At 35.8% G+C, this 288,358-nt stretch overlaps 4 protein-coding genes across 5 annotated transcripts; 2 read left to right on the top strand and 2 right to left on the bottom strand.

Moving 5' to 3' along the window:
• Positions 1-66,615: 66,615 nt before the first annotated feature.
• On the bottom strand, positions 66,616-146,716 carry LOC149802008 (nucleolar protein 6-like). The gene is made up of 23 exons (XM_089956408.1): positions 146,571-146,716; positions 141,946-142,146; positions 140,927-141,043; positions 136,961-137,143; positions 134,364-134,532; positions 128,144-128,287; positions 122,962-123,122; positions 121,496-121,616; positions 119,468-119,631; positions 116,026-116,141; positions 112,544-112,721; positions 110,681-110,803; positions 108,041-108,192; positions 101,683-101,914; positions 97,428-97,539; positions 93,926-94,077; positions 88,774-88,937; positions 87,485-87,637; positions 82,749-82,846; positions 80,119-80,330; positions 70,839-71,030; positions 70,042-70,143; positions 66,616-68,079 (listed from the first exon to the last, which is right to left on the bottom strand). The coding sequence occupies exons 2-23, from the start codon at positions 142,114-142,116 to the stop codon at positions 67,942-67,944; spliced, it is 3,354 nt and encodes a 1,117-aa protein (XP_089812534.1). The 5' UTR covers positions 142,117-142,146; positions 146,571-146,716; the 3' UTR covers positions 66,616-67,941.
• A 111-nt stretch (positions 146,717-146,827) lies between these two features.
• LOC149802009 (U3 small nucleolar ribonucleoprotein MPP10-like) lies at positions 146,828-192,726 on the top strand. The gene is made up of 11 exons (XM_089956409.1): positions 146,828-146,961; positions 160,260-161,139; positions 165,440-165,561; positions 166,889-167,042; positions 170,326-170,467; positions 173,382-173,449; positions 182,305-182,442; positions 183,092-183,202; positions 189,358-189,465; positions 191,374-191,607; positions 192,539-192,726. The coding sequence occupies exons 1-11, from the start codon at positions 146,882-146,884 to the stop codon at positions 192,689-192,691; spliced, it is 2,190 nt and encodes a 729-aa protein (XP_089812535.1). The 5' UTR covers positions 146,828-146,881; the 3' UTR covers positions 192,692-192,726.
• A 10,658-nt stretch (positions 192,727-203,384) lies between these two features.
• Positions 203,385-230,944, bottom strand: LOC149802010 (uncharacterized). 2 transcript variants are annotated; one of them, XM_089956410.1, is made up of 3 exons: positions 230,080-230,944; positions 212,839-213,202; positions 203,385-204,281 (listed from the first exon to the last, which is right to left on the bottom strand). In XM_089956410.1, the coding sequence occupies exons 1-3, from the start codon at positions 230,461-230,463 to the stop codon at positions 203,902-203,904; spliced, it is 1,128 nt and encodes a 375-aa protein (XP_089812536.1). In that variant the 5' UTR covers positions 230,464-230,944; the 3' UTR covers positions 203,385-203,901. The 2 variants fall into 2 exon arrangements, with proteins under 2 accessions (XP_089812536.1, XP_089812537.1); XM_089956411.1 differs by lacking the exon at positions 203,385-204,281 and having other exon boundaries at positions 212,781-213,202.
• Positions 230,945-246,708: 15,764 nt separating this feature from the next.
• On the top strand, positions 246,709-270,013 carry LOC149802011 (uncharacterized). Its single transcript, XM_089954376.1, has 9 exons — positions 246,709-246,939; positions 252,325-252,407; positions 255,797-256,129; positions 260,180-260,254; positions 261,489-261,620; positions 264,530-264,647; positions 266,015-266,169; positions 268,677-268,934; positions 269,400-270,013. Exons 1-9 carry the CDS (start codon positions 246,756-246,758, stop codon positions 269,607-269,609), a joined length of 1,548 nt encoding a protein of 515 aa, XP_089810502.1. The 5' UTR covers positions 246,709-246,755; the 3' UTR covers positions 269,610-270,013.
• Positions 270,014-288,358: the final 18,345 nt, after the last annotated feature.

Below are 288,358 nucleotides of genomic sequence, written 5' to 3' on the forward strand. Positions count from 1 at the left end.
GGAAGAGCTCTAACGCCTCAGTAGTACAAGGGATCCCCAACATGCTGTTAGACAGATAGGAATAGCCCTAACGCCTCAGTACTACAAGGATTCACCAAAATGCTCTAAGACAGATAGGAAGAGCTCTAACGCCTCAGTACTACTAGGATTCACCAACATGCTATGAGAGGAGTAGCTCTAAAGCCTTGGCACTACAAGGGATGCCCGACATGCTATGAGATAGATAAGGATAGTTCTTTGAGCCCCGGTACAGTAAAATCATTACGTCAAGTACGAATGTATATTCTGTCTCCATAACGACATGCTATTTTTGTAGTTGTTACTGATTTCAGAATAAAATAAAATCGTTATGGGGACAGATTTATCGGTCTAGAACCCATAAATCTTCTAACAACATCGTTGGACTAATAATAACATCCTTTATGTTCCACGATGACATAATTCGTTAAACACTGTTTTACTTTGCTGTTTTTGTTGCTGTTGTTTTGTTTTATTTATTTTCGGCTTTGTATTCTTTTCCCTCAATGAAACTGTATTCATGCATATTTATAACCTTTAACATGGTATTAGCAAACTTATACAATATATTATTAAATAAATATAATAATAAATCATTATGTGTTAAAGGTGCTGGTGTATGTAACACATCCTAAGAACCATATAAGCCAGTGTGTCTACAGAAATGCCTAAAATTAAATACCCAAATCATTCGATTATCTTCAAAACGCTAGTTATCCTATAATTATTTTTTTTAAATAAAAATTACATGTCCCTATTTTCAAGCAACATTTCTTACAACGTAAAGTAGAAGTATCAGCTGGCCCTGATATTATTTAATTTCAAACTTAAAATGATAGTCAACACGAATAAAATGGAACTGTAAAATTTACACCCTAACAAGCATATGGAATGTACTATTGGTGTAAGAATTCTCCATTAAAGCTTTGTTAGATTTTTGTGAGTCTTTGTTGATTATGGGGAGTGGGTATTGCGAAGTTGTTTATTTGTTACCTCGAGCAAGGTTTATATCAATTATGAGTGGCTTGCGTGGTTTTAGAGAAGTCCTAAATAATGCCATGGTTTGTTTTAAAGAACCGATGAGTAGCAGTCGTATATTGTGCTTTAGTGTACGATTTTGCCGTTTGGAGTAAGTTGTAAGAGTGAGATGTAGTATTTTAAATTAAGATTGTTTAGATACTAGTGAACGGTTTTCTATCGCTATGGCAACCCTGTCTTAGTAATGACGTGAGGATGTCGTGTCATCTACAATGGTTTGATGACGATGTAATATTTGGCATTGTTTAGTATGCTGAGCTGAGGTCCAAGGTACTTGTGGTTTTTGTAGCAAGCGTGATCTTTGAACCTGATTTTTCGTAGTGGTTAAGCCAGCGTCTTTACCTGTTGGAGATCTGCTTGTTGTGAAATTTTATTTTATACAGTTAACATTGAAAACATTTGGATATAATCGGCTATTGTCTTTGGAGTCTACTATGTTCGTCATCGTGCGTAGATTAAACAAGCTTGTGAAAATTAATGTTCATGGTCGAATTGTTGAAAGATAGTATTCAATACACGAACATTATTTAGCCACATTGATAGATAAACCATCTCAATGTCATGTTTGAATTTGTTCTGTTTGTGGTTCTTCAAGAGATATTGATGCAACTCGTGTATTATTTTGCAGTCAAGTTAGTCTGAGTTCTACACAGTTTCCGGTCTTTTTATATCTATTTCTTTTGCAGACAATGTGAGAATGATATGGCTTACTTTCATGGAGATACACGGGCCCAAGGGATCAGATTCATTGACTCTGAATCAGATCTGTAATTACCTTTGGGAATCACGAATCTTTTTGGCGCTTGATTTTGATGGAATCTTCAATTGTGATTCACGACCACAAATATGACAAGTTTGTAATTACTCGTGGACAAGATATTTTTAGAGATGTGAATAATGCAGTAAACCAGTGGTATATCCCATTTTTATTATATCTACGTGTATAGATTTTAGTGATTATTTGCTTTTGGGGAGTCGGTGATGAGATGATACTTCTAAAACCGTGTAATTGGCCAATTACTATGATCAGACGTTATGATGTACAATATTTACTACACATTATGGTTGCGTAGATTAGACAAGTGGACCATCACTAATTCATAGTATAAATTATTCTAGAGATAGTATTATCTCATGCCAGTGTTTAGGGGTTTGAGATAGGAATAATTATGTGTGTCAGGTGTTTCGGTGATAGTGTGTTGTGTGTGTCATACAATACGGACCTTCTGCTTAGAAAAGCGTACTGATACGCTTCAAATTTAAACCAAGAATAAACATGCAAGTGTGAAATTAGAGTCTTCTGAAGGTGTGATCATTAATTAGACGAAATTATTTGTGATATTAACGCATTTAAGAACTCTTTAGTTGACAAGGTCCTTGGAATTATGGGAAATATCGACCTCCAGCCAGTCTCGCTCGGTTGTTGTTCAGTTCGCTCGGAATAGAGGTTTTGCAAGACTTATGGCATGTTACAATATCGTTAGACAAAATGTCAGCTGGGGTTTTTTTTATATTCATGATCTTGGTCACCTACCCTCTTTCCGGTGTAAATGTATTTTGATTTAATCTTTAATATGGATCATAGACGATTTGCTGTGTGGAAATATTTACTGGAGCAAGAGAGAATAGTTTGGTGATTCAGAGTATTTTCCCAGGGATATGGCAAACATTTGCTCACAGCAAACCATTTATGATCTTTAACCATATACACGAATTATACTGACATAACTTTTAAAAGGATTTTGGTTTTATAACAATAAAAGTACTGCTCAAATAGCACGCGCAATTCCGATATTTGATACTGCTGACATCATTCAATCGCGCGTATCAGCTAGCGAGATCAGGTCGTAACCTGTCAGAATATCTTTTGCATGTAATGTGAACACACACACACACACACACACACACATTTCCTCGCTTTGAAACTCCAGGTGTTCCTTCTCCCATTTCTATAGTGAAAGTAGTTCATGGGCTTGACAATACTCCACTTAACCTTGTTGGACAGACTGAGTGTTATACTACCGGCTTCAAAACAATAAACTATAATAATAAAAATGTAACGTGAACAGTGCCAATATACAATTACAGCTATATCCGCGATCGTTTAGGTGAGAATATAATTAAGTGCTGACCGTATTTTGATATCCGACGTTCGGAAAATTGTTGCACGCATTCAAAAAGGAGACTTGATTTGTATTATCACGTTAATTAACCGTTTTATCAAATCAAATAAAGGGAACGGAATTAACGAAATTTTTAATGAGATATGATCCAACGTCCTATGATTAACGGTCTGAATACTGAAAGGACTAAGTACCGAACACCAATATAATTCAGGGATAGGAAGATAAAAAAAGAAATGTATTAAAGAATAAATTGAGATTACGTTTTTGACCTTTTTATTGGCTTTATTTCCGTGAATATATGAGGTTGTTTTGTTGATTATAACACGCATGTACATACTAACATAAAGTTATAAGTATTATTCAAACAAAGTTCAAAAGATTTCACATATGCCATGTATTTTGTATTCCATGTCTTTTTGTAATATATAGACATAATTAAATTATATACAAATACAAGTGACCATAGATAATCTCATAATTATATTGAAATTTAAGTTCGAAAAAACAATAAATGTATTTTTCATCAATGAATAATAAGAATATTTGATACTAGTTCACAGAGAATATTAAAAAGTATAACAATAACTAGAAATTATACCAGAAGCTTTCATCTACATAATCATATATGTAGTATCACTAGTTACACTGTACATAATTGCAATCATGTGTCGTATGGATACCAGTCATAGGCTCCACATGGTTCGTAATGTAAATAATTAAACAGTTCTTTTCCATTTTTAGACCTGATCCAAATGTTACCAAATATTAACCAATGACTTTGCTTCAAAATCTAAGCTGTCAAAATAATATGAAAATCGTGTGTTTTTACGTGAAAACAACTTATGAAGTAAAATACGATAAAACCTAATTATATTTTTTTATCGATACTATACTGTTGCAACAAGAACACAATATCATTATGCCAGGGCGTAGTAAAGGCGAAAAAAGGGAAGCGTGATCCTGACCCAACTACCGCAGCAGACAGGATTAGACGCAAACTATCTGAAAACAGAAAGAATGAAATGGTTATGGAAGGAAATACCATTTATTTTGGAAAAACGGTAAGTATAAACCAGTTCTTCGCAGGACATACGAAACACGATACAGGCGCATGGTAGGCGTGGCAGTGAAGCATGTGATAGTGATTCATACATGAACAATATTACTATAGACTATACATAGTATATTTCTGTTTCAACACAAAACTATATAGGACTCTCATGGCATCCTAATTTGTATTAATGACAGATTTGCTGGAAAGTTCTAGTAGCATGACGCTCTTGTAGGGATCGACGATTCGGCAATCTACATAGAAAACAGACAGGGAGAGGAAGATATTAAAAAGGCATTATTTACAAACAAAATGTACCATTACATTGAAGTACTTACAAACATCTGAGGTGTGACATTTGTTTTATACCAACATAATCGAGTCCTATTTTAAAACCAGGACCAATAATGATATGCAACCAAAAGGTGTAAGTAGTAGAGTCGCCAGAAATAATACGGAAATATCATAGGGACAAAATAAGTAGATATTCATCTAACTGGCATACCCTCGAAATCCCAATAAAAATGAGAGAACGGAGTTTCCAAAGAAGATAAATATCAAAACCCAACGAACACATGATGGCAAACTACTTCGGGTATCCGGGAAAAATGTCAGGAGAAAGAATCGTAGAAACTGAAAAAGAACATTCACAAAAATTGCCAATTTTCTTCCACATGAATGATTCTAGGTGAGATCGTTTTAGTACAAATGGTGTGTGTTTCATAGAACATGCTTCAAATGTGGACTGAAAGGCACGATCATAGGAATGTAATTGAAAAGCAAGGAAGAGAACAGAGACAAGGGATCAAACACAGAAGAAAGCATGGATGAGCGTCCATACACATCTGGCCTCACCCCCAACACACGGAAAGAGAATGGAAAGGGAAACTCCCAAAACTCTTAAATAGGTAGAAATGACGCGAAAGGAAAGAAACAAGGAGAACATGAAAGTAATAAGAAAAAATCAAGGCAGGAAGAAAAAAATGAGAAAATGGAAGAAACACAAGAGAGAAAAAATAGGAAGAGGAAAAGATAGAGAGGGAAAAAGCGAAACAAGAAGAAGAAAAGAGAATGAAGAAATACAAGAAAAACGACAAGAGGAAGAGAGAAAGACACAAGAAACAGAGGAAACAGCAAAACAAGAAACGAAGAAAGAAACTAGAAAAGGAAGAAATAAGAAAACATGAACCAGAGAGAAAGAAAGAAGAAGATGAAAACGAAAAGCAAGAACTAGAGAAGAAAAGAATTAAAGCAAAAGCAGATAGAAAGACAAAAGAGGCGGAAGAAAAAATAAGAAGCAGAAATGAAGAAAAAGAAGTGGATGAAAAAGAAAAGAGAAAATCGGAGGGACTTATTCAACCTCCATCAACAAGCAAAAGGGCAATATGAACAGAGTCAATGGAACTGGACACATCGAATACAAAATACAACAAATACACAGAGGGAATATAATGCCTAGACCATTTGCAGTAAATTATGAAGAAAAAAAAATGAAAATCGAAATTCCAGAAACAGACTCGGATTCTAATATCACAGACTCGAGTTCACAAATAGATTCGGACTCGAAAACAGGATCGGAATCAGGCACATATGACAAAAGCCATGAAAGAAAATAATTAAACCGAAATAGGACATTTAAAACGCCGATAAAATAAAAATAAGGAACAGAAGATTTATTAGCAGTAAACATAGAATTTTGAAATATCACTAAAGTTTAAAACTCTTATATTTCAGAACAAATAACATAAATATCTGTTTTATTTGCAGAGACTTAATTACATCTATCACTATTCCGGTGATCAAAATAGTTTGACAGTGAAAGGGGTATTTTTCATAATGTCCTTGTGATAGATGATTTCAACCCTTTACTTGAATCAAGCTCGAGCATTTATTCATTATCAATACTAACCACTTTACGCTAAAATAAGACTTAGTAACAGCTTCCAGAAGGAGCAGTAGTGGAATATATTACAGAGGGGCTTGAGACCCTCACACAGATCAACACAGCAATGTCCAGGGATCGCTATCACAAGCCAGCCAGCCAGCCCGACAGTCAGCCAGCAGTCAGCCAATCCAGTCTTCCAGAACCATCCACCCAGAGGCATTAGGAACCAAACAAAAAGAGGCATGCTAAATAACATTGCCCTATCTTGCGTAAGATCAATAGGATTATGTATCAATGAAAGTGTCAGAAAAATAGGATGGACGACTCGGAAATAAACTTCGAAATGAAAGACTCTCAGGCCGACATAGATTGCACCCTTGATGACACTATCATTATGTCGTCCTCCCCCATAGTTAGAATTTGTGACAATCAAATATAATCAATTTCACAAAATGAGATAGCTCTACTTGAACAAGCAACCACACAAACGTAGCAAAAGCTTACCTATGTTATCCACATCTCCCGACCCACACCCCCATCACCAAAATCCCACAGAACCGATAACTATAGCCGTGACCCAACATCCCACAAACACTGAGAGAGACCTGAATGAAAAAACTATAATACAAGACTCGACTGTCTCTACCCAAGACAAAACCTAGGGAGTAGAAAGAGATAGAACTCCAACATATGTAGAGGTCCCAAAACAATTGGAGCTACTTCACCAAACATTACACCACCAGAAATTATATCACTAAAACAATCCTCCTCCAAAATTGTAAAACTCATACATTTCAGACACCCAAAATGCATAAAGTTACAATAGCCTAGGCCACCAACAAGCAAATAGCTGAGCAAGGAAACAAGCATCAGAAGGCAAAATACCCCTCCGACTGCAAATACCCAAAACAAACCCCACTACAACATCCATAATAGCCAAACACCAGGAGCACCCAATGAAAGTGAAACAATACAAAGTAAAACTTACCTCACTAGAAATAAAAGTAACTCCTCCCAAAAACGTTAGTAAGCCATTTGCAGGAAAGGGATAGCCACTCCTAAATGGTGATCCCAATAGTAAAATAAATCAGTAACTGGAGGTAAAAACACAAAACAAATCAAACTAAGGTAGAGCTCAAAGAACGACTGATTCGTAGGAAACACAACGATAGACCGCCCCAAAAATGGGACCCATCCAGGGACCAAAATTGCAATGTTAGCACCCCATTCTAAATGCAAACCATCATTTTCAAACATAAGTACCATCCCAAAGAGTTAACAATTTCCATCGCCAGCAAAGAAACACATATTAATCTAGTGATAGGAGCACCTCAAATGAACTCCTCGCAAAACAGGGAGGGTATTTTCAAATAGTTAATACTACGTAATACTATACAGTAATAAAGTGCTTCACCTCTACACAAGTAGCAAAATAGTCCGAAATCAGCTTTATCGGACCATAGAGAGTGACTGTCGCTCGACACACTTCTCTAATTACAGAGCCAAATAACGAACCACCAGGGAAACAACCTGTAGTGATAAAAAAAAAACTCATGAAAGTGAGAATTGAGAAAGATACTGAAGAAATAGTCCAAAAGCTGAAAAGTAAATGGCTAGAAATTGCTAAAGCACACAGTTCACAGACCAAACGAGGAGAAAAATCAAAAGCCGTACTATATTAGTTCCATAATCATCCCTTAGTAGTAGTACAACTCTCCAATAACTCAGATGCCAATTATCCGAATGAAAAACAAAATTAGATTCTGTCAGAGATGCAGAAGTTGGAGTCACTTTCCCAACCGATGCAAACACAAACCCAAATGTGCCTGATGTGAGATTTATCACTTAGATAAATAGAGGTTTGAGGACCAAAGATGTGCACATTGTAGAGGCCACCAAAAACTCTACTCAGATGGATGTCCATACAAAGACAGGGAAAAAAATTTATATCTAACATGGAACTGCACAATATTCCATATTATAAAGCCAGGGAAAAAGAAATTAGTTCAAAAGTTTTCCAAGCTAGGATCCCCACCGCCACGTCAGGTTATCAAGATCCCCATCCCCACATCAGGTTATCAGGATCCCCACCCCACATCAGGTTATCAAGATCCCCATCCCCAAATCAGGTTATCAAGATCCCCATCCCCACATCAGGTTATCAGGATCCCCACCTCTACATCAAGTTATCAGGATCCCCACCTCCACATCAGGTTATCAGGATCTCCATCCCCACATCAGGTTATCAAGATCCCCAACTCCACATCCTGTTATCAAGGTCCCCATCCCCATATCAAGTCAAATCAAAGACCAAATCCAGTAACAAAACCAAATGAAATGCAAACTTGAACAGTGATATAAACGATAGGAAGCCTAAAACCCCCACATTCTTAAGGGGGAAAAACGTCAGGAAGAAATAAAGACGAGGGTCACTTAAATCGATTGTCTAAAGAAATAAATAACACAACAACATAAAAAAACATAACCAGAGAACAGGAAGAAAAAACATAACCAGATACAAATTTAAATAAGGACTTAAAGGATAGAAAGTACAAGATTCATAAAGTGCCAAACACAGTAACCCCAGAAATAGAGAACAGGGACAAATAAAATAAAACTATAAAGAAAAAAAAAACACAACCAAAACAATTCGTCAGTAACTACACAAATTTCGACAATAATCAAACATAAAATAAATTCAAACAACAATATTAAAATAAACCAGCCGCTCGAATTTATCCAGGATGTAATCGACGTGGTTATTAACTTAAAGGTAGGCAATTAAATAGCCGTCAATATCGTACGGTCGCTAATAACATCACTACAGATGTTCGATTCATATCCAAGGATCATATATAACAAGGGAAGCTACAAACTAAAAGATATGATTAAACCTTAATACCTAACATGAAAAAACACGGTTCGAATCCTTCAGTGAAGCTGCCCGGAATGAAAAAAATAGCCCCGAATTAATTACCAGAATACAACAGGAACTGAATAAACCCGACATCATTTGCCTTCAGGAGACTCACTTGAATGAACAAACAAATCACATCAAAGAAAGCAAAGTAGTCAAACCTACAAATCCTAGTGGGGGCGGGGGACAAAATCACTCCAACCCAAAATTACATTGATATTGTGGATAAGCTGGGAGATAATATAATCATTTGTGGGATTTTAATGCCAATAATGAGCAGTGAGGGGGACATATTTAGATAGGAGAGTTAAAACTATCGAGAGGTTGGTCACTAAATCAAACCTATTCGTACTAAATAATGGATCCCGTACTTAAATTAACCCAGAGAACGGATCCTTAACTGCAAGAGATTTAACTGCTTGATCTCTCAGGATAGCTGCAACAGCCGAATGGAAGTAGATCATGAAGTACGCTAGGAAGTGACCACTTCCCGATGAAAGTCACTCTACAAACATCAATTGAAATAAAACAATTTACATAACTAGATGGAGATTTGACAAGGCAGACTTGGAGACTTTGTTCGCTTTCCCTGGAATCTAGTAGCTCGTCTTGCAGAGAACATTTGTTTTAAGAGGTTAACATGACACTCAAAACCCTGGAACAAAAAAACTGGACAGTAGAATTCATGTGGGGTCCATCTCACGTAGACATTCCTAAAAATGAAAGGACAGACAAAGCAGCAAAAATCATGATAACTGAACCTGAAATCTTCCCACACCAATACAGCAGCCAGGAAATCTACAGCATAATTGCACATAAAATAAACCACCAAAAAAGACAAACAAATTGGGACAACGGTAAAATGGGCCGTATAGTATACAAAAAGAAGTACACAGACACATAAAAGCTCAAACATTGGTTAACCAACAAGATACACGAGTAATAACAAGACTAAGAACTTGAAGAAACCCTTTTAGTCAGAAACTTTAACAGGTTCCTAAGAAGCACCAAGGCAGCTGGCACAACTGCCCACTTTGTCCGTCCTCAGAAACAATTAAACATGTTATAAATCAATGACTCAGATACATAATACAGAGAAACGTATTCCTAACAAAGCAGAAAGGACTCAAAGTCCAAATGACCTATCCTGAATTATTTAAACCAGGTACTAAAACTGATATATCAAAATGTCATTTGGATTATTTCAGAGATAGGGAAAAATGGAAAAATAGAATGTCCATCCATAAAACGACACCAGAACCGAACAAAAGCTACAAAATAAACCTTAAACAACAAACTATGAATAGAAAGAATTCCCTCCGGTCTAAGTTTACCTAAGAAAGCAAATCATCCAGGGAAGGGAATGAGAGCTAGCAATTAGGGAGCAGCAACGCAGGTGCGCAAGTTCCTACCTCTGGCGGAGAAGGATACCACCGGGTATGTCAAATAGGACTCAAGATACGTCTCTCAATACAGATGTTCAATAAAACGCTATACTGTAATACTAAAACAATATTAAGTAAAGTACTAAATGCATCTTAACAAATACAACAATTTAATATTAATAAATTAATACCCCCATCCACAATGAACAAATTAATCTGCGTCAAATTTTCTCTATGCTAACCCAAACTTTTCTGTAGTATTGGTAAAATGTCTGAATTAAAGTATCCATACGATCCAGAACCTGATTTTAATATCATAAGATTGTCATTAACCGGTGCCAACAGGCTCCGCTACACAATGTGGCAAACATTAGAGTAACATAACACCTAAAAACGACTAAATTAATCTGACCCCCTCAACAAATTATGTAAAAATATAAGTAGATCCTAAACCCAGACCATCAGGTGGCACATTAGAATAAATCTATAGGGAATTCACTATAGACTCCCATTAAACTGACCCCAAAATTCCTAGAAGTATATGATGATATAGACTCAGTAGCATATGGTTCCACAACACAAGGTGGTGCAAAACAAAAATGTGAAGACAATTAAGCATATGCACCAGTGTATGCTGATGATCACTGACTAAAAAAATTACAGTTTGTAAGGTAGCTAAAACACTTTCCATCAGGCCCAGCCACACAAGGTAGCCAAGATAGTACTAAAAAAAATATTAAATTAAACCTGGTGCACATGCAGGGAAAACATGGAGGCACCACCCGACACTAATTTAATCTCTACACTCGAACTCACAATTATTTTGCCGAAAGCACAGTCTACGTAGTTTTTCAAAAATTAAGTGAAAGGTGACACCACTATCCCTGGATAATAAGGAACTAACCTGCTGTGATGAGACGCAGCCCTTGACAATCCCTTTCCTCCCTCGCCACTTCCAGGCATTTAATTGAACAGTACACGTTCTATGCAGTAAAGTTCCTGTGGGGGCACAGTAAAGCTACCCACCAGCGAGAAATTTAGTAGTACGCCATGCGTACAGTAAATAGTCGCACATGGCCGAATGGTCGAACTCGACTGTTATGTAAGACAGAGAGACAGACAATCAAACTTGAGGAAAAACTATTTTAGTATGTTTTCTTTTACGCCCGTGCAGAAGAACATTTCAATCCTCTTTTAGACATCAATCTCACAGGGTAGATACTAAAACCAGTCAATCCCACTTCAAATAACCAAGACAGGCAAAATCGCATCGCACCACCTCCATTACAAAATCATAGTCTAAACCAACTTAAAAAAAGAAATAACATTTAAATTTAAAATTACATATATTATATGAATAGTAATTCTAAAACAAATAACTCTCTCTTTCTCACATCTTAACTAACTATTGTAGTTATTATTATCGCAGCACGCCTAAAACCGTCCAAATAAAATATATACCATATAAAAACTAGTGTTATGACAGGTTGGCCTGATGTCTATATAATGTGACTGGGTGGGATATGATGCTACATGTCTGCGGCATTATGCCCCAGTGCTAGACACCACCATAAACTGTCACACTGCTGGCATTGTAGCAATATGACTGAAATATTTTCAAAGCTACCTTAAACATACACACACACACACACACACACAGAGAGAGCTCTGTGTGTGTGTGTGTGTGTGTGTGTGTGTGTGTGTGTGTGTAGTATGTACGTTGTATCAATGATATGCCACGAGATGTATAAATGTTTCATTAAAAGGAAAAGAGGATATATTTTATTTATATCACATACAAATACATATATTTGCCCTTTGAACGGAGTTAAGATTTACTACAGGCAGCTGTGTATTGACAGGGTGAATGAACTCCTCACCTCCCCCAGTTGTCCGCAACAAAGTGTAGTTCTATGCCTTTTGTGGCTATTCACAATCATCTTTTGCATATTGATAAGTTGATTGGTTTCCTTTTTTAGTTTCCATTTTTCTTCACATTGATTAAATCAGTATAATACACACTTATGATTTAAACATGAAAGATGGTTTTAATGATAAATGTAGAGCACTACAAACACTTGGTTAGCTACGCCATTCACATGAACGCTTAGCCATTCACGTACAGGCGCATGAAAATTAATTTGGAATAAAAACTAAGACAAATGACGAACCAACAAGAGATAATTAAATTGTTTTAATATATTTACAGTTAATCTAAGTCATTACTCTGTTTTAGTAACAGTATCACCGACCAAAAACTCTCTCTCTCTCTCTCTCTCTCTCTCTCTCTCTCTCTCTCTCTCTCATCCATTGGTCGGTTTGACTTAACTTTTATCATCAATCATTAGTACAATGACATGGTGGGATGAAACAAACGAAATTGCTCTGCCTGTATCTTGCTTTGATGGTCCAGAGAGAGAGAGAGAGAGGCCTTTGGACAATTTAATAATTAATTAGTACTAATCGATTTTTAGAACATTATATTATGTTTAAGAAACAACAACAACAACCAAACATTAAATAATTTTATCTAACAATATCCTTTCTCTTTGTGTGTGTATATATATTTATTTATTGGGTGGGGGATATGTGCTTCTGATTGATGTTTCCATTATAAATAAATGGACGTAACCAATTACCGTAACGTTTAGTGAAAGTACAATTTGTTTAAATTATTTTGGATCCCAATAATATTTGTTTTTAATTACAGAGATAGGTATCATCATGGCTGAAAGTTCTGAAGTTCTTAAATCCAATAATGATTTTGTTTTTCTAGACATTTTATCCTATCATTTCAACACTCATCAGAACGTTTTTACCTTTTAAAACTAATCCAAGAGTCTCGAGGGAAGGCTTCCGACAATGTAGCTTGTAAGGAAAGCCGTATTATAATCATGACACTTATTATATCAGCAGACACTAATCAGGCTACATTATCGTCTTTGATTGATATCCGTCTACAAATTTGAAAACAAAATTTTCCAAATATATGGTTTCATTAAAAAATCAATCAATGTTTTCTTTTCTTGCAGATGTTTAAATTACTGTTAGAAACGTACGAATTCTACAGTTAACTTTTATTACAGACTTGTCTTCCCGTTCATAACAAAGTAATTTTCCTTAACGGAAAGGAAATTAATTCAAACACGGAATGCCAACACTAGCATTGAACACTTCCTCTGTGTGCAGCCGAATGGTTAAATCCGGTCCAATTACATACAACAACGACTTCGATCTACCGTCGCATAATCGGCCGGTAGATGTTGACAGGATTAATCGTGCTAAATCGCCTAGACTCAGATATGTCAGGCGCAGAAATGTGCTTTTGCCGCCCCTTTGCCCACTTAGAAGTGCCGCGCCCGCGCAATATCATAGAGGCGGGTGTGGGTATGGTAGGAAGAAAAGATCGTGAATCGCGAATGTTATTTTCGACAGCTGCTTATTAGTGTTGTTTTGGCTGCATATTTAATTCATTTCAGTGTTTTCTATGTAATAAAAATATAACCGCCGGAACTTTGCCGCCCCGTAAAATGTACACATTAAGAAAATATATCTACATATACGTTAAGTATGAGCAAGTGTGTATAACATGAACTGAAACAATTATGCTTGTGTTACAGCTATTAGGTATTGTTAGCCCTTTTTTAACCTGAAAGAATACGATACTTGCTTGACCAAAAGTAAAAATCTTTGCCTAGAACTTGGACGTCCCGCGCCCTATGTCAAATCATTTAAATTGTTCACATAAAGCCACACAGTCTTAATTAGCGTCCATTTCATCAATAGTTTACTGCCTTTAGACTAGCCTCACAAATGTCTTATCCACATGCATCCTGTAACTGAATTTCCTATTCTTATTGGAAATGAAACTTCAAAAATGGCATATTGATAATTCAAATAGTATCGACAACAACTTCACAAATTTAAGTACATAAAAGCCATTCTTACTGAATCTTAACTAGATACAAATTCTCTTGGGATATAAAGTAAGTTTCAATATTTAAAGTCGTTTCGGTTTAATTGTTCATATCACTGGTACAGGTAATACTGACCTTAATTACTCTTTTTTCGAAATCAATTAAACACTAGCATAATAGAATATACATGGCAGGTTCAGAACTGACAGCTTTAATGACCACAGACCAGAATAAAAGGGGGTACAAAACGAATGAGGTAATCTTTCTGTTTTCGTTTCTGTCATCCTATCATCAGCATAATGGTAGTCAAAGTTTAAATTTTGTCCCATAAAATCTCACAAAGAATTTACATGTAGAAATAATTATAATCTTAAATTTTCAATATTAATGAATTAGTTTTTTCAAACACTACTTGTAGTGACCCTACCTATCATTATGTTTAATTATTATACATGCATCCACCTTGGTTGGATTAGTTTCCGATAATGGATAAACGAAATATAATAAAACAGAAGGCTGGAAGCAACGACGAGAAAAGAATGGAAAGAACAATAATTTAATCGAATAGCCTCTTTAGAGAAATACACTTCTTGCAAGAAATGTAAAAAAAGCCACAAAACAAAAAATGACAATTTGAGGAGAACTCAGTTTGGCAAGTAAACCGTAAATATCGATCATCTCCTATGTAAAACTGTAAGAGTATTATCACTATATTCAGTTTGATTAACTTTAATGAAACCGTTTCTTCCTGATTTTTAAAATTGTATTGCAGAATCAAGCAAGAAACAAGTAATAGTGCAATAGCCGATAGATCAATCATAAGATATCTGTAAACCCCATAAGTTTATATTTCTCTGACATTAAATTGTGTTGATACCACCCCATAGCAATCCCAGATATGTGACTCAAGCAAGTGAAAATATGTTGTACGGAAGATTGTACGAGGTTTTGTTCCTGTAAATCGTGTTGCTAAGATTCTTGTACGAGCTTTCTGTTCCTGTAAATCGTGTTGTTAAGATTCTCGTACGAGCTTTTTGCTCCTGTAAATCGTGTCCTGAACCTTGTACGTCCTTTTGTGTTGTTTGGAAACTTGTCCGTCCGTTTGGTCCCGTAAATAGTGTTAATCAGAAGCTTGCACATCCTTTTGCTCCCGTAAATCGTATTGTTCGAAAGATTTTACAAGCTTTTTCTCTCGAAAATCGTGTTGTCCAGAAGCTTGGAAGAGCTTTTGCTTTCGTAAATCGTGTTGCTCGGAGACATGCACAAGCCTTTGACCCCGTAAATCGTGATGTCCAGAAGCTTGCATGAGCTTTTTCTCCAGTAAATTGTGTTGCTCGGAGGCTTGCACGAGCTTCTTTTTCCCCGTATATTGTTTTTGATACCCGTCATGTGATATCAAGGATTGATCTTAATTAAGATCGACAATTCGACCAAAGAAAAATAGATTCATCATAAACATTGATCAAAATAAGGATTTGTAAACACATAGGCAACGTAATGAAGAAAAAAATAATGTATACATCGTAAGAGAACCATCAATATATAATATCATAAGTCCAAATCTCAATATTTCTTCCAATGTTTATAGTTGTAATATATAAAGAATAACAATCCCCTAAAGTGCACTGGATCCAGTAAGGGATTACGTGTGTCAAGGATTGATTAGGATAAATGCAATAATCTGACAACGAACAGTGCGAAACTAGTGTTTAGCTAGCTTGAGCGCTTTCGACTCTTTAATGAATCTTTTTCAAAAACAAATACAAAACATAGACGAGGCAAACAAATAAAACAGACAAACGGTTATGTTTGCGAAACTTTACATGGCTGTTTCTATAGGAATTCAACCTTTGAACTCTAGTATGTGTCAGCTAGTTTATTTCAGCTTGTTGCTGATACTAGAAGATATTTGTATTGACCTAGAAATTGATGAACCATAACGACATGTTATTTTATGTAAATTTATGTAAGCGCAGATTATATCCCGGATATTTCATTAGTATGGTAGTCATAGGGTAAATTAACGTTTAAAAACCAGACAACGGGCCCGATCCTGTCCGCAGGCTGTATTTTTTGTTTGTTTGTTAAACCCTGATCTAAACGTTAGTAGATGCACAAAAGAAAAAGAAATCACTAGTCAGTGGTCACCATAGAAAGTTATGTTTCGGTTCGCCTTGTCTTGATGAAGGCACCATAATTAGAAATTAAGTATACACGTGATTGAATGCCCATGATGCAAAGCGAGAATTGCATCCGATCGAAAAAATTGACAACAAGATTAAAAAGAATAGTAGTAACATAATAATGAGGAGTTCTAATCCTCTATCTATTTTGATTTTAAATTTTGCAAATAATTTCTTTTCTCGATTTCAATTACATTGTAAAACCAACTATAGTATAAACTTTGAAAGATTTTAAAAGCAATAATCTACTAAATAAAACGAAATTGTCTATTTGTTGTGTTTGCATTGTTATTTTTGTTATTTCATTATATACTATTAATATTGTAACATTGTATTTTGGAAATGACCATGTTCAAAATCAGGTTAATTTTCTACCTGACCTAAATCATTGATTTTGGTTTCGTAAGCAACATGTTTATCACAATCTGAGTCTAGAACTTATGAAAGTCCCCATGAATTGCCTTGTCTGTCTGTATTTTACTACATTTTATATTATACTTCTAGAAGGTTATGTTCTATTAGGTAATAATGTACTTTAGAAAATGGTAATTGTGTCATCAGGTCAAGTAGAAGACTATATACATTTGTTTTTCTAGAAATTAATTTTTCTTGCTATAAGATCATGAGACAGAATCATTTGTATTATTGCTGTGATTAGTAGTTCATTTGGACTAGAATTTTATGTATTAAAATTATTTATTCACTGGAAATACAACGCGTTCTTAAAAAAAAAAAACATTCTTGGAAATAGAGACATGGATTTATTGTGCAATTTCAGATCAGTGTTTAATTCTTGGATTGTATTATTGTGATCCAACAAAAGACTGTTGGTACATCACCACGACACGGGCCACCACAGGCGCATCAACACTTTCAGCATTGGATTTAATTTTGGATTTTCACTAAATTTATTCAGCACTTTAATCGTTAGACTTGTGACTGTAATTCTATGATTATTTGGGATTTAATTCGAAATACCATAAGTTCCTTATTTTAAATTTTCAGTTTGTATTCTACGGAAGTAAATTATATGTTGAATTTTACAAAGCTTGTTCCTTCTCACCCTTTTCTATTCCTTATTTTAGACCATAGGGTCGCAATATTGTAAAGACTAATTTACTACTTACTTAAAGATAATGCCTTGAAAAAATACCTATTACCGAATAACTCCCCCGATACTAATATATTTACATGACAATATAACCACTGGGTATGCAAATGGCTGTGATAACGCAAAAAATAAAATCAACTGCGCAAGAAATTTGATTAAAGACTGCATAATTTAAAATACAGATTGCAAGACATTTGATGGTAGAGTGAGAAAAAAAATGTAAAAAGGTAATTTTTGGTTAAATCAGACAAATCTACTGGCACAATCCTCTTTAAGAATTCATCAAAAGTTAGTTTGTATAGCTGTCCTATCTTATAACTCAAATTTAGTCTTGGTCGAACAAAGCAAGAGGAATAATAGGGTTTTTGTATGATCTAAAGTATCCTTGAATGACAGTTTTAATGCATCTCCCTAGCATAATCACCGGTGTTTTCGCAGCAAGACCAAGTACACCACAAGAGGGTGCTTTTAGTTGTTTTCCAGGGTTGAGGGTAATGTATTATTATGCATATTTAATTCGTATTTATTTATTGGGTTTTTCCAATGATTATATATTGTGTATATCTGTATTTTATACTTGAACATTGTCCAAGGTCAAGTTAATGGTGTACCGAAAAAGTGACATTTATTCGGTAAACAACATAATACATATATAATATTTCTCTGTGATTGTAGATTAAGATTTTGGATTATTATTAGTAGTTTACTTCAATTTGAGTTAAATATATAGTCTTGATTCTGGCCTTATAATCTTCTGAAGGAAATTTCCCATTACGTTGACAGAGTATTTCCAGAACATGCTAATTGCGACATAGGTAAGTGGATGGGTATGTAATCTAGTCTACGTTAATTAGAAGTATTCATTCTTGCCTTAACATCGCAAACAGAATCAGTCTTATTGTTGTGTTCTTTTTTTTTTTGGGGGGGGGGGGTGAATTTATTTATTCAGATTACTATTCATTGGAATTACAAAGTGCTCAACACTATTCTTAGACTAGAGCAATAATTTGGAATTATAGTGAATCCAGACAAGGACATTTTTAGTATTATATTACTGTGATACATCAAAAGACTATAACACATCGTCATTTCCAGGCCATCGACACATGAGCACGTTTGAGACTAAAGGCATATCAACACATTCAATATTGGAGTTTATTTGAAATACGACTAAAACTCAGTGGGAACTCCGTACATTTGGACTAAAGATAGAACTTTTAGGACTATTTTAGTTCACAATAATGTACGTTTTTTTCATAGATTTTCGTTTTGTATTCTATACAAATACATTATTTGTTGAATTTTGCAAAACTTGTTGGCTTTGGCTCTTTTTTCTGTTACTGTCTGTAAGACTATAATCGTAACAAAAATTAAAGGACTAGTCCAAAGATACGAAATATTTCAGAAATCTCGAATTTGATTTTGAAATTGAAATGGACGTTGGTTCGGAATTGTCTAAGTAGCATGTATTATTTCACATATCGAGAAATGTATAATGAAGCCAAAAAGCTTTCATGGACTCATCTAAAGTGTAAACCTTTATTTTAAATCTCACCCAATAATTTGTATAGTCCTTGAAAAAGGACGAAGTGCTCCAGTTTACCAGATAATATGCTCTTTCTGAGGTGAAGCCTTCTTTAACGAAACAAGAAATAAAGATATAGTGTGGGCCAATATTTGGTGGATAATTATTTAGAATAAAAGTGCTTTGGGTCTGAGTATTATGTATCTATCTGGCTCTAAAATACAAGTAATAGAATGGAAATGGAATTTCCAGATGGAAATAAAATTAATGAAGCTTTAGCTTCACAATAAAAGTAAGAGAGACAAATGCAGTTGCAGAAAGAGGAAATGAAAGGACAAATATAAATTTTTAAAAAAATAGAAATGCAGAGAGAAAGAGAAAAAGAAGAAAAAGCAATGCAAGTTATACTAAACGAATTAGAACTGACAAGTTGAAAACACGTCCCACTTTACAAGCAAGTTCAGTTTTTAATGTTAAGAAGAAAAAGAAGTAAATATAATCTTTTCCTCATTTTGAAAACAACTGATGAAACTTTGAAATGGCCAAGAAAGCATTGATCTCTATTATTACAAAGTGTACTTATTGGCAAAACTGGTGAAGTCAATACTTCGCTGTAGTTCAACGAGCTACTGATTATGATGTGGTTAAGGAATATATCTTGAATGATTATTAGTTGGTACATGAGTCATATCGACAATGCTTTTGCAACGTTTAAAAAGAAAGCTTCACAGACTCGAAAAGAGAAAAGAATACCTGTTTGATCGGTGGGGCTCGGCCAAGAAGGTTCGTAATAGATGGTGGGGATCGGCCAAGAAGGTTCGTAATAGATGGTGGGGATCGGCCAAGAAGGTTCGTAATAGATGGTGGGGATCGGCCAAGAAGGTTCGTAATAGATGGTGGGGCTCGGCCAAGAAGGTTCGTAATAGATGGTGGGGATCGGCCAAGAAGGTTCGTAATAGATGGTGGGGATCGGCCAAGAAGGTTCGTAATAGATGGTGGGGATCGGCCAAGAAGGTTCGTAATAGATGGTGGGGATCGGCCAAGAAGGTTCGTAATAGATGGTGGGGATCGGCCAAGAAGGTTCGTAATAGATGGTGGGGCTCGGCCAAGAAGGTTCGTAATAGATGGTGCGCAACAATGACGATTGGTCAAGATTACAATAACCTCAGATATATTAGTTGAATAGTTAAAAAATTGTGTCCAAAGTGACATCAAGACCTACCTTGATGAGCAAGCGGTCGAAATCTTCGAAACTACTGCTCGTAAAGCTCATGATTATTTATAGACTTACAAAATTTCCCGTGTCAATAGGTCTTCTTCTCAACATTTTTGGGGTTTAAAAAGGCTATCTCTGTCTCATACGAGCACTTCCAAATCTCAATCTGGCACATTTTTTAGGGGTCACGTTTCTGATAAGACTGATTTGATATCCTTATATCTTCATACGTGCGCCTATTGCAAGAAGAAAGGGAACGTTATTTATGGTTACTTTGTAGTAAGCAAATAAGCAGCGGAATCGAGACAGACATATTCCAAACGCTCTTATTTCTACGATGTCAGGGTCAAGGTCATGTATTGAAAGCAATATATTTGTCGGATCAAACAAACGCTAGTCTTGGAGAATGATAACCCACTCGTGTCAAAAGGTTCTATATCATTCATAGGTAATACTGACAAAACTAACTGTCTTAAAATTGTAAGGGACACAGGAGCTTCTCAGAGTCTTTTATTATCATATACTTTGCCTTTTTCTAAGAAGACTTCTAATGAAAGTATTCCTATTCAGTGATGATAGTGCGGCTTTGTTAATGTTCCTCTCCAATGTATAACTTTGTCATCAAATTTGTCTCAGGACCCGTGACAGTCGGAATAGTGTTGTTTATACCCATCGAGGGTATTCATTTATTGCAAGACAATGACCTAGTTGGATATAAGGTTGTGGTTAATCCACTTGTAGCTGACAAGCCTTGTTTGGATCAGAAAGCAAATCCAATTGACAAAGAAATCCCCAATTTATACCCAGCTTGTGCAGTTTCGAGATTTATAGCAAATACAACTCAAGAGAATGAAGCTGATCGAAAAATTATTCATTTTTTGTGACTGACACATGTGTAATCCAAGATTTTGATGAGGGTCACGTATGCTCCTCGTGTTGATCAATCAAGAGGTATTGATAGTGATTCTCTTTTTACTACTCATTCTCCTTATTCTAATCATGGTAACAAACGACAATCACTAATTGTCGAACAAGAACACGATCCTGAGATCTCCTGTTTGTTTCAGAGGGCTATTAATAACAGTGAAGCCACACAAGTGCCTGTTTGTTTTCTTTTTTTTTTTTCTTTTTTTTTGTTTTTGTTTTTGTTTTTGTTTTGTTGTTGCTGTTGTTTAAAATGGGATCCTTATGAGGAAATGGAGACCACCTAAGGTATTGCTGAGTGAACAGTGACCTATCAAAGTGTTTATTCAAAAGTCGTATAGACAGGAAATTCTTAGACTAGACCAGGAAACTCCTTTGGCTTCTAACTTAAGGGTCAATAAGACTTATCACAAGATCGTAAGTTATTTTTATTAGCTGAAAATTAAAAATGATGTTTGTAAATACTCTAGATCTTATAACATTTGACAAATGGTAGGAAACCGCAATCAGAAGATACCTTACGGTAATCGCAATTTATCCTTGTATATTACGAACAATTTAGCAGAATAATGGTAGACCATGTCGGCCCCTTATTTAAGACCAAGTAAAAAAATGAAATAAAGTTATGACATAAATACATAGGAAAGGAGTTTTCAGCCTGAAGATATAGTTCTGTCTCTCTTGCCCATACCTCAAAACGCTCTTCAGGCTAGGTATTGTAGTCCTTCGACAGTTGAAAAGAAAGTAATTGACTTACATTATATCATTAACATTCCAAAAACAACTTTGCAAAATAAATATGTAAAAAGAGTATATTGATGGAAATAGCCCTGTTAATCATGTAATAAATTTAGTTGTATCTGTCCCGCACTGTGAGGAATGCAGTCGGACTAATGTGTCATTGCTGTAACCAATCTTCAGACTTCAGAAATATCGAAGAATCGGGACCAGAAACTTTCGCATCTGCAGCTAAAAGAAAAGAGTGAACTTAAACAGCTACTATTTGAATATTAGTATATGTTTCCAGATGTTCCAACACAAACAAATATAATCTACCATGACGCTGAAATTACATATTCTACACCTGTGCAACAGCATCCAACAAAAGATGAACCGTCTCAAACAATAATTTTCAAAAGAAAATTCAGTATTTGCTAGAATATGATTTCATAGAATCAAGTAATATTTACAACAGATCACCACGTATTATTGTGCCAAAACCAGATAATCCTTTCCGCATGTGCATCGACTATTAACATGTGAACAGTGTGACCAAAACGAATTAATTTTCATTGCCATGTATCGATGATAACATTGACGAAATTGGAAATGCAAAATGTCACAAACTTTGTCCTTTGTTATGGCAAACTTTGTTCTGGCAAATTCTAGTTAAGGAAAGGAGAAAGGAAATTTCGGCATCATTTACTCCAGATGGACAAACCGGGTCCACATATTGGCAGTAGCAACATATGGGTCGGAAACCAGGCTCAGGCTAGTAACTAGTATTATTATATGTTCGTTTGTTCTACTGCAACCTTGCATTATCAGAATCATGCAGTATTTTCAATATTTTGTCATACTGCATGAAACGTGTCTAAACGTAGTATAGTGTATTAGGAACTACTTTGTAAACATGCAATGTACGCTTACTTAGTACAGGCTTTAACGTTTGGGTTATTAGATTTGCTTGAGCAGCAGAGAGGGTGAACAGACCATAGAATTCCGACAAAACAAATAAAACAAACAAATAAATCATCTCGTAGAAAGGTCAAGATTTTACAAATGAACTTTTCCTTGAGATGTTTTATTTCTGCAATGACCGATTGTACTAATAAAACCTCAGTTCGAAATAGTATCTGAAAAAATAAAGTACTCTACGTGTTTATTTATTTCTTGTTTATTTTTTTGACGACCAACGTTGGTAGGTACCCTCTCTGCTGCTATTAATTTACCACCATACCAAGTTTGATGAATATTTTTCAATGCGTTCTCGCTGTCGTTTTTCCTCATCTGTTTCATCTTTATTTGTTCTATGTTTCAAGTAATATTCAAGTTCTGATGGTGGTTTTTCTATTTTTGGATTTATGTTCTTTCTTTTTCTGTAATAGTTCATCAAACTTCGATATCGATCTCCACCGCAATTTTTGCAAATCTGATATAATCCTCTAACGCCGTTGTTTTCAACACAACTTCGTGGACCAGCATGAAGGTTTTTCTTTATAAGATAATTATGTTTCTTGCAATATTCTCCACGGCACCTTTTGTTGCATTTATCTGTTGTTCCTTGACGTAGCCACGCACACTTGTTCATTATCTGTTTAATTAAATTTAATTTTATCATCACCCCTGTTACCCAAATATTTTATCAATACCCACACGATATCTTGTTCTTGGATCATGTAAATTTATTGTTATAAATCCATGCGGAGTAGCTTGTGCTCGTGAGAAGAAATTTTTGAATTTAATTATATCCATGTCACCACCACACCAAGTTTGATGAATATTTCGCAACGTGTGTGTGTCTACGCCATTAAACACAACTAAAATGTTGCAGTTGTCTCTGATCACCTTCGGAATTTGTGTGTATCGTTGAGTAACATAGATCACGTCTGTATTTTTATGTCTACCTCGGGAAAATATTCTGGCTGGATTTGATTGTTTATCTAGCATCACATCGTCGTATACAACTAAATTATTAATAAATCCGTCTATGGAATCTACGGATGGTGCTTCATCAATATCGGTTATAAACTCTATAACATCATTATCTTCATCCAGTAATCGCGCGTTTTCATTGAAATCTTTAAGTACATCATAACATCGCTGATCATCAACGGATGGTGCTACTAAATATAATTTATCCCATTTCAACCATCTCATTATCAGATTAAGTAATAATTGCGTCTTACCCGATCCAGATGGTCCTATGATAATCATTCTGATGGAGTTCGGTAGCGCAGGATGATGCTTAACTGGCTCTCGTTGCCGAGTTGCTGAGAAATCAATTATATCCATATATATTATAACATGAATTTATATTGTTTACGCTGTAGAGTTAAAACTCCAACTACTGATTTAGCTACAGTTATAACAAAAAATAAAAAAATAGCGTACGGTGGAAAATGTTCTATATGCGGTAGAAAGAAATTTTCGTTTTTACCTAATAAGCGCGGTGGTGATATTGCTAATTTGATGTCAAAGTTTCCAGGTGTTCCATGGGCTAAATACAGTGGAGAAAAACATCTACCAGGATATAATTATTGCGGTCCTGGTACTCGACTCGATATCAGGCTCGATGATCAAGATCAACCAAAACCAGGCGAGGAACCAATAAACGCTATTGATCGAGCTTGTCATGCTCATGATGTAGCTTATAAAAGTCAAAATCTACAACATAGGCATATTGCAGATGTGAAATTAATTCATTCATTAAATTCTATAAAAAATAAAAATATTAGAGAATCATTAGCTAATTGGTTAGTAAGATCCTCGATGAAAGGTAAATTAGCGATTGGGGCTGGTAATTAATAATGGAATCAATTTATTATTCACCGAGAGGATACTGGAGAGGCAAAGCAGCAATTGGTAAACTTGCTGATGCAGCGGCGGTTAAACATTCTACTGCTAAAACGTGGTTGTCCAGGCAGGCAATATGGCAAATTTATCTACCACGTCCTAAACAAATTCAGTACGCGTATTTCGATGTCAGTGTTCCTAATGAAGTTCATCAAGCTGATATTCTGTTTTTACCGCATGATACTGTGCGTGGAAAAACGTACAAGTACGCGTTAACCGTAGTTGATGTTGCAAGTAGATATAAAGAAGCAGAGCCGCTATCAGCGAAAACATCATCTGAAGTAGCCGATGCGTTTGAACGAATTTATCAACGAGGACTCGGACCACAAGGTGGTCTGCGATGGCCACAGCTACTACAGGTTGATCCTGGTAAGGAATTTCTTGGTCCAGTATCATCGTTGATGAAACAACATAATACCAAAATACGACGAGGTCATACTGCAATTCATCGTGATCAAGCAATTGTTGAGCGATTTAATCGAACACTTGCTGAGCGGTTATTTGGATATCAATACGCGAGGGAATTTATTCAGGATAAAAGATCTCGCGAATGGGTGGCAAGATTACCAGGCGTGATAGCTGCATTAAATAATGAGATCACACGAACAACCAACATGAAACCCATTAGCGCGGTCACAAAAATAAATATACCAACACAACGAAAAGATGCTGGAAAACAAAAAATATTAGGTGATGTTACAGTCAGATATTTATATGAGCCTGGTGAACTTGAAGGTGGTAAAGCGAGAGCGACCGATCCTATTTGGAGTGTTACCACACACAAAATATCTACCGTGACAAGATCCACTGGAAGAAATGTAGGCGTTTCCAGACCTGCAATCTACAGATTAGATTCGGCCGCTCCTCAACGTGGATTTACACGTGAACAACTACAAATAATTCCCGCGGATACACAACTACCACCGCGATCACTTCAGTGATTTCGATCACTTAACTAGCACTAGCGCCAAGGGCGCCAGCGCCAAGGGCGCCAGCGCTAAGGGTGCCTGCACCCCGACGTCGATTACACTCAAGACAGGTTAACATGGTATTTTCTCGTGTATGACCGCGACTATTATCTTTTCTATCTACGGTAAATTGTCTTGAATCATTACTCGAATATCGCCATAACATTATACAATTACAACTGGTGCAATGATTATTCTGCTGCTGTTTTAACTCAATAATAAATTCAACATCAAGATCAAAGTCACGTTTATTTTTTTTATCAGATTGTTTGTATCCGATTAATTTTTTTCTTATTATATCATCATCGATGATGTTAAATTTATCAACGATTTCAGGAATTATAATTTTACGTAATTGAGATATATTTCTGACCCTCGATACCGCCAAATAAACTAAATTTGACCACTCGATGCGATCGTCTACAATCCAGACTCGTGTATCAGAAATAGTTAATCCCTGTGACGAGTGGATTGTCATGGCGTATCCCAACACCCATGGAGATTTGTCAGCGTGTATTGCATCTTCGACCACACTGATATCAACGGCGACAATATCATTTAATACGAGATTCTGTTTCCTTGACTCTGTCAAGGGTCCTGGAATATCAACATTAATATTCTGTTTTCGTGTATCTGATGGTCTATAACACAACGGTACGGGTAGTTCTGAATATTTTTCTTTATGTAGTTGAAATAACTGCTGTTGTAAAGCGTCTCTGATTATTTTTCTACTTGCTACGATCAAATCGTTGGGTCTCCATGAGTTCAAAAAATCACTCATTGATGTCTCTGAGATCACTCCACGTATTATTTCACACTGAATTTTGTTTGATTGTAATCTGATTAATTTTTTAAACTCCCTCAAATTTGCATCAAGAGCTATATGATCATCATCTATTTCTTCGTAATAATCAACGAAATTTTTTAACCAATCATGTGGAGATGGTCCAACAAAGGGCGGCGGTTGACCATGATCGCCACACATTATTATGGCGGTATTTTTTGTCAACAACCAATCAAGAAACATTTTTAATGTATCCAATGAGACCGTGCATATCTCATCCCAAATAATTATTTTAGGTATATATTTTTCTCCCATCCGTTCAGGAGTCCATGTATCTCCGCGCCACCGAAAGAAACTATGATACGTACACGATTGTACTTGCCGCTGTTTCATCTCACGTGCAAGTCTATGTGTGGGTGTCAGCACGATTATATCTGAATTTCTAAAAACATTAATCGTTCGAGTTGTTTTGCCGCATCCACCAGGTCCATTGAGATATACTGTCTTATATCTAGTTATTGGATCACTCAACGATGGTGCCTTCGACATTTCTGATATTTTATTACCCCTACGATAAAAATCTCTCATTGGAACATCTGCTGATTCTACATAATTGTGTAATAGTTCCTTTTTTATTCTCCACGAACCCCATCGTTCATCATTACTTGTAAATTTCTTAACAGGTTCTAAATATTTACTTGAAATATAAAACGAGTCCGTTGCGACTCTGACTGCGGTCTCAGGAAATCTATTAATCATCGATAATAAATTTATAGAAACATAAGCCAACATGGAAGATCTTAGATGAGTATATTGCGGGGATACGTCATTTATGTAACTAACGATCGTACCTAATTTTGTTCCGTCGGATAAATAAACACTCTCTCGATTTACAAATATATTTCTCGCTGTTGTATCAGCGATTATAAAATCGTACTCGGCATCATCTAAAATTAATCGTGCGTGATGTCTTTTATAATCATATACACCACCTTGAGTAAATTTACCTATAATTTTTCTACCGAGATCTTTTGCGGTTTTGAGTTTATTAGGAATATCATCCTTAAACTCGCTAATAACTTCAGAATCTGACATGGGCAACCAAACTTTGGTCTGTGCATGATATGATATAATTGCCTCACTGACCACCAACGATGTCAGTATCATACAATCTAGCATATATCGCAACAAAACTATAGGTGCCCAACGTTTTTCACAAAAATGTCTACCAAACCAAACATAACAAATCTTGTGAAGATTTTCGTTAAACTCGAACGACTCAATACAGGCGAATCCAGTCAGATCAAAATCAGGTAATGGTCCATTAATTGCCACTCGCGTCATCTCGTTTGTAGGGTGACCAAATCTTTCAAAGTACGTAGAACAATCTCCGTATCCCAGAAAACTTCCTGGATAACATGCAACCATATCAACCGAAATAACATCATTGTAATTGTATTTGGTATTCCATAATCCGCCATGTCCATATTCGACGCAACTTGCGCGTACGTCCTCGAGTAAATCAAATCGTGTTGGTTTCCATGAATTTCGTTCTCTGGCGAAATGAGCCGCAACAGATGGAACGGTAAAACAATTAGTTAGTAATTTGTCAGTATTTTCCGCGTGCTTGCACTGTAAAAACGTCGCAAGATTTTTCATCTCGTCATGGAGGGATTCTGTGCGATATATTTCACCGTTCGGTTTGACAAACTGATCAAATTCACCCTCCTCATTACTTTTAAATTATCATACCGATACAGGATCGGTTTTACTTATTTCGTTGATAAAATCAAACATATCTGCCCCAGAATTATCTGGGGAGTAAAATCTAACAGTTCGATCACGTGGAAATATTGTTACTGCGTTAGTCCATGCGTGCGCGTTATGATCGATAATATTTATTGGAGCTCCTTTCGATTTATATTTAGATTCGTACAGAATTTCTCCCGTTATTGTCGCTACGGTTATTGGAAATTTTAATAGTTTTCCTAGTTCAGCAACATCTTTTATTGTAGCACCGGTATCCTTAACCGAATCAGCCCACGAGTTTATTTTTTCACGCCTTAAATCAGTTAATCCATTTCCACGCATCGCGTTTGTAAAGTGTTCTATTACTCGTTCAGCCACACAATTTAACCTTGAAAATTTCATCGGCGCTAGTTTATCAACGTTGGGTTTTTTATTTATCTCATAAATTCCATAAATAACCGCCGTTACAGGATACGCTCGTTCATAATACGGTCTGTCAATACCCGTCAGTAGACCCGGTCTGGAATTTTTACTTAATATGATAGTTTTATTATTGCCAAGGACAGGATCATATTTGTCACGGATAATCCAACTACCTGTTTCTGTTAATACAATAAATTTTACTCTGAAGAAATATTTTTGATTGCCCTCGTATTTAGCGATGTAGTTAATGATAGTTGCCGCTCGTTTGTCATTCATTGTAGCGTCCTTGACAGCTTCCTTGACTCCGTCAGTGCGTATGATCTTGAACGTTGACCATGTATGAGATGCACCATCCGTGTAAAATTCTTTCTTGGCGTCGTGAATTTTCGAGATCAAACTTTTATTTTTCGGATCAACCAGATCTCGTACTGGCAAGTCAGAAGATAATCTGTCAAGGTTGAATTTATATTTAACAGGCCTAGTTTGGGATAATCTCTCAAACTCGTTCATATAATTAAAACAGATATTTAAATAAAGAAAATTATATATATATATATATACAATGTCCCAATGCAGATGGTTGATGATCGGCTCAGTAAATCGATGCAACAAATCCTGTAGAAAGGAATTTTGTTGGATGCACTCACAAAACATACGACGAGGAAGTCTAGGACCAATACCATGTCTACGGTGTGGTATTGGAGTGCGAGGAAAAACAGAATTATGTGGAAAGTGCGGCGGGAAACGGTTCAGAGAACTTAAAAGATATTATGACAAAAAAAATAATAGCGGTGAAAACGCTATAAAATCCGTGAGGGATTATATATCAAGATTTCAGACAAACAATGATTTAAACGTATAATATTATTATAATGGAGCAAAATATATTTGTCCCACATCCTGTCATAACAAACTATGAATCAAATCGTAATGGTATCATCAGACACTGCAAGTTGAAGAGACCAGTTGGTTATATTACTAATGTTGGTTATCTAATGTTTACTGCTGGGAAGAGAAAACATTATCTATGTCATAGATTTACGTATGAATGTCATAATGGGATGATCAATGACGGTCTTGTTATTGATCATATTGACGGGGATACTCAAAATAACTCCCTACACAACCTTCGAGTTGTCACTCGAAGCGTGGACTCTGCACGTGGTAATACAGGAAGATGTAAGACAGTTTCTAGAAGGGCGGTAATTTCTACAAACATAGAAACCGGTAAAGAAATTATGTTTCAGTCTATGAACGCGGCTGCGACATATTTTGATATTAACTCGCGTTTGGTACAATTTATCGCAGAAAATATAATAAGATCTGCTTTCTCGAAAAAATATAAACAGAAAATTACATTTCAGTATCAATAACTGTCATCACCACATTATTAACTATCATCACCACATTGAATTAATTTTTTTAATTTATGTCACAGTAGGTCCTCCATACACTACTGAATTTTTGATTATATAAAAGGGAGATTACTTTGTAATATATAGTTTTCTTCGTAGATTTTTGGTTTTTTATGATCGTAATTAGTCAGTTTAACTAATTACTCGTAGAAGTATTATTTATGGTTTTTAAATATTTCCCCATCATACAACATTACGAGAGATCATGACAATGTTATTGATCCGTAGGAAGCTGTGTGTAGAACAGAAACCGTTGTCATGGTAATCGACCTGCGGGTGTGCTCATGCCACTGTTATTATTGATTCTCAGTCTGCTTAGGAAAACCGCTGTTATAAATACAGAAACTGTTGTTATTGATTCTCAGTCTGCTTAGGAAAAACGCTGTTATAAATACAGAAACTGTTATTATTCAGAAACTGTTATTATTCAGAAACTGTTATTATTCAGAAACCGCTGTTATAAATACAGAAACTGTTGTTATTCAGAAACTGTTGTTATTCAGAAACTGTTATTATTCAGAAACTGTTATTATTCAGAAACTGTTATAAATACAGAAACTGTTATTATTCAGAAACCGCTGTTTAGTGTAAATATTGGTTCCTTAGCTATATAGCTAACTATATATTAACTTCCAAAACATATGTTCGTAACAAGGTTTGATAGCTCAATCAGTATGGTATTGGACTGTGACGCTCGCGGTCCAGGATCAAACCCCCATGGCTGACAATTTGTCGGTGGTGTACGCATAATTGCGATTTTTATAATAGTGGGGGGAACCGCAAACCCCCCCCCCCCCCGCTCAGCAAAATTCACCCACAATATTGACTTGTGGTTGATACATATTTTTCGTATCACCCACTGGATTAATTATTATGGGTGGGTTTTTGCTGAGCGTACATATTTGTACTGTCCTTAGTTAAGTTATATGTTTGTGCTGTCCTTGAAACATCCCGACGAACTCGCTAAACACTCGATAGGTGTTCTAGGGATATTTTTTTTTTATTTTAAAGATTCATATATTATAAAATGAACCATGAAAATATCAATGATGTAATTGTTGCTATTAAAAAATTGAAAAAAGATGGAATTAATATATCTGATGAACTTAATCCTGAAAAAATAGTTTCTGATTTTGAGATTTTACAAGAACGTAAAACCCAGGGGACACACACATTATCATCTGAATACAGGCTCATGAAACGGATTCAGGCGGCAATGTTTCAGTCGCTAGCTACCGTAGAAGATGATCATGTGAAGGAGTTCGTTCCCCTCTCTGCCGCCGTAGAAAGAATTAAATCGTTATTATCCCACGAGTATGAGGCAAAGAAAACGATTAGTACCCGTATAAGACTATTAAGAAAAATTATGTTAGATCGTGAAACTATCCAAAGTAACTTCGTTACTGGTGAAACGATCCAAAGTAACTTCGTTACTGGTGAAACGGTCCAGAGTAACCTCGTTACTGGTGATAATGAAAATGAAAGTTTTGGTAACTGGGGTCCATGTCAACGCTGACCACGTGTATTGGTAGTCAAAATCAAGAAAGTTCTAACTTTGTCAAATTGTTCCTAATAAATTTTATTTATTATAAATTTTATTTATTATAAATTAATTTTATTTATTTACTGAATTAATTTGTTTTTTTTTACTGAAATTTAACAAAATTGTACAAATTTCTTAATTTTGACTACCATTTACCCCATCAAAAACATAAAATTGTACAAATTTCTTAATTTGACTACCATTTACCCCATCAAAAACATAAAATTGTACAAATTTCTTAATTTTGACTACCATTTACCCCATCAAAAACATAAAATTGTACAAATTTCTTAATTTTACAAATTATTTATTTCTGAATTATTATTTTATTTCTGAATTATTATTTATTTATTTACTGAATTAATTTGTTTTTTTTTTACTGAAATTTAACAAAATTGTACAAATTTCTTAATTTTGACTACCATTTACCCCATCAAAAACATAAAATTGTACAAATTTCTTAATTTGACTACCATTTACCCCATCAAATTTACAAAATTGTACAAATTTCTTAATTTGAGTACCATTTACCCCATCAAAAACATAAAATTGTACAAATTTCTTAATTTTACAAATTATTTATTTCTGAATTATTATTTATTTATAACTCTGATAGGTGAGTTGGTAACCCTCTATTACATAAAGATCTACGACAAAAGTCTTACGACAAAAGTCTTACGACAAAAGTCTTACGACTTTACATACAGATTTATTACAAGCTCTTCTTCACGTATGTCAATTAAGCGATTAAGGTGGTCTGTGAGTTTAAAATTGATTCGTGTTAACATATTATTGTGACACCGCAAATACACGGGATTAGTTGGTTCTTGCACGATTAAACTTCCAGGGGGAACTTGTGGTGTGAACGTGTACAGGATGTATCCTTGTTGAGCCTGATTTGATCTTCCGAGATCTATTTGATAGCTGCCATCGATTACGTCACAAACCAGATTGACCGCGACCGTCGGTGTTATATTAACGATCCCCGGACATACGTGTCTTCCACCGCCGTGTGGATCATTATCATGTCTAAGAACAGCTGCTGGTGGTGCTAGTTTTTTCCACGCATCGAGTATTTTAGGAAAAAACTCATCAATGACATCACTGACAGATTTTCTTAACTCGGTTACACTATACCCGGGAAATTTATAATTTGGTACATCGGGTTCTGTTAATTTATATTTTTCTAACCATCTTTTTGCATCATATCCTTCAAATGATTCTAAACTAACCATCGCTTGAACTATGCGGTTATTAAAATATTCCATATCTGATATAAGCTGATTTAATATTTCCACACGCGTGATGATTTTTTCACGCGATGACGCTGATATGTCAAAAATATGTTCGTTAAAATATTGATTTAGTTGATCTAGTTGTTTTTTACATTCTTGATTGATTTCCTGAAAATATTTAATAATATCACTCCGATGAAGACTAAAACTATTTGCTTTTTCCCCGGAATTGTTAAAAGCCCATAACTCATCATAACTGAAAACGAAAAACCTGCTGAGCATCGATTTACCTTTTAAAATACGTAGTTCTTCCCCGTATGATGGATTAATTTCATGATATGATTGTCTATCCGTGACATAATCAGACTTTTTCGGTTCTGGTGGTATCGGTGTTATCGGTGGTGATATTTCAGGCCATCCTAGCACGGATCTTATCGTGGATTGATAAATATCAACGGCATAATCAGGCGAGTTTATTTCAATCGTCGAGGACAGGGTGGGTTCATGAACATTAATTGATATTTTTGATTCTTTTCCCGTTATTGATTTTATTCTACGCGCAAATTCCTCACTGATCTCTTCAATCTCGTAACTGCCAGTTGGTATTCCAACAACAACCCAGTCAGGTGTTTCATCGGGTTTGTTGTTAGCAAATACGAGCGAATTATTTGCTGGTGTACCATTAAATGATTTTGATCTGATATTTTGCCAGCTGTAATATACTCGTAATTGTGCTAGTGCTATTTCTTTTACTGGAATTGCAGTAGGAAAATTAACACTAAATTCAGGATTAATTGAACTTACCGAGATCATCGTTATCTTTGGCGGAGTTGTGTTGGTCACGATCTGCTGGAGTAATTCTGTCATTATTGATACTTGTATCTTTAATACCTTCGTCGTATATTTTGGTTATCATTGAAAATTCGAAATCAGATATAATTCCATCACTGAGACTTGCTGATAACAACGAGGATAATTTCGAGTATGCTACCGTCGCTGTATGTAATTTTATTTTGTAATCGGATAACTTTTCGTTCGTACAAGTACATATTTTTTTTGTGATGATATTAAGCACACCTGCAATAGTTGTTGCTGCTGAAATACAAATAGTTACAGCTACTGGTGCCATCGTTGTCAACGCTGATAATATTACACCGGTTCCAGCAACAACAGCGGATACTGAATAAACAATCACATCAACGATAACCAATCGTCGTCGATATTTTTTTTACTTTTACTGTATATTGATCAACTTGATCTTTTAGCGCCGCCTGCCATTCACGTGCTTGATTGTATCTGTATTGTGCACCGTCCATATATATTTTTATGCAGTAACCAATTGAGGTGTTTCAGCTACAAATTCCAAACACCACCAGAAGGATGTTGCGGTTAATTTCTTATCATCTGCTTCCAGAATAAATATTTCTTCGGTTCCGCTATTTAATACAACAGATACAACCCCGGAAAACCTGTCGGTGGAATGACGCCATGGAAACGTTGTAAATATTTCAAATTTTGCAGCACTAAACACAGACAACCTGTACACGCCAGTGACTGTTGCGGTATATTTGATAGTATTATTTTGCTGCGACCATGTTGCAAATCCCGATGATACCGTGCATACGATGTTTGTAATATGCCCGGGAGTTATTCCAGCTGAAATTTTAATCAAATTGGTTTTGCTGACAATCTCAGGAATTCCCGCTACGATGTTTTGCTGTTTTTGTTTGATCGTGTCTAGGTCAGTTTTGATATCAACGAGTTTCATGTCAATGGCGCGTGGAGTACCGAAGAATTTATCTATGGCATCATCGATTTTTTGAAAATTTCTTCGAAATCTTCCAAAAGCTCCTGCGTGAACGTAATACTCGGCCCGTAACGTGGATAATTTACCGTCTACGGTGCCATAGTTGACATCGACGTATTTTTTTGTTGCTGCGTCTTCGTCAGATGTTGGATCTCTTAAAACTACTATTTTGTTCCCGTTCATGCTGAGTTCACCCATCATTGTGTCACCGGTGTTTCTCACGCGATTAGCAACACTTTTTGCAATTTCATCTCTGATGGTTTTAAGTGACATACTTGAATCTCTGATTCTACCACCGTCAGTAAACACGGGAATATTATCCGTAACTGCACCGAGTACTCGCCGGACTATATCATTCCATTTGATATTGCTGGTTTTTAGTTTACCATATCGATCCTGAAAAATAACAACTTCATCTGGGTCAACTCCAGCCAGGTTCATGATATCAGCGAGGTCATCCTTAGTCACATACTTCGACAGATCGACGTCGCCGAGCTTTTTCTTAACGCGTGAATAAGATCTTCCGTAAATATCAACCATTATAATAAGACCCGTTGTTTAAAACGCCTTACGCGCAACAAATCGGTTGCTTGTATAATCGTGCACGACTTTATGTGGCGGCCTGGATGATTTTGATATAGCGTCGAGTACATTAATTACTTCACGGCCGCATATTGGCGGATCTGTCATTGTTTGTGTGGGTAGCGTTGAATACCAAACTTTGGAACCTCTGGTTGTTGCGTGGAGTGGTGCGACATACTTGATAAATTCAACAGGTGGAGCTAACCCGTACGAATCAAAATAAACAATTCCACGTGGATCAACCGCGTATGATACCCAATGAGTACCGGGTCCGGAACGTTTGTCAAGATTAATAATACCTGTTTCTAGTTTGTTTGGTTGTTTCGGTAATTGATCTCGCATAAAAACACCTCTAAAGGCAGATATTTTTAATTTTTTAGCGGCATTAAGTAAATCAAAATTTGATGCTGGAACGTCTAACGAAATGACCCTGGAAGCCTTAGGCCTCTCCCCCAACGAGATCCTGGCAATCTTAAGCCGCGCCCCTTTTTTTTGTATCCTTGCCCTGTTGCTTTCTTTAGTGCCATTCCGGCGGCTGTTCCAACAGCGCCTAACGCGGCCGCTTTTGCTACGGCTGGAGCAGCCGCAGCTATTAATGCCGGAATGGCCGCAAGTAGTGGAAATATACCACCCGTTTTAACCATGTCTTTGATGGCGCTCGGGGAGAGATGGAATTGAACTCCAGTTTTTGATTCAAGGGCTTTATTGAAATGTTTAATCTGATTATTTGTCAACGATAATTTGTTTGGACCACCACTAATATGATCTCGTTTTAGTGATATTTTAGTTCCGCATTTGTTGGCGGTTTTTGATTGAAGCTTTCTTACCTGACCAGGAGTCAGAGTAACATTAACATGACTATACGACATTTTTATATAAATAATATTTTTCTAAATAACACGATTAAAGATTTTCCACCGGTGCATCAACGACCCTCATTCGACCACTACCACCTTCAAGTAACATGGCTTTGTCGCTAAGTATGACCGCGATCGCTCTGTAGAAGCCGAGAACAATTGGTGGACCGGGTATATCAGGAGGAGGGTTAGTAACATGAGCTCGAAAGTGTATATCAACAACAGATTGTTTGGATAAATCAAGATGTTCTAGTGAAAAATAATAAATCGGATATAGACCTGTAAAATCTAGTTGTGATATTTGCAAACCGGTATCTATATTTTGATCACGTCCCATGAATGACATTAAACGATGATATGCACGCGCTACATGATTTTGATCAAAATTTAGTTGTATATCCTCGGCTGGTTCTTGATGTCCATTTATCCGTAAGGAAACTTCATTAACTCCAAGGTTATCAAATATCATATGTGAACGTTCTTGATTATTTATCCGGTTAATATTTTGCAATGCAATAAAAATATGTCGTGGTGCAGAAACACCCTGTTGTGATGCTATATGCCACGTAAATAAACCATTAATATTGCTTTGAGCAGCATCTGTGGTTACTGTTAACCATGATAGCAATGATTTACCGCCTTGATCCATAAAAGATAGTAATTTTTGTTCCTCAGTAATAGATGGAGTCATTACTGGCATCCATAGTGAAAGTTTTGATATATTTACTTTACCATCAGCAACACCAGCACCTCGCCAGATTGCATCATTATCATCACCTTTTCTTACGAGCACAATTGTGTGTTTAGCTCCAAAGATGACTTTTCTAACATTTCTGCAGAATCCAAAGATGTGAGATAATGGAATTGCACACGAAAAATTTCTATTATCTCCCGACAGCGCCGCCCGGCGTGTTGCAAATCCCAGGTTGTAAGTCGCATTAACACTTTTTATAATATCAAAATCAGCACCTGGTCTGTCTGCGTGCTCAAAATCAGCTGGTTGTGGATTAACTGCAGTATTTTGTGGTGCTAGTACTTTGGTATACTGAACATGATCAGCGTTGTTGGTAATATCCTTAGCAAACATCATTGTTGGACCAGCTGATCTTGTAAAGTCGTCAGAATATCTCGCCAGACCAATTATTGTTGTAGCAACGTCGACATCATTCTGAACTGATTCAATATTTTTTCCATCAATCATATATGTGGCGCCACTAAATAATGCCATGATCCCGTTGTTGACAAAACCAACACGCAAATTAGCAGCATATGGCGTATTAGCTACAACATTCGTTACAAGTCTACCTTCTACTTCAATAAATGCCTCAGCGGGCAAGAAATATCTACTTGTATCATGAACCTGTAATTCGATTCTCCCCCGCTGATTTGGTAGTCTTGCGTCATAAGAAAAAAATTGATAATCACGTACCGACTCGTACTTAAGGACAGGTGCCTCCATATCAAATGCTGGGTCAGATTCGCGCCTGAACATTTTTATTATAGTTACCATTTTTCCAAATGATGATCATCGTCGACGAAGACCACTTCCTGCTATTAAATTTGCTGTTATATTTTTTTCTGCTTCTTCAGATATCGCCGCTAGTTTTTGATTTGCAGCCTGATTTATTATTTTACTTACGTCTGCGGGCATCACCTCAGTACTTGCCAGTTTCACCGGTGGTTGTTGTTTTCGTCGCAATAATCGTGCTAGTCTTTCTTTGATCGCCGAGAACGCCTTACCAGCAACATTGACAATTGCACCAGGAGCTTTATCACGAACAATATCAATAGCCTTCATCGATAATTGTTTTGCAACAGGTGCTACTTTTGGAGCTATCCTCGTGAATAATCCCCGAATGACATCACCAAGTCCATTTCCGTAAATAACACTATAGATTGGTAATCGTGAGTTTACCGCTCTAACCTGTGTGGGTTTACGATGATTATCATGCACAATCATCTTATTTTATTTACCATTTATCTAACAACTAGTCATCAACGAGCTCATCAATAAGTTCTCGGTAAACGCCAATATCCATGATACCACCTTGAAATAGTCGCCGACAAATATCAGCTGCTTCATTGGTTATTTCTGGTGAATTATTTCCGGCACGTTTTCCTCCTATGAGAACTTCTAACCGTGATACGTCATTGATGATATTATCAGGACATAAACCATGTCCTGTTTTAGGTTCATCTTGAGGTGTTTTAAATACTGGTGGTTGCATTACCGGAGTAAGTACTTCAGTGGTGGCCGGGGGTGAGTCACCTTCTCGAAATCCATGTGGTGAATCTGTCGGTGTAAATGTTACATCCGGTGCAGAAATTTTACGTAAAGGTGAAGAAATTTTCTTCGAGGGGGGTGATTTAAGTGACTCTTTAGCCTTTTTAATTTCCGACTTCAACCTTTGCTGCGGCGAAGAAGATTGCTGTTGTTCTATTTGTTGCAGAGGTGGAGGAAGCTGATACTGGGAGAACTCTCCTTGCCCTAGTTGTTCCCGTCTCCCTCTAAGTCTATTTACTTCTTCATTAAATCTTTTAAATTCTTGACCTCTAGCTTGTTTTTTATTGTAATATACGCGATATATCCATTTAATGAAATTATCATCACTTGTATTTTCATGAGAGGGTTTTAAAAAATTAGATTTATTAGATATATTTTTGATATCATCTCAGGTAATTTCTCTCTTTCAATATTTCTAATTTCCTCAACAACTCCTTCGTTAAATCTTGCAGTTAATTTTAAGCTCTCTCCTCCTGATTTGGATTTAGATGCAAGTTTTTTTCTCACATCGGCGACTTCAGTACGAAGTTCTCCAATACCTTCAAGTATTTCCTCACCAACAGGTGGAGGTTGAGCCGCAGCTATGTCAGTTGGAAGGTCTCGTAAAATCTTCTTTGCCTGTTTAGTTCTTCTTGCTATTTTTTCAGTCTGCGCCGCAGTTTGTTTTGATACCGGAAGAAGATCTTCTTTGATGACAGTTGTAACTTGTTCAGTAGCTGCAGTGACGGGTTTAAATAGTTTTTTAGTGTCTTCTTCAAACTCAACTTTTGCTTCTTGCTGCGCTTGCAGATTTTTTCTAAATGAGTCTTTGACAGGAAGAAATTTTTTAATTGCTTCTAATCGTTCTCGAGCTGTTCTTGCAGTATGAGATTCTGGATGTATCATTTTATTATAACATAATAATTTAATTAATATCAGCAGAGGAGGAGCAGCAGAGAGGGTACCTACCAACGTTGGTCGTCAAAAAAATAAACAAGAAATAAATAAACACGTAGAGTACTTTATTTTTTCAGATACTATTTCGAACTGAGGTTTTATTAGTACAATCGGTCATTGCAGAAATAAAACATCTCAAGGAAAAGTTCATTTGTAAAATCTTGACCTTTCTACGAGATGATTTATTTGTTTGTTTTATTTGTTTTGTCGGAATTCTATGGTCTGTTCACCCTCTCTGCTGCTGCTTGTGTAACTAAACAAGCTGTTCGTCCATTTGAAAGTAGAGATTATAATGTTAATGATGTGTACGAGTTTACTGGGACACAACCAAAACTTTCAAACAAGCAAACGAATGGACATGATATTCGCAATGTCAGCAACAAAAGTGAGAGAGGCAGTAATTGAAACTACTATTCTGATCATTTGAACAGTTATTTAGGATAAATATTCGTAACTATTTGCACATAGAATGGTTCAGATTATAAACAGTCCTCTCAAGGGTCTATAAACATAGCATAGAAAAGTACATTGAGGCCAAAAATATCTATCAGATTTGTACCATTTTCCTAGTCGGTCAAAACACTAAATTCGAGAAATAAATGCACCTGAAGGTTTCGGCAGGAAATTAAGAACCTCGGAGCCAATAAGCCAAGACGACGAAAAAGAATTATTTCCGCTGGCTAAATGGACTGCCACACAACAGCTGCTTTGCCACTTGCCGTGTTTAACTATTTTGATACAATGTTAGGCTAGCGATATAAGACATTCATTGTATGATACATGTCATAGCGAACATGCAGTTGTCAGAGCATAAAATTATGTCTCCTTTAGATGATATTAAGAAAAGTAATAAATATACTTTCAATTATGTATCATGAATTTCCTCAAAATATACTTTCTTAGTTAATTCTGTAATCTGAATGGTATAACCCATGTCATGGAAAATCTAATATACTGTAATTCCGACTACATTTCTAAATGAAGTCACGTTCTCCCTACCACACTGAACTGACCCAATAAATCCTCTCCATCATTAACAGAAACGCAGAATTTAGTTGGATCAACAGAAAATCAATCTCCATCCATCACATACCAACTGAAACAGTTTTTTTCAACGTGCATTCACTCTAAATATGAAATAAATTTCAATTTAAGCAGATCAAAACGAGAATTTGTTTTATATAACATAAATCGAGCGCGCGACGAAGTTCAAAGGTCGCTAGGCGGTGCTATTTGCGCATTAATATTGTTAATGTGTATTAATGAGTCTACGGTTGTGTATTTATTTGAAATACAGTATAAATTCGATTAGTTTGTTTCTTGCAGTGAAGTCCATTATTTTTAAGCCTTAGGTAGGAAAACAAAATGAATATATAATAAAAGGGTCGCTGCATTTGTATGGGAAAATATGAACTTGGTTATTTATTTTTGTGGGGATTACTGCACTCCCAAAGGTCGTGTAGTATTAATCAGAAGAAAAAAAAACTCGTAAGTATTTTCCATACAAATACAATAACTTATAAAAAAAAATCCGTCGTTTGAATAGTTATTCAGTGGCGTCATTCACATAACAGTGGTGTAGTTCTCATAACAGTTAGTTTGAAAACCACCTCTGGATTGTGGTATTTGGCTGGTAGCTTCACATCAGCGCCGTGCATCATGGTAAAAAGTGCAGACGTTTACTAAAATGGAGGACGATATTTATCTGCGATCTCAAGAGCACCTCAAATGTGACTCGGTTGTCAGCGAAAAGACTGTCAGAGACTGACGTAAAATGACGTGGTGTTTTATGAAAGAATCAAAAAAAAAAAAAAGTCGTATACAACTTGAATAATCGCAAAAGATTCATATGAAAGAAAATGACAAATCCAACGAAATGTATCCGAAGACTGTGGTACCCTTTAAAGATGTAAGACCTGTCGTAAACAGACTTTTTATATACACATTCTGACAAGGAAACCATTTAGCAGTACGAGATTCCACACTTGGCTTCCTCAATAACTGTAGAGGTTTGCTGGTCTTGTTCAATCAGTGTTAATAACTTTCTATTGAAAATCAATTTTTTTCTGCACTGGCACGTAATTAGTAAAACATGGAAAACGATGGTTGCTACGTTTATAAAAATAAAGAATATATAAATATTTAATTGATCAAAATCAAAGCATTAATATTGTCGTGTCAGTTTCCGTCTTAAATGGATGTCTTTATATGCTGCTTATAAGATTCAAGGAAACACATCCAAAAGGGACAAGATGAGATGATTTTACAGGGTCGTCATATAAATTCTCCAAGTTCCATTATTTCCAGTCATTATATGATAGGCCATATCTTCTAGAACAACAAGGCACTACTAAAGCCAAGGATGAGGCAGCATGTTATTTTTATGTGTACCTAAACCTTACGAGTCATGAAATCTATACACCAGGGCTCACTGACTCTTGGAAAGTGTCCGCTCTTGCATAATATTTCACTATTTCCGTTTAAATTGAATTTCGACTTCGAACTCGGACGGGGATGGTTGACGCTGTGAACATCTGGTTCGAAAAAACTAATTGCAATTTAACTAGACATTATTATCCTATTTACTCTCATATTATATCTACCACAATTTGATATCGATCTGCCAGTGTCTTGTACACAATTCACCCCAGCCTCGTCTTCCTGCTGCGGGGAAATCTTTGCGTGATTGTTTTTGTTGTATAACATTACAGCCAGTTGACTAGAGTAGTAAACCTTGAGCCTCAAAGCTAAATTCAATTCAAAGCTGCGGGAGACGGGAGACTGGCATAGATACAGGACCAAAAACGCAAGTAGAAATTAGAATTATCTACAACTCTGATAAACATATGGCTTCTTTTGTTAACACCGTATACTTGAGTTTTGACCCATCAGTTGACCAATGAATTTTCACAGAGTTGTATTTAATGGAAGCAAATGAGAGCGTCAATTTTGCACATTTGTGCTCCGTAAGCTGAAGCGCTGATTACAGTTAGTTATTGGGTCAGGCACTAACATTCTTTGTCATGTGACCAATGCCAAAGTTGCCAATGACATTTTCTTACTATTTCCTAAATGTAAAGATAGGTATTATTTGTGTTGACTTCAACGGAATTTTATCATATTATAGGACTTATCTTGCTGAGGAAATGGAAACTAAGTGCCTTTCTTTAGGAAACACCACTGCAGCTTAGCCCGGCTGGCATTGTTGGGTATCGAACCCGCAACCCTGTGTTACGAGTCTGACACTCAACTAACTGAGCTAAAGTACCTCCCTAACATGTTGGAATTAGGACTTTGCTTGAGTCAATGTCACAAACTTTGCTTTCGTTAACAAATCTGAAGCCGAGAACTTTGAATTATAGAAGTATGTCAACTATTTAAAATTATGCAAATATTTTAATTATATCACATTCAAATGCAGATAGCTACGTTCCAACAGAGTTTAAGATTTCTTGCAGAAAACTTTGCATTGAGCAAGAGAGTGAATTCTTCACATTCAGTCCCAGTGTGTCGATGATTGTCGCTGTTCACGATCCTTTGGGAAATTTGCGTCATTTTGAGTTTATATTTTCATTTATATTCATTAACAAACTTTATATTGATGAACTAAATGAATGAGACGGTTTTGATTTAAACATGAAAGATGGTTTAAATGAAGAACGTTGAGCACCACAAACATGGCACGGCTAGCGTAAGAACATTGAAAGCTCGGACATTCGATAGCTGGCGACTACATCGAAACGACTGATCGATTGATACTTACGATTGGTAAGGAACATAACATTGTTTTTATCCTCTCAGTTGGTCTGTTTGTTTGCAAGTTTTACCATCACATGGTACGACTGACGTGATGACCGATCAACCAACAGAAACAAGAATGCTTTCGCAGAGTTGGTCGATCACTCTGTCCATCTGTCCGTTTCTCATCAGAGAGAGAGAGAGAGAGAGAGAGAGAGAGATTCTAACAACTCGTACACTAGCCACCTAATCCCCACAAACGAGAACGGGGGGGGGGGGGAGTTAGATACGGGAAGGTGAATTGAGGTGAAAATGACTTTTATGTTACATGTTTAGGCTGTAAAAAACAGTAACAAAAGAAAGAGTGAAAACATCAAGCTTTGAAAAATGTAACAAATAATTTTTTTCGCTGGAAAACTCTGTAAAAATGAAAACATAAGAACTAACGGTTTTGAAAATCAAATCCAAAAATAATCCAGGAATAATCCACAAATTAAATTTTAGAAGTCCTATTAATGAAATCTTCTAATGAATTCAAGTTCGGGTCACGATGAAAAATCCAAGATGGAAGGCGATGACGTATAATGTAGCCTTTATTGTACATATGTGTCTACTTTTCTTTTTGGATCCACAAACAGTATTCAGGTGTTTGAATTTCTGAATAAAATTTAAACAATTGTCTTTGTCCCAGAATTCTGTATGAATGCTCAAATATTCCCAGGAAAAAGAATAAATCTTTTTAGAAATCCAAATAATTTGAATAAAAATTAAATTATAACTCAAAAACTGGTGACAAACACACACTTTCCAGTGTAAAAGCCAAACTGAGCAAAATCTGTCAACAAAGGTTATACAGTAACTTGAGACGCAAACTGATGAGGGTTACGTGACCATATTCTAGAATGATTTAGAAGGTATATACAGGTCCAATGGCAAGTAGCACAGTACAGCCTCGATTTCTCTATCACCATTCACACACCAAAACTAAATTTAAAAAGTTGTTTACCTGATTCTCAATCAAGGCCAGGAACTAGGTCAAAGATAGAAACAGCGTTTCTATTATTAGGCGTCCACAAAAAGAATCAGGTCAAATTAAATTTTCTGGAAAATATTAAATTCCTAGTAAACAAAATTACATTGCTTTGACATATAATTAAAATAATAATTTTTTTTAAAACTTACAAACAATTAAATTAAATTAAATATAAATAAAATCAAATATACATAACACTGACATACTGACTGAGCAACTAACTGAATGAGAGATAATCAATGGAACTTTCAGATATTTTAATATTTAAATATATGATCTGCTTTAAACATTATTAGTTAAAAAGGAAACAATTTATTACAGTACTTGAATGCCAAGGAATTTACCATCTGCCCCAAAAGTCTCCACTGACTATTGTAAAATTATATAATTCGTATCGTGTAACACTGTAGAAAAGTCCCATGGAAAGTTTACACATATCATTACTGGGACTCAGGATTCCGCTAGGATGCTTTGAACAAGTTTCAAGTTTAATGTATTCATCCAGCAAAAGTTCTTTTTCTGAGAGAAATGAGAGAGATAATAGAGAACGCAGAAGAAACTTTGATACAATTATTTTACGTGTTTAATTCATTACAAATCAGGGATAATTGTTCCTTTTTTGTCATTTGCTTATTTTATTATTGAAAATTTTTACGACTCTATGGTCACAAACTAAGTAACAGAAAAAAGCAAAATCATCAAGTTTTGTAAAACTTAACAAACAATTTATTTTTAAATGTTATAAATAAAACTTTGAGAGGAACGTACACTAATACTTTTCAAGGTTTATGAAAGTCCTACATAAATGAAAAGTTCCTTATAAATTTCAAAACTGGAAATGTACTTTTCCTCCAAGAACTGTAGCGTTATTAAAATGGCGTTGTCCAGATTTCCTTTGAATAATTCATAACAGTTCCAGAATAATATTATTGTCCAAATAATGAGCACTTTCTATTTCCACTGAACAGTCCAACCAAATGTTTTTCCTCTCGAATGATATCTAAGTACAACATAAAACATGTCTGCAGACTTACAACAGGAACACAAGAAATGCGAATGAATCCAAAACCGGAATTAAACTAATTGCTCAGTTCTCTCTTTACATACACTGTATATTGCGAGTGATTTTCGCAACAGAATGTGCTACTCATTTAAAGCCTGTTCATGTGACCTATCACAACCGATGGGAAGTTACAAAATTATTCTAGAAACGTCGAAACCTCATCAGACACTGAGAATTTAAGCGAAAAGCGCCATCTAAGTCGTATCATTAAGATTATTGTTAATAATTGGCAACACATACGCAAACATCTATTTATAGATCTTATGTAAGACTAAAACTTCAGATACGCAGGTCACGTATGCAAAATTTAACTAAAGATTTTCTGAAGAATTTACAGCCATGAATAAAAATCATACAAGTTAGATAAGATCATGTACCGTGAGGTAAAAAAAAGATAGATATACATAACAGTATAAATTATTCACTGATCTAATGAATACAAAAATAATAGTCTAATGTTGACACCATAATTATATGTGTTTATATGCAATGAGCGGAATCATAATTTGATATATCTACAGTACTATTATATCAGATTGTTTTATACGAACACTTTAATAGTCATAAAATAGCATGTTTTTCAAAAGTGTTTGGTATAAAGAAATGTGATATATTAATATCAAGGAATATAATAAATAATAATAATAATAATAATAATAATAATAATAATAATAATGAGGACTTTGTATAGCGCATAATCGTTAGAAGCTCTAAGCGCTTTACAACATTGGACAATACATAAGGACATGATTACAATAAACAAACACCATGAAATTAAAAAAGAGAAAATATTCTAAAAGTGTTTAAGGTAAGAACTCATTATTAGGTCTATACGGTTGCTCTTGCAATCGAAGTAGGTGAGTTTTAAGAGTGCTCTTGAATGAGATCACTGTGTTTTTGTATCTAAGTTCAGTTGGTAACTTGTTCCACGTTGCTAACCCCTGGTATGCAAAAGAATGTCCATATGAGTTAATTTTTATAGTGGGAATAATGGGAATACGAGTGTGAGATGAGGAACGTGAGTATCTCGCTGGTGTGTACACATGGGTGAGGTCAGATAGGTATGTTTGACTGGAGCCCGTCAGTGAAACGTAGCACAGAGAACAAATTTTGTGTTTGATTCTGGATCGAATTGATAACCATTGCAGGGTACAGAGCAGGGGGAGGTAAGTTCTGATCGTGGTTCTCAAAGGATGATCCGAGCATTTGTATTTTGAACTTTTTGAAATTTCTGGAGTAGATATTGAGACAAACCAGACAGAATTGAGTTATAATAGTCCAGTCTTAAAAGTACTAAGGAACACAAAAGTATTTTAGTGGCATCAACTGAAAGATATTTGCGAATGGAGCTGATGCGTATCAGCTCAAGATATGCAGCCTTGCATATGTTAATGACATGTTGGTGCAGTGAGAGAGTACTGTCCAGAGTAACACCTAGGTTTCATACTGACTGTGTGATTTTAATGTTGGTGTTGCTGATATTTATTGTTTGAGGTAAAGGATATGAATGAGAAAGACTTTGTGTTGTGATCAGAATGGCCTCAGTTTTATCATCATTCATCTTCAGCTTGTTACATGTAATCCATGATTTCACATCGGAAATGCACCTCTCTACACCTTGGATGATAGCATCAACTTCAGTTGGGTGGATAGATTTGCATATTTGGGTGTCATCAGCGTACAATTGGTGAGACATTGATGATGATCGATGACACTTGAGAACGGCTGAGTGTATGGAATGAAGAGAACGGGTCCAAGAACAGACCCCTGTGGAACACTGCAACATAGATCAACTGGGCTGGAGTGTATTCCATTTACGGACACAATTGACCAAGTAGGACTTGAACCACAGTGCGGCTGTATCATGCATGTCAAATAATGCTGAAGACGGTGAAGTAATATATTATGGTCTATTGTGTCAAATGCTGCAGACAAGTCAAGGTGGGTGAGGACTGTAATCTTTCCGCTATCCAAAGCAGAGAGAAGGTCATTAACCACTTTCAGAAGAGTAGTTTTAGTACTGTGTCAAGGACAATATGCAGAATGTACATTACTAAAAAGACTGTTTGAATTCAGATGAAATACAAGTTGGGATAGAACAATTTTGTCTAAGATTGTTTACATGAATGGGATATTAGAAACTGGGCGGTAGTTCTTTAAATCGCTATGATCGAGTGTTGGTTTCTTTAGCAGAGGCTTTACAATAGCAGTTTTTAAAAATAATGAGAATTCCCCAAAATGAGAGAGAGTTGTTAATAACATCAGTTAGTGAAGGCAATATTGGATCTAAGCACTCAAGCAGCAGTGATGTTGGAATTGGATCACCTTCATGTGACTTTGGTGCACTCTTCATCACCTTTGTACCTAGTAAATCCATAGAGACAGGTTAAAATGCTGCTAACGGTTGCCGCTTAAATTCGGTATCGCAACTGTATGGTGACGACGAGTCAATTGAAATTGTGTTGTCAAGCTTATCCCTAATGATTTGTACTTTGTCACGGAAGAAATTTGCAAACTGGTCCGGAATGTCGACTGGAGAGAAAGTAGTTGGAAGTGGCGTACTTTCCTTGACATTAGCTTGTTAGTAATCTCGAAGAGCTCTTTGCAGCCGGAATTTTCCGTGATCTTAGTACTGTAGTGGGCTGATTACGCTGTATGGACTATATTTGTGAAATCTTTCATAGCAGCTTCATAGATTTGCTTATGAATGTGAGTCAGGTGGAAAGCCAAAGCCTTTCAGCTTTACGGCGGTCTCTTTCAGGAGTGCGAAGCTGGTCCCTAACACTGCTATGCCACGGAGAACACGTTTTAAGTGATGCTCTGCACTTGGTTACTGGGGCATGTTTGTCAAGCAATAAACGCAGGCAGTTATTAAGTTGATCTGCTGTAGGAGGTAGCCCAGTTGTTAGGTTTGCCTGGATGTCATGCATTAGTTAGGTTCTATTTATCATTCGGAGGTTTCTCCGAGCAGCAAATACATGTTGTGGGTTAGGGACTGAGACGTCAAGATGGCATATAATACAGATGTGATCTGACGCAAGTTCATGGGACACCAGGGAAGACTGTAGAATATTTTCATCAGGTCTATGAAGAACCCAGTCTAAAACGTGACCATGTTTATCGGTGGGTTGGCTAACAGACTGTTTGAGGTTCAAAACGTGGTAGGAATGTAGAACTTTTGATGTGCATGGGTTTCCAGGACAGACCAAGTGAAAGTTGAAATCTCCAGAAAAATTCAGGTTACCACCTATCGAATTGCCATACTCCAGGAGATTCGGAAACTGCTTCAAAAATAGACATTCAGTTAACTTTTTTTCTACTAGGAGGAAGGCGGTAGAGGCCGAAAAAATGGACTGACCTTTGCTCCAGTGTGAGTGTGGTTTGGACTAGTTCAAACGATGTGTGGTGGAAATCAAAGGTTGTATAGTGGCTAAGACGATTGATGATGGAGTCCTTTGTGATGACAGCAATTCCACCATTGCGAAATTATGAATGCGCCCGTGGCGCATAAAAACACGTATAATAATGATTTCAACAGTTATTTCTTCTTAAAGAGCCAGTGAAAATGGTTTGGTATAGTCACAACATATACAACAAATTGTAATCTGATCTATCTCTGACTTCATTGATTTGGGCCTGAGCTACCAAATGCTGCACGAGAAGTCGTGAAACTTACCGTATCTTACATACTTAATTATGATATATATTTCGACTTTATGTCTTCAACTATGTAACAACAAAAGTGAAATCAACACTTTAAGTAAAATAAACAAACATTTTATTTCTTATAATACGAAATGCAAATACAGTATTAAAGTATCAAAGTATTGTGATTAAAGTATTGTGATTTAAGTCCCAAATAATCATAATTGTCCTATCACAAGTCCAAACTTATAGAATATTCCAACTGAGCACTTTAGTAATTCCAATGAGTATTTTAAATATTTGAATTATATTTGACAGACCGATTTAAAACAGAATCGGACCAAAGCTTGATTAGATGTCCTTGTAAAGTATAGCAGAAAATGTTTCAATGTTATGCTTTAGTGAAAGATTTAAATTCAAGCATCCATACGGATAGTTTAAAACGCGATGGTTTCAAAGAACACTTTAGAAAAGACAAAAACTGTCACGGAGGCTGAATCATGATATACGTCTCTGATAGTCTGTTTTGTAAACGTTTGAACGATTCGAACTTTGGCTGTCATGACACTGAACTAATAAGGATTGATATTACGTTACCTCGTGCAAAGTAACATATGGGGTAACGTATAAATGAAACTACTCTACTACCAATTTCTGGTAAAATTTTGAACTTCAATTCACATCGTTAGTGACACGTATATGCATATCATTAGTATGGGGAAGTATAGCACTTATTTACTTATTTCTGCAATTTAATGTCAAAATACAGTCTACGAAATGTGACAACAAACCCTGCACGAATTACTTCTACTACCAAATTCTTGCTTGATCCAATCTGTGTAGGTAGCGGTACGAAACTTCGCATTGACATTTTAAAATTTGATAAAATTTAGTGACCATGATGCTCCTAATATTGAAATAATGTTAACGTTTTCCTCCAGGAGGCCATAATGTCAACGTGTTAATCCAAGAGGCCATAATGTTAAACGTGTTCCTCCAAGAGGCCATAATGTTAACGTGTTCCTCCAGGAGGCCATGATGTCAACGTGTTAATACAAGAGGCCATAATGTTAACGTGTTCCTCCAAGAGACCATAATGTTAATGTGTTCCTCCAAGAGGCCATAATGTTAACGTGTTCCTCCAAGAGGCCATAATGTTAACGTGTTCCTCCAAGAGGCCATAATGTTAACGTGTTCCTTCAAGAGGCCATAATGTTAACGTGTTCCTCCAGGAGGCCATGATGTCAACGTGTTAATACAAGAGGCTATAATGTTAACGTGTTCCTTCAAGAGGCCATAATGTTAACGTGTTCCTCCAGGAGGCCATGATGTCAACGTGTTCCTCCAAGAGACCATAATGTTAACGTGTTCCTTCAAGAGGCCATAATGTTAACGTGTTCCTTCAAGAGGCCATAATGTTAACGTGTTCCTCCAAGAGGCCATAATGTTAACGTGTTCCTTCAAGAGGCCATAATTTTAACGTATTCCTCCAAGAGGCCTAGAATCTTCGATATAGAGCAAAACTGCTTTTAACAAATGCAACGCCCTGATAACTCGAACACAAACGAACAGATCTCGTGCTAACACCATGCATTGCTGATGTTGAAACTGTAATGTTCACAATCAATTTATTAGAATTCTCAACTTTGTATAATCCTTGTACAAGTTTTAACATTACGCCAAAACGAGAAACCGTGGTTTGATTCCCAGTTCAAAAGAATGTGAAGAAAAAGTGACAGCAAGAAATTTGCCCTCAATCTTAGCAGGCCGGTCGACTGGAATATATGCAAACAAAACACGAATAAAGTATAAAAAAGACATGATACGTATGCTACAGAGCAACATGTGGATAATACCGGTGAACATCCTTCACATTCTGAACAATAAAATGCTCCTAAAACATTTTGGAAAATTATTAATTCAATTTTGTCATAGATAAATCCTTCGAATTCTATTCCAGCGCCTAAAGTTACAAGAAATCATGCTTCATGCTGAATTTATAATGAAAAAGAAAAGTAAATAATGGTTCTTTTCGGCAAAAGAACACAAAATGAACTCCATTCAGTTTTACTTGGTTCCGTGAAATCATTCTCCAGCAAATACTATATTTCTTTCTTCGAACATTTCTGTTTGAGAGGATTCATCGTATAAGGATGCTGTTTCACAGGTGTGGAATCTACAATTTCAACGTCATGGTGGATTGTATTTGTTCCTGTTGGAACATCTGGAAACAAGTGCTCATATTCAAATAATAGCTGTTTAAGTTTACTCTTTCTTTGTAGCTGCAGATGTGACAGCTTCTGATTCAGATTTTCTGAATTCCGAAGATTAGTTACACCAACGTCACTACAATTCGATTGCATTTCATCGCTTATATCCTCACACTGTTGGACAGGTACAACTACAGTGAATGAGCGATTGACGGGACTATCGTTATCAACATACTCCTTTAACATTTGTAACGTCCCATGAGTATTAATTCAAGCCACTTACTTTCTTTATATTTTTATAAGGGCCATAATACATAGCCTCAAGAAGACTTTGTGGTCTGGGAAAGATAGCCAGAGCTTTATCACCAGGTTGAAAACTCATTTCCCTTGTATTTCAGTCACTCTTAACTTCATTTTTTATTTGATCTTAGGTAAAGAACCGACATAGTCTACCACTATTCTGCCAAATGGTTCGTCAAATGCAGGAATAGGGTGCAGAAGAGCCCCGGGTATCTTGTGATTGTATTTGCTTACCATTTGACAAGCCATACAAGATCTACAGTATTTACAAACATCACTTCTGAATTTCAGCCAATAAAATGACACAAGATCTTTGGATAAGTCTTCTCCACGTCTAAATGACCAGCCAATAGAGTTTCATGGGATAGACTAAGAATTGCCTGTCTATACGACTTAAAAACGAAAATTTGGTACCTCACTGACCAGTTGTCACCAGCGGGTACTTCATGTGGTCTCCATTTGATCATAATGAGCTCGTTTTTAACAATATATCAAATAGGTACTTCTGTGGCTTAATTTTCGCTTATAGCACTCTGAAACAAACAGGAGATCTCAGGATCTTGTTCCTGTTCGACAACTAATGATTGACGTTTTCCACCCTGAATAGAACACAGAACGAGTAGTAAAAAATATACTTGTAAACGATTTGGTTTGTTTGAGTATTTGGATCGTACACTGCTTATACACTCACGTCACCACTTAAGGCAGGGTAAAACCAATGGCCGCAGAATGCAGGTTCCCGCTCAACACGGAGCTTTTATATAGGAAATTTGAGAATGATCGCTGTGATATATATATAATGGTACAGATTAATCAAATTACAAATATTCATGTACAGAATTTATTTCTTCGTAATGAACTAATTTATGTTAAAAGACAATGATATCCCAAAGCATATGGAAGAAAAATGAATCATCTCATTTTGTAAAATTAACAGCATGCTCTGTCTAAAACTTGAAACACGTTAAATGACGCACATAATAACAGAGTTGGTTTTTGACTGAGGAGTATTACAGATTTATAACCTATCATTGTTATCAATACTTTTACATTACAATGGACAAAGATAACAACAGTCGGTATCTAATAACTTGGACATACTGTCCATGTTTGGTAAACAGTGAGGTTAAATTTTTGAAAACAATAGTGCACATTTATAAACTACCATATACCATAAATCAATACAAACAGTATAGTAGTGTAAAACTGTTGTAGTTCCTTTCAGCATGATATAAATTTAAAAGGAGTGGCATTCTGATTATAGTTTGAAAAGCTTGTGAGCAGCTATGTTGAGGTGTAATGAAAGACAACATATAGCGAGGCTTTTAATTGGACAGGCATACGGAAAAACAGAAGCGAAATCAATATTCCCATCCTATTTATAATGTGCGTGGATAAAGAAAAAAATCACAGTGGTACTCAAAATAACTGGCTTAATGTGAATAAATAAAACATTGTTTGGAAATATGCAAATATTAAAAAAGTGATTTATTTGGCATTTTTTAATATGTATTTTATGCTTTCGCCAGAAGAGTAGGCCCACAGTATATATATACACGTATGTATGTATGTATGTATGCATGTATGTATGTATGTGTATATATATATATATATATATATATATATATATATATATATATATATATATATATATATATATATATATATATATATATATATATATATATATATATATATATATATATATATATATATATATATATATATGTGTGTGTGTGTGTGTGTGTGTGTGTGTGTGTGTGTGTGTGTGTGTGTGATCCACCTAGTACATGGTGGATTATATTGATATAGATTGATCTTTTCTCCGCATGTATCGGATGAATGGTGTTGTGGTGTATGTCCATACAAATTATGTTTAAATCGTTCATGCACGAAACGATTTCGGTAATCTTAGCTACATTTTCAGAAAATGACGTGAAAATGCGACGAGAAACAGTCATGAATATCATGATGTGAGGATCGAACTTTAGCAGAGGTACGGTGCGAATATCATGATTTGCGGATCGAACTTTAGCAGAGGTACGGTGCGAATTACCATGATGTGAGGATCAAATTTTAGCAGAGGTACAATGCGAATATCATGATGTGCGGATCGAACTTTTGCAGAGATATGGTGCGAATACAACAAACTAGAACATAAGATGTCAATTATTACAAGTTCATAACCATCTACATAAATGTTCATGAAAATAATTAAAAGTCATCCCCTTATAAAAATGATTCACTAATAGTGAATATTAAAAAGTTGAAAATTAGTTTTCTTTCACACATGAAAAGAAAATTGTGACAAAGATGGAATCCACAAACGGCACTATCTGTACTGTTTTGATTGTTGACTTTGACGGATATTCAGAGTTATCGTCTGTTCGTCTAAGATGGAGTTATGAATGAAGAGAGGACGGCTGCGTCCGAGTCCAAGGATGAAGAAAACATGCGCACGCGGTTTGTGCTCATAACTGAACACGCGATTCACACTTTTTAAAAAAAAAATCAAACTGAAATACTCTATCTAGGACACTTCGACTTCATATTGGACTATTCGCTGAATGTTTTCGAATATGATTCGAAACATTTTCGATATTAATAAAGGTACCAAATCCGTTAACTCTTCTTAGTTTACCTTGGTATTTATTGACACTCCCACTCCCAGACAAGCAACATTTTAAACAAATTAAATGAGTTATCTAAATCTAATTAAATAACAATGTATGGGTCTTGAGTTCATTTTTTTCAAAATAAACTTCAAATTAATGCAGATGTTATTGTCTTTGATTCTCTTTAAAATCAGTACAAACACAAACGTTCATTTACTGCTCAAAACGATAAAGGGCAGAGACTCGATTACCAATTAAAGTAAATGCGGAGGTGATCTCAAACAATTTTTCAGTAAGTAATTTACTAGCAATCAGAATCAAACGAACATGTGGCCAATTTAGTTTATTAGAATTTAGATACATTGTTGCAGGTCTCTGGAAAGTTATACTAGTAAACGCCCGACATGACAGATGAGTCTGGTCTTTAGATAGACAATAAAATACTAAAGTCATTCATTGGATTTTTCTGCTAAGCCAAAAGAAAATCATGCTCCGACTCGATAAATAATTGTCTTAAAAGAAACCGAACACTGACGTTGACATCCTCTTATACGGAAGATACACGTTGTGAAAGGTGTTAAAAGGCCTTGTGCCTTTTGTAAACAATACAATGCAACTTTTACCATTGGTCAGGTACCTGGGATTCCACCATCAACCAAGCTTGGGAGTAAACCATCATTCGGATTCATTGGTAAAGAGAGATCACAATAAAATAAACCGCTGAAAGTAGCATTTAACTATTATTGTAAAATTTCTAATTCTTCATAAAATTCCAATTTCTGTTACATTCTCCGTTGTTTAGGAACTGGATTGTGTACATTTCTAGTCTCGGCCACTAGTTTTATTTCATTGGAATGTTCGTAATCTAGGGCCATGCTGGAGCGAAACATTGGTTAGAACAAACAAGTATTTTCATCCAGAGCAAGGTCACCCAACGCACTTGTGTTTAATCAAGCGCATAAAAAATCACCAAACTTGACAACTATGTCGCAAAGAAGCACATTCAAGGTTTGGTTCAATTCAGTAATTAAAAATTCCAGACAGAAGGTATATGTGGCAAAGTACAGACATAAGGTACTGTTCAAGTACCAGTTATATTTGAAGTCGTGACGACCATCTTAAACTTCAACATAATACATTGTTAAAATATGCTTCATTAGGTATTATCTATAGCAGTCACTACAATTGCCCAACAATCTGAACGAAACTAATCTTCAGACTCCAACTTCGTGAGTGCTTACAGTGAAGCTGGAAATGGCATCACTTACATTATGACGTTATCCAGATGACGTCGCTTTTGCCTAGGTGTATCATAGGGTTACGTTTCGCTGGTAGCTGGTCTAAATTGGTAAGTCACTATCACAGGCCAGTAGCTAGTAAAACAGAGTCATGAGTGACGTCATTCACACAACAGTGACTTCATTTTCATAAGTTTCGAAACCACCTCTGGATTATAGTGTCTGTTTGGAAACTTCATATCGGCACTGTGCATCATGGGAAAAGTGCCGAGATTCCGTATTTTTACTAAAATGAAGGATGATTGTTATTGTTGTTGTTATAGGGTTTAACGCCATTTTTCAGCACAAGATAGGCTATACATGGCGGCAGTATTAATGGTGGAGGAAGAACCCGGGAAAACCCCGGAAAGAACCACCGACCCACGAGAAGCTACCGGCAAGCTTTCTCACATATCCACATTGGCCGAGCCCGAGACTCGAACCCACGCAGATAGAGGTGAGATGGCAGTGATCCGTGACGGAGAGCGCTTTAGACCACTCCTGGATCCCCAGCTGTGAAATAATGAAATTTTTAGAAAGCTGCTTAATGGTAAGTGTTGATTTCATTTAGTCAAGGATTGCTGAGAGAACCACATACTCATGTAACTAAAGATATCCAGGTGGGTACATTTTTACATAGATGTATGTAGAAAAAGTCTTGTTTTTGTCATAGAGACCATTAAGCAGTACGTGGCTTTCTCAATAACTGTATACGTCTGCTGGTCTTGTTCAATCAGTGTCAAAAACATTTTATTGGAAATCAATTTTTGTCTGCACTGGCACGTAATTGGTACAACACATACAATGATGGTTGCTACTTTTATAAGAATAAAAAATATCTAAATATCTAATTGATCGAGGCTTTGCATCGATCGAATCAACCATTAATATTGTTGTGGCAGTTTCTGTCTGAAATGGACGTATTGATATGCTGTTTAAAAGATTAAAGGACAAACAACGAAAAGTAATAAGATCGGATGATTTTAGATGGTCATTATATAAAATTCCCAAGTTCCATTTTTGCCCACAAACACAAGACAATACTCTAAAGCAAAGGAAGGACAGCGTGTAAATTTTGTGCGAGTACTTAAACCGTACGAGTCGTCATATCCATATACCTCCGTTCACCGATTTAAGTAATGTGTGATCTTGCAAAAACTTTATTACATAATTCACTTGTTAAATTTAAAGTTTTCATTTTCCAGTGGATTTTCCCTCATATTTGAAACTGGAGTTGTTGTTGTTATTGTTGTTGGTTGTTGTTGTTCTAGGGTTTAACGCCATATTTCAGCACAAGATAGGCTAGACATGGCGGCCAGTATAACTGGTGGAGGAAGAACCCTGGAAAACCCACGGAAGAACCACCGACCCACGAGAAGCTACTGGCAGGCTTTCCCACGAACCCACGCTAGCCGAGCCTTGGACTCAAACCCATGCAGACAGAGGTGAGATGGCAGTGATCCGGAACGGTGAGCGCTTTAGACCACTCGGCCACTCGGGGCCCCGAAACTGGAGTATTTTGAAAGGTATACTTTACAACACAATACAGATATGAATGCGCTTTCGGTATAGTTCTTTACCAATTTTTTCTTTATGTGCCAGTGTCTCGAGATTTCTTTTTTCTTGGATCAATTTTTTTACAGTGTGAAAAATAAATCTCTAATTGTTGACAAACGTACTGAATCCATCATTACTTTCCCCATAATATTAGATAAAGATGAGAAGATAGCTGATCCTACATCTTAGCCTGTACGAATTCATCAAATACTGACGGGAATGGGATGAGTGGTGGATAACGCTGGGAACATCTGGTACTAAAAGACTGACTACAATATGTCGAGACTTTCTTATCGTGTTCACTCTTGCATTCGAGTGGCCGAGTGGTCTAAAGCGCTCACCGCTGCCATCTCACTTCTGTCTGCGTGGGTTCGAGTCTCGGATTCAGCCAATGTGGGTATGCGAGACAGCTTGCCAGCAGCTTCTCGTGGGTCGGTGGTTCATCCCGAATTTTTACCGGGTTCTTCCTCCACCATTAATACTGGCCGCCATGTATAGCCTATCGTGTGCTGAAAATGGCGTTAAACCCTACAACAACAACAGCAGTACTCTTGCATTACTTCTACCCGAAATCGATATCGATCTGACGGTGCCTTGTACACAATTCCCCTGCGCCTCATCTTTGTGCAGGGGTGGAAAAGTCTTTGTGTGATCTTTTCGGCTGAATAACGTTGCAGCCAGTTGACTAGAACAGTAAATCGAGAGCCTCTGCTGAACATTGCAACCAGTTTAGAACAGTAAACCATGAGTGTCTGTTGAATAACTGCAGACGGCTGAAAGGAATAGTAAACCCAGAGCTTCTGTTGAATAACAATGCAACCAGTAGACTATTGTAAACCAAGAGCCTCTGCTGAACAATATTGCAATCAGTCGACTAGAATAGTAAACCATGAGCGTCTGTTGAATAACTGCATCCGGTTGAAAGGAGTAATAAACAGAGAGCTTCTGTTGAATAACAATGCAACCGGTAGACTATAGTAAACCAAGAGTCTCTGTTGTATAACATTGCAACCAGTTGACTAGAATAGTAAACCGAGAGCATCTGCTGAATAACATTGCAACCAGTTTATTTTTAAATTCTGAGGCTAGAGCAAACGATTTAAACCTCCACGATTCTTCTTGTGTGGATCTTATAATTAAATATAAAGGGAACGGCCTTTTTAAACAGAACTGACAACATTATAGTTTGTGCAGTTTACATGACAGCTAAGTTAACATAATAAAGATATGAAGAGCGATCAATGAAATAATGATAACCTTAGTTTTGTAAACCATATAACATTTCCTTCTTTATGAAATTAGACATTTTCGTAAATTATTCGCCGATGTCAGACACCAAACACACGATCCCTCAATACCAAAGTGACACCGATTGCTGCCCAGTAAAAAATAAATTGCGTATGATAAGTGTTTTCGTTGTTTGTATGTTCTAATCAAGTCATGATTGATCATCGATTTGTTTGTATGTTCTAGTCAAGTCGTGATTGATAATCGATTTTGATCCTAGTATTGTGTTTTTTAAATATTTTTATCTTGTATGTCTTCCGCCAATTTCGAAGTGCACACCAGCGTTTGTGACAGGTGGGATGGGAACTTGTACTTCTCATAATTTTACTAGGTAATATAATCTTACTGCATTTCAAAGTTTTATGTTACCGCCATCCCAATTTATTCTTCACCTCCCCCCCCCCCCCCATCCGTGTAAGCAAATTTCTGTACGTTCCTTGTAAGAATCACGCAATTCAATGAAGTCAGAGGGTGGCTGGAAATAGCATAACTTCTATACCCATTCAAATCAGGGCTAAAACGTGTAACACAAATAGAAAGCATAATTACCTACAACTATGATAAATTCGGTCTCAGTCTGGTTACTCCGTATTCTTGTCTTTCGATAACCGGCAACTACATCGAAATGAGTGGTGGAATAGTCTAAGCGAAATGAAAAACCAGCAAGAGGTAACTCAAGCATATGACGTTACTTACAACTGATCTAAGGAATTTCTATGCTTTACTTAATATTGCTACTTTTTGCTGATCAGTTTGTCTGCAAGCTATACCATCAGAGTAAAACCAGCATGCTGGCTGATCAACCAATCGAAATAAGATTGTTTTGTCGTCTATCAACAGAGAGTTGGTCGATTAGTCTGTTGTTGTTGTTGTTGTTGTTGTAGGGTTTAACGCCATTTTTCAGCACACGATAGGCTATACATGGCGGCCAGTATTAATGGTGGAGGACGAACCCTAAAAAATACCGGTAAAAACCACCGACCCACGAGAAGCTACTGGCAAGCTTTCTCACATACCCACATTGGCCGAATCCGAGACTCGAACCCACGCAGACAGAGGTGAGATGGCAGTGATCCGTAACGGACCCTCGATTAGTCTGTCCGTTTTACCATCGATCGATCGCTTGAGAGAGTGTTTTGGTTTAGTTTTGTTGGGTGTAACACCATTTTTTGCACTATAAATGGTAGCCATTATTTCTGGTGGAGGAAGGACCAGGGTGTTACAACGCTATGGTCCGAAACTAAGCAGAAAAAAGCAAAAACCATAAAGTTTAGTAAAATTCAACAAATAATTTATTTCCCATGAATACAAACTGAAAATATAAAATGAACTACTGTACTGTGAATTAAATCCCAAACAATCTTACAAGTTCTATCACTAATCCAAAAGTACTTAGCATTCCAAACGAATTCCAGTGATGTTTTGAATTACAATCTTGAAAGTGATGATGTACCAACAGCTTGAAATAGTATTGATGTGCTAACAGTCTTGATGTATCACAATGACATAATCCAAAATATCTCTAAATGAATTCACAAAAATCTTAAAATAGTGAATTAATTCAAAAGTATTATTGAGCACTTTGTAATTCCAGTTAATAATTTAATAAATAAATATTCCCAAATTAAAAATCTAAAAGATTGATTACACTTTGGAAGTTAGGAATGAGTAATTGTAATATGAACAAAACCTAAGACTTGATCAGAGGACCAGGATAAGCGTCAAAAATTCATTTCTAGAACACACGCTTTCAACAAGATCAGGTATATTACTAAACTTTTAGCTAAGAATATAGCAAGAATCAAGTACACTAGGAATTCCCAATGGGTAAACCAATGTCCTGAACTCAAATCCATGTAAACCTGTTTACCCACAAATAATAAAAATCCTAATAAATAATCTACAGTCATTTACAAAACTTAGCTATGCATTAACTTGTTTATATAAAAAAAGTACATGAGTTATGTAGGCCCAAACTATTACCCTCAATTATGGACAAACATCACACAGTATGTAATCATGGACAAAAGTCAATGCACAACACAAATTAAATATACATAATGCAGGAAAGAACTGCCGACAGATGCGAAGCTTCTGGTAAGCTTTTTCACATATTCATGCTGATCGAGCCAAGATTTGAACTCATGCGAATAATGATGCGTGAGTGATCTGCAAAGGCTAGTGCTTTAGAACCCACTCACAGAGAGAGAGAGAGAGAGAGAGAGAGAGAGAGAGCTCTGGGCCAAACGACGTAAACTTGACATACTGAGCAACCAACACTGACTGAGGAAGAAAGGGGGAGGGAACCTTCAGGCATTTTACTATTTAAAAAGGATCTGTATTATAACTTGGGGGTGTGGGTGGGTAATTATATACCATGTACATTAAAAATAACATTGTTTTTAAAGTGTTAGTATAAACCAATTTAATATACTAATACTGTTGGTATATCAAATGTGATTTGCCCATATTTCAATAACATCGGTGGCCTAAGTGGTTAGATGGTCTGCCTCTGATGCAGGAAGTCACAGGTTTGAACCCAGACTGAGTCATAAAAATGATACTAGCAGCTGCCTCGCTTGGCGCTCAGAATGAAGAGGTTAGTGTTAGGACTGGTCGGTCTGGTGTCAGGTTAATGTGATTGGGTGGGACATGATGATACATTTCTGCAGCACGAGGCCCCTGTGCTAGACATATCACTATCAACTGCCACAATGCAGACGTTGTAGTTATAAGACTCATATTGTTATAGCTACATTAAAAATCCAAATCACACACACATTCTAGATCAGTGATAAATTTACAATGATTAAGTACTAATAAAATAAACAAAATCATGTGATATTAATCTACTGAAGAGAACGAAGAATTCACTGTGATGAAGCCGCTGTTTACATGTCCATTCCCGCTTCAAAATATTAATTAACTTTCCAAATAGTATGACATTTAAAGTTAAAAAGGACATGTATTGCAATTCAAGCAATGTGATTTATACATTGATATGTGTGAAGTGTGTATCTATTTTTCTTTCAAACACTCTCTACAACCAGACCTTATAATACAAATTGATTATTCCAGATTCATGGGATACTTTATGGATCTTATTACATTAATATGCCAGTATCTAAATAAGTATATAATGCATACATATAACACCTGGAATGCTTGTTATTATGTTAACTTATATTAATGTGATTGGCTGGATGTTAACTTGCAATAATGTGATTGGCTGGATGTTAACTTATATTAATTTGATTGGCTGGATGTTAACTTATATTAATGTGATTGTCTGGATGTTAACTTATATTAATGTGATTGTCTGGATGTTAACTTATATTAATGTGATTGGCTGGATGTTAACTTATATTAATGTGATTGGCTGGATGTTAACTTGCAATAATGTGATTGTCTGGATGTTGACTTACATTAATGTGATTGTCTGGATGTTGACTTCTATTAATTTGATTGGCTGGATGTTAACTTATATTAATGTGATTGTCTGGATGTTGATTGATATTAATGTGATTGGCTGGATGTTAACTTATGTTAATGTGATTGGCTGGATGTTGACTTCTATTAATGTGATTGGCTGGATGTTAACTTATATTAATGTGATTGGCTGGATGTTAACTTGCAATAATGTGGATGGTTACAGAACTACTTTAATTCAAATTTAAAATGGTTGAAACTTTCTAGTTAGGTTCATGTGTTACAAGTGACTCAGAATTTAAAGCATGAATAGTGAAAATGAAGGAATACTCAAATGGTAATATCTATACTGTTTATATTGATGGCTTTGACTGATATTCCATTTATTGTCTTTTCTTCTATGAGGAAATCATGCATGACAAGAAGATGGCAGCATCAGAGTCCTCAGATAAATAAAACCTTAGCTCATAAATGAACATTTGATTAAATTTTTTCCTGGAAAATCACTTGAATAAAATTACTCCTTACAAACACACTATGACTTGAAACTATTGCATAAGTTGATGAGAAACGAGATTGAATCAAGGCAAATACATTATATCACCCTGACCAATTGTGCCCTCTACTATCCAATTTTCTGTGCAGTGAGAAAATATGTTGGATCAAATGGTGATCATTGCTTACTTATAAGAATTATCAGTTTTAAGTTATGCAAGTTCAGCCACTAATTTGCAGTGTTAATTTCACCAAACTGAGGGATGTTCTCAAGACCGAACAAAAGGAAACTAAAGGGATGGGAACAGCAATCAATTCAATAAATCTCAACCAGTCACTGCACCTAACCCAAGAAAAATATGATAGAATATATTGTCATAAATTAACTTTCAAATGAAATTTATTAATACCTTTAAATTGTATAATTTATCTTTTCTATTTGAAGGTGAATCAAAATTTGAAATACTGCATTTTTCTGCCCATTGCATCAGCAACTACGGCACTTCAGCTTGTAAAAAAATCCAGTTAAATTGCATAAAATGAATGTCTATGTAATGTTTCTGCATAGTAATACCATCTTGGAATCTCATAATGCAATATACATTCCCTAATGTTTGTTCATTTCTTTGTTTCGCTTCTATTTTTGTTGCTGAATATAACATCCATTACATTTTTATGTTTGTATCTTAACAATTTCATCGTAACTAATAAGGAACACTGAAAATGTTTATGAAATATATATTAATCCTTACAAAGTAAAATCATCCATTCTATAAAATTTGATTAGATTTCACTCAAATCATATTCAATTAATTGGCATTATGTTGTGACATTTAAGAATATAACTTACATAACACAATTTTCAAATTCGTTCCTATCAGAAAGCTAAAATCGTTAATATATTCGGAATTTTCTTTGAATCATTTGAAGAGAAATAAAATTTATTGCTGATATTATCTTCTGTAATCTATAACATCCATAATCAGACATTGAGCAATATGTACCATGTTCCATAAAAAATTATTTTTTACATTTGTGTCATTTTTCATATTTAACAGTGGAATATGTCTATTTTAATATCAGAAAACTTCATAACCTTAAAATTGAAAAATATGTTTGTGAACTTGGATCATTTCTTGTTAATGATGAGATTAATTTGTGGAACAACAATCAACATGGCTAGCATCATTATTAACACCACTGTGTTCATAACACTTCATTTTGAGCTTTGTGGATCTGCAAGGCATAGGGATATATGTGTGTGTGGGGGGGATGTAAGACTGTATTCATTTCATATGTAATAAATCTAAAGTTCCAAGAGAGACAAACCAAAACTGGTTGGAGAAGGGCACTCGTGATGTAAGAGTAGTTGAACTTAAAATGAGGTAAAAAATGGAAATGCCACGAATATTGCCCAGTCAATATATGTAAACATGGTACTAATTACACCCCACATATTACAGCAAACAACAAATCTCCTTCATATTGCATGAAATCAAATGATCGATGGCTCAAACATCATCCAATAGGTGTAAACAAACTTTTTCACAAGAATGGCCAGAACTGCAGGACTCCAAGAAGACAAGCTTTCCAATGACAGTGCACTTAAATACTATATGTAAAAACTCAGTGATCAAACTATTTGTAGAAATCAGATAGTGTAGATAATAGGTCATTGAAACATCCAATCTGCAAACAATAAAGCCACATCATGAACATGTCAACTTTTGTCAATCTTTACCTTCTTCTCCAAAATCCGTACAGAATCACTTCACAAACATATATGAACATGTGCTCCAGCACAGCTGTGCAAAATACATCGAAGCTATGAAGTTTCATGAAACCTTGCTTATAATATTTGGTCACAACTTATATGGTGACAATATCTAAAATCCATGTTCATAGTTTCACATCAGATGATTAAATTGCTGATGAAATACTATTAGAACGTTATAAAAACAGTTATGTTCACCAATATTGCTTCACTATAGTTGTTGTTTAACAAAATGGCAAACTTGAAAATAGGTTACGGTTGAAAATGTCAACTTCTCCATTCTGGAAGCCCTCTTTCATCTGTCATTATGATGATATGATGGAAGCAACGTTTTCATTTGTAATAGAACTGGATCCATCCACTGAGTCATATTTTTCTACAGACTGGACTACACAAATTCATTATTTCTCACTTGTTTTTCATGGATCTAGAAAAGCAATGTCATTTCTGGTCTCATCTAGTCATCAAATTTGCAATAAAACTTATAAGTCTATACCATATGGTCACTTGGACTTTTTGGCCAGGTGAGTCAAAAGCTTTAATCTACACATAAAAGTAGGAATGCTTCGAATTTTGATCAAACAATTTATTTTCAGCATTAAACTTAACTAGTTCAAAGTGATCTTCAGTTGAAACATGCTTCCACCATCCTTTTCCCTACCATGTGCCATGCAGAAGTCCATAAAAATGAGACTATAAGGTAATGTATTCCATCAGTGCTGAATTTCTACGGCCCATGGTTTGTTCCCGAGATATAATCAGTCATCTTTTATTTCATGATCACTGTCAAACTTTTTCAAGCAAATCAGAGCACTAAGCTGACATGATTTTTGATTGGTCAATATTCAACTGCTTTTCTGATGCAAGCACTTAGGCAAGCCTTCATAAATGCATTAAATCAGATATTACAAGCATTTCAGTTATCTAGATAAAAAGGTCTTTAAGAAGCACATTAGTGATCTAGATAAACAGGTCTTTAAGAAGCAGTTCAGTGATCTAGATAAATAGGTCTTTAAGAAGCAGTTCAGTGATCTAGATAAAAAAGTCTTTATGAAGCAGTTCAGTTATCTAGATAAACAGGTCTTTAAGAAGCAGTTCAGTGATCTAGATAAACATGTCTTTAAGAAACAGTTCAGTGATCTAGACAAACAGGTCTTTAACCCTTTACCTCATGCAAGCGCCTTTGGATGCCTCTAAACCATTCGCATGGAAGTGCCTTTTGACGCCTCTACTCCATTCGCATGGAGGCGCCTTTTGATGCCTGCTGTAAACATCCGCCATTTTAAGTGGGTTTTTGTAGTGCCACTTTCGGGGGAAAACCCCTCTTATATACTACATTCATTTCTGCGAATGAAAATTACGTCAGATCACGTGGTCACTGTTTATGCTCTGGTTGAAATCTATAATCTCCACTCTCCAAAATGGAGGTCGCAGATTTTATTCAGTACTTACAAAGTTTTCACGATTAGAATCACAACTATATGAAAGCTTCAAAACCTTAGATAAAGGCTCTGATATTGATGTTGGCAGCAATTAGTTTTTATAAATTATCAAATTCAGATGACTTAGTGATGTAGGCACGGACAAAAAACTTGTAAATTTTGAGTATGAGAAATGGCAGCTACGGCTGGTCACGTGGCTTCACTACTTGACGTTGAATGAGTTCTCTCAAGATTTTAAAGCACATACAAAATTTTGTAAAGCACATACAAAATTCTTCCATGAAAAATAATTACACAGCTATAACAATCGGACTTTACTCTTAAATTTTTCCACACATAACATATGTGTATCAACATTGTACAGTGGCTAAATTGCTGTTAAACATAACATACACTACACTGCTTAACAGTTGACAGGCAGGCTTATGTGTACGGAGTCAAATAGGTAACAGGTGTTCTATTTATAGCACACTGCACTGGGTAACTTTGCTCTACGAGGTAAAGGGTTAAGAAGCAGTTCAGTGATCTAGACAAACAGGTCTTTAAGAAGCAGTTCAGTGTTCTAGATAAAAAGGTCTTTAAGAAGCAGTTCAGTTATCTAGACAGACAGGTCTTTAAGAAGAAGTTCAGTGTTCTAGATAAAAAGGTCTTTAAGAAGCAGTTCAGTGTTCTAGATAAAAAGGTCTTTAAGAAGCAGTTTAGTGTTCTAGATAAAAAGGTCTTTAAGAAGCAGTCCAGTGTTCTAGATAAAAAGGTCTTTAAGAAGCACTTCAGTGATCTAGATAAACAGGTCTTTAAGAAGCACTTCAGTGTTCTAGATAAAAAGGTATTTAAAAAGCAGTTCAGTGTTCTAGATAAAAAGGTCTTTAAGAAGCACTTCAGTGATCTACATAAACAGGTCTTTAAGAAGTAGTTCAGTGTTCTAGATAAACAGGTCTTTAAGAAGCAGTTCAGTGTTCTAGATAAAAAGGTCTTTAAGAAGCAGTTCAGTGATATAAATAAGATCTGATTGCAATAATGAAATATGACAGTCATGATCATAATGGTACAAAACCCTCTCACACCCAGGTGAAGGAAGTATTTATTTTGGTTTTGGTTTTAATGGTGCTTTTAACACATTACTGGCAATATCATGCAAAAGATATGTGAGCTAAATGCCCTTCCCAAAGACACATTGAGGCAGGTGACACATGCTGGCCTGGACAGGTATTGACCCCAGAGACCCATGGACTGCAAGTCAAAGACTCTTATCATCTGAGCAACATGAGGTAATGATTGCAAAACAGAAAGAAATGTAGTTTTGATCAAGATTTATTTCTTATTCTTTGAGTTGCAGTTGATATAATTGCTTCTAAGATGACATCACGGCCAATGAACACATTGACAATTTATTTCTTCATTATTTCATGAAAACAGAACAAAATCACAAACTGCAAAATGCATTGACCCAGATATACTGTATCATAATGCCAGACCTGCCAACCCTGATGTCCATCTCAGCAAGGCAGTTGATTTTCTTCTGTAAGATTGACCAGTTTTCAGTAAGGTGTAACAAAATGTCATGTCTTGCTATTGTAAAGCTGGAAAAGGTAATTAAAAGTTTTGACGCAGCAACGATAAACATTATGTTCAACTGAAAAGGTTGTAAAGTATGTGTAGACTTTATTTACCAGTAGTACAGTTGCACAAACTTAAGATTCAAACCCTATGCAGCTCAGTGGCTTGTTATTATCTCTCAACTTGAAGTAAATCTTGGAAATTCTTTTTCCTTTTCACATGACGATGGCAGTCAGACCTCCCACCACAAGGCATACTTAAAATGGCATGTGATGTCCAATAAACGTAATTGTGTACTTTACACCTTTTACTCACAAGAATCTGAATACTCCTTTATATTCTTCTGTGTTGATTATTAACACTTTTCTAGAAGCTTATTTTCTCTTTTGTCTTTAACATGCATCACTTTCTGGACGCTATTTTAAAAAACATTATATAATCAATAGTTTGATCATGTAGACACTTCGCATGAACAAATCGGTGCAGTCTAAAGCATCTGGGGTGCTACTGTAAAGTTAGTCTGCATCCCTGCCTAATTTCACTACTTCCAATATAAAACCTGGATCCAAATCATACAAGTACAAACCAATTATCCTGATTTTTCAGCAATGATCATTATTCTGTAGTTTTTGCTAGTATGCTGCAAGTCCATATTTTAAGGGTAATTTTCATAAGACTTAGGGCTAAATCGTAAGGGTTGGCAGGTCTGTACTGCAGCTGCAGATCTGGGTCTATGCAGTTTATTTTAAGTAATAATTATAACAATCATCATAGACCAAGATCTGCCAGTGCTCATGCAAGTGCACATCAAGGTCTCTTGTTTGCAGCTAGACCAGACTTGTATAGACAGTACAATGATGACTGTACATTTTCACTTTTTTAAGACAGTTCCTTTGTTTGCAGTTGGACAATTATTATATGCAAGTACAGACAGTGCACTGAAGATTGTACATTCTCATTTTTAATGGCTATTTTACTCAAGATAACATTGTTTTCTGCACTAACTTCATATCAGATTGGTGGTCTCTTCTTATACATAGCATAATATCTTCATATCTTCAGGTTCATGATTTTACTTCAATGCTGGCAACAAGACCACCCCCCAGAATACGGAAGTCCTCCACAAGGGCTTCCACATTGGACACCAGCTCCATCTCTTGACAACTTGAGGCTTGTGGTTTGTGACCATTCACATGGGACACCTGCAAAATGAAAAGACACAGCCAATTTTATGGAAAAAGAAAATTTATAAAAAAAAACAGAAATTAGTCACAGAAATTTTGACATATAAAAAGTATATTATAGTGCTCCAATTTATAATCTGTCACAATTCAAGCAGATACCCATCACTTCATTTTAAAACATTACTATGCTCAAATATTAAATAGGATATCAATTTCTGTTACATAATTTTACATTGCACTTTATATTTCATTTTTATACCTTTAATTAGATTGGGTACGTTATAAGTTAGATTGGGTACATTACAAGTTAGATTTGGTACTTTATCAATTAGATTTGGTACTTTATAAGTTAGATTGGGTATATTACAAGTTAGATTGGGTACACTGCAAGTCAGATTTGGTACTTTATAAGTTAGAATGGGTACAGTACAAGTTAGATTTGGTACATTATAAGTTAGATTGGGTACATTGCAAGTTAGATTTGGTACTTTATAAGTTAGAATGGGTATATTACAAGTTAGATTGGGTGCATTATAAGTTAGAATGGGTATATTACAAGTTAGATTTGGTACATTATAAGTTAGATTGGGTACATTATAAGTTAGATTTGGTACATTATAAGTTAGATTTGGTATTTATAAGTTTGGTACTTTATAAGTTAGATTGGGTACTTTATAAGTTAGACTGGGTACATTACAAGTTAGACTGGGTACATTATAAGATAGATTGGGTATTTATAAGTTAGATTGGGTACATTACAAGTTAGATTGGGTACATTATAAGTTAGAGTGGGTATTTATAAGTTCTTTATAAGTTAGATTTGGTACTCCAAGTACATGGATAGCAGGGAAGTAATAACATATATGCCCACACAAATATACTCTCCTTATTGCCATTAAAATGGTTTGGATGCAATTTTTTGGTTTCAAATTAAAGTTCGATTTGTAAACCAAATTAACCATCTGATTATAACGTCCATGTGATAAGTCTGAAAGCATTATTGCTAACAAATGTATCTCACTGACAGAATCAAATTTCCATGTATATATTTTGTGGTTTTCAAACACTGTGATTTTGAAGCTCTGTTCCATTTGAAAATTCTTAGCAATTATTCCTGGATTGTTTGTGACCTGTTAACACTTGCTATGCTATCAAATTTCTATATATTATCTCTTATCTCAAAAGTGTAAAATTTACAAAGCAAATCAACCTATGATTTTGTATGTGCGGTTATGAAGTTTTACTCTTGAGAATATAAAATAACCATATCTTAATATAACAAAATATTTCAGCACCAGTCACCCTGTTAGAATAATTGAGTGAAAGTAAAAAGAAATAATATGGATGCATCTTTTGATGACAACTCTATTGATTTAAAGTTTATAAGCTCAATTAATTTCATCCTATCTTACTGACACATTCAACAGTTCACAGATAAACTGGATTAAAATCTTCAAGGGTAAATCAGAACCAAACCAGAATCTGACAACATGGACCCCAGAAAGTCACATGATCAAGAAATCATTAGAACAGTTTATTCTACATATTTATAGTCAAGGTTTGAAAAATAGTCTAAATTTTAATTTTTTACAAGACCTGAAAAGGGTTCAATCAAAATACTATTAAGGTTAGAAATGTTATCAAAAAGTTCAAGGTCAGTCACACAAAATTATGGACATAGAAATTGAGAAGTCAAGGACAGTGATTTACATGGCAATTAGGTATTCTAAAGATTGTCGTATACCATCATTTAAAACAAGCAGAAATAGACCTTGATCACATCTGAGACTGCAGTAAACAATGGAATTGTTCATAGTTTATCATGTATAATTAAAAGTCATGTCATGCCTTGTAAGTTTGAAACAGTTTATTGTCTTGTTGTAAGAGGTTTGTCAATATTGCAGGATTACATTTTATACTCAAAATACGAATTTTTAAGATGGCCATGAATGTTGAAACATATAGAACACAATAACATACCTTAAACGGTTGAGGAACAAAAACATTAGGTTTCCAGATGACTCCTATGACATTTCCACCAAATGTGTCATGGAAAAACAATGCAAACTCATCATAGGCCGCCTGGAGAAAAAAAATTAGGCAAATGATATTTACCAGTCCCTGCTAATTTTCTAAGCAATGGGTTTAGCAAGCTAACTGTTTTACTAGATCTTTTTTTAAAATTCAAACTGATAACTTCTGTTGTCTGTCTTAAAAAATATCTCTTATCCACAAATTTCATTTTCTGATGAGGCACAGTGACTAAATAGAATTTTTTTCCACATATAATGCAAATATTTATACAAGCTCACGGACCATTCTTTTAGTATATATGTTACATTTCTTTACTAAAACTTATTTAGTTCTTAATATTTTCTAGTTAACAACCAATTATGTTAGAGGATAATTTTCTGAAGTACTAGAAGAAGAAGATGAAGAAGAAACTCATTTAACTTTGATTTTAATCACATTTCTGGTGCCAAACAATATAAATCTAAGATGGTAATTTCTGCTTTTGCAGGCTGCAAGACACGTACACAGTTCTTTAGTAATGACAGGAAAAGAAGATACAGTTTTGATGCGTTTGTTTTCAAATTGTTTTGTCTTCCTGTAAAATGTATACAAGATACCAGTGTGCTCTATATTTCAGTGTTACACACTGTACATGCAGCACTTTCTTTTCCTTCAACTTAATCATGTTTAAAAGCCGCAGAGGAAAATACCTCAGCCGGTGGCATCTTTATCAGTTAAATACCTCAGCCGGTTAAAAGTCTTACCCTCAATTCCTTGAGGTAGAGCTGAACAGGGTCAAACTGAGCGATCGGAAACTTGTTGGATTCCACATCATCCTGATAGGTTGGTATGTAAGCGTCTTTCCTAAGGTCAACAGCCAGATGTTGACGTGGCAACTGCTTTGGACACAGGTGAATCAGAACATTATACACATCCAATGGAGGACGGAAAATTTGCTGAAAGCCAAAATAAATACATGAATACACAAAATTAATCTTTATTTAAAGCAAAACATACCATATATTCTTGCTTACAAGTTGGATCCTGGCAAAGATCCGGAGCTGCAATCCCATAATGCATTGGCAGACCAGGGTCTTGGTCATTTGTTCTATTATTTACTCCTAACAAAAGTAAACAGATCCAGATCTTCCAGCACATGATAGCATATCTGGGTCTATGCAGTTTTGTAGTTGGAACTGTGTTATTAGTGACTAGACAAGTTTTATACATGTTTATAACAATGTCTTTGACAGGCCAACCCACCAAATACTCTTTTCCAATACATAACACCAAGGACTTTTCTCATGTGAACTGCACATTGGCTCATCATTTTGGAAAAATGTTGATCTCATGGGGGATATTTTTGTTTGTTTGTCTTTGTTTGTGTTGCTAGTAACAGCACTTTTAATATATTATTGGCTATATCATGCACAGGAAATGGAAGTGAGCTAATGGCCTTTCTCAAGAACTTAGGCAGTGGATCCTGACTGACCTGGGGTAGTATCGAACCCACTACCATGGATTATGAGTCTAACACTATACCAACTGAGCAAATCTTGGGGATAGTGACCAGTAATAAAGATACAATACAAACTAAACATACACATGACAACCATCATGGTGAATACAATGATGAGGTGGAGAATGTGGCTGATGATGCAGATGAAGACAATGATGGGGTGGATAATGATGCAAATAAAGACTGATGAGTCTAGTATCTCGATGATGATGATGATTAAGAAATCACTGAGGTGGATCATGTGGATGACGATGAAAACTGCTGAGTTAGAGCATGTATATGATAATGATAAAGACAATTACAAGGTGGAAAATTTGTATGCTCCTGTCTGTACTTCAAGTTTAGAGACAACCATGACATTACTAACTGGTCTGGTTTCTGTGAGCAAACAAGTGGAAAAACAGGCAAATTTTAGTTCTGAACTGTCTATGGCAAACTGGAAATGGATATGTCATCTGGGGATGCTTGATTAAAAGAGAATGTGCTGCAGTTCCAAGTTTTATGCTGCTCATGCTTTTGCACCACTCTGCAATTCTCCTCAGCTCATAGTCTCTAACTCCAGTACCTGATGGAGAGAGACTGCAATTCTCCTCAGCTCATAGACTGCAGCTCCAGTACCTTGTGGAGAGATCCTGTGCAATTCTCCTCAGCTCATAGTCTGTAACTCCAGTACCTTTTTAGAGAGATCCTGTGCAATTCTCCTCATATATAGCATTCTATAATTACAGGAAACTATGAAAAATGTCCATTTTTATTTCCTACTAACCCGGATCTGCAGCAGGTTAAATTTTTTGTCACAAATGGGTGAACTCTGTGTGGATTAGTACAAGCATACAAAGACAAAAACACAGACAAATTATTTATATACAACACTCACTTTAATTATTCTATGTGTCTAACTTGTGCTGCTGTATCGTAAAGTCAAGTCCACAAATTCTGAAATGAGCATGATAATTTGCTCAGTCTGAGTTCTGTATTACATCACTCTTATAGTCTTCTTTTGAAGTTTATAAAGTGCTATTGATTTTCCCTTTTTCCTGATCCTACAGGTTTTGAAGTTTAAAAAGCTCCCTCTCCTCTAAATTATTTTGGTCATATAAAATCCATGAATCACATCAATAAAGCCTGTTTCACTTGACATCTGTCACCACAGATTCATCCACTACTTAAATGCCTCTGTCACCACAGACTCTTCCACTACTTAAATGCATCTGTCACCACAGACTCTTCCACTACTTAAATGCATCTGTCACCACAGACTCTTCCACTACTTAAATGCATGTCACCACAGACTCTTCCACTACTTAAATGCATGTCACCAGACTCACCACAGACTCTTCAACTACTTAAATGCATCTGTCACCACAGACTCTTCCACTACTTAAATGCATCTGTCACCACAGACTCATCCACTACTTAAATGCCTGTCACCACAGATTCATCCACTACTTAAATGCCTCTGTCACCACAGACTCATCCAGACTCTTCCACTACTTAAATGCATCTGTCACCACAGACTCTTCCACTACTTAAATGCATCTGTCACCACAGACTCATCCACTACTTAAATGCCTCTGTCACCAGACTCTTCCACTACTTAAATGCACCTGTCACCACAGACTCTTCCACTACTTAAATGCATCTGTCACCACAGACTCTTCCACTACTTAAATGCATTTGTCACCACAGACTCACCACAGACTCTTCCACTACTTAAATGCCTGTCACCACAGACTCTTCCACTACTTAAATGCCTGTCACCACAGACTCACCACAGACTCTTCCACTATTTAAATGCCTCTGTCACCACAGACTCATCCACTACTTAAATGCCTGTCACCACAGACCAATCCACTACTTAAATGCCTCTGTCACCACAGACTCTTCAACTACTTAAATGCCTCTGTCACCACAGACTCTTCCACTACTTAAATGCCTCTGTCATCACAGACTCTTCCACTACTTAAATGCATGTCACCACAGACTCTTCCACTACTTAAATGCATGTCACCAGACTCTTCCACTACTTAAATGCATCCGTCACCACAGACTCTTCCACTACTTAAATGCATGTCACCACAGACTCTTCCACTACTTAAATGCCTCTGTCACCACAGACTCTTCCACTACTTAAATGCATGTCACCAGACTCTTCCACTACTTAAATGCATCTGTCACCACAGACTCTTCCACTACTTAAATGCCTCTGTCACCACAGACTCTTCCACTACTTAAATGCATGTCACCAGACTCTTCCACTACTTAAATGCATCTGTCACCACAGACTCTTCCACTACTTAAATGCATGTCACCACAGACTCTTCCACTACTTAAATGCCTCTGTCACCACAGACTCTTCCACTACTTAAATGCCTCTGTCACCACAGACTCTTCCACTACTTAAATGCCTGTCACCACAGACTCTTCCACTACTTAAATGCATCTGTCACCACAGACTCTTCCACTACTTAAATGCATGTCACCAGACTCTTCCACTACTTAAATGCATCGTCACCACAGACTCTTCCACTACTTAAATGCCTCTGTCACCACAGACTCTTCCACTACTTAAATGCATCTGTCACCACAGACTCATCCACTACTTAAATGCATCTGTCACCACAGACTCACCAAAGACTCTTCCACTACTTAAATGCATCTGTCACCACAGACTCATCCACTACTTAAATGCGTTATCAAAATGAATGAATATGTGATACAAATTTTGAGACCCATCTGTTTTTGTTTTAAATGTTTCATAAACAGCTGTGCTGAATAGAAAATAAGGAAATTACATGTATGTCTATAATGGGCCAATGAACTCTTAAGCTATTCTTTTGCAGCATTCTCAAATTTACATGATGGGTGAAATTATAGAGACGACCCCAAAAATGACAAACACAACTTGTTATTGCTTTAATTTTATCCTTTTAAGTACCAAAAAAGCATAATCCACATACAGGCAAAAGTAATGAGGTGAAAAAGGGTAATGATTATGCCAAAACTGTAATTGTCCTCTTAAAGCTTTTCTGGTTGAGTTGGTGCATCACCTCTATCATCTTTATTCTAAATGAAAGAAGGAAACTGTCACAAGAGAAATAGATCCCAATGTACTAGTCATGGAAGGTTTTTGCAAACACTGCAGATAACATCATACTAAAGTGGACAGGGATTGGGAATGGTTCAGACATTATCCATGATAAACATGCCATCAATGAATTAGCAAACCATTAGGATGGGCAGTGCATTTCTCTGGGCAACCAAATTTTGCCATGATATTCCAAACTTTTGCCAGGTCAACAAATGTCATGCCAAAATAGAGTTCTGTTTCTGGTATCCCTCCTGGAGTTGATGAGCTTAGAATTCTCTTTCTCCTGGACATGTCCTCCTTTTTTGGTCATTAAATCTGTCCAGCTTGGTTTCTTTAAAATATCTAAAAATGACGGGGAATTTGCCCTGCTCATTCTTTATCTAACTTCGGATATGTTTATAAAGAACCTGTAGTAGTGACATATTTTGTTTTGCTTTTACAAAGGTTTTCAATTCGAATATGGAAACATAAACTCACTGATACTTGTTGCAGCAAGATGGTTTAATGTGATATGTATACAATTGTGGTCACTAGAGAATTTTATTTATTATTTCATTGCATGCAAATATAGACTTACTCATAAAAGCGCTGGTGATGATGTCATCACGTTTGTGGCAGTTGTTTTCTATGTCTGCTTAGATATGAAGAAAACAGTCAGCATATTATTCAGTGTTTGGTTTGCATATGCACTCTCCATTCTCTTCAATATGCACCAACCATTTTTTTACATTCATTTTGTTGCATTCATTCTGCATTTCATTTGCCACATTCTCCATGTGCATTGTTTCTGTATGTCTTTTGCATTTTGGTTTTTCTTCTCTGGTAAAATTCCTCATCATGATATAACCACTGTTAAATGTCCCATTAAAACCAACAAAAAACAAAACTGTACTTAGCCAACACCGTTTTCGGATCATACCTCACTTGAAGTAAGATATCACATAATACCTAAAATGAAATAATGTATTATATAACACCTAAACTAGAAACATTTATCACAACACCTAAATTAGAATAATTTATAATATGACACATAAATTGAAATAATGTATCAAATAACATCTAGACTGAAACAATGTATCATATGACTTCAAAAACAAAAACATACATATGCAGCCAACTACAACAATGTACCAGTAGATCTGGGTCACAGACCTGGATGTTCTGATACATTATGTGATGGCAAATATAGGTTTATGCTGTCTGCATAATGTACACATGTATATTGACTGAACGTGTATATTCAGTAAACAAGTTTATTCAGTACACACGTGTATTCAGTAAACAAGTACATTCAGTACACAAGTACATTCTGTACACAAGTATTTTCAGTACACAAGCATATCCAAACAAAAGTATATTCAGTACATAAGTACATTTAGTACACAAGTATATTCAATACACAAGTACATTCAGTACACAAGTATATTCAGTACATAAGTATATCCAAACAAAGTATATTCAGTACACAAGTATATTCAATACACAAGTATATTCAGTATACAAACATATTCAGTACACATGTATATTCAGTATACAAGTTTATTCAGTACACAAGTACATTCAGTACACAAGTGTATTAAGTACACAGTTAAAAGACTATGCTCTTAAAATAAGTAACAGAAAAGAGTGAAGACAACAAGCTTTGTAAAATTTAACAAATAATTTATTTCCCTAGAATACAAAGTGAAAAATGAAGAAAGAAAAAAGAACTTACGTTATTGAGAATTAAATCCAAAAATAATACAAGAATTAAAGACACAAGTCCTAGTAATAAAAAGTCCTGAATAAAATTCAGCAAAAGTCCCAAAGAGATCCAAAATTGAAGGTGATGACGTGTCTATTATGGCCTGCAAAGTATTATGTGTCAACAGTCTCTTGTTGAATCATAGAAATATTATTCCAGGTTTGAATTCAGTATAAATTCTAATGAATGTCTTTATCCCAGAATTTTATCAGAACACTTTTGTATTTCCAGAGAAAATAATGACTTGAAATCAATAATTTTAAGAAAATAACATTCAGCCCAAACTGGTCACAACATAATACAACTTAAAGTGCTAGATGTTAAAGTACGACTGGTAAAATCCTCACAGTCACAAGATAATTTTGTTCTTTCTTTGACCTCATGTCACAATTAGCATTTTCTAAAAACAAACATTACCTAATGGAAAATAACCTTCTAGAATGATCTAATGAGACTTGTTTATTTACAACACAATAGCACATAATTCACTTAAGAATCTCCAAAACCCTGACCCTGATCAACATATTTACTACTTCTTGTTTACCTGAATAATAATCCTGATAATAAGCTCATACACATTGAGAATAATGGAGCTATTATTAATTGTTTACATAAACAAAATAATTTTTTTTTAAAAAGTCAATCAGATCAAGCAGAAATGAACTCATTTTCGGACAAGGTCAAGTCCAGCATACAATGTTACATTACAATAACATGTAATGAAATAACAAACATTTAAAACTAACAGACAAACAATTAAATTAAATATGCATAACAATACATGTATATTCAGTACACATAAATATTCAGTATGCATGTACACAAGTTTATTCTGTACGCAATTACATTCAGTACATATGTATATCCCATACACTAGTATATTCAGTACAAAGTGCACAATTCAATAAAATTTTCAAATCATGTGATCATGCCTTTTACTGGTGGATCTTCTTTCAGTGCTGTATTTAGCTAAAGCATCAAAATGTAAAAGTTTTCAACATTAGATAAAACATCCAAACACTAAAATAAAATAGATCACAATTGCCATTCAAAACTCATTCTCTGAAACAGAAGGGAAAACAACCCATAAAGTCATTTTATATACAGTCAGTTGCCCCAAATGAGCAATTCACTTGCCAGATGGTCAAGTTTCCTTTCAAACCCCATTTTATACATTTTTACATTTTTGTTGCTGAATAACTGGTTGTGCACTCAGCTTTGTAAATGTGCAGGCAGTCTTAATGACTGAGAGGTTCATGTTTTTATTTACTATCGATAAGCTGTCTGGTGCAAGTACTATGCTCTTTGCTTTCTTCATGTGCTATCAATGGGTCGGTTAAAAAATTTGACATGCTTTTGAAAAAGGCAGATGAATGATTAATTGACTCTGGGTATTCTGAACAAACCATAAATGATGCATTTTCATAATAATTAATCCATGGCCCAAGTCTTGTTTCACTGATCCTGGAAAGTCTAAATACTTTTTTTTGCATCATAATTTCTGTCCTATTCAGACCTGGGGTGTTTGAAGCCATTTAGTGTAACATGCCTTATAGTAAACAAATTCCCTATGGTTGATTCTTGCCTTCCACCAGTAAATCAATACTTAAACAAAACTGTAACATCTAGAACTTACAGTAACCAATACTACCAATGCTTAATTTTAGCAATGGTTGAACATTTGATTGACGGAGCTGAAGCATAGACTGGTGATCACTATATTGTATTCTGAATGCAAAATTGTAAAACAGTCTCCCACTATCAACTGGCTTCCTTTTGCATCGGTGCACTTTTATGACTCTATTCAGATGTTTAACTCATTTGGCCCCAATCCCGCCTGTAGACATGATGAGGCAGTACCCTACTTTTGAGCTCTGTAATGTCAAGGTCATTTAAGATGGGTCTTATCACAATAAAGCAGACAGATATAGCTCTACAATGATACCAAATAATCTGGACTTTCTACTTGCATTACAAAAATGCAGATGCAAAAACAAATCTTTTCAGATATGATATTTTACACAAAAGTATTGTCCATTGTCACAATCAGATTTTGTATCTGGATTTTAGACTTCGTTGCCTGTGATCTAAGGCAGACCGGTTTGGACTGCACAGACAGGTGAACCTTTGTAAAATGTAGGATAAGTTTGGGACTTGGAGTAAAAAGTGGCCAGTAGTAAAAAATGATGGGTCCATTAAGCAAAACACAAGAAAAAAAAGAAGAAAAAAAGAACTCCAACTTCTACCCTTCTGCACATGTGTGCACCAGACAGCCAATGAAAAACATTTCTAGTACAACTTGGCATCAGTCTTAGCGAAAAACTCAGAAGCAGATGTATTCAGAAGTAACCGCCAAAATGAGTTTCCTACCCCCATTTCAGGCAAAAATGACAAAAGTCTCCAGGGCCAAATGAGTTAAAGGATTAAAAATCACATTTTGTTCAATTTATAACAAGTAAGAAATATTAAAGGTCTAACGATCTAGTGCTCCTTACATAAAACAGGTCCATGGCTAAAAATAATTGGTCCCAGACTTAAATAATTTTCAGGTCCTGATATCCCAAGCCAACTGTATCTGAAAACCTTTATATCATGCTCTTTCCTATTTTATTATATCCTGATAAAAATTCTGAAAATAAAGACAGAGTTAATATGCTCTATCTCATGCTCTTAATTGAAGTCATCCACGATGTTGATGATAATAAATCCAATAGGTCCTAAATACGGCTTTAAGAGTGGTAACAAGGTCAGCTAATCAGACATAAGATCGCCTCATTAATGAGTTCATCCTGCCAAGATTTTTATGATATTCCAATTCTGGTCAAAACTGGATCAGAATTACAGCTTTGAGAGTGATAAATGACCCAGCCAACCATGTGCAAGATCACCTCATAAATAATCATGGACACTGCTCACGAGTTAAAAAGTGCAAGATCCTGATGTCCATATTTCAAGTTTGATCAAATTCAGATAAAAAGTATGGCTTCCAGAATGGTAACATTCTCAGTCATTCAAATGCAGGATGACCTCATTGGCATGTGTGTAGGTTGCTCATTTTCCAACTCAACACAGATTGTAATCATATAATTATGCATATGTTCCAAGTTTGATAAAAAACAGATGAGAAAAATGGCCTCTGTTGTCATAAGAAACCAAAGTTGCTCAAAATATTCTCACAAGATAAGTGGTCTGTCAAGACAGCTGGTCCTCCATAGCAGAGGTCCCTCAAGAAAGCTGGTCTTCCATAGCAGAGGTCCCTCAAGACATTTGATCTTCCATAGCAGAGGTCCCTCAAGACAGCTGGTCTTCCATAGCAGAGGTCCCTCAAGACAGCTGGTCTTCCATAGCAGAGGTCCCTCAAGACAGATGGTCTTCCATAGCAGAGGTCCCTCAAGACAGATGGTCTCCCATAGCAGTGGCCTCTAATAATAGGTCTCTCAATACAAGTGTCTCCCATAGCAACAATTTCCCAGAACAGGTGTTCTCCAACTGCACTGGTCTCTCAAGTGATCTTCCATAGCAGTGGTCTTTCACGATATATGGTCTCCTAATGCGGTAGTTTCTCAAGTCAAGTGGTCTTCCACAGCAGCCATCTCTCAAGACAAGCGATTGTCCATAACAGTAGTCTCTTAAGGAAAGTGTTCCATTTTTGTGTTCTCTAAAGACATATTTAACTGTATTACTTACCCTAAAATCCTGGCCATCTGAGTTTTCCAACTGTTTGTTTAAGACTTTGAGTGACTCTGAGGCAAGGAGAATGAGACGCTGTAAAATGGGTGCTGTTGGTGCTCTCTTGGTCCAGTGGGAACTGAATTTGTCCTCTGGGGTGGACAGGAACATTAGGGGTAGGGTAGAGCGTTCTTTTGTGAAACGACTGCGTATCTCTGTTAGGTCTTCCTCTGAAATGTCATATCAGTGGATGAGATTTATTAAGGGGTAAGTAAGAAAGGTATTTACTGTTATTGCTGAAAGCAAATTATCATGACTACACATACTGTTATCATGACTACACATACTGTTATCATGACTAAACATACTGTTATCATGACTAAACATACTGTTATCATGACTAAACATACTGTTATCATGACTAAACACAGTTATCATGACTAAACACAGTTATCATGACTAAACATACTGTTATCATGACTACACATACTGTTATCATGACTAAACACAGTTATCATGACTAAACATACTGTTGTCATGACTAAACATACTGTTGTCATGACTATACATACTGTTATCATGAATATACATACTCTTATCATGGCCACCTCTATTAATTGTCAGTTTTTGCCAACTACTGCCATTCATGGGCAGTCATTACTGTATAAATGCCAGCTTAATACCATGTTAAAATTAGCGTGATAACAAGTGAACACGCCAAATTATATAACACAAATGTTCAATGAAACTGAAAGCATAAATTAAATATACTGGTTTGCAATACTGGATTAAGTGTGTTCAATTATTTATTTCTTACTTAAAATGAAAGACAGAACAGTTGCTGGGGAAGGCCACATTTTGTAAACCTCCTTTTCTTTTAGCCTAATACAGCATTAGGCCTGCTAATGTCTTGCACATTTCCAAATTTAATTCCTGTATCACAGATGGCCAATGATTCAGGTACAAAATATATTGCTAATATCTTATACATTTCAAAATTTTATTCCTGTATCACAGATGACCAATGAGTCTGGAAAAGAATATATTGCTAATGTCTTGTACATTTCCAAATTTAATTCCTGCATCACAGATGGCCAATGAGTCAGGTACAGAATATATTGCTAATATCTTGTACATTTCAAAATTTAATTCCTGTATCACAGATGGCCAATAAGTCAGGTACAGAAAATATTGCTAATATCTTGTACATTTCAAAATTTAATTACTGTATCACAGATGGCCAATGTGCAAGGTACAGAATATATTGTTAATGTCTTGTACTTTTCGAAACAAGCCACATTGGATAGACAGATATGACAAATAAACACAAAACCAGAGTAAAATTCAATTATTTTGATTGGAATATGTCACAAATAAACTGACAACTTACAATTTGTCCTAATTAAATCTATAATACTTGATATTTTAAACCCATTATTATATATATATATATATATATATATATATATATATATATATATATATATATATATATATATATATATATATATATAATTAATCCATGAATTCAATTATAGGTTACATACTGATATAAAAATAGTAGTCAGAATGATCCAATTCACAAAATCCCATAATATGTTAATTCCACACCTCTTAAAAACTAACAATTAAAGTTAAATCATTAAATCACATTTTTTAATTCATAATAACTTATAAATGTCACTATCTAATGTATTCTGGTACAAAGTCCAAGAAATCTACTTCTTTGCCAGACAAAATTCTGATAAAATTCTGATATCATTAACTGTTATCTAGTTCTTGTAATTCGTCTAGCCATCGTAAATACTGTCTGACTCCATTTCCTCAGCTTCACTGTCATATGCAGGTCCTTATTCAGAAACCGAGTTTGAGTTCTGTAAGTAACACTTTAATCAAACAGAGAAATCTATTAAAGGCTGCATCAAGATCACAGGGAGTTCAGAAAACCACTCTGTTACTTTGCAATAAATAAGACGAAGGCCTTGTGATAAGGTAAGGAGTCATAACCTATTATGCTAGAAAGGTACCATCTCTTCATTTCATTGACTGCTAATGGCTCTAGCAGGTAAAAATATTCATTCTAAAACAAATACAGGTTGTTCGGAGATTGCAGGAAAATTAAAGAAATATACTTGCTAGTAATCATTCATAGTAAATAACACTGATGGACACTTCATTTTAAAATAGTGGGGTGTATTTAATTTACTTGTCATATTTTCTAATTATTACAATCTGAGTAACTGTAGATACAAGTATTGTGTCATGAATATTGTCATGAAATCAATAAACACATTGCATACCATGTGTATTTCTGAATGGGAATAGTGGCATGAAAATGAAAAATATTTGAATTGAGAGTATTTGTGTGTAGTACAAACATCTAGATTTTCCAACATTACCTCTAGATTTACAAAAAAAATGTATGCCATGTTTACATGATGATCCTATCTGCATTAACTAAATTTTCAGTCAAAATGTCAACTTGTGAGTATATACAGGTAATTCTGTGTACAGACAACAACTGCTTGTCTGCAGATTCTGCAAGCAGCTGCTGTCCATGCAAAAATGTTTTACTGTAAAAGTGAGATGGATAAAACATGGACTAAAATGGCAAGCAACACTCAATCATTGAAACTCTATGGACTTACTGTTGAACTTGTAATTAAGGTTAATAATAAGCGGTGAGGTACTCCAGTCGAATGTTGAGAGAAGTGTCAGGAAACGCTGGAATCCTACCAAGGGTGACCTACAATTAAAGAAGAAATACCATATAGACTCATTTAGAAGATCAGTCCAACTGCAATCTGTACAGAACCAGATCTGCCATCGCATAATGTGCCCCCAGATCTGGGTCTGTGCAGCTTGTTAGCAGTATTCAGTAAAACAAACAAGATAGTGTGTTTGTGTTTTTTTATATTTTTAACATAGCTTTCACAATTGTAGTCATATTGCTATGATGTCTGCACTGTGGCAGATTATAGTGATGTCTAGTACTGGGGCAGCAAGTCCCACTCATTCATATTATCCTGACATCAGGCTGACCAGTCCTAACATAGACCTCTTTATGTTGAGTGCCAAGTGAGGCAGCTGCAGGTACCATTTTTATAGGCCTTTGCTGTGAGTTAGCCAGGATTTGAACCCGCAACAACCTGCATCAGAACCACTTAGGATACCTGAGTGATAAAAACAAGATAGACCCCGAGCTGCAGGTGCATCACCTTACTAAATGGTTTACTGATCCTGGCAAAATTTTCATTTGTCTTGCTAAAATCAAACAGAATCCAGTTCAGATTCTAATTCAGCATTCATTATTTATTAGCATTCAACTCAACACAAAAAAAACAATTATATTTCACCAACACAAGGAAGATACAAGTCAGCTTAGGATAAATCAAGAGATTTGCAAAATCTGGTCAGGAGTTTTGACTTAAAGTGTGGGAATTTTCAATAAGAACAGTGTGGCTGAAGAGCATCAATGTGTGCCAAACAATATGATTCACTTTCAGATTTCTGAAAGCTCCATCTCCATTGGCTAGTTCAAAGGTCACCTGAACATGACACCTAAGTAAGACTGTGGAGATCTGATTTTAATAAGATTGGCAAAGTTTTCTACCTGAGTAGCTTTCATTTGTTTTCATCTGTTTGTATGATAATTGTTGTAGGATTTTTTTGGCAAAGATCGGAAAAACCATTTGCTACTGTAAATGGGAAATTATATTCAGCTAAAAAGTTGGGAAAATATTGTCTTGCCAAATTTATCTTTATCTATATTTCACACATATACTGCAAACATGGATTTCAGTGATGATGTACTTGTAGTCACATTTAAAATGGTTTAATATGCTGCATGATAAATAATGTCTTTCTTTATACTATCACAGATTTTAAAATCAGCTTTCTGGGAAAAGCAGAGTGAATATTCATGTCCTTCTGAATTTGGTCTAACTGAAGATATTTTGGTTGTTTAAATGTTGTCATTTTAGTAACTGCTTAAACATATCCATAAACTCTGAACACAATAACCAATCCATTTTTTATGCTGACTGAGCTCTTCAGTAATCCAATCATAATCAACTGATCTCTTTAAACATTTCAAAATTATTTCTGATCATACACAGTATAATCCATGTTGACAAAATACAAGCACTGTAGCCAAATGACATAATCAAGTTTAATTGTTTATGCTGCTTGAAATTAGCAGCTAAATCACCTTGCCCTGCTCAAATCACATTGCTCTGCTCAAATCACCTTGCCCTGCTCAAATCATCATGCCCTGTTCAAATCACCTTGCCCTGCTCAAATCACCTTGCCCTGCTCAAATCACCTTGTCCTGCTCAAGCCAGTTCAGTCACTACATCACAGGCAGTATTACCGTAAATAGAACATACTTGAAGCAAAATGTGAGAAAAAACAACTGCCAAAAATTTACATTTTTTAAAAATAATTTTGGACACACGAAATTTCAGTCAGTGACAGGAGATACGCGAGGTTCATATGTATGCCAAAAAGGCTCACAAAAGTTGAAATTCAAGTTCAAGATTCTTCAAGAAACTCTTGTACATGAGGCCACAAGTTACTCTGATGCTTATGAACCAAATTTCTGTTTTGATTTCATATATCCCTCTCCAATCATGTGAATAGAGCTTGCATTGTGTGATTCCCCCCATAATTTATGAAATCTTTTACAGCCATCAATGAATGAAGTACCAATCACACTTTTGTATTTCTCCAATTACTCATTGCAAAAAATGTGCAACATCACAGCCTTTCATGTGTTGTACTTAAGCCAATTGCATTAATGTGCTCAGCATTGCTCGGTCCTATTTGTGATCATGCTCTCTCTCATCATAATCTAATTTTGCCAATTTGGTGGTAGCTGTGCACCTTGCAAATACTTCCAGACGTTGACAACTGTCACTGCAAAATGACAGTTTATTAAAACACATTATTCAGTACAATTCTGACTATTTGTTGAGATGGCAGTTGTTGTTGTTGTTGTTGTTGTGGGGTTTAATGCCATTTTTCAGCACGATAGGGCTATACATGGTGGCCAGTATTAATGGTGGAGGAAGAACCCGGAAAACCCCGGAAAGAACCACCGACCCACGAGAAGCTACTGGCAAGCTTTCTCACATGCCCACATTGAGATGGCAGTATGCAAGGGGACGCTTTGAGTTTAGGTTATCTCTTATTCTTTTCAGCTGAGACTCGCAGCAGGTGATGACTTTGTTTCCTTCTGCCTAAACCAGCTGTCAACAATTGTCAGCACCAGCATCTGACCCTGCCTTCTTACAACCAGCTGCTGAAGCCTTCTGTGATTTTGCCTTTTCTTCTAAATACATTTTTTCTATAAACACACTAAGTGGCACCCACAGCTCTAGAAGACGATTAATGCACTTTCCAAGAGAAAGCCATCTAGTTGTGCAAAACTTCAGGATTTTCCTGATTTCATCATTATGCAGAAGTTGATAATTCTTGAAATCCCGCACTCTTTTATCACTCGGCTCCAGGTCATAATAAACATCCAGGAGAAGCTCATCAATCCACACAGGAAGCTGCCGGAAGGACTTTTTAGCTGCAATATTGATGAGGTGGCAGGCACAACTCACTGTAATTAAATGAGGATGTGCTTCCCTAACCTTGGAAGTGACAACCTTGTTACAGCCAACCATCAATGCTGTGTTATCAGAGACAAAGGAAAGCATATTGTCAACTTGAATACTGTATTTCTTCAACTGTTCCATTATCAGCCCAGCAACATTGCTCCCAGTGGATGCCTCAGTCGGCTCAGGTACTGAAAGGATACTTGTTCTCACTTCTTCTGCACTTTCATCAAAATGCGTAATGACCTTTGAGAACAACTTCTCTGTGTTGTCATTGCTTCCATCAGTTGCCAGATGAAAACTGGAAATCAAGCTGGATATGGTAAAGTACTAAGAAACATACCAGACACAGAAAAACCTGATACAGAAACTGGGAAGTGGAAAATGACGTTTTTGAAATAAAAAAATAGATTTTTTTTCTTCTTGGGGAGTTGAAAAATTGGGATTTTTTTCTTAAAAATCAAGGAATTGGGAGATAGGTAAAAAAAAATCAGGATTTTCTCGATCTTTTCAGTAGGGTTGGCAGGTCTGTATATGTGACCTGTGGTAATTTTCACAGATTAGCGGTTTTACTTATTTGCTGGAATTTTCACACACAACCACTGTTACAAAAATATTGGTATCCACCCAGTATAATGTACTATATACATGTCATTCTCACTTCCAACCCTGCAACTGTCACAAAGTTAATGATATTACCCAAATTCCTAAACCTGATCTGTCAGCGAGTGTTTATGGAAAAGCATCCACAAGAGATGGAGTATAAATATAGTTTTCAAACAATGCGGAAATAACTCTAAATGTAGAGTAATTTGCGTCTGTGTGTGTATGTGTGTGATATGGATCTTTAATGTAGCTGTAAAAAAAAATTCAACCTACTAATTTGACAAAAGTATAACATTAAATGGGACAGAAATTCTTTTCACAATAAAAATGCACACATAGTTTCATGAACGTAACTGATATGGTTCTAAAGACATTAACCAAACAAAAGTGTCAAGGACAAAAGGAAAAAATTTATAACAAAATTGGAGCCAATTTTTACAATGCTGATCCAGGCGATGATATCAGGTCATGATAAAAAAGCAAAATCATTGAGTTTCATGAAGATATCTCAAAAGGTTTAGGAGATATCATGTAAACAAAAATTTGATGGGCAGACACACACACCAACCCCTCTCCCCCAAAACTTTGTGGGTGTGTGTGCTAATTGTCTGAGTAGACTCACATGGTCTAACGGCTCATTAGTAACATGCTAATTTAACATCACTGGAATCCAGAATTCAATCAATGGTTCTGCCATATGCGAGCGCATATGACTCATTCATTGTTCTATTTGTCTCTTCAAAGCTTTCACCTAACTGCTATAAAGTGGGTCACATTCCCATTTGCTATTGTACATACAGCTCATGGTAGATCAAGTGTGAGCTGGGTCAGCCATATGAACTGTTAGTCTGACTACAGTGTCACCTGTAAAAAGGGGACACAACTCATTCCAACATTTGCCAGTATCAAGTACTACACCAACTCAATTTTTTACATGATGCTCTTTAAGAAAAGAAGTTGTTATACTATTGTTTTTATTTATAAACTACATTTTAGCAAATATTGTTGTGACAAAACTGATAACATTCAAGGAAGCTCTGAAAACATGCAAATAGACTTTTTTCCACCTCAGCTCCATCTTCACAAATGCAACCTCTTTTCAAGGCAACCTTCTCTATTCAAGATATATTCAATACTGTGCAAACCCTGTGGAACTTGATACTGTATCAGCTTACCCTGGGACTTTGAAGGGCATCGGGGCAATGTAGATGTGGGCCACCATCAAATCAACAGCAATATCAGGGACGAAATCGGACAGCATCTGGGCAGTAACCCACCTATTAGCAAGCCTGACAGTACCGCTAAATGAGCTGCACTGCTGTTGTAACCTGCAACAGATGTGTACATTTATAAACATCCACAGTGAATTAAATTTGCAAAGTGATTAACTAAATATTATTGTAAACTGTTAAACTTTAGGGTCAGCAGTCTGTTTTTAATTTCTTCAGAATCATATATAATCAAATGTATTCAAAAGATAGCCTGTTAACTCTGTAGGCAGATCATCTTTTTTCTACATTAGAGATAAAATTCTCAATAATTACAGGAAAGTCATGCTACAAGTTTATGTGCTCTATGTTCCCTGTTTACAATTCCAATGGACTCAACTGATTGTTATGCCAGACTTATTTATCGGGACCTACAGTAATGATCTGTTACTTCTAAGCATTTAAATTTCATTGCCTTGCAAAACTGACATCACAATAAAGGTAACTCTTAAATGTGTATTTCTTACTTACACAGTAAGTTGTCATTATTAAATGATTTTAACCTATAATTACATCTGATGGAGCCCCCGGAAGCCCGAGTGGTATAAGCTGCTCACCATTACATATCACTCACAACTCACCATTGTCTGCATGGGTTCAAGTCTCAGCTTGAACATCATGGATATGTGAGAAAGTTTGCTAGTAGCTTCCTGCAGGTCACTGGTTCTTCCTATGCTCTTACTCCACAATGACCGTTATGTATGGCTGGTTTATCATGTGATAGAAATAGCATTAAACCCACAAAACCAAATAAAATAAATTATATATAAGAACAAACCTACTGCAAAAACTGAAATATTTCCTTTCAAAACTTGAATGATTCACATGAGTAACGAATATTTAGAATTCAGTAAGTAATGGTAACATTTTCTACAGAGATTTAGAGACAAATCTGTTTAAAGGCTATTTCTAATTTCAATCACAATGACCATATTTGACAATGGATCAGAATCAAATGAATAAATGTGAAAGGCTTTGATGTCAGAGTGCTCTGTATAAAATCATATGCAAATTGGTCCAACAGTTTGTGAGAAGAAATTGTACATAACAAATGTGAACAGATTATGCATGAACAATAAATGAATACATCATTAGCTCACTTGGCCTTATGGGAAGCTAAGATAAAAGTGCAAGATTGGGAAAGGTTGTATAGAAACAGCTGCATGACATTAAATTGAACCAAAAAAATGTTGTACCCATGTAAAGTACTGGTCAGTTTGGGAAGAGCAATGATATCTTTCTCCAGGGCCAAGGACTGGTCAGTATCTCTCATCTTTACCATTCCATCCTGGGTTTTGGTCATTTTTAGCAATCCTATCTCCCGGGTATGTGCCAATTCCACTTGAAACACATAGCCATCCTGTACAATGGTAAATAATTAACAATAATCTTGTTATCCAAATAGGACTCTATGATAACAATAAACTTGTTATCTGAATAAGATTCTACGATAACAATAACCCTGTTATCCGAATAAGACTCTATGATAACAATAATCTTGTTATCCGAATAACGCTCTACGATAACAATAATCATGTTATCCAAATAACACTCCATGATAACAATATTCTTGTTATCCGAATAATGCTCTACAATAACAATCATATACTATACATACACACTTATAGGTCAAGTCCAACTGCAAACTGTGCAGATCCAGATTCGCTATCTCAAAATAAGCCTGCAGATCTAGGACAATGCAGTGTGTTTGCAGTGACAAGTAGAACAAGCAACAGAGACCCTAATCTGCTTGCACGTTATACAATGGCAGACCAGGGTTTGTTTATTTGCAGTTGGACTCAACTTACAAGCAAGTAACAGGGTATGTACTGGCAACAACCCTTTTAGGCAGAACAGATAAATCTTCGTTTAAGAATATTATCAACGAAAGGTTTAATACATAATCATTAAATATGTACTTGAATTTTACTTGGCCTGTCCTGAGAAAACAATAGGTAAAATTAATGTACCTGATACCATACAGCGATAAAATTCAACAAGACAGAGTTCTTCCCTATAAAGGCATATTGGAAGTAAATACATTTTTAAAGTAAAATCTATATCTTCAATAATACCTAACTGATCATAATATTTTATGAGCACAAACACATCTTTGCCAATCCAGCCCTACCAAACTTGTATTCAGCAAGAAAAGTAATAAGACATCTGTCAATTAAGACTGAAGTCAGGCAAGAATGATATACCCCGGTGTTGATCATATGGTGCGAAGAATGATAAACCCCTGTGTTGATCATTTGGTGCCAAGAATGACATACCTGTGTTGATCATTTGGTGCCAAGAATGATATACCTGTGTTGATCATTTGGTGCCAAGAATGATATACCTGTGTTGATCATTTGGTGCCAAGAATGATATACCTGTGTTGATCATTTGGTGCCAGTCCTGGTCCATTTATCAGTTACTACTTAAGCACAGTCTTGGAAATTTTGTTCTAGAAACCGCACAAACTGAATTTATTTATGTCTTTGCATCATTCGAGTGAACCTCTTGAGTTTTCCTACAAAAGGGAAGTTACTTGTGACTTTGCATCATAAGAGTGAATCTCTTGAGTTTTCCTATAAAAGGGAAGTTACCTGTGCCTTTGCATCATTCAAGTGAATCTGTGCAGTTTTCCTACAATTGGGAGGTAAACTCCAGCTATATTTCTTTTTCTTGTTAGAATGCTGTCTCTGATGAGGAATTTACAATTTATTTATCAAAATTCATCTTATGATATTCATCTCATACCATTATAATTACCTGTCCTACGGTCTATAGCACTTTATCTCAATACCATTTTAATTACCTGTCCTACGGTCTATAGCACTTTATCTCAATAATCAGCCTAGTACAGTCACCATCTTATTACATACTGTAAGAATGTTTACGTAATTATTCGAGGAAGTTGCAATTAACATTAGCTTCCTCTTCACAGGAACTTTATCCAAAGGTTGACAGATCTTGTCTTGATCTCTATAATTATATTTATCAACACAATATGCATGACTAGGTGTCAACAATTTCCAAGTTTAAGATATCTTCAGAAAACAGATTTGTCAGAGAAGGAAAGTTTTAGACAATCTTTGATTGTTATAACATGACTATCCAATATCGACGAATGGAGGTAAGCATAACCTCATCAACATACACCTTAAGAACTAAAATGGAGGTAGGCATAACCTAATCAACATACACCTTAAGAACTAAAATGGAGGTAGGAATAACCTCATCAACATACACCTTAAGAACTAAAATGGAGGTGAGCATAATCTGATCAACATACACCACAAGAACTAGAATGGAGGTAAGCATAACCTCATCAACATACACTGTAAGAACTAGATTGGAGGTAGGCATAACCTCATCAACATACACTGTAAGAACTAGAATGGAGGTAGGCATAATATCATCAACATACACCTTAAGAACTAGAATGGAGGTAGGCATAACCTGATCAACATACACCTTAAGAACTAGAATGGAGGTAGGCATAACCTGATCAACATACACCATAAGAACTAGAATGGAGGTAACCATAACCTGATCAACATACACCTTAAGAACTAGAATGGAGGTAGGCATAACCTCATCAACATACACCGTAAGAACTAGAGTGGAGGTAGGCATAACCTCATCAACATACACCTTAACTGGAATGGAGGTAAGCATAACCTCATCAACATACACCTCAAGAACTATAATGGAGGTAGGCATAACCTCATCAACATACACCTTAACTCATTCGGCCCCAGAGGTTTTTGTCGTTTTTGCCTGAAATGTGCGTATGAACGAGATTTGGGGTGCTATTTCTGAATACATCGTAATACAGCAGTTTTCAACAGATTATCCATGAGAATAATGCCTAGTTGTATTAGAAACATCAATTTCCATTGGTTATTTTGCTTGCGCATGAGCAGAAGGGTAAAAGTTGGAGTTTTTTTTTTGTTGCTTAATAGACCTATCATTTTCGTATGGAGACCGCAATTTATTCCAAATGCCCACCTTATCCTAGTTTTTGCAAAGGTTCACCTGTCTGTGTGCAGTTAAGACCGGTATGCCTTAGATCTGAGGCCAAAAGGTCTAAAATCCGGACACAAAATCGCATTCCGATCTCGAGCGAATTTTGGGTGGAAAAAAAAAACGGGTCCAAAAAATGAGCTTTTTCTAACTGTATTTTGTAGTGCAACTAGAACTTCCAGATTATTTGATATCATTTTAGAGCTATATCTGTCTGCTTTTTTTTAATACCACCCACGTTGGTCTATCTTAAATGGCCTTGATGCTGCAGGGCTTTGAAGTAGGGTACAGCCTCATCACGCCTACAGACCGGATAGGGGCCGAATCGGTTAAGAACTAGAATGGAGGTAGGCATAACCTCATCAACATACACCTTAAGAACTAGAATGGAGGTAGGCATAACCTCATCAACATACACCTTAAGAACTAGAATGAAGGTAGGCATAACCTCATCAACATACACCTTAAGAACTAGAATGGAGGTAGGCATAACCTCATCAACATACACCGTAAGAACTAGAGTGGAGGTAGGCATAACCTCATCAACATACACCTTAACTAGAATGGAGGTAAGCATAACCTCATCAACATACACCTCAAGAACTATAATGGAGGTAGGCATAACCTCATCAACATACACCTTAACTCATTCGGCCCCAGAGGTTTTTGTCGTTTTTGCCCGAAATGTGCGTATGAACGAGATTTGGGGTGCTATTTCTGAATACATCGTAATACAGCAGTTTTCAACAGATTATCCATGAGAATAATGCCTAGTTGTATTAGAAACATCAATTTCCATTGGTTATTTTGCTTGCGCATGAGCAGAAGGGTAAAAGTTGGAGTTTTTTTTTTGTTGCTTAATAGACCTATCATTTTCGTATGGAGACCGCAATTTATTCCAAATGCCCACCTTATCCTAGTTTTTGCAAAGGTTCACCTGTCTGTGTGCAGTTAAGACCGGTATGCCTTAGATCTGAGGCCAAAAGGTCTAAAATCCAGACACAAAATCGCATTCCGATCTCGAGCGAATTTTGGGTGGAAAAAAAAAACGGGTCCAAAAAATGAGCTTTTTCTAACTGTATTTTGTAGTGCAACTAGAACTTCCAGATTATTTGATATCATTTTAGAGCTATATCTGTCTGCTTTTTTTTAATACCACCCACGTTGGTCTATCTTAAATGGCCTTGATACTGCAGGGCTTTGAAGTAGGGTACAGCCTCATCACGCCTACAGACGGGATAGGGGCCGAATCGGTTAAGAACTAGAATGGAGGTAGGCATAACCTCATCAACATACACCAAAAGAACTAGAATGGAGGTAGGCATAACCTCATCAACATACACCTTAAGAACTAGAATGAAGGTAGGCATAACCTCATCAACATACACCTTAAGAACTAGAATGGAGGTAGGCATAACCTCATCAACATACACCTTAAGAACTAGAATGGAGGCAGGCATAACCTCATCAACATACACCAAAAGAACTAGAATGGAGGTAAGCATAACCTCATCAACATACACCATAAGAACTAGAATGGAGGCAGGCATAACCTCATCAACATACACCAAAAGAACTAGAATGGAGGCAGGCATAACCTCATCAACATACACCATAAGAACTAGAATGGAGGTAGGCATAACCTCATCAACATACACCTTAAGAACTAGAATGGAGGTAGGCATAACCTCATCAACATACACCAAAAGAACTAGAATGGAGGCAGGCATAACCTCATCAACATACACCAAAAGAACTAGAATGGAGGCAGGCATAACCTCATCAACATACACCAAAAGAACTAGAATGGAGGCAGGCATAACCTCATCAACATACACCATAAGAACTAGAATGGAGGCAGGCATAACCTCATCAACATACACCTTAAGAAATAGAATGGAGGTAGGCATAACCTCATCAACATACACCTTAAGAAATAGAATGGAGGTAGGCATAACCTCATCAACATACACCTTAAGAACTAGAATGAAGGTAGGCATAACCTCATCAACATACACCATAAGAACTAGAATGGAGGTAGGCATAACCTCATCAACAAACACCTTAAGAACTAGAATGGAGGCAGGCATAACCTCATCAACATACACCATAAGAACTAGAACGGAAGCAGGCATAACCTTATCAACATACACCTTAAGAAATAGAATGGAGGTAGGCATAACCTCATCAACATACACCTTAAGAAATAGAATGGAGGTAGGCATAACCTCATCAACATACACCATAAGAACTAGAATGGAGGCAGGCATAACCTCATCAACATAAACCGTAAGAACTAGAATGGAGGTAGGCATAACTTCATCAACATACCTTCAGAACTAGAACGGAAGTAGGTTGAACCTGCACTGGAAGCTTGTTCTGATTAAGCAGCTCAGCTACCTTGATGTTCAATGCTGCCTTTAGCCGCCGTAATGCTTCCAGATCATCTGGCCAGTGACCACTCCCCTCCAACAAGCACACCACTATGGGACATACAAATCTAAAGATTAGTACATTGCCATGGTCTATAGATAATCTAAGGATTAGTACAACACTTTGGTTTAAAAATAATCTACGGATTAGTAGATAATCTAAGAACTAGAATTTATTCAGAAACTAAATTATGTTGTTCAATGTTTCTCTTTATTTTACTAAAGTTATTTAAGTGGCACTGTAGACAACAGATATATCTCAAGTAAGGAGGTAGAAACATATTTTTTGTCCCTTGGGAATTTTCTGGTGTGTTTTCTGCATGACTCTGAAATATTCTAATTTGGAATTCAGACTCATTAATATAAGGAATATACAACACGATCCCTACAAGAATAATGACCATTGACATTGTGCTGAATACAATCCTAGCAATCTCTAAAGAGTAATGATGGGCACTGACATCCTGCTGAATACAATCCTAGCAATCTTTAAAAGAGTAATGACAGGCCACTGACATCATGCTGAACACAATCCTAGCGATCTCTAAACAAGTAATGATAGGCCACTGACATTGTTCTGCATGCAAACCTAGCGATCTCTAAATGAGTAACGATAGGCCACTGACATCGTGCTGAATGCAATCCTAGCGATCTCTAAATGAGTAACGATAGAACACTGACATTGTGCTGAATGCAATCATAGATATCTCTAAATGAGTAATGACAGGCCACTGACATCATGCTGAATGCAAACTTAGCAATCTCTAAATGAGTAAAGATAGGCCACTGACATCATGCTAAATACAATCCTAGCGATCTCTAAATGAGTAATGACAGGCCACTGACATCCTGCTGAATACAATCCTAGCGATCTCTAAATGACTAATGACAGGCTACTGACATCCTGCTGAATACAATCCTAGTGATCTCTAAATGACTAATGACAGGCCACTGACATTGTGCTGAATACAATCCTAGTGATCTGTAAACGAGTAATGACAGGCCACTGACATTGTGCTGAATACAATCCTAGTGATCTCTAAATGAGTAATGACAGGCCATTGACATCATGCTGAATGCAATCATAGCGATCTCTAAATGACTAATGACAGGCCACTGACATTGTGCTGAATACAATCCAAGCGATCTCTAAATGAGTAACAACAGGCCACTGACATCCTGCTGAATACAATCCAAGTGATCTCTACAACGGTAATGATGGGCCACTGACATCGTGCTGAATACAATCCTAGAGATCTCTAAATGAGTAATGACAGGTCATTGACATCATGCTGAATGCAATCATAGCGATCTCTAAATGACTAATGACAGGCCACTGACAATGTGCTGAATACAATCTAAGCGATCTCTAAATGAGTAACAACAGGCCACTGACATCCTGCTGAATAAAATCCTAGTGATCTCTACAACGGTAATGATGGGCCACTGACATCGTGCTGAATACAATCCTAGTGATCTAAAAGGGTAACGATAGGCCACTGTGCTGAATACAATCCTAGTGATCTCTAAATGAGTAATGACAGGCCACTGACATCGTACTGAATACAATCCTAGCAATCTCTAAATGATTAATGATAGGCCACTGACATTGTGCTGAATACAATCCTAGTGATCTCTATGTGACTAATGACAGGCCACTGACATTGTGCTCCATGCAATCCTAGCGATCTCTAAATGAGTAATGACAGGCCACTGACATCCTGCTGAATACAATCCTAGTGATCTCTAAATGAGTAATGACAGGCCACTGACATTGTGCTCCATGCAATCCTAGTGATCTCTAAATAAGTAATAACAGGCCACTGACATCCTGCTGAATACAATCCTAGTGATCTCTAAATGACTAATGACAGGCCACTGACATTGTGCTCCATGCAATCCTAGTGATCTCTAAATAAGTAATAACAGGCCACTGACATCCTGCTGAATACAATCCTAGTGATCTCTAAATGACTAATGACAGGCCACTGACATTGTGCTGCATGCAATCCTAGTGATCTCTAAATGAGTAATAAGAGGCCACCGACATCCTGCTGAATACAATCCTAGTGATCTCTATATGACTAATGACAGGCCACTGACATTGTGCTCCATGCAATCCTAGTGATCTCTAAATAAGTAATAACAGGCCACTGACATCCTGCTGAATACAATCCTAGTGATCTCTATATGACTAATGACAGGCCACTGACATTGTGCTGCATGCAATCCTAGCAATCTCTAAATGACTAATGACAGGCCACTGACATTGTGCTGCTTGCAATCCTAGCAATCTCTAAATGAGTAATGACAGGCCATTGACATCCTGCTGAATGCAATCCTAGCAATCTCTAAATGAGTAACAACAGGCCACTGACATCATGCTGAATACAATCCTAGTGATCTAAAAGGGTAATGATAGGCCACTGTGCTGAATACAATCCTAGTGATCTCTAAATGAGTAATGATGGGTCACTGACAAAATGTTGAATGTTGTGACAATTATCTATAGTATTAAGCAGCAACATGAAATGATGCAGGTGAATACGGAGAAACTAAAATGTAACCATATCAATAATTTCATTCTGCTTTTGCACCGTCTTACAAGTTGAGTCCAACTGCAAAATGCATAGGCCTCATTAATAATGCTGTCCTGATAGTACTTAAATATACACCAATTACATTTTTATTGCTTATAATTCTTTGTTTTATATGGTACGTATATGAGTGTCCATATTTCATGCTCAAATACATCAATGATCTATAGTTTTTGGACATATCATGACAATGATGAATTGAACAATGATACATCAACATAAAACAATCTAGTTTTCTTAATGATTCTTCATTCTGCTTACTAACTTTGAATAAAATTCCTATATTAAAAATATTCTTTATGATTTGGTGACTTCAAACTTCAATTTATTCCTGTCACAGATTTGTTTTCAAGAATGGTTACAAAGTGCCACTCCAATGAAATGGAGAGAACTGGATCAAGGGAGATAATCAACCCAACACAGACTATAAGCTGGCACGAGTGTCCTTTTAGGGGTCCTAGACTGGGAACTAAAGAAATTATTCAGGAGGGACATGCACACATTCCCAAACGCATACATGCACACACACACACACACACACACACACACACTCACTATGATCCAAAGTCACATCACTAGTTCTGGTGCCTGCAAGTGGCTGCTGATCCTAAAATGTCAGTTTTACTAAGGATTTTGGTGTTCTTCAATTTCAAAAACAAAGCAATATACCAGGATCTAAGCCTTCAAAAGCACAATATACAAATGGAAAGAACCTGTTCTAAAATTGTTGCATATACTAAATGAAAATTAAATTTCAGAATCTGAAATCTATATAAAATTGGCATGTGTTGGGAGCTGATTTACCTTTCTGTATTGGGCACCAGACTGGACAAGGCTTATCTGCCCTTGGAAGAAGTCGGATATCATCCGATGCATACTCTACGTGCTTGAACTTTGCTGGCAATGGAGTGAACACCTGAATGAATGAATGTTAAAAAATTAGAACAATGTTCACTCAATCATAAATCCCCTCACCATCAAAAGGACATTAGAGTAGTTGACATTATACAGACTGGCAAGGAGGGAAAAGTCTGACATAAAATTTAGGTCACAGTTACCTATGATGGAATTAACTTTCTTGATACACAACCACATATTATTTTGGTAAGTGTATGCAAAATAAGGTTAAAGATTTTTTAGCATATTACAAATAAAAACTTAATATAGATGAATATAGGAGAAGAATATACTGTGGGTATAACGAAAGAAAAAAAAACAACAACAAAGAAAACAAGGTACATAAATGTGAAAATTAGATCATAGGAGCCCATTTTTTTATGGTTAAGCAATCCTTCTTGAAATGCATTAACATCAAGTTGTAAATTAGATCAAAATGACAGTTTTAATATGGTAGGGTTACTCAACCTGATATGCATCCATGACTTTCACTTAAGAAAACAGAGCCATTAAGTGTGAAGATTTATTCAATTAAGCAAATACCATTTTTTATGATGTCTTATATTTCTGATTTTCTCTTCTATTTCTCATTATACGATCCCTGACAATGGTATCAAGAACATTAACTATGGGTGACTAGGAACTAAATAAACATCTTAATCATGAATGACTAGGAATTACAGAAACATCTTAATCGTGAGTGACTAGGAATTATGGAAACATCTTAATGAGTGACTAGGAATTATGGAAACATCTTAATCATGAGTGACTAGGAATTATGGAAACATCTTAATGAGTGACTAGGAATTATGGAAACATCTTAATCATGAGTGACTAGGAATTATGGAAACATCTTAATCATGAGTGACTAGGAATTATGAAAACATCTTAATCATGAGTGACCAGGAATTATGGAAACATCTTAATCATGAGTGACTAGGAATTATGGAAACATCTTAATCATGAGTGACCAGGAATTATGGAAACATCTTAATCATGAGTGACTAGAAATTATGGAAACATCTTAATCATGAGTGACCAGGAATTATGGAAACATCTTAATCATGAGTGACAACAAACTATCTCGCTTGTGGACATTTATACAAATCCATACCATTACATGTCATTTTATGTTCATGAATGCCAGTTATAAGTTATGTTGTATCTGAAGCCAAGCAGAGGCACCTCAGTTTATAATTTCACTGGTCTGGTTGGCTGGCAATTTTTAACACATTGGCTACATTATTCCAAGGACATCGGTGCCAAGTGCCTTTCTCACAGATTCAGAGAGGCATACAAAGGGGACTTGCCTTCGGTGCCAGAACCCTTAGCTTATGAGTCAGACACTCTGCCAACTGAGCTACTGGGGTTGCCTTATGCATTTTTAATTAATAATAATCATTTTTTCCACTTATGCCATCAAACAGACACTTATCAGAGAGAATGAAGGAAATGCATCTGTACCCATCCGTGATGGGGAGAGTACCGCTGAGATTGTTGATGAGAATGGACCACCAACATGAGCATGAAAATACATGTCAAACTCCTTGGCCATTATCAGATGACAAACTGGTAAACCAATTTGTTACTGTGATAGTCATATTAAGAAGATATAGATTGTATTGGAGAAGATCTGGTAGGGCCATTATTTGGAAACTGTGATATTCATGGGTGTATTTTTCAAATAGCTTACTTGTCAGCAAATCCCAAAATCAACTAGTGATGCAGAAGTAGCAACTTATGGTCATGTAGTGTATATAAGATAAGTACATGATGGGTGGCAATATGGAGAAGAAAAAAAAGCCAAAAAATCTAAATACACAACGACAAAGAACCCATGATATATGAACCTACCATAATAAACAGGACTGAAAATACTAAGAATCTGTTTCTTACTGTGTCTTACTGTGACTTATTGTGTCAATGTGTCTCAATGTGTCTGTGTCTAACTGTATCATGTCTTGTTGTGTCTTGTGTCATACTGATTCCCATGTCTTGTCACACTGTCTTGTGTCTTACTGTGTCCTGTGTCTTATTGTCTTAGTGTATGAGTTGTGTCTTACTGTCTTGTGTTTTACTGTGTCTTATTGTGATGATGTGTCTGTCTTACTGTGTCTTGTTGTGTCTGTCTTATGTCTTACTGCATCTGTGTCTTGCTGTGTCTGTGTCATGTTGTCTTACAGTGTCTTATCTTGATGGGTCTTACTGCATATCTTGTAGTATATTAACTCTGTCTTGTTGTATCTGTGTTTCTTGTTGGGTTTTACTGTCTGCATTTTACTATCTTATTATCTTATTGCATTTTGCTGTGTCTGATTGTACTTTACTGTCTCTTGTGACCTACTGTGTCTTACTGTGTCTGTGTCTTATTTCATATTTCTATCTTATTGTGACATACTGTCTTAATGTGTCTTATTGTCTTTCTGTGTCTCACTGCATCTTCCTGTTTCATAATGTGTCTTCCTGTCTTATTGCATCTTACTGCCTCATATTGTCTAACTGAATGTTGTCTTACTCTTATTTCATCTAACTGTACTATATTACTATGTGACTTGTTGTGTCTTACTGTCTGTTTTGTTGTGTCTTAGTGCATCTTCCTGTGTCTTATTGCAGCTTACTGTGTCTTATGACTAATTGTCTTACTGTGTGTTGTATTGTGTCTTACTGTGGGTTGTATTGCATGCTACTGTGTTTTTTATTGTCTTGTGCCTCACTGTGTCTTAAGGCACTGAACTGTTTTGTCTTGTTTTTTTTGTTGTCTTACTGTATCTCATTGTCTTACAGTATGTTATTGTGTCTCACTGTGTGTCTTATTGTGTGTTGTGTGTGACTTACTGTGTCTTGTGTGACTTATTGTCTTACTTTGTCTTGTGTGACTTATTGCATCTTACTGTGTCTTGTGTGACTTACTGTGTCTTATTGTGTCTTGTGTGACTTACTGCAGGTCTTATTGTGACTTGTAGTCTTACTGTGCATCTCAATGTGTCTTGTGTCTGTGTCTTACTGCATTTTACTGTGTGAATTATTGTGTCTGTGTCTTGTTGTCTTACATATTCTTGTTGCATCTTAGTGTCTTACTGTGTCTTCATGTGTCTTATTGCATTTTACTGTGTTATTGTGTCTGTCTTACTGTTTGTCTTATGTCTTACTGTCTTACAGTGACTTATTGTGTCTTGTCTTCATGTGTGTCTTGTCGCATTTTACTATTTCTTATTGTGTCTTAATGTTCATCTTGTTGCATTGTACTATTTATCATATCTTGATGTTTTGTTGCATCATACTCTTTCTTATTGTGCATTTTGTTGCATTTTACTGCCTTATTGTTCAATTTGCTGCATGTTTTGTTACATCTTACTGTGTCTTATTGTTCAATTTGTTGCATGTCTTGTTACTTCTTACTGTGTCTTATTGTTCAATTTGTTGCATGTCTTGTTACAAATTACTGTGTCTTATTGTTCAATGTGTTGCATGTCTTGTTACATCATACTGTGTCTTATTGTTCAATTTGTTGCATGTCTTGTTAATTTTAATGTGTCTTATTGTTCAATTTGTTGCATGTCTTGTTACATCTTACTATGTCTTTTTGTTCAATTTTGTTGCATGTCTTGTTACATCTTACTGTGCCTTATTGTGCATCTTGTTGTGTCTTGCAGAATGCCTTGAAATGTTTCAAAAAATTTTAATTTTCTTAGCACAGATCATCCACATCAAAAGACTAAGGCATTTTCTTGTTTCCTAGTGAACTGATTCAAATTCTTGGAATGGTAAAGTGTAGTACATAAGAATAAAAGTGAAAATACATAAAGAAAAGAAATGTTTTCAGTGGACAAGAATGTCCCTGAATATTAAACATATTTAAAAAATCGTTTTCTTAAAATTTATTGGCAAACATTTAGGTTAAATAAGGGACATAACTCAAACTGATGAAGACAAGGGAAGACGATAAAACTTATTTAACTATAACACTCTACACTGGATTTCAAACACTACCAAAATGCAAAGTGAACATAATTCCATTTAATGCATACAAGCATGGTTGGACTAAGTAACACTCTAAATAACTCTCCTCACAATAAACAGAGCAGGGATACGGGTAGGGGTAGGGGTGGGTGGGGCATACAATCTATCAAAAGTCCTTGCCTTCATTTCTTAAAGAACTTACCTCAGTGTGTCTAAACACAGGACTAGTTCCCTGAATGGAGTTAATGGTCAAAGGCAATTCAAGTTTGCGCAAAATCTTGCACAGGTCATCATACACATTCATTATGGCCAGAGTGTGCTCCTCCCCTGTACCATAAGGTGGAAGATTGCCCTTGATATGTATAGGCACATGCAGCAAATCATCCAACTGGCCTCCAATATAATCCAGATTCTTCTTGCTCAATCCAAGGCATCTAAAAATATCAGAAATTAACTTTGATTATAGAAGTGACAGAGAATAATTTCAATGTGTAATTGTAAAATACATGTAATTTACCTTTGCATTATCTGGGCAGATCAATATTCCTTTGATACTAAATATGATGCAATGTAACATCCCATCTAAGCAAAGGGGAACTCATTTTTTTATAGTAAAATATGTTTCTTTGTAAATACTTACCCAATCAAAATACCTTAGGAGAACTACTACCTCACAAATCCAGCCCTTTCAGATAACACTTTTAGCTGAAATGATCTCCCACCTACATTACGGTCAGGCAGAGTGATCTCCCCCTGACATAGGGACTGGTGGCTAAATCCAAGATTGTCTCAGTTACTACCATAGCATAAGTCATGGAAGGCTGGTAGGGTTTATGTGTATTATAACTGGGTACGTATTTGCGAAGAAACATATGCTAGAACAAAAAGTTTATTCTTTAAATACATTACCCAATCATAATACCTTAGGAGAATAGATAAGAGGTGGTGGGAAGTATGTCTTGTTACCCCAGAGATCCTGTCCCCTAAGGTGTGCGAAACAGCTTCTAAGTAACCCTACTGGAGAAGACTCCAACTGAATGCGTACAGTTTCCCTACACCATAACCAATGGAAGTCGTGAAGCTGTCAAATGACCTGGAGAGGCAACCCGTTGATATAGATCCTGCCAAATCAACTTAATCCCTTTGGGATGAAAGATATATGAGGTAAAAACTGAGAATGTTGACTTATCTCCATCCCATGACTCAGATAACATCAGCTAGAGTACAGTTCTGGTCAAGGTGATTTTTGTGGCAACAGCTCTAACCTCATGAGCCAAAATGCACCACAAAAACATCTGAGTTGGAATTATTTCTCAATATGCATAGCGAATAACCCACTTAATCCAGGATGAAAGGGTGTGAGAGGCATAAATAAGCATGATTTCCCTTGATGCCACAGCTAGGTCTTTTAAGATGCCACTTCAAGGCTTGTACTGGATCCTGTAGGTGGCCTTCAGTGGAAGTATCCAGACTAAACAGTGATTTCAGTACAAAGGTCTGTTTACCCATGAACGGAAGCATGGCTACTGGGGACGAAAGCGGTAATTGTCATAAATGAAACTGACCCATCTTGTCAGAACTGCATGTAATTTAGGTCCCCCAGTAGGGAATGTATTTTGCTGATTCTGCCTGCCATCGATAATGTGATAAGGAAGCAGGTTTTTTATTAAAAGTGAGCCAAAGATGCCCCTGAAATAGGCTTGAATGTTGTTAATAAGGAAAGGTACTAACTTATACAGTATACGTTATTGTTTCTACTGTGTACATCAGTTTTAAATCTAGGGTCCAATAAGGCATGGTACTAATTAGTAAGGGGTAAATTAATAGCTTTTGCATTAATATGCCAGTCGCTGGATGTGTTGGAAGACTACTTTTGAACACAAACTCATCCCTGACCAGGGGTGGGGGAGATAATTTAAGGGGCCTACTACTAAACAATCACACTATATTGTCCATTCATATAAAAGAAAAACTTTTGTTCTAACTTTTATATATTCTCTGTAATGCACCAAAAGTGTTGAGCCACATGCTATTGGTGTGTGTGTGTGATTAGGATTTTTAACGTAGCTTTTACAATTTTTCAGTCATATCGCTACGATATCTGCGGTGTGGCAGTTTATAGTGATGTCTAGCACTGGGGCATCATGTTGCAGACACGTAGCATGATGTCCCACCCAGTCACATTACCGTGACATCAGACTGACTAGTCCTAACACTAACCTCTTAATGCTGAGCGCCAAGCAAGGCAGCTGTTAGAACCATTTTTGTAAGTCTTTGGTATGACTCGGCCGGGTTCGAACCAACAACCTCCTGCTTCCAAGGCGGACACTCTAACCACTAGGCCACTGGAGTGGTCACTTTTGTAAAAGCATATTAATATATGTAACGGAAGACAGTGGATTGACTGGTTGTAGTATAGTACAAGTGTTTTAAGTGTTATAAAGAAGTAATAAAAAACGTTTAATAGTATTGTGATATTGCATAATTATCATCGTAAGAAAAAAAGAAAAAAATTAAGTTTGTTTATCAGGATAGCTTTTACCTTTTGAAAAAAGTAGTTCATACAAGTGTGATTCTACAAGTAATTTATCAATAATTCATACACTTTTCACAAAACTCAAGCCATCTCTAAAAGATAATTCTAGTAAACTCCTTCAATGGTGTCAAATGGTGACTGATTGAATGTGGAGGCAATCTGCTGGGGTGTCATAGTCGTACCCTGACCGGTTCTGTTACTATTGTAACTCATCAGAGGGTAAAATTCTGGTTGATTCATATGTTCAACTAATCACTTTCTCATGTCAGTGAGAGGTTTATATACCCCTTTGTCACCAGGGTCATCAATGACGCTGGTGGAGCCAGTATTGCTACTAGTAAGGTCAAGTGACCATTGTTGCATCCGGGTTCCGAAATAAACCATTGTATCATAGTTGGGTTTGGGATACGTGGAGAAATATGATTTTTAAATGAGGGGTATGAATAAAGAAATGACTAGAATTTTTTTTAAAAGTTATTTACAGATACTATGTTCTCCATATTGCAGAGCCACAAAGTTAATTTCTGTAATGTAATACATAATACTACCATGATGTTGTCTAGATTATCAGTTGTGGTAAAGTCCACAGGCGTATCAAACTGATCATTGATTTTAAGTAAATGCGGAATTATCAGATTGTCAATAGGGTTGACATATCCTTAGTCTGTAATCCAATTGTAACATAATTCCATCGGGCTTGCTGTCATGTTCTATGTTAATCAAAAAAAATTGCCTTTATTTGTGATATGTTGGAGAGGACTCCAAACAATTGTTGGGGTCAGGAGGTCCTCATTTTGAAGGATTGTGTTCTATATTAATTTGGCTCACTAATCCCACATGAGCTAATTGGGCATGTTCATCTGATGGTACCATCCAATTCATTGTTTGGCTCCATACATTCTCACTCCTTTTGCAAAATATCTTTAAAAAGTCTTGGGTGTAAATTCCAGCTGGTACCAGTGAGCAATATTCATTAGTTATCCCATTTCTTCCCGATGTTTCCTTTTTTATTTTGTTAGAGTTCATAGACATAAAACACTTCAGTTTTCTCGTGGTGGAACCAATGTTCTTTTCTTTTGAAGATTTTTCTGCAAACACTGCACAATACTCTCGATCCCAATATATGTAATCTTGACATGTCATGCTTTGCTTCACAGTTAACACATTTGTAATACATTTTGCTATGTAGCAGTTGTGTAGCAGTTGCACGTTTGCTCAGCCCCAGTTAGTAAGTCGTGTATAAACTAAGGTATTATTACAAGCCATGTTTTGATGTCTAAATATTGCCGCAGGCTATAGTTAATCTCTTATGCAAGGTTACCGTGACGAGAGAGAAGACCCGGAATCTTGGATCTGCACAGGCGCTAGATTGAGTGACTTCCCACCTATGTGTTACAACTTAGTCCTAAGATCAAAGGAACCTGCATGGAAACAGGGCATGTTTTAAATCTATTCCCACATGGACAGACAGTGAGAAGGACATTGTCCGCTAAGTTTGATTGGATTGGGTCAAGTGACACCCAATCAAAATTGTTATAACAATTTTCGTCCAAATTATAACTTCTAACAAGTGAAAATTTTATGTTACTCAGAGGAAGCCACTCATAATTTGGCAGTAAAACTTTGAGAGATTCTAAGGAAAGACAAAGCTTCATAAAGGTCAGTAAGTTATTTGCTCGATTTTTGCAGAATATTACGGAATTGCAATTGTAATTATGTGTAGTATGGTATACTTAACTACTAGGATCATTTAGCATGTAGAATTACCTTTGTAGTGTTTAATTTACATGCATATTTGAGAAATGAGCTTAACCATTATGTAGAGAATTATGTAGATTGTTAGCTTGTGGTCAGAATTAATTCTTTCATTCGCTAACAGGTTACATCATAGTAAACTAGTGCATTTATTCATGTGATATGTTAGATTTTACACATGCTTGAATTGTGGATTTGGTAAAATGGTTTAAGTGTGAAAGATTAGTTAATATGGACGTATGCATATATCAGAGCATGGATATTTGAATATTTGGGTAGTTTGTATGAGTTGTAATGTAAAGAAATGGGTCTGATTATTGTGATATTGTTTAGCATAACGGGATTAGGAATATGCACTGTTGTGATGCAATTTATTGATGTTTCTATGAGAAGTAATTGATACCATGCTTCTATTACAACGTTCTTTTACCATACAAGAACGTATGAGTATTTCGATGTGAATGAATGCATGACCAAAAGAATTTAATAGCCGTTATCTGATGATTGGGTGTAGTGTGAGATGAGGGGGCAAAGGAAAATATTGTACCGTCCTTGTGTTTTCACAGGAAGCTTTTTGGGGGACAGAACTTCCGGTTCAGTTGAAACCCAAGTCTCTAAGAGGGAGATGGAAGTGAGACTAGCAGAGCAGTCAGAGTTGACAAGTCCAGTTGGTATAGAGTCAAGGAGGAGGAAAGGAGTTGAGGAGGAGAAAGTAGAAAAGGAAGAGGTGTATAGAGAAGTTGAGGAGGACAAGGAATTTGGAGAAGCCAGAAGGAAGTGGAGAAGGAATTGGAAAGAAGAATACACAGATGAGTAGAATACAAGGACAGGTGGAAAGCTATCTCACATTACTAACCAAATGATGGAATAGGCTATAACAGGGTCGAGCGGAAGGGGAGTACTTGGTAACTTGGTAAATTTTAATCATTTGATTATTGAACTGTCATTATATTGTTATTCATTGAATTTCATTTTATTCTGTATATTCAATCATTTAACCATTGGCACTGCTGAAAGGGGGCTCAGAGCTTTACATCTTTCACTAATTTAACCTCCTACCAAAATCAAGCCAGGGTGGGACTTCTGTAATAATTTAAATAGAACATTGGGAGCACCCCACCCCAACCATAACGCACCTACCACAGTGGTGGCATAATAACCCGTCACACCACAAGCAGTGATTGCATCATAATTTTTTATGCATACTAAAGTTTGGGCAGCGTTATCTCAGTATACTGCAGTGCAATATCAACTATCTTCTCATATGATAAGGGTAATTATTTCATCAAACATGCAATTAACAATCTCCGGCCAATTGTCAAATTGAGTCTACCAGAGATTTTTCAACATCAACTGATATTTGCACATAGGACTGGTCATAAAGTTAGTAACCATTTAATAAGAGCTAATTTTTCTAGCAAACACCCAGACCTATCAGGAAAAACATTCACAAAGTATTAGATTGAGAGACCATTAAATGCAGTTTCTCCAGGAAAATGGATAAATCGAAAATCTTTAGAAGCAGATTTACAAACCTCCAATATAAATCAAAGCTAAGAGGACAATGTATTACAAGTAATGTCATCTACTTACTCACCTGCACTAAATGTCGCAAACAATAACTAGTTGAGACCAAAAAGAACCAAGTGAGAATAAAAGAACACCTGAGGGATATCCATAATCATAAATATTCCCCATTGTCTAAGCATTCTAATTCACCTGACCACAACAAAGACGGTATTAAACAACAGACAGCTCTGGTGGCCTAGTGGTTAGAGTGCCTGCCTCGGATGCGGGAGGTCGTGGATTTCATCCTGACTAAGTCATATCAAAGACTTACAAAAATGGTACTAACAGCTGCCTCACTTGGTGCTCAGCATTAAGAGGTTAGCTATGGTAAAAATCCAAATCACACACACACACAATAAACATCAAGTAATAGAAATTATTAAATCTGATCCAGAGCTCTCCATATCCCTGCTGGTAGGGATTAACATCCTGTTTAAATGGGTGTGCAGGCATTTTTAACTTTCCTTTACTGATGTCAGACCATAAAGTATCAACTTTCTTCAAAATGTCATTTCTTAGGTATGTATTATTCTGCCATCAGAAATCTGAATATATACAGAAACATTGTGAGATTGCCTAAATAAATTTTTATCAAATGATTCTGTTTGAAATGAAAGGTAAAACAACTCACTGATTATGTAACAAACATTACACATTACTATCATGAACAATGTAATCAATAACATGCAAGTTAACTTACTTCTTTAGGACATATGCAACTATTTTGGAGCAGATGAGTCTTCTTGTGCTCATAGTTCCTCCAGTGGCCCAAAGCACCGCCTCACAGATGCTGCCATCTTGGAATCTGCGCAATTCACATTTTTCTCCCCAAAACTCTCTGAATTCAGCTGCCTGTAAAAAAGATTTTTATTTCATTTTCTTCCTGCAACAAACTTAGTGATGAATGATTGACAGATAAATCAGGCTGAGATGACTTCCTATATACACAAACTTTTATTATCAAAATCTATCTTCAAATTTTAAACAACATTGCAGCCGCATGTACTAACCTCACATGAAGAATACCTCCATCAGGCCTGGTGAGCTAAAACTGACTCAACATGTCAAGGGCTAAGATGTCTGCATGAAATAATTTGCTATGATTGCATTCTGCACTTTAAAAATTTCTCAGGAAGAAAATACCCATTTGTTTTATTCACAAACAACATCAAGTGTAGTTGCACCTTCTTTATCTGAATAGATTTGAATCTCAGTGATATTAGAAATGTGTCTTGTATATAATTATATGTATTTATAGATATCTCATTTTTATTAGAAATTTATCTTGCATACAGTTACGTATATCTGTAGATATTTGATAACCTAGATTAAACATTTAGAATGGGGCCCCGAGTGGCCGAGTGCTCTCCGTTATGGATCACTGCCATCTCACCTCTGTCTGCGTAGATTCAAGTCTCGGATTCAGCCAATGTGGGTATGTGAGAAAGACTGCCAATAGCTTCTCGAGGGTCGGTGGTTCTTTCCGGGGTTTTCCCGGGTTCTTCCTCCACCATTAATACTGGCCGCCATGTATAGCCTATCGTGTGCTGAAAAATGGCGTCAAACACTACAACAACAACAACACCACATTTAGAATCTGAATTAAAGAAAAGAATCCACAATACTGGATTTCACACAGTATGGATAAATGTAGAATTAATACTATTTCAACACCAAATTTTGTTGACATTGACTGAAGATCATGCCCACATTCAGTTACATGGTGCATCTAGATCCCACCCACATTCGGCTACATAGTGCATCTAGATCATGCCCACATTCAGTTACATGGTGCATCTAGATCCCGCCCACATTCAGTTACATGGTGCATCTAGATCGTGCCCACGTTCAGTTACATGGTGCATCTAGATCATGCCCACATTCAGTTACATGGTGCATCTAGATCACACCCACATTCAGTTACATGGTGCATCTAGATCACGCCCACATTCAGTTACATGGTGTATCTAGATCACGCCCACATTCAGTTACATGGTGCATCTAGATCACACCCACATTCAGTTACATGGTACATCTAAATCATGAAAAATCAGCGGTCTAGGAGAAGGATCCAAGTAAAGAAACTTTTGAGAGTTTTAGCGTTCTAGACTTTTATTAAAGCTAAAGATCCAAAGTTTTGAGACTTTAAGCATGAGCTTGGGCTACCTGGTCGAAACACTTCAAGAATATGAAGTCAGAATTGGGCTACCTGGTCAAACACTTCAAGAATATGAAATCAGAATTGGGCTACCTGGTCAAAACACTTCAAGAATATGAAGTCAGAATTGGGCTACCTGGTCGAAACACTTCAAGAATATGAAGTCAGAATTGGGCTACCTGGTCGAAACACTTCAAGAATATGAAGTCAGAATTGGGCTACCTGGTCAAAACACTTCAAGAAAATGAAGTCAGAATTGGGCTACCTGGTTGAAACACTTCAAGAATATGAAGTCAGAAATCAGACTGAAAGGAAAACATCACAATATGCATGTAAATTATATATGCAAAATCACTAAAAGTTGAATGATTGGATTAAAAAAAATAATAAGACTGACAAAAAGTTTACAGTCAATAGAAGAAAAAAACACAGACCAAGTTTTTCTACCCCACCTTTTAATGGGTGGAAGGTTTTTAATGCCTGTCTTTGATTCATGGATAGGAATACACGATCTTTATCACTATGATTCCTCCTACCAATAATTTAGTAACTAGTAAATTGTATGTACTTCAACTGACATGTATCTCAATCGAGTGGACTTGTGAGTGGAAGTACATCTTGATGGTTCAGAATTTGGATGTCTCCACAAAAATGTATGGGCACACAAAGCTTATGTACCTTTTTCTGCTGGATGTTTCCACAAAAGCTTAAGGCACACGGTGATTATGTCCCTTTTTCTATTGGATGTCTTCATGAAAGTATATGGCACACAGTGATTATGCCCCTTTTTCTATAGGACATCACCACAAAAGTGTATGGCCACCCAGTTATTATGTCCCTTTTTATATCGGATGTCTCCATGAAAGTGTATGGACACACAGTGATTATGCCCCTTTTTCTATAGGACATCTCCACAAAAGTCTATGGGTACTCAGTGATTATGCCCCTTTTTCTATAAGACATCTCCACAAAAGTGTATGGGCACCCAGTGATTATGCCTCTTTCTCTAACATAGTACCTAAAAGAGGTTTAGAGTCACCAACTATTGTTTATCTGTATCATGGTGAACATGATTCTGAAGCTGGGTTACACTACTACAGCTTGGTAATCATATCTAAGTTATTAACACCTGATGTTCTTCACCAACACCTGTAATTGGCAATGTTATATTTGCAAACTTACTTCTGCCAAGTCTGCTGAGGGTCCCTTGTCCAAGATGTTACTGGAATACTCAGGGTCCAACAACAGGCCGAAAGTAAGTCTGTCAGTGTTTGGTACCTTTGGGGGACTGGAAGTAACATACCACTACAACAGAACCACAAAATAATAATGCTTCAATTGGAAGAATATGTGACAAATCATTTCTACGAGTGGTATATTATCAAAAATTGATTATTAACACAAATTTTCACAAACATGATATCTATAATGAGAGGATACAATATGGTTCATAAAATGTACCTGGTGACTGAGACCCCACCCCCACTCCCCGGTCATGCATATATTACATTTCAAAATTTAACCAAAAACATGGATACTGTGGAATACTGTACAAAAGTAAATGCCTAAAACCTGAGGTAGCCAACTGGTGTAAACTGTAGGAATTTGAACTGCGATGCATTTTCTAATTTCTAAATTTCACATTACATTTGAACGCAGATGGTGTTCTGTAGATGAATGTTTAAAGTCAGCTCAAGGATTTATGTGAGATAGGTTCTAGTTGATATTATTATGCTTACCCTCAAACAAACCTCTTTCATTTTACGGCTTCACCATTGAAAAATAATATTGGAGCCTTTAAAATTCATGGATAATAGATAACTGATAACAATATTGCAGTTGTAGTTGTAGTAGTTGTTGTAGTAGGGCTTAACGCCATTTTTCAGCACGCGATTGGCTATACATGGTGGCCAGTATTAATGGTGGAGGAAGAACCTGGGAAAACCCCAGAAAGAACCACCGACCCACGAGAAGCTACTGGCAAGCTTTCTCACATACCCACATTAGCTGAATCTGAGACTTGAACCCACGTAGACAGAGGTGAGATGGCAGTGATCCGTAACGGTAAGCGCTTTAGACCACTCGGCCACTCGGGGCCCCTATATAATACAATATTGCAGTCACAAAGATTCTGCAATGTTAAAACATTTCTGGAACTCAAGGAATGAGATTTTAACTAAACAGCAAAATCAAAGTTTTTTTTTGTGTTTTGGCAAAAATATGATTTTGCAAATCTGTCATATTCTTCATTTTATCTGACAGTATCAGTGACATCACCGACTCATTTTAGTTTATACGCTAATGAAAAACCAACTACAGTACAACTTAACTGAAAAACCAGTGTCTTGATACACCAGCTTCTTATGCACTGATCAATATTTTGCCTATTTACTATTTCATTGCCTATTTACTATTTCATTTCCAGCAGTGTATCCCCTAGGGGTGCAAGACTGAGAGTAAAAAATCTCCTTGGTGTCAAAACTGGGGGTCAGACTGTGTTAAAAACAAACTTTGGTATCAAAACTGGGGGTCAAATAAAAAAATTGGGGGGCTCTGAAGCGCAAATGAGTGTAAAGGGAAACACTGTTTCTAGTGAACCATTTATTTCTTATCTACAAATTTTTCAATCTATTTCCATTTAAACATAACTAAGAACAATAGTAATAAATGAGGAAATATTTTTCTATGATCTATTTCCCTGTGTGGTTTAGCAAGGGTGACTTGTATCATAACTATGCTCAAAATGAATGAGTCTGAATTCAAGTACTCAAGTGAAACCAATGCTGTTTACAAAGAGGACAGTTCTTTTTGTCTGTAAGCTTTAGCTGATGGGTTAATAAGAACATTAATTTCATGTCGTTTTGGACAACAGGCCATACTATTTGCTGCTCATTGCTGTGGACAACTTGTTGTTCTACTGCCCATGACTTAAGGCCATATGCAACAAAATACCTGCCTGTCGACAGTACATCATGTGCTTTTACAATCCTATAAACCAAACAATCAACTGTTCCCTGCATAGATAAAAACTGTATATTGTCATACCTTGGGTGGTGGTATTAGCTTGTTCTGAAGAAGCTTGACCCGTTTTCCAAGGGCCTTTTGTAGGATTTTAAGGGTTGTGGGAAGGCAGGTTTGCACATAATCACCACAACTGTCTATCAGTTTCTCTGACAAGCCAAGTTGATCAAATGAGGAAATCAAGTCATCTGTACAATTCATGCTGCAACAAGAAATGATTAATAAGCGATGGCAAATAACTATTGATTTTCGATCATGTTTTTTCTAAATACAAAATATAATGGAAGACATTCATAATTAATGCAGATGCAAACTTTCATCTGTGCAAGCTTGTTGTTGTTGTTGTTGTTGGGTTTAACACCATTTCTCAGCCCACGATAGGTTAGACATGGATGCCAGTATTAATGGTGGAGGAAGAACATGAGAAAACCAAAAACAAACCCACAGACCAATGAGATGCTACTGGCAAACTTTCACACACACCAACATTGGCTGAATGCAAGACTCGGACCCACAAAGACAGAGATGAGAAGGCAGTGATCCGTAACAGAGAGTGCTTTACACCATTCGGACACTCAGGGCCCCTGTGCAAGCTTGTAAAGTTGAGTCCAGCAGAAAACAAGAAAGACACTGGTATGCCATGTCATAATGCACCAACTGGTCTGGGTCTATGTTGTTTGACCTACAGATTACTCCTAACAAACTATACAAACCCAGATCTGCCAGTACATTATGCAATGACAGATCCAGGTCTGTGCAGTTTGCATTTGGAATCAATGCATAAGCAAGCATACTAGGTGCTAGTACAATTTTAAAGAATTATGTAACCTCAGTATTTCTTCTTTATGAACAAAAGTATGTTTAAAATATCTGAATTATTTCAATTAAATCAGACAAAAATACCCTGAAGAAAGTATTTGTAGTATAATATGTTTCTTTGACAATACTTACCTGATCATAATACATAATGAGTCCTTCCACTACCTCAGAAGCCTATCCCTCCCAACTGAATAAGGATGTTAATATCTTTTGGCATGTAATAATAGTAAAAGTGTTCAGTGGCAGCTGTTTTACTGACATGGAAGTCAGATAAGAGTGGTCTCCACTTGATTTAGGGGATTGGCACCAAATCCCATTATTTGTCAGTTACAATAGGAGCAGAAATACATGCTCAAATACATTACCAGATCATAAAATGTTATATGAATAGGCACAAGGTGGAGGGAGTTACATCCCCTTACCTTGAGTTGACTGGCGTTGGTTTATTCTAACTTATGGAAGAAGACTATGACAAGATAACATCTGGTAACAATTTTATTTTTAGTCACAAACATGAAAAAAAGAGAAAATTTTCTCAATCTTATTTAATAAGTAAACACAGAAATCATGTTACACTATAGTAGTGGAATACACTGCTTTGGCATCAAAATCAAAATTCATTTAGACACTATTCTATATCTGAAATAACAATGAAAATGGCAAAATAACAGGAAATAGCTTGAAAGCGTCAGCTATATCAACAACCCTATTTGTTAATAACACTCAGGATTAATGTTCAAAGATCAGAAAACAAGTCCACAAACTGCTAAAAAAATATACACAATTATCAACGTAACAAACTGCCAATATCTTGCAGTAACTTTAAATAACAGTAGTGTATACAAATTTATATTTGCATGGGTCAGATTGATTTTAATAAATGCTGAGAGGTCATGCAGTGCAACAGCTTAAACTGGATATCATCTAGATTTTGAGTAACAACCTAGTAAAGGAGAGGGGAAACTAATCTGATTGGTTGGTTGATTGTGGATTTTACGGTATAACAGCACTTTACGGCTACTGTCCTCCAAAAATATAAAATATGTCATGTTTATATAAAACAGTTATTACCACCGATTGATAAAAGTACAAAAGACAACAAAATTTCTTCCCTATATCTACAAATATAAACATTTTTCTGGGAGAACTGGATTTGAAATGTTGTATTGTTCATTTGCTACTGTTAACATAATCAGTGAACATATCTGAAAGAGAAGTGTGATGGACAGAAACATGTGCCCACTACTGTCCCACCAAAACATATTCAGCAGAAAATAAGATTTTGCAAGTTAGTTTTTTTTCCGTTCGCAAAGAAATGAATGTAGCAAACAGTCTGAGATGGTACGGTGTAGCTGGGATAGAGAAACTGCCACAACTGGTAGTGTGTGTGAGCCATGATGTAGCTGGGCATGTGATGGGAAGGGTGGCCAAGTGCCAGTCTATGTCAAGTGCTATGTATTATGGAAAGGATGATCATCAAATCCAGTACCAGTTATCCAAGGTCAGTTCTCCTTAAGAACAACCAGTACTGGCGTGTATATGCAGTAAGGGGTACATCAGAGCTGGTCAACACATGCTGGTACTGAACCTGGAGCCTGTCCATTGTTGGTGTGATTGGAAGCGAGCCATTTGAGATATTTACCATCCAGGCAGTCATTGTTGGATCATCATTTTCAAACTCTTGTTGTTGTTGGGTTTAACGCCATTTTTTAGCACATGCTAGGCTATACATGGTGGACAATATTAATGGTGGAGAAAGAATCTGGGAAAAACCCAGAAAGAACCACTGACCCACTCGGGTCCCTTCAAACTCTTGTACTGGCTTGGGAAATTTTTTTCATTAAAATCATCACCATACTATCCTCCAACCAGAGCATAAAAAATTCACAAATGTGGCCTGATAGGTCATGCACGCGGGCTTATTTGTCTTTGACGGCTTAACATTTTTGCAACCTGTGAACCCGATTGTCTATTGTTACTTGTAATTAAAACAATATAATGACTTATATAGGAAAGGTCAGTCAAGCATTGTACCAGGATTAAAGTTATGTGAAGACTAAGAAATAAAATAAATGCTAGAGAGGTTCACAAGTATGATCTTAAATTTGAGACTAAATGACCATTTATTTGAAACAAGCTGCAATAAGGTCAAGTGTCAAATACAATGTACTAAAAATTTGTTGAAATCTGTGAGGCCTCCAAATGAGTGTGCTGACAAGACCGGAGTGGATGCAGTAACTGCAAATGACAGGATCTAGCACCAATCCTTCTGTTCAGGAGGAGACCACTCTTGTCTGATGACATTTTAGCACTTCAGTATTAAACAAAGCAAAATGATGCTTTTAACGTCTTTGTTCACTTAGAAAAGCTTGATTCACAAGGTAGTTCATCATCATCAGATAATGTACTTAAGAACCTGGTTCATAAATACTGAAAGATTTCATTTTCATGCAGGACTCCATGCTTTAAGGCATCAACATAAAATGAAATAAAATTGATATATTTAACACAGTAAATAAAAACCACAAGCATTGTACACATTGGAGTTTGAATGACACATTAATGAAATTGACATTAAAATGCTACATTATTATCTGATATTCAATAATTACACTTAAAACAGATCGGACTTTCATTAGGCATATAAACGATGTCACCAAAAATGAAGAGAAATGAAATGAACTTACTGAAACATATGGTCAAACTTCAAATGAAATGGAACAGGTTTCATGAAGAGCGATTCAAAACTATCCAAATCTATTCTCTCAAGCATCTCTATGGCTAGCTCTGCCTCATGTCTCACCTGAAAATTAAGTGTTTGTCTTAATTTTGTATGAAACATAGCAAAACAATCGATTAGAATAATTCCACAAGGTCCATTATTTTCAAGACAAACTGATCATTTAATCATCATACCCATAATTAGCAATGATTTATTTCTGCAAATCGCTGACAAAATTTATTACGTATACCTCCAAACAATCAATTTATCTACACTTAGCAACAACAACAAAAACAGTTAAAGTTTGTTACAAATGAAACTACATTGCAAGTCAAGTGCTGCCAAAAATATGTCTCCAGTATGTAATAAAGTTTAAATATAATACAAATGTGAGCAAAGAATATAAAAAAAACTCTAAAAAGATACTGTTTCATATTTACTGGTTGCAAAACAATATTCTAACAAAGAAAGATATTACATTATTCACCATGATTAATATTATCCAGCCTTTATATTATTCCTAGATAAACTTTTCAGAAGTAATGAAAAGAGCCAGTAAAAAAGCCAGTTTGTTATGCAATCAGTAAAGTGATTTCAAGACCCCCACCCCAATGTGCATAGCATTATAAAAGTGAGTTTTCTATTGGTAAATTGTGGTCATGTGTGTACGGTGTAAATTGTATTCAACCTTTTCTGACAGCAAGCATAAAAGACTAGTTGATTCAACTGCATAGACACAGATCTACCTTCACATAATGCACAGGCAGATCTGGGTCTGTACAGTTTGTTAGAAGTAATCAGCAGAACAAACAACAGAGACTCCGATCTGCAAGCACATTGGACTACAGCAGATCAGGATCTTTGTTGTTTGCCGTTTGACTCTAGTTTTAAGTGAGTACATAAATTATATATATATATATATATATATACTGTCGGACTAGTAACTTTCATAATGTTAATAGACCGATAGGCTAGTAAGTTTCGGTTGTCAACAGTCAGCGTTTGTTTATGCCATTCCCTAATAAAGATTTGACTTCAGCAGATGTTCTGTAGAATCAAAGCAGTGACCACTGTAAACACAGTCGTAAAATATTAGCAAGAGAAGATGAAGTCAATTTCTGCCTCGGAAAGGTGAGTTTCTATAAGAAGAAACCATCCGATTTTGTGCATTTCGCTTAACAGCGCCAATTATGGTCCCGTCATTAACAATGGAAATTTGGTAATTGATCCTAATTAATTTTATAACGAATTAAATGAAAAATGACGTGGTATCACACTTTATTCACTCGACAACAGTAACAAACTACAAAGCGGTATACCACACAAAAGAACATGGCAAAAACTATTCAAAGAAATTAGTTCTCATGTTAGTTTAAGGTTGTTTTTTTTGGTTTTTTTTGGGCTCGGTAGCCAAATGCTCCAAAAGTCACAAACGAGAAACTGCATACTGACACATCCGTTCCATACAACTACTTTTTCTATAATGATAAGAATAGTTTTTGTATTTTGTCCCTTACAAAAATGAAAAAACAACTGAATACACGTGGAGATATCCAAGCAGAATGCCGCACATTTGTTGCGAATTAAAATCTCTGAGCATTGGCATCTATGATTTGAAAATTTTCCGCCTTATTATTAATTTGAACAATACATTGAGGTCCAATTAATTAGGAACAATTACCAAACTTACGCTATTAAAGATGAGACCGTAATTGGAGCGTTGAAATACGAGCTGAGTAAGATAATTCTTTTGATGGGACCACACCTTTTCCAAGTGAAACTAACATTATCTCCTCATGCTAATATTTTATAACAGTGTTTACAATAGCCACTGTTTTGATCCTGCAGAACATTTCACTGCAATAAAGTCTTTATTAAAGAGAGGCCATTTAATTGTAGGAGAGGGGGGGCAAAGGCATGTATTTTGAAACGTGTTTCTTGCTCTGACTTTCTGATATAAAGGACAATGTGCCACTCCGTTTCTTACTTTAAATAATTTGTATCAGCTATACTGTAACATCTCATATTTTAACACAAGGCACAATTCCCTCCTAATACAGACAAAATGTGGCATTTAATAGATGGTGTTCAGCCACCGGAAAAATGCAAAAGTTGAATGAAAATGACATAAAAGACAGGAATAGTTCTTATGATAGTTGAAGTCATAATCGAACATTTCAGAAGACATGGACAAAAGACAAGGAATGGCTGAATTATGATGAGGAAAAGAACGTTATGCGGTGTAAATGGTGTACGGAAATCTCAAAAACAAACACAGAGAAAACATCCAGTTTTGTTAGAGGTTGTTCGAAATTTAAAACTGAATCGGTAAACATACATGAAAGCTGTGGGCAACACAAAAAGCGTTCAGAAAGAAAAGCAGCCATGCAGATACAACCAGAAGAATCGACCGCTGGTAAGATCTTGGAAAGTTTAAATCGGAATGTGTTTGACCGGCGCGTTAATTTGTTTAGAAATGCACATGCTATCATAAAGAACATAAGACCCTTCACTGATTTTGTATGGATGTGTCAGCTGGATGAGATGAAAGTAGTTGATGTTGGAGAGACTTACAGGAATGATAAACAGGTTGTTACATTTACTCACTACATGGCTGAAAGTGAAAGGCAGAAATTTTTCAAAGGTGTGAAAAAAGCAAGGTTTCTTTCAGTAGTGTGTGACAGTTGTACTGACAGTTCAATTCAGAAGGAGGAAATTGTATATTTAAGAATTTGCAAAGGAGGAAAGATTAAACCATTGTTCTTAGCAATTGATAATGTAGCAACGCCAGAAGTGATCCTGAAGGTGATCACCGCTGCACTGCAATGTTTTAGGAAGATGGGTAAGGAGACCTGAAAAAGCCCAATATGGACCCCGAGTGCAGGTGGAGGACGAGAAAGGACACCTGGATCCCTTTCTGGAATTAGATCTAGATTATCTTGAGAAACAAAAAATGTGAATTGACTGATTGATGATTTGAAGCAGGATTTATACTTCTGTACTTCTTCATTTCATATGATAATGCTATTTATGAAATAAAATTGTTGTTAATCTCAATACAAGTGTGTGACATTGTTTTGTGGCCAGGACTAGTAAAGATTTGGCAGGACTAGTAAATTTCTCAGTATCCTAGTCCTTCTGGCTACAAAGAAATTTGTGTTAAATTCGAGCCCTGTGTACACTCTAGGTCTATTGTCAGATTTTGGTGTGTGACCACATGTTCCCCAAAACTAAGAGTCCTCTATATAGAAGACTGTAGACAAATTTAAAAACTTCAGATTCCAGTACAAGAACATGGAGGTTCTGGAAAAAGGTGGTCTTGCTGCTGAGAGGTATATATTGGGACAATTCCTTAGACATATGCTTCTTGGATGATAAAACCTGCAAATGTTGCTCAGAATACTTACTCTTTGAAAGGTACTGCTGTTTACTGAATAGCAGATATTTAAGAATCCAGATCTGTCCACAAACACGACATCAAAGTTGTCATGGAAATCAGACATCGTAGGAGTATGGGGATGGCTTTCAGGTGCTTGTAATGAAATTCCTTCAGTGGTCCAGTCTGATTTGGCTGGAAAATGTAAAAGTATTAGTAAGTTTAGTTTCTTTGTCAATACTTACCTGATAACAATAATGTTAGTAAAAAAGTTCTGTTACCAATCCAGTCCAGCAGGAATGATGAAAAGTGTCTTTTACACCTATATACCACAAATAAAAAGATAAAAAAAATTGAATCCATTACCTCTTATCACTGCTAGATGGCCACCTAACAACCAGATGTTTACAAGTTTAAGCTGAGTGATACATTAACAAAAGTGCTCATATTTACAGAATATTCTCAGAGAAACATAATTTACTACAAAAATTTACTTTCTCCACTGAATGTCCCCCGATCACATTAACATTTGGATAATAGGCACCCAAGCTCTACCAGTGGCATTGCTCATGTGAAGAATGTCTGGATTTTCTAAACTGCTTCCCTAGCATAAGAACACTGATGAGAAGAAAAGAATATTTTCCTCTTGCAAAAAAAAATAATTTTAAAAAACAGGCAAAGCCCATAAAAGTGCTTCACCCATGCCCATGAGGAGGTTGTGCTGACATCAACTGGGTCTGGAGGTCATCTCTCCTTAAAATTTCCTGGGTCATTGATCTTGTCAATCAGATGACTGGAGATCTCTTTGATCTTCACCGACTGCAGCAGTAAATATAAGGTGGCTGCTCATCCTCATCTTCCACATCTACCAAAAACCATATACATACTGCTCACAGTGGCGTACACTGAGCCAAAACCTTTATCTTATAGGCATGGCTCAGAGCAGTAGACACACAGGGTGGTAAAATCATCTAAATGATTTCAATGGCTGCTTACAACCTGAATTGTGTATGCTCTATGGTGGGGTTGGAGTAATCTAACTGATCAAGGTTATCCTCACACTCAGTGTGTGGGGTTGTCCTGTCAGGAATTGCTTCACTGTCCATAGAAATCATACCTAGCAGCATGGATAAAGCAATGGCATCATACCTGTGTGCAACAATGTATTTACTTATAGATTTAATATTGTCATAAATTTACCTGAGGAAACAAAATCATTAAGACTTATAGAGTTAAATGTATATCATAAATTGATCAGTGGAAACAAGATCATCAAGACTTACATAACAAAATGTTATCTGAAAATTTATCAATGGAAACAAGATCATTAAAACTCTGAGTTAAATGTATCTAAATTTACAAGTGGAAATGAGATCATTAAGGCTTACAGAGTTAAATGTATTTAAATTTACCAACAAAAGTAGATTTGGATTATAGAGTCAAATGTATCTAAATTTACCAGTGGAAACAAGATCATTAAGACTTACAGGATTAAAAGTATTTCAATTTACCAATCGAAACAAGATCATTAAGGCCTACAGGGTTAAATGTATCTAAATTTACCAATCGAAACAAGATCATTAAGGCCTACAGGGTTAAATGTATCTAAATTTACCAATCGAAACAAGATCATTAAGGCCTACAGGGTTAAATGTATCTAAATTTACCAATGGAAACATTATCATTAAGGCTTACAGAGTTAAATGTATCTAAATTTACAAGCAGAAACATTATCATTAAGGCCTACAGGGTTAAATGTATCTAAATTTACCAATGGAAACAAGATCATTAAGGCCTGCAGGGTTAAATGTATCTAAATTTACCAGTGGAAACAAGATCATTTTGACTTACAGGGTTAAATGTATCTAAATTTACCAGTGGAAACAAGATCATTTTGACTTACAGGGTTAAATGTATCTAAATTTACCAGTGGAAACAAGATCATTTTGACTTACAGGGTTAAATGTATCTAAATTTACCAATGGAAACAAGATCATTAAGGCCTACAGGGTTAAATGTATCTAAATTTACCAATGGAAACAATATCATTAAGACTTACAGAGATTTATAAGAGTATTCCTCACGACCTGGTAGCTGCTCATCAGAATATTCAATTTTCTCTGGGACAGCAGGTATGTCACATACATACTCATAATAAAGCCACTGAATCCACCATAACCCTATGGATGAAAGACATGTCTTAATTGCACATAAATCATATGTTTCATACTGTAAAACCAAATATATTCTTAAACATTCTACCCATGGCAATTTAGTTACTAATGCTGCATTCTGTTTATCAGTGGAAGCAATTTAAAATCTAAAATCTTTAAATATGCAATCAAAATAACAATCTGAGGAATACCCACAATGATTTGAAGGCCAGATCCAACTGCAAACAACAGATATCCCAATTTTATTTTACATAGTCAGGGTCTATGTTGTTTGTTCTACTGACTGCTAATAAAAACTGCAAAGACAATGATCTGCAGATACATTTTGCAATAGCTGTTCTTGGTCTATGTGTTTTGCAGTTGGACTCATCTTAAAAGTGAGAACATATGGTTAATGTTTATCATGTTAAATTTGGTACTTAAAGTTAACTTTAAAGATTTCATTGGATCAATGTGAGTGTTTGAATACATGTCTAGCGATTTCATTGGATCCATCTGATTTCTGAATACTGTGATTTCACTGGATCAATATGAATGTTTGAATACATGTCTAGTGATCTCATTGGATCAGTCTGTATTGGTGTCACTCGACCGAAAAATGCTTACAGCTTCAAAATAAACCAAAGCATAAGTTTTCTGTATATAAGCCAAAGACGCTTAAAAAGTTCACTAGTCTTAGGGAAACTTAAAGGCCATGCACTGCACACACACACACACCCTCTCCACCTGCCCTCACCATGCCAGAGAGTTGAAATGCACACGATGCCTACCAATGAATAAAAGAAGTTTGTTAAAAAATATTTGAAAATTTAATGTCATTGTATTTTCAATTTCTGGATGTTTGACCTCCGACACTTTAAGAAACACAGGCCCAAAAAAAACATAACCCTCTCACAGATGAGTACAATGCATGGGTTATGTAGCAAATTTGGCTACACCCAACAATACTGGGGGAAACAAGAATTAGAAACATACTGACATAAACACAGGCAGATGGTATCACAACATTCCCGCTAAAGCAAGGTAAAACAAATGTCACCAATTTCAGCACAATACAAATGCAGATATGACTTTTTCTCAAAATTAAAATTACAAGGTCAAGTCAGTGCAACAATATAACAAACATTGCTAGTATTTTACAAGTACATGCCTCAGCTACAAAAAATGTCCCCAATTTAGCCCGCAACTAATGGGAAGGCTGTTTGATATACACTTTATTCACTGACAGATCAATATGAAAATTTATATGTACTAATTCATGAAATGTTTAAAATTAATGTTATTAGTCAATGAAATTATGATAATTTTCATTTAAGGAAAAATAAAGTTGCATAGGTATATAGATCCATACATAATCTAACTCCCTCTGTCGAAGCCAGACTTTCAACAATGTTTTTCCTTCTTTCACTCCTGAAGAGCCTTCCTGTTGCTGCAGCAGAAATTCCTGATTGATTCTCATGGTAAGGTCTTCAAGAACAGTACTGTTGTAAAATGGAGTTGACGGCTGATTTTCTACAAGAAAATAATTGCAAACTTGATGTCTGTTGATTTGTCAACTATAACTGATACTTAAGATTAATAAATATGAACTGAAAAGTTTCAGCTTTGCTACAAGAAAAGGCTATTTCGCGACAAAAATGGAGGAAGGATGATGCAGGCAATAAAGAGTTGATGAAATCATAACAAATTAAACTTTCACAAAAAGAGATCTCTTTTCTGTTCAGCCTACTTTTCAATTACCTAGAAAATACATAATAAAGTAAAAAGTGTTAATACTCAGCATAATCTAAAACCTTTACATGGAGCATAATCTTGTAATGATACACACAGACAAATATAAAAGTAATGCCTGACTTAGTCTAGGATGAAGGTGGGCATACAGACAGACAAATATACACATATACAATAAAATGATTGCTAAGTCAAGCTTCTGCCAAGGCAGGCACAGTAAAAATGACCCATATCTTTCTTCATGTCTTCAAGATAGACATCACCTGCAATGGTATACAAATTCATCACCCATAATGGCACACGAAGTGACTGACATAACCTGTAACAGTATTATGGCACACAAAGTGTCTGACATAACCTGTAACAGTATTATGGCATACAAAGTGTCTGACACATCTGGTAGTGGCCTACAAAGAAAATGACATCACCTGTAAATGCACACAATGTGACCCTGATCACCTGTAATGACAAAGTGACTTACATGTAATGGCATAGAGCGACAAACATGTAAAATAACAGTGTGTACATCATGATCACTATGAAACCATAAAATCAGACCATGATTAGTACCAAAGTGTATGACCAGACAGTGTATATCACAATTACAATCATAAGAATCAATAGTATAATCAATATAAATTCAGCAACAATTTCAAATATCAAATAAACTTCCTTCCTACTGAGCATTATAAATACCGGATATTAAAGAAACCTGATTAATGATAAGGGAAGGCTGTTGCATTACATTCTCCCCACAATTCAGTATTGGAATCAAAACAGAAAAAAGACTGTTTCACAAAGTTACACTTGTATAACATTCTTCTCAATGTACACAGTAATCCACACAAGATATTAAAATCCAGCCACAAAATAAATGCATTCAGATTTTTTTTGTCTTCTTAGTCTAAAAAATTTGTCGAATCAGGTGGTTAGTTAGCTGTCTATTGACTATATAGTTCACTTTTATGCTTTTTGCTGTGTATAACACATACCTTTTTATTTTCTTATTTTGCGTAAGGGCTGCACGTTTTAAAGATGAAAGGATAAAGGCATTATAGCCACCTAATTGTCACATTCACTCCATGTCAATTATTTGAACTAAATTGTTAATCAGAACTGACATTATTAAAGAAATAAAGAATGCATAGAAATTCCGACAGTTTTGTTCTTTGACTGCTTATGCTAATAAACCTGTTTCATTTCACATGTGTAGCATTTGGTTCTGTCTATAATGGAAACACATGCATAACAAATGGCAAGTTATTATTGTAAAGCTTGCAAAGTACAACTTTGCAGTGGAAAAAATCTGATTACTGTACTGTAAATTTCAGTATTCAATAAATTTTTCTGTAATGCATTTATTCTTAAACTATTTTTAGAAGAACTGAGATATATAGTATCTAGAACTCAAGCAGTCTTAATGATCCCATCTGAGATATAATTTTTAGAACTCAAGCAGTCTTAATGTTCCCATTTGAGATATAATATTTAGAACTCAAGCAGTCTTAATGTTCCCATTTTGAGATATAATATTTAGAACTCAAGCAGTCTTAATGTTCCCATCTGAGATATAATATATTGAACTCAAGCAGTCTTAATGTTCCCATTTGAGATATAATATTTAGAATGCAAGCAGTCTTAATGTTCTCATTTGAGATATAATAACATAATATTTAGAACTCAAGTAGTCTTAATGTTCTCATCTGAGATATAATATTTAGAACTCAAGCAGTCTTAATGTTCCCATTTGAGATATAATATTTAGAACTCAAGCAGTCTTAATGTTCCCATTTTGAGATATAATATTTAGAACTCAAGCAGTCTTAATGTTCCCATCTGAGATATAATATATTGAATTCAAGCAGTCTTAATGTTCCCATTTGAGATATAATATTTAGAACTCAAGCAGTCTTAATGTTCCCATTTGAGACACATTTAGGAGATATTTTTTATAACTGTGGTTTGTTTGTTGCAGTAACAATGACACATATTGTGAACAAAAATAATAAATGAATGTATGAAATTGGCTAAATTAGTTTTTTGTTCTTTGGAAAATAAATCTGGTTCTTAGTTTTATATCTCATCTTACATCATAGTACTATATATGTTATTTCTTTAAGATTATATAGTGATCAATGCCTTATTTATTCTGTGTGGTCTTTTCACAATAATCAACAGCAAGTAATGCTTTTGATGTGCTATGCATAGCTACATAGCTTTGTCAAGTAAATCTGCTATTCATTTAATTTTCTATGGAAAATAACATTTGGTTCTTTGTTTTATTTTTACCTTAAAGCACAGTATCTGATACATCATTACAATGAGCAATTTTTACCTCATTCAGCGAGGTGTTTTTAAATGTAACCTTTGATGCACCCAACATAATTACAATGCATTATCTTAGGGGTTTATTGATTTTTTCAGAGTATATTGTGGTATGAACTGGCAGTTGCCAACTAACACATCTTACATAATACTCAAGTTTATACCACAATAAACTCAGAAAAAAATAACGTTAAATTCTTATAATTGCAATTATTTATAATTTTATTTAATTTTTGCTATTTTGTATTTTTTTAAAGATATTTACTATCAGTTTTAGAGCCTGTTTAAGTGTATGAATTCTTGCTGAGGCATCTGCTACGTAGCTATTTAAATCAATTGATTCAGTTTTTTAAATAAAATATAAACCCACCATTTTTATATCATTGAAAGGCATGCAGAGTGTATGCCTTCCAGTTCAGTGTTTACGTTAGTTACTTTGCATCTGACTCTATTTATAGCAGTTAGTATAATGTATTTCTCCATAGTTTATACAGAAATAAACCCAGTTGGGTCTGATCACATGACTGTTCTTACCAATGGAAATCTTCATTTTTTTATCAACTGATGCAACCGCAATTAATTGGTAAATATATCCTGGATACAGAAATATATTTTAGATGTGTCGTGATAGTCTAGATAAATATAAACACTGAATCTGAACTATCATGTAGCATATCGTGTTCAATCCTGAATCAGAGCAAATATAACCAATGGATCACACGGGTCATGTAAAAACCTGTGCACTGCAGAAGACAAGCTAACTATCACTGCCTATGAACAAGACAAGCTAACCATCACTGTCTATGAACAAGACAAGCTAACCAACACTGCCTATGAACAAGACAAGCTAACCATCACTGCCTATGAACAAGACAAGCTAACCATCACTGCCTATGAACAAGACAAGCTAACCATCACTGCCTATGAACAAGACAAGCTAACCATCACTGCCTATGAACAAGACAAGCTAACCATTGCTGCCTATGAACAAGACAAGCTAACCATCACTGCCTATGAACAAGGCAAGCTAACCATTGCTGCCTATGAACAAGACAAGCTAACCATTGCTGCCTATGAACAAGACAAGCTAACCATCACTGCCTATGAACAAGACAAGCCAACCATCACTGCCTATGAACAAGACAAGCTAACCATCACTGCCTAAGAACAAGACAAGCTAACCATCACTGCCTATGAACAAGACAAGCTAACCATCACTGCCTATGAACAAGACAAGCTAACCATCACTGCCTATGAACTGCCTATGAACAAGACAAGCTAACCATCACTGCCTATGAACAAGACAAGCTAACCATCACTGCCTATGAACAAGACAAGCTAACCATTGCTGCCTATGAACAAGACAAGCTAACCATCACTGCCTATGAACAAGACAAGCTAACTATCACTGCCTATGAACAAGACAAGCTAATCATCACTGCCTATGAACAAGACAAGCTAACCATTGCTGCCTATGAACAAGACAAGCTAACCATCACTGCCTATGAACAAGACAAGCTAACCATCACTGCCTATGCATAAGACAAACTAACCATCACTGCCTATAAACAAGACAAGCTAACCATCACTGCCTATGAACAAGACAAGCTAACCATCACTGCCTATGAACAAGACAAGCTAACCATCATTACCTATGCACAGGACATGCTAACCATCACTGCCTATGCAGAAGCACATGTCAACAGAGATGCTTGAAAGGATTTTAATGAGGAAGGGTCTTCTCTTTGGGAGTGGAGAAGAATTTAAAAAAAGACAGACTATAATGGGAAAGATGCTAAGCATGGGCACCCCCCCCCCCCCGAGAGGAAGAAGACAAAGATGAGCTATTACATAGAAGTACAAGGACATACGTCTCCTTTTTGAAAATGACAAAGACAAAGAAGAATTTGAGGGATCTAATGCAACAGACTCAACTCCATCAACAAGGTTAACTTTAAAACAGCTCTTTTATATGCCAATGTAAAATCAAAAAGAAATACTTTCAAAATTGTGCCACTTTTTTGTTATTTCTTTCAGGACATGTTTAAGAAAATGCTGATTGTTATGAGGTGCCATGTACTTAAAGAAAAAGAAATGAGAAACCAGCAAGAACTGAATATTTGTAAACAATTCAAAAGTCATGCTGATAGATAAGGACCTGTACACTATAAGGAATGGCTGGCTTTATTGCACTATGAAATGGAGTGAAATTATCAAATGCACTTTGTATGGTTGAACCAAGTGTTTTCCACTCATACTTGGTCAAGAATTAGAGTATGCATTATATATCAGTACAGTACACAAATTAGCATTAAAGTAATATTTACGTGGGCAAAGTAAATAAATAAAATTTATTTTAGAATCTGAAACCAGCTCAAAACTCCACACATAACTGAGCTTATAACAATTTATAAATATATTCTTAAATATCGGCTATATCATCATTTTGTAGTTCCATAGTACATCAGAATTATTACCTTCAACCTGATCCTCTGTTGTGGCTTGACCTCTGTACCAGTGTGGGCGGATATTGTTTTTACAAACGTGAAAGCGGTTCAGCTTAAAGCTGCCCTCCTCAGGGAATGGGTGTAAATGGATAGTCACTGGCTTACCGTCTTCAACTTACAAAGAAAGAGATCAGAGTATGTCAAGAAATGTTGTATGCATATTATTCGGTTGTTTTACAAAATATTTCATAAGCATGTAGCAAGTGGAGTCCCTTGAACGGACTGAAAGTCGAATAGTCAATAAGACCTGAGAGAAGAACCATGGCTTCTTTTTAAAAGCTGAATATTGAACCCATCTCTGATGCTCTTGGAAACTCCAACATACCATATGTCTGAGTTAACATGTTCACAAGATACCTGTAGGTGCAGTTCACAATGTTTGTACCATTACCTTTAATTTGAACCCGACATCACTGAAAAAGGATCAATGAACTTGTATCAGATAATGACAAGACATAACACAAAGCTAATGATAATACAGGTAATATATTTTGGAAACAAACAAATAAGTATTCAAGTGGTATCATACAAGGTATTTGTCAGAAATTTCCACAAATGGAGATTAATGATGAAAACCTATTCATACTTGTTTGCTCCTTTATGTTAACAAGTCAGTATGGTTAAAAATCTATATAAAAAAAAAATGACTTTAAAATCAATGTCCGAGTGCTCACTATCAAAACATAGGCGATATTGAATGTCTGATAGGCCCCATTTTCATTCATGACCACAAACACATCATTAAAAGTTTTAAATGAAAAGGAAATTTGTCAGTACTTATGCTTATCCAAAAATAAATTATGCTTATCAAAAAATACTTACCTAATCACATTAACATTTCAAAAATTACTATCTGACACCTACAAATCCAGCCCTCCAAGAAAAATGAAAATGCACCTTCCTGTCTATCAAGTAGACAAAGGGAAGTAACTCCCAAAGATTAACTACCCTTGCTTACAAGTATGTGACCACCAATATCACAGATGTTACCAAGTTAAGCTTGTGCCAAACCGGTAAATGGGATGTTCTCATTTGCAGTGGGAGGGACTGCTAGCAATATGATCTGGTAAGCAGTTTAAGAGAACCATGATTTACAAATAAATTTTCTTTCTCCGTCAAATTACCCACTCACATTAATATGAACAGAATAGACAAGAGAAGTAAAAGCTTGTACACCGAAAACCTCTTTTTTCGTGAGCTGAAATCTTCATGGGTCACACCTGATCCTTGAGAGTTCAGTGTTATGTTCATGCAGTAACAGCCTTTAGCACAGTGGCCAGTTCTTGTGTGGTTGTCTTGTCAATAGCTTCCCATGATTTATCCAGGTTCTTCCTTCACCAAAGTAAGCTGGCCCCCATGTATAGCCTATCATGTGCTGAAAAATGGCACAAAACCCACAAAACCAAAACCAAGCAATCTGACTATAACCATTAGGAGTAGACTTTGAAGGTCAGTGGAAATTCTCCATGACCCTCAAATATAACCTGTCAGTGCATAACTTGGTCATGCAACTACTTCATTCTAGGTGGGTCAATTGCGGGAGTGGATAGTTATCTGTTGGTTCCCTCTTGCTGGTGACTTGTTTTTTTAAATAGCAGGCTGCATTAAGACTGAACCATTGTTCAATGGAAAGGCATGAATTTTCTATCCACTGAAAGCACATGAAGCTCACTCACCCTGCAAGCCGAAGGAAGCAAGTCTTGTATAATAGCTACTTCAGCAAGGTGGACGACTTAGGCTTGAATTTTGACAAGTTGAGCCACATCAAGACCTTGAGACTTTTGGGAACAAAGTGAGCAAGTGTAGTCTGTACATGTCAAAAGTGGACAAGATGGGATGATTCTTGTTCTGAACAGTCTTCAGTGAGGTTTGAATATGTGTGAGATCATGAAACAGCATCCCTTGACTGTGATAGGGGCTAACACTTGTCTTCAAATAGTGAAAGATACAAGTTTTCCAGTTGAGAATCAAGGCTGAGAGTGGCCTGACTTTGTTAATGTGATACCAGTCACTGAAAACATGCCATTTCCACAATGTCTTAAAAATGCTAGAATGTACAGCTATCAAAATCCTATCACAGCATGATTAATAGCTACTTCAGCAGCTTGAGCAACATGGCGGACACTAAAAAGTTCCTGTATGTGTCTGTTGCCATATAAAGCAGTTCAGACAGCCAGAATATCTCATCAGAAAGAACAATCAGACCTATTTTGCATGCTCTGCCCCATGTATTCTGGATTATAACTGCTGGAAGAAAGGCATATATCCAGTACACTAATTGTTTGGATGCTGAACAGGCCGGTCAACAGCAGGAATGGTTTATGGCCAATGATACATAGCTCGTGGTCCAGTCCATTCCAGCAGGTGGTGTCAGAAGGTAATTCTGTACACCCAGCTTCAATGTTCCCAAGTCCATGCATGGGTGGTGATTGGAACTAGTGCCCCGTGGGCTGCCAAATTTGGTAAAATATGGTCCTAGGTTCAGCCAACATGCTCATCAACTTTCCAGATGACTCAGTTATCTTTAGTATGCATATATGTGATTCTGATATTGCTAAAGTGAAACTGCTTGGCATTGCTTGAACTGGATCTTAAATGACAGTCACTCTAGGCATAGTTTTCATTAGGGATTGGAGGCAACATCTTGACACACATCATAAAACTGATGAAGGATTTTGGAGTCGGACGAATGCTAAATACTTTGTATTCAGCAGATTTAGAATGTGTCCTTTCTACACATCCTTCCATTGCCTTTTCAAGACATTAGACCAAACATTACCACAATACACACATGCTACATAGGTATTTGGGACAACATTTTGTGGCACATTTCATGCTACTTCATGCTCTTGCTTAACATCTATGTAATGAATGAGTGAAGAAAAAACAAACAAGTACATACAAAAGATATACAAATTGTTCAAATAGGTGAGCTTGCATTACCCAAGACAAAGTGTGCATTAAACCAAAATTTAACAGTGTAATACAATTACAAAGGTCAAAACTCAAGCGTTACTGATTGTTGGTATCACCTGACCAATAACCAGAGCTTGTGTTTTGTAAAATGAAGGAGAGCTGTGAACAACTCCAATGATAATGATGAGGAGTGTTATTCAATGAAGTACTTGATGGAAAAACGCATACTGATATGACCATCCATTCTAGAGTAGTAGCGGAAAGATTTTCAAGACAGCTGCCTCGGCACCATTTTCAAACAAGACCAACCAGACCATGTGATAAATGTGTTTATACATTTTTGTGGCAATTCTGCAAGTAGTCTAGCAGTAGGAGAAATAATGTTAACAAGCCTGTGCCATTGCATGGGAAATAATGAATTCTTCATTTATATTGACAACTAGTACATCAACTACACTGGTACCATTTTTTTCTCCAACTTATTGTCTATTTATTCGTAAGATTATTTTCAAACTTACATCAGTGTTCCACTGGGCAATAATGACTATATAGTGACAATTAAAAGCATAGCTGTAAAAGTGTAAATATGACTAATTGCACAAAACCATAAAAGAAAAACATTTCCCAAAAAATAAAAACAAGATCTACTGCAAGGTAAAATGAAATGGTAACAATGTAAAAATGCAGTACAATATATGTGAAATAAAGTTTAAATGTAAAAGATATAAAAAAAACCATTAAATACGGTACAATTTTTTTATTTAAATTGAATTTTCTTATCAGCTGATCAATTATTATGAAGTTACTTAATGGAATTCATATAAAATGTCTTCTTGCTCAGATGATTTTTATAATGTGTTAGTTCAGCAAATAAAATCTTCCATTTGGAAATGGTTGAATACAGGTCAGCTTTGGCTGCTGCATCTGCCCTTTTATCACTTTTTATAGCAATTGGAAAAGGCAACCAATAGTACAGAATACTATTTCCCACTAAGTAAGCAAGTCATGTTTTTGTATGATCTGGGAAGAGCTGCTAACCCTCAAGACTTGCAATTAGTGAAAAGAGGGATACAAATTAGTGAATGTTGCAAATAAGTAGTGAAAATTTATGCCATGATACTAGCTCCATCCACTTTGAAAGTCAGTACCACATTATATAAAAATCCCATAATAAAACTAAAACACATTAATTAACACTGATTACATGTACTACTTAATTTGCAGCCGAATTTACCTGATATACACAAACTTCACACTATTTGTTATGATATGATGCTGTGGCAGTCTTTGACTTCCTCAATCAGGCCATGGTAAATCTGTTTTCAAAACAGTTCAGGCTTCTTGCCCGCTGGTTAATCTTGGTGACTAAAATTGTTGCAAATATTCAGCACCTAAGAAGGCAATAAAGTCTGTCTTATTTTTCCTCACAATAGGAAATAATCTTTCACTGTCACTGTTGCTGATCTCCAACTGAGAAAGACAGGTTATGTTCAACAAGAAAGCTCCCAAACAATGCTTCAGCACTGGCAGCATGCAGGACTTGAGTAGGTGGCTTAAAGTACTCCAAAACTGAAATCTGCTGGTTGTGCTATAGCTGAGTGCTTTTGCACATCATTCTGCCACATGCCCACAGGGGTTCATATTGTTGCTTATAATTTATCTGTCATGTAAATTGTAAACAGCAATACCAGTCCTTGTGCACATTCGCAGCATATTACTGTACAATCCAGGTTTAATGTTGCACACTCTGATGTCACAATGAAACTTAACGCATATTAACAAACAAATTCGTCCTACCCTCAATTGTGATGATTCCACTTTACACGCACTTATTTTGACCCAAGTTTTGTACATGGCCACCACTGTAAACGTCCATAGCAATAATTTTTGTCTGGAAGTTTCTTGTTAAGAGTTGAGGTGCAGAGCATTCAATAGTCAGGATTGAATAGATTTTGGTAAACGACAATTAGTGTTAAATTTTAAAAGAACAATTTATATCAAATTTAAAATGAGTAAATGCACATACATGACCCATGTGACTTGTACTACAGTGGTGTCAGTGCACGTGCAGAAGACTGTAAACTCAAGCAAATTACGATACATGCTAATCTTTCAATAGCTAAAAAATTCCAACACTCGAAATAGCTGTCTTCATGTAGTGTTTGTTTAAAAAAAGAGTTACCATTGCTGCAAGTATGTACATGTGCCATTTTTTGAAAAATCAATTGGGCCCAGTTTTCTTCAAGAGTATTTGTAAAACTTATGTTCTAAATATATATTATATACGTTACAATGCTTGCCACAGGGCATACTGTAACAACTAGATAAAGTTCTACTGACTAGCAATATAGGACCATTATGGTATCACTGCTGCTATTTTGACTAGCACTTAAATGGAATAAACTTTATTTTATTCCTGATTTAAGTCAATTGAGAATTAGGGAATTTGTGATCTTCCTCCATGAATCACTATCGAGAGTCGTGAAATTCTCGCCAAAATCATGAGGGTTGGCAGGTCTGTCTGGGATATTACTCCAGGGTTCATACAGAATTCTGAATGATAAATTCAAAGACTTTTCTCAAACTTTCAACCACAAACATAGATTTCCAAGACCTATTTTCATGAAAATTTTGCATACAAGTTAAGTTATATGAAAAAACAATGAATGCAAAATACTACAATATTGTTTAATGACGAAATTCAAACTATAATTAATCAAAGAAAGAAACAGGGAAAACGTGACTAAAATCCAAATCTAACAACCTATGACAATTATATTTGTGATAATGGAAAGAAATTAAAATGTTTGGGTTTATTTAAATTTTCAAAGAGTTTTAAAGGCCTCAGGGTAATCTGCTCGATTTTCCCAAACTTTCAAGGCAATGAAATAGCTACCTCATTTTTCCCAAACTGTTAACAACCTTCAAAGACCATCAGAAACCTGTAATCATCAGCGTGGAAAGAGAATCCAAAAAGATGACAAAACATGTTTTTTTTTGAAAGATTTCAATGTTGTTCAAAGATCTGAGTAGTGCTGTAATGTCTTTATCCAGCAACCTGTTCAACTCATCAACTAATCAGAAAACTGCAAAACTCAAAATCCTGAATGCTGCATTGGCTAGCGACAACTCAATGACCAACCAGAAAAAAAAGCTTGCATCATGATTGGATAATGTCAACTCATCAACCTATTAAAATTTTTTTACTTCGATCTTAGTTTGAATAGAACAATGTTTTCATAACCTTAGGGGTTGGGTACATGCAGGTACCTACCTTTCAAGGTGACCACCAGCACTGGCTTCAAGTGGTTACCATGATGATATGTAAACATCAGATCTTCCACCTTGGGTTGATTGTCCAGGTGTTTCGCTAAAACTGTGAGGTACAACGCCCTCTTCCTGACATACCTGTGATTCAGGTAGTCCTTAGCCTGGACACACTCCTGTAAAGCATGATAAATGTTTCCATATTTAGACCACATGTTATACAGTTTGGGACATTCCAAAAGTTTGCAAGTCCAAGACAAAAGATCATGAAATATCAAGAGATAAAGCCTGCAGGTAAAACACTGAGAGGGTATGGTCTTTCCAGAAATTATTTGAGCACAGCAAAATTTGAAACTGATTCATATTCTAAAAATTACACAAGATCCTTAACACCAGACTGAACCCATATATGCAAGAGAAATAATCATTATTCAGGCTTGTGTTTTGAATCGTGAATCATTCTCTCACACCGTCTACTCCAATAATAAAACAGGTTATCTTGACCTAAACATGCAAGACTCTAATGTGAACATAAATTCTTGGTGGATTAAATGAATCTGTATTTACTATGTCTATAGCACACAAAAATTTACACAGCAGCTGCTGATGTGTGCCAAAACAGTATATTAGTGACAATACTAAAAAAGGAAAAGGAAAATAGAAGCCGTGGTAGTTCAGTTGATAGAGTGCATTCATAATCCAAGGGTAGCAGATTCAATAAATGGCCAGGTCAGCCTGGGATGGCTGAATCAGAGCATCCTTGGGAAAGGGACTTAGATTCCATTTCCTCTCCTTGATATAGCAAATGTGCTAGAAGCGCTGTTGAAACAAACAGAACAAAATCAAAAAGAAAAATACACACAATCAGAACAACAGGCCAAATACAGCAACAATTCAACTGACTAATATCTGGCAATGAAACACTCTTTGCATTGAGTTCTATACTATAAATAATTATAAAGCCATACGAGAAAAACCTGTCTCCAACCACCGACAAAAGACCATAAAAAAATACACATGATAAAGGTCATCTCTAATGAGACATCATTAAAATATGGTGCAATTCATATGAACAATCAAACCTGTCCTAGCAGTCACTTTTATATAGTAGTCACCTGGTTTCTACATGCATTATCATCCCTTCCCCCAATAACATTTCCTACATGAAAGTTAACATATTAAATGTTCATCTGCTTTCCATGATCAACAGACCCTTTCCTAACCTAACAGTTTTTTTTCTTACTCCTTAAAGTGGTCATTCAAGCATATCAATTGCTCATATCAAGTATTCATTTTCTCTAGAAAGGCATTGTTTAGGTAAAGATACATGTGAAAGTGCCTTCATTTGCCTATTTCACTGTACCCAAGTCACTGTATCAGTGATGTAGATGTAGATGATTTGAGTGGGGTGGTGGTAAGGAATCGATCTACGTGCATGTGCACAAATCAAATCTGAACAGGACAGGAGCAGTTACAACCTGTTGCATATCTGGGACAATCTGTTAACATCTCTCACCATTCCATCAAGTGATGTTAACAGTCAGTAGAGATTAAATCAGTCAGCTGATGAAGTTCTTAGCATGAGGACAAAAGCTTCAGGTTAGCTTGTTTGTGTATTGGATTGAAAAGATAAAAACATTGTCAAATATGAATCGTTGCACTTATTTTTTTTTAATGTTGTTGTTGTTGTAGGGTTTAACGCCATTTTTCAGCAAATAGGCTATACATGGCGGCCAGTATTAATGGTGGAGGAAGAACCCGAGAAATCCCCAGAAAGAACCACCGACCCTCGAGAAGCTACTGGCAAGCTTTCTCACATACCCACATTAGCCGAATCCGAGACTCGAACCCACGCAGACAGAGGTGAGATGGCAGTGGTCTGTAACGGAGAGCGCTTTAGACCACTCGGCCACTTTTTTTAAAGAGTCTGAATGGGTGATTTTAAGTGGGGGAAAAAGAATATACATTACACAATTACACACAATAATCTAACTTTACCTTAAACTGAATAATTATGTTTGAAGATTTTCATAAAATAAGCAATCATTAAAAGATGTAACTTAGGCATAACATTTCCATAACTTGTAGAGTGCCTGAGATTGAAGAAGCATTTTTATCCTTATGAAAGTTAAACCTTCTCCTCAATTTATTTTTGTTTACCACAGTATAAAAAGGTAAAAATTTAAAGTAGAATTTAAAAAACACAGAACTAGTTATTGCATTTTTCAAAATTCAGTAAGTTTTCAAATTAACCCTCAATTTTTCAAGGTTATACAAACCATGAATTCTCTGTTCATATTCATATATAGCTGCCTAACCTAGTTACCACTGTAAATTTAACTAGGGAACAATCATTCTAAGTATAATTAGGGAATAGTGGTCTTGTGTAGGATTTGAGGATCCATATTTTAACAAACATTTGAAATGTTTGTCAAAAAATGTTGCAAAAGTAGTCTGTAGCATTGTCATAGATTTTGTCATGACACCATGGAGTAAATGTTTTGAACATTACATCTGATTTTAATACAAATGTACATTTTTATGTTCAACCAATGAGAAAGCTCATCATATTGACACGTTTATTACAATCATGTGACTACTAACCTTTGGTATCACTACCATCATGTCCAGGTGTACATCTGGCTTGACACAAGTGTCACTGGTAAAACTGCCAATGAGGGTGGCATCCTTTGGTGGAAGGAAGTGAAATTTACCCTTCACATCCCAGGGATTCTGATTCAAAGGGACTTGGAAGCCACTTTTAATAAGCCACTTCTGATGCATTAACTAAACACAATAATAATAATAAATATATTAATAATAATAATAATAATAACAACAACAATAATCATTACACAATTATTACTTGTTCCAGTGCTTCAAAGGATTTATTGCTGCGATCTTAAACTGCCGACCTTTCGTACAATGTTTCAATTCAGATTTATACATCACATGGTGAGCTCAAGTGCCGTGCCGAGTATAAAAGATTTAACTACTTCAAGCAGCAAGAAAATAAGGCTGTCAGAACGGTCATCTGTACGTCATGCCAACCAGTAACATTTAATGAAGATGAAATTGTTCTGATTTCAGGGGAAATCCTAGGTGCTAGGCAATTACTTTTTAGCTTTCTTTCATAATCACTAGCCAGTATCATCAAGCCATGCCAATGGCAAAGCTTGCCTCTTGGGGCACAATTAACAACGCATTTGGTTTTGTAACTTCAGCAAATAGCAGAAGCAGGTAAATGGCATAAATTTACAATGCACAGTTGAGGACTTATATAATTAATACTCATCATGAATAATAATCATTCATTTACATGCACCTGTTTAATCAGCTGTGCACAACACATTTATTCCAAAGAAGTGTTTGTCATAAAAGTCAATAAAGCATAAATATAGGAGCTGTGACCTACACTGGAATGTTGTCAAACATCACAAAAGTGCATAACCCGATCAGTAAGATTGCTTGAAAAGCTTACCTAAATGTTTAACTCAACCAACATATTGGATGCATGAAATGCATATCACACTGACCTACTTCTGTTGTAGTGATTAAGTACTCAGTAGAATGATTGTTATGTATATTTAATTTGTATTTGTTATTTTTTTCTCTATGATTATGAATGATAGTATTTTGGACTTGACCTTGTCCAAAATTAAGTCCATGTTGTTCCTGACTAGAGGCACTAATGTATTTTGTTTTAGCAAACAATTAATACATAGTTAATATTTTCCAAGGATTGTGGGTTAAATATTCAAATCATTATCAACAGTGGCAAACATACTTATTTGGGTCTGGGTCCAGGATATTGGAATTCCCCCATAAAAATACATTGCCTACCCAATCAATACCACTTTGCCTTTTATAAATTTAGTAACATATTGTTCTAGAAATAAAGTTTTGTCTCTTCTTTCATAATTTAAAAAATAAATTTTGCTTTTTTTGAGAAATTACTCATTCCTGTGATGACATCTGAAGCAGAACTCAATCCTTTTTGTTATGTCCAGTATTTCTTTTGGGAGGAATTTATTTATTCATATTATTTATTTATTTACTGAAAATACAAAGTGCTCTTAAACAATATTCTTCAACAGAAATATTAAATTTGGAATTGGAGTGATTTCAGACAAGGACATTTTGGATCATTGTATTAGTCTGATTAATCAGAAGACTGTTAGCACTAGATGTTATTTTGAACACCACAAGAACTTAATTTGAACTTTATTCATTAGGACTGGTGATGGAAATTTACTGACTATTTGGGATTTAATTCTTAATTCGTTAAGTTCTTTTTAAATTTTCACTTAGTATGATTGGGAAACAAAGAATTGATTTAATTTTACAAACCTTGTAGGTATGTGCTGTTCTTTATTACTTATTTTAAGATGTTAAAGTCATAATATGATCCATAACAGAGCCATGTGGCAATACATTCAAAGTTTATATGCCTAAAGTAAATTAAGTGCTGAAACATGAAATGTAGGCCAAGGTGGCCTGCTTATGCATGACAGTTTAGTTCTTTCCAGGCTGGATCCACAAACTACATAACCTTTATGAGGGTTCCTGGTAAATTCCCCTAAAATGATACAAAACTATATCAAGTTATAATGGGTATGAGCACAGTGCTGAAACTGAATCCCCATAGAATAATTCTTTATGTGTAGGGCAATGAAATGCAGAACATGACCATCACCTTTTACTGCTTTCCCCTGCTATCTGAATGTTCTGAATGGGGAAAACCTGATTCCTCATACTGGCCAGCAAATCAGTTCATATTAGCAGCAATGATCACCATGCTGTAGATATCCACATGTTCTGATGAGGTATCAGTACAAGTCAGCTGAGCCAGACATCATGAGAAGTATTGTCTAGCACATCTAAATCCTCTATGGCAAAGGTTCTCTTGTATGTTGTACTAGTAAGCTAAAACACGATTTCAAAGCAGGTGACAAACAGTGGATTTTGAAATAAAATTAACTTAAATTTAATTGGTTTGGTTTTATATTAGTGTTTTACAGCAATGCAACAAGTACATTAAGTAGTGTTCTGGAGTAAAGTGCATTGCAAAGAAACATACTTTGTTAGCTGACCTGGGCTTATAAGTAGTAAGACTTGAACCCAGACTCTTTGAGTCACAAGCCAAGCTTGCAAACTCTTGAGCCATGCACAGTAGCTCCAGAAAGACTGAAAATAGTTTTTCAATCTCTTCTTTTTTAAATAATTAAAATGTTCTACCATATACACCCGCCTACACATTCAGTCCAGCTGCAAAAATAGACCCTGACCTGCCACTGCATAATGTACCAGCAGATAGGTGCATTACCATGTTTTCTCCATCGATCACCAAAATGTACCAAAGTCTGCAGGTGCATGATGCAATGGCAGATCTAGGTACGTGCAGTTTGCAGTTGGATTCAACTTATAAGCAAGTATACCTGGTACATACAACTGTTTCCAGATATCAACAAAATGAGCAAAATCATAGACAATTTATATGGAGCTGGTAAAATCAGACTTAACATTAAATTAACCCTGCATGAAAGTTATGCATGTCAATTACACATCAAACATTACACATTAAATTAACCCTGCTTGAAAATGCTGCATGTCAATTACACATTAAATTAGTCCTGCTTAAAAATGCTGCATGTCAATTAAACATTAAAATAATACTCCTTGAAAATGCTGCTTGTCAATTGCACATTAAATTAATGCTGCATGTCAATTACACATTAAAATAACACTGCTTGAAAATGATGCATGTCAATTACACATTAAATTAGCCATGCTGTGTATCAATTATCACTGTAAGTTGAGGAAAATGCTTTCCTCTTAACACTAAAAGAGCAGTCTGAATGCAATCTTACAAACCAAAAGTGCTACAAAATTAAAATGGTGAAAAGCTCAGTGGGAAGAGCAATAAAATTGATTATATGTAAGTTCTATGTGCTAGGTGCTACATGCAGCAGAGGTATTTTTCTCAAACTTGAAACAAGAAAATCTAACATTTTTTATGTATTTGCTAAACAGTGAATGCTTTTTGACTGATGAAGTGTTTAAGTGGGTTCTGTATGGTCTTGCCACTCATGTGCCAAGTCCTGAACACCTGTAGTGATATAAGTGTAAAAGACCTCATCCAAAACCAAAAGAGACCAAGTCCAACTACAATCTGCATACACAAATAATGTGCTGACAGATCTGGATTTATGCTGTTTGTTAGGAGTATCCAGTAAAGCAAACAGTATGAATTCTGATGTGCAGACACATCATTCAGCAACAGATCAGATACTGTGTTTTTTTGCAGTTTGGACTTCACTTATAATTGAGTTCAAACAATATGCATGTCATCAACATGTTATTATACATCATAAACAGCTTTGCTTTTAAAAGGTCCCTTGAAGCAACAAACATCTCAATTAGAACTCAAACCAAACACACAAAATTTCGTTGCAATGAAAATCTTTTTCATTTGCTTGGAATCACACCCTACTAAAAGGAATGTTGATCACTTCGTGGTACCTTTTGTTCTCGTTTGCTCTCAACTGCTTCAAATATAGAAGTACTTACATCATGTTCCTTCCCTTCTGGTAGTTTTATCAGAATCTGTCTTAGTTCCTTTGCAGCTATGTTCATGATCCTCTTCCTTTTCTCCTTCAATCGTACTTCATTTAGCAGTTCTGATATCTGACAAGATAAAAGTGGCCTTGATACATTCCTTATTTAATACAGATTAGGGTTATCCTCCTCAAAAAGAATTAAACAAAATAAGTATTTGAAACATTGTTGGCAACTATGATGTCTGAGATCAAGAGTGTTACACTGTATATCATAAAAGTACTGCTTTGTGACAACCTTTGTTAAATAAAAATACAAATGAACTGATCAGTTCAGTAAAACTGTTAAATCCAATGTCTTAATTATTGCCTGCAAAACTGAGTATCATTATAGTAGTAGCAATAGTGTGTATGTGTGTGTGTCTGTGTGTGGTTTGGATTTTTAATGAAGCTTTAACAATTTTTCTGTCATATCACTATGATGTCTGCAGTTTGACAGTTTATAGTGATGTCTAGCAATGAGACATCATGGCACAGACATGTGTCATCAGGTCCCACCCAGTCACATTATCCTGACACCAGGCTGACCAGTCCTAACACTTACCTCTTATTGCTGAGCGCCTAGAAAGGCAGCTGTTAGAACCATTTTAGTAAGTCTTTGGTATGACTCAGCTGGGGAGTAGTAGTAGTAGTAGTAGTATCATCATCATTGTTAAACTGGAATCTCTTTTAACAATTTCTACACACCTGTACCACCACTTAAAATACAAATACCCAAGATGTCACATAAGCCAATCACTAAGCAATATTAAGATATCAGCATGTCAGTAAAACCAAAACTGCACAATCATGGGCCATTAACATGAGATTTCCACAATCATGGGCCAGTAACATATTTCCACAATCATAAGCCATTAACATGAGATTTCCACAGTCAATGAGATGACTATTCTACTTCTATGAAATTATAATGATTTCCTACAAATGCACCCATTGATGTCATAATGTATGCTGAATGTAAGTTAACCATACCTGCATTCTAAACAGAGAGGAATGGAAGAGATTCTCTGTTTCTCGCAGTTGGTTGAGTTCTTCATTGGTTGGTGGCATGTACAACTTTCCTTTAGACAGCCTGGCCTGTTTCAGTGGTGGTTCATCACTGCCAATAGGGGACCTTTTATCATCTTCCATGTCTGTACCCATTACTGATTTTCAACTGCTTTACTCAATTTTCTGATATGAATTGAAACAAACAATCTATACAAACAACTAAGTAAATTTTACCACAACATATTTTTAAAAAATATCACAATTGTAGCCAGGTGTGAAATATTGTTGCTGCTATTAGAAAAGTACATTGTCATGACGTGGTCACAACTCATAACTGCCCATTAGTGTCCACTTTTAGGTTATTAATAAAACAATAACCTCTCAGTATAATTCAATGAAGGACCTAATGAAGACTTGAAAGCCTATAGGTAATGTATATAAATTTTTTTAATCACCCAAAAACCAATTAAATGTGTGAAAATCACACTTCAAGTCCTAACTTTATTTGTACATTTCAGGGGTCAAGCTAGACTTGAATTTTATGGAAAATTTTGCACAGAACAGGGAGTAGTAAGAGCTCAACAGGGAGAAGTGGATGCAAAGCAAGAAACACAACACACACACACACACACACATATATATATATATATATATATATATATATGTGTGTGTGTGTGTGTGTGTGTGTAATGTGCATTTTCTTATTTGAATGAATGCCCCCTATTTCATAATATTCATATTTGCATTTAACATCGATTTTAAGCAATACTTTATTTTCAAATAGAAAATTTTCTGACTTATTTTTGCCATATGACTCTAAAAGAGAATAACAGAAACTACATTGTAACAAATTTTAACTGAGTAACCAGATTACATTACTGTAATTGCATGTTAGCAAAAAAGCTTAATCAACTACCCTTAATCAATTTTTTAAACATTTTATATATATATATACTTTCTAAAAGTTCACAATAATGGCATTTTCAAAGATTTCTAAACATGTCTGAAACAACCCCTGTACCATGTACATGAGAGCAAATGCACACGTGTCTTTAGATCACACCATTCATACTCATTTCTTTGTTGTGGAAAAAACATTACCATGACTATTCATATATAACAGACTAAAATGCATACAGTTACAGACATGGCTCCTTTATAGTCAGTATATGAACTAAACCCTTCTTCCAACCAAATCAACACAGACATGAGTGCATCTATTTTTAGAAAAGGGGTTTTCATAATGTAATCACTCACTTTATATAGCTTCATTACAACAGTCCATGATAGGATTGCAAATTTATGGTTTATTTATTTGTCTCCATACTTGTATTAATTTTAAGCATTGATTAAATATTATCTGCTTTGCAGTTTTTTTCCCATATTTTCACAAATACAAGTCAGAAAACAACCTTGACCTTACAATGCTTCTCGCGAATTCCACAACATAGCCTTGTTCCATACATTTCTGACCTATATAACTGCACTTTAAAGTTAAATCTTAAATAACATAATATCTGGCTTTGCTTTCTATGAATTTTATGTTTTTCTGAATATATTTGCCCAATGATTTATGAAAACAGACGATCTAATAAACTGGTACTTCCCAGACATAACAATGTTCGCCATTATTTCCCCGTTACTGGTACAATTACAGTTTCAATCTAATTTTATGACGAAATAGCGCACAAGAGGAAGTAAAAATATCCAGATCACCGCTTCTATTCTTAAAACACAAATTGCTATTTACATACTATTGTTAAAATTTTGAAACACAAATTTTTATGTTTTTATCATCAAGGGATAACGTGTAAATCGGGTAGTGATAGGGGCCTAGTTCTGAACTTACACGGGAAGTGGTTAATGGGCAATCAGCTAACAAAACACATACCTATGAATGTGCAAGAGTTTGTCAGCATAACTGATATAAAAACTAGGCCTAGCTACTGAAGGCTTTATGAATACCTTTTGCTACAAGTTCAACACCAGAAGTAACCTGACTAAGGCGGGGGGCATCTCAAAAAGTATGGTTAGTCAATGTACCTGTAAAAAAAATCATAGGGTGAAGTTGTTTTCGCTTTCTAACAGAAGAAGGTGAAGTTTACAATCTTTTAGGCGAATTAGTTGCCTACTTCACCTGGTAGTGTGACCCCTGCATTTGATTCCTCCTATATTCAGAAAATTCCCTTTTCTACAAATAGAGGGTATACAAGTTTTGTTTGCTATCTAACAAAGTGAACATGTTACAATGTCGCAAAAATTCAACTTTAAACCTTTAATTAGGCAAACCTGATTATTAAAAGCACAATCAGTAACTTTTCGATGTTTAGTGACTAGAAATGAAAGAACATTTTGTTGGGTACAAAACCTGCATAGAACAAACAATAACAGTCGTCCTCGATGGGATTAATTTTCTACTGACTGAAAACAATATGACCTACCCTAATCCTGTACATGACAAAGTACAATAAATGCTTGTGGCACAAATGGCTAGGTACTAAACTCAAGTAAATTAGTATTGTTATTGTCCAAAGAGTCTTTATGCACATGGAACTAGTTTGATGCATAACTGATGACAACAAAAACAGTATAAGGCCATTACTGACCAATCAGAAAAGGTCACAGTTACCAACTAAATGAATAATCCCAAACTATACTGAACAATATGTTTTAATTTTCATACTGTTGTTGATATACATTCAATGCCTTATGTGGTGAGAATTGTCTGGAACTATCTGCTAGGTGCACAGCTGCCACTGAACCACAGAAATGAGATGACAATGAGCACAAGCAATCACCCACTCCTTACGGCCAGAATCCATTGGCACAGACGGGTTTGTGTTCAAAAGTGCCTCTCACGAAAGGCCACCCAGCTAACGCAACCAGCATATTAGTGCAATAATATAAAATTTACCCCTCACAAGCGGACGCATTTTATTTTAATATGTATCCAGAACCATTATTTTATTCATAGCATGTGTTAAGTATTCCGATTTCTGTTTCCTGATGTCAGGTTTTTGTTACTGAAAGAAGTGTTGACTAAAGTACATGTACCACTAAGGTTAATATTATATCATTTATGCCTCACAAGAAGTCACATTTATTCCATAAAGCCAAGAAAGACTCAAATTTTAATCCATACAAAAGGGTAAGTACATGTAATCCAATTAGGCTTACTGCTGTGTTATCATGAGATGTCTGGTTTAGTCACTTTGATAACTGTTATGATTACAGTTATTGAACAGTAGTAACAGATGAGAAGTGGCAGTATCGATGTACAATACCCAAGTCAGCAGGAAAATGGTTTCATAGCCTTTATGGCTTCCCTTAGTAAGATGATGAGCTTGTTCACTTTGAAAATTAATGGCTATTACTACTGACAATAATTGTCAAGATTACAAGTCCTAATGGCCGCAAGGTCAACTTTTTGTGATGTTAAATGGTACATAATGAAGCTGTTTTGACTTGTCTCACTTAGTGTAAAGAAATGTATAAAAACAATAGGGTACCAGACTACAACTAATGAATCATGTGACAAGATCGCTTCCTTTAAAAACAAGTCAATTTGATTAAATACATAAAAAATTGTTTTATCAGTCTTGTAGTTGGCACTACACGACCAATGAACCGCGATGACAATAACAGCAAGTGATCACAATTATGATCTCAACAAGACCAGGAAAGAAATAGAAATGTTCAGGAAACGGCTGAATTATGATCCCAGAGACACTGTGATGTTGCATACTTTCTGCGTGAATCCTTGGATGAAATATGACATTCATGAAATTTTGTTAGTGAAATAAAGCTATTGTTTTGAGTTGATGCAAACATTCTATTCAAAAGTGGCCACTATGAGAAGACTCTGCCTTTTATAAATGTATTAACTGATAATCATTCTGGGGCCAAATAAACATGCCATCTTGTGGTCCTACAATGTAAGATGAACCCAAATCAAATAACAGGGTCAATGTCGTACACTGTAGGACTAGCCATCTTGATATATATTTACAAATAGTTTCCACATCATCAAAAATCAACACTTTTTCTAATAGATATTACATATTATTCAGGGGCCCTGAGTGACAGAGTGGTCTAAATCGCTCACCATTCAGGATCACTGCCATCTCACCTGTCTGCATGGGTTAGCATCTCAGGATCGGCTGATCTGGGTGTGTGAGAAAGCCTGCCAGTTGCTTCTCGTGGGTCAGTGGTTCTTCCCAGAGTTTTCCTGGGTTCTTCCTCCACCATTTATACTGGCCGCCATGTATAGCCTATCTTGTGCTAAAAAATGGCATTAAACCTTACAGCATTACAAAATATTGAAGCTGACCCTGAACTATATTCAAATGCATGCCGATTATATGGTACATGTCCTTGCACCAATCTGCGCAATGTCCAAATTATACCTGATATCTCCTGATCCCTAAATATACATATCCACATCATGGGGGGGGGGGGGCAGAAGAAATGCATTTTATATTACGTGCTGCTTCTATCAATACAAAAAACATTAGGGAACCCTGAAGTTACCGACTATATTAGACATTGAAAAGCTCTTTGAACTAGCATTTTAATGCAATCATGGGAAAGAAAGTGGGCAGATTTACATAATATGACGGTATATATCCTTGATTTGTGTAACTTTCTCCTTCTGACGTTAAATGAAGTCGATGTATTTTCAATCACTTTTGAACAGCACCACGTGTGAATAGGGTAGAAAAAGGTTATAAAATATACTAATTTTGGATACTTATGGAACTGTAATGTTATAAAAACCAGTCAAAAAATGCGCCTGGTTCTCTAATCGTCGATCGATGAAACTGTTGTGTACCAGGCTGATATATTTGTTTCAGACTGGTGTTTCGTTTAATTAAAGATTTCCAGATATATTTAGGCTGTTAAGCAAACTAGTCTGAAAATGGCTGCGCCCTGGCAGGTGCTCGACAACACGTTGGGAGAAGCTAAAGTTTGGAGTCAAAACTTCGATGCTTTTCTGAGGTTAGGATTTTTTCCCCATTCAGAACAATCAGTTCACCTGTCTATTGCTAGACATTTCTTATCCAAATTATTACGTAGTCAAAAAATATCTGAGAAGGAATTTGAGTGTTACTATTCTGGTATATAGTCTAACTTTACATCCCCGTTTGTTTGTACCCCCCTACCGATCTCAATAACGAAAACGTTTATTGTGATAAAAAGTGCACATAACTAAGTCAACTGAATCATTGATTTATAATTTCTAACCTGATTGTGACCAGAAAGGCACTAATACTGGCATCCCCTGCACCTTTCATAATTAACGGACTTTCCATACTAACACGGCGCCATACTGCGTACCCTATGGGTTAGTTTATTTCCAACATAATGACGTAGTTCATCCTATTCGGTAACTGCCGGATAATTCCGTAAATTACCATTACGTTGAGAGTTTGGAGTTATATCCCTTTGCACACATGAACATAGAAATTAAACCGCTTGTTAAATCCACGTGAAAAGCATATTTGTTGTTGTCATTATTTTCATTAGCTTGATTAGACACTGTCCTTATCGGAAGCAGACGACATATGAATGTACATCTGTAATCGCGCACATACCCCTTTGCTGGAAATGGACTTGTCCAGGAACTGGAAATGGATCTCGGGCATGTCCGTCTATTATATTGAAAACTTCCGTTAAGCGTGAAACATGCAGACAATCATGGTGTTAGGGACACTCTACTCACAGTCAGGTTAGAAATTGTAAATCAGTCAATGAATTGACCAAGTTCCTTGCACTTTTTATGACATTAAATGTTTCCATTTATGAAATTGGTAGGGGGGTACAAACAAACAGGGATGTATAGTCAGACTATACCCAGCTTCATCCACAGGGGCTCGTATCGTTGCATACAGTTGACCTGTCATGCATATACTATATAATAACTACAATGAATGACTCTTGTCTTCTTGCTCACTCTACCTATTTGAGAATAAACATTGATATTTCAAGCTACTCTTTGCGTAGCTTCATAAATTTGGTACCGATATTTAGCTCAGGCATTCGACTGTGTATTCCTTTCAAAAGTTTGACTTAATATCATACCTTTCAGGAATGCCAGATCATTTTCCCATGCTTACCGCTCGACATGGCCATGATCGCGCTTGCTCAGTATGCAAGAACAAAGCGCTGAATGTAATACTACCTTTCATTGGCCAATTGAAAATAAGTTATAAATAAGTACAGGACGTCATTTTCTTTTAAACATTGAGAGGACAGTATTCTATTCAGCGGGATCTCACTTGCATGTTAAGCAGGCGCGATCAAGGCCATGTCGAGCGATAGCATGGGAGTATGATTTGGCGGTCCTTAACTCTTTACCTTCTGCAAGTACTTGCTGTCCTGCCTACTAAGCCTGATAAGCAGCCTGCCTTCTAGCAGCTGTTTGTAGGCTGAACCCCAGAGCATCATAATGGCTGCCTGAGTGAAAGCTTCTTGAGTTATTCACATGCTGTCTATATTTTCTGTATCAATTTTGTCCCATGCAGACTATGTGATTTAATGAAAAATAAAATTATAAACACTTACCAATGTTTTGTGCCACTCTTGCCCACCAAAAAGTACATATAATCCACAGGAATCAATGTTTATATACACATATTTATAATAAAAAAATATACCTCATGATATCTGTTTGTGTAATATAATATATATTATGTTTCTCACCACTGTTTTGCACAACAATGTGCCCACTATTTTATTGCAGATATGGTAATTTTTTATGATACTGCTTGAAGCACGTAAAAAGAAATCTATCTCCCTTGCATTTTCTTGTAAAATGAATGTTGGCCCTGAAACTGCTGTAAAGTCGTCCATGTTTACCGGTCTCACGTGTTCCAACCAGATTTGATCGTCATGTGTTTCATCCTTGGATTCAGATAAATCTGAAATGTCAGGTGTCGAAACAGGACTTATACTAATGTCCAATCCTTCGTCTTGAATCTGATTAAAATCAATATCATGTGCAATGTCATCACTTTCAAATCCATCAAAACTTTCAACAGAATCATTGTTGGAATACATGAATGGTGACATTTTGTTTTACTGTCACAATTGACCTAGTTTTCAATAGAATTTCCCACTTATATGCTGTAAAACTACTAATAGAATATGTTCATCATTTTTATGTAAGGACTATTTTCATTAGCTAAATATTTTAAAAAAGAACGTATGTTTGTAATTTCATCCAATACAAAGCTTTAATATGAAACGTGTATATGCGTATCTGGGGTTTCCCAACCCTTGGCCAGAAACACATGTATGAGCTAGCCAGGACAGAGAGAGTATTATTAGCAGCTTATATATGCGTCTTTGGGGCTACAAGGCTATTTTTATGGTCGCATATATGCGTCAGCAGAAGGTAAAGAGTTAAAGGTATGATATTAAGTCTAACTTTTGATAGGGATACACAGTCAAATGCCTGAACTAAATATCAGTACCAAATTTATTAAGCTACACAGTGTAGCTTGAAATATCAGTGTTTATTCATAAATAGGTCACGCGAGCAAGAAGACAAGTGTCCTCCCTTGTAGTTGTTACATAGTACATGTATGACAGGTCAGTTGTAAGCATCGATGCGAGACCCTTTGGTTTGATCTCATTTAAAGCATTTACTATCATCTTCTTTCATAGTCATATATCTCATTACTTTGGAAACATTAGTTATTTTAGTACGGATAAGAAATGACAAAGATATATTCCTTTATACTCTTTTTAATGAGCTTTAATCCAGAAACCCCTTGTCTTAAAGATTGTATAGTATGTTACCCATATAAATCAATTTTTTTCATGTGATACTATTGTACATATGATCTGGAGAAAATAATATCAACAGATCAACTTCATAAAAAAATCCAGTTCATAGGTAAATAGTTTAATTAAGCAATCCTATAGTTTTTCTTATATTTTTCTTAATCTTCATTTTGGAACATATTCTTACCAATAACAAACCAATTTATTAATAATAGATTGTTTGAAATTTGTTACATATGAAGATTTTCTCTAAAAAATTGCTATTAAAGATAGAAAATAGTACAATATTTATATAAAAAAATGATGTACAGAATGATGATTTAGTTATGAAATATATCATGAAATTATGTTTCATGTAAATTTCCACGAACTGTAATAACAAATGAAGCACCTAAGAATATGACTAATGACAGATCCATTGTGACAGTTTTACTGATGCAGTTATCAACTGTGAAAAACATGACTAACACATGTTTAGTAGCAGACTGGGTGCTTATTATGGCAGGAAGGTGATCTGCCCCATCAGAGTAGCAGATAAAGATTTTTATGTGGACTTAGTGACTGGAAAAAAGAGAGTTAGGTTTTTTAACGGTATATATCTTTATTTAATTTCACAGATGAGAAGAATATGATTTTTGACAAATGTTTCTGTCTGCCTGACTCGATAATGACCAGTTTAAACTGATGTGTTTGTGACATCAGTGACCTATGCATTCTCATGAAAGCACTGTGTGTTTATAATACTACATCAGTATAGGAGAGTGTCAAATTAGGGTATAATACAATTATGTATTCCTGGAGTCCTTGGTATTGATGTACTTAACCATTTGCTTTCACCTTTTAAGAAGTATACTCGATTCATAGTAATAACTCTCATTTAAATTGAAACAGTCTTCATGTTAGAAAAGCATGCTTATATTCCTCTTGGTGTGCTTTCAACTGAACTCTTTACTTTACTTATTTTGACACACTTCACATGAGTCTACTTCTGCCCATGACACCATTGTGCTTCAGTGAAAATGTGATATTATTGAGTAACACCAGTAGCTCATAAAAAATATCAAGTTTATAGGAAAAAGTACATAAAGAAATTTAAAATAGTATTGCAAAAGCTTTTCCACAGGCACTTGATTCTGGGAGAAACTAGTTTGTACACTAACCAATTTACACAAGGTAACTGACTCTTGCAGGTCACTATCTGACTCCTCAATGACTCCTTTCTGATCTTTCGATACTGTCTCTGCATTTAGTCATAACTTGCAACACAATAAAGTCAACTTTCCACACCCTTCATCCATTACCTTTTGAAGGGCCATTTTTACCCCCAAGTTTATCCATTGCTTCATGTCTTGTATACTTTGTTTACACAAGTCCACCAGTAATCTACCAGTCTACTTTGGTGTGACTGATTAGATTGTGGTTGTTTCAGTGATTGGTTGTATCACAGATCGAGTCTTTTCAAACAATCAGTATTAGTCTCAACATCTTTGCCTAATCTGAACATCCTGTCTTTTCCATTAAATTTCTTTTAAGAGGTGTGTGTGATTAGGATTTTTAACATAGCTTTAAAACAAATTCAGTCATATCACTACAGTGTCTGCAGTGTGACAGTTTATAGTGGTGTCTAGCACTGGGGCATCATGCCACAGACATGTAACATGATGTCCCACCCAGTCACATTATCCTGACACCAGGCTGACCAGTCCTAACAGTAACCTCTTAATGCTGAGCACCTAGCACTGCAGATCTTAGTACCATTTTGGTAAGTCTTTGGTACGACTCAGCCGTGGTTCCAACCCACAACCTCCCGCTTTTGAGGCGGATGCTCTAACCACTAGGCCACCAGAGCAGTCATTTCTTTTAAGGGACACAGCTGCTATGATACATGTACAATAGTAAATGTACAGATTAGAAAAATTGTGCAAAAATTTATTTTCAAAATGATCTTGAAAGAAAATAAGCTTAATATGAATTTTAATTCCGATTGTTTTTATCTTTGGTTATTCATTGTTTATATACATGATGCTCAATAGTTGCATTCACTCTGAAGTAGACCAGAAGTTCAAAATTATTGTTACAAATGTGTAAACTCCATGTTGATTAATACCAGAACACAGATACAAAACATACTGACAAATGTTTCATATACAGCACTTACGTTAACGTCTAAATGTCTAATTTTTGCTGAATGATCATTAAGTCCACAATGAGTGTGACAGTTTGCTGCATGCTGTATTGCATAAATATCATATTCATCTTTTTCTTAAACACCAATGGTATGTCCTTTTTCTGTGCCGACATATTTTGAAGATCAAACAAATCTATAATATCCTTTATCATTTTTCATTCATTTAACATCCATGAGTTACATTCATAAAGCCTGTTTCATTTAGCATTTGGGAACCATTTTTTTCTTCTAATTATAGACTGGTCTGCTATCTACATAAATTATCAGTATATAATGAATATCAGAGGCAAGTTTTCAGATTGACGAAAGCTGTCAATTTTATTGGAGATGTGTCATATACAGCTGCTGTAAATGGAAAATATTGAAAACACATGTAGATCTGACAGACACATGTACTCTTTCATTATTATGCAACAATTATATTTTTTAGAATATTCTTAAATTTATATGATGTGTGGGATTAAAGATACAGAGGATATTTTCTTTTAATACTTTAATATGTGATATATTTCATTATGTTGTACCAAAACCAAGATATTTTAATGAGTGGTGAAGAAACAAGTTAAGATATATCATGAAATATATCCAGTATTAACATAGGAAAAGAAAATTGTCTTTTTACTATATACCAAACTTGCTCCAGAATCATAGTTTAGAGGATAAAACTTCCTGAATCTGACACAACGCATTCACCCCAATGGCTTTTTGTAAGTTCACCTCATTTTCAAAAACTGATCATATAAATATATGTAATCTAAGAAAGTGATACGGTTTTGTTGCCCTAATCTGTCACACCACATTCATTTCTGTTATTTTGTTTACTATATGACACTGACTGAAAACAATGAATCCATTTTAGCAATGCAAACAGTGGGTTTTCGTTGTTGTCAAGGAAATAAGGGGAAATAACTCAAGAGATATACAACTGGCATCTGGGCAGATTTCTTTGTCAGCGATTAATTTTCTTGTCTATATGTGAGGCAGGTTCTTTTTAATTGTTCTAGCTCACAAAGTACATGTTTCAGTTTCTGCATGTTCAATTTTTTTTTGGGCACACGATCAAGCGTCACATGGCAAGATGCAGGGATATTGTGAAGTTCTAAGTGGCTCACTGTTATGCGTTGGGGTGGGGTGCTCGCAATAGTTATTTGAATTACTGTGGAATTCCCACCCTGGCTTGTTTTTGTAGGAAGTGAAATTAGTGGTAGGGAGAGGTAAAGCTCCGAGCCCCCAGTCAGCAACACCGACAATTAAATTATTAGGAACACAAAGGTGAAATCCGAAAGAATAACAATTTAATACAAATTAAATGATATTAATTTCTCAACCAATCTACTCCCTCTCGACCATGTGACAACCTATTTCGTCACGTGATTTTAGTGTGAGATGGCTTTCCCCTGTACTTGGTTTCTACTCATCTGTGTTTACTATGCCAATTGCTTTCCTCCTTCCGGCATTCTCTGATTCTTCCTGTCCTCTTCCCCTTTTGTCTTCTTTTCTCCTCCTCCTTTTCTTTCTCTCTTTCTCCTTCAACAAGGCTTGTTCTCCGCCTACTTCTATCCTGTCTCTCTGAGACTCAGGACTTGACTACTCTGTCCCCAAAAGCTTCCTACGAAAAACACAAGGACGTTAGCATTTGTGTTAGCCATCTCGCTCACACTAAATCCACAATCAATCATCAGATCAAGGTTATCTACATCTTTGGTCACGCATTCGTGCACATCGAAAAACACACACGTTCTTATAGAAACAACGTTGCAATAAGAGCGGTATCCTACTTATCATACAGAAATCACTAAATTGCATCACATCTATATATATATATATTTCCTTAATCTCATTATTCTCAAAAATATCACAATAATCCGACGCATTTCTGTACTTTATTCTCCCACAAGTGTACACAAATATTGAAATATTCATATTATTTAAATTTACACACTCCAGGCATTTTACAAGCTACCATTTAATTCACAATGGCAAAGTCTAGAATATCACATGAACAAATACACTAGTTTACTACGAAGTAACTAAATAGCGAAATACAGTATTAATTCTGACGAGCGAGCAATCTACATAATCATAGCTCATTTCTCAAGTACGCATGTAAATTAAACAATACAAGGATAATTCTATGTGCTAACGATTCTAGTAAGTAAATATACATACTGCGCTTAATTACAATTACAATGCCTTAACATTCTGCAACAATCGAGCAAATAACTCACGAACCTTTACGAAGCTTTCTGTCCTTAGAATGTACTAAGAGTTTTCCTGCCAAATCACGAGTGGCTCCCTCGGAGTGAGTATATTCTGCTTTACCAGTACGACGGCTTACAAATCACTAATTCGTTATCAGTCTGACTGACTGTTAAGTTCTGGCTAGAATTGATGGCCCCACCCTTCCTCAGTTCTGATTGGATATCAATTCTACCCCCAGTTGGTCCAGCTTAACAGATGAGCCTCGTGCCATCTGTCAAAGCGGAGAGATTTACAATAGCGTTGAGGGTCCTTTGTTCTTAGAACAAAGCTTCTAACATCTGTATGCTAGTGTTAACACCTAACGGGGGGGGCGGGGTCTTGTACAAACAAAATCGCCACAACAGTGCAGGGTCGACATACTCATTGCGCTAATCCATTCCTTTGTTCCTAACGTAATCACGGGCAGGCAAACATGACAGATATAAAGATATATTTTTCACATCTAAAAATATAGGAATGAAATTTTTTGGACAATAAGTCTCTATATTTCACACTTAAGTATATAATTAATGATACATTTAATAAAAATGAGAACACAACTTTATATTGCTTTATTTTGTTGTATAATGTATCAAAAACGTGTAATGCATATACAGGTAAGCGTAAGAAATAATTAGGTGGTCAAAATTGTAATGATGATGCCAAAAGCACAATGGTGGCATGTATGACTATGACAGAAAGTTGATTTGCCCAATCACAATAGTTAGTAGGTATCTTTATGAGGACTTACTGATTGGATAAAAGAGAATTAGTGAAATGAAATTTTTTCCTGGTATGTATCTTTGTTTCCTTTCACATATGATAAGATTTTCTACCAGCATTTCTGTCTGTGACAGTATTCATAATTGTAAATTGTGGTCTTGACATAATTCAGAGATGTGTTCTCTTGAGTTTATGATAGGGCATAACCGACTTTTGATCCGGAAATCGGATTCCACCGGATAGTATGAACTTCCGATTAATCGGAGTCTGACAAGGCAGGAACGACCAATTCGGATAATAAAAATAATAAGGTTGAATTTCTATAGCACCGTGTCTAACACTGCGTGTCATTCGATAGTGCGTTAATAAAGTTAAATAAGAAGTCAAAAAGTCCAATATGGTCAACACAACGGGGTGAAACGATAATACTTGAGTTAGACCGAAAGATTTAAATTTATTAAAATATATAATACAGTCCTACCCGTTTATGTCAACATCCTCAATAATGAAGGCATAATATTGAATACATTGACACATGCTAATGAGATATTAAAAGAAAATGATTCTTACAATCGTAAATATAAATAAAGTTAATAAGGAAACTTTCACAGCAAAATAAACTTGTTTCAATCACCGATCACTTTGGAAAATGCAAGAATCGATCAGATTTCATTGCTTTTATTTAAGTCGCCGCAAGAGGCCAACTTTATAGGACCAAACAAAAGCCTGTTTTATTTTTATTTGACCGCGACATTAAAGCATGGCGGCAAGATCAACTAATCGTTGAATAAAGTACAGGATGGAACTGGCCGCTTGCCGACATAAATGATTAAGGCGGGAAAATTAAAGCCTGGCGGCAAGATCAACTAATTGTTGAACAAAGAATGGGTCGGAACTGGCAGCTGGTCGACATAAATGATTAGGCGGGACCCTTGTGACATCGGTGTGATATGCAAAACGTGTGTAACACGGTTTAAAAAGTTAATTTGAAAAACCTTTTAATTTAGCATTTCCGATTAATTGAATCGTATCCGGAATTGGAAAAATTTCATGCCCAAAATCCGGAATCGGAAATCAGTAGAAAAATGCTAATCGGTTATGCCCTAGTTTATGACATCGTCAAAATAGTGTGGGATGATGCAGTATTCTTCACCATCCTTCCTGGTAGTTTGTACCCTCTTTAATTTTAAAAATAAAAAACTTTAGGAAATAAAAATGCACATAACTTAATAATTTTACTCATTAATTTATCATTTAAAACCCTATTGTTGATAGGGAGATTCTTATCACTGGCAGCTACATATCTCAAACCAAATGGTATTTTTTATGCTAAGGACCAATACTAGCACCCCTGCCATCTTAATTGACAGGGTACTAAATTGATTGTGTATCCATCAATGGTGCAGAATTTACTCATGATCATAACAATGCATACTTACAATTACAGACCATGGTACAATTCATGCATACAATTACAGACCATGGTACAGTGCATGCATACAATTATAGACCATGGTACAGTGCATGCATACAATTACAGACCATGGTACAGTGCATGCATACAATTACAGACTATGATACAATGCATGCATACAATTACAGACCATGGAACAATGCATACATGCAATTACAGACCATGGTTAGGACCCCAGGTGGCTAAGTGGTATAAGATGCTTGTCTCTACTCGCACATCTCACCTGCACATGTGAATTTGATTCATGGCTCTGCCAAAGTGGGTATGTAAGAAAGCTCACAAGTAGTTCCATTCATCAGTAGTTCTTCCTGGGTTCTTCCTCCACCAAAATATGTAGGGCACCTCAAAACAAATGCAAGGTATTACCAAAACAGGATTTGAAGTGTCCTCTAAAAATTGTCAAGCAAACAGAACTATATGTCAGATAGATGCTCATGTTTTATAAGAAGAGACATTAATTGGATGGTGATTTTGTTGCTCCATTACCAACTATAGGAGACCGCTCCATTGGTCTAATGGTTAGAGCGTCCGCCTTGGAAGCAGGAGGTTGTGCGTTCGAACCCCAGCCAAGTCATACCAAAGACTTACAAAAATGGTACTAACAGCTGCCTCGCTAGACGCTCAGCATAAAGAGGTTAGTGTTAGGACTGGTCGGCCTGGTGTCAGGATAATGTGACTGGGTGGGACGTCATGCTACATGTCTGCGGCATGATGCCCCAGTGCTAGACATCACTATAAACTGCCACACTGTGGACATCGTAACGATATGACTGAAAAATTGTTAATGCTATGTTGACAGTCCCGATCACACACACCCAACTATAGGATTATTTCATAGCCTCAGATGGTTTACGCTGTGACATTGTAGCTATACATAACCAACCATTTAATTTTCTTGCCGACTATTTAATTTTGTTGGTGAGGGGCTGGATTTTTTAAAAAAATCAAATTACTTTTGTTTCTTTTACCACAAGCTAATATTTTTCAACTGATATAATGGATATAATACATTTAATTTTTGACTATAAGTCAGGGCAAGAAGTAAGAAGTTAGAATATTTTTCAGAAGCAGTTTGACAGCCAGGATTTTTAAAAACCAAAATATATCCATGCCCTGTCCTACAACATTAAGAATATGAAGTGGTTGGTCCTACCACTACATCAGTATTTCTATGGACAAGTCTGTTTTGATGTTTTTTTCAATGAAGTTCATTACATCCAACTACATTTTTTGCATGTTTCCAAGAATAAGAGAATTTTTTTATAACACAAGTTGTACATTTGTCCATATTAATATAAGGTGGATCAAAGTGAAATAGATCAGATTTTACATAGAAATGAATGAAATTTTGGTCTGAATGAGACATTTTGGACTTGGGTCTAAATCAGACATTTAGGCACTCTATAATTGATTTAACAATGTTCCTTGTAATTGGGTCTGAAAGAAACATTGTACACTCAGGATTGGATTTTTACATAAGATTTAATGGGATTTAAGACTAACCAAGATACATCTTGTATTGGAATTTACATGGTATTGCATAGAATTTAAGTCTAACTGAGATACATCTTGTATTGTATTTTGCATGGTATTGCATAGAATTTAGGTCTAACTGAGATACATCTTGTATTGGATTTTACATGGTATTGTATAGAATTTAGGTCTAACTGAGATACATTTTGTATTGCATTTTACATGGTATTGTATAGAATTTAGGTCTAATCAAGATACCTCTTGTATTGGATTTTACATGGTATTGCATAGAATTTAGGTCTAAACAAGATCCATCTTGAATTGGATTTTACATGGTATTGCATAGAATTTAGGTCTAAACAAGATCCATCTTGTATTGGATTTTACATGGTATTGCATAGAATTTAGGTCTAAACAAGATCCATCTTGTATTGGATTTTACATGGTATTGTATAGAATATAGGTCTAACTGAGATACATCTTGTATTGGATTTTACATGGTATTGACAGGTCTAACTGAGATACATCTTGTATTGTATTTTGCATGGTATTGCATAGAATTTAGGTCTAACTGAGATACATCTTGTATTGGATTTTACATGCTATTGTATAGAATTTAGGTCTAACTGAGATACATCTTGTATTGGATTTCACGTGGTATTACATAGAATTTAGGTCTAACCAAGATACATCTTGTATTGGATTTTACTTGGTATTACATAGAATTTAGGTCTAACCAAGATACATCTTGTATTGGATTTTACATGGTATTGCATATAATTTAGGTCTGAGATACACCTTGTATTGGATTTTACATGGTATTGCATAGAATTTAGGTCTAACTGAGATACATCTTGTATTGGATTTTACATGGTATTGCATAGAATTTAGGTCTGAGATACATCTTGTATTGGACTTTACATGGTATTGCATATAATTTAGGTCTAACTGAGATACATCTTGTATTTTACTTGGTTTTGCATAGAATTTAGGTCTAACTGAGATACATCTTGTATTGGATTTCACGTGGTATTGACAGGTCTGAGATACATCTTGTATTGGATTTTACATGGTATTGCATGGAATTAAAGTCTAAATTTGTAAAATAGTTTATTCTTTTTTTTAAAATCCAAATAATAAAATACATTGTAGAGATATTCTAAAACATATAAACATTTGAAAATTGAAAAAAGTTCATGGATAAGCTTACTTTAAATAAATCTACAGCAGTTTCTTGTATGAAAATCAGGAATAAAAAGTACATGTATACTGAATGTAATGGTGGTAGTGAAACACAGGTTGGAATATTTTCTCCATTTGACAAGTGCTTAGTGTACCGACTGATGTATTGTCCTTGCTGATAATATTTAGGGAGAGAGATCGAGATACATATACAATTACAAGGTTTGAGAATTATCCCTTATCTGTTGCTTTTGATAAATTTCAGTAAATTCCTTTTTATTCCAAATGATTCTTTTTATCTGGATAATTATTTTCAAGCTCCTTGCTGAGTCGTCTCCTGTTTATGATATGGATTAGTGCCAGAATTTTTAAATACTTTCCACTTGTTTTAGTTTGGTTTTGTTTGGTGGGTTTAACACCATTTTTAGCACATGGCAGCCATTATATCTGGTGAAGGAAGAGAGTAGGAAAATCCTGGGAAGAATACTGACCTACAGAAAGCAGCTGGTGAGCTGTCTCATATTACCATTTTGGCCAAGCCTGACACTTGAACCAAGAGTGAGATGTCAATGGTCAGTAAGGGCAAGTGCCATAGACCACTCAGCCACTAGGAGATCCCATTCAGCTTGGGATTCAGACAGTTCAAAATAGTACATGTATAACAAGGTTGAAGGTTAAGATTAATTTTGGCATTCTCGCAAGTTTTCAGATCACTTTACGTTTCTAGTTAGCATCAATTACTTTTCAGAGAGTGTGATGTTAAATCAAGATTATGTGGTCCCGCAGGTAGAAACTATTCTGGGGCTTGCAGTGGTCAAGCGGTCTAAAGTGCTTGCCTTTACCGGTCACTTGTATCTCACCTCTGTCTGCTTGGGTTCAAGTCTCAGGTTTGACCAGAGTGGGTATGTGAGAAAGCTGCCAGAAGTTCATGTGGTTCTTACTGGGGTTTTTCCTCCACTGGTCTTACTGGCCACCATGTATAGCATATCTTGCGCTGAGAAGTGGCATTAGACCAAAAACAACAATAACAACAGAGAACCATTCTTTTTCTGTATTTACTATAAATCATGTGCGAGTGCCCCCCCCCCCCTTATTATTTTAAATATAGTAGTAGAAAAATAAGATTTATTAGTTTTCATAACCAGGAAACATATACAAGAATTAAAATCAAGATGTGTAATACTGTCTGAAATTATTTTGAAATTTCATTATTTTGTTTTTCTTCAGAGTTCAGGATGAGCTTCCATCGCAGATTACAAAGAGATTAAAGAGCATTTATGACCTAACAAAATCAATAGAGAAAACCTCATCAGGTTCCAGTACATTACCAGAACTATTTGTGGACAATTTTGATGATGAACAGGTTTGGCAGCAGCTAGAACTTCAGAATTCATCTTCATTTAGAGATCTTCTTTCTCAAGTGGCCAAAATTCTTGCTGGACAAACGTCATTGACTTTCAGTTTGGAAACATTGGCAAAAAAATCATGCAAAGAAAGTAATAAATCAAGAGAAAAGGAAAAGAAAGGTAAGACAAGTGTTGGTGATGATTCAGACAGTGATATTGACTATGATGAGGCTAATGATGACCTTGGTGGGAATGATGAAGAAGAAGAGGAGGGAGATGTTGATGAGGAGAAGACTTCAGATAGTGAAGGAGATCTGTCAGATGAATCAGATGAAAATCTATTGAAAATCAAGTCCACATTAAATGACACAGATGACAAATTTGACAAATTTGGAAGTGACTCAGATGAAGATCTTAATTTTGATTTTGCTGCTGTTGGGGAGGGCAGTGAAGATGATTCTAGAAGTGAAGATGAATTAGAAGCAAGTGACAATGATGAAAATAGACAGAATGATGAGAATGACAATTTATCAGAAAAAGGAAAACTACAAACGACTTCAAAATCTGCTGATAAATCAAAGAAGCGTATTGTGGATGATCAGTTTTTTAAGTTAGCAGATTTGGAGAACTTTCTGGACAAGGAAGATGCAAAGTGGGATAAGAAGCAGAGAAGAGAAAAGATGGGGTTGGACCAAGAGGAGTCGGAGAGTGACAGTGAAGACATTGATATGTTTCAGGATATACCCTCTGATGACGAAGAGGTATTTTGTGTTTAATTAACATATATTGATTTGACTGATTGTCAAGAAAAACTGTATGAATGTGTTAACAGTGTTAACAAAAAGCCTTGAGGAAAGTTATTTAGTGTGTTTGATGAATTAATTTACGCAAAGTTTTTTTGCATGTTGTTACCTGTGGCCACAAAGGTCCTGGAGTTGTTACTGTATTGTTGTCATTGTTGTTGATCTTGAACTCGGTTTTTAAGTAAGGCAGGATACAAATGTGATTGTGTGGACACAGACCCCAGACTGCTGTTATTTGGGGGCTGATCATATGTTTCATACAACCTTGAAAAATCCTTGAATTGGAAAGTTTGCCTTGAAAAATTCAAAAGTATTGAAATAAAAATGGTTTTATCCTTGAAGAATACTTGAATTTTTTAAAACATTTTCCAGAACTCTTTGATTTTATCTTGGGAAATACAAAATATTAAAACTGATTGTTTTCATTTCAGATGTTTTTATTTAAAATATTTTACAAACTTAATAAATAGATAAATATATAAAACTGATTAAAATGGGGGGAATAAAATAACATGTATCATGGGTAGTTTAATATATGCCATAATGGGATTTAGCCATTTACTTGTGTAGCACACTAATTAGTTGATGGGTTTCTTTAATCTACTTTTATACCTATTTATGCAGGGATAAATAAACTACATATAACATATGAAGAAACAAAGTTCATTTTCTGTAGGCTCCTTAAAAAAGTTCATGAGAAACAACTCTGTGGGCTGAACAAACCATGAACCTCCTTAAGCCTAAGCTTGAGATGTCTAACAAACCATGAACCTCCTTAAACCTAAGCTTGAGACGTCTAACAAACCATGAACCTCCTTAAACCTTAGCTTGAGACATTTAAGGCATGGACTCTGTCAGCAGATCAGATTTGTACATTAATTTTATCCACAGATACTGCACACTAGGTTTATAACTTGTGCTCATTAGAAATAGCATTAATTTTCTAATCTGCTGTACATCTGATAATGAGAAATAGTATGGTAAAGCAGTTTTCCAGATTCCCATCCTTGAAAAGACTCAGAGATCAAACATGAAACCAAGAATATAAATTTCGTATTGCATGCTTTTTTAATGTTAAAACTATTTTGAATATATGGCTATATAATGATGAGGTACGTGACAGGAATTTATCTCTAATCCAACCTCAGAGGGAGGTCCAAGGTAAACGTAATAAAACTGATTGATTAGGACACTTTTAAACAAGGTTCTCTTACCTGCAAAGCATGATCATTGCATAGGAATGGTTTTTCCAATGGCATTACTTTTGTTGTTGGGGTCATTCAGATTACATTTTTGCATTTAGCTTAGTTTCTCTGATACTGTTGAATGCAGAAATGATTGAGATATGTTTGGTCAATGCTAGATACCTAACATCCAAGTTCAGTCTCAAAATATGCAGCGATAAAAGGGGCAGAAATAGGTACATAAGTAGTACCATCATAAATGGGCCGGAAGTAGATACATGAGGAGTACCGTCATAAATTGGGGGAAATAGGTACATAAAGAGTACCATTATAAATTGGGGGAAATAGGTACAAAAGGAGTACCATCATGAATTGAAGGAAATAGGTACAAAAGGAGTACCATCATGAATTGAAGTGAATATGTTCATAAGGAGTACTGTCATAAATGGACAGAAGTAGGCACATAAGGAGTACTGTCCTAAATGGGACAGGAGTAAGTATATAAGGAGTACCATCATGAATGGGGCAGAAATTGGTACAGAGGGAGTACTGTCATGCATTTGGAAGCAGTAGGTACATAAGGAGTATTGTCATGAATGGGGCATGAGAAAATACATAAGGAGTACCATCATGAATGGAGAAGCAGTATGTACATAAGGAGTATTGTTATGAATGGGATAGGAGTATGTACATGAGTACTTTCATGGATGGGGCATTATGGGTGTATTAATGATTAAATATACTACTGATCATGTCAAATATTAGTCAATTTTGAACTCCTTTTTGTGCTTCATTCATGTTTTTGTATTACATTCAGTTTGTCTGACATTGCATTTTGTACAGTCATAGAACTTGGTATGAGTTGAGTTTATTTGTACGGTGTTACAGCAAGCAGTAGCATGCCTACATCTATGGGTACAGTGATTACATTATGTTTTTGCATTGACCTCTGACAATGCTTATAAGTACAGTCACGAAAGTTGATGGATGTATCCATTTTGCAGGATAGTACTCACCACATGCAGAACTGAGTCACATTGATCCACTTGTCATGCTCTTTTGCTTTTCAAGGTCTTTTGGATTATGACACAATAGGGAGGCAAAGCACAGCATTCTCTCAAATTCATGTGTTATTTAGTTATTACTTTTTGTAAATGAACATTTATTGAAATTCCATGTTGTTGAAGAACATGATTTATAATACTAAAAAGACTACCAAAATGATTTATAATACTAACAGGGCTACCAAATGATTTATAATACTAACAGGGCAACCAAAATGATTCTTAATATACATAGCTGTTCATGAAACTACTACCATCTCATAGGTCAGTGACATCAAGGGAAAGTACTCTGCTTGGACCATTGTCTTGCTTATTTCAGAAGAAAGTCTTATGTTGGAAAGATGTTAATTCAGATCTTTGTAAATGGTTTAAAATAGCTTATGGAGTTTTGTTTTTCTGCCCCAATACATGTACCAGCATGTACACATTTGCTAAATATGATTTCTGGTAAAAGGTAATTAGAAGTTTTCAATAGTTTGCTAGCCTTACAGGGAATTAAAAGACAATGTCAGTGGGAAAGGGATAAAAATGAAGCCATTAAAAATAGACCAAGGACCTCTAGATGACTTTTTAAAAAAATTAGTAGCAATCCAACTGGCTTAAAATGGAGATAAAAAAAAACTAATTAAAAGCAACTTTCAAGAAGATTCTGTCTGCCTTGCACAGGGCCCTGGGTGGCCAAGTGGTCTAAGGCACATGCTTTAACCGATCACTGCCCTCTCACGTATGTCTGCATGGTTTTGAGAATCAAGCTTGGCGATTGTGTGAGAAAGGTTGCCATGAGCTTCCTGTGGATTGGTTGTTCTTCCTGTGCTTTTCCTGGATTGTGGTCCACCAGCTGTACTGGCCACCATGCATAGCCTATCTTGTGCTGAAAATTTGTGTTAAACCAACAAAACCAAAAGCCAAAATATGCCTGGCACATAATCCTGTATATTATAAGTTACTTAATAGAACTCGCATGGGAATTAATTATTGAGACTGTGTTGATGGCTCCTCTATCAAAACTTGACTCAAATCTTACTAAAAAATATTCATACCAATCCAAAGGCCGCATTTGGCTATTTGAAGTAATATATTTCCAAGTCTGGAGTAACATTTTTTGTATGGCAAAAGAACATTTTTTTAATTATTATATACTCAGATTTTGTCTCATGAACTAAACAGGGTTGGTCAGGTCATCTTTCCTTACTGATATCTCACCGTTGTCAATGTGGGTTTGATTTATGGCTCACCAGTGTGGGTGTGTGAGAAAGATTGTCAGTAGTTTATTGTGGTTCAGTGGTTCTTCACAGGGCTTTGCCAGTAGCTTCATGCAACAAATGTACTGAATTCCATGAAAAAATGGTAATTAAACTCATGAAACAAATGAAATCAGACACCAAGCATAGGTGTCTACTGAACAGTACTTTCCAGTATTAAAATTATATGATAAGGTTACATTTTATGTAATAATACATGTGATGTCAACCAACTCTACCAAATGTACATATTAGTTATTATGCATACGATGTTAAGTATGGAAAAAAACTACATTCATAATTGTTTTCTTTATATATTACAACCAATAATTATTATACAATAATCATTAATTATATATCATAAGAAATAATTTCAACAATAACCAGTAATTATGCAATAACCTATCATCATCATGCAATAGCTGATAATTAATATACAAAAACCAATAAATTTTATTAACTGTAAAACTTTGCAATCATGACTTGACATAAATCTTTGTTAATTGGTTTGGCAAGAGCAGGTTAATGTGCAAGACAATTAGACTTGTTTTATCATTTCCAGTAAGATATAGGGTTCATGAAAGGCTATTTTCATTGTTATTTTTACATTTTGATGACCAAACAAATGTGGCATTATGCCACCATGACATTCATTAAGTTGACCAAAGGTAGACAATGCAGTTATGTGAAATCTCAGATTATGTTTTCTTTCTACAGTCATGTCAGTGGAATAAAATTGTAATCTGTCGCCATTCTTGTTCTTTTGAAGGATGGGAGGAAACTAAGATATGAAGATTTCTTTGACCCACCAGACACTGAGACCCCAGTGGAAAAAAGTAGGAAGAAAGTCAGATTTAATGACAGGCCTGCAAAATCTGGAGATGAAGAAGGGTAAAGTGTGGCCGTAATGTCTTTTTTATCTTATATTGTTCCATATCTTATGTGTTATATGGACATTTATATTACACAACATGTATTGACCATTTTCCACTCATTTCATTGTAGTAACCACAAAAGTACACCCTGAGCTGCAATATTTTGTTGGGTAATAGACTTAATTGATTTAAGACCATGATGTTAACATCTATAATGAATCCTTTAGAAATATAGTGGTAATCCAAAAACTGGCATGGTAGAATCCACTTTTGAAATAAAGTTGAGCACAAATTATACATGATGGAAGATGTACAGCCAGAGATAGGCGATTGCAAAGGTGTAGTTCACTGAACTACACACACCAGAACAAGAGAAATACAGTAGTGTATATACTTTATGTAGCTGTAGCTGCAAAAGGTCAGCAGCGGCTTTTAACCAACAGTGAAGAACACCATTTCATAATTGTGTTACGGAAGTGCAGATCAAGGCAATCACATTTGTATTTCATCTATCATCATCATGTTTTATTTATGGTTTCAGAAATACATTAAGATTTTGCATTTATTGCTTTTAAAATTTGTTGCAGATTCAAAACGAAATCAAAATGTATTATCAAAGTCATGGTTTTCATTTCAATTCTTAATGGGAGATAACTATAGCTTATATATCCTGTCTTAATCAAAGCATGCTTTAAAGAAATAGAAAATTCACAAAATGAAAATAACCTCAATGAATTTATGATTAATTAAAATGTAACTGCAGTAAGTGTAACAACATTATTGCAGAGTATTTGTCATAGTTTCTGTCAGTGTATTTGCCAGAGTATCTTCAGTATCTGTCAGTGTGTTCATCAGAGTATTTGTGTATTTGAGTATCTTTCAGTCTGTTTCTCAGAACATCTGTCAGTGTATTTGTTAGAGTATTTGTCAATGTATTTGTTAGAGTATCTGTCAGTGTGTTTGCTAGAGTATCTGTCAGTTAATTTGTCAGAGTATCAGTCACTATATTTGTTACTATTTGTCCGAATAACTGTCCGTATATTTCTCAGAGCATCTGTCGGTGTATTTGTTGAATTATGATATCAGTCCCACATGGGCTTCTTGATTACTGGATGTAGCAGAAATGACTCTCAATCCAGGATTCCAGTTCTCTATATACCTGATAGTTAAGTTGACCAAAAGTAATTGAAGTTTAAACAGAAACAATGTGGTACATTGATTACAGTGGACCCATCTTAAGATAAAACTCTCAGATTGTCATTCTAATATATTTTGCAAGGACTCGTTGTCAAACTTTTCCTTGGGTTTTGTAAAAGACTTAATTTTGTCAATATATTTCATAGTGGTGAACCTTCAGAAGATGTGACATCTAATCTGAAGAAGGGGCAAAGAGACCTTTTAGGAGACAGTGAGAGTGAGGGAGAAGATGTAGATGACGTACTTGGTGGAGGCAAGAAGAGAGAAACTAAGTCATCCTTTGAAAAGAGGCAAGAAAAGGTATATTGTTTAATCGTAAAACAAAATCCCTGAATGTTTGTATCATCATGATCATCACCACCCAGGGATCATCCTGGGCTTCACCAGTGTCAGAAATTGTGATTATTTTTGCCCTTATTGGTGACAAAATATACCATATCAGAATTATATAATATCAACAGTGCAACATTATTATGGGTAAATGTAAGTTAGATGTTGCAAGTTCATCAACTCATCCTAAGTTAATAAAATTAACAGCATTTGGATCAAGTGCAGATTCATCCGACAACGCAGTCACTGAACCTGATGTTATACCTGGCAGTCCAACATCATCTACATATAGTGGTGGTAGTAATGCTTCAAGTTCAACACATCATGATGAACTGGTCAAATGTTCCCAAAAATTTCTCGACAGCTGGAAAAATGGGCATCCGTGGCTGAGATATGATACACAGTTAAAGCAGATGTTCTGTGATATATGTATCAAGGCACAAATGGTCAATTCAACAACTTTTTAAAAGCCATTGCATTGTTTGCAGGCTGGATTTGACATCAGAAACATTGCTAAAAACCTGGTGTTCTTTTACACTTGATTTGCATATAAAATAGCAGATGAATGCATGCACTTACTTAAATAATTCGAATTAGCATATATGCCAACCATTATGCTTTTGACATAATCATTAGTTTTTTTTACTAAGTTATGCCTTACACAGGCCCATATATTGATTACACTTTTTCGGTATTTCCCCCTCCAAAAAAATCAATAAGTTGTTTTCTCATTTTTATTAGCATCCCATTAATCCCAGCTTCTATGTTACTAGGACATAAGAGTGTGCTTGTCTGTAGACTTACCTGCACTTTCCTAACAGTATTAATATGTTTTATTTATAGCAGCTGTCCTGTTTTCAAGAAACATGCTGGTTTCTTCTTTCAAACCTTTGACCTTGGATTAATTGTGATTCATGTTAGTTAGAGAGCCAATCTATAGTGCGCTATAGGTCATGTCTAATGGTATTTGTACAAGAGTACACACCTTTAATAATTGCAATGACAGTCCAATGAAAGAAAATCATAAAGTCATCAAGCAATATAGGAGATCTTTGGAAAGATCTAGCAATTTATGACCTACCTTATACAGGCTATCAGAAAACTGATGTCCTCTAAATAATTGTATCATAAAAAAAAATATATTTCTTCAGCATACCCTTTTCTTTGTCCATTCCATACATTTTTAAGTGAGTTTGGATTACTCTGACCCATAGCTATGAACACCATTCCATACATTTTTAAGTGAGATTGGATCACTCTGACCCATAGCCATGAACACCATTCCATACATTTTTAAGTGAGATTGAATCACTCTGACCCATAGCCATGAACACCATTCCATACATTTTTAAGTGAGTTTGGATCACTCTGACCCATAGCTATGGACACCATTCCATATATTTTTAAGTGAGATTGGATCACTCTGACCCATAGCTATGAACACCATTCCATATAATTTTAAGTAAGTTGGATCACTCTGACCTATAGCCATGAACACCATTCCATACATTTTTAAGTGACTTTGAATCACTCTGACCCATAGCTATGAACACCATTACATACATTTTTAAGTGAATTCAGATTACTCGGACCCATAGCTATGAACAAGATTCTCAACATTTTTAGGTGAGTTTGGATCACTTCGACCCATAGCTATGAACACCATTCCATACATTTTTAAGTGAATTCAGATTACTCGGACCCATAGCCATGAACACCATTCCATACATTTTTAAGTGAGATTGGATCACTCGGACCCATAGCCATGAACACCATTCCATACATTTTTAAGTGAGTTTGGATCACTCTGACCCATAGCTATGAACACCATTCCATACATTTTTAAGTGAATTCAGATTACTCGGACCCATAGCTATGAACAACATTCTCTACATTTTTAGGTGAGTTTGGATCACTTCGACCCATAGCTATGAACACCATTCCATATATTTTTAAGTGAGTTTGGATCACTTTGACTTCCATACATTTTTAAGTGAGTTTGGATCACTCTGACCCATAGCTATGAACACCATTCCATATATGTTTAAGTGGGTTTGGATCACTCTGACCTATAGCCATGAACACCATTCCATACATTTTTAAGTGAGTTTGGATCACTTTGACCCATAGCTATGAACACCATTCCATACATTTTTAAGTGAGTTTGGATCACATTAACCCATAGCTAAGAACATCATTCCATATATTTTTAAGTGAGTTTGGATAACTCTGACCCATAGCTATGAACACCATTCCATACCTTTTTAAGTGAGTTTGGATCACTCTGACCCATAGCTATGAACACCATTCCATATATGTTTAAGTGAGTTTGGATCACTCTGACCTATAGCTATGAACACCATTCCATACATTTTTAAGTGAGTTTGGATTACTCGGACCTATAGCTATGAACACCATTCTCTACATTTTTAAGTGAGTTCAGATCACTCGGACCCATAGCCATGAACACCATTCCATACATTTTTAAGTGAGTTTGGATCACTTTGACCCATAGCTATGAACACCATTCCATACATTTTTAAAGGAGATTGGATCACTCTGACCCATAGCTATGAACACCATTCTCTACATTTTTAAGTGAATTCAGATTACTCATACCCATAGCTATGAACAACATCCTCTACATTTTTAGGTGAGTTTGGATCACTTCGACCCATAGCTATGAACACCATTCTATATATTTTTAAGTGAGTTTGGATCACTTTGACCCGTAGCTATGAACACCATTCCATATATTTTTAAGTGAGTTTGAATCACATTGACCCATAGGTAAGTAAAGAAATAAATATTTTACAAAAGTTAAATACTCCATAAAATTTCAAGAAAAAATTGTTTATGAAAGTCAGATAACATTCATCATAGAGGGAATCACAGGACAACAGGGATAATACGTGTTAGCATGGTGATTATGTTGAATAATTAATAGTGTAAGTCACAGGACACAATGATAATACATGTTAGTATTGCAATTATGTTGAATAATTCATAGAGTGAATCACAGGACAACCGGGATAATACATGTTAGCATTGTAATTATGTTGAATAATTCATAGAGTGAATCACAGGACAACCGGGATAATACATGTTAGCATTGCAATTATGTTGAATATTTCTTAGTGTGAATCACGGGCAGGACAAAAATGGTATGTGTAGGTAAGTTTACCTCATGTTTATAATGTTATGTGGAAAACATGTCTTAGTTAATTTAGCAGTAAATTCCTTCTCTTGACAGTTGACAAATAGAATCAGCAAGATGGAGGAAGAGTTGTTGTCAGAAAAGCCCTGGCAGATGGCAGGAGAAGTTGGTGCCACACACCGTCCTGAAAATAGCTTGTTGGAGGAGAACTTACAGTTTGAACACAACACAAGACTGCGTAAGTTAATACTGACACAGTAGGAATACATTGTTAGACTGATTACACTGCTGTAGTTTGAACACACCACAAGGCTGTAAGTTAATACTGACACAGTAGGAATACATTGTTAGACTGATTACACTGCTGTAGTTTGAACACACCACAAGACTGTAAGTTAATACTGACACAGTAGGAATACATTGTTAGACTGATTACACTGCTGTAGTTTGAACGCACCACAAGGCTGTAAGTTAATACTGACACAGTAGGAATACATTGCTAGACTGTTTGCAATGCTATGGTATGAACACACCACAAGTCTATTAGTTAATACTGACACAGTAGGAATACATTGTTAGACTGATTACACTGCTGTAGTTTGAACACACCACAAGGCTGTAAGTTAATACTGACACAGTAGGAATACATTGCTAGACTGTTTGCAATGCTATGGTATGAACACACCACAAGTCTATTAGTTAATACTGACACAGTAGGAATACATTGTTAGACTGATTACACTGCTGTAGTTTGAACACACCACAAGGCTGTAAGTTAATACTGACACAGTAGGAATACATTGTTAGACTGATTACACTGCTGTAGTTTGAACACACCACAAGGCTGTAAGTTAATACTGACACAGTAGGAATACATTGTTAGACTGATTACACTGCTGTAGTTTGAACACACCACAAGGCTGTAAGTTAATACTGACACAGTAGGAATACATTGTTAGACTGATTACACTGCTGTAGTTTGAACACACCACAAGGCTGTAAGTTAATACTGACACAGTAGGAATACATTGTTAGACTGATTACACTGCTGTAGTTTGAACACACCACAAGACTGTAAGTTAATACTGACACAGTAGGAATACATTGTTAGACTGATTACACTGATGTAGTTTGAACACACCACAAGGCTGTAAGTTAATACTGACACAGTAGGAATACATTGTTAGACTGATTACACTGCTGTAGTTTGAACACACCACAAGGCTGTAAGTTAATACTGACACAGTAGGAATACATTGCTAGACTGTTTACAATGCTGTAGTTTGAACACACCACAAGTCTGTAAGTTAATACTGACACAGTAGGAATACATTGCTAGACTGTTTGCAATGCTATGGTATGAACACACCACAAGTCTATTAGTTAATACTGACACAGTAGGAATGCATTGCTAGACTGTTTACAATGCTATGGTATGAACACACCACAAGTCTATTAGTTAATACTGACACAGTAGGAATACATTGCTAGACTGTTTATAATGCTATGGTATGAACACCACAAGTTTTAGTTAATACTGACACAGTAGGAATGCATTGCTAGACTGTTTATAATGCTATGGTATGAACACACCACAAGTCTATTAGTTAATACTGACACAGTAGGAATACATTGCTAGACTGATTAAACTGCTGTAGTTTGAACACAACAAAAGACTGCATAAGTTAACACTTCCTCACTAAGAACACATTGCTAGAATGTGTAATTTACAATGCAGTGGTATGAACATGTCTCAAGATTGTTAAGTTACACTGCAACTTTGTGAGCACACCATCCAGCATTACGGCTAGAATTGAAAATTAGCAGCGCTTCAAGCAGGGAAAGTGGTATGGTTAAGCAATACATTCGAGCACATTGCACATTCAGTAAATATATTTCTAAAAATAATACAAAAATAAAAAAATTTAAACCATTTTTTGAATATTGAAAACAAGATTTTTGAATATTTATAAATAATTGTGTTTCTATATCTAAATATAACTTGTACAAATTTTTTAAATGCACTGTGTTGCTTCATGGGTCATTTTGGCCATTGACCCATTTGTAACTTTACTGAATGTGTAACATTAGTAAATATGATGTTCTTAAGTGTCGTGTTCAGGGCCAGAAAAGGTGTTCAGAATATAGATTTTATTCAAATAACTTGGGGTTTTGCCTTTTGTGAACAATTTACAAATCTTGAGATAATCTGTAATTGCAAATTCAGTTTTCAAATTGAGCAAATATCAGAGTAAAATAATGGATTGTTGTTTGCTAGAGTATCATACATACGTTTAACAAAAAGATTTTGTTGATTTCACTAACCTTCAATTTCCTAAATCTTTTGTCTGCAAGCATTTTGCTCATGAATGCATTTGACAACCATCATACATGCACCCACCAATATAAATGAATGGTAAGAAGAGAAGATATCCAAGTGAATGTGCTGGTTGAGTGCATTTTACAAATTCTGAAAGAGTCTGGTAGAAATTAACTTTGAATTTGTAAGATGGAAAGGAGAAAATTAAAGGGGCATCATAAAATGAGGCACAGTGCAAAAGTAGAGGTGTGCTTTGGAAAATGAATAGTACTGCATCGGTCCAAATATAACTAGCTGGGACACTGGCACTTGTAGGCATGTTATGAAATGTATTGTGTTTAATATCTTTTCATTGCTTATGATGTGTACTACTGTGAGTTTATTATTTTTGTCAGAACCAAATGTAATAGATTTGAAGAAAGTAACATTTTTGTTAGTACTTAGAATAGTGGACATTATTCTAATGATAAAAAGTGGTTCCCTGTTGTCTTCACAAATATTCATGCTTCTAATGGTAAAGAATGGTTCCCTGTTGTCATTCCCTATTGTCTTCACAAAAAGTCATGCTTCTGATGGTAAAGAATGGTTCCCTGTTGTCCTCACAAATAGTCATGCTTCTGATGGTAAAGAATGATTTATTGTTTGTTTTTTTTCAAGTTAGACCATTCTTATTCAGTCTTTATATGGGTGGTAATTTGTGTTGCCAAATTGCATTGTGAGTCCTTAAATATTCCAATCTTTTTCATAATCTGTATATTGTCATTGTGCTTGCTGAGATATATCACTGATATTCAGAAACTGATTTCAAAAGAACTTTTTTTCTCTGTTTCAGCACCAGAAATTACAGAAGAGACAACCATGAAGCTAGAAGACATAATCAAACAAAGGATAAAAGACAAGGTATCAAAACAGATTTACATCTCAATAAGTTGACCGTAGGCTGTTGTATCTGATAAAGTAGGCAATTTTCTTACTCTGTGTACAGTTTGCAGAATGTACCATGGATTTCTTGTTGGTTATTGTATCTGATAAATTAGGCAATTTTCTTACTCTGTGTACAGTTTGCAGAATGTCCTGTGGATTTCTTGTTGGCTGTTGCATCTGATAAATTAGGCAATTTTTTACTCGGAGTGCAGTTTGCAGAATGTACCATGGATTTCTTGTTGGCTGTTGCATCTGACAAATTAGGCAATTTTCTTACTCAGTGTACAGTTTGCAGAATGTACCATGGATTTCTTGTTGGCTGTTGCATCTGATAAATTAGGCAATTTTCTTACTCTGTGTACAGTTTGCAGAATGTACCATGGATTTCTTGCTGGTTGTTGCATCTGATAAATTAGGCAATTTTCTTACTCTTAAGGAAATTTAAGGATAGATAAAGATAATAATGATTGAGAATGCAATAACGTGGGAAGTGCATGGACAAGGTTTGAAAGACATGATAATCCTGATGTGCCTAAAGGTATCACTATTAGATAACCAGTTAGGAATTCACTTGTCCGCTAATAGATGATACAGATGAAATGACAGTGTAGCATAGGATGTGAAAAGGAATGACTGGCATCTCTGAAGTGTTCCAAAGTTGTAATATGGTGACACTAAGTAAAGCAGCGGAATAGTGCATTGATCGACACGTGTGAACTGACAAGTGAGGCACACGCTTTGACATCTGCCTCTACACAAAACTAACTCTATCAGAGTACACCGGAATATATCTACAATATACATTAGAGAACCGTTGACCCAAGGTTGGATCGTATGGCCTGGAATTCCAGCCTTAGCAGCACTGGTAGCTGCCCCCATGTGAAAGGTGTGTCCATTATAGCATTGTGAATCATAATCTGAACAGCCTTAATGGTAGCAACCATTAACCTATTCAAACAGTGGATCACAAAGGCAAGCTCTAGTTAATATCCGAATACAATGGAAGTTCCTCATCACCTGGAAGGGACATACAAGAACATCATAGCTCATATCAATAATATGATATCCACACCTTGATAGAAAATGTCATTCTTAAATGCTGTACGACACAGAATGAATAGGCTTTTATCCATATGAAATATTATTTCCAACATACACAGATTGGCTGTTGCAGAAAAAATGGGCTCCATGAATAGGAAATTATCCACACCATAACCACAAGTTCTGAAGGATTAAAATGTTGACAACAGCATGAAATGTATCCTTTTTTTTTCTTCATTAAAGATGGCAAGGTGAGTAAAACATAAAGTTGTCCGTTGAAAATGTCACATCTTGCATACTCAGGCAGTTGCATGAGGAATTCCTCAGCAATGATCGTACCATAAATTTACCACATTGCAGGAACCTAAGAAATACCACCAGACACATGCACTGCAGCAACAAGTTCACAGCTGGTGAACTCCCTCTTGCCACATAGGTGACAACTACACCACTATCCTGTATGTAATAGGAAATCTGGGCTTACTACAAAATGTTTATCCTTTTTATCTTGGGAAGTATAGTATGTTACCTGTCAGTCTCCTGAAAAGGGATACTAAGACCAGTCTGTAGGTAATAGAATCTAATTCCTGCAAGGTACAGCTTAATTGTGGAGTACTGCAGCAAGGTGTGACAGCATGTGAGGAAATAAATTAAAACATCTGAGAGTTCGTATAAAGAGTAAAAGAAGTAACAATGCCTGACATTGCCAAAAAATTCAACAAACATTTGAAGCCAGTTTTGTACACTGACCTAGTATTATCGGACACAGAAAACACAAACTCCTGCAAATATTGTGTCAAAATAGCATGAATGCTGAAGTCAGGGGCACACAATATCCAGAAACATTTGTATTCTATGTCACAGAATGTCAGTGGGAGACTGAAGTTTTGTAAGACAGTCACGTCTTCAGTAAACCCATATGACGTGCTCTTCAGTGAACCCATATAAAGTGCAGTGCCATATGATATGGATGGCTCTAGTGGTCTTTGCAGCCATGAGACTGCCAAATTGTGCACACAATATCCAGAAATGCTGGTTGGATCAGGGATATTGTTCATTTTGTCAACAGAGACGATAGCCAAGACATAGGTAGATATGGTTGACAGTGCATAGTGTTTAGCAAACGATGCAAAATGAAAAGTGCAAAATTGGTACTTGAAATGGGGAAAGTCCTGTGGAATTTTAACGTGGTTATATCCATGTAGTGATCCAAGTTCACCTGTAAGGTTCCATCAAACACGGAAAGAGCACATTATAGTAAAATGAAACAATATTACTCCATCTGTTAATGTCGGTAGTTTCTGGACCTGTTCAGGGATTTCCTCCACATAGGCTGGGTCAGAAATCCTGGTACTTATTTACATCGGGGCATTTTCAATGCATAGTTGCAACCACTGCGGTGAAAACAGTCGTTATTCTAGGTGACCTCGCAATACAGTGGAAAGTAGGCCGCTAAGCCAGTGACGTCATCCCAACCAAGCCTATAATAAGAGACCTGGCAGAATCTGTGAACCTTCTTGAATTTATTGGCTAAGATTCAGATGCACTATCTCCATGAATGTCAATGACTTCATCGCATATCCATTGATTGTTTTAACGAAATGGGCTGAAGTTAGCTCAAATGGGTATGAGATTATGTTGCAACCATTACAGAAGGGATGGAAGTTGTCTTTCCCTAGTGTTGCATTGTTATCCAAAGACAGGGACATCCGGCAGCAGTGATTCTGCATGCCTAAAGAATAGCGTGTCTGATGGATCCATGATTCCCTCACGCCAATATTCCTAGAGTCAATCAAGGAGTGAATACTTTCGGCTAACGTAGCCACTATATTTTGCAACTCCACCACTGCGTAACTGTCAAACCATTAGGTTCTGTTGAATGTACTTCAAGTTGCACATGGATGAATTTGTATGTTCTGAGAATTAGCCAACTATCCATATACATGTTGCTGCTACATCCCCCGAAAAACAAATTATACATTTCCTTTGTCCCTGGCTGAATTGAATGCTTCATCTAGAAAGTTTTTGTGTAAGCTTAGGCGGAGACTAATTCTCTGGTAGTGTCTAGTTATAGTTGGCCATTGATGGCAAGCCTGGGAAAGCAAAAGGGTAGACTCTACTGTAACGGCCTCCTCACCAATTGCTGTCAGCCATGTTGTAAATGTCCCATTGTAGACACATTCAAATCCAGCACAAATCTATAAGAATAGTTTGATGCCGAGAATCTAAATCCATTTTCTTTCCACAAATAATGTTAGAAATTAAATGCATAATCTACACTGAAAGGAACGCATCTCTCCAGGTGTCCCAGTTGCCATATGATCGATACCCTAACACAGTGTTTGATCACATGCTCCAACTCGGTCATCTGATGAGTTCAAGATGACAGTGTATCTAAATATAGTTACTAGCTTATTAATATATATTGGCCGCAATGACATGATGTCTGGGCAGAGAAACCATAGTAGAATAGACAAAACGGGGCCCAGCAAGGGGCCAGTATTCACTCCTTGATTGATTCTAGGAATGCTTTGTATGTAGTACTGATCCTAAATGGTACATGTATACATGGAATGTGTTCTATATGGTACTGACCCTAAATGGTACATGTATACATGGAATGTTTTCCATATGGTACTGACCCTAAATGGTACATGTATACATGGAATGTTTTCCATATGGTACTGACCCTAAATGGTACATGTATACATGGAATGTGTTCTGTATGGTACTGACCCTAAATGGTACATAAAAACATGGAATGTGTTCCATATGGTACATGTATACATGGAATATGTTGTATAAGGTACTAACCCTTAATGGTACATGTATACATGGAATGTGTTCTATATAGTACTGACCCTAAATGGTACATGCATACATGGAATGCTTTGTATACGGTACTGACCCTATACATGGAATGCTTTGTGTATGGTATTGATCCTAAATAGTACATGTATACATGGAATGCTTTGTATATGGTACTCTCCCTAAATAGTAAATTTATACATGGAATGCTTTGTGTACAGTACTGGCCCTAAATGATACATGTATACATGGAATGCTTTGCATATGGTACTGATAACTTCTTTAAGTGATCAATTCCAATAGACCAACTGAACTCAAGCAAGTTTTTTTTTATATATAATTTCTAATAAGGTGAATGTAATGGGAAGTTTACTTTTATTTTAAAATGTGAAATGCAGTCTGCCATCTTATTTTCTTCGAATAAATGTGAAAGTAGGGTACATTCTTGTTGATGGGATTCAGTGCTGTTGGGTACAGTCATGTTGATGGGATTCTATTCTGTAGGGTCCATTCTTGCTGATGAGATTCATTATTATAGTACAGATTTGCAGTTGGGTACAGTCTTGTTGATAGGATTCAATGTTATAGTACAGAAAACACATTTATAATGAACATAGCTGTTGTTGTGTTTTTGCTTGGACATTTCACAACTTAGTAGCATTTGTTATAAGTCAAAATAATATAAACAAATGAAATTCTGATAGTACAGGATGAGTCACTATCTTAAGTCACAAATGAGCAGTTTTACTGAATACAGGTAGAGTCACTTTCTCAAATCATAAAAGAGTAGTTATCTATTATGTAGTCATTATGTCTTCAGTCACAAATGAACATTTAAAGTTTAATATTAAAAATAATTATAAATTAAATACTTATAAAATTTAACAGTGCCTTAGGAACAAGGTATTGGATATAATGTGTGTGTGTGTGATTTGAATTTTCAATGTAGCTTTAACAATTTTTCAGTCATATCACTACGATGTCTGTAGTGTGGCAGTTTCTAGCACTGGGACATCATGCTGCAGACATATAGCATGATGTCACACACAGTCACATTATCCTGATATCAGACCGACCAGTCCAAACACTAACCTCTTAATGCTGCGTGCCTAGTGAGGCAGCTGTTAGTAACATTTTTATGTCTTTAGTATGACTCAGCCAGGGTTCAAACCTGTGCCCTCCCGCATCCATGGTAGACGCTCTAACCCTAGGCTACTGGAGCAGTGGTATTGGATATAAAAGAAGAATAAATGCCACTTTGCCATCGTCTATGATATATGGAGTGACAGTGAGCAGACATCAGAATTACACCTGTAGCACTTGATTGGTCTTATTGCATGCTTGATTGAGTTGATTGACAAGTCTGAGTTCCATATGTATCCATCTTCCATTTCACCCACTGCAGCTGAGATTAAAAAACAATGCTGTTCTCATAGAAACTGAGGGAATAGGTACATGCCTAGATTGTGTTTTTATCATGGAAATGATGTTCAGGCCTAGATGATGTTTTTACCATGCAGATTTTGTACAGGCCTAGAATGTGTTTTTACCATGGAGATTTTGTACAGGCCTAGATTGTGTTTTTACCATGCAGATTTTGTACAGGCCTAGATTGTGTCTTTATCATGGAGATTTTGTACAGGCCTAGATTGTGTCTTTATCATGGAGATTTTGTACAGGCCTAGATTGTGTTTTTAGCATGGCGATTTTGTACAGACCTAGATTGTGTTTTTAGCATGGTGATTTTGTACAGACCTATATGATGTTTTTACCATGTAGATTGAGGGAAAGGTTTGGACGTCTACAAGATGTTTTTACCATGTAGGTTAAGAGAATATGTACAGGTCAGCATTATGTTTTTACTATGGAGATTGAGATAATTTGTACTAGTCTGTATAATGTTTCTACTATGGAGATTGAGATAATTTGTACCAGTCTGTATGATGTTTCTACCATGGAGATTGAGAGAATGAGGGACATCGGCCAGTTGTTTTCTCAGTTGATATTTTCAGATGGCACTGCAGGCAAGTAGGTACCTCATTTTGGAACATTTGTGATTTTATCTCACATCACAGGTTTATGCATTTTGAAGTAAGGGTTTGACATTTTAAAAACAAAACGTATTAATTCATGCCTAAAATGACGTGTCATGCCAAACTGTTCGCAGAAGGGTGGGCACATCTTTCTTAAATATAAAGAAAGTTGGAATGCATGGATACATGCCACAAGGCATGGCAGAGCAGAATTTAAAACTGGTCACCACCAAGCAAATTTAGCTACAATTTACAGAAAATGACTACAAAACTGTAACATATCATGGTAGATTTATTTATTTCTGTTTTAGTGATATTTTTGTTTATTATGGTATTTGCATTCTGACAACAGTTTTCATGATGAAGATAATGCAGTGACCATAAATAATAATAAGGAGAATTAGAAGAAGCAGAATGGTATTAGCAGAAAGAAATTATGACAAAAAAGACGGGATCATTTGCAATAATGATAATAATTATAACTATAATGACAATAATATTACCACCAGTAGTAGTAGTAGTATCACCAATGAAAGTATAATAGAAGCACTGCAACAGCAACAACAATATTATTATTATTAGTGAAAGGATAATAGAAGCACTGGAACAGCAACAACAATAATTATAAATTGTACTTTGTGTAAACTGCAGTATCATCATGATAATGTTCTGGAACAAATATTATAAAACAATACAAGAATGCAATTATTTATTATCTATGTCAGTATCTTTAATTTAAAGTGATTTCTGGTTTGTAATGATGCATATATATATATATATATATATATATATATATATATATATATATATATATATATATATATATATATATATGAAACATATTGCAGATGGGAAGATAAATCGACCGTTCTGTTATTTACAGCACTTTGCAAACAAAAGAGCAATGAAATTCAGTATATAAGAAATTTATATTTAATGATCAAGAAAGAATGAAAATACTAACTCTTTGGCAACCTATATGTCGACATATATAATCATTTGAACAAATTTAAACACTACATTCACACTGGGACTGGTCAGTTTGACCATCCTTTTTAATGACTATATTGGTAACTCACTTTCTCAATGAGGCACTTTCAGAAAGTATTATCAGTTGAACATAGATGAAGTAAACCAGAATGCCAGGGACCTACTAAAGTGCCGCCATCAGTAACGGGGTGAAGTAACTGACCGATGAACCTGTTTGTACAGGTCTATATGATGTTTTTACCATGGAGGTTGAGAGAATTTGTACAGGTCTACATCATGCTTTTACCTTGCAAGTTGAGTGAATTTGTACAGGTCTACATTATGTTTTTTCCTTGGAGGTTGAGTGAATTTGTACAGGTCTACATCATGTTTTTACCTTGGAGGTTGGGTGAATTTGTACAGGTCTACATCATGTTATTACCTTGGAGGTTGAGTGAATTTGTACAGGTCTGCATCGTTTTTACCTTGGAGGTTGAGTGAATTTGTACAGGTCTACATCATGTTTTTTCCTTGGAGGTTGAGTGAATTTGTACAGGTCTACATCATGTTTTTACCTTGGAGGTTCAGTAAATCTGTACAGGTCTACATCATGTTTTTCTCTTGGATCTTGAGTGAATTTGTACAAATATACATCATGTTTTTACCTTGGAGGTTGAGAGAATGTGTACAGGTCTACATCATGTTTTTACCTTTAAGGTTGAGTGAATTTGAACAGGTCTGCCTCATGTTTTTTACCTTTGAGGTTGAGTGAATTTGTACAGCTCTACATCATGTTTTTACCTCAGAGGTTGAGAGAATTTGTACAAGTCTACATCATGCTTTTACCTTGGAGGTTGAGAGAATTTGTACAGGTCTACATCATGTTTTTTCCATGGAGGTTGAGTGAATTTGTACAAATCTACATCATGTTTTTACCTTGGAGGTTGAGTGAATTTGTACAGGTCTACATCGTTTTTACCTTGGAGGTTGAGTGAATTTGTACAGGTCTACATCATGTTTTTTCCTTGGAGGTTGAGTGAATTTGTACAGGTCTACATCATGTTTTTTACCTTGGAGGTTCAGTAAATCTGTACAGGTCTACATCATGTTTTTTTCTTGGATGTTGAGTGAATTTGTACAAATCTACATCATGTTTTTACCTTTAAGGTTGAGTAAATTTGAACAGGTCTACCTCATGTTTTTTACCTTTGAGGTTGAGTGAATTTGTACAGGTCTGCATCATGTTTTTACCTCAGAGGTTGAGAGAATTTGTACAGGTCTACATCATGCTTTTACCTTAGAGGTTGAGAGAATTTGTACAGGTCTACATCATGTTTTTACCTTGGAGGTTGAGTGAATTTGTACAGGTCTACATCATGTTTTTTCCATGGAGGTTGAGTGAATTTGCACAAATCTACATCATGTTTTTACCTTGGAGGTTGAGTGAATTTGTACAGGTCTACATCATGTTTTTACCTTTAAGGTTGAGTGAATTTGTACAGGTCTACATCATGTTTTTTACCTTTGAGGTTGAGTGAATTTGTACAGGTCTACATCATGTTTTTCCCATGAAGGTTGAGCGAATTTGTACAAATCTACATCATGTTTTTACCTTGGAGGTTGAGTAAATTTGTACAGTTCTACATCATGTTTTTACCATGGAGGTTGAGAGAATTTGTACAAGTCTACATCATGGTTTTACCTTGGAGGTTGAGATAATTTGTCAGGTCTATATGTTTTTACCTTGGAGATTGATAGAATTTATACAGGTTTATATATTTTAGCGATGTATAGATTGAGTGAATTTGTACAGGTCTGCATGATGTTTACCTTAGAAGTCGAGAAAACTTGTACAGGTCTGTGAGGCTTTTATCTGGAGCTTCAGATAATTTGTTCAATTCTACATATTTTTGTCAATGCAGACTGAAGAATTTGTAGAGGTCTTTGATATTTTTATGCTTTTGTTTTGTCTGGTTTCAGGTGTGGGATGATGTAGAGAGGAAGGTGAAGCCTAAGGAGGATGTGTTTGAATACAAAAAGCGTCTAACTCTTGATCAGGAGAAGAGCAAGCTCAGTCTTGGAGAGATCTATGAGCAGGAATACCTCAAACAACAACAGGTAACTAAATAACAAACTCAGTCTCAGAGAGATCTATGAGCAGGAATACCTCCAACAACAAAAATAACTAAATAACAAGCTCAGTCTCAGCGAGATCTATGAGCAGGAATACCTCCAACAACAACAGGTAACTAAATAACAAACTCAATCACGGAGAGATCTATGAGCAGGAATAGCTCAAACAACAACAGGTAACTAAATAACAAGCTCATTCTCTGAGAGATCTATGAGCAGGAATACCTCAAACAACAACAGGTAACTAAATAACAAGCTCAGTCTCAGATCTATGAGCAGGAATACCTTAAACAACAACAGGTAACTAAATAACAAGGTCAGTCTCGGAGAGATCTATGAGCAGGAATACCTCAAGCAACAACAGGTAACTAAATAACAAGCTCAGTCTGCAGGAGATCTATAAGCAGGAATTCCTCTAACAATGACAGGTAAGCAAATAGCAAGCTCAGTCTAGTGTAGATCTGTGAGCAGGAATACCTCAAACAGCAAAAGGTAAACAAATAGCAAGTTCTTTCAACAACAGGTGAGTAAATACTAATTATAATTTAAACAATTCAGCATTTTTCTTTGCTCTGAAGTGTTGTGATTATTATATGATTATCTCCAACATACATTTTGTATTGCCGGTTACCAGAAAGAGGTAGAAGATAAGGAAGACCCAGATCATGAGGAGATCAAGAAGATGATGCAGTCTCTCTTCATCAAGCTGGATTCTCTCTCAAACTTCCACTACACACCCAAGATGGTTAGTCTTATCTTTATTTTTGGATAGAAATAGTATCATAATTGTACATGCAGAAATAGGTTGAATTTTAATTGAGTGTACTGAAATAGTATCATAATTGTATGTACTTAAAATAACCTCAGGATTGTATGTGCTGAAATAGTATCAAAATTGTGTGTACTGAAATAGTATCATAATTGTATGTACTGAAATAGTATAATGATTGTGTGTACTGAAATAGTATAATGATTGTGTGTACTGAAATAGTATCATGATTGTATGTACTTAAATAGTATCAGGATTGTATGTACTAAAATAGTATCATAATTGTATGTACTGAAATAGTATCATAATTGTATGTACTGAAATAGTATAATGATTGTATGTACTTAAATAGTATCAGGATTGTATGTGCTGAAATAGTATCAAAATTGTATGTACTGAAATAGTATCATAATTGTATGTACTGAAATAGTATAATGATTGTATGTACTTAAATAGTATCAGGATTGTATGTGCTGAAATAGTATCAAAATTGTGTGTACTGAAATAGTATCATGATTGTATGTACTTAAATAGTATCAGGATTGTATGTGCTGAAATAGTATCAAAATTGTGTGTACTGAAATAGTATCATGATTGTATGTACTTAAATAGTATCAGGATTGTATGTGCTGAAATAGTATCAAAATTGTATGTACTGAAATAGTATAATGATTATGTGTACTGAAATAGTATCATGATTGTGTTATCTGAAATAGTATCATAATTGTATTGTAACATCACCCTCTTAGTAAGAGGGGTGGTTAATTGGATTTGGCTGGCATTATCTAGAGGATGACCTCCCTCGATATTATAGCCCAGTGGGAGTGAAAGAAGAATAGAATTTCAAAAGAAAACTGAGCGAGAATACTGGGAAGAAATAAAGCAATATGAGCCCTCTTTGACAAGAAAATAACAAATTTAATCAGAACAAATTAAAAATGGCAATTCCAATTCAAGTTAGATTATGTTGATAGAATTTAATAGGAGTGTCCAATTTGGATTTATTATATCATCATAACAAGAGGAAAAGGGCGCAATGTTCACGATTGATTTGGATCACCTTCCTTTCCTTGACCATATATCAACGTCCTCCTAATGCTTCAACTTCCTAAGCTCTATGCTTTGCCCCTTCATGGACTTCCTGGTCCTTTTATTCTGACCTCATCCTTCTTTTTCCTTGGACTTCTGTCTTCAGACTGTCCCATCTCTCTCCCAAAAAGCTGTTCCATAAAGGACAAAAATACCCCTAAATTTCTGTATACCCCACTCTCCTGACATACATAAAATTCCCTCACATTATTCGGAGCATGTTGGCTATCCACACACTGCATACATTCTGACTTAGTACTGTAGGACATTGACCTCGCTTCCAGCAGCAGGTCTTAAATTACCACGTGAAATTCTATCGAATATTACCATATTCTTTTACATATGCTACTACATGTTCAATTACTATTGCATGAAATTCACAAATTGTAACTCACAGCAATCCTTAACCTACAAGATTATTTAAACATTACAAAGTCAGATATAATTAGGTAAGTATCATTAACTCACGCTAATCTGTATTGTCCTAACAAACAAAGGAAGTAATTTCATATAACCCTATGAAATCCTACACATATGAACATTTGGATCGAATGCAGTCAATTCTACCAATGAACTAATAACTGTAAAATTAAAAGGTAAATTGCATAACAATTCTAGCATCAACAGTTTCCATGGAATTGAATAAAAAGTAAATTGCATAATAACTCTCGCATCAACACATTTCCATGAAATTTAATAAATGATACAAAATATGGAACCTAGTCGTAGCAAAGACATTTGCATAAAACAAACAATCAAATAATAGAAATTTTACGTGAAACTAAAATTGCATACCTTACTGTTGTTCTCTTTCAGAACTTGTGCATCCTAGCACTAAAACCTGTCTTTCTTTTTACAAGACAGCCGCCTGGTCCCTTTCTGGTTTAACGAGGAAAGCACTATTCTTTTTAGGCATCCCTGAGTCAAGACTAGATTCCTCTTTCAGGAAATTTCAGGCTAAAGAATTTCGACCAAGGTCATCACTTTAAATTCTGATGGCTTCTGTAGTGTATGCCTTAATTTATTCTGCCCATTCGTAGGCAGGGTCCCTAATTTTTCCCAAGAAATTATTCCTTTCATCAGATTTAGACAGCTCAGAATCTGTGAACAATGGTGCATAACAATTTCCCATTGAAAAAATGATAAACTTGACATAGGTTCCTACCAAGCAGTTAGGGTTGGTAGCTCAAATGTTTACTTTCTAAGGACCATGTTAAGATACCCAAGGTCAATTCAATGAGTTGGAATGCTGCCCCTTTGAAGTTTACACTGACATGTAGGGTGGGGATGAACGAAGAAATGTCAAAGTGACCCTTCACAAAGACTTTTCTGGCTTAAATGTGATAAAATTTTGATGCTCAATGCATTCAGCTTTAACGTTCACTGCAATTCAAAATTCAACACTTCACATGTAGGTACTGAAATAGTTTCATAAATGTGTGTACTGAAATAATATCGTGATTGTGTGTACTTAAATAGTATCATAATTGTACATACCAAAATAGTATCATAATTGTATGTACACCAAGCTTTATTAAAGTAGAAAGCCATTTTAGCAAAGCACTAAGGATGACTGGCATTTGTTGATTTTTATGTAAGTTCATTAAAATTTGGAATAAGTGCTTGGATGATATTTGAATATGAACACAGATTAGAACTTCACTATATGTTAGAAATCATAAATCACCTTTATTTGCCGGACCTGTCCAGTAGATCAATAGTTTTTGACCATCACATACTCAGAGCAACCAAACATTAGTCATCGGAGTTCTCAGATATCATTATATCAGCTTGTGTTTGATATGTTTATCTATTTAATTTGTGTTCTTTTTAAACCAACATTATGGAATAAATTAAAAAAGTTCACTTGGTCTGGTTCCCAGATAGTTTCTTTGTTAGACAGTAAAGAAAAGTGATGCCAACCAAGGTTAATTTGAAAAGGTCTAATTTGCAATTATTTTGTTGAACAATCAATAGAATTGTCATCGATAAAACTAATTTTTGAATTGTTTAGACATGTTATACTCACACAAAAAAAGACAAAAATGGTGTCAAAGCTTATCTCGATTTAAAAAAATATTTTTAACTGAACAATTGCACCAGGGTCAGTGGTAATAGTAGATCAGATTCTCATGTTATGTCATTTGTGTTGAGGGGAGTGTCCACACGTGACGTATTTTGAGCAGAATGTGTGAGGCCTTGCCCAAAGCAGAACAAAGGTATTAGCTACAGTTGTTGTTGTTGTTATTATTATTATTATTGTTATTATTATTACCATCCTCCAGGACTTAATTGGGGACCTGATCAAATAAAACTTCACAATCCAACTTTATGGGAATGTCTGTCAGTTAGGTGATATGCATTTTCGAGGTATTAAGTTAGCTTATCATCAGCTAATTTTGGAAAACAAGTAGAATGAAGTAAAATGTTCCTGCTGTGTGAAATTCTATCCCAGTACAGTTTTATCAAAGCAAAACTGAGATTCATAAATAATTAGTTTTTTAGAGGAGAAGCGTAATACTAACATTTGTGATTTTCTAAAGCAAAAATTACACTTTTTCTGGTACATTTAATAAGGTACATCAATGTTTTCTCATTTCGCACAACTTTTGATATCTCCTTAGAATGCTTTTATATTAAATTTTGTAGATATATTCCTGTCCAGGAAGACCGCACACACATACATTCATACACACACACATACATACACTATGTTGATACAGGTTAGTGAACTTTTTATTCATAGCCTGCTGTGATCAAACCCTGGTCCACAGGTAAACGACACCCATCACCTTGCCTATAAGCACCAATGCATATACTATCTCAGCTGTGAATATTTGTGATTCTCTATACCTTGATTTCTGTCTTAGGAATCCAGAATGGCTGTGTAGTTTGATACAGGGTTCCCATGCTACAGGGAAATCGGGAAAAATTATAATTTTTTTCCCAACCGTGAAAAGTCCTTCATTTTTGCAGAAATTTTCATCCACATTGTGACGCCCGAAACAATTATGTAATTGAGTCATAACTGAACTGATCATGAGTTAAATTTATTGAGTTCTAACCAGAATATTAAGAAGTTGCAGTATGGATCATTTGGGTGCTTGCCATAAATATATTTGTTGAGGCAATCCAAATGCTCAGTGGATTAGATTCGTCTAGTAGACTTTTTGTTTCACAGACAGCTCAATATCCGTATCTTTTTTGATGAAATTTGATCTGGTTCAAGCAATTTCAGTTGCCAGTCACATGAGCACACACAATCTCACAACCGTCAATTTTAAATTATGTAGAAGAAATTTTTTAAAAATGAAAGTCGTATACTGGTTGTAATAAAAATACAAAAATGAAAGAGCACAAAATCCTCTATATTTATTCCATGACCAACTTCTGGAGTTTTGTTGTATTATGTGACTGTCATGTCAACATGTGCTCTGTCACGCAGGGAACATGAAGCAGGGGACCAGACTACTCAGCTTGATGAATCAGACTGGCCAAGTTTCTTGTAGTTGTTCTCAAAATAAATATGTTGAGAATTATGTTCTTTCTGGTGTTTTCAAAAGATGTCAGACTTTCATTTAATGTGATTTAAATTTTGTAGAACAACATTAAAAAGGAGTTTGTTGTTGATATCACATGGCTATTGGGCTTCCGATGTCCTTGTTTGAGATTTGTAAAGTCACATGACTGTTAACACAAATGGCAAGTACCGGGTCAGGTGTCATCTGTGCTGAGTTTTGTCTAGTCTGTCAGTGGATCAAAGACATAATGATTATAATACTTGCCATTTTTGAGAAAATAAAAAAAATCCTATCGATTTCATGCAGGTACAAGTAAATATAACATAGTTTAAATTTGCTAGGCCCACTGTTAAGTTATCTTATGGTGGCAGCAGATTCCAGACTTTTTATATAATATCAAAAATCTGGAATCTGCCGCCACTATATTATGTAATTGCTCTGAACCCACACTCCATCCTAAATGTCTAAATGTGAAAAATGGGGTTGGAATATTCGGAGGAAACCCAGGTTAGAAAAAAAATTGAATCTCTGAGCTGAACTTTGGTGTGAAAGTATTACACAGTGACATGTAGCTTGAAGCATTTGTTTCAGATCTTAAATGGAACACAGGAAAAATGGAAAATTGCCATCCCTTTTATTATATATTAAGAAACAATAAGAGCCCATGTATCAATACAGATGGGACTGGTTTATTGAACTACAAGAAGACAAGTTGATTTTACAGAAAATTCAGTCCTTGTTATACAACAATGTATAATTTTGAAGGTCTTTTGTCAAAATTTAAATCAACCCTTTTGTAAATGTCTTTAAATGATGGAATTTTTAATCAAATCATCTTAAGGAGTTTAGGTTGGTTGAAAAATCTAGTTTGAGATTTTATTGGCACACATAAATTCAGGGTTAAACTTTTTTCGTTACAAGATAAGATCCTAAAACTTTTCATTTATTGAGGGTTTTTTCATACTGTGATAGGAAATGTTTACTTTGTATAACATGCACCTATATTGCTCTAGAATTCATTAGAATTAAAGTTTTGAAAGGAAACAAAATAATGTATCTTGTTTCCACATAGCAACATAATGCAGGTCAGCAAAGTAAAGTTAGAATTTGTATTCTGTACATTGAAATGGCTTTAAATGCCATTTTATAGGAATATAGTCAGATTTGTTTTGTGTGACTCATTTTGTGGTTTTGCACATGATCATTTTTTCTGACATATGTTTTGGAGAGTCTTGAAGGAGAAACATCTTCAGATTTGGAAAATGCATGGTTTATAATCCGAAATGTTCTTTAATTTCATTCAGTAATGGTCATATATGAACCTTGAAAAAATTAATTCTATCCTGGAAATCTGACCTGATATATTTGATTTGGGTTCTGATCCCCTGGGTCATGTTTGGTGTGAAAGGAATAAATATTTTTTTTAATGTGGGTGTGTGTGTGCTAAGGCATTCAAATTTTGTAGCTCTAGTGACAGTTCCTATTTTGTTTCATTGCTGATTTTAACACTTTTTACAACAGCCTGCTCCTGAGGTGAAGATTATTTCCAATTTGCCATCAATAACTATGGAGGAAGTGGCACCTATCAGTGTCAGTGAAGCCAAGATTTTAGCTCCAGAGGAAGTGCAGGTGAGAATAAAAGTTGGCTTCACGTGAATTTAAAAGATTCACTTAAGTCTCCTGCATCAGTACGCTTTTACAGTTTATCCCATTGAAATACACAAGAAATCATAAGATGAATGCACATGTACAGTTTATCCCATTGAAATACACAAGAAATCATAAGATGAATGCTCATTGAATCTGAGTTGAGGTGTCATACCTTTTCATCACTTGCATGTTCATTCCAATTGCCAACACAAAGAATAGTAGCATTGTGGTTGGCTGTCTTACAAATTCTGAATGAAATTGATGCTACAGATGTTACTTTTGAACATCCTTACTTCCAGCAACAACGCCATGTTGTTTATTTTTATCTAGTGCTTAAGGTTCCTTTTTCTAAAGTCAAAGAAATAACTTAGTTTTGGAAAACCACTTATATGTGACGACCAATAAGTGCCATGAAAATAATAAGTAGTGAACGGTCATTACATGATGGCATTAATTACTTTTCAGTTATAAGAAATGAACTCTTGTGTTTACTTGTCATGTCAGTACCCTGTTTTTAATCTAATTAACTTTCATTATTGTCCTATTCATCCAATTATTGTGACAATGTCAATTATTGTGACAATGTGTACTTCTGTCCATCTGTGTGACAATGTGTTCTTCAGTCCATCTATGTGACAATGTGTCATTCCATCCATCTATATAACAGTGTCCTTCTGTCCATCCATGTGACAATATCCTTCTGTCCATCCATATGACAGTGTCCTTCTGTCAGTACATTCACATGACAATGTATCTTTCTGTCTATCCATGTGAGTGTCCTTCTGTCCATCCATATGACAATATCCTTCTGTCCATCCATATGACAGTGTCCTTCTGTCCATCCATATAAGTGTCCTTCTGTCCATCCATATAAGTGTCCTTCTGTCCATCCATGTGACAGTGTCCTTCTGTCCATCCATATGACAGTGTCCTTCTGTCAGTACATTCACATGTCAATGTATCTTTCTGTCTATCCATGTGATAGTATGTCCTTAAGTCTATCCATGTGACAATGTATCCTTCTGTCCATCAATGTGACAGTGTGTCTTTTTTCTATCCATGTGCCAGTGTGTCCTTCTGTCCATCAATGTGACAGTGTGTCTTTCTTCTATCCATGTGACAGTGTGTCCTTCTATCCATGTGACAGTGTCTCCATCTGTCCATCAGTGTGACAGTGTATCCTTCTATCCATGAGTGTGTCCTTCTGTCCATTATTGTGATAGCATATCCTTTTATCCATGTGACAGCATCTCCGTCTGTCCATCAGTGTGACAGTGTATCCTTCTATCCATGCGAGTGTGTCCTTCTGTCCATCATTGTGATAGAATATCCTTCTATCCATGTGACAGCGTCTCCGTCTGTCCATCATTGTGATAGCATATCCTTCTATCCATGTGACAGTGTATCCTTTTATCCATCAGTGTGATAGTGTGTCCTTCTGTCCTTCATTGCGTTCTTATAACCTGAACTCCACCTACACTGATTGAGGGAGAGTTATCAAACTTGGTACATTGTTTTATAGGAAGAGTGTATGACAACAAAGGTTTCAGATCTTATATGCAGCCCCTGAGGGAGGAGGGGAAGAGAGATGAGAGTCAAAGGTTACATTGTGTCAGGTAACACAGACTCTTGTAACCTGTTCTCCATATACACTAATCGAAGGGATATGATTGTATTTACTATTAGATTTTACTTGGGTGAGTAGCTGATAAGAGATGTATAGGACTGAAAGCAGCCCTTGGGATGGGTTATGGGTAAATGGTAGCTGTGGAATAAAATAAGAAAAGTAAGTATATCTGTGATGGCTTCCATCTCTTGTTTATATTTGAAAAACATTTAAAATCTCAGATATCTATGAATATTTCTCATGTTATTATTATTACCTAGGAAAAACCAAAAGGCGAGCTGAAAGGTGCAACAGAAAAGACAGTTACAGACAAGAGGAGAGAGAGGAAAAAGAAGAAAACTGAAAAAAGAATCAAGAATAAAGAAAAAGAAAAGCGACAGAAGCTTGTAGAAAAACTTAACCCAGGTCTGGGCAATAAATACAGCAAGGAAAAGGCTCTTAAGAAACTGGACAAAGAGAGTAAAAGCAAGGATGGAAATGTGACATTGATCAAGGTAGGACTTATTTTCACTCTTCTTTTATGGAGTTGCCAATGTTTTGGATAATTTATTGTTTCCTTGGAGATCATTTTTGTTAATTTTATACCCTGTCATGCTATCTCATTAAAACTAAAAGTGAATGCACGTGATTTGAATTGTTAAGCCAAAATTAAAATTTCAAACATAAGTCAGAGGGATCAGAAAGTGAATGCATGTGATTTGAATTAATACAAAATGAATGCATTTCAGACTACTTCTACAGCCATGACAGAAGTTGGTAATGAGAGATTTAATTTTGAATTTAAGAGTTATAATCCAGTACCTTACTTGTTGCTTTGAGGTCAGTTAATCTTGGATTTACAATGAACAAAGTCAGTTGATAGTTTTGAGGAATTCATATTTGTTTTGCATATCTTTATACAAAAAATTAGACAAGAAAGGACAATGTGCATACCAAAAATTATTATGTTTTTAATTTATGCATGTTTATTGTATGACAATAAATATTTGGTCCTTTTGACTTCAGTCCTAATTGCAAGCTTTTTATGGCGATCAGGATTTCCAGATTCACTGTATTTGTTGTCATCATATAATGCTATTTATTGCATGACAACTGTTTTTACATTTAAAAAAAACTTGTTAAATATTTATCAAATTAAACACATAACATCTCCTGACAAAATGAATGAAATTGTTACTTATTGAAAGGTAAAGGGTAATTTTCTTGAAGTCCTAATGTCCATCAGAGGCGGTTCACTCCACTTTGATGTGTTTTTTTTTAAAAATAAAATCATTTCATCTGATTAATGGAATCTTACAATTGTGCTCATTTTAAATTAAATTTATAAAAGTCACTGCACAAAATGTCAGTCTTATGTTCGACTAATTATGTAAATTTCATTTGAAAGGAGAACTGAGGATTGATCCTTGATGTACATATTTTCAGAGTGACAAGAAGGAGAAGACTGGGCTGACTTCTTCCACATCCTTTTTCTCCCAGCTCCAGGAACAGGTAACCAGTCAGATACAGAGCCAAAAGGTGGACAAGAGGAAAAAGGATCTGAAAAGGCAGAAATCATCCAAGAAATTAAAACTGTAGGAGCGACTAAATATGAATAAAGAAGTCAAATATTATTTACTGTTCTCAAATTTATTTACATCAAAATGTCTGCATTTCAGCATGTTTTAAAGTATGCAACTTCTTAAACGGATGCCTCTTTCTACAAAGCTGCATCACTAAGTGGCCAAGTGGTCTAAAGTGCTCTCCATTACGGATCACTGCCATCTCACCTCTGTCTGTGTGGGTTCGAGTCCAAGGCTCGACTAACGTTGGTATGTGGGAAAACCTGCCAGTAGTTTCTCGTGGGTCGGTGGTTCTTCCCTGGGTTTTCCAGGATTCTTCCTCCACCAGTTATACTGGCCGCCATGTATAGCCTATCTTGTGCTGAAAAATGGCTTTAAACCCTAGAACAACAACAACAACAACAGCATCACTAATTGGCATAAGAATTCCTTGTCTTTTCATTACAGCTTATTCAAATTACATAATTATATAATCAGATCTTACTTACATTCTCAATAATCATTAAATACAAATAATGAAATATCTACAATAGATAATGGGCTTCAGGCACATCAGATTCTCACTTCAACTCTCCCGACATAAGAAGGGATGCTTCTGATGTCATAGGCAAATGCTATGATCGAAGGGGCATGTCCATTTGTTTGTCTGTCCTCAGTGTTTGCTTTACTTGTCCATCTATTTGTTTTTCATACTTCTTGTACTTTGTTTTCATACACCAGCCATATTTTGTGGATTGGATCTCTTGCCCATTTAAGTCAGTTTGTCTGAAACAAACTTACAACACACAGTGCAAAAACTAGTGTAAATTAACCTTAGTGTTTCAAGACCCATAGGTCATTTGTCAAACACAAAGAGATATTCACAAAATTCAACAATTAATGCAGAATAAAATATTGAAACAAAACATTCTACACAACTGTACTTGCATCTTTAAATATGTATAAAATAAATTTGTTATTTGTGTATGGACTAAATTCATTATGTACTGATGATCACTGGATTGAACCATGGGCACCCACACATAGGGGAGGGGGGGAGCGGGGGCACGTGCCCCACCCCCACTCCCAGATGTAACTGCTAAACATGTTTTGGCCTACATCTGTAAAATATAATAGCTGACCGCTGCATGTTTTGGCCCCCCTCCAATAATTGTGTGGGCACCCCTTGATTGAACTGAGTGCCTGTTACACAAAAAGTCTATACATCTTGTGTATTGCAATTGATAGTGTCACATGGACTTAATTGACTTTTTTTTAACAAAATTTATACAGGACTTATGGATGATCACTTGTGAAATGTTGGAATATTTAACTTCAAAAATAGATATTTTTGGGACTTTCAGTGCAGCGATATACAGTGGCTGTCATATTTTACAGTTTCTTGTTTTTATCACAAAATTAAACTAAGATAAACTAAGATAATACCCTTTTAGGTTTGTTGATAAGAACATTTATGTGGCATAATTGTAGGAATTGGACTTTATTTTGCAAATTTCAACATGCTTGATAAAATATCAAACCAGCAAGGCCATGGACATTAGCACAGGGCATAGTGGAAATATGCAAGTAGGCCATGGACATTAGCACAAGGCATAGTAGAAATATGCAATTAGGCCATGGACAGGAGTAGCACAAGACATAGTGGAAATATGCATGTAGGCCATGGACAGGAGTAGCACAAGACATAGTGGAAATATGCATGTAGGCCTTGGACAGGCGTAGCACAGGACATAGTGAAAATATGCATGTAGGCCATGGACAGGAGTAGCACAGGACATAGTGGAAATATGCAAGTAGGCAATGGGCAGGAGTACCACAGGTCATAGTGGAAATATGCATGTAGGCCATGGACAGGAGTAGCACAGGTCATAGTGGAAATATTCAAATAGGCCATGGACAGGAGTAGCATGAGAGATAATGGAAATATGCATGTAGGTCATGGACTGGAGTAGCACAGAACATAGTGGAAATATTCAAGTAGGCCATGGACAGGAGTAGCACAAGACAGTGGAAATATGTAAGTAGGCCATGGACAGGAGTAGCACAAAAAGACATAGTGGAAATATGCATGTAGGCCATGGACAGGAGTAGCACAGTACATAGTGGAAATATGCATGTAGGCCATGGACTGGAGTAGCACAGATCATAGTGGAAACATGCATGTAGGCCCTGGACATGAGTAGCACAAGACATAGTGGAAATATGCATGTATGCCATGGACAGGAGTAGCACAAGACATAGTGGAAATATGCAACTAGGCTATGGACAGGAGTAGCACAGTACATAGTAGAAATATGCAAGTAGGCAATGGGCAGGAGTACCACAGGTCATAGTGGAAATATGCATGTAGGCCATGGACAGGAGTAGCACAGGTCATAGTGGAAATATTCAAGTAGGCCATGGACAGGAGTAGCATGAGAGATAATGGAAATATGCATGTAGATCATGGACTGGAGTAGCACAGAACATAGTGGAAATATTCAAGTAGGCCATGGACAGGAGTAGCACAAGACAGTGGAAATATGTAAGTAGGCCATGGACAGGAGTATCACAAGACATAGTGGAAATATGCATGTAGGCCATGGACAGGAGTAGCACAGTACATAGTGGAAATATGCATGTAGGCCATGGACAGAAGTAGCACAGTACATAGTGGAAATATGCATGTAGGCCATGGACTGGAGTAGCACAGATCATAGTGGAAACATGCATGTAGGCCCTGGACATGAGTAGCACAAGACATAGTGGAAATATGCATGTATGCCATGGACAGGAGTAGCACAAAACATAGTGGAAATATGCAACTAGGCCATGGACAGGAGTAGCACAGTACATAGTAGAAATATGCTTGTAGGCCATGGACTGGAGTAGCAAAGGACATAGTGGAAATATGCAAGTAGCTATATACAAATGCAAAACTATTGACAGTATTGATGATTGTTTTGAAGAAAAAATTCTTGCTTATTTGCTGAAATTCCCAGTGTGAAGAAACATGGAGTATATTATGAATAGAGTGGATGATTTAGGAAATGGAGTCAGTACATGAATGGATGTTTGGGGAAAATTAAGGACATATATGAGGACCAAATTACTGACCTTGAAACTAAGGTTGATAAAAATGAAAAGAAAAGTCTCCATCGCAATTATCAAGGGAGGAAATGGAACCTTGAATCTAGAGATATGAAAGCTCCATGCAGGTAAATTTCCAAATCACTAGTTAGTTTATATGCATGTTTATAAAATAGGATCTGAAAATCATCAATGCATCAATTTCCTATTACAGGTAGCCCATTGCCTTGGTGGGTGTAGATAAGCATGGCTTCAGTGTCTTATTTTGCAGCCAATGGACATAGACTGGGTCTGTGCTGTTGCCCTCCAAATACTACAGAAAGGATTTGGATATGGTTTCACACCTGAACAACCCACTGTATAATTGGGAAGTGGTGAGAACTTTATATCCATGCCTGTTGAAAAGAAGAAATCCTTCATCCTGGTGTTGTTTAAAGATCATGTTTGGTGCAGTAAAGTACAAAGTCTTACTTTTTTTAGCATTTTTTTGTCTGTTTAATGCAATTTTTCAGTATATGTTAGACTATGCATGGCAGCCAGTATAACTGGTGCAAAAAGAACCTGGGAGAACACCAGAAAGAACCACTGATCCACAGGAAGTTTCTGTCAAGCTGTCTTACATACCTACATTGGCAGAGCCTGAGACTCAAGCCCATGTGGACAGAGATGAGATGGCAGTGAACGGTAAAAGGCAAGCACCTTCAACCACTCTGCCAACTGGGATCCTTACAAAGACTAAACCTTATAGCTAATTTGTAAGAAAATGATTGGACTTTGTTATATATTTTTGTCAGATACATTGCCCAATTGCATTAACATTAGGATTTTTCTCTGCTACTTCAGAATCCTGCCCTCTCTGAAAGGGAGAAACTCTTACAGATTAAACCACTTCCCGGCTTGTTCCTGTTAGGTGGCCTTGGATATCCTTAATGTAATCAGTTTAAACTTTCACTTGCAATCGTGAACAGTGTCTCCAAGTATCCATAACCTGGACAGGCCTGCAAGCCATATAAATTTTGGACTTAGGTTTAAGGCAGCATTTGAAGAGATTACAGAATTTTGCCTCCATCAGAATACCCTCCTTAACCGGCAGTCAAGTGTACATGCAGAGTTAAGGTCACAGTTCATGTGGACAGTGATGATGACGAACATCCATCCTTCAGAATCTGATCACAGTCTCCAAAGATTACAGAAATTATCGGTCATCTTGTAGACAGAGTTTCGTGACCCTGCTAACACAATGTCCCTCTTTTCAGTGAGTCAATTGCCTTCAGCTTTTTTACCACACAGGTACAAATAAAATGCTGATATTTGTTTTTCGGGCATACCTAGCCGAGACATGCCTTCAACATGTCTGCTTTGTTATGTTTTAAAGCGGACAGAAAAGTGATTAATGCCGAATTTTAAATTGGAAATGTGTCGACTTCGTCCCCTCTTGGCTTGGCGATCTTTCACCTAGCTGCGAAAGCTGGAAGTGACCAATGCTTGTTATTCGTTGGCCAAGGTAATCAATAGAGCTGCTCACTACAATATGCCGAATGCCATAACGGCCTCAGTGCTAAGAAGATATGTACTAATGCGATCTCGGGGAGACGATTTAAGAAGGTGTTAATGTAGGTGGCCAAGTCGCTATCTCCGCACGACCCTATCACGGAGTGTGCCAGAGAAGGGACGATCGGCAACAGAAAGATCACAGTGATTTGCAACTGAGACCTTTTCGTGGCCAAGCGACCTATTGACTGCCACTCCCATATGCTCCTGACTAATGCTCACAGGGCTGTGGAGTGGGGGAGGTTTCTTTTCACTCAAACCTCCTGCCAACCTTCAGTGACTTGCCGTCCCTCTCGTCCGCTGACAATCCTCCTGCGAGCGTCAGACAACCTCTGAAGGCAGATGTTTTACAAAAAATGATAGAGCTTTTGCTCTTGAAACAGCAGTATGGGTAGTCTGAAAATATGACTCCCCGAGTTTCGTTTCTAGACTCTTTCTAGCTACAAAACCGAATAGGTAATTGAGATCTGACATAGGCCTGAGCACACACAATTTATTACTATCCCAAAATTCAAGGTGGAGACTGCAAGATCCGTCCATGTCTCGGTGCAAAGCGACGAATGCGCAATCAGTCTAGACGTGACACGTATTTCCATATATCAATTCACAGAGTAGCACGAAAATACCTTGGAGCTCAATGCGCTTGTCTTTACATCTCATCATCTGTCCGCGTGGGTTCGAATCTTGGATTCCGCAGACGTGGGTATGTGAGAAAGCTTGCCAGTATCTTCTCGTGAGTTGGTGCTTCTCGGGGTTTTCTGAGATCTTTCTTCACCATTTATAGCCTATCTTGTGTTGAAAAATGGCGTTAAAACCACAACAGTAATTGCAACAGCAACGAAAATACATTCGCTTCGCCTACCACAGAGTGGTGTGCTAGTTCTGAGCCCTTTGATTCAATCTCAACATCAGCCCTTGGACTTTCACCAAGACTTTGGACTGCGTCATATTCCAATTCAGGACGTCCTCGTCCGTAGCAACAGTGGCGTACCTGGACGATACACTGCAAAAACATTTGGGTTTACGATATGAACAACTTTCTCAACTTCATTCACAGTACGGATAGTCATTGTGGAGAAGTCGAATATCGTCCCTTATCAGCATTTTGTTCTCTCTCTCTCGTAGTTCAGGGTGGATAGTCAGTGTGGAGAAGTCAGATCTCATTCCTTATCAACATTTTGTTCATGTGTGTATAGTGATCCTGGTTTATTTTCCTCCAAAACGAACACCAGGACTTTTATTACGGTGAAGAATTTTCTTGAACTCCATGGCAGGCTCAGTGCCTCGCCTGTTATACCTCAGTGACATTTACATGCGTCATTTGCAGTTGACCCTTCTGGCACAATAGCGCCCAGTCTGGTGTAACTTTGATCACCAGATTACGATCTCAGCCAAAATCACACATTTGTTGTTCCATTGGCAAGACAGAGTACTAGAGGCGGGAATACCTTTAGAAACCCCACAACCGGAATTCACAACTTGTTCAGATACCATGGGGGGGGGGGGGCACACTTGCTACTGGACTTTGTTAACGGAATTTTTCGTGGGTCTTGACGTGGCTTATCTTGCCAAAGTTCGATCCACTGTCTACCAGAAGCAGTTATCATACAATACTTGTTCCTGATAGTAATATCTTCAGCTTGCAGGGTGAGTGAGCAGCAAGTGCTTTAGGTGGTTCGAACTATATGCAGTTCCGTTCGACGGCTCAATCGTACTAATGACGCAACCTGGTTTCTATTCTAGGAAATGGTTACCGATGCTAAGCAACCAGCAAATTACTATCCGTTTTCTCGATCGATTGATTTGTCGAGAGAGACGAAGCTGTATGACTTGGTATACGCTTTTAGATAATATATGTGCACAATACAACGCCGGCGGACATCAAAGGCAGGCAAGGAATAGGAATAACCAACAAGCGCTTGTTGCTTGGCTAAAGGAGGTTATTAGATTAACAGAAACAGGCACGGCCAATGAAGAGTTTCCATTTTGGGTGATATTGCCTAGCAAAGAAGAGAGCTTAATCTCGCTGGTACACTTGTAACAGCCCATACAGTTAACTCAACCTCTTCATTAAGCACAACCACAGCCTCGGGCATGACCATGCAACTTTCGCTGGATTCGCCTTCAAATGTTTGAATTTAAGGCTGGAATTAGGTGTGGGATCCTTGTAAATGCGAACATCATGTCCCCAAGGTTTCTCTCAAGCTTAAACTGGTTATATCGTAATACAGGAGGCCACCTTGTGAGATTACTGGACCGGGGGTCGCTTACGAGGAGAGGAAGTAGCACAGAGTAATCATAACGTTAATATGATGATGTAAATATTTTCGTAGAAGCGCAATTTACTATATGTAAAAACAACGCAAAGCCACAATTTATACAGCAACGTTCATAGCCTAGGTTCGACATGCAGGTCCTGACCTTGTTGGGAAACCTAACTGTTTAGTATGTCGTGATTTACTACTAATACTTTAACAAACTAGATTATGTTTATGTTTAATTGTGTGATTTTGTATAGCCATTAAACTGAACAATAAATTTGCACATTACAGAAACTTAACAATAAGCATGAACATTATAGAAATTGAACAATAACCATGAACATTATAGAAATTGAACAATAACCATGAACATATCAGAACCTGAACAATACAGAAATTGAATATAATCATACACATTGTAGAAATTAAAAAATTAACCATGAACATTATGGAAATTGAACAGTAACCATGATAATTATAGAAATCGAACAATAACTATTAACATTATAGAAATTGAACAATAACCATGAAAATTTTAAAAATTGAACAATAACCATGCCCACTACATAGATATATGTGAGAATTTGTTTTTGCAAATTACCACCAATGCACAAATTATTTTTTTTCTTCAGACAATTCTTCTTATGCTTCTATTTCTTTTCCCTGTCAACTTGCAGCTGAATTTTAAAGTAATAAAACCAGTCTGTCTCCTGTGTATATAGTAGATATAAACAGTTTCACAAATCGTTTAAAACTCATTGTTATATGGGTGAACTGAAGGAATTGCAACCCAGATCGCTGTTGCTTGTGTCAGAAACTACCCTAAATTGCACGGGAACAAAAAATAAGGTACCTCTTTAACTATCTTAAGTCCATATATATTTTAATTTGCATTCACGACGAGTAACGTACCTCTTCATCTCAACGTTTTCATTCAAAATAAATAAAATTTAACGGGACCTGGCGGGGGGGGGGAATTATTTTAATTAGATATCTATCTTGGCAATACTTAAAAAAGTTAAGAGGTCAGTTGCCTTATTCCTGGCAGAATTGCATGAGGATTTATTGCCAATCGTATTAAGTCAGTTCTGGACATTGTGATACATGGAATTCATGGGTGATTTAATAGCAGTAGATACGCTTGTGAAAATATTTATGATCTGGATTTGAAAGGAAGAAAATATTCCTAAATGTCTAACTTATAAAACTTGAAAAAGCGTTTGGTACTAATTCTTGGTCATTCATGCATACTGTTTTAAAGTTTAGGAATTTTAGGCATTTTTACGTAAATGGGTCAAGCTGTTTTTTTACTGACATATCAGACGCAGTAATACAAATGGATTTCTAATCAATTTGTTTGTAAAGGAGCGGCATTGTAGACAGGGTATCCACTGTCTCCATATATCTCTTTGTTTTGTGTGACATTTTGACCTTACTCATTAAACAGAATAAGGCTGTTACTAAATAAATGACAGGAAAATTTAACTTGGGCAAGTTGCTGATGACACTTCACTCCTAATGGATGGGTCAAAAAATTTAATCAATGCTAGTTTTAGAACGTATGATCTGCTGTGATGAGTTTCAAGCTTAAATGTTATTCTTGATTAAACAAAAACATCTTGGATAGTATGCGTACAGATATTAATTTGGATTGGAATAACGATGGAGTTGAATTATCGGGATCCGTTGTTTCGTTCAGATTTTAATAGAACGAATAACATATTTTCTGAGGAAGAAAATAATCTTTTAGCACATTAGAAATGTTGAAATCTCACTGTATCAGATAAATTTTTTTTAAAGTTAAGATATTTTCATGCTTATTGCCCGCACTCCCAATCCTATAAAAGAGACGAGACCAACATATGCAAAGAATCTGGCGTAATGACTTGACAATGGATTCAGGAGATATTTACTATTGGCATAGTCACTGTTCTTTTAAAGCGATCATATTCATCTCAAGTACTGCCATAATAAAATATATTTTAACGATACTATTGATTTTTAATCCAGTATACTTTCGGGTATAACATTAAATGGGCTTATATTATATTAAAGATTTCATGAAGGGTGAAACAAATTTATATTCTTTTAATGAACTCAAAACATTTTCCGAATATAGATTTCTAAACTAACAGGGTATTACAAAACAATATCCAAACAAGTTCCGTTTTAGTAGATACATAGCTTCAAACACACAATCAGGAGAAATTAATTAGGATGTAAGGATTATTACAATATTTTAAGTAAAAGATATGTGCAATCCTTAAACAGGAGAACATGGGACCATATTTTATTATTTTTATGAAAAATAACGAAATTTTTATTTTTTATTATTTCATCATGCGGTTTATATCTCTAAATGACACCAGACTTAATTGGTCTAAATTTCTCGTAATTAACCATAACATGTCAACAACTTCATTTTAATTTCGGGCTTGTTTAAAAACAAGTCAATATCATTAATTTTGTGGACATGAACTTGAAACAATAACTCAGTTATTTGTGCACTGTACGAAAACACTTTATGGACTGATTAGGTTAATGGGTTCAGGATAAAACACAGATTTGTAATTAACAGTAAAAATTACTAATATTTGTTTCGTATCTGGGGTTGGGGTTGAGATGATATAACAGAAAAATGTCAAATATTGGTGATAGCAAATGGTTAATGTATACATTGAAAACAGAATATTTAACCTGTTCTTGAGCAGTATAGGTCTTGTCTTCAAGAATAGTATATAGTTGAAAACTATATTTTACAATAACTGTGAGTATAATTTATTTGAACAACATTGGTCAGAATTTAAAAATACTGATCTCTACACATAGGGTACATAATAGGTATTGTTACCATAGTGACACATGTACTCTCTCTCTCTCTCTCTCTCTCTCTCTCTCTCTCTCTCTCTCTCTCTCTCTCGGACCTCAGTTTAATTAATGAGAAATATATATTAGAATCATGAAAGTATTAAGAACTACGATATATTAATAATAATACTATCACAAAATCTTTAAGACAGTATTATCGAACATTGTCACAAGCCACGGGAGATAGTCCGCTACTCTCCTTTATCACCCGTGGTCACCTGTTCGGAGATTTCCTCGTCTCACGAATATGCACAAACATGCTTATCCAATAAGAGCGATCACAAATAAATTATTCTTGCCTTGTTGACCCAACATAACCGTTCATGCTGTTTGAGTGGGTCAATCAAAGTTTTTTCCAAGCGCAGTCAATTACGATCGATAAAATCAGCACTTGCATTGCTGTGTAGGAGATTGTTACATTGAGTTGATGTTTATGTATTTTTGTTTAAATGCATATTCCTGAATAACGAGGAAATCTCTGCATAGGCAGCTATGAGTGATAAAGGAGTGTATCAGATTGTCCCCTATAGCTTGTGATGATGCGGGTCTATGAAATTCCATTAATTCCTAATGATATCCAAAAGTCTCGTATTCTTTTCCTTGGCTTTCTAATTTCTTTCGCACATGTGTTATTGCCAGTATTAAAATTGTACGATATTTTTCTTTTTCATTACTCAGTGGGAGAGAACCGCTCCGGTAGCCTAGCGGTTAGAGCGTCCGCCTCGGATGCGGGAGGTCGTGGGTTCGATCCCCGGCCGAGTTATACCAAAGACATACAAAAATGGTACTAATAGCTGCCTCGCTTGGCGCTCAGCATTAAGAGGTTAGTGTTAGGACTGGTCGGCCTGGTGTCAGGATAATGTGACTGGGTGGGACATCATGCTACATGTCTGCGGCATGATGCCCCAGTGCTTGACATCATTATAAGCTGCCACACTGCAGACATCGTAGCGATATGACTGTAAAATTGTTAAAGGTACGTTAAAACTCCAAATCACACACACACTAACACTCAGTGGGAGACAGATGACACAACCATGTCATTTTACATCTAATCTCTCCCAGAGTTCATAACGCTAGCGTTACACAGTGTAACAAGTTCCGTCATATCAATGATATAATAGTATAACGATCACTTCAGCTGGAGCTGGACAGTATTCGTTTGTTTACAAAGGCAGACATCCACAATACAAAAACACCTGAATCAAATTTACTTGTTGACCCTTTTCTATCATAATTATGAGTTATGGCCCCTTGTTTTATTTTGGTTTTTACTTTAGCATCCTGAACCGAGGTTTGTCCAATTATTTCATATTAGTTGTGGTGCTGGGGGTTGGGATGGGTGTGCTAGCGTCTTACCTTTATTTACATTATTCGTACACTTTGAAAATGTAGGCATACATTTATGTCTTCGCATACTAAGTTTTTTCAAACTGCAGGCATGGTATTGCTATTGTGAATAAAAAAATGTCACTTTTTAACATTTAATACTGCCAAGAAGTGACCAAGTTCCCTCGTCTTTCCCATGATTGAAGAAGTACACTGTATTGTTTGCTACAAACACATCTCTCCACTCATTGTCACGTGACACGGCCTGGATGTTGACCGGTCGTTCGGAGGGGTTTTGGGCTCTGTAAGGATTGGTCGAACCGTTGTTGTCATAATGTATGATATTTGTGCGTCCGTTCTGGTCAATAATATATAGCTCTTTAGCAGTAAATATCCAAACTGATGTGTCATTGGCATCCCACAACATGTCAATTATAGTCACGTTCAGAGTTGTCTTGAAATGGTTTTGAACAGTCTCCATCTTGACCAATGTTAGGTTGTGCTTTGTGTAGACGTACACCGAGGTGGCTGGAAATGGAAGAAAAAAATCTGATGTCAGCAAATTATGAGAAAAATTTAAGATACTTAATTCCCAAACTTTTGATAGTGTTTAATGTCCTTGATTAATTTGACTTATAGGTGGTCAAATATATCACCAAAAGTTTTGGTGCCGTCTGTACTCGCTTATTAGTCGATTCCCACTGCAAAGTCCATCGACCCAGGTATGTTGTCGCATAATGTGCCCGCAGATCTGGGTCAATGTAGTTTTGTTAGGATACTCATTAGAACTGACAAAATAGACCATGTTCTGTCGCAACATTATGGGACGGCAGATCAAGGACTATGTTTTTTGTAGCTGGACGCGATCTATACGCGAGAATAGACGGCAGTACGTAGTATATAATGTATAAAGGATATTATTTCGTGAAGGTTCCCTCACTTTTGCAGAAAATTATAAAATTTTGAAATACTAACCTATGTTAACAAAGCAAAAGCCCGCAATTATACTCAAGTTTCACGATAAAAGCGTTAAAACTGAGAGTGGACCATGTCTGTTATGACTCATAATAATAGGGAATTATAACCCAACGACCGTTATTTTATGTACCACGTTCTACCTTCTTTCTTGTAGGTTTTCTGAAGCATTACTGAGTGGGGATATGCCGAATTGAACCTCCCTCAAAATGGCACGGAGGCCACATTTGAAATCCAATAATCGCCTCCGAGCACCGATCAACGAACAAGGCAGAACTTAAGGAGCACTTGCCCAAAACGGGGCCTGATTTTGAGAACAAAAAAAATTTAAGATATTTTGCATAGATTTCTTTGTGAATTTTCAGACGAACTTAAACAGGAAAGTGAGATTGACTTGAATCCAAATAAGAATGAAATAAATCATACCGCTCATTTTTTATTTTCAAATAAGTGTTGTCTAAACTTTAAAACAATTGTTATCAAAGAGGGCAGTCGAGCACCTCCAAAAATGTTACACCAGGAGGATCATATCATGAAATGTTTCTATTTTAATGATAAATTACAGAGTTACCCTGCTGTCATTTTAAAGGTGGGAGTCGTTTTTTTTTTTAAGCGATTCGACACCAATTAATGCTTTTTTATTTTGACTCTCATTATTTTTAACCTTCAGCAATAAACCTTTCTCATTAGAAAAAAATAATCCGTGTATTTCTTTATTTTTCTCAATTTTCTTACCCCCCCAAAAAATGTACATATTGGAATTGAACAGTGGTCGTTTTGATTTTCTGTCTGAAAGTGTAATGCGCCCAGGTTGAACACATACCATTTGGGGATTTAAGACTCGTTATATAAGGGTCCGTGGGTTGCTGAATGGTCTAAAGCGTTTACTTTCCCGATCATTGCCATCCCACTTATGTCCACTCGGCCGATGTGGGTATGTGAGAAAGCTTCCCAGTAGCTTCCCATGGGTCGGTGGTTCTTCCCAAGGTTTTTCCGGGTCTTTCATCCAACACGTATACTACCCGCCATGTATTGCCTATCCTTTTCTGAATTGTGTTAAGCCCACAGCAACAGCTCATCATGTATTTATGTATGTGTGTGTGTGTGTGTGGGAGAGAGAGAGAGAGCACGTTTTCTGTTGATTTTCGTTTCTTTTTTGTTCATCCTTCACTTATTCTTCATGACAGGTTTTAATATTACCAGTAACAATATGCTAATCTAAACATCGTAATTTGAGTCAAGTAATGCAATAGAATAGTGTTTTGAAATACTGATAAATCAAAACTTCGCCCAGAGGTTTATTATTATCATAACCATATATGTTTATTAAAATGTTGAATTATTCTACTGTAATCAGCATTTTTTATTATTTGGTATTGATAGACCATACATGCTGGATGTAATGGCGTGTAACAATGTGTTTGTAACATTTTGTTTTGTCATGCGAATTGACAGGACATCTAGGAAAAGCTTTTTGTGAAGATTTAGAATCAGCTTTCAGCCTGTTCAGTTTTTGTTTAGAATAGTAACACACGCCATACCAGATCCAGTCTAAAGCCAGATTAGCATGGGTATGTGTCTGTGTAGCACCATACCGTACCAAATCCAGTCTAAAGTCAGATTAGCATGGGTATGTGTCTGTGTAGCACCATACCGTACCAAATCCAGCCTAAAGTCAGATCAACATGGGTATGTGTCTGTGTAGCACCATACCGTACCAAATCCAGTCTAAAGTCAGATTAGCATGGGTATGTGTCTGTGTAGCACCATAACGTACCAGATCCAGTTTAAAGTCAGCTTAGCATGGGTATGTGTCTGTGTAGCACCATACCGTACCAGATCCAGTCTAAAGTCAGATTAACATGGGTATGTGTCTGTGTAGCACCATACCGTACCAGATCCAGTCTAAAGTCAGATTAGCATGGGTATGTGTCTGTGTAGCACCATACCGTATCAAATCCAGTCTAAAGTCAGATTAGCATGGGTATGTGTCTGTGTATGTTTATGATGTAACAGCATATTAGCATAATACTGACTATTTAATGCAGAGTAAACGTTAGACTGTAAAATGGTAAGAGTCAGTGCCTTGTTAAAATCTTTACCTTGTCCCATACTGTTTAATATAGTAAGGGTCAATGCCTTGTTAAAATCTTTACCTTGTCCCCCACTGTTAAAAATATCTGCACATTTTGCACATTTTTGTATCGCGCTGAAATCTCATCGGGAAAATTAATAATCTTCCTTTTCTCTTACGAGGTTACTTATGTTAACTTTAAGTTTAATCCGGGTTAGAAAATAAAAGTTTCCTTGAAACACGATATATTTATGTATATAAATGTTTTATTACAACAGTGATATAAGTACTAATTGAAACAGTTTCTGATTTGCATATAAACTTGTGGCGCATCGCAACCTTTGAAAGATTTTGTTTCCCTACATTGAAATCAGTTAAGTTTATGCACAGCCTGATTGGAGTTGTACATTTTTTGAAGTCCATATTATAATCACTTTACACGTAACTAGTGTATGTATGTGCAGTCTATGTTATAATGTATATGTATGTATGTATGTATGTATGTATGTATGTATGTATGTATGTATGTATGTATGTATGTATGTATGTATGTATGTGTATGTATGTATGTTTGTATGTATGTATATATGTATGTATGTACAGCTGTTATATGTATGTATGTACAGTCTGTTGTAACTAGTGTATATGTACAGTCTATGTTATAAATAGTGCATGTATGTGCAATTTATGCCATAACCAGTATATGTGTGTACGGTCTGTTATAACTAATGTACGAATGTACAGTCTATGTTATAACCAGGGTATGTATGTACAGTCTGTTATAACCAGTGTATATATGTACAGTCTCTGTTATAGTTAGTGCTTATATGTACAGTCTATAATATAACTAGTGTTTGTATGTACAGACTATGTCATAACTAGTATATTTATGTATAGTATATGTTATAACTTGTGTATACATGTACTTTCTATAAGTGTTTTACTGCCTTACTTTGCAGGGAAGAAAATCATTGTAAGAACACATGCACGGATTTTTGCGCGTTGAAAAATATGTGCAACTATGAAAATAATTTATACTTTATGTAAGGTTCTAAACCATTATCTTTTGTCCTTAAGTAAACTGAGGTCAGTTAAAGTTGTGCACTTTTCACCTCTGAAATTTTAATAAACCTGTTTGGAACTACAATTGTACGAACCCAAATGAAAATCGATCCACAGAACTGAAAAATAATTGTCTGCTAATGGGAGATCAAATTTCAGATTTAGTTGGATGAATATCATTATGTATACTTTGTCATATATTACCATATGAATAATACCGGTGAGTAACAATAGCCTGTCATTAATTTCACAAACCATGGCTGTTACTGCGACTCACTGAACATAATATAGTTCACTTTGTCAATTTTGTGGAAGCATAAAACTGATTATATATAATTTTCTTTTCATATGATTAATTACGCATATCTGAAATTATACTTGCAGATTTCACCTGCTGTTTCCGTAAAATATTAGAATAATATACGACGTTGACATTTTACACTCAAATTTCTGTGTCTTAGCCAAAAGGATTTTAAATTATTTCCAAAAATTGGTTAAGTTGTTTAAATATTGTCTTTGTCAGAGTCTGAAAGGCTGATTTCAAAAAGTAGATTTCTCATTCATCTAAAAACGTTGAGACACTAATTGCTTAAAAGTATAGCTGCATCAAGTATAGCTGTATCATTGTAAGGTGAAGGCGAAGTGGCTTTGAACATTGCTTAGTCTAGACTTTGTAAGAATTATTAGTTACAAAAGCCTTCCGAAGGTAGTTGAGCTTTACCATTTTAGGCATGTTCACAGGCTTGTTGGCTGTTTGATGCACACTGTTCTCGAACCCATGAAACATAAGTATCAGTGTCCGCCGGAGACAGGATCATCGAACGTTTGGTAATGGTTTGGTTAAAGATTTTAATTTGCTTATTTCCTCTAAACCATTTGATATATTTCCATCATGCTTTGCTTGAATCAGTTTACAGCCAATATGATTCATTTTAAGACGTGATCACTCGCCGCTGTTGCCGTGGAGTCAAGGTTGTATTCGGTTTCCTTTTCATCATTTGATTATCTTTCTTAAACCCATTCTTTAAGTTTGTTAATATCTGGAATGAGACATTAACAACCTAAGCCAACTCATTCTGCGACTCGCACTCTTATCCATTTTACCTTAGGGTCATTGACAGTATGTGTTAAAGTTTTGGTTAGAGGTTTTCCAACTGCTGATATTTCCTAAGACCCGCCCCCCCCCCCCCCCCCCGCCCAATTTATTTCGCTCTTTAAACGATTGTTTTAACAAAGTTAATATAATTAATTCTGAGATATGCTTGTTCAACGTTGGAGGCAAGGTTGCAATCATTTACATTATCCGTTAAGGTATTGGTTTCATGTTTTCCAACTGCATTTACTAAACCCCCTACTGTATGTTCCTCACTCTCGGAACGATAGTTTTAATAAAATTATTATAATTAATTCTGAGATATACTTCGTCAACGCGTTTACTTTTGGACAAAGGTCATACGTTTTACGGTGACTGTAAGCTCGATGTGAAAACCCTGGTTTTCTTGTTTGCTTTTGTATCTATTTTGATCCTATACCATTTTATATCTCTTACTTTCAGTTATGACGTTGTTCTACATAAAATTATATTTTTCTTGCAAAATTTTGTAAGACATGATTGATTGGCACTTAATTTTTTCTCTCTTCAAAAAGAAGAAAACCCTCAATCGTTATTGAATATCATAACGAACTATTTCCTACAAAAAAAAATCGAATGTCCTTGAAACATTGAGGACTCGTAAATGTTTTGTTCATATATTCGATCAAGGCATATGACGAAGAAAATATACAACTGTAAAGTTAACGAATCATCTATTAAATCCTTGCAGTTTTATAAAACCATTACCCATGTACGTTTTTTCTTTCTTCTCAAATGTATCTCTTTAATATTTTATACGTAAATGAAATTAATTTAGCAGTATTTAAAAATTTATATTCACAAATATTGTTAAAAGTTTCAAACTAATTGTAGAATCGCTTAAAATCCGTGTAGAATATTTGATACCTCAAATTCTCAGCTCAGTATAAATGACCAATACTGTTTAGCTCCATCTTAAAAATCCATTATGAATTAAATTATGTTTTGTCAAGATTTAAAATTAGCCGACGGTTGATCTTTAAAATAAATAGACACAATACAATTTTTATGGAAATACATGTTTAAGATTCTGTTACTTCACATATACGGAGCTTTTGCGGTGTGTAACATGCACTTCTGGTTATGACTGAGTTAATGCTGTCAGGTCTATTTAACATGACCCGATCAGTGTGTGTGTGTGTGTGTGTGTGTGTGTGTGTGTGTGCAATAAAAACGAATACTAGAATTGCGAAACAAAATCTGTCAACTGCTGTGAAGGACGTCTGACGAGACACATTACTGTAAATTATTAATGGCACGATCTATCCACGATCAATCTATGATCGTATTCCTTCATAAACTAATAAAACGAATGCAAAAAACAGCATTAATGTTATTTTGTATAGTTTTTCACGTATTAATTAACATTTTGTTATGTTTTGGCCAGTCGCCTTCATTTATATTATTTCTTTTGAAATAAGTGGATTTTAAATGAATTTTTAAAAAAAATTTGTGAAGACGAATCGATTAAAATCTTGTAGAATTCTTATTCTTATATATTAATATTGATTTCAATAACTTGAATAAGACAGAAGTAATGTGAAGAATGTATGCTGGCATGAACATAGGTACATTACAATTATTATCACAAGCGATATGTGCTACGTCACCAGAAGGGAATGAAAGCTAATTCAGTTCAGCTCGGCTACATGCAGTCAGACCAGCCTTAATTTTACTGCATACATGCATGCGTTTCTCACAGCTGAACTAAGACCAACATTCCAATCACACTAGAATTCCAAGGGGTGACAGTGCCATTAAAGTCCATTAACTACACTAATACGTGTAAGTTGTTGCACAGAATACTTACCAATAAGAGCTGATGAAAACCTAACTGGTCATGGTTCTATATCCCGGTCAATGAAAATATAGTTCGTGGCCATATTTCACACTTACTTTACGTGTACACTTCTACCCCGCTGTTTTGACAACCAAAATAAAACGTATGAACAAAATAAAAAAGACTGCTTCTCAATTATTCCATGGAAAAACCAATCCTGCCACAAATATTTCAGGATGAAAGGCACAGCCAAACAATACATCTAAGTTTAGATACAAACTACTTTGCTGAGTACTGACCCGGAAGCATTTTATCCTGATCTGATGATCCTACCTGGAAAGAGCCAATACGGCGCAGCCCTATGGTAATTGAATATCTACAAAAAGCTGGGGGGGGGGGGGGGGGGGCCGAGTGGGGGCCGAGTGGTCTAAAGCGCTCTCCGTTACGGATTATTGCCATCTCACCTCTGTCTGCGTGGGTTCGAGTCGCCGATTCGGCTAATGTGGGTATGTGAGAAAGTTTGCCAGTAGATTCTCGTGGGTCGGTGGTTCTTTGCGGGGTTTTCCCGGGTTCTTCCTCGATCATTAATACTGGTCGCCATGTATAGCATATCGTGTGATGAAAAATGGCGTTAAACCCTACAACAACAACATCAAATAAAACCAGAGTAAAATCACTTAACACATATAAACCAATTCTCACTTATAGAAGACCCAAGAATTTGCAAGATTTTCTAATTAGAACTAAACAGACAGAAAATAAAATAGATAATTTTCGTCATCTAAAGGTAACAGACACCGGTGCTCTCAATGTGCAAACATAAGAGAAAGTACTTCTTTCAGTAGCGCTATTACAAAAGATGTATTTTCTCTACGTGATAACACTAACTGCATATCAACTGATAACCTGATAACCTGTAAAAACATTTGGCATGCAATATGTTGGATAAACACTTCAACAAGTTTCCAGGAGAATGAATAATCAACGCTTTCATATAAATTTTTTTAGAGATCCTCAGTTTTCCTCAAATATTTCAACACACTTTAACACCAATAATCACTCTCTACTCGATTTTTCCTTCATGCCAATATATAATGTGCATAGTGACATGAATAGACTCATAAAAGAAAGTTATTTGATTCATAAATTAGATACTTTGTATCCTAATGGCCTTAATGCAAATGCACTATATAAAATTGTATAATTATTTTTTAATTGATAGATTGTATATCCTTTATAACAATATAATTATATGTATGACTGTTCGTCTATATTTTATTCTCTTATTGCATTGATTCAGGTTTCATTAGAAACATATTTATTATATGTTCATTTTTTTCTCCGTTAACTTTACATTGTCAGAATCGTGAAATAGTTTACGATATTGCACACATTCATATTGCATTCACGTGCAGGTTACATGTGCCCAGTAGTGTATTAGGAACTACTTTGTAAACAAATCATGTACACTTGTGAGTCGGTGGTTCTTTCAGGGGTTTTCCCAGGTTCTTCCTCCACCATTAATACTGGCCGCCATGTATAGCCTATCGTGTGCTGAGAAATGGCGTTAAACCCTACAACAACAACAACAACATAAATCTGGGCGATGTGATTAACCACAGCTTTGAAAATTACTACAATAGCTTAGACTCTGACGAAAATTAATAGTATTAACAAGTCTGAAGAATGGATTTACCATTAATAGTAGCATCTTTCTCAGTGATTTAAACTATCTCGGCAATGTCCCACAAACTCTGTAGTGGTTGCTATGTTTGTATTTCTAGTATCATACCTGGCCTGAATTTTAAAAAAACAATTCAAGCGTCGAAATCTTTCCTTCAGTTTAAAATCCAACAACGTGAAAGAATGAAATTTAAGAACGTTTTGACTAAGTGAAGATTGTAAGTCTGTATTTAAACTAAAAGACGTGATTGAGACATCAGGATCTAATAACACTATCATGAATATGAGGTTGTAATTTTTTGTTCAAGTTCAGTTGTAAAATAAGATGCCATTATATTTATTCACGGAAATTTAGGCAAACGTTTAAAGACCACATTACCGCAAACAAGATAAATATACGTATCGTCATTGTAAGCAGCGATCACAGGATAACTGCTTCCAGGAAATAAACTGGACAATGGCTTGCTCTGATAAGCCCCCACGGTTAGTTCCATGCAGTTGTTGTAAAGGAAAGTCGTCTGACCAACAATAAGAATGTAATAATTGTCTGCCATTTGAAGCAAAGCGTCGGGGTTCATACACACAGAGTGAGCTGTAAATATTGTTTGTTGAGATAGAGTGGTCGTTAAGGTCGTGTTTGTTGCCGGAGATGAATATTTAGTGGAACTTGACGTTGAATCAACTACTCCTGGTGTTGCTTTGCTCAGTGTGGATGACGTCGTACACGTTGTATGTTCCAAAACCTAAAAACAGAAAGACAGCAGTGTAAAACGTTTTATTCATGCTCTTGTTCCACAAATTCCGACGGAAGTATAATTACATGAATTGTTTAACAGTGATAAAAAAAAAAAATAATAATCCTAATATATTGGAATTTTACTATTTTATGCACCTTCATTGATAATTTTAGGGCCATATTACAAAGTGCACGTGTTTGCTGGCTTTTATGGGAAGAGGGATAGGAGAAGGGTGTGTTTCTTTCTACTTTTTTCTTCCTGTTTTCTTTTTATTTGGTTTCGTTTGGTGTTGTTTTTTACATACTTGCCAACAAAACAATATTTTGATGGATTGGATATTCTTTACACAGTTGTAAATCAATATGGAAAAGACATTCACTTATAAAAAGCTCTTTAGCAGTCCGTAGAATTACTGCTGAGTTGGAAACATTACCATTGTTGGAATGTCTTTAAATCGATAGTTATGACTTGAATAATTCTCACTGTATATGATGCGTAAATCACGAAATGTTCTGAAAAGAATCACGCAAACAGTATGCAATATTCATCACTTTGCTTTGCGTAATATTGATTTATTTTGATCAAATTATACATAACTACAACATAATGAGAATAGTTGGGAGAACATGCTTAAAATAATAGCCAAGGATTAAAACAGTACATTTGTGCTGTCGATATCGACATATATTTGTCTAGGTTTAATGCTTTTTCTGAATGAATATCAGAACTGAAATCGTAAACGTCAATAGTTGTAAATTCTATCGTACGGTGATGCTAAATGTATGCTGTGAATAACTGAATGATTCTTGTTTGATAAGTTTCGGTCATTGACAATATTAAATCAGTTTTTTCAATGGTTTTATTTTACACGATGCATTGTGTAAAACATGTCCAATATTTTAAACATAGCTTTTTTTCAATAGCATCAAACAGGAAAGTGTTTTAGGCAATATAATCCATGAATCATTTGCTTCACAAAGCGTGTTTAATATTCCTTTTAAAGCATTTCGAAGACTGGTCAATTTATTCGGTTAGACTTCAGATCCCAAATGAAAATCCTATGTCGCCTTATCGACTATTAGTGCAAGTTCAAAATGAGATTGACCACGGACATTTTCACGTAGATGTGGAAGTAATGGGCAATATTCAATTCATAGATTATCATTCCGACCGATATTTACTTGTTGCCAAGTAGCATATCGTTGCCCTTCAGTAAACAATTATAACATTTGTCCGTTGCCCGGGAATGATGTATGTTTGCCCTTAGTAAACAAATCGAATATTACGGGAAATGGTAGTCCAGTAACGTTTACTTAATTAGCACATCCAAAACATTGGACGAATTTCGAAGCTGTCAAAAAAAGATTTTTTTTCTTCTCTTTAAAGTATGATATTTTTCTCGCAAATATCATTAAGTGATACACATTCGAAATAAAATGTGCAGTACTCCATCAGATTGTAGGTTTATTTCGTAATTACTGTAGGTCAACGTGGATCAGTAAGAACTAAATACATTGATCGTTCATGTATTCGCCCAATTTCAGATCCTCGTATTTATAGGATAGAGTAACGACTCATTACTAGGGTCACCATTTTCTGCCTTAGTGTTACGAGTCTATGCTCTTAAAATAAGTAACAGAAAAGAGTAAAAGACAGCAAGCTTTGTCAAATTTAGCAAATAATTTATTTTCCATGGATTCAAAGTGAAAATGAGAAGAAAAAAAACTTACGGAATTGCGAATTAAATCCAAAAATAATCCAAGAATTACAGACACAAGTCCTAATAATTTAAAGTCCTGAATAAAACTCAATTCAAATCCCGAAGAAATACAAAGACTGAAGGTGATGACGTGTTTGTTATAGCTTATAGAGTGTTGATGTGTTAACAGTCTTTTGTTGAATCACAGATATATTATTACAGGTTTGAATACATTATAAATTCCAGTGAATGTCTCTAACCAAGAACGTTATCAAAGCACTTTTATATTTTCAGAGAAAATAATCACTTGAATTCAATAATTTTAAGAAAAAGATTCCCGAAATAAATACAAAATACTGGACACAACATCCAACTTGATTCTGCTAAAACTTAAAGCACGAATGACCACGTCCTCAGAGTTGCAAGATTATATACTTCCCTACTTGAAATCAGATCGCAATTAGAATTTTCTAAAACAAAAATTACATAATGGAAAATAACCTTCTAGAATGAGCCTGATGTTTACAAAACAATAATCTGGATTATGTATATTTCACTTAGGAAATTCAAAATTTTTGACCCAAATAAGCATATATACTTCTTCTATTAATAATATTACTGATTTTAAACCCATATATCGAGATTAATCTAGCTATGTATTAGTTTTTTTTACAATGAATAAAATAAAAAGGTCAATTTGGGTCAAACAGAAATGAACTCAATTTTGGACAGTGTCAAGTCCATTGGCATGTAATGGAACAAATAAAATAAACCTAACTAGCAAACAATTAAATGGAATGTACATACATCTTAGGAACTCGCAAAAATGCTTTACACATATAAATAAAAATAGTTGCACTCTACAGTCTTAAAAGATAGATTCGAGGTCATGCAGGTGTTTATTTTGCGAAGCCGAAGTATACATGAACTCGATGTAGGATTTTACATTGCAGTGAATCTAACTAAAAAGATACGATGCTCCTATAGTTATTGTTTTGTCACCTATTTTCATCACTCCCTATTATCTCCAAGAAGATGTAGACATATTATCACAGCCTGCATGCTACCTTGTCCTTGGTTATCATAGAGCCGTATTCTACAATGTCAAAGTCAATTCGATTGTACCAATAAAATAAAGTCAAATCAACCCACTGGATTTGGAGTGTGTGTGAGTAACAAAATAATATGTATTATTTTTAGTAAACCTGCGTAAACCAAACTTAAGTAGTAACGAAACCTGCTAATAGAACCTTACTGGCAGAGAACTGCTAGAAAAGATTACTGTCAGATAACTGGTAGAGAGCATTACTGTCAGATAACTGGTAGAGAACATTAGTGTCAGATAACTGGTAGAGAATATTAATGGCAGATATATGTTAGAGAACATCACTGGCAGATAACTGATAGAGAACATTACTGGCAGATAACTTTCATCATGTCCAGAGTTAAGCGTCAGAGGGCTGGGGTGTGGTGTGGTTTAATATTGGTTGTCACTCCAAACCTATAGTGGACTTGCCCCTTTTCCGTTCCTCTTTCTCATCAAAAGTGGACTCACTCTTGTCTCGTTCCGGCTTACGTTATCACTTTTATACCTACTTGCGTACAGAAAACGTGTAGCAGTTTCCTGGCAACTGGCACAAATTAATCCCATGACAGTAAACTCATCGTACGTACAGCTTCTGTCGCAAGTCAAGCTGAACAATATAAAATCAACGATGGATAAATGAACACATGATTAAAGTACAATATCAGTTCCTGTGGAAAATTTGTATGATCAAATTTCCCGATGTCAAAATGAGCCGGTTGCTCAGTGGTTAGCGTGTCGGACTTGTACACTGGAGCACTGGGTTTAATTCCCAGACCATGTCGGGTTGGCTGGCGTGTTGTGTCCTGGATCTGCTTGTATGTTGTCTTTGCGCAAGGCATTTTACTCTTGTTACCTAAGAAAACAAAAGAAAGCCTCTAGGCAAAACGCCACAAAGCGAGCTTAACTCTGCCGCACTAAAACTAACTTGTGTGCATCTTTTCTCTCTTCCTTGTGAGAAAAATTCGTCGTTGGAATTATAGAGCAGTTAACATTCCAAACATTGTTTCAAAAATCTTGCAGAAAGCAATATGTTTGCAACTCGATAGATACGTTATTGACAACAACATACTGTATGAATAATAATCTAGCTTTTGGACATGCGTACTGAAAGATACATATTGGATTAATCTATTTGATCATATTAAGCTTTAACTGAAAAAGTCTGTGTACAGGAACGATGATGATACACATTCAAACAGGAACGATGATGATACACATTCAAAACGCTTTTGACACCTTAAGTCATGACATTATTGGTAAGAAACATACGATTATGAAATTCAATGGTTTGAATCGTATTTAGATAATATAAAACAAATAATTGAAGTCGCTGGGGGTAGCGCCAGACCATACAATGGTACTTGCGCAATGCATTATTTTCGGTTCCCAACAATTTCGTGTGTTGTGTAAAGGATATGATCATTAGTATTGCTTCAAAATGCAAACTGATTTTGAATGCTAATTTTAGAAATGTGTTTTTACGTAAAGACCCTGAATATATCTCAAAACTTTTAGATAAAGAACTTGAATATTGCCCATATTGGTTGTCAGTTTACAAACTGTCACTGCACTCAGGAAACAGAGTGCAATCTTTCTGGATCAAAACGCGACCTAAAGAAGCTACTTAACTCAAGGTTACATGCAATAGTAACATTAGTAACACAAAAAATCTGTCAAATACTTTGGCATCAAACTATTGAAGATTTTTTTTCCTGCGATTTTCTGGCTGTCACTTCATATTTGGCATATGATAGGCTATACATGGCGGCCAGCATATTTGGTGAAGGAAGAGTCCAGAGAGAACCACCTACCAACGGGAAGATACTGGCAAACTTTTCCACATACCCACATTGGCTAAGCCAAGGCTCAAACCCATTCGGGCGTTAGTTGATATGTGCGTAATCTATAAACGCGAGCGCTTGAAGCCACTCGGCTACCCGATTTCTCTTGTCTGGGGAAATTATAGTTCATGACATTATTTTTTTAAAAAGATTAAGTTCACGATTGAGATTTCTCGACCGACTTAACAACTACCTGTCCGTTAAAGAGTGAAAACGTTTATGTTCAGCTATGATTCAGTCTCTCTTTGATTACTCATTGTATGCTCATCTTTGATTCAGTCTCACTTTGACTACACATGGTATGCTCATCTTTGATTCAGTCTCACTTTGACTATACATGGTATGCTCATCTTTGATTCAGTCTCACTTTGATTACCCGTGGTATGCTCATCTTTGATTCAGTCTCACTTTGACTACTCATGTTCATCTTTTATTCAGCCTCACTTTGACTACTCATGGTATGCTCATGTTTGATTCAGTCTCACTTTGACTATACATGGTATGCTTCTCTTTGATTCAGTCTCACTTTGACTACTCATGCTATGTTCGTATTTGATTTAGTCTCACTTTGACTACTCATACTCAGGTTGGTACTCCAGTATTTGTATTTTTTAAAAACAACAACAACAAAAAAACAACTAAACGTTACAAAAAACAAGTAGATTCTTGAAGAACCTGGATCCAGGGACCATCATTCAACGATATGAATAACAATGTACAATCAAGCTAAATGTGAAAAACAGTACTAGTCAACTAAGACTGAGCAATGTCTTCAAAACTGATCATAATAAATCTCCTTTCTACTCGTCTAATTTTTTCGAACGCGCATCAGGAAACACAGCTATTTGACTAGACCCAGCTGCTGTAATTTCACATTTCCCTATTTGAACGGAGTTAGATTCACAACTTTCGTTCATGATGCCATAAGAAACTGGAACCCTCTTTCAACGTGCAGTGAAGGAAAATCTTGGCACACCAATGTCAATTGAAGAAAACAGTGGTTTTGATACTATAATTAGTGTATATGTCTGATGCTACTGCAGTGCCACGTATCTGGTTATAATGTGCACCAGTATTTTATTTTTAGGGTGCAACCCTACATTATGTTAATTTGTAATACGTCTAAACTCTAGATACTGTATAGTTTATTTATTAGATCAGTAATTTGATATACGAATTTATACGTTGTACTTAATATCTTTCATTAAGAGTATGACGTCATTTTACAACAACAAGATGCACTAAGTTAAAGATTATATTCCATTCTTGTCCCCACTATCTTGACTATATTAAGAACCCTGCTGGGAATACATTTGTAAGACTTCCAATGGTCATCCTTGGATAGGTCAACATATTTGTATGTTTCATTTCCTGATTTATTACACGTTATTTAATTTATTTTTGTATAACATAAATAAATCATGAAATGTGATTTTCGAACGTGTTTCAATGAAAACGTATTAATTCAAATTGTATCAAGCTAGGAAAATTATTTATTAATATTATAAATGTTTATCATTTAAAAAATAATTCATTCTGGTGATGACATTTTTGTGTTATTAGTTTAGATGTAATTATATCCAATTTCTGATAACATATTTAATGAATTCATTTATCAATATTGCATATATTGCATTATTCCAGAATATACACTACTACTACGTCATAATAATTCCGCAGTTTTACAAAGCCTCTGTAGCAAGCATTTTGATTGGTCGCAACCTTATTAGCTGATGCAGAAAACTAGAAGTTAATAGTTTATAACACCAGAAAGAAACTAATTATATATTCATCCGTCCTTCTCGTGTGCATTGACAGTACTTGCAAACAATAGTCAAAATAAAGTTTTGTTATCCATTACTTGAGATTCGTTATTGATTTTATAACTACTTGTAATTATAAGAATTGAACTCAATACTTTACAAGATTTTTGAAGTAACGAGCCTTGAAAGACAATTACGCACTATAAATGAACGTCCTTTGCTTTGCTTCGCTTTGGCTTTAAATGCCACATTAACGTCACTAGGTTTCGAAGATGCGTCATCACTAACAGCAATATTGTAACATAATGGGGACTGAAAAATGCCTCCGTTTTCGTAATGTTCTAGGAATCAAATTAATATTAAAAGTGCAGGTATTTGATTCACTACTGAAACTAGTTAAATGTTAGTGATACTTGCCAAATTTATAAAATTTTGGCAGAAGAAAAATAGATCATAATGACAGAGATTCATTGTAAATAATATTTCAAGAAGCCCCAACCATAAATGAAATACCTGTTCTTTTTTGATCAGTAGTTTTCATTCAGTTCCAACGCGTCAAGGTATTATTAATGTTGTTATCATGTTACAATGTCCGCGTGCTAATTTCTACTCAAGCATTTATCACTTGAAGGAATTTCGCAGTTTGCGTGTTTCATAAATGATGTAAACTTTGATCTTATTCATCTACACACATCTAGTTATAAAGAAGACTAAGAGGAAACCGAAAAGGAAATAAAAATGAAAACGAAATTTTAGACGATACATAAATTAATTACTTATCAACTGGACATGTTTTCGTCCCACAGCTTTGTTAGTGCATATAAAGAATAGAAGGGAATACAATCATTTCGCGGTAAATAAATAAACGAAACAAAATCAAATAAAATGATCCAGTTTTGATTCGAAGATATTCATACTACTACAACTACTAACAACAAAATAAAAATTATATTACTGTTATTATTATTATTATTATTATTATTATTATTATTATTATTATTATTATTATCATTGAAACTTTTAGAACTTAACTACATGGACAATAACAACCTGGATCAGTAACCATGTTTGTGTGTGAAATCATACTGGCTGTTCACTTGACGTGTGGATGAGCAAGATTACTGTCCTGTTGTATGTTTGAATACAATAAAACCAAAAACATTCAGATAAAGACTTTAATTGGAAAGTTAGTATGTACTTTAATAAAATTATAGAATCATAAAACAGTAAAACAACAGTCAAAATAATCCAGCTTTAACAAAAAAATCTCTTGTCTTCAGTAAACACTATAATCAGACAACATGGATAATGTACCTGTTATTCAAAATTGATACAAACGTTTTAAAACACAGGTATATTATCAATCTGTTTAAATTTTAAAATAAGTATGCATATTCCTTTTGAAACTACAGACATGAGTTAAATATACGTAATTACGTAGATTGATTCCACCGCTTCAAAAATATAATTATTCTTTGTCATTCACGCAAGTGACGTTTCGATTTTTCACAACTGTTGAGAATTCCCAGAGATAGCAACGTATCAAAGGAGAAATTAGAGAGAAAAGTGTTGTCACTGATAGGTGGTGCCGGTTTTCTCATAATTTATGAGAAAATCTAACCATACGGAAATAATTTTCTAATTCTAGGAATACATTTTCTTTTCTTTTTTTCATGCATGTTTCTAATAATATTTCTAAGAGTAGAAAATCGGATGCATTATCAGATATACAATAATAATGCAATATTTCTACTATTTTACATTTCTACTATTTTACATTTCTACATTTCTGCTATTTTACATTTCTACTATTTTACATTTCTGCTATTTTACATTTCTACTATTTTACATTTCTACATTTCTGCTATTTTACATTTCTACATTTCTACTATTTTAAACGATTTTCTTTTAATAAAATATGATTTTCTAACATCACAAATTTTAATATTGGAAACTGCGCATTTGTGTCCACAACAGTTGGCTATATATGTGAGACGTAAGCAGTAAATCATTTGGCATGAATTATAGGCCTTGTGCAATGGTAAATTGGGAGACTGCAAAAGGTCAGCCAGCTACATGAGTCAGGGAAGCTCTCAAGCCTAGTTCTTTACCACTGAGATAGGCCATTAAGGTATGGTTTGGCTTGGCTAAATAGGAAATAGCGAACCGCATGAAACGGTCAAATCTTTATTCGAAGGGATAGATGGTTCCTACAGACAGAACCTTTAACCACCCGAGCGGTGTAGTAATAGTAGTAGTCATAGTAGTAGTAGTAGTGATCTAAAAATGTAAAATTATATTATAGTCAGAGCTTTAGGCAGGCCTTTTCAATCATATATTTTTTTTTATACAGAAGACCCTTGGGATTGATTGTATAATGGGATCAGTTACATGAGCGAAAACGCTATTTAAATTGATTTGCTGCAATTTTATTTTATGCATGGGTTTATTTGCACAGTATCGTGTGTCATACAAATAGCCTGGTAACCTGAATTGAAATTTGCAATAATTTCCAGTCATCGGATAATCTTGTCAGCACGGGACATATTTGGTTTATATAATACGATATAATACCAGTCTTTTAGCAAGACCAAAACAAAATCACTTAGCTTCAAGCAAATGTTTTTAATTAGAGTGTTGCAATTAATCATGAATTAGTATTGCGTTTATACAAATATTGCAACGAAACAAATTTTACTTTATCCGTTGTTAAGAAAGCTGATCCGTATTAAAGGAAAGCAGAAGAAAATAGTTTCAAAATCAAAAGCCTATAATTCTTATTGTATTGAGCTGTAATTAATCACTCATCATGCAATATTTCCAATGACTAAAGACATTTTATAAAACAAAAATAAGCAGTAGGCACAGGACTCTGAAATAATGTCTAGTTTAACAATCTTGTTTCGAACATGACAAATTCCGCACTGTGGGATTATTTATTCGTATATCTGAAACACCACCGAAAAATTTGGATAATGCAGATAGATATTTTTATGTGGTCAACCTGAATTCAAGTGTGTTGTAAAAGCGCATTTTGAATGTTTTTAATCTAATTTTACATATTGATTCAAAGACTAAAATTGTAAAGCATAGTTTAAATCCTGGATCGTAAATGGTAATGATTTAATATGGAGTATATGGCTATGTGATAAAAGTCTATAACAGAAATATAACGTACTCAACGAAAACTTTTCCATTAAACTTCGAGTCATTATTAGACCGGTACAGCAAATGTATGTGCTCTCAAAGTGGATTTGTAGCAATGGCAGCGAGAGGGTTCAAGGCGCTCGGGGATCATATTCTTTAGTAGCTCCCTTACTTTCCTTTAGAGAGCAATTTTTATGCCAATTGCCTTTCATAAATATAACTTTTATGTAAACTTGCCTCAGTGACGTTAAGGTGAAATGCTCTGAACATTTCAAACAAAAAGCTACCGAAAGGTTCCATTCGCTTGACACCTGGGGACCACAACCATATCTAACCCGCAGCCCCGGCCTCCGTCGCGCCGCACTGCTATGTAATTAAATAATGTCATCTCTCAAATGACAGATTACATTGACCGTACACGATTTATATTACTCTGTATATTTACCTTTGCAGTAACGTCCTTTTCACTTAATTTGTTTCGCATCAGAAACCAAGGGTACATATCAGGAAAATAGAGAACTTTGTGCACTAGCGTCTTTTGTATGCTTGCTGCTTTTACTTTATGAACGATATTGAAACAATCCGGGTCCACACGCAGACCCAGGTGTCCTTGATGCCGATTCTTTTCTACAAAAATTAAACACGTAAAGTTTATACAATACAATTGACAAGACTGGATACAGATTGGGGTGTGGTTAATATTTTTAATAATGTACAGTAGGTTTTTTTTTTTGTTTTTTTTTTTGTTTTGCTGTTCTTCTACTTGTTGATGGTGGGAATGGAGGGTGGGAGAGGGGTAAACTAATTTTAATAATGTAATACATACCATCTTCTATTGCATTGTATACTTTTCCGGGAAACAAACGCCCACGTCTAAGCTGCATGATTCTACATTATTCATTTCTCTTGTTAGCATGGGTGGTTCTAGAGCAGACAAATGAACCATGTCCTAGTTTGGCACATGCGTCACAGACCACATCCTGTTTACAATCATCATGACATGAACATAGAGGACAGGACAACAGATAATGCTTGGAGTAGGGAATCGTTGCAAAAGTGGTAGGTAAGTATTACATAATTCAAAGTGGTTTACCCCTGAAATAAATAAATAAAACAATGAAACAATAAAATTAATAGCATTAATACATTACATGCCGCTTTTGCACAGCTGAATTTGCCAATTTAGATAGAGGCTTTCGCCCCAGAAAATAATAATTAAAAATGTTGCACTTATCGTTTAGGTGAGATTGTTCATTGCAAGCTGGTAAAATATCGAGCCACGTGTTGTGCACTTGCGATCAAGCCCAAAAGAAAAAATGCGCCAAAGATCGACGGTAAAATCAAAAATAAAGTATGAAACCTCCAGAAGGTCGATTTCATCATGTCATCCAGGGATGAATTATTCAAATAGGACCAAGAAGTAGCATTAGATCTAGCTTCATGGGTTTTAATTCTTGCAAAGAATAAAATTACTGACATGTTCTCTGACGGAACCAAAACCCTGTGATCCCTTAAAATGTTGACACTCCCCTTTAGAGCTAAAAACACACCCCACACATCCAATTTGTTTATTTAAAGAGACGCTTCTTCCAAGACAAGATCCCAGAAGAACTAGGCCCCACTGGCTCCTCTTGAGTGGTCAACCCCAAAGCAAATCTGACGAGTCCGAGTCGGTGTGCAGAAAAGAGTGAGAATCGTGAGCAAAACGAAATCCTGATAAGAGATAAGACCCGAATTCGACATATAAAGTCTAAGCCCGAGACGGGTTACTGTGAGCCAACAAAAGGACAAGTACTTCAGAATGGAAAACCTTAGTACATTGTGCACCACTCAGACGTCGAAATACTAGAGAAAGAGAATCAATAGAAACCTCAGGTAGGTTGCGAGTGCCCTCATTCTCCTAATAAAATCTCTTGGAACAGAAGCAAGTCGGAGCAGAAGAGCTTGAGATTGGTAAACTACCTAGCCGAGACAAAACAGAACGTATGTTTTGTGCGGACGGAAGATGGAAATTGTCGATTATGAGTCGAAACTTTCTTGAGGCTAAAACAATCCAAGAATAAAAAACAGAACAGTAATCGTGTATCATCCTCTCTACTGCTCCATCTTGAGGGGCGTGCATCTCTTCTAATTGCGTTAGTCTGAACTGGGTCCATGATAGCGGAGTATATTTCTGGAATCGAAGTCGGAAGCCCTGCTTTACAGAAGAAAAGACCAATCACCCGTGATGCTAGACCAAGCTCCTGAAAATAGGTTTAGTCGAAATTCCTACGTGGACTCCGTGAGGAGACAGGGCTGGGAGCAAGTCCCTAGGGGCGGAACACACACACAAAGGGTTTCAGAGAGTTTGCTTTGGAGTGCTTTGGAGACTGCAAAGGTTGCATCTGCTGAAACAAACACACACACGCAAGTAAAAGGACTTGGTCAAGGGTCCCAAGGGGCGATCAGAGTGAGAACACTTCATTGCAAGTTTCATCGGGCCAGGTGCTGATGAAAGATACTGGTATTAATGGTCCCTTAAATCCTTATAAGCCATGGAGGTGATGAGGCTTTGAAAAAGAGTCCCCCTTTCTAGAGGTGCAGACCATACTTGATTCTTGCTATGGTTAAAAAAGACCTTAGAAGTGTCCAATGCAGTGTCCCTGCGGATTTGGAACAGTTCTGCAGAGTGTGCAATAAACACTGACAACACTGTAATGTGACTCCGTTGATTGGTGACATGTGTTCGAATGCAGGTGACCAATGACCTGTTACTAAACAAAGACCGGTCAGGTGATGTTGATCTGAAAGAAGAGGCCATATCAGATATATTATCTTAATTGAAAGAGTAAATACAGTGCTTTTCTTTTCTCGAAGGCGTGATTAGCCTGGCACAGTTACAGACAATTTGATGTTGTTCTTCTCGAGGGATGGACCCAGGATCGACCCCTCATTGGTACTGAAGGCAGCGTATCCAGAGTCAATGATCCTTGGGCTTTCTTGGACTTCCGAACCACGGAAGTCTGAGAACATCGTTGCAAAACACGGGCATAGTTCTTTCTCATAAGGAAAAAGTATCCAATCCCTTCAAGTGATAAGGAGGCAGACGGACCGTTTTGTTTATCCTTGTACGAGCCGTAACTTTCCGCCACACCTCATCAGACCTCAAACTACAGAATGGATACCGTCCATACGTGCTCAACCTGTGCACGCAAAGCAAGTAGTGCGAGTTACCCCCGGTGATTTTCTTATGCACAAACTCACCGCTTGAGACATTTTGCTCCTAAAATAAATATTTATACAAATGAAACAAAATTCGTAACCAATGACGGGCGGGAAATTCTTACCCTAGCACCAGAATTATAAAGAAAATATGATATTATATACTATAGCAAACACCTCACCTGGAAAGGTGACTTTCTCTCATTAAAAATAACAGCTTCAAATTACAAAGTATCGTCAAAATGACACTCAATTATAGGCAAGAACAAATAGACCAATACTGAGATGAACGAAATATCTAAGTGGATTGCGGAAAATAAATTTAGAAATGAATAACAAATGCAACGTTTGTTGAGCGAAATTGTTTACGAAAAGAGGGTGGTGAACATAATGTGGGCTGTTTTATTTATTTGTTGTTGTTATATTTGCTGTTGTTATTGTTATTGTTTTTTTTCCTTCTTCTCGGTTTAAGACCATTTTATACTAATAAGTTGACGGAATCATACAGAATCATAAGTCTTGAATGCGAGACTTTGCGTATTTAAATTATATTATTATGAATAAATTTATTTTTAATGAAGTGAAAGATCAAAGTACACGGTTTACGTAATGCAGCTTGACATTGCTCACTTCGATATTTACAGTGACACAAAAAACATGTTGAAGTGGGGTGTCATAAATTTGTTTTGTAGTGTTAAAACCCCTATCTATTGCTGTCTGGAGCTTATCATTATTAAACTCGGCAAACTATGGACTAAAAACTAATTGAGTTTTTCTCCACGATATTATCCTGACACCAGGACGACCAGTCCTAACACTAACTGCTAGTATACTTTTATAAGTCTTTTATATGACTCGACCGGGGTTCGAACTCGAGACCTCCCGCATCCGAGGCAGGAGCTCTACTCAATTAGACTACCGGAACGCCTGATAAATAAGTGGCATCAGTTGGCTTACAGTGACGTAGCAGAGATGGCTGCCCAATGAAGTTCTATTGAATTTGCTCTCCCCAGTCCACCTTTTTTTACATATCTATTCTTCTAACACATTTTAATTGCATTCTTTTCTGTATATTTAATATATATGGATAATCCTATATTGTACCACATACACTATAGCATACACGGTTCTTGGATGGGTTTTATGTTGTTGTCATATTTAACATGCAGATTTCCATGATGTACCCCAAATCATATATTATACACGGTTATTGGATAGGTTTTATGTTGTTGTCATATGTAAAATGCATATTTCGATGTTGTACCCCAAATCATATATTATATAGACGATATTTCCTTGAAACGAGTGAATAACGGATATATTTCATCGAGTGGATGAAAAACAATATTTTCACGAGTGGCGAAGCCACGAGTGAAAATACTAAAGTTTTTCACCCACGAGATGAAATGAACCCGTGATTCACTCGTTTCAAGCAAATATCCTCTATATAATATATGATTTGAGGTACAACTCGTTTCAAGCAAATATTCTTTTTATTTTATGCTCACATACGTAGGCTACCTAAAGTTCGTGACACAGTGAATTAGCAGATTTCTTACGGTAATATCAGCTGTTTACCGTAGATGTTATGCTGTGCTATGTGTACCTGCGCACAAAATTCGTTCCACATCAGATTAATAACAATTAACTGATATTTCCAGAATAACAAACTACAAGTTTCAAGGATAATAGACAGGGATTATTAATAAGAAAACAACCACTACATAAGGAAAAAGTAGTTCACTGACAGAAAATCAAAGGGACGTAAATATGTTCTGACCCAAAAAAATTAGTTCCTATAGTGAAAAAATATTGTTATTTTTTTCACTACAGTGAAATATCAATATTATTTTAATTAGAAAATCAAGTAATTCACTGCTGAGCATAAATAAAAATGTTTCTTGGATGGGTTTTATGTTGTTGTCATATTTATCATGCAGATTTCCATGTTGTACCTCAAAACATATATTATACACGGTTCTTGGATGGAATTTATGTTGTTGTCCTATGTAACATGCAGATTGCCATGTTGTACCCCAAAATCATATATTATACACGGTTCTTGGATGGAATTTATGTTGTTGTCGTATGTAACAGGCAGATTTCCATGTTGTACCTCAAAATCATATATTATACACGGTTCTTTGATGGAATTTATGTTGTTGTCATATGTAACATGTAGAATTCCATGTTGTACCCCAAATCATATATTATACACTGTTCTTGGATGGAATTTATGTTGCTATCATAAGCATACTATCAAGCATATCGGTTGTTTAGTTTGGTATCATGAAATTAATATTATATACTTTTATTCTAAAATGTACTTGTATTAATTACTACACATTTTAGGTACTTTTCAGAAGTTAGTCTCGTAATTGGTGTATTGTTTAGTTTACCATGTACACATTTCACAGGTAATCTTAATGATTGGTAGTTAACGTACTTATATTCATGCATGTATACATGTATAAAGTATCTTTTTTCTGGTGGTGGTGGTACTAATCCCAAATGTCAAGTGTGAATGTTATGCCATTAGTCATTAGGCTGTTTAACAACTCAGTTGTCTAACATGTGCCGTAATAAATTTATCCCATGCTGAGTCTAAATTTATTTCATAACTAGCTTAATTTCCCGTCCTAGGACGGGACTGATAAAAGGAAGTTTGAACGTAAAAGTAAAACAATTAAAACAAATATTATTAAAACAAAACTGATGAGCCAGATTAAAAGAAAGTTTGAACATAAAGGTGTTTTTAAAAAATAGAAAAAAATTGGGGTGCCGACTATATAAAAGTCCTTTGATAGGAATAGCGTAATTGGACATTGTAACTCAAAACAAATAAGCCACAGACCATCGTTGGATTTACAATAATATAAAATGTGTTCCGCAAAAATAAAAAGAGTATGCAATTTCTCTAAAAAGAAGAAATGATCCATCACATAGTGAAAATTGTGACATGTCAGAAATAAAGTTGGTAGTGCAGTGCGAAGACTTAGCTACATTGTTTCAATAAATTGGCCGATAGCGTGTAGACTGATTGTGTTCGCCCCAAATTGTGATGCAATACAGGAAAGAAAATTCTCTAGCAGAATAGAACTTCTGAGCGTTCAGCATTAATACAAACCAACACAGTTTTATTGCAGCATCGATGAGGCTAACCTATTCGACTGATCGCTCTTTCAGAACGGTTCATTGTGGCTGACAATACTACTAGTGTGTCCTTTATATTGTTCCAGAGATCTCACCTTGCAATATCTACAATAATGTACAAGATGCACTCGCAAATCTATATGCGTACAGGGTGGTAGGTCCTGATGATATTAATTCTAAATTTCTTACAATAGGTGCTCCTATTTTTTCACAACATTTAATACTAGTTTTCGACCAGTAACTACAAAAATTCGTATCTTCTCAAGTTTTAAAGTCTGGATGCAGTTAGTTATCATTCCCATTCACCAAAAAAGGAGATAAAAATTGTTTTTAATTACATATTTATTTCTATATAAAGTTGTGCAGGAAAAATGTTCGAAAACGTTACCTTCAAACATTTATATTATTAGCCTATCCCGAGCATTTTAATAAGTTACTTTTTACATGCTTTCATACCTAGCTATTAAGTTGTTTTACATGTATGAACTCTGTTTAATACCTTCTGCAAGGATGTTGACGAAAACAAAGAAACAAGAGTGATATTTTGGAGATATTAGTAAGCCCCACGGCAAGGTTTGGCGCAAGGGCTTACTCTACAAATTCGAAACAACTGGAATTGGAGTTAAATTAAATCAAATAAATTGATATAAAATTACACTAATATAGTCGGAAACATTAGAGTTATACTTCGTTCTAGGGATGAATCGAACCCACGTCACAAGTAAAACACATATCGCCTAGCTCTTTTATATTACTGCATTGTCCTACTCGGCCAAAATAGAATGGAACTAAATATCAAATATAGGGAGTCGAAGTGCACAAGAACCAACTTGAAGGCAAGCGCAGTTTACATAAAAGTGGTTTTTAAAGTCACACCACTTTGATGTAAATAAGAGAATAAAGCTAGGCCGCTAACCAGATCCGTCCCGCCGACCGTAAATTGCGCATGCATGCCGTAGATAGATAGATAGATAGATAGATAGATAGAATACCTGGTTGTTCATGAAGTAATTCAGATGAGTTATAGCAGTGTACACGGAAAGTTCCGACGGATGCAAATAAACATCGCCCTGCAGATCCGACTCAAAAAATAGTGCACATAATTTAGTATTTCTGCTTCCATCTTTTTGCAGTCCGAAGTTAAATCCAGCACAAGAGCTTTTTGTGGAACAGAGCTGAGAGCACTCAATCACACTTCTTACTCGAAACAATTCGTTCCCGGAATTCGCAATAAACATGTAGTTGTCTCTGAACTTGTAGTAGTTGTGAAGTTCGGCACTTTTTACCATTAACGCTATGAATCCCATGTACAACAAAGATAAACTAAAGACCCCAGTAACACTCATCCAATATGGTGAATAACACCTGACTCCCATTTTTAGCTTATTTGATTAGGAAAGACTTAAAAACAGTCCACTGTCATTTCCTAAACAACTGTAATAACATCCAGTATCCCAGCTCATCATTCGCACATACTGATTACAGCCATAAGTTTGTAACAATATTTATATACTATTCGAAATCGGCCGATACGTGCACATCATGCAGCGTTCATTACTTTAAACAGCATACGTAATATGTTTCTTATACATAAAGGCGTTAATTCTGTAGACCTTATAAACATTTAGATCTAGGCGGGTTTTCTTTCTTGTTGCCAAGCCGACATGTGCCATCATCTAAGCCGATCATTTCGACGCCAGTCCTTGTTCCATCATGTTGAACATTCATTTATTAGATTATCTTTCTAATACTGCAGTTGCTAAATTATATCCGTCCCGAAGTTTTGGTGTCTAAACTTAACACTGATAACATCAGCCAAAGACGTTGTTATTATAATCAATGTAATCTACAAAACCATGTCGCGTGCATAACATCTTTCCTCTATTGCGGTCGATTCAGATTTTGAGCCGAGAGAATTCCGATGTACTGCTGCATGGTCGAATGGATGTGGACAACATATAGATTACAATCCGAATGACTTTGCTTTGTACTAAAGTATTTTCACTGAGACAACAGGTAAGGTGATGCACACGTATTGAAACTTTAATCAATAGAGATGGAAGTTCAATGTTTATATTAACTGCACATCAGATTCTGCATCCAATTGTATTTTAGACTGTTCCCCATCCCGACCTGAGAGTTATCCGTAGACCATGAGTTGTAGTTGTAGTTGTTGTAGGATTTAACGCCATTTTTTAGCACACGATAGGCTATACATGGCGACCAGTATTAATGGTGGAAGAAGAACCCGGGAAAACCCCGGAAAGAACCACCGACCCACGAGAAGCTACTGGCAAGCTTTCTCGTAGACCATGAGAATAGTTCATTCAGAACCAAATACATCCAGAGAAAAGCCGCATGATACTGCAAAATAGTTGTACATTCGGAAAAGTGAAAATAAAATTTATATGCTTAACTTCTTCAACATATCTAGACATTTCGTGTTCTTTAAACAACCATATTCAGTTGTCTTGGCTAGGTGATATACAGTCTACCTATAGTTACTGCAAATAATTAACAACCTTTCCTCAAAAGTGTGACATGATCACAGTCATAAATGAAGGGTTTAAATTCTTGAAAATCGTTTGTTAAGCTGAAAGACCCCTGGCGTTTGAAGGGTAACTACTATAAAAACAGTAAATGAAGTGCTCATTGGCCTTAAGTAATGCTGCATGTATACAAGCTCCGTAAAACCCCAAATACCACATCTATATTTTCCTCCATTAATGTTTTGGTATGTGAATTTTAAATAACTAATGATGAAAATATTACATAAAGTTTGTAGTAAGTAAAATCCTAGGATGTACAGACCGCTCATGCTCAGGAATTAACGGAAGGAAGTATGTATCAATAATAGACTGTACACAGGCTATGCTTTTATCAATACTTTTTAAACATCAGATATTAATTTGTGCAGAGGCGGCGTTATGAGTACGCCGTGCCTAGGGTAGACCATGACCGCGCAGGGCCAGAGTATCGGTATCTCGATTGGTATGCTAATGCAAACACTGATCATGTCTAGACTAGATCAACTTTCGCGATTTGCGTGCATTACGTGCGGCTTGTATCAGCGTTTCCAATTTACGGGAGAATATAGCTTGACAAACTCATAAGGACGACCTTAGGCCTGAAGTGCGGGGCCCCCTCAAGAGGGATCGCCCCACTTGCCACTCCCAAACGCTGGTCCCGAACTTGTGACATCACGTTGTAATATCTCGTAGAGCTGTGATTTCCTGTTTGGTTCAGATTTTTCGATGACATTTATGGTATGGAACCATTCAACTGAAGAACTGAAAAAATGTATTGATCGCCTAAATCATTTTCACCCGACTTTTAAATTTACTTATACTGCATCTAGTACACACGTTTCATTTTTAGATGTATTAACAAAATATTGATAACACTATCTCTACAAATATTCATATCAAGGAAACTAATGTCCACCAATATGTGAATATTCTTCATGTCATCCCATGTCATGTAAAAACGGTATACCATATAGCCAGGCGAAAAGATACCGACGCATTATTTCAGATGATAGTCAATACAAAATTCGTTGAATAAATTACAAACATATTACCAAAATAGAAATTATCCTACACATATAATTGATTCTGCGCTAAATAAAGCCCTTATTCTTGCTCAACACGAGGCTTTAAACATAGCAGAATGTAAAATAGAGAAAAATATAATTCCTTTCACAATACAATATTATCCTTCGTTACCTAATATAGGTCGTATAGTTAATAAATATTATAGTCTCCTAAATGTATCAAATAAAACTAGGGGCCCCGAGTGGCTGAGTGGTCTAAAGCGCTCTCCTTACGGATCACTGCCATCTCACCTCTGTCTGCGTGGGTTCGAGTCTCCGATTCGGCTAATGTGGGTATGTGAGAAAGTTTGCCAGTAGATTCTCGTGGGTCGGTGGTTCTTTGCGGGGTTTTCCCGGGTTCTTCCTCGATCATTAATACTGGTCGCCATGTATAGCCTATCGTGTGATGAAAAATGGCGTTAAACCCTACAACAACATCAAATAAAACCAGTGTAAAATCACTTAACACATATAAAACAATTCTCACTTATAGAAGACCCAAGAATTTGCAAGATTTTCTAATTAGAACTAAACAGACAGAAAATAAAATAGACAATTTTCGTCATCTAAAGGTAACAGACACCAGTGTTCTCAATGTGCAAACATAAGAAAGTACTTCTTTCAGTAGCGCTATTACAAAAGATGTATTTTCTCTACGTGATAACACTAACTGCATATCAACTGATAACCTGATAACCTGTAAATGATAACCTGATAACCTGGAGAATGAATAATCAACGCTTTCATATAACAAATGTTAGAGATCCTCAGTTTTCTTCAAATATTTCAACACACTTTAACACCAATAATCACTCTCTACTCTATTTTTCCTTCATGCCAATATATAATGTGCATAGTGACATGAATAGACTCATAAAAGAAAGTTATTGGATTCATAAATTAGATACTTTGTATCCTAATGGCCTTAATGCAAATGCACTATATAAAATTGTATAATTATTTTTTAATTGATAGATTGTATATCCTGTATAACAATATAATTATATGTATGACTGTTTGTCTCTATTTTATTCTCTTATTGCATTGATTCAGGTTTCATTAGAAACATATTTATTATATGCTCATTTTACATTGTCAGAATCGTGAAATAGTTTACGACATTGCACACATTCATATTGCATTCACGTGCAGGATACGTGTGCCCAATAGTGTATTAGGAACTACTTTGTAAACAAATCATGTACACTCGTTTAGCAGACGCTTTACGTTTTGGTTGATTAAATTTGTTTCTGAATGAACTAAATCAGATATCTCGTGGACTGCCACATACCAGCTGCTTTGCTAATGCAGCTTTAACTTTTTTCATACAATGTTTTGGATTTTGGCAATAAACGCCAGATTTCATAAAATTAGTGGGTACCTGCAAATAACATGCAAGTTACAAGGCATAAACAGTGTCCTTTAGATGGTAATAAGAAGAAGAATATACTTACAGTTTTACATCATGAATGTCCTCAAAATGTACTTTCTTAGTTCTGCAAATCCGAATTACATGAGCCATGTCATGGGTTCTCAAGCTTGATTACGCATTTCGAAATTGTACTGTAATTTCGAATATATTCCAAGTGCAATTACATCCTTCTTACTGCACTCAAAATGAAATAAACATTATATTCCATAGCGTCTTTTTGATAATTGAAATTGAATGACTTATATTTCCCACATTATGATTTCAAACATTCAGTGTCAGAACAGAAACACATTTGCAGATGTCAACACGCCGCTGAAATCCAAAGTTAGACTTTGCACATAAATCCAGTCCATAATCTCGACATTTCGCAGAAATGACAAATATACCAAAATCAGTTCATTCCAGATCAAATGGAAAAGTTGTTGCAATGCACATTCATTCACAATATGACTCCAAATTTCAATTTTAAGTAGACCTAAACTCCATTTTCTTTCGAAAGTTATGTCTAGCGCGCGACTAAGTTCAACTTTATCTGGGCGGAGTTATGTCCGCATTAATAATGTTGTTGTTGTGTAATGATGAATCTGCGCTTGTGTATTTAGTTCAGAATACTGCACACCTTCAGTTACTTTGTTTCGTGTAGTATATTTTTGTTTACACAATTTAGCCTTAGGTAGATTAAGAAAATGAGAATATAATAAAAAGGTTACTGCATTTGTATGGGAAAATATGAATTCATTTTGTCGGATGGATATACTTCACTCCCAAGGTCGTGCAGTATTTCCATCCGAAAAACCCGTTTATATTTTCCCATACAAATGCAATAACCTATAAATATAAATTTGTTATGACGATGCATATCATTTATAACGCTACGTAATGAAGAAATTGTTATTTTAAAATAAAAGACGTCATCCGTTTTCTTTCAAAACATTTCGTGCCTGAACTGATTGATTGATTACTTGGATTTACGTCGCATGAGCCCCAAAGGACATGTGCGACGGGTTTATTCCCACACAGTTGGATGCTAAACATTCCTTGAGGAAGGAATTAGTGTCGCATCCCACAGGCGTTCATGTGCTCAAGGAGCACTGCTAATTTAGCCATCAGGTCGTAGTACTATATGTCCCTAACGACCTGAATGAAGGGCTTTCATGATTGGGAATGGGCCCAACACACACTCATGTTAACAAAGAGTTGATTTTAGTCCGTTATTGACTGTACTAGGTATCGACCTAAACAGTATGTAACGCCCGTTGCGATTGGTCGCAACGATGATGTCACATCGGGACACCTAGCTTTAGGCGGGTGGAAATTGTTCCACATCTCCACCGTTATACGATGTCCGAGAGAAGCAAGATGGCAAAGAACTCGGCAAGCCATCCATGGATGTCGTGCACTCTCAAGAACGTCATCACGTATTTAGTCACATTTAGTCTAGTTGTACCAATGGACAATACAAATGTCAATAATGTTTTAGCCACCTGTGCAATTGGGTCAAATCAAAACAAGTTGTAAAATTTTCCTACGTCCTAACAATCGGAAACATTATGGTACATAGTGTACGTTGTAGATGCCCTACACATTTTTAATAACTAATATGTCTGAGCGACATATAAAAAGTTCGGTCACTGTTCGGTCATAAAATGTTTGAATTTTGAAGCGGTGGATTGAAGGATCAAGTTAGCGTACATAATAGTTTTATCAAAATGGGATACCAAGCCAAAATGGTTCCCTGGATAAGAAGCAATATTGGTAGCCCTTAGAAGAGCTTTTTAAGCAAAAGTTCCTCGTTTTTCTTCTGCTTCTTTAGATTTCTCCGCAGTCATTTTTCCTCTCAGGTAATTTCGGGGAAATGGGAACTGTGTAGCGTAGAAATGTAGTTCGCTGCTTCTACAGGCTGCTGGATTGGGTAGTTCTTGTATGCCTTTTGATAGAATTGTGTAAGGATTCTGACACCATAGTGCCACTCGCTATTCATTTATATTTGCTTTTATTTATGTTAGGTGTTTCATTCGTGCCTGAAGAAGCATAAATGCGAAAGTAGTTGCACAGAATTTTCTGCGTTTATGTTTTTTTTTTTTTAAATTATATCCCAATTATATATATATATATATATATATATATATATATATATATATATATATATATATATATATATATATATATATATATATATTGTTCTATCCTGAAGCAGACTCATTCGTAACGTTTAAAAAGTATTGTATACCATTTATAAACGCCGTACATTAAAATTTTAAGATATTTGTGAGGAAACTTCTAACGTATAGCGAACACATATTCAATCGATCAAACTTCATGAACCGTGTTTATTCTGTATGCTATTGCTCGAAAACATAAAAAAAAAATTCTAAGAAAGTTTACGTTTAAAGTGTAAAGATTTTATGGATTACAAATCTTTTGACGAGCAAGGGCTTGATCAAAGAGCATACGTCTGCTATATAAAGGTAAAAAAATAATGACAAGCAAGCTTATTTGCGATCATGTTTAAATATATCCATATATTTCTGTTGGTCCCTATCTAGTAAAGATGTTGAAAGTAGCAGTTCATAACATGACGTAAATATATTGTATTTACAGAATGGACATAACTCTGTTAAATTGTCGTTGATTATGAAACCCATCTGAGACATTTGACAGATACAGATGTATATAATATTGGAGTGAAATCTTATGAGAAATGTTTACAGCATTGTCAAGACAGCTCGAGTGCCCGTCAGGTACAAAAAGGGACAGAACTCTGTAATATGAAATTGGAAATTGCCAGCAATCGGACTTGTGTGAGATCATGTTCGGATGCGCCTTTACATTAAGGATAGCTTTAATCTGATATGAAATTTGGACTAAATAGTATTGAAAATGCAAAGGTCATCCCTGCCAGAACTTTCTGAATCAATTACCCAAGTTACAACTCAGCTAAACGTTTCTTCCAAATTAATGGAAAAACCAATGCAAATTTTAATCTTCTCCTTTTTCTTTTCTTTAACCATGTCTTAAAGACTTACAGCATCCATATCGGGTTGTAAATATGCTTTGAATTAATTCAATATGCAAAGTCTCTTGTGTACTACGAGTCGGTCATAACACCAAACCTGTAGGGGGCGCTTTAGACATATTACGTACTCTGAAAGAGTGACAGGTGTAAGGTGAAGTTGTTTGCATTTGCAATATACACAACTGAGGGAATGTTTACATGCGTATATTTTATTCCAATGTACGTTGGCCGACATGTCCTTAGAGACTGTACTTTGGAAACTGTACCTGATCAAAGCACACAGTTAACCAGACTATGGCTTATATCGTGTGCTCAAAATATGCAGCTGTAAGAAACCCTGCACTGTATTTAAGTCAGAACAAGAAGCCACTAGTGTACTTATGAGTCAGAACAAGAAGCCACTAGTGTAATTATGAGTCAGAACAAGAAGCCACTAGTGTACTTATGAGTTAGAACAAGAAGCCACTAGTGTACTTATGAGTCAGAACAAGAAGCCACTAGTGTGCTTATGAGTCAGAACAAGAAGCTACTAGTGTACTTATGAGTCAGAACAAAAAGCCTCTAGTGTAATTATGAGTCAGAACAAGACGCCACTAGTGTACTTATGAGTCGGAACAAGAAGTCACTAGTGTACTTTTGAGTCGGAACTTTGAGTCAGAACAAGAAGCCAATAGTGTACTTATGAGTCAGAACAAGAAGCTACTAGTGTACTTATGAGTCGGAACAAGAAGCCACTAGTGTAATTATGAGTCAGAACGAGAAGCCACTAGTGTACTTATGAGTCGGAACAAGAAGCCACTAGTGTAATTATGAGTCAGAAAAAGAAGCCACTAGTGTACTTATGAGTTAGAACAAGAAGCCACTAGTGTACTTATGAGTTAGAACAAGAAACCACTAGTGTACTTATGAGTCAGAACAAGAAGCCACTAGTGTGCTTATGAGTCAGAACAAGAAGCTACTAGTGTACTTATAAGTCAGAACAAAAAGCCTCTAGTGTAATTATGAGTCAGAACAAGACGCCACTAGTGTACTTATGAGTCGGAACAAGAAGCCACTAGTGTACTTATGAGTCGGAACTTTGAGTCAGAACAAGAAGCCAATAGTGTACTTATGAGTCAGAACAAGAAGCTACTAGTGTATTTATGAGTCGGAACAAGAAGCCACTAGTGTAATTATGAGTCAGAACGAGAAGCCACTAGTGTACTTATGAGTCGGAACAAGAAGCCACTAGTGTAATTATGAGTCAGAAAAAGAAGCCACTAGTGTACTTATGAGTCGGAACAAGACGCCACTAGTGTACTTATGAGTCGGAACAAGAAGTCACTAGTGTACTTATAAGTCAGAACAAGAAGCCACTAGTGTACTTATGAGTCAGAACAAGAAGCCACTAGTGTACTTATGAGTCAGAACAACAAACATATGGTGGTGGCACTGTACCGTTTCGTATTTTGCAAAGGGTTAGACTTTTAAAGAAAAGAAATTCCCTATGATTTCCTCATTAGTTTTCCTGTCTATTTAAACAATATCTTGTATATCTTAGGTATATTTAGAAGACATATTAATTTCCCTTTTTTTGATATATGATTGATAAGTGTAATTTGGGTTATAGAGTATATAGCTTGGCCTTACTTAATATATGCACCTATCAAACATTTGCTAGGTTCGCTTGGTCATTCCCACTTCCTAGGATTCCAAGGTAAAAATTTTTTTTTTAAAAATGACCCGATAACTTTCTTAACATTTTATATATTTTGTAATTCATTCATTGCACTTTCAGAAGCTGGTATTGCCTGTTCTCTCACAATCAGCTATACTTATTTTAATAACTGCTAAAGACAGTGTACTTTAGACCAATTCAGCCTGATTTTTGAGCACACGCGAACAGCCATTTTAGTTAGCTGTGTTCTGAGATCATGCATACTGTGAGTCTGAAGAACACTCTTCTGCTGTACTTTGAGTCAGGTCAACAAGGCTCTGGTGTACCTTGGATCTGTAAAACAAGCATCAAGTTAACTCTGAGTAAAAACAACGAGCCTCAAGTTTACTTTGAGTAAAAACGACGAGCCTCAAGTTAACTTTGAGTAAAAACAAAGAGCCTCAAGTTAACTTTGAGTAAAAACAACGAGCCTCTAGTTTACTTTGAGTAAAAACAATGAGCCTCTAGTTTACTTTGAGTAAAAACAACGAGCCTCAAGTTTACTTTGAGTAAAAACAACAAGCCTCAAGTGAACTTTGAGTAAAAACAACGTGCCTCAAGTTTACTTTGAGAAAAAACAATGAGCCTCAAGTTTACTTTGAGTAAAAACAATGAGCCTCAAGTTTACTTTGAGTAAAAACAATGAGCCTCAAGTTTACTTTGAGTAAAAACAACGAGCCTCAAGTTAACGTTGAGTAAAAACAACGAGCCTCGGGTTTAGTTTGAATCAGTGCAACTAGCCTGAATGTACCTTCAGCCAAAACAACATATTGCATTGTGTTACAGATATCCTGACGTTTTAGACAGGAATTTTCTGTCAGTTGGAACTGTTCTTGCATATTGCTTCTTTTGTGCTTGATCACGTTTCGTGTTTGTTTCATAGGCTTTGATATTTGTTGATCTTGAATTTGACCAGGACACATATAGTCGTAGAAATTGCATTTAAATTCTCTGTAACTATGGGGCTTTCATATAGGCATAATTTGACTTTATTTTAAAGACAATAATCTTCAAAGACTATTTTTATTTAATATTTCTTCAGTTAAATTACACTTTATGTTTCTAACAGACGTTTCACTGAAAATTCATAAAACGCAACCAAAAATATAAATTTATTTCTCTCTTTGCGTGTTATATTTCAGAAACATCTATTTACAACTGTTTCGAATATCATTGTCTTAAAAGTTATATATGTTTTGGAGATGGCAGTGATAGGCTTATACAATAAGGAGGCGTTACCACGATGATATCCTTCTAATTATGTGCCTTTGACACTACAGTTATTTCTGTGAATTAACTAATTTTCAAAGATTTCTCATATCACCAAGAAGAGATGCTCTTCTGTTTAGGATCGATTTCAAGTAATGTAAAACCGCTGCTCCATTATCGACAGCCAACACCCTGATTAATGTCGCCAAGGCTGATAGCGCAGAAACAGGAAGCAGTAAAAACCGTATGCATTGCCATGTAAGAGGAGCCATTTCCCTGCCAAGTAGAACATCAACTGACGAAATACTGCACCATGACACCTGGATTGATGATGATAATTAAATGCAACAGTTTAGTACTCCAGTGCAAGATCTGCCAGGCGTTATTTCCCCCGACTTGTCCCAGCTTCTGTGGAAGAGGTCTCAATATAAGGAAGCGGTCTCCAATTGCAGGCCATATCGTCGAGAAAAGAGATGGCCTTCGTTGTTGTACAATATACCTTTGTAAAAGAAGCAGTAATTAACGTAAAAGTTCGTACCATCATGAGCTTGTACTTGATCAACTAGCTGACCCGTAGTAACATTGTTGTCTAGTGTTTATTGGGAAAGAAAAGAGGACATTATGTATGGATGTCTTGAAACTACTAGCAACTTAGAAAAAAAATTCCTTTGAAGGATTTCGCTGTTTATAATCATTGTACTGGATGTATATCTGGTGTAGAGCTAGTCTCTTTTTATATCCTTATATGACGGTTCCCGTGTACTGATTAAGTACCGTTGAACTAAATTAAATTGATAGAACTGTTGTGCCTTATCTAGGTTGCAGAGAAGCAGTTTTGCTATGTAAATTGAGCTGATGGTTGCCATGTGCATTATTATCACGCACATGAACAAATAAATTACTGCATTTTACCCACAGGTTGGACAACTGGTTTCAGCATATGTACGCTTGTTAGCCAAACGTAATCAGTTGGTCTTCCCAAATGCAAATACGTAAAAATATATCAGTGTCAATCAATTTTCTGCAGCGAAAACAGTGGCACGTGTATTTACAGTTGCTAAGGTTGTAATAACTCAATACGCGGGCTAGCACAGATGTTATAAATTTTAAATACGATTTCAGACCTGAAGTTGTTCATCGTCCTCAAATTCATAGTCGAAACCCTGCATGCAGCAAATGCATTATGTCTCAATTTCATTTACAGCCACCAAATGTGGATCGATGCTTCGGACAATAAACTTACTACGGAGATTGTTGCCTATATCATGAATAATATTTGGAGTAAAAGCTTTTTGATATAAAAATCTAATAAGATTTCCATTTTAGTCAGAAACAATTGAAATGAATATTAAAAGAGCAGAATTCATAAGCATATATCATCTTTATACAAAGTACATATATCATCTTTATACAAAGTACGCATATATCATCTTTATACAAAGTATGCTTTTATCATCTTTATACAAAGTACGCATATATCATCTTTACACAAAGTACGCATATATCATCTTTATACAGAGTACGCATATCGCATCTTTATACAAAGTACGCATATTGCACCTTAACAGAAATTACGTATATCTCGCTTTTATACAAAGTACTGACATCTCACCTTTATACAAACATGTACATGTATTTAAATTCGTGTCATGAATGGAGCATAAGTGTAAAGAATGGCAAATCAGTAATGAACAGAAAAGGGATGAATTCTTCCAAAGAAGCTCAAAGGTGTGTATTATGGACACCCACCCCACACCACTACTACTACTACTACTACTACTACAGCTTCCAAGTAGATAAATCCCACAACTAATCGTGTCTTAATTGTAGGCATGGAAGGTTAAGTTAGGTCGATGAAAAGCCGTGACAAGAATCATTTAGGCAAAATGTTCAAACGTGAAAAAAAGACGAACTGGAAAGTGAGGCTTAAAGTCATTGTATTTATCTCTTCATCCGTCCATCCATCTTTTCTACATATATAGATAGACAAATAAACATGCAGGCACGCATATAGAGACGATTACCGATGAACACACAGGATCGATTAAGAGCTGTGTTCCGGTACACGTTAACAAAACCGGTAAACCTGTAAAAGAATATGCACGCTCCTATTATTGACGCAGAAACTACCGGTTCTAATTAAACCATATATTTACACACCTTTGCGTTAGACGATTGTTTTGCAGGATATTTATGTTATTCTTTTATTAAAGTAAGACTCTTTAATTTTCAAATCGGGCGTGGTATCACTAGAAAAAGGTAGAATTTGACAAGAATTGGTTATAGTACACAATAGACAATATTACAGATCAGGATGATTAATGACAATGCTGGTAAAACTTTATTAAAGTTACAACCTTTAAACATCCGAAATTTGATCAGTAGCATTTTATTTTAAATAAACACTGTTTCAATTATTAAAAACCTGCATCGTTATATATTCACTGTAGAATGTGGATCCAAGAAAAGCCCCATCCGGAAGCCTAGGCAGTACATCCGGTTCCATTATAGTTAAAAAAAAAATATAAATCATGTTCATTCGCTTTACAATAGGAATGTTATCACAACAATTCTAAGGCTGTTTTACTAAAACTGTAAGATAAATTAAACAAAGACATGCCTTAGATACGGAATCCTACCAAATATATTAAACAAAGACGTGTCTTAGATACGGAATCCTACCAAATATATTAAACGAAGACGTGTCTTAGATTCGGAATCGTACGAAATATATTAAACAAAGACATGTCTTAGATACGGAATCCTACCAAATATATCAAACAAAGACCTGTCTTAGATACGGAATCCTACCAAATATATTAAACAAAGACATGTATTAGATTCGGAATCCTACTAAATATATTAAACAAAGATATGCCCTAGAAACTGAATCCTCGCATAGTAGGAGATAAAAGGCGCACATAAAATAAAGCAATTGTCAGCTGAGGGAGGTACCGCACGCACTTTATAATAGCTGTTAGTTGTTCAGTATTCCAAACGAAATGTTATTTTTTAATCGTGTCGATTCAGGGCTGTTCGTAATGCACAAGTCAGTACAGGTGGGTGGGAGATTGTAATCTAATTGTTAAGAAATGGATAAAACGTATGGTAAGAGTGGTGTCCCATTTTCTTCAATTCCTGCAATATTTAGCAGTAAGTGTTGTGAAGAAAATTTTTTCTAATAAATAAGGTTTCCATTCCGTTGTGTCCACATACTTTTATGCAGTGTACATCAATATGGAGTCTGCATCCAGTGAAAACAAAGTCACTGACACTTATGAAAATCCATTTAATGGCCAGGAGAAGTTGATGTTGTTTACAACTTAGAACAATGATCCATGTCTTATTTTTTGCAGATAGTCTTTGCAAATAAAATGGATTCTAGTCAATCCAAACAATCTTGACAGTTGTTCCAGAAAAGGCAGACCTATCTATATTGGCTATAATCAATAGCACAATTTTTATTGTATTTTGGTACTACTACTACTACTAATAATAATAATAACAACAATAACAATAATAATAAATAATATTTTAGTAAAAATATTACAAGTGTAGTCACAAATATTATGATGGTCTCCAAAATGAACAGTCTGGGATATTTTCATAATCTATATTTTCTGCTCACATGCAGGGCCGTAGAGAGCGATCACTGGCCCTGGGGTAAGAAACACTCGGGCCTCTCTCAGTTCTTGTTCAAAGAAAACTTCTTTCATAAAATTAAAAAGTGTTGTTCGGCCCGGACCTCCTTACGGTCCCGGGCTCCGGGGATATATCTCCGTTCCCCCCACCCACCCTTGTCGGCCCTGCTCACGTGTCTGTCAGCATATACTGTATTTATCTATCTATTCTATTTTGCCACAGTTGGTAATTCAATTTTCTATACTTTATTAATTAAAGAATCTTGAGTATAAATTTCTTACCACTATCCAGGTAATGTGTTAAAAGACAAAATGTACTAAATATAAGTCTTTGGTCTAATGTTTTTCCTTGATTTAGAACAGCTACATTACGATTCCCCCACCCCACCTCCCGTATCCTGATTTCTAATGCACCCCATGTTTTTGCAAATGACTACACTGTACAATGGTAAAACTAATTTATACTGCATTCAAATGTCATATAAAAAAAAACAAGCTAAGTATTTCTCACAAATACAGAAAAATGTCTCTAAATCACGACTTATGTTTATAACTAACTGCACAAAAGTGTCAAGTCTTTCCCTATATGTGACCTATTCGACAAACAGTAGAATCTACTGCAGAAAACCAGGTGGATATATGCTTGTATACATGTCATAATCGTCGTCACCAAACATGTTGCCCTATACACAGTTTAACATTTACGATTAGCGACAAGCTAATCATAGAGTAGAACTGAACAAAGTATCTTCTTCTAACGTTTGCAACTGTTCATATATTTTCTCTGATCAGGTTGCAATTTGGTTAAAATCTGTCTTTTTCTTAATTTGATCACATTTTTACTTTGAAGCAAGTACCTTCTCACAGACAAGCGGAAAAGAATACCTGAACTCCAGTACTTCAAATAACTACAAGCAATTCAAATATCCAGTGTATGAATGCAAATAAGTTTTATATATTGATAAGAATGTAGTGATAAGGGATTTTCATTATCTTCAGACGGCTGTAAAGAATGCAAAGAATGTAGTACTGATGATATCCGAAGATATTAACTTTGGCGGATTAATATTTAGTAAACCACATGTGGTGAAGGAAAAGAGGAAAAGAAGTAAAAGGCAAATAAGTATAAAAAAATCATTTTATAGTATGTGTTTCATGAATGTTTCGGAATTCTCGTCGGTATTATCAGTATCGAACATAACTGTAATTTCAAATTGGAAAGGTTTATAACCATCGCGCTACAGATATGAGTGTAATATGACCATCAAATGACTGGGCTGAAATGAAGAAGACCAATATGGCAGTCCCATTACATGGCTTCGTGATGTTAGCCACACGCATCGTACGCAAGGCCAAATGTATCTGAAAAAGGTAACGCTTGCTGCATCTTGCTTAATCTTCGTGTGGAAAGAAGTTGGCAATGCAATAGCCCAATACTATCTTAATACTGTGATGTATTGCGGGTAAATTCAATATTAAATTGCCTTTTCATGTTACATAAATACATTTTCCGCAAATCAGATTGTCCCTGCACATTAAAACGACATTTTTAAAGTCAATACTATATAGGTTTTTGCTTATTACGCATTCTATGTGGTATTTGAATATACCATACCTACCCACCATGTGAAGCATAACGTCAATTCTTCGGTTATCGTAAACCTTGTGTAGGTTTAGGATCAACACAAATTTGTTTGTGCATATACGGTGAATTTACATCTATGACGTCATAACCGAACGCCACGCAAACCGAAAGATTCAAATAAACATGGAAAGTGTATATGAGTATGGGTCTATACATGCACATTGTTATTATTTAGGTCTACGTGACATTTTTGGTCTTTATATCATGTATTTTGGCACACTCTATAACCACTAAGCCACAGGAGCGGTTTCGCATCATTTAAATAAATTCTAACTTATAACAATACATATACTACATTATTGTAATAAATTCTAACTTATAACAATACATATACTACATTATTGTAATAAATTCTAACTTATAACAATACATATACTACATTATTGTAATAAATTCTAACTAATAGGAATACATATACTACATTATTGTAATAAATTCTAACTAATAGGAATACATATACCAAATTATTGTAAAAAGGTATAAATAGTTGATCAACTGCCATTAGAACAAGCAATTTAATCTTTTAATTTTCTAAACTCCACCCAAAAATATACAAATCCTAATGTGTAATCGGGATTTTTAACGTAGCCTTTAACGAATCAGTCATATTGCTACGATGTCTGCAGAGTGGTAGCCTGTGGTAATGTCTTTTTCTTGGGTATCATGCCACAGATGTAGCATCATGTACCACACAGTGACATTATCCGGACACCAGGCCAACCAGTCGTAACACTAACTTCTTAATGCGAGCCCCAAGCGAAGCAGCTGCAAGTACCATTTTTTAAGCAAGTCTTTGGTATGACTCGGACGGGTAAAAAATCCTAAAGTTTCACGTCTATATTTTACTTTACCCTATATATCTAGACGTAACTTTGAGATCACTCGTCGGTAATATTAATTAGTGACCACTATTGTTTGAATATATATCACTATTTTATGAGGACACATGTACATGAGCTCTCGTTTACATGTATACAGGTTGTGTCATTACAGGTTTGAAATCTTCTCGACTGTCACTTTCTGTAAACGTGTAAAATCTAAGAAAATTTAACTGCTTGTTTTGACGGTAGTTGATCTGATATTTTTCTCCTATTTGTAAATACACTAGTGTAATCTAGGTACTGTTCTCAGTAAAATGGAAGTATGTGCAGTGGCTACTATGCTCAGTGGAAGCCATATTGCCAAAACACAAGGTATACAGACCAAGAGAGGCATATAACCCTTAATTGTACTCAAGAGAGTTGAACACTTTTAGATTTCGAGCCTCTGTTCTATTTCTTCAATATCTCCGAGTGAGACCCATGCCTGCACGTGCACTTGTATATAGACGTATTTACAGCTGGCATACCCGTCATTTGTTCTTGATCTCGTAAGCTGCAGATGTATAATACGAGCTGTGCTGGAGACGACTTGCCTTGCTTTATATATGGTAGCGAAATGAAGAAGAGTAGTTCAAAATTTATTGAAGAGATAACCACATTGCCATTTATTCAATCTGCAGCAACTCTATATTGTACCGTGAAGGAGAAAAACCGAGTTCTTAAGCTTACACTAAAACCATTCGAATCTTCCTGTACAAAGGCCCTTGGAATTCTTCACAAAGCACTACCGTCAAGACTGGGTGAGTTCTGACTTTCTTTATGTATGAGTGTGCACGGTGTACACTCATAAATCCCGTTTAATCAGCTTAAAATGTAATAGTAAACAATCGCAATTTATTTTTCTACAAACCAAAATTTTTGTTTCAAATTTGTCTACTAATTGTAACTTGTTTCTTCGTGTATTTGACAGGTGTCGGTAAACAAAAAACAAAGCATCTTACAATGTTCCAGATTTATTCCATTACAAGTGATTTTGGATAATTTTATATTTTTATATGACATGTATCTAATGACATTCTACGAGTTCTGAATTAAGTGGATTGTTCAGTAAACTTGAACATTACTAGGATCACCAAAGTGCAAGTCACTCCTCCAAAGTCTCTTGTATTGTTTTAAACATGACCTATTAATTATCCATAATGAATGTCACTGTGACCGATATTATTTAAGTTTTCATCAGCTTGTAGCTTTCATTTATATCTTTACAACTTTTATGGCGGTAATATCTGATATATATCGTATCCCTTCATATTGTCATAGATGATAAGGTGTGTGAAAGATGAATGATACAAATCCGAAAAAGCGACATAAAGAAAAGATCGTGCTCGCTAAATATTAAATGTGTGTGTGTGTGTGTGTGTGTGTGTGTGAGAGAGAGAGAGAGAGAGAGAGAAAGACAGACAGCACGAACAGTCACAACAACTCGTTGAGCACAAACATTTCAAAATAATCGGAATCGCTTGCCTACACCATATTAAGGTATTTTATTACAAACTCATAAACAATATTATTTTATATGTAATATTTCGTAACGTAGTTCAGTTTTTGGGGCCCCGAGTGGTCTAAAGCGCTCTCCGTTACGGATCACTGCCAGCTTACCTGTCTGCGTCGGTTCGAGTCTCGGATTCGTCCAATGTGGGCATGTGAAAAAGCTTGCCAGTAGCTTCGCGAGGATCGGTGGTTCTTTCTGGGGATTTCCCGGGTTCTTTCTCCACCATTAATACTAGCCGCCATGTATAGCCTATCGTGTGCTTAAAAATGGCGTTAAACCCTACAACAACAACAAGCTCAGTTTTATAGGGCGGTGAAACTACTCAGTTCGATTGGAAGGGGTAGAATTGGGTTGCGGCCATATAATAGATTATGTAAAGAAACGGCTTCTACTGAAATATTGCATTTCTTGTAGAATGTCATGCTAAATATCAAATGATGTGTGGGATAAAAACAGTACTTAAGAATAAAATAGTTTCATTTAAGCCCAATTCAATGACCTAATTCGACGGAAGTGGTAGAATCGGATTGCCGGTATCCGTAAAAAAAAAAAAAAATAAATTAAAAAGCTTTTTTTAATTATTGAATGTTGCTCAATTCCGCTTAAAAAGTTAGCCTTTTTCCATTCCGTTTTGAATCAATTTGTTCGTCACGTTCTAATGTTGTTAGTTACAAATAATGTACGAATCACTACATTTGGACTATTCCCGAAACAAGGAATTTTGATCGACTTCGGCAACTGAATGAAAAGGTGGCACCTCTTAATTCTAAAATGATATTTGAACGTAGTTTAAGTCTAACATCTTGACTATTTCAAAGAACGGTTGATGTCAGATATTTTTCTGACAGATTATTTCCTTTCTTCCAATCTTTTGGAAGAACTAGGAACTTTGGAAGAATAGTGAAATTTATGAAAAAGGACATGATGATACTGAAAAGTTTCGAACTGTGGAATTTAGAAGAAAAAAAATTACGAATAATTTTGACATTGTTTTACCATAGCCGCCTGTAAATTGAAATATTCTCAGTAAAAAGAATGACGTGAAGCAAAATACATTCGATTATCACTCCGTGTCATAATTCTGAATTCGTTAGCCCAAAACTAAAATCAGCTGTAGGAAATTGTTGTAATTTTAATGTGATACAAATTTCTAATGCATTTTATAAACAGCTAAATTATCTATATCAATGGGCTAATTTGGGTTCATACATCTTTACCAATAAAAAATTACAGGTATGGTACCACTTTTTACACTATAAAAGAAATTGCAACAATATTGTTGTATTGTTGAGGACGTTAAAAATATTTAAACAAATAAAAACTCCTACATATTTTAATAAAGTATTTTAATAATTCTGTGAGATAGTATTACTTGTTTGCATATTTTACTCAGGTGATTTTTAAATTAAAACATTGGTTCATGCTCAGAGAGAGAGAGAGAGAAGAGATTCTATGATATCTGAGTCTGCATGGAAAAACAGGTCACACTGATTTATTTTCATGCATATATGAGCCAGTTAGAAATAAAGCCAAGCACTGTCTACTTGACAAATCTCTGAAAGAATGCAAGGCATGTTCATGTGTAGGGACCTTTCAAATAATTCGATACTCTCACGTGAGAAACGCATTTGCAAGGCTTTACTTTTTACACGAATGACCGTGCTACTTGCAGCTTAAATATTCTTATGTGTTTTCCTTCTATCTCTCTAATTTTAAATGTATAACTTGGTCAGTGTATTTCCCGCATTTTTATGCCCTCCCCAATGAATAATCTATTGACGTGCTTGTCTTAAGTTATGATTATATTTACAGGTTAGCCCCAGGGTTCAAACTTTTTGTTTGTTTTGTGGCATATCGTCAGTGGTAGACAATACATTTATGCAGCTTGGTCAGTTAAACCTTTTTTCTTTACAGGTATAACGCCACCGTGAAATTATATTTCCCAAACTCTTAAAACGGTGCTGGGATTTTGTTACGAAGTCTGTACATTTGTAATGTCCATGAATTTCTCCTAATCATCCCACTGCGTTAATGCTAGACACATGAAACTTGGGTAACTGACAGTCTGAAGGAAGTAGACTGTGCCAAGATTAGTTGAATTTTGATTACGCCTGTGGTGTAGCTAAGAGGATAAATTTAAGTAACTCGGAATAGCACGTCTCCTGTATCCGAGGATTGGCATGTTCGATTAACGATTATGATGTCAACACAGAAAAGACTGTCTCCTTAATTGATTCTCTAGAGTCTGCCCATCCCGTCCTCCTTCTCCGACAGGTCCGGAGCCTGGGTCATGGCCTACTGAGATAACAATTTTCAGGTTTCGCGTCTCATAGAAGAGTCGGTCTACTAACATTCTCCACCCGCAACGAAATCGGACTACCAAAATCGGCCCATTACCTACTTGTCCTATCAGTCCACAATTTATATCCACAATTTATATAATAATAAAAATGGAGATGTAATATCCTTTGTCAACAGTCATTTCATATTTTTTAAATTTGTATGCTTCGTTATAATCACAGGTCATGCAGACGTTCAGCACCAACTATATACCAGAATTGTATACCCACACCTGTAAATGGGGATTATTCACTTGAATTCAAGTATCATAAACCATCTTCATTTGAAAATCAATATACATGCGCCCTAATAAAAACATACGGCAAAATCAATGCTGAAGTACGTGGACATTTTCGGACGAGGTCAACATAAAGGTATGATCCAGTACATAATGGATTGAATGTCGCGCGCATTGGTGATGCAATGAAATTTGAACTTGTTCCATGAAGAAGAAAAAAATCCAAGTACCCGATATTAGTTATGATAGGTTCCTCTATTCTTGTAATAGTGATAAATAATTTTCGTCTTTAAGCTTCTTTTTGAACATTGAACCATTCATCACGAAGGATTTAGCTGATTTTGGTTAAACAATATCAGTATTAAAACGTAGACCAATAATTAATATATAATCCGAGTAAATCGGCCTACAGGACAACGCTGACATTCACTTTAATTACGGATTCCCAAGTGCCGTAAAACTAGAGTAAATAAAGGATACGGAGCAATATGCACTCGTATTGAAAACGTTTATTAAATTTCCTATATTTTATACAAATAACTGAATAAACGCGACTATTCTTTTTGAGAACGGCGTTATATTTATTTAAATATTCTTAGCAGATAAAAACGCGCCCGTGTTTCTAATGCTTTGCTTCGAACATAGTGAAGTTGAGAGAGAAAGTGAATTTACTTGAGTATTTATTAGTTCCTCTTTATTATAGACCGCTCTGGTGGCCTAGTGGTTAGAGCGTCCGCCTTGGATGCAGAAGGTCGTCGGTTCGATCCCCGACCGAGTCATCCGAGGTAGATGCTCAAACTACTAGGCCACTGGAGAGGCCACAAAAATGGTACTAACAGCTGCCTCGCTTGGCGCTCAGCATTAAGAGGTTAGTGTTAGGACTGGTAGGCCTGGTGTCAGGATAATGTGACTGGGTGGGACATCATGCTACATGTCTGTGGAATGATGCCCCAGTGCTAGTCATCATTATAAACTGCCACACTGCAGACATCGTAGCGATATGACTGAAAAATTGTTAAAGCTACGTTAAAAATCCGAATCACACGCACACACACGCACACACACACACACACATACACACACACACACACACACACACACACACTACTTTTCGCCGAAACCCACATTGTTTGAAGGTATGCGCCAGCCATACCAGTCTCGATTTCATAATTAAATTTGTATGGAAAGAATCTGTATCGGGTCGACTTTGTTATGGAAAGACCCCAGAATGGACCGACAATGTTATGGGCTCAGAACGCCAGTGACCTAGATCACCATCATATAATCGTATAAACTCTTATTTGGAATGAAAATGCAGAAATGTAAACAAACAGCTAATATTTACCCCAGGGTCCATTACTACCCCAAGGGGTTTAGTGGATGGGTCATAACATGAAGATATTGAGATCACCTACCCCACCGCTCCGGTGGCCTAGTGGTTAGAGCGTCCGCCTCGGATGCGGGAGGTCGTGGGTTCGATCACCGGCCGAGTCATACCAGAGACTTAAAAAATGGTACTAACAGCTGCCTCGCTTGGCGTTCAGCATTAAGAGGTTAGTGTTAGGACTGGTCGGCCTGGTGTCAGGATAATGTGACTGGGTGGGACATCATGCTACATGTCTGCGGCATGATGCCCCTGTGCTAGACTTCACTATAAACTGCCACATTGCAGACATCGTAGCGATATGACTGAAAAATTGTTAAAGCTACGTTAAAAATCAAAATCACATCACAAATCACAAATCACAGATCACCTACCTATTTATGTGCACGCACTTAACGTCTACTGTATAGGAACAAATTTTTACACGAACCTGACATTGGACCCGGGTTATCCCGTGCTCTTGAAGGGACTTGGCCCTTGGGTCACAATATAGCATGGGGGACAAAAGACCACATCATCGCCCACTTGGCTGAAACCTGCGATCGCCCGATTTTGTGGTGTCGTACAGAGGGACGCCCTAACTATCAAAATCATTACTGAACGAAAGGTATGTACTGCTATGGTAGTCACTGGTGGTTTTATGCTTGTTAATTCTAAGTTCTTTCTCACAGAATCTTCCATGGATGAGAAAGCAGCTAGATGCGTTAGCTATGCTAAAAGAAAATACCCAAAGCTTAAGAAAACTCCGAGAGAGGTAAGAGGAAGAAGCATGACGTAAATATTATTACTACTATTCTCTCTCTCTCTCTCTCTCTCTCTTCATGATAATGCCGATCGATGATAAAGTTCATATCGATTATGATAATATATATAAAGATGAGGATTACATGTGTAGGTGTCGTAATAGTGGCAGTGACGTAGGGTTGTTTAAGTTCCAAGATAGTGTTATAAACAACGAATTTATTATACGAACTACGGAACCAACTTACGTGTAGTGGAGTATTCAGTACTGCATTTTAAGGGAATGCAGGTCGCCCATTGACTGAAAATAGGAACCGGAAGGATGACTTTAGAAGTCATCAGCACGCAGTAGAATTCATGAACATAAAACCATTTTCATTTTATCGCTATCGCCGCACACATATTGCTCCATGCAAATGTGGAGATAAGGTTGGGCGTTATTTTGACTGGGGACACATGAAGAGAGATTTCTTCCCACCCAAAAAAATATCTGCACATTAATTTCAGTTTTCAACTCGTATACAGATAATCTGAAATGCAAGCTTATTTCCAGGATTTACAAGAAAATGCTGTAAATTTTTAAACCTAATTTGTACGGTCCATTGGAATTGAATTATCGTTCGTTCCGTATAGCATCGCGGATATCATCCGGGTCTATTTCACATTTAACTTACACATCACCGTCTCGAAGTGTAGTTTAAATTATTGAATTCGTTTCGTGCATGAATAATTTAAACATAATTTATACTGACACAGCGCGCAACACCAACATTTCTATGCATGCTTTAAAGCTGCTCTGTGTACTTGTAATCCGCCTAGATCATCCTGAGCTATGGAAGAGTCCCCATTTATTTTATTTTATTGCAGACGTTCGAAGGGAGACAACTATATTATTGCGGAATGGTGATCATTACTTAATAACCAAATGGACTCTTCCATAGGTCATGGCAGCATCAAAAACTTCAATGTAAACAGACCACTCTGTTTTGCGTGTATTTACTGAGATCTGTTGAAATAATTCAAACGCAAAACGAAATAGTTACTTTTAGCTACATTTAATGACGATAATCTAACAAGTCACATACTACATGCGCAGGTATCATTCGGGATGCTGTGCTGAACAAATTATCGTTACCTGTATAATATACCTGTAATTAGACCCTGTACAAAATGATAGCAAAACATGAAACACCTTTTCCACTTTTCGTCAGTCAGTTGTAGTACTTTTGTTAAATGTTTTGGAATAAATTGCAAATTTTAGACCACTTTTAATCGCAGCAACAGAGTCAATGCACTTGCATGGAACACCATAAAAAACGCTTTTTCCAAAGAAAAACAATTATCCATGATAAATTCCAGCACAGGGAGGCATTGAGTATTTCGCGATTTTTGCAAGGTGATTTAGATGATTGCAATTACGAAATGTCATGGCAAAAAGGAAAGTTTGGGGACGATATTCTGTCTACAAATATTGCATTTTCCCTATCTCGTCAAACCGTGTACATTATCACTGAGAACCTGCTGTGTTTGGAATCTTGTTTATGTAACTTATGCATGAAATTAATTAATAATTGTTTTGATTTCTCCCATATGTTCATTCATTGCCCCAAACGTTTGATCGGTTTAGGCAGGTGGATCTCCCCTGCCTCTGGAACAATAAAGCAGTTAGTTGGAAAGGCCTTTTCGTTTACTAATTGACAAAACTATTGAGACATTACCGCCCTAGGCGGCTGCTTAGTTTCTCAAATATGGTAAAAACGGAAACGTGGAGAAATGGGTTTCAAGATTACCTCACTTTTCTTTTGCACTGTACCTCTAAACAAACTTTTGCTGGCATGCCTTTCTAAAGGTTAAACGACACGTGTTACTGAGTACATGTAACCACATTCAATGACTTAGAGAAATTTCTTGAAAAGCACAAACTTTCGAGTACGTTATTTTGACTAGTTGCATACGCACTGATACCATATTGCCCCCATTTGTTAGAGACCTTTTGCAAAATGAGTCTTTGTTAACTGATCGGGATATATACTTTACATCCACATTGGAACCCATTCCATCTCTTGTATATATAACGACTTTTAAGGTGAAAATTTCATCGTCTGGTGGAAAATCTTGTCCACCAATTATTGGACAGGAACCAAACTGAAAGAAGAAATATCTTGGCTATAATCAATGATTGTATCATAGGACGCTGATATTTCCTTGGAAGACGATACTCAATGAACGCGTTTCATTCAGGCTAACACGGAAGGCGAGACGTAGATTTTGGAAGTTATAATACAGCTAAGCACCACCGCATTCGTCATTTTGCCAATACACTTCAATTAGCCTTTCTCTAGCATATACCATGAACTAACTGATCAAAACGAAAGAGATATTGCATAATTAGACAAAATAAAGAAAAAAAACACTGGTTTGGTGTCTTTACAGACAATACATTTGAAACCTTGTGCGTCCCAAAGGAAATCAATATCTCTGAATTCAAAGAATAAAGAAAACGATTGTAAAACAGCATCGTATCTATTTCGGGAATATGCTTACAAAAATGAATAGTTAGCTGTATTATTTAGATTATTAAGAATGTGTCTGAACTTGCATGTACCGGAAAGAAAATATCCATAAAAAACCCACACAAAAAGTGTCACACAATTTTAACTTCCAATTATCACCAGAATAATTATTAAATCAAACAGTTGCATCAAAAACGAATTCTTATTTCGAAAGCAACTGCCGACAATGTGCCGATTATGTCGTTCTTACAGGCATATATATGTATGTTGATCGTTGCGAGGGCTATGTTATGTTGATCTGTTCTGTGTTTTAGTAGGCATCCCTTTCCAATATAGCTATGTTTCAAGCCCAAAAATGTTCTGGTCAAAGCTTCGTTAAAGTTGAATCGCTGAAACAAGTACATTGCTTGACATTTTTATGATGAATACAAATGTATGTGACGTGAATACGTCTCCACGGGAGTTTATGCCCTAGTCACCCATAGAACTCCAGCAGCAAATATATCGTGCCATAAGGTCAGTTGATAGGTATAGTGTTATTAACATGTATAAATGATATTGGTACATCTTGAACTTACCCATAAAAAAAACGTGCTCCGAATAACACAATTCTAAATAAAATGGCTTTGTTTTGTATCAGCGTTTCTTCTGCTGCTGGAATGAATTCCATCTAATATTAACTGATTTAAATTTCTTTCTTTCATTCGGTATTCATTGCATGGTTGATTGAATTGTTAAATTAATCAGTCAAATGTTAATGAAACATTTCAAGTAACAACTTTGCTAAAATCACTGAGGCCTTTTCTTTTATAAAAGTATGCAAGAATGAGAGGGATAGCATTTTATAATTTACCTTCTGAAATGTAGTCAGTAACTCTTTTGATGGCAGATCTACAGTGACGGAAGGTCCAAGGTAGTGACCACAGTGAAGAATGCAGCTGAAGCATTAGCCAAGAGCAAGCCAGGTCAAACTGTCATCCGGGGACTAGACTGGTCAATTGAGAGGGGTGAAAATCTACTTGAATACCTCGAAGACCGCAGTCCACCTGAAGGGCAAATACGGCATCGTACGAGAAACAAAGATCTGTTAGAAAAAGGGAAGGAACGACACTATGCTTCGTCCGACAGTGGAGTCAACAGTGAAATGAAAGAAAGGTCATCCGACCTCGTGCGTCACAGGGGTCAAGCGCCCCGCGAAGCGAGCAGCTCGGGGGAGAAAAAGGTATCGATTCTACATAAATCTCGATATAATTTTGTTCTGTTGTGCATATAAAGCATCAGTGATAAACTTGATATAAACTGGCTAAAAGTACCATTGCATTACTTGAAAACAATGAAGCCTTCAGACACGTTGCCTGTTTAAAAATAAAATACACTGATATTATTTTAGTTTCGTTTTCACTAAAACAGCTTTAGATCTCGAAACAGTGGACAATCATTTCATTTTGCCCAGTTATTGATGACGTTTTAATGGTGTTGAAATCGAGGTTTAGTCACAGTTCAAAAACCTTAAAGGCTATATATCAGCATAGTTTGCTGTAAAAATAGTATACGAATAGAACATGCTGTAAGAATAGTATACGAATAGAACATGCTGTAAGAATAGTATACGAATGGAACATGCTGTAAGAATAGTATACGAATGGAACATGCTGTAAGAATAGTATACGAATGGAACAGTCTTATTTTTTAAGTTGTGTGTGAATCAACACTAAATGGATTTAAGAGCAAGTTGAATTTTTATTCGAACTATGTCGAGGAAAAATGTATGCCTGACTGCTTGGGGTAAACATTTTGGAAACAAGCGTAACCCAGCTGTATATTTCGAACTCCGCAAAAAGAAAATAGAAAGATGATCATCTTCACGGTCTGATCAAGAATAGTTCTGGATAAGAATCATTCAGATTAAGATCAAGGCTAGTTCAATATTAAGAATGGATTAAAATCAAGACTAGTTCAATATTAAGAATGGATTAAAATCAAGACTAGTTCAATATTAAGAATGGATTAAAATCAAGACTAGTTCAATATTAAGAATGGATTAAAATCAAGACTAGTTCAATATTAAGAATGGATTAAAATCAAGACTAGCTCATTCTTAAGAATGGATTAAAATCAAGACTAGTTCAATATTAAGAAAGGATTAAAATCAAGACTAGTTCATTCTTAAGAATGGATTAAAATCAAGACTTGTTCAATATTAAGAATTCACATCCAACAATTCGGAATGTTATAACCAACTGTTCTCACTATTGGAGCTTATGGAGGCTTTAGACAAGGCCCATGATACATCTGCTGGGCCTGATGAAATACATTGCCAGTTTTTAAAACACCTTCCAGAATCATCATTAACATCTCTTTTGAAACTCTTCAATGATTTATGGATTACTGGTAATCTACCTAAGATTTTGAAAGAAGTAACAGTAATACCAGTTCCCAAACCAGGTAAAGATAGCACAGATCCTACCAACTATCGACCTATTGCACTCACAAGCTGTGTGTACAAAACAATGGAACGAATGATCAATTCTCGGCTTGTATGGTACCTGGAAACTAAAAATTTAATATCTCCTTTCTAACGTGGCTTTCGTTATAGACGGAGCACCAATGATCATCTGGTTAGACTGGAAACATTTATTCGCGACGCATTTATCAAGAAAGAACATTTAGTAGCGGTTTTCTTCGATTTAGAAAAGGCCTATGACACGACATGGAAGTACGGGATATTAAATGACCTGCAAGATCTGGGTCTAAAAGGCCGTCTGCCCTCTTTCATATCCAACTTTCTCTCAGAGAATTCAAGGCATGAGTGGGCTCTACCCTCTCAGATCTGCACGAGCAAGAGATGGGTGTGCCCCAGGGCAGTATTTTATCTGTGATGGTTTTCAATATCAAAATCAATAGCATCACCAAGTGTTTGACTCCTGGTGTGGATTGCTCGCTATATGTTGTTGATTTTCTAATAAGTTGTCGATCAAAGCACATGCATACAACTGAAAGACAACTACAGCAAAATATAAACAAGATTAAAAACTGGGCTGGTACGAACGGCTTCAAATTCTCGAAACAAAAACTGTATGCATGCATTTCTGTCAGTTACGACGACACCACGATGAACCTAAACTCACGATGGACGGAACACCTATTCCAGTTGTTGAGGAAACAAAATTTGTAGGTACTATCTTTGACAGAAAACTGACTTTTATTCCACACCTAAAGAACTTGAAAGCTAAATGCTTAAAAGCACTTGACCTACTTAAAGTAGTAGCGCACACTGACTGGAGTGCTGATAGAAAATTCATCCTCAATTTATATTGAACGTTTATTCGCTCCAAACTGAACTATGGTTACATTGTTTATGGTTCAGCCAGAAAGTCATATTTGAGAATGCTTGATCCAATTCATCATCAAGGAATAAGACTCGCTCTGGGAGCGTTTAAAACATCCCCGTGTGAAAGCGAACGAATCACCTTTATCACATCATAGAGAAATGCTTTCCGCACAGTATGCTCTCAAATTAAAATCAAACCCTCTGAACCCTGCTTTTTTGGTTGTTTTTCAACCCAAATACAAAGCCTTATACGAAAATAAACCAAACGCCATACCTTCCTTTGGCATTAGAATATCATCCAGCCTTGACAGTACAAAAATTGATTTTTCTAAAATTCAGGAAATGTCCATTCCCGAAACACCACCCTGGCTACTTAAAATAACCAAAAGTACTTTTTAAGCTACACTATGGAATAAAATCCGAGACAAACCCTTCCATCTTTCACAACTCTTACCATGAACTCCTCACCGAATTTAAAAACTACACAAGAATTTATACCGACGGATCGAAGGATGAGGAAAAGGCTGTTGCAGCCTTCGTTTGTGGAAATCACACAACACAATTTCGCTTACCAAATGGCACATCAGTTTTTTCAGCCGAAATCAGAGCAATAGGCCTTGCTCTGCAAGATATCGAAAACAAACGTATTTTAAACAGCATCATCTTCTCCGACTCCCTATCAGTACTTCAGTCACTACACAATAGAAAACTGGAGAACCCATTGTTGACCAATGTTCTCGTCAAAAATACTAAGCTGAGTACCTCCGCAATATCGTATACTGTTGGTTACCTAGCCATGTTGGTATTAAAGCTAATGAAAAAGCAGATCGCGCTGCTAAAATGGCCCTATCTTATGAACAATGAACCTTCTGATTTTAAAATACCGTATACTGATTTTAAACCTATAATCAAAGAGACTTTACGTCGTAAGTGGCAGGCATCATGGAATGATGCAGTGAATAATAAACTTCACGCCATCAAGCCAACCCTCGGAGAATGGACTCCTTCCTACAGAATCATGCGTAGGGAGGAGGTAGTCATTGCAAGAATCCGAATTGGTCATACTTATATAACCCACTCCCACATACTAAAAGGTGAAGACTCACCAGAGTGCGTTTCTTCCAATGAACCATTCACTGTTAAGCACTTTATGATAGCGTTTCGACCTGCAACCTACGCGCGATCAGCATTACATAGTGCATGACATGAAGGAACTTTTTGATACAATAAACATCACTTGTATTATAGATTTCCTGAAAGCAGTGAATATTTACTCTAAACTATAACTTTTATGCTATCACCTTGTGCAGTTTTATGCAATATATATATATACCGTTACTTTTTTCATACCTTTCCATCATTCTTCATTAACATACACCATTTACATCCCCCGTTGATCGGGAAGCTTTATTTTTCACCGTTACCATCTTATCGTTTTAATTTCAACAATTTGGTTTTGATATCTCTGGTCGATATGAGACTTTTTATAATTTTTAAAAGATTATACATATAACATTTTGTTTGGCGCTAAATAGCCTAACGATGCTGATGCGCCGTTAAAATACAATCAGTCAATCAATAAATCAATATTAAGAATGGATTAAAATCAAGACTAATTCAATATTAAGAATGGATTAAAATCAAGACTAGTTCAGTATTAAGAATGGATTAAAATCAAGACTAGTTCAATATTAAGAATGGATTAATATTAAGCTTAAGACAGGTTCAAAATTGAGATTAATGCCATTCACGTTTATTATTTGTTTTTGTTCTTTAAATTCATTTCCAATAATATGATATGTAATTTCTAAAGACAGTTAATAAATTGCGTAGCCTTGCCGAATATCATTTTCCACGCTTGAAATCTTCTTAGTATAATTACTAAAGATGACAGTTCCACATGACGAACACTGAATCTAATATGTACTTCAATGTCTTCAGAAGGTCTTGCTTAGCTCTGCTCCGATCTCCTACCGGATTTATCATGTAGCTGTCGTCCTGCCCGTGGAGCTGCTGGTGAGCATATTATATATTATTGTGATTATGCATTGTTTGACGACAGAACATTTGCATTCGCTTAAACGCGATATGTGCTTTAATCAAATACGAAGTTAAAGGGTTATTGAATGTTAACTGTTGACTGGTTTAATATGTAACATCGAAAAGCAGTGAGAGAAGACAACCATGTAAGTATTTTCAAGACACTCATTAATAAATTTATTTCTTTGTATTTGTCCACGCCCATGTCTGTGGAAAAGTCACAAAACAATCACATTTGCAGCAACAATTTCTTAGCTTTTGTTAAAGTGTATACTTTGCATTTATTTCTTAAACTACATAACATATTCTCGTCATGTGCATCATGTGCATGATTAGCTATTAAGCGAAGACGATTTTATCTGCGACACACCGACTTGCCCTATTGACCTTGAAAGCAGGGCGATGTAAGAGAACATTTTTGGTTCTGGCAAATGTTTTTCGTTTGCATGTATTTCCCAAACCACCTGACTGATTCTTTAAATAAATCAGTATTTGGTCAAAATGATACATTATCATACATCACACAGCGAAGGTCATAACCACATGACATTTGCGTTAAGGATTTGGTTAATGTTTTTAGTTGTCTTTCCTAAACCCACCGATTTTTTAACACTTGGAATGCATTTTTACAAAGCTACGACAACTGATTCCTCGTTGATATTGTGGTCAAGGACACACTCGTGAAAATTAGCGTTAAAGCTTTAGTTTCATTTTTTTATTTGCTTGTATTTCCTAAACATGTCGATGTATTTTATTCAACTCGGGATGAATTACTAAGAAGCTAAACAAAAAGGGTGACATCGCTTAACCTTAGCATGGGATCAAGGCCATAATTTTTAAAGCTATGCTTTGATGGTGGATCCAAAATGTACATCCTAGCTCTTCTTAAAATGTGACCAGACGAAAGGCTCCGAATAGTTCTACAAACTCACTTAGTGCAAAGCGCCTGTTTATCATGACCCAGAACTAATATAGGTAAAACCACTAACAAAGCTTGAACGAATATAGGTAAGCCCACAAACAATTCACGCGAAACGTACCGCCCGTTTTTTTTCTTCAAATCAACAAACACGAACAAATTTGACAAATCAAACTAGATCGAACCAAATTTATGAAATCAAACATAATTTTCAATTTTTCGTTAAAAGTCTTGGTGTTAAAACGGAGACAGAAATCTATCTCCTGATCTTGTCAATTACCTTCAATCCAGGTGGCAATATTGAGAAACATCCATCGTTTCCTGTGCAAACTTGGAGGGACGAGGGCCATACGACGAAAAGAAATTGTCAAGGACAAACAATTGACACCAGAAAAGGTTGCGGAAATAGACTCCAGGCGGAAGGCGAGTCTTCTTCTTATTCTTCTTCTTATTATATTTTGCAGCACAGTGTTCAGTTAAGGCAACAATGAGGCGCTAATTGCACAAACTCTTAAGGTTAATTATAATAGGTACTTCAATGTCAAGGGATAAACCGACACCGAGTACCTTATTTACCGAGGAATTACGAAGTTGTTTGCTAAACGATTTGAAGTTGCACCGAAAGGACGATGCAGAGAAAATTTGAAAATAATCCAGATATAGGAATATGTTTATTTACTGCAAGTTTCTTGTTGGAAAGTAGTTACCAGTGCCTTCTGTAGATTATGGGCTACATCCAATTATACAGGGTGTGACAGGAATTGGGCTACATCTTGTTAGAGGGTGTGACAAGAATAGGACTATATCCAATTATACAAGGTTTGACAAGCACTGAGCTACATCCAAAGATACAGGGTGTGATAAGAATTGGGCTACATCCAATTATGCTGGGTGTGACAAGAATATTCATATTTTGGTGCTGCATTGGCTCACCAGAAGCCAAACACTCTCCCTTGAAAAGTAACAGCACACCAACCACCACCCGAAAAACGAGAACATTTGAGCCACAAAATTATTGCGGAATTTTACTCAGAATATACCAATAAAGATATATATAACCATATTCAAAGAGAAAATATTCAAAAAAGTATCTAATGTTTGGAATTAGCTCTCTGACAACAAAACGGGCGTTTAAGTTATGAATATCAGTGTGTTGTACAACAACGTTCTTTATAAGTGAACAGAACGCCAGTCCTTCCTATCAAAGTACTCCCCATGCATCTCGTAACTCATTCCTAGACCGATTATCTAATTAAATGCCATTTTGTGTTCACATTTGGATATATTCATGCATTGCATAACTGTAAGCCCCTCCGAAACTCCTTGACGAGGGACTCAGCCTGAAATTGCTGGGACCTAAATCATGGCTGTACGGAGAATGTGGCAAAGTCAGGATGCTGCATTCCTTTAGGAAGCTTATCCCGAAGGTAGATTAATGAACCAGTGCGCTTTCATAGAGGTTATATATACCTCGGGTACCGTTGCACGGACGAGAGGTTCGGTAGTGTTGCATAACTTGTGACAACACTAGCAGAATCCGGAACATGTAGCTGAATGACCGGGCTATTCTACATTTTAAAAAAATGCGCATGAAATTCTCTTGATAGTACAACTAAGTCAAGGGATTTATGGTCTCTGCTCGTTTCCTCAGACCTAGATTCTGTTATTTTCTCTTGAATCGTGTTCAGAAAGTTAATTCATGTCTTATAGTCTTAAACAATCTCATTTAAATCGACTTTGGTCGCTCTTTTATATTCATTGAATAACTCTTTGGCGATTTGAAGTCCGTTTTTGATCAGCCGTCAACAAATGCAAATATTTTTGTGCTTCTTTAATATATTAAAAACTGCTGACGAATCTATGCTCATGACAATAAAAGTACATTCGACTGTGTATCGAGCATCTTCATCAATTGCTCCCATTACAGAAGCCACTTCGCACGCACCTATTGCAGACAACGTTCTTGCAGAACGTGCCATCGTCCAAAAATTCGCGACCATCTTAAAACGGAATCAACCTTGATCCCAGTAGGCTCTGATATTATCTAAATAGTAACTAGAATCGCTCGGATTTTATAGCGGGCTAATTGTTAAGTAGTACAATTGTTGTATTATCCGACATTGTTAGGTTAATGTGCTTTACCAATATCAAGTCACATGTATTTGCTGGTTTCCGGCGTGCCAAACATGCAACTCTGGATCGTTGTTTGGGACCTTTTTTGTTTTGAGTTTAATCGCCATTTGTGAGGACTCGATAGGTTATGCACGAAGGCCAGAAGGAACCTGGGAAAAAAAAAACGGTAACAACCACCTACCCACATGAAGCTACTGGCAATTCTTCATTTAATGTTATATAGCCGATACACGAACCCACATGTACAGGCGATATGTCTGTAAAGTATGATGTCTTAGACTACTCACCCACCCGGAGCCCTCTTATAAAACGTCACCCACCTGGAGCCCCCTTATAAAACGTATTTTGTCTATCTACTGGTGTTAAGCTTATTGAAAGGTTCAAGCAGACAACCTTCAGAACTTTTCAACTATCCATCGCGTAATAACCTCGTGAAGAGTTCCACCTTTGGTCGATACTATATTAAATTGTGTAGATGATTTGAGTCTGCTTCTATAAACGATGAGGCGATAGTTCCCTTTGCCCTCTACGTGAAATGGCTTTATTAATAGGTAAACAAACTTTTACCTTTCACGATAATATTAGTGCTGTATTCTAAATATACCGTATACAGTCGCTTTTAAGACTATCAAACTGCAAACAACAAAGATCCTGATCTGTCGAGGCATATTGCGCCTATAGATCAGGGTCAATGTTGTTTATTTTGCTGATTATTCCTAACAAACTGCACAGACCCAGATTTGCATCGGATTTATGCGACAGCAGATTTGGGTCTTTGTAGTTTTTGCAGGTGGACTTGGTGTATAAGCAAGTACATACTGCGTGTGTATGTGTGTACGTCTGTGTGCTTATCGGCGCCTCATCACAATCCTAGCTACACAGTATAGATTATAAGTAAAGTGCTAAAACACAAGTAAAAGCCTGCAACTAGCCATTGAATGACTTTGCCAGCATACGCCTATTTTGCAATGGCTTGTTCTACAGAAGTAAAATTTATATGGTTAGCATTCACCCGCCCACACATACCCAAAATAAAAGCAAAACAAAACCTGTTCATATGCGCTGTCCCGCCAAAAATGCCACGTCTCTTAGTATCACTCAAGCGGGGTAGCAATAAATCTTTTGGACATTTATTTCCAAGATAAAGCATTGTACAAATTGTCTTTGGATGTATAAAATAATCATTTTTGTTTCTTCAGGTATCCCCCAGGAAGAGAGTCAAACGATCATTTTTGGGAGCAATTAAGTTTGCCGCTTACGGTTTTGTTGGTTTCCGATCCGGACATATTCTCCCTGAGTCTACAAGTGCAAGTAAAGGTGAAGGTTTTCCCAAGATATCCATTTCGATCATCTCTCCCTATCATAACATAAAATATTCAGCATGTTCTTGCAGACCTTGGACAATATTGGTTTACTTTTATTAGTGAAATGAATCTTTCTAGGCTCGATGGTAATTTTGTTACCTTATTTTCGACACCTGGGAAACATGAGACAAAACTGTTACATTGTTCTTCAGCTTGCTTATAGTCAACTTCGAGTTTAAGGGCAACATCTCGTGTTTCAATGGCGATAGCTTTTATTTGCAAATCGTCAAGACACTGCTTGCAGCTACATTGCGTTAAAGTGGGTGGGTTGAGTAACCACCTGTAATGAATTTTGATTTTAAATTTGTCATTTACCGGGAACAAAGTACGTTTGATGCAATTACAATGACGTGAAAAGTGCGTTTACATTTCGATTATTTAGTCTGTTTCAATGAACGTAAATATCTTTCCATGTCTCGCTATTGAGGTTGTATCAATTAATGTTTGCTTTACGGTAGAAGACATTTTGGGGATTAACATTATGAAGTTACCGTCACTCACCTTGCGCAAGTTTATAAATTATTTCCGTTTCCAATTTTAGAACACATTTTCTAATAAGAAATTAATAATAATAGCAAATAACAAATTCCCAAGCCTGAAGATTCATATGAATGTTGTTGTTGTTGTTCTAGGGTTTAATGCCTATTTTCAGCACAAGATAGGCTATACATATCGGCCAGTATAACTGGTGGAGGAAGAACCCTGGAAAACCCAGGGAAGAACCACCGACCCATGAGAAGCTACTGTCAGTATGTATGTATTTATCTATGTTCATGAAGTTGTACGATATTTGAAAATCTTTTTAAAGCAGTAATTAAATGCTTGAACGAAATGGTCATTCGGACCTTGACGTATGTGTACCCACGTTATGTTCGGTCTGATGAATAGCTGTTGAGCGGTTTATATTTTCCGGAAATATTATAAATCATCTCATCTTATCTTATTGCACTTTTTGATTTTAGTTGTAGAGAAATTAATATCGGAAATAATTTTATGTTGTGTAGTGTGAATGATATATTTTGTTCCTGTCGCTTCAGTAGCAAAATCTTAAATATTCGACTAATTAAACAACGTCAGTAAATATCAGATAGGAATATATAGTCAAATTGTAAGTCTTGTATTAAAATCATATTATATTTAATAAACAAAGACGGAATCAAAAAGAATATTTTTGAGCGCGATGTAACGCTTATTTCCGCTACCAGAATAGAAAGCTTCACTCAACTCGCTAATTCTACGTCACTGCTTGAAACTCGCAAGATGTATCAAAAGAAGCAACATGAATGAATGGCATAAATGAATTGTTCACATCCATTCTAGACGAAAGCGTGAGCCCCAAAAATATTGAAGGAGAGAAGAAGCGAAAGTTCCAGGAGACTGAGACCGAGCAGGGCTCCGATGGCTCGGAGTCGGAGAAGGGTTTCAAAGATTTGGACCTCAAAAACTACAACTCGGACGAAGACCCAGACTATGTGGTAGGTTCTTTATTTGACATATGGAACAAATCGTTGCTATATAATGTTAGACTTTAGCGAAACATTTATTAAATTTAGTAATGCCCTGCTATGATAATGTTAGAGGCATATAATGCTGCCAATGACCTCCGTCCATACATTAGTCCGTTCGACCTATTTTGGTTAAGGTTTGCGTTCTGGTTAATTTTCTTGCAATTTGGTGGGGTCTTCACGTTCGATGAACAAATGTATTCTTCTGATATAGGTTACTGCATGCTAAGTTTTGCACTCTAAATGGTGAACCAGGTAGTATGAGGTAGTCTGTAAGATGCTGAAGGCTAAATAACTCGTAGATTTGTTGGTGTATAAAGTGAGCATTTTTGAAACAGTACTATGCAGACCATAATGGAAGAAGAGATTGGTAATTCATATTTTTAATTGCAAGAAAAATAATGCATTTGTCTACAAATGTTTGAGACCATTTCTGCTGAGAGACCAACTATCGCATGAATGTAATAAATTACCTTCGTGTCTGACATTTGTTCGAGATTTAATATGACATGAATGTAATAAATTACCTTCGTGTCTGACATTTGTTCGAGATTTAATATGACATGAATGTAATAAATTACCTTCGTGTCTGACATTTGTTCGAGATTTAATATGACATGAATGTAATAAATTACCTTCGTGTCTGACATTTGTTCGAGATTTAATATGACATGAATGTAATAAATTACCTTCGTGTCTGACATTTGTTCGAGATTTAATGACATGAATGTAATAAATTACCTTCGTGTCTGACATTTGTTCGAGATTTAATATGACATGAATGTAATAAATTACAGGAATAACTATCATTTGTTGAGACTAAATTACGCATGAATGACATGAATTAGCTAATATCAGGCACACATACATTCATGTGATATCAACAAATACCAAATACATCTGTATTGTATTACATTCATACGATATTACGTCTCTCAACAAATGCCAGACACACATGTAATTTATTGCATTCTTAAATCTGACATTAAAAACAAAGCAAAAAGTCAACACACACACACACACACACACACACAAAAGATTGTGTTGATGGATTGGAGGCACATATATTTCAGAGAACTCGATTTCAAACATAATGATAAAAGGCTGTATGTATGTATGTATGTATGTATGTATGTATGTATGTACATACATACATACACCTACGTACGTTACTAACATGAATAATGTTTACATACATACATACATACATACATACATACATGCATACATACATACATAACGAGTGTTTGTATGTATTTACATACGTACGTATGAATGTATCTACATATGTATGTATGAATCTATGTACGTACATGTGTATCTATGTTTTTAACATGAATGTTTATTCTAATTTATACAAATTCTGTTAATATTATAAACTTTTCTACTGTAGAATTCAGGGAAAGCACCTTGTTTTGTTTGATGTATGTATATATATATATATATATATATATATATATATATATATATATATATATATATATATATATATATATATATATATACACACACACAACAAAGCGATCAGAGCATGCATACACAGGCATACTCGTTCATAAAATTCAGTACTGACGTATCAAAGCAAATATGTACCAGATTCCATCTGTTCTGACAGCTACTGTATATTGCGAATGAGGTTTGCTTGCCAGTTAGAAAATTCAGTCAAATGATTAGAAAATTCAAAAATCAGAATATACAGTGGAAAAGTAGTATCTCCTTAACCAGCTGTACTGTAACCATCTATTTTCAAAATATTTGTGCAGGAAATTATTTTCAAACTATCGTACAATAACCATCTGTTTTCAGATTTTACAATAACCACCTATTTTCATACTTTTTTGCACAAAACCATCTTTTTTTAAATTGTAAGTTCAATAACCACATATTTTCTGACTGTTCGTACAATGAACGTATATTTTTAAACTTTTCCTTTTATATTTTCTATATACTCTATTATTCCACCTTAAAATTAAAAGTAATAATCGCTTTTAAAATGTTCTATAATTGGCATGCTTTTCTTATATAATTTTTCACTTATATAATTGAACCAGTAGTCAGTGGATTTTTGTCTTCAATTCCAAAGTGTTTGTTAAATTACAAATTATATGGACTACAATTTTTCTTTATTGCAAAATCTTTTTTTTTTATTCATCATCTGGCGATCTGCCAGAATGAGACATTATCTCAGCATTGATGCATACAAAAGAACAGAGCTCATTTGAAATATTTCTAATTCATATGAGAAAAATATTTCTAGCACACATTCTATGTAATGCTTTATTCCGCGGAGAATGCCTTTAATCCTTTCCGCATCTCAAATTGGCGCGAGACCACTCAGTCCAATTAGACTGAATTGGTATACCAGTCCATACTGTGTCAGATATATTTTATATCGACATTACTAATACATTTTGTCAAAACTGGTTTACAACGATATTATCAACCCTTATTATATCAAATTTGACACTTCCTTGCAGCCGTCGGAAGAATCTGAAGACAGTCTGGAGTATAAAGTTGGGGCAACGGACGAGGCCCAAACGTCCGACGAGGAGAAGGAAGAGAAGAAAGAGAAGGATGAGGCGCGAAAACAGAAGGAAGGGGAGAAAGAGGAAGAGGAGGAAGAGGATGAGACTAAAGAGGAGACTGAAAACGACGAGGAGGCGGCAGAGGAAGACACGGAAGAGGATGGAAAGGTAGACCCGGTGGAGCGAGATGAAGATGAACTGAATGACGAGGTATCAGTTGCTAAGTTACTGCAAATCATATTTGTCTAATCATAATTCATTTGATCTGCTCGCCAATAGAAGTGTCATTCACGCGTGCTAGCTTGAACCTTACAACTTGTTATTATATTGCCTTAACATTTGACACAAACAACTATTCGTAGAAGAGGAGTATATTTAATATAAAGATCAGCGTTATACTTAAAACCGGCGACTACAATCAACATATCCCTGAGTTACATGAGTAAATCCTTTAATTGTTTATAACACTTTCTTTAACATAGCAAAACGTTTCGTAGGTTTTGTATAATCATTTAAAGTGAACGTTTCTGTAAATAGACGGTGTGCTTTTTATCATTTAGTGACATGTATATATATATATATATATATATATATATATATATATATATATATATATATATATATATATATATATATATATATATATATATATATATATATATATATATTATACAGGTAAATGTTAAATTTGGAAAAGAAAAATTGGTGACGGGGGTTTTAGAGGAGAAAAGCGAAACCAGACACGTGGATATGCGCGATGATGAAGACGCCAAGAAGGGCACAGACGACGACATGGTTGAAATTTCCATGGAAAACGTCGACAGTAGCCAACCTGGAATCCAATCTCCAGTTATCAGGCTAGCTCCGTCTTGGAAAGTAGAATGACTTGTCAGTGTTTGCTTTCTGATGTGCAGTCATGCGCACACAGGTCTAGAACCGATCATGGTGCCGTTTGATAGTACCGAAGGATACGATTATGCAGTTGTCTAGATTCAAGTCTTGTATTTTGCGACTCGTTGGACTAGTTTGTAAAGCTTATATGCATTAGTTCATTGATGCTTATTGTAAATTAACAAACATTTTGAAAATTGTAGATTTGTTTGTCTGTAATTTCTTTATGGATCCTGCTCTCATATTATTGATTACCCATACAGATTTATTTATTGCTACTATGTTACTAACGCACATCATAATTGGCAAAATCACGCATCTGCAATCCACCTGGGTCATTTAGCTAGTTTCATTGTCAAAATATTTGCATTTTATTACAATATTTGTTTTCATTTGCTTCCATGTGCAAGATCTACAACTCTTGCAGATATTTCCACATTCTCAATATAATTGTCTTTTTCATCAATAAACTATTAAAGCAATATTTTGTGCTATTTGTTTTACATCTTTCAGTTATGCCCTGGGCAAAGCATGATCCGTTACGTAGTGACATCAGTTGTGCGGTTCGTGGCCAAGCGATACGTCTACTGTCTAATGGCTATATACCTAGATATTCAACACTTTTTATTTCATTGTTAGACCACTCCGGTGGCCTAAGTGGTTAGAACATTCGCCTCAATTGCGGGAGGTCGCGGGTTAGGATCCCGGCCCATTCATAACAAAGACTTTAGAAAATTGTACTAACAGCTGCCTCGCTTAGCGCTCATTATTAAGAAGTTAGTGTTAGGACTGGTGGGCTTTGTGTCAGGATAATGTGACTGTCTGGGACGTGATGCTACATGTCTGCAGCATGATACCCCAGTGCGATACATCACTATAAAATGTCACACTGCCAAAATCGTAGCGATAAGACTTTAAAATTGCTAGAACAACGTTAAAAATCCAAATCACACACACACACACACACACACACACGTGATACAATTTATTTATTGATCGAAACTATCTGAAGAAAAACGATGGTTTTTACAGAAATTGTTACCCTAGTGAATGTGTAGTTAAACAAGAGTGGGCGATACGGAAGTAATAATGAACAGACTTGGTTAAATACAAGTAGGCGATATCGAAGTAGGAAGTAGTCAACGTTGTTAAATACTGGTAGGCAATATCGAACTCGTAATGAATAGACGTGATTAAATAGAAGAGGTCGATATCGAGGTCATAATGAACATGAGTGCAAGTGGGCGATATCGAAGTAGGAATGAATAGGCTTGTTTAAATGTAAGTGGGCGATATCGAACTCGTACGTCAAATATTTGAAGCCTTTGCCCTAACAAGGCGTGGTAGTTGGTGGTCGTGCGAAATACAGCTCTGCTCCCTCTTCAACCCCAGCTCAAAGATCCCCCTTTTTGTCGACGTCAGCTGCAGAGTGAACTCTGACTTCTCTAAGTGCATGTCCTTATAATCTTGTTTCAGCAGCAGGGAGGGTGAACAGACCACTTTTTAGACAAGTCCGGTGGCGAAAATAAAGCTTCCTAAAAAAATGAAAATAAAAGGTCAGTAACACCAACCGAAGCCTCTAACTGACCGAGACTTCTCTAATAGGGTTACTTTTTTGACGCTTGTGTTTGTGTTTGTTTACTCGTCGGACAATCATTGTTGATCGTCACTCTCCCTGCTGCTGTCTCTCAACCAAATTTTTTTCAAGACCTACACGATATCGCGACCGAGGATCCTGTAAATTTCTCGTGATAAATCCGTGTGGGGTAGCTTGCGCACGTGAAAAAAAGTTTTTGAACTTAATCATATCCATATCCCCTGAAGTGATGAATATTTCGCAGAGTATGTGTATCGACTATATTAAACGCAACTAAAATAATATTGCAGTTATCTCTGATCACTTTAGGTATTTGTGTATATCGCAGAGTAACAAAAATCACGTGTTTTTGTATCTGCCTCGAGAAAATATCAGCTGGATTTGATTGTTTGTCCATCATCACATCATCGTATGCTACGAGATTATTAATAAATCCATCAATATCATCTACAGATAGAGCTTCATCAATATCGGTGATAAAACCAATAATATCATTACCATTCTCGTCCAACAATTTTGCGTTTTCATTAAATCTTAAAGCACATCGTAGCATCGTTGATCATCTACGGATGGTGCCATTACATATAATGTATCCCACCTGAGCCATATCATTATCGGATTCAGCAGCAATTGCGTCTTACCAGACCCAGAACGGCCTATGATAGTTGCTTTGATAGAATTTAGTAGAATTTGGTAGCAATGGATGATGTTTGAATGCCTCATGCTTTCGCGTCGATGAAAAATCAGTGATATCTATGCTGTTTAAATATAGTAAATATGGATTTATATCGTGTTCGATGTAGAGCATCCATCCCCACAAATGAATTATCAACAATAACAAAAATTAAAAAGCGTGCGCTTACAGGTAAGTGTAAAATGTGGTACAAAGTCAAGGAAAACAGGTGGAGATAATGCTGCTTCAATGGAAAAATTACCACGAGCTCCATGGGCTAAGTATCCAGGAGAAAAACATCTTCCTTGATAAAATTATTGTGGTCCTGGAACCCGACTTGATATCCGACTTGAGGAGCCATTAATCAAGCATGACGTAGCGTATAAAAATAAGGATTTACAACGACGACAGATTGCAGATGTGAAGTTGATTGAATCGTTAAATTCCATAAAAAATCTTTCAGAGAAAAACTTTCTAGCTTCCTAGTAACATCCGCGATGAAAGGTAAACTAGTATTAGGGGCCGGTAATTAATAAACCGATTATTATTATTATACAAAGGAATCTATTTATTATAGGCCAAGAGGATGTTGGATGGGATAGAGCAGCGATTAGTAAACTTGCTGATGCAGCAAATGTCACACGTTCTATTGCTGATAATTGGTTAGCACGACAGGCAATATGGCAAATGTATCTACCACCACCTAACTTTAGTACGCACATTTTGATGTCAGCGCTCCTAATGAAGTTCAGCAAGCTGATATGCTGCTTTTACCACACGATACTATTAAAAAGTAGACGTCAGTAGAGCACATACAAACACGCGTTGACTGTCATTGACTTGCAAGTAGATGTAAAGAAGCAGAACCACAATCAACTAAAACAGCAACTAAAGTTGCATCTGCTTTTGAACGAATTGATCAACGTTGACCCTTGCGATGGCCACATTTGCTGCATGTTCATCCTGGCAAGGAGTTTGTTAGTGGAGTATCATCTCTGATGAAAAAACATGACGTCAAAATCAGACGAGGACATACAGCAATCCATCGCGATCCGGCAAGTGTTGAACGATTTAAATCGAACACTTGCCGGGCGGTTATTTGGATATCAGTATGCGCAGGAAATATCCCTGAACAGAGTTCCAAAGACAAGAGATCTCGTGACTGGGATGCAAGACTACCAAGTGAAATAGTTGCGTTAAGTAATAAAAATACTCGTGCAATTTTCTATGAAACCCATCAATGCTATCACAAACACATACCAATACAACGACATGACTCATTCTCAAACTAAACAGTACAGGGTAATGTGACTGTCAGATAATTATATGAACCTGGTGAACTTGAAGAGAGTAGAAAAAAGAACAACTGATCCTATTTAGAGTGTGACGAGATCCATGGATAGACCTGTGGTATGATCCACGAGTAGACATGTGAAATACAGGCGGCTAGATTCGACTTAATTCTGAGCGTGGATTTATACGTGAACAATTACATGCAATTCCTAAAGACACGTAATTACCACGGTGTTCACTTTTGTGAACTAGCGCCTCGACGTCGATTACATGCAAGACAGGTCAGCATCACATTTTCGCGTGTGTGACCAAGACTACTATTAATTATGTCTGCAGTAAACTATCTTGGATTATTATTTGAATACTGCCTCAACATTTCTGTGTTATACAGCTCGCACAATGATCATTCCGTTGTTGTTTCGATGTCATGATAAATTCAGCGTCTAGACCAAGGTCGCGTTTATTTTTTTTGGTCACATTGTTTATAACTAGTTCATTTTTTTCTTTACATCATCGCCAACAACTTCAGTGTTGCTAACAGTTTGATTATATTCTGTGAAGTCTACGATAATCCTCCGCAGCTGAGATATTCCTCTAACTCGAGACACTCCAAGATAAACTAAGTTTGACCATTCGATACGATCAAAAACAATCCAAAATATTTGTTTCCGAAATAGTTAATCCTTGTTACGAATGAATCGTTATAGCATATCCTAGCGTCCATGAAGTTTTGTCCATCGTTAACGCGCTCTCAACAACACTGATAGGAACTAAAACAATATCATTTAACAAGATTTTGTTTACTAAAACAACCTGGAATTTCAATCTCGAATTTTGCCGTCGAGTATCTGCTGGTCGATAACACATTGGTAGGGGTAGATTTGAACATTTTACTCTATATAACAGAAATAATTGTTGTTGAAGTGTATCAGGAACTATCTTTCTACTTGGAACTATCGAATGATCTGGTCTTCACAAATTCCAAAAATTGTTCTTAGGAGTCTCTGAAATTATCTCACGCATTATTTCACACCGAACTTTATTTGGATGTAGTCCGTTTAATTTCTTAAGCTCTTAATTCTGGATCTAGAGCTCTATGATCACCAGTTATCTCCACATAATAATCTACGAACCTCTTTAGTCATTCATGCTGAGACAATCCAATAATAGGTGGTGGTTGACTATGATCGCCACACATTATCACCGCAAGTATTTAGTCTGTTACCAAACAAGAAATATTTTTAATTTCTTCAGGGACACTGTACATTTTTCATCCCCGACAATACTCTTTGGAATCTCTTTTTTCACCCATTTGTTCAGGAGTCCATGTATCTCCCTTCCATCAGAAGAAAAGCTGTGATAAATGCGATTTACTTCCTCGATCGTTCATTTCTCTTGCAAGTCTGTGTAGGAGTTAACACAAATATATCAAGTTCATGACATCATAAGTTCACACGTGTTGTTTGACCAGCACCTCTCGTTCCATTGAGATAAACGGTCTTATATCTGGTACAATGATTGTATACCGATGGTGCTGATGACAATTTTGAAATTTGATTATTTTTATAATATATTTCCTTGATTTTAACGTCGGCTGATTAAGAATAACTATCTTCTTTTATTTTCCATTCGCCCCATGATGCATCAGCGCCGATATGTACTTGTTCGAGCAATCCTGTATTTTTTATTAATATAAAAATGAATCTTTTACGCAAGCATCGAAGATTTTAAATGAGTAAACTGCGATGACTCACCATCAGTTTAACTCGTAATTGTACCCAATTTAGTTCCGTCAGATAAATTAACATTACTTCGACTTATAAACGTGTTTCTCTCCATTGTATCAGCAGTTATAAAATAAAGTACAGCCTAGTCTATAATTAATATTGTACAATGTCGTTTATGATCATATGATCCTCCTTGCGTAAATTTGCCAAATATTTTTCTGCCAAGATCTTATGTGATTTTATTCTCAAAATCAGTTATATCAGGATTTTTATCATCAGAATATTTTCGGCAGGGCGGTGAACAGACCAGTTTTGGAGAGTCTTTGAAAATAAAGCTTCCTACGCATCAAATGAAAATACAAAGTCAAAAACGTCACACCGAAGCCTCTAACCGACCTAGATTTTCTCTAGTTGCGTTAGCTCATTCTGTTACTTTATCTTTGTCGCTTGTGTTTTCAAATTTGTATGTGTGTTTGTTTACCCACCCGGACACACACATTTTTGACTCCAATAATATCTGAAGAAGAACGTCTACTCTCTTTTATGAGTCAAGGTGGTAAATCAACATTGTCATGGTTGACAATGACAACAGACAGTATATCAAGTGAGGTTGCTGGTTTATTTACATGGCATATAGCATCACTGCAGGGTGTTTTTGCATTATGACTTATATTTAACGCATTTCATGAAAATACACGAGGAAACACACAAACACGAAATCCAATGGTATTTGACACGCCTGGAGTTAGTGAAGTTTCTTTTAGGGTAAATGGGCATCAGGAACCATCCGAAAAAGTATTACTGAGTTTTGATCATAATTATGCAGCACGTGCTTATCATCGGTTGATGACATTTATGGGGCGTGATCAGAATATTGATTCTAGTTCGCAAATACCTTAGCGTGATTTTTGGTGGAACATTTAGACTTACCCAGGCAATCTGTTGTTGGTGTAAACTTCCCAGCTCGTGTAGCACGATCTCCACCAAAAATATCTGGTCCACCAGTTATTCCTGGTGATTACAGGGCAATCACTGTCAAACTTTCAGACAAAACAATGCTACTTGAAAGTGATGGTGGACAAGTGAGTTATTGATGCCCCAGTAGAAAATATGTAATATTTTCCAAACATGTAATTAAATCGCTCATGATACTATAATGTAATATCATCATGTTAGTGTTACTCTGACGCCTGGTCAGATTAAAAAACTTTAGTCGAAAGCAGCAAAGAACAGTGTGGAATAAGAATATCACTAAAACAAAACAAATCGAAGGTGGTTAAAATAAACTATCAATTTCAGAACGTCGCCTAAGGCACTTCAATCAAGCTAACGAATCAAAAATCGGTGTTAGAATTAATCTTTCTGCGGGTGCCATTAAAGACGCAGTCAACACTTCTTACAGCTATGCCAGCGTTTATAGCCGCTGAAGCCACAGCTGTTGCAAAATCAGCTGCACTTGGTGCTGTTGGAACTGCTGCTGAGATGGCACTAAAGAAAGCAACAGGTCACGTAATAAGACTTCCAAAACAGATGGGAAAGGGTCTAGGACCATCAGGCACTCTCAGTGGTATGGAAACGGTTTAAGACTTCCTTGTACACTTCATTAGACTTAACGCGTTTCCTTCCTATGTCCAGCTTTGATTTACTTTTTGCTGCTAAGCGATTAAATATAAAACAATTCAGAGGCGTTTTTATGCGTGATCAATTACCAAAACAAGCAAACCGTATTGAAACTGGTACGATTAACCTCGATACGAGTTCTGGTCCAGTTACTCGTTGGGTTGCATGCGCGATTGTTTCTTGTGGAATTATATATTTCGATTCATATGGGATGGCGCCACCAAATGTTTTTTAAAGTATGTCGGCAGAGTGCAAAACACTCATCTTGAAAACAGCCCAGTATGGTATTCAACATTACCAACACGGACAATAACTGATCCTCCGATATGTGGCCGTGAAGTAATTGCTGTACTCGATGCTGTGTCATCATCAACATCACCTCATAAAGTCGTGCACGAGTATACAAGTAGACGATATAACCGTCCACCGTCGTTTTAAAAAGATCTTAAAGTATAATGGTAGATATTTACGGAAGATCTACTCTGAGAAAGATTCAGGGCAAACCTTAAGGCGACTTATCTAAATATGCAGCCCTTGAGGAGGTCAAGGGTGAACTCGTTAATCTTTTGAGTCTCGCAAATGTGGACCAAAATGAAATTGTTGTTTTTCAGGATTAAAGACGAGCAATATTCCGTTGATAGATATTATTCTGCGGGTTCCAGATGAGACCAAAGATAACTTAGTGTGTTTGCTAAAAACGTTAAAATTAAAAAATGGGCGGAATCAGTTTTAACACTCATGAGAGAGATTACTGGACGCGTCAGAAGAATTGGCGATCTCAATATGAGTAAAAATACAATTATTAATGTGAGAAAACTGAAATCAGAGGATGATGTTGCAACAAAAAGGTACATAGACAGCATCAACAGCAATATCAGAACTAAGATCAGTTAATATGTTACCAGAGCCGGTGATACAAAGATTGGCAATCTCCATATGGTTAGTAATACCATTGCTTATTTGGGAGATTTATTAATAGACGACGAAGCTGCAACGAAGAGATACGTGGACAACAGCAACATTTTGATGATGACATCGTTAATGACAACCAATGATAGATTGATCACATTTATATCTGAATATTCTAATCATGTACAATCGTTTATAAATTTTCGTAAAGAAATAAACGGAATTGTTCATGATTTCTTTGGAAAGCCAACATTTATCGGTATTAAACTGTCTGACAAAAAATTGATCACTGATAGTGTAGTATATACAGTAGCGTCTGGATTAACATTATGGACACAACTTAATAAATCCATCAAACATCGAGCTGAGGTTACCGGTATATACAGGTTTACAGTACTCGGCACTCCGACAGTTACGATGTGTACCACAGTTTCACTGCGTTATCCACTAACTGGATCCTCTTGATATATGTTAGTGATGTTAGAGCAAAACGACCAGGAAACATTTGTGGTGGAACTCGAAGAATTGTTTTTAGGTTTGTTGTACTACTGGTGTCTTGAATTAGTCGCTAAACGAGCACATACTATATAAAGAACTCCCCAATCGACGTTAAGCGTGATGTTACAACGCAACATTACAGATAAAATCAGGTTCGTGAGTGGCAAACCAAACTGAAAAATATAGTTGACGAGTTTGCAGTAAAATGTAAAACAAATATCGCAAACGTTTATTTTTCGTTGACATAGTTGTGTATTCTGCTGGAACCGGCGTATTGTTATCAACAATAACAATGACATCACCAGCAGTTGTAACAATTTGTGTTTCAGCTGCAACAACAATTGCTGGTGTTCTTAATATCATCGTAAAAAATATCTACATGTACAAATACAAAATTGCATGAGTATCCAATAGAGCTGCAAACAGCGACGCTTGCATAATCCAAATTATCTTCGTCTATATCATCATGTATTAGCGATGGAATAATATCAAATACTGAGTTTACAGAAATTATTAAGATTTACAACGAAACAATGACTGTATCAGAATCTACTTCCGATTTAGGAAATCGGGATTTAGAATCAGGATTTAACAATAATGTCGTCATCGCAAGAACTACTACAACAGATCGTGGCTAATAGAACTCCGTCAAACACCACGATGATATCAGCAAGCTCAACCAATCCTGAGTTCAGCACCAACCTTCCAACTACAATTCCATCGAATTAAATGGCACTAGCACAATTACGAGTAGATCGTGGTTGGCCAAATAATAGATGAAATTCATTCTGTGGGTTGCGAGCAAATAATTCACTGGTATTTGCACATAAAAATAAACCAGCTGGAACGCCCGATTGGCAAGATGTTGTATTCCCACAGGTAATTTTCAAATCGGACTAATCAACGATGAATTTCAGCTAAGAATTAAATCTATGAAGGGAAAAGTCTCTAAAATAGCTATCACAATTCATGAACCAACATTATCAGCCGCGATAGAACTAACTCTCTAGACTATGCTGTAGATATATATCAGTCGTCAATCCGAACAGTATTAGGATAGCCAGAGATTCCACCTGTTTATCAAAGACCGTTAGAACCAAAACGAGATGATTTTCTCACAGATAAGAAAATATTTATAAAACTTCCAGAGTATCGAAAAATTCATCCATAGCAACATAGGAACATAGCAAATATATCTTATTATGTTACTAAGTTTGATGGCACAAGACATCCTAGGTTATGATATCATGACGACATATCTGATTTAGACTAGGGGAATACAAATTTCATCGACAAAAACAATCAAATTCTTTTCCGAAGTCATTAAGTCTGAACAAGTAATAAACTACGAATTTCTCCAGTGTCGCACAACATTAGACGATGATATAAAGCAACAGATCATTGAGTCAATACAACATCCAAATCAGGTTCCATCAGACCTAGAGTTCATCAATAAACTGATCATTGTATTTGTGATTGGCTGTAGTATTCATGTAACGTATGATAATCTTCCATACCCCAACGTAAACATATTTAAATAGTAGTTTCGAAGACACTACGCAATCACAGAAGAACAATGACCAAATTTTATAGTACCAGGATTTAATACCGACGAATTAAAAACATCACTGAACTACGTCATCGATGACTATTATCCTAAAATCGTCGAGTCATGGAGAAAAGTAGCCCACCCCAGCAGGTATCCTCAACTATAAAAATGAGCCATACGGCAGTGGCAGGCATATTTCGCCAGGTATTGTTAATATAACATCAACGATCGCAGTCAATCTAGTGTGTGATGTAATTAATGGAAGTTATAGAGTAGATCTTAAAAAATCCACTCAGACTCAGCTGGGATATATTTTATATACATTTACACCTCAACTACCTCGTGAATGTTTGATAGTACAAAAACCCATTAATCCGGTTTATCAGCGATGTCACAATCCGTTATTATCAAGGATACATTTCAAGCTTACTGACCAAGTTAGACACCTTTTTGACCTGAGGCATGAAGTTTTGAATTTAAACCTGTATGTAAGATCATATATCTTCATGTTCGTAGAGGATTTTGTAAAATCTGTGTCGAAGTTATCGTTTTACAAATAATTATTCCTTGATTTAATCCAGGGGTATTATATAATGTTTTAACACGTGAGAGTTTTGTATACAGCAAAGAGATACTAGAAGGTGCTGTCAGAACATTATTGACACTTTCACACACATACATATTTAGTGTTACTATAATTATTGATTAATACGGCGATGAAGAAATTTTGTTAACGCAGGGACAGTTAAATGAGTTGCAGCGAGAACATATTATTACGATTGTGTGCGATAACGATCAAATTCTGATTTATGCACATTCTTGAATTGAAATTGATCAGCTTAAAAACAATATATCTGATTCTGAATAAATATTATCAGAATAAAAATAAATACCAATGATAAAATCACTCAGTCTGATTCAGAATAAAAATCAAATTTAATCAAATTGATGATTATTTTACCCAGATTAAATCAGATTATTAATCAAATTCATTAACGATTTTATTTTAATTGATTTTAGAATGATTTATTCGTTCTTAATATTATTTCAGATTTATGGTTAATCTTGCATATTTTTTGGGTATATTGCCAATAGTCTTTTAGAATATCAAACAATTTCATCGAACGGATGGATATGTTATTCAAATGTATAATTATTATTAATTATTTTCATCAAATTGATTGGTATATGAATCAAATGTATTATGATTATTAGTCAAATTCTTCAAATTATGGATACAACTATTATAATCCGATTCTAAATAAATATTAATTATCAGAAACAAACAAGATTTGTTTTTACTATGGTCAGAAATAACTTGTTGCCCCAACGGCTCTGTTGTCGACTTCCTCATCGATTCTGTCAAGAATTTTCACTTTTGTTTATTTGTTACTATTACTTTCATTTTCACTTTGTTTAGCTGTTACTGACAATGCTTGAACAGTCATTACGGTCAGTGGTGACAGAGCTTTCATTATCACTTTCGCCAGTACCAGAGGTACTTTCATACCTAATCCTTTTCAGGTGTCTTAAACGTGTATTCACAATTTTTTTGTTTGTATTCGTGAGATAATTCTGATATAATTTTTTCAATCGCGCGTGCGAGAGATACGAATTATTCAACTTCTGTATCTTTGACTGTCAAGAAGGATTTTGACATAGATTTTTGAATCAGCTTAATGAATCTGTATTATGCTGGTAGTGTATATCTATCTTCAAATTTTCAATCTTGTAATGATTCAAAATTATAAATAATTTTCTCAGAATCCGTAATTCTATACCATTATTATGTAATATTTTCATTTCATAAATAATAACAGTAATATTTTAGAAATTCATTGTCTAAAACTATTTCTGTTAAAAATAAAAAATTATTTACACAACACTAACTTAATTATATAGACAACACAACCTCCATGGGAACGCCAAGGTTGCAAACGACATTTTAGCAAATTCAGAGGGCCATAGGACATAATTACACAAAACAAGTACCGTGTGAAATCCTAGATTGCCAAACGACATTCTAGAAAATTCAGATAAGAAAGATTTACAATCTGAGATATAAGGATGCACAACCTCCATGTAAATGACTAGATTGCCAAACGACATCCTAGCAAATCAATAGGGCACATAATTACAGTATATTAAATCTTAGATCTAAGGACGACACAACCTTGTGAACTCCTAGCTTGCCAAACGACACTGAAGCAAATTCAGAAGGCGATACGAAATATTTACAGTATATACGATCTTAGTTTTAGGAACAGTACATATTAACATATTTACAGTCTTAGTTATATGGACGGCACATTACATATAGTAGCATATTTATATAGTAGCATACTTACAGTATTTACAATATTTGTTCTAAGGAGTGCACACAGTATAATCTTATCTAACTTTATTCTAAGGACGGCACAAAACTGACATATTATACAACTTGACTCTATGGACGGCACAATACATACACAGGGACTACTCTACGCTCATTAGATTTCTGCACAACCATCTCCATAATCATCCCCGGGGAGTGCAAAGAGCACCCACCACATGGTTACATGGTGGAAAGGTATACTTTTTTCTGTTGAAATTCGAGCTTGGAACGAAAGCCAATAATAAGATTGGTCCTATGCTATATAAGCTAACAAATATTTAGAAATCCAAACGTAGCTCACGCAATGGGCGTGGTATGTTCGCTGTTTGTATTTTTATTTTTTTCTTAATTATTATCGCTGACAAAGTCTAGAGGAAGCAAGAAACCTGACAGATTCAGGAAAATAAATACGTTTCTTCAAAAACCAACCAAACATTATTCATCAGTAAATGAAAATTATTTATAAGATACAGGATCTACCTTTATATTTCATAGTTATATATCTTGACTTAGTCCAATGACAAAGTCGTTGACGTTAAATTTCTGTCTTACAATATAATCATACTCTGAAGTAAGATACCTTTGTTTGTTTTTCTTTGAAAATACAGATTTGGTTGTACTATTTGCAACACGATGAGAAAAGGATTAAACAAAGCAATGTATTTATTTATAAGCGAATGCTATTGAAAAATACAGGCGAGATAGCTTTTAAATCGCTCTACCTTTTGCCGATAAAGTCCCTTCATCAACAGTGTTTTTATCTAACACAATGGGAGTTATTGACTTTTTTTATTTGCTTATATTTCTTCGAAAACGCGAATTTAATTATATTATCCGCGACGAGCTGAACCGAAGGCATGCAAATATCAAAATGTTTCCCGGCTGCATTCGTTGATCGAAATATTAGTTTATATTCGCAGATTTAACCGCCCTTTTTTGCAATTATTTTATATTTGCCAGTGCTACCAAATTTGCAATTCTGACTTTGTGTAATGACTCGCAAGTTACTCAAGGAATTATTTTTCGGATCTGAATTAATATGATCGATCACAAGACCGTTCAAGAACCTATGAGAGTAATACTTTTTCTTCCCAACTACACCAAACATTAGATAATCATTCATATTAACAAAACTGTCTGGTCTTTTAGTCGACATTTTCTAATTACAACATCACGAGATGCCTCATAATTTTTGATAATAGGATGTTTCACAAATAAATTTTGCTCCATTTATATAATAATATTATTTATATAAATAACTGATTAGAAATTCTGGCGAGATATTCTTCGGCATTTTTATAACCTTATCATTGCCGGCGTTAGTTTTTAATCATAATATCTGTTTAGCTCTCTCAATTTTTACCACCACCTTGCACACACAACTCTTACCCCAACGGCACACGTTAAACATGGTTTTGGTCCTAGACTTCTTCGTACGCTTTGTACGTGATATCTACTAATTTTCTTTACGCTGGTATTGTTACAGGAGTTGAAGAACCTATCTTTAACCATTTGTGGTTATTCTTTGCATGAATCATATATATATATATATATATATATATATATATATATATATATATATATATATATATATATATATATATATATATATATATATATATATATATATATATATATATATATATATATATATATATATATATATATATATATATATATATATATATATATATATATATATATATATCGATTTAAATATATAATTGCCTTAATTATAATATGGAGGAGTTTGAGAGATTATCTACAATCGAACCTTCTAAAGCTAGATTCGATCTTGGCAGAAGAACCCATGACTTGCCGAGGTAAGCTCTAATTGGTCCGACGAATAAAAGTCTGAATAACTGTATTCTTGACTCCAAGAAAGAATTTCGCGACGATGGTGCAGCTCATGTGTGATCAACATTCAGAACTGTGCATGCGGCACGGAAAGGTGATCTTGATGCTACAATAAATTTGCAACGTTCGGCGACCATTATTATTTATCTCGACAATCAGAGAATTTTTTAGCGTAAAATTTATTTTTCGGAGCTAGACGTTACTTGGATTCTACGTGCCAAAGGTGACTCTGTCCATCTTCGCACTGGAAATATTGTTAAGTTAAGCAGAAAAATTCCAAATCAGGAATGTTGACTAGTTTTGACAAACCGTGTTATCAATAAGCGTATCCTGTGACTGCTGTTATTTATGCAATATATCCGCTGCGTAATAAACCTAGTGTTCATGAACTCAAACGTTAAAAATTTCGAAAATAAATTGTACAGCCGAGCGAGTTACTCAACATTTCACAAACGCGATACGTCGAAACGGTTTAATGGATCTAAGATGTAACAAAGTCATTGACTGGGCAGAAACAGTTAAATATGTTGCTGGACTGGAAAAGAAATTACAATTTCCAATAATAGCAAAAATAATAACCGGAGAGATCTTGTAGGAACCGAAATATAAATCGATAGGAGCTCTGATAAATATTATTGATCATAATATGCATGCATGTGCTTCGGCCATAAAATATTTCCACAAAATCGAACTGTTAAGTTCTGTAACGGTAATATGTTTGATTTTATCAGAAATATCAATACAAACAATCATGTATCCGAGTGGCTGTTTCAAAGTTCCGATGATGGAAACAATGATCAGATTGTACGGTCTAATGGTGATATTTGTTGTAGAAAATCTCTGCATGAAGAAATGAAAAATATTGCGCTGAGGTATATCCATGACGATGTTGAACAATTACTGAGTAATTGTTTAACTGTTCGTTCAGTTGTTACTCATTTTGCTCATAAGGAAAATTCATTGAAACCAACACGTTTGGAATTTCTTAATGAAATGCAACGCAGTTGTGTGGAAATGGATACGGTCGATTGTGGAATACCGGATACGATTATAAGATCTTATCTCGGATGACGTGGTTGCATGTTATGCCGGAAGTTTTCTTGCAATGGGAGAGTGTTCTAAATACTTTAATAGATTAATCAATCCAACACACGAGATGACAAGAGTTGCGATAAACGGACATTTATCAGATTTTGACCTGACTAGATGTGCATGCAACGAGTCATTCGAATTTGTACCGGAAAACCTTCATCCGATTGTCGCTATATGGTTTGGAAAATATTTTAGCGAACTCAGCTGGGCTCGAATAGTTTTATTACGATATATGCTTGATGTAACATTATTAATATCGTTGGTTGTCAGTGACGCAATTATATAATATCGTCCTCAGAAACAGGTTTGGTTACCACAACAAAAAGAAAGATCCCCCTGATGAAAATCCTGATAAAACTGACTTTGAGAATAAAATCGCAAAATATTTTGACAGAAAAATAATTGCAAATTTACGCAAGGTGGATCACAGGATCATGAACGACATTGTACGCGATTAATTATAGACGATGCAGAGTTAGATTATTTAATTGCTGATACTCCGGAGAGAAACACAATTATAAGTCGAAGTAATGTTAACTTATTGGACGGACCTAAATTAAGTACACATGTGAGTTACACTGATGGTGAGTCACCGCAGTTTATCATTTAAAATCTTCAATGTTCGCGTACGTTTCGATAAATTTATTATCGATGATAAATAGTTTTCCTGATGCCGATGGTTGAAATGCCACAGATTTATTTTATATCAATTAAAAAAATACAGGATTGCTAGAACAACTATAATCTGGCGCTGATGCATCATGGGGCAAAATGAAAATAAAACAAGACAAGATACTCACTTATTCTGAATCTGCCACGTTGAAATCAAATATGATTAATACAAAAACAATCAAAAATCAAGATTTTTATCAGCTTTGGTATATGATCCTGTGGCCAGACATAGGACTGTTTACCTTATTGGACGGGGGGCGGTGGGAGTGTTCTGGTAAAATATCATGTGTGATCGAATTATTTCGTGCACTTGCGTGGACATGATATAAAGTTGCTAACCCATACCAATAAACTCGCCAGAGAAAAGAACGAACGAGGAGTTAAATCGCATGCTTAACTAAGCTTTTTCCGATGGAAGGGAGATATATGGACTCCTGAACGAATGAGTGAAACATATATTCAAAAGATTATTATGGACAGTGTCGCTGGAGACATTACAAATATTTCTTGAATGGTTACTGACAAAAAATACGGCTGTAATAATGTGTGGTGATCATGATCAATCACCACCTTTTGTTGGATTGTCTCCGCATGAATGTTAAAAAATATTTGTTGATTATTCTGAGGAAATAATTGATGATCATAGAGTGCTTGATCCAGAATTAAGAGAGCATATATTATTCAGACTACAACCAAATAAAATTCAGTGTGAAATAATCGGTGAGATATTTTCAGAAACTCCTATGAACAATTTGTGGAATTAATGGAGACCAGATCATTTGATAGTTACAAGCAAAAAGATAGTTCGTGAGACACGTCAACAACAATTATTTCTATTACATAAAGTAAAGTTTTCAAATCTCCCCGTACCATTGTGCTATCGACCAGCAGATACTCGACGGCAAAACATCAACATTGAAATTTCAGGTTGTGGTAGTGAATAAAATCTTGTGTTAAATGATATTGTTTTAATTCCTGTCAGTGTTGTTGACAGCGCGTTAACGATGGACAAAACTCCATGGACGCTAGGATATTCTATAACGATTCATTCGTCACAAAGATTAACTATTTTGGGTACTAAAATTTGGATTTTTGATGATCGTATTGAATGTCAAATTTACTTTATTTCACAGTGTCTTGAGTCAGACGAATATCCTAGATGCGGTGAGTTATCATAGACTTCACAAAAAATAATAATCAAGCTGCTAGCAATGGAGTTGATACAATAAGAAAAATATTAATTAGTTATAAACAATGTGACACAAAATAAACGAGATTTTGATATCGATGCTGAATTTATCTTGACAGAACAACGACAAAATAATCTTTGTGCAAGCTGTAACACAATAATATTGTGGTCCGGGTCCTCGCTTATCAATTTGTAAAAGCAGGTGCAACTTGAGTTGCTGTTTTAGTTGATAGTGGTTTAGCTTCTTTATCTCTACTTACAACGTCAACTACAGTCAACGCGTATTTGTATCTGCTCGACTGACGTCTACCAATATTAATTGTATCGTGTGGTAAAAATGATATCAGGTTGATGAACTTCATTGGGAGCGCTGGCATCAAAATGTGCGTACTGAATTAGTTTAGGTAGTGATGGTAAATACATTTGCCATATTGCCTGTCGTACTAACCAATTATCAGCAACAGAATGTGTGCCATTTGCTGCGTCAGCAAGTTCACTAATCGCTGCTCTACCCCTCCAATATCCTCTTGAGCCAAAAAATGAATCGATTCCATTATAATAACAATCGGTTCATTATTTACCGCTCCCTAATACTAGTTTACCTTTCATCTCGGATTTTACTAGGAAGATAGCAAGTTTTTCGCTGAGAGATTTTTTTTAATGGAATTTATCGAGTGAATCAACTTCATATCTGCAATATGTTGTTGTTGTTAGTCCTTATTTTTATACGACACATCATGAGCGTGACATTCTTGATACTCTCCAGGTCTTCGTTGATCTCTTTCGTCAAGTCGGATATCAAGTCGGATTCCAGGACCAGAATGATTATATCCAGGAAGATGTTTTTCTCCTGGGTATTTAGCCAATGGAGCTCCTGGTAATTTTCCTAATGAAGCAGCGATATCACCACCTGTCTCCATACGAGACGAAATCAATTTGTACGTTTTGTACCACATTTCATACACACGCCTGTAAGTACTCGCTTTTTCTGTTTTGTTATTATTGTTGTTAATCCACTGGTGGGGGTGGATGCACTGCATCGAACACAATATAAATCCATATTATTTATTATATTTGTACAACATGGATATCATTATTTCTCAGCGACATGAAAGCAGAAGTCAATCAAGCAACATCCAGCGCTACCAAATTCTATCAAAGCAATTATCATAGGTCCATCTGGGTCTGGTAAGACGCAAATGTTGCTTAATCTGATAATGAGATTGCTCATATAGGATAACTTACATTTAGTGGAACAATCTGTAGATCAGAGATGCTACAATGTGCTTAAAGATTTTAATGAAAATGCGAAATCGGACGAGGACGGCAAAGATATTATTGATTTTATCACCGATATTGATTAAGCCCCATCTCTAGATTACCTCGATGGATTTATTAATAATCTCGTAGTATTCAAACAATCAAATCCAGCTCGGATATTTTCTCGAGGTAGTCATATAAACACAGACGTGATTTATGCTACTCAGCGATATACACAAATACCTAAACTAATCGGAGATAACTGCAATATTCTAGTTATGTTTAATGGAGTCGATAGACATTATCTGCAAAATATTCAACACACTTGGTGTTCAAGGGATATGGAAATGATTAAGTTCTAAAACATTTTTTCACGTTCGCAAGCTACTCCACACGGATTAGTCACAATAAATTTTCCTGAATCTCGGTGGTG

The sequence above is a fragment of the Sinohyriopsis cumingii genome, chromosome 4 (genome assembly GCF_028554795.1).
Source record: "Sinohyriopsis cumingii isolate HCF-2022 chromosome 4, ASM2855479v2, whole genome shotgun sequence".
NCBI lineage: Eukaryota > Metazoa > Mollusca > Bivalvia > Unionida > Unionidae > Sinohyriopsis > Sinohyriopsis cumingii.

Coding starts and splice junctions, on each gene's coding strand:
- LOC149802009 (XM_089956409.1), top strand. CDS start 146,882: ATGGCTGCGCCCTGGCAGGTGCTCGACAACACGTTGGGAGAAGCTAAA. Junction 165,562..166,888: donor AAATCTGGAGATGAAGAAGG/GTAAAGTGTGGC, acceptor TATATTTCATAG/TGGTGAACCTTCAGAAGATG. Junction 191,608..192,538: donor GAAATGTGACATTGATCAAG/GTAGGACTTATT, acceptor ACATATTTTCAG/AGTGACAAGAAGGAGAAGAC.
- LOC149802011 (XM_089954376.1), top strand. CDS start 246,756: ATGAAGAAGAGTAGTTCAAAATTTATTGAAGAGATAACCACATTGCCA. Junction 261,621..264,529: donor AAATAGACTCCAGGCGGAAG/GCGAGTCTTCTT, acceptor TTGTTTCTTCAG/GTATCCCCCAGGAAGAGAGT. Junction 266,170..268,676: donor ACGAAGACCCAGACTATGTG/GTAGGTTCTTTA, acceptor ACTTCCTTGCAG/CCGTCGGAAGAATCTGAAGA.
- LOC149802008 (XM_089956408.1), bottom strand. CDS start 142,116: ATGGGTACAGACATGGAAGATGATAAAAGGTCCCCTATTGGCAGTGAT. Junction 88,938..93,925: donor CTTCCGTTCTAGTTCTGAAG/GTATGTTGATGA, acceptor ACCATTGTACAG/GATGGCTATGTGTTTCAAGT. Junction 82,847..87,484: donor ATGCCCTTCAAAGTCCCAGG/GTAAGCTGATAC, acceptor CTTTAATTGTAG/GTCACCCTTGGTAGGATTCC.
- LOC149802010 (XM_089956410.1), bottom strand. CDS start 230,463: ATGGGAGTCAGGTGTTATTCACCATATTGGATGAGTGTTACTGGGGTC. Junction 213,203..230,079: donor ATTACTTCATGAACAACCAG/GTATTCTATCTA, acceptor TTCTGTTTTTAG/GTTTTGGAACATACAACGTG. Junction 204,282..212,838: donor GTATATTTATCTTGTTTGCG/GTAATGTGGTCT, acceptor TTCCATTTCCAG/CCACCTCGGTGTACGTCTAC.